This window comes from Bidens hawaiensis, unplaced genomic scaffold, assembly GCF_021521415.1.
Source record: "Bidens hawaiensis isolate Kalapana, Puna unplaced genomic scaffold, B.hawaiensis_p1.1 tig00017039_1, whole genome shotgun sequence".
Classification (NCBI taxonomy): Eukaryota; Viridiplantae; Streptophyta; class Magnoliopsida; order Asterales; family Asteraceae; genus Bidens; species Bidens hawaiensis.
This window is the reverse complement of record NW_027492579.1, coordinates 325,987-548,445: the sequence shown is the minus strand read 5'-3', so window position 1 is coordinate 548,445 and position 222,459 is coordinate 325,987. Positions and strand designations below refer to the sequence as shown.

At 37.1% G+C, this 222,459-nt stretch overlaps 9 protein-coding genes, 1 long non-coding RNA gene, 2 other non-coding genes and 4 pseudogenes across 15 annotated transcripts; 10 read left to right on the top strand and 6 right to left on the bottom strand.

The window, feature by feature from the left end:
• The first annotated feature begins 7,565 nt into the window (after positions 1–7,565).
• Positions 7,566–8,179, top strand: LOC143552844 (uncharacterized). The gene has a single exon (XM_077042964.1). The coding sequence runs from the start codon at positions 7,739–7,741 to the stop codon at positions 8,177–8,179; it is 441 nt and encodes a 146-aa protein (XP_076899079.1). The 5' UTR covers positions 7,566–7,738.
• Positions 8,180–20,985: 12,806 nt separating this feature from the next.
• On the top strand, positions 20,986–22,629 carry LOC143552843 (uncharacterized). The gene is made up of 3 exons (XR_013138722.1): positions 20,986–21,301; positions 22,188–22,242; positions 22,335–22,629. It is a non-coding gene; the product is annotated as an uncharacterized LOC143552843 (long non-coding RNA).
• A 2,267-nt stretch (positions 22,630–24,896) lies between these two features.
• On the top strand, positions 24,897–28,077 carry LOC143552842 (uncharacterized). The gene is made up of 4 exons (XM_077042963.1): positions 24,897–25,386; positions 26,230–27,318; positions 27,420–27,570; positions 27,678–28,077. The coding sequence occupies exons 1-4, from the start codon at positions 24,961–24,963 to the stop codon at positions 27,917–27,919; spliced, it is 1,908 nt and encodes a 635-aa protein (XP_076899078.1). The 5' UTR covers positions 24,897–24,960; the 3' UTR covers positions 27,920–28,077.
• Positions 28,078–35,681: 7,604 nt separating this feature from the next.
• On the top strand, positions 35,682–36,218 carry LOC143552851 (nuclear transcription factor Y subunit A-9 pseudogene; annotated as a pseudogene).
• A 2,029-nt stretch (positions 36,219–38,247) lies between these two features.
• Positions 38,248–38,319, top strand: TRNAD-GUC (transfer RNA aspartic acid (anticodon GUC)). Its single transcript has one exon. It is a non-coding gene; the product is annotated as a tRNA-Asp (tRNA).
• Positions 38,320–43,788: 5,469 nt separating this feature from the next.
• LOC143552850 (uncharacterized) lies at positions 43,789–51,635 on the top strand. Its single transcript, XM_077042969.1, has 5 exons — positions 43,789–44,013; positions 44,114–44,244; positions 44,781–44,840; positions 51,117–51,278; positions 51,369–51,635. Exons 1-5 carry the CDS (start codon positions 43,863–43,865, stop codon positions 51,633–51,635), a joined length of 771 nt encoding a protein of 256 aa, XP_076899084.1. The 5' UTR covers positions 43,789–43,862.
• A 4,071-nt stretch (positions 51,636–55,706) lies between these two features.
• LOC143552856 (rhamnogalacturonan I rhamnosyltransferase 1-like) lies at positions 55,707–58,980 on the bottom strand. The gene is made up of 8 exons (XM_077042973.1): positions 58,374–58,980; positions 58,222–58,289; positions 57,507–57,595; positions 57,254–57,419; positions 56,885–57,174; positions 56,609–56,813; positions 56,368–56,525; positions 55,707–56,296 (listed from the first exon to the last, which is right to left on the bottom strand). Exons 1-8 carry the CDS (start codon positions 58,705–58,707, stop codon positions 56,047–56,049), a joined length of 1,560 nt encoding a protein of 519 aa, XP_076899088.1. The 5' UTR covers positions 58,708–58,980; the 3' UTR covers positions 55,707–56,046.
• Positions 58,981–66,734: 7,754 nt separating this feature from the next.
• On the top strand, positions 66,735–66,806 carry TRNAD-GUC (transfer RNA aspartic acid (anticodon GUC)). The gene has a single exon. It is a non-coding gene; the product is annotated as a tRNA-Asp (tRNA).
• Positions 66,807–68,272: 1,466 nt separating this feature from the next.
• LOC143552841 (uncharacterized) lies at positions 68,273–69,486 on the top strand. The gene is made up of 2 exons (XM_077042962.1): positions 68,273–68,430; positions 68,734–69,486. Exon 2 carries the CDS (start codon positions 68,765–68,767, stop codon positions 69,470–69,472), a length of 708 nt encoding a protein of 235 aa, XP_076899077.1. The 5' UTR covers positions 68,273–68,430; positions 68,734–68,764; the 3' UTR covers positions 69,473–69,486.
• Positions 69,487–105,749: 36,263 nt separating this feature from the next.
• LOC143552854 (uncharacterized) lies at positions 105,750–120,544 on the top strand. The gene is made up of 27 exons (XM_077042971.1): positions 105,750–105,916; positions 106,435–107,127; positions 107,362–107,458; positions 107,536–107,633; positions 107,737–107,895; positions 107,966–108,034; positions 108,121–108,150; positions 116,179–116,274; positions 116,361–116,510; positions 116,588–116,719; positions 116,813–116,892; positions 116,991–117,085; positions 117,217–117,284; positions 117,442–117,543; positions 117,647–117,717; positions 117,791–117,898; positions 118,000–118,075; positions 118,173–118,309; positions 118,414–118,753; positions 118,838–118,945; positions 119,026–119,181; positions 119,263–119,430; positions 119,527–119,639; positions 119,701–119,824; positions 119,910–120,005; positions 120,096–120,158; positions 120,239–120,544. Exons 1-27 carry the CDS (start codon positions 105,758–105,760, stop codon positions 120,293–120,295), a joined length of 3,645 nt encoding a protein of 1,214 aa, XP_076899086.1. The 5' UTR covers positions 105,750–105,757; the 3' UTR covers positions 120,296–120,544.
• A 609-nt stretch (positions 120,545–121,153) lies between these two features.
• Positions 121,154–122,999, bottom strand: LOC143552840 (cytosolic sulfotransferase 5-like). Its single transcript, XM_077042961.1, has 2 exons — positions 122,313–122,999; positions 121,154–121,521 (listed from the first exon to the last, which is right to left on the bottom strand). The coding sequence occupies exons 1-2, from the start codon at positions 122,997–122,999 to the stop codon at positions 121,156–121,158; spliced, it is 1,053 nt and encodes a 350-aa protein (XP_076899076.1). The 3' UTR covers positions 121,154–121,155.
• A 3,675-nt stretch (positions 123,000–126,674) lies between these two features.
• Positions 126,675–129,627, bottom strand: LOC143552853 (hexosyltransferase GAUT11-like). The gene is made up of 2 exons (XM_077042970.1): positions 129,246–129,627; positions 126,675–128,328 (listed from the first exon to the last, which is right to left on the bottom strand). The coding sequence occupies exons 1-2, from the start codon at positions 129,402–129,404 to the stop codon at positions 126,883–126,885; spliced, it is 1,605 nt and encodes a 534-aa protein (XP_076899085.1). The 5' UTR covers positions 129,405–129,627; the 3' UTR covers positions 126,675–126,882.
• An 11,053-nt stretch (positions 129,628–140,680) lies between these two features.
• LOC143552839 (ADP,ATP carrier protein ER-ANT1-like) lies at positions 140,681–142,115 on the top strand. Its single transcript, XM_077042959.1, has 3 exons — positions 140,681–140,964; positions 141,061–141,432; positions 141,685–142,115. The coding sequence occupies exons 1-3, from the start codon at positions 140,707–140,709 to the stop codon at positions 141,958–141,960; spliced, it is 906 nt and encodes a 301-aa protein (XP_076899074.1). The 5' UTR covers positions 140,681–140,706; the 3' UTR covers positions 141,961–142,115.
• An 859-nt stretch (positions 142,116–142,974) lies between these two features.
• Positions 142,975–152,382, bottom strand: LOC143552838 (agamous-like MADS-box protein FUL-L; annotated as a pseudogene). The gene is made up of 9 exons (XR_013138721.1): positions 152,142–152,382; positions 144,263–144,338; positions 144,110–144,174; positions 143,915–144,014; positions 143,686–143,728; positions 143,589–143,593; positions 143,511–143,546; positions 143,371–143,444; positions 142,975–143,289 (listed from the first exon to the last, which is right to left on the bottom strand). The product of XR_013138721.1 is annotated as an agamous-like MADS-box protein FUL-L (transcript).
• Positions 152,383–164,946: 12,564 nt separating this feature from the next.
• On the bottom strand, positions 164,947–167,134 carry LOC143552849 (UDP-arabinopyranose mutase 1-like; annotated as a pseudogene). The gene is made up of 5 exons (XR_013138723.1): positions 166,637–167,134; positions 166,528–166,562; positions 165,695–165,940; positions 165,462–165,630; positions 164,947–165,349 (listed from the first exon to the last, which is right to left on the bottom strand). The product of XR_013138723.1 is annotated as a UDP-arabinopyranose mutase 1-like (transcript).
• Positions 167,135–205,819: 38,685 nt separating this feature from the next.
• LOC143552837 (cytochrome P450 78A5-like) lies at positions 205,820–207,878 on the bottom strand (annotated as a pseudogene). Its single transcript, XR_013138720.1, has 2 exons — positions 206,621–207,878; positions 205,820–206,508 (listed from the first exon to the last, which is right to left on the bottom strand). The product of XR_013138720.1 is annotated as a cytochrome P450 78A5-like (transcript).
• Positions 207,879–222,459: the final 14,581 nt, after the last annotated feature.

Genomic DNA, 222,459 nt, shown 5'->3' with positions numbered 1-222,459 from the left:
AAGGACATCCGCGTGGAACTCCTCGAAACACCATCAGTCCCGCACAAGGAAATTTGTGTCATCCAAACCGGTACAGAAACATGGATGACCCCAATAATAAAATACCTTGAAGCAGGAACGTTACCAGAGTCGAAGTCACAGGCAAGAAAACTACGCTGTAAAGCACTGAATTATCAGCTGGTCAATGATACCCTTTACAGACGTAACTTTCTTGGCCCATTGTTAAGATGCGTGGACAACCAAGATGCTGACTACCTCCTAAGGGAGGTTCACGAAGGCATCTGTGGAGTACACACAGGCCCCCGCGCTGTGGTAGCCAAGCTAAACAACGCGGGATACTTCTGGCCGGGTATGCATATGGACGCGTTGGCATACATCAGAAAATGCAGATCTTGTCAGCTTTACGCACCCAACACGCATCGCCCGAAAAATGAACTTGTTCCTGTCACTTCCTCATGGCCATTTCAGAAGTGGGCCATTGACGTGACAGGCCCATTTCCAACAGCAGCTGGGAATGTTCAGTTCCTAGTGGTGGCCATTGACTACTTCACCAAATGGATAGAAGCGAAACCTTTAGCCCAAACAACCGCAAAGCATATCAAAAAATTTATTTGGGAATTTATTATTTGTCGTTTTGGACTTCCACAGAATTTGGTAAGCGACAATGGCACCAGCTTTGCTGACAAGAAGCTACAGCAGTGGCTGAAAGAACTTCAAATCACCCACACCTTTACCTCAGTGGCACACCCGCAAGGTAACGGTGAGGTAGAAAGAGCAAACAAGAGCATCGTCGAAGGCATCAAGAAAAGACTCTTGGAACACAGATCCGGCTGGGTGGACGAGCTTCCGCACGTCCTTTGGGCAAACAGAACGCTGAAGAAGACCAGTACGGGAGAAACCCCGTTCAGTCTCACTTATGGCACTGAAGCCATGATCCCAGTCGAAATCGGTTTACCCTCACCAAGGGTCTTAATCCAACCAGAAGACAATGATGCGGAAAGACGGTTAGACCTTATGCTAACCGAAGAGCGCAGAGACTTAGCCGCCGTGCGTGAAGAAAACTACAAACGACAAATGCAAAAGTACTACAACACGCGGGTAAAACTCTGCAACTTCAAGGAAGGAGACTACATACTGCGTAACAACGAGGCTTCGAACCAACAACGCCCAGGAAAGTTGGCCCCGATTTGGGAAGGGCCATACATCATCAAAGAAGTTCTGGGAAAGGGCGCGTACCGGCTCGAAAGGCTCGATGGCACTCCCATCCCTAGAACATGGAATGGAGCTCAATTACGCAAATGTTATATGTAGATCAATTCCAACTTGTAAAGAAAAGGCCTAGAGCCACTTCTAATGGAAATGATTCTCCTTTCACGATGTATTGATAGCTTGTAACCTATGAACTTCCCTTACGGGAAGAAGTAGTTGCGTGTGGAAGGCGGCAATACCCGCATAAACACAACGCCAAAATGTTAAAGTTCCTAAGGAAAACCTACACGCAGGTCAGATGTAGGTAAAGTTTAGCCATCCTTGGAAGTGCAAGTGACGGTCTTACCCGCACAATCACGAACAAGGAAGCCAAACTTAACTTACCGTCTACCACGTTATAAGGTTAACTTATGAACACTTAAAAAAAAGACAAGAAAAACCTACACGCAGGTCAGATATAGGTCTAAAGTTAAAGCCATCCTAGTAAGTGCAAGTGACGGTTACACCCGCACAATCACGAAAGAGGGAGCGAAAACTTTAGTCCATTATCAACCACGTTCAAAGGTTTAACTTAATGCCTTAGAAATTTGAAAAACCTACACGCAGGTCAGATAAAGGGTAAAGATTAGCCATCCTACCAAGTGCAAGTGACGGTTTTACCCGCACAATCACGAAGGAGGAGGCGAAACTTTAACCCATTATCAACCACGTTCAAAGGTTCTTATTCTAAGCACTTGGGAAATTGCTAATTTAAACTAAGTATGCAAGTCATAAGTTTATAAAGCAAAGAACCCAAGGAAATAACAATCTTATACGCAAAGAGATTAATATTTCACAATCAATTACAAGGGCTGGGTAACTACCCGCCTAAAAGAAATCTATACAAAGCTAAGTCTATCCTAGCAGCGGGAAGGGATCTTCAGGATCAGGCTTCAGGGCCACCTCCGCTTGGGCCAGCACCATCAGAGCGCGGCTGCCCAAGGAAAGCCTTAAGGATGTTTAGCCCATCATCAGCAGCAGCGACTTCATTCACCTTCTCCACCACTGGATGCGGGAAGGCAGCATACTGATTCACAGCTTGGTCATAAGCAGCTTCAGTATTAACATTGAATAAAGGGAAGTTGGAGGGCGGAAAGCCTCTCTCAGCAAACCCTAGACCAAGCAGGAAGCCAGTCTTCTGCCCATCCTCATGAGAAGCGTTGAGGGCTGCGCTCATTGCATCGTCGTAAGAGGTCTCTGAGAGGACCTGACGCACAACCTACAAAAGAATACTTAGAACATTTTCTAATTACGAGCAGAAAGCGTAAAGAAAAAGAGGATACCTGAGGCAACGCTTCTCGAAGCAACCATTGGAGGGTAGCTTGACTTTCTTTACAAGCACGTTCGGCTCCGCTTTTATCAAGGTTGGCAAGTTGAACTTCCTTGGCGGCAGCTTCTTCGACGCTTTTGAGTTTCCTTTCAGTACGGTCAAGCACCCCCCTCTGGTCAAGGATCTCCTGCAGCTTCTTGGCATCTTCCATTGCCAAGGCGTCATGAGCATGCTGAAGAGCCTTTAATTTGCATTTAAGCTGCTCATTCTCTTCGCGAAGTGGCTCAGCAACAGCTTCAGCCTTGGCAGCCCTCTCAGTTGAGTTTCGCGCAGTCTCCTTGGCCAGCCGAAGCTGTTCATTCACAGCTTGGGCAGCCTTGGAGCGGGCCTCGAGTCGCGCCTGGACTTCAACCTCAAGGGCCTTGAATGCCTTCTCCTTCTCGGCTGCGGCAGCGGCCAACTGCCGGTTCTCCTCCCGAAGAGCCCGCGCTTCAGATATATCTTTGGCGCGAGCTGCTTTTAACTTGTCGTTTTCACGACAAAGCAGCTCGACGCGGGGCTGCGTTCGGGCCTGGAGAACCCGAAGCTCATTGGTTAGCCTACCCTCTTGGTAGCTAGCCATGGCTTCCCCCAACGCACCATGAGGAGCAGCGTGGCGAGCCCAGTCCACGCACTCCACAGGGGTGCGAAGGGTTGTTCCTCGGCGTATGTTCCATCTTGGAACATACACTTCATTGGAATCCGACACTGCAAAAGAAACAAAGGCAGTTAGGAAAAGATGATAAAAATATGTAAAGGAAAAAGAACCCTACGTACCTGTAGGGTCAATAACAGGCCGATAGCCGCCAAACCCATCACCTGAACCTAAAGGAAATCCATCCAACAGGTCAGGCAGACGGGAAGGTGGCATAGATCGGCGGGAAGCCTGGCGCATACCTGAAGGTCCGGCCGTCGGTGCCGGTGGCGCAGGTATAGTGGCAGCCGCTGTGGTAGCCATGGTTGGCGCCACCTCCTCAGCAACAGTAACCGCCGGCTCCGTGAAAGATGCTGTAAAAATTGCACTCACGGCCGGCGGAGACACCTTCTCAGCTGGAACAGCCTCAGGAAGGCTGGAACCAGCGGAAGCAGGCGTAGACGCCTGGGTCGATGCCTCGGGAAGGCTGACCGAGCCTACCGTCATTGGCGGGGGAATACTTGCTCCAACTCCACCCTGGAATGCGTCAACATCCACACCTACACAAGCAAAAGTGTTAGAAAAATTTATTTTAAACAACAAATCTAGACAAGAATTATGGGGGTACTTACGGGGTTTCTTGAGCTTGAACGCACGGACGAGCGGGGGCGAACCCGATGGAGCCGGCCTCTTGCCACCGGTAACCGTCGTTGCCGCTGCCTCCTCGGAGGTGACACCTGCAGCCTCCGGAGCGGTGGTCTCTTCACCACCGGGCTTCCCCGCCACCTCTGCATTATCTGACTCCGAGTCAGATAGGACTACCGGGTCGGCCGTAGAGGCCACCTTCTCCTTGCCCTTCGCGACGGCAGCCTTTCTCTTCCGCACCATTGGAGGACCTTCTGCGGATTCCTCAGAAGAAGAAATGTCATGAACTCCAGCAGCAGGCACAGCTTTGAGAGGTTCAGGGTAGAAGATAGGCTTACCTGGCCGACGGTGGCTCAGGATCTCTTGGCCTGGCGGGTAAACCTCCACAAACCGACCCGCAGTCTGCTCGAGGATGGGCAACTCGTTCTCGTCCAGAGCACGAATACCCATCCGCGCAGGACCATCTTCCTCCCGCGGATTCAGGAGCGACTGAAGATCGTTACCCTCTGAAATCAACAAGAAAGTTAGAAAAAATCGTAGTCAGCAAAAAAGAAACAAGACATACCATAAGGGGTAGAGTTCGAACCATATTCAAGGACGATCGGAACCTTATCCGCATTCGCCGCCTTCCACACCCGGCTCATCCCCAGCATCACCATCGCCGACTCCGGAAAACGGAAAACCGGGGACTGGACCCGGGATATCTTCGAAAACCATTCCGCCTCCTCGTAGTTAAGGCGGGAAGGTTCGGAAGCGCCTGGCCATTCTTAAACTTCATGGCGATGGGGACGGCGCGAGCGGATATGAAGAAGAACTCTCTTCTCCATGAGCGAAGACTCCGCTCGGTGGTACAAATCTTTAAACCCTTTATACGGGTTGTAAGAGTGTACCACCCCTGGATGCACCTCCAAGTGTAGAAGGTCATCAGACGGTCAACAAAGGGCTCAAGGCCCAGTATCCGGCACACCCACTCAAAGTGCCGGACCTTGGCAATGGCCATGGGGTGCACCTCTGTCAGGTGCACACCGTGCCTCTCCAGGACACGGTACACAAACTTTGTCAACGGAAACCTAAGGTTTCCGTAGACAAAGAATGCAGCATAAACCCCGATCTTGCCACTAGGGGCATCGTACACAGTATGGTGGGGTTCAGGAAACTCAGGCTCGAGAGACTCGAGCATGAACTTCCTGACGATATACTGGTACAGATCGACAGGAAGAGAACACTGGCATTCGCCAGCAGTCTTCTGATCATCAGTATCATGAGAAGACATGGTGGAAAAAAGAAAAAGATTTCAGAGTAAGGCTTTACTGAACAGAAAAATTTGCCGGAAATTACTTGAGAAGAAGAAGAAAGGTGAAAGTGTGAATTACAGATAACTCTCCTCCCCTTTATATAGTAATCGCAATTAATGCGGTGAATTTAATGCGGAGGAGAGAGAAATCAAAGGTGCAATGAAACTATGACACGTGGCAAAAAGCAGGCTGGCAACAGCTGTTGAAAGGACGTGTGCCAGTAATTTCGCGGCCACGCGCCAGAAAAATCACGCCCACGCGCCTGAAAAAGCGACTGGAATGACCATGTTCTGTCACGTCACCATAACTTCCTGCACGTCCTGACACAGTCAGAAGAAACTGTCGCGCGACGTTTCAGAGGTTTGGACTGTTCTTATCTTTTCACCAACTCTTCGAATTTCAAAATTCAAAATTCGAAAATATTAAAAAGTAAGCGGGAAAATCCCCCCTTACCTTGGCAAACAAGTAACCGTAAGACGGATGCGGGTACAGTGTTAAGGCGAAACCCTTCACACACCTAGCACCCGCAGGGAATTGAAGCCAAGAAAACCTTGGCAAACAAGTAACCATAAGACGGATGCGGGTACAGTGTTAAGGCGAAACCCTTCACATACCTAGCACCCGCAGGGAATTGAAGCCAAGTATTCCTCGGCAACCAAGTAACTATAAGACGGGTGCGGGTACAGTGTAAAGGCAAAATCCTTCACATACCTAGCACCCGCAGGGAATTAACGCCAGGAATACCTTGGAAGTAAAGTAACCGTAAGACGAGCGCAGGTACAGTGTTAAGGCAAAACCCTTCACATACCTAGCGCTCCGCTGGGAATTGAAACCAAGAAGGATCTTCTGGGCAATGCTTGCGGAAACGGAAATAACATCCCCGCATAGCGGGAGCGTCGAGAACTACGTTGTTTGAAGCTCCAAGATGGAATTGGTGGTCTTAACATAATTGATCACTATGTTCGAAACTACCAAAACCTCATGGAAAATACATACAACTGGGACTCAATGCTCCTGACTTGCGAGGAGGTTACAGACCTACCCGCATCATACCCAAAGACCAAGCAGGAAACTCGGGCATTTCTGCAAGTGACAAGGACTTCCCATGGAAAACCTTACAAAACCCTTTTCAAAACCCTTTGCTTAAGTCCAAAAGTTCACCTCACTTTATTAAACACGCATGAGAAGAACATTGGACTGGGGGGACTTGAAGAGGTAGGTCCCAGCAGAGACCAGTTGGCCCCGCAAGACTCACCTTGAACAGGGTTGTCTGCGCAAAGGCCATCTGCTCCCGCAGGACCACCATGCTCATAGAATCTTACGCGCAGTACGCAAGCTGTACACGCAGGGAAAGCCTCCCAATGGTGAAGTACCCCGCCTGTTCCCGCAGTTGCGGATACAAGCCATCAGGGAAGGCTACCCGCAGACAGCAGGGCTACACGTACAAGACTAGCTACTTCAGCAGTCACATGAAGGCATGAGCAAGGCGGGAACAATCCCGCCCAAATGAGCCAGTCTGATTCTGAAAGATCTTTTGTACCATACCTACCAAGGTATGGATAGGACAGACGATCTGACCAGAACAGCCCATGAGCCAATCACAGGGTGACAGCTCACCGACAACAGTGCGAGGAGGAGCACCCTCTAGTACTGTTTGTCACTATTAGCCGCTGCCTACTCACCAACCCTCACTGTGGAGCAGGCGCAGCCTACAGTTGGTGGAATAGTATTACTGTTGGCCGTAACCTATTCACCAACCAGCATGGCCTGCGTACAATCCACAGTCAGGGGGACGTGCATGGTCTACAGTTGGTGGAATAGTGCAGCCGACTTTATTACTGTTGGCTGTAACCTACCCACCAACCAGTATGGCCTGTGCGTAATCCACTGTTGGTTGAACAGGAATACTATTCAGCCGGCTGTACCTTCTAGAAAACCTACCTTCGGCTATAAATACTCCAATATCTTGGAATGGTAAGATCATCTACTATCTCGTATAACTTACTTGATAATTGCTCTAATAGTATTCATATACTTTTATATTCAAAGAGCAATATAGACTGATTCTCACGCCGGAGGGTGGTCACAAGGAGGAACCCCCCCCTTCTCAGTGACGAGCTTACGGTGTCTGTTTTGCAGGTTCCCTAAAGTACAACTTACTCTGCTGGACCTAACCTTCGTGGGAAACATTATCTAGCCCCCAGATTATCCATAATCTGCCCGGGGTCACTTAGTGTTTCTTCAGTTTTAGAAAATGGTATTTAATCCTGATGTTACTATATAAAAAGAATAAAATAAATTTATTTTTAGTTTTTTTTTACTGTTTAAATCTTGTTACTTTTTTACAAGGGTTTTTTCATTTTTGTCCAACTTCCAAAAGGTATGTCTGTTCTTTGTTGTTTGTGGTTTTATATGTGAGGTGGGGTGGGGTGGGGTGGGGTGGTAAGTGGGGTTGGGGTGGCTAAGATCCAGCTAATTAGTTTGTATTTATATATAAAGATGTATAGAAGAGAATAAACTCTTCTTATCTTGTGTTCTTTCTCTCATATTTTTCTGTTTTTGTTTCTTAATCTATTCAGTTGACTATTGTTGAAACAGGCACAAAACATGGACTCATCTTCCAAAATATATGGAGATGGAACAGAAGAATGTCAGAGCAGTGAATCTGGCTGGACAATGTACATTGGTTCTTCCATGGATGATGATGATTATGATATTGTTGGTAGTGGTAAGAAGAAGAGTATTACAATTGTCAAAGATGAAGATGAAGATACAGATGATTCTATGGCTTCTGATGCTTCTTCTGGTCCAAGTAACCTACACCTTCAACCACCATGGGAGGTACAAGATAATAATAATATTAATAATAATAATCAAGAAAAGTATAATAAGTGTTTAAACAAGAAGAACAAGAAAACATCAGGGAAGAAGAAAGTTGGGTATGAAGAAACAAGAAAGAAAGATGAGAGTTTGGTTAAAGAAAAGAGAGGTGTGATTAATACTGTTCAAAGTGGCAATTGGCCGTGGTTTTCGGGTAAACGAAAGTAAACAAATAGACGAGTTGTGGGCGCTGGTGATGGTGGTGGTGGTGGCCGTGGTAAGCATGGGCTAGTAGCTAGCTAAAGCTTTTGACATGAAGTTGTCCTAGAAAGAATTGTTAAATACTAGGAATCATACTGTTATTTTTTGTGTATGGTTCTGTAAATCTAATGAAAGATCCATCGTATGTTTATGTTTATGTTCTTTGTCTCTTGGTTTAGATTATTCATACTTGTTCTTTGTTACATATCTAATTATACCCTAGTTATCTCCGAAATCATATAAAATAAAATACCGGCCATGTTAATAAAGATTTAGATTTAGTAGTAAGATTAGAGAGCACATGTGTTACTCGTTGCTTGCATGTTACAAAATCTAGGAATCACGAACGCAAAGTACTCGAGCATACTGATAAGTGATAACACAAACAGTACGATCGAGTATGTGTTCGCGATCAATTTTGATGAATATTCAATTCCAAGGATCAAATAATTGAAAAATGTTAAATGGCTTGAGTTCTAACACGGCAACTTGTAATTATAAACAACAAAGCCAACTGAAAAATCATACCTTTTGCGTGTATGGTTTTGAAAAATATATTAATCCATACATATTAATGATACTTGTCCAATGATAATGATCTTCTCTATCTCAAAATAGAAAAAGAAAATAAAAATAGATAATGTTATTTTCAAGTGAGAATCTAATACATGCATGAATGAGTTGTACAGTACAATAACAGAAACGTGAAGTGATAGAATGAAACACTTGTAAAGTTGGTAAAGCACATGAGATGAAGGTAGGAAGAAGGTAAGGTCTAATTATAAGCCACAGCTCAAACAGCCAAGTTCACAGATAGATCACACCATAACCATTTCATGCTGCACATGCTTCATTCCTTAATTGTCTTCATTAATTTATTTATTGGTTTACATTTATTATGAAGGGTCGATGAATGTTTGTAGTGATGGGCGTTAATGTTTGTCACTAAGACCATCACTTTCATGACCTTGCATGAGACGTGTACAGTTGTCATTTCCACTTTGGTAGGGCGGCAAGGTGATTAATGTATATAATAAAAGGTCGATGGTTTAATCTTTATAGCGTGTAACATTTAGCTGGTCTAAAAAAATAAAAAGACATATACAGTTGGTTAATTACTAATATATAATTCCACTATTCAAAGTTTTACTTAATACTAGCAAATATTAACTTTTAAGTTAATTCCATTGGTGTTGGAAGGACCTTTTGGATTGGAACCAATAGCACAACCACTTGATTGAATACTTTTTAACCGTCTTTATTTTTGCTGGTTAGTTGACACAACCAGTTAAATTAGAAAGGTGATTGGATTGGATTTCTGGATTTTATATATTTATATTGTTTTAAAAAAATTAATGATTCATTTACTACTTAAACTTTGTATTTTATTTATTTCAGGTTTCAAATTTAACGTTATAAATCTTCGACAAATAGTTATAAAGTAGTCTCATATGATGTTTTACATCACATATACATATATAAAGAATATTAAATAGATAGATAAGCGACATGTCACTAACCGCAACCAAAATGAGATTATCACCGATGCCACGGGCAGTCATATGACTCATATTTGTCTCTTAAAGTGAATACAAGTTTTTGTCTGAGATTCCCACATCATTCTTTTTAGTTTGTCGAGCAGTAAATGTGCCGACAGACCATCCGTCGTTGATAAAACTATCCACTAGTAGAGACGTACAAAAAAACCGGATTTGATACAGGAATCTTTTTGTAACCTGGAACTGATCATACCAAGTAACCGGTTAGAAAAATTACCCAAACCTCTAGTTTCTGAACCAATTTAAGATTTTTAGGCCAGGAACAAGTTTGTAACTGTGTATTGAGGAACCGATTCTAGGAATCAATGATAGCCGGCCGGTTAGGGATCTGGCCATTGCATAACAACTTTATAATTGTTTTATTATTTTTGCCTTTTTTGAACTTTTTTGTTTTATCTTTTACCCCATGTGTTAGTCTAAATAAGTATTAGATGTGCTAGTTTAATCACAACTCTAGTAAATGTTTTCTATTCTATCTTACAGATATCTCGAAAGCACTATCAAGTGACCTTCGAAAGTGGGCATCTTTCCATTGGTGTTAGATCTTCATTAATCACACAACTTAACCGTGCTGAAAATTAGTTCGAAAATGAGGCACATAACAATTAGGCGCCAGTTTGCTTATGTGAAATGTCAATCTGTCAACGAAGTTCGATGCAACAATTGTGGCGGTGTTTTTTAAGTCGGAATCGAACTTCAAATTGGAAAAACGTTTAGAAATGTATTGCAAGGTGTTTAAAGGCACTCCAACTCAAAGTGAAACAACAATGTCAAATGATGGAAATATTTGAAATTTTAACATAATTGTTGTTCGGGATAACATGGCAAAGTTTGTTATTAACGAAGGTTTTTTGTTCAACAACCCGAGCGTAATGACTCTCATGCAAAAAAAATATTCAACTGTATTCGCACATGTATGTCAAGCTACCCTTAGATTTGATAGTCTTAAGATGTGGAAATATGCCAAAAATACGACGTTAGGATTGTTTAGGTATCAACATATCGAAGAATATTTATTTCAAATTTTGACAATTGTAATAACAACTTATAAGTGAGAAAACGCAGTTTTCGTGGTATTGTTTGACAACACCTTGAATAATAGTTCTACCATTGAGTTCACTATTGATGAGATTCGGGATCTTATTCTAGGCGAAGACGTTAGGTGAAGAAATTCAGGTGAATCATTAAGTGATTTAATGCATGTTGCTAGAGGAAGGAAAAATAATAAAGGTAATGAGAGTGGGAACAGGAAAATGAGTCAGTCTAGGACTTGGAAGGATGTGGTATGTTGGAAATGTAACTAGACAAGACATTTTAGGAATCGATGTCCTAATGAAAAATGAGAAGAAAAAAGTGAAAGAAGTCAACACTGCATAAGAATACTCAACTGATGAGGCATTAGTTCTTAGTTGTGAGGGTAATGATGATACCTGGGTCATGGATTCTGGTGCTTCATTCTATGCTACCCACAACAGTGAAGCATTGCAGAATTTGAAGGAATGTGATTTTGGTAAGGTTAAACTAGCGAACAATGATGTTCTTAATGTTATAGACATTGGTGACACGAATTTAGTTACTTTAGCCGATTCATGGAACTTGAGGAATGTCATAGTGATTCCAAGCTTAAGAAAAAGCTTATTTATGTTGGCCAGTTGGATGAACAGGAACATGAGGTTAAATTTGGGAACATGCAGTGGAAAGTTGTTAAGGGAAATCTTGTCATTGTTCGAGAATGAAAGAGGGTTCGTTGTATATGGTTAGTTTATCGTCTGAGGGAGTGATCGACCTAGTTCAGAAAAAGACCAAAGTCCGGTTCACAGAGTCTGGTGGGTAGAAGAAGATTTATTTTGCAGTAGATAAATACAGAGCCGCAAGTCAGATTCAGGATGAACGTGCTAAAATAGGTTCAGAAAAATCAGTAAGGGGTGTTCGTGGCAGTGGGACATCTAGTTGTCGACAAGTCAAGCTTTAGCCTGAGTTACCAGACAATGGGTTAAGAGAACTTTTATTCCAGCTGTTAAAGTCTCTCCAGATGATTACTTGCTAAATATGGAGAGTGTTGTTTGTTCTCAATGTATTACAGGATTCGACAGTTCGTGTAAGTAGGAGCCTGTAGGGACAGAGAACTAGTCATTGGTAGTTGTAGCCATAACTAATGTGTTGGAGCTCGGAGGAGCTTCAACGGGCCTTCAAGTTAACTGATGAGAAGGTGCTGTAATCACAAAGACGAGAAAGATTACAAGAGGTGTAAACGATCATCAGTAGGCAGTTTGAAGATTATCAAGCCTCCAATTGGGAGATTGTTGGATTTAATATAGAGGCTCGATTGTTTTTGAACCTCCTTCAAGAGAACTATGGAGCAGAATATTAGAATAACAAATGGGTTGGCCCGTTTTGTTTTATTTATAGCTCATATTAGTTTTCTTGTTGAACAAAGAGAAAACCTTAATGTTGTATCTATTTGTATTTAGTCTTGTACTTGTAATTCGTCATCACATGTGAGGTATATATAACAATAATAAAAATATCCTGGTTGCGGCCCGTGGACGTAGGTCAACCGACTGAACCACGTATATCTCGCATGTTCATCTTCGTCTATTATTTCGCTTACAAATTATTTGTGTTTGTGTGTGTTTTGCAATACCCGAATTCCTAACAAAAACAAAGTTTATAAGCATTTCATGACCTCTTGCAAGAAGTAAACTAGTTATTGAATCTCCAGTATCGACTTATATTATTATCAAACAAATTGACGATATTTGAAAAAATGCAACTACGTTTAATATCATGTGAGTTCTTAAATTAGTACTTTATCAAGTTTTTTGTCTTCAGAATTATCCGAGTTACGAATTATGAGGCTATATATTTTTGTAATGATGCAACCAATAAAAAGGTAATTTATAAAATTAACTAATGATATGTCTTCTATTAGGCCGAGTGTATTGGGCGACACTTTAGACGAAAATGGGGCGATAAAATGGTAGAACACCCCCCCCCCCTCCCCCCGGCGATAATTAGGCGAAAAGGGGAGGAGACGGGGTAATCTTGTCGCAGTGCAATGAAGAAAAATAATAATATTATAATGAAATGACCATTGTTAATCGGTCAAATTTAAAAAAAAAAGAATTAAACAATATATATATATATATATATATATAAACATACAACCTTCTTCTCCATTTTATACACAAATCATACCCAATTTCTTACAAAAAATAAACAAAATGAATCCTAAAAACAACCTGAACCAACCGAACTACCAACTCCCTGGTTTCGGTCAAGCGTATGGTTCGTAATCGAGCCAACCGAACTACCAATTCCCTGGTTTTGGTCAAACGTATGGTTCGCAATCGAGCCAACCGAACCAACCGAACTTACAATGGAACCCGAGGAACCTGAACCAACCGAGCTATCCGTATCAATTTTCCGACCCGAACCTAAACATGTACGCCAACTTTCTCAGCCCCCAAAACACTATACCGGCGTTCGGTTCTACACCGCCGGAGTCGGAGCCGGTGATGGTACCGGATACGCAAACGTCACGGGCCTCCAGTTCAAGCAAAAAGCCGACCTGTAAACACAAAAAAAAAAACAACCGGGGGAGTCGACGACACAACGTGATCCATACAAGCATTGGAGTGAGGAGGAGGAGGTGGCCCTTGCAAGGGCTTGGATCGTCATTTCGGAGGATCCCGACGTCGGTAAGTTTTTTAATATTAAGTATTTATTAAAAATGTATTTAGTGTTTATTAAAATGTATACTAATTGTGACAAATAATTTTAATTTGTAGCTAACTTTCAAGCCACCGGGGGTGTTTTGGAAGAAAGTATTTGAAACTTGGCTCGATGTAACCAAAAAACCCGAAGACTACCGGGGAAAAGAAGCGGTTCAAGCCCACTGGAAGGGGCTTAATGCCGATTGTCAAAAATTTGCCGGCATATTTAATCGGTTGCAGGGGCCCGGCTGCGTAGCGGGCATAACGATGGAGACATTATAACTCAAGCCTTGAGCGACTTTCGAGCTCAGGGCCAAACTGTTGAGCGCCCCGGGAAACCGTTCAAGTATTTGAATTATTGGAAAAAACTACGCGGTTGCGCGAAATGGGTCGGGGCACCAACCGTTCTCGTCGCCCGACTAGCCGGCTCATCCCGACCCTCAAAAAGGTCGAAGACATCGTCGTCGACAAATTCGAGCACACCTAACACACCCTCCGATGCTCGTAGCTTCTTCCTGGAACACAGTTAATTTGGCCGAAGATTTTAATATACCCGACGACGATGAGGTAGAGGAGTTGCCTCGACCACGCGGGAGATCGAGAAAAAATAAGGGGGAAGGTTCGTCGTCAACACGATTCAATACGGAGCTCGTTGAAATAAACGAGTTGGTCTGTCGTTTGGAAACAAATGCCACCGTAATTGGAGCCAACTTTCGAGCATCCAACAAACAACAAGAAAAGCTGAACCTGACGTTCGAATTAAAACAAATGAAAGACGACTACGAATCCCTCAAAGCGGAGGGGTTTCACGAGGATGTCGCGTTATTGTTTCAACGCCGACGTGAAAATATGCGCGAATATTACAAATATTAGTTTCTTTTTATAGTTATGTTTTTTTTATTTTTTTCTTTAGTTATGTTTTTTAATATTTGTAGTTATGTATTTTTTTAGATATGTTTTTTTTTGTATTTCTTTTTAATTTTAATTTATTTTTATTTAATTATTTAAATAAATTGGTTTTTTTAATTAGTTTAGTTATAAAAAAATAATATAATAATACACTATGGGCCCAACTTGTAGCCCCTACACAATTACACCCCAAAAACAAATTTCCACTCCATGCTGACTGGGCGCCACGTGTCACAATTTGCCTCCAATTATATCTCCTCCACTACACATGTCTTATTACTTGTACCGTCACATTGAGCACATGGCGAAATGTTGACAGGATTAAAATTTTACTTGAAAGAATAAATTTCGATTTGAATATGGGTGAAGAATACACTAACTTTGCAACAAACACAAAAACTAACTTTAACAATGATTTATCAAATAGGGTTAAGTTATAATAAGAATGTTAGTTTTTCTAGAAAGGATATGAAATAATCTTGTCAATTCATTTGAGAATTGAATAGTTGAGATTAGATTAGGGATAACACATTTGTTGACTCTCTCTCTCCACATGCAAGACACATGTCAAATTTCCCATCATTTTAAAACGTCCATAACTGTTTTATACGACATTTTTTTTTCAAAACAACTTCACCATAAAAATGAGTATTTTTTTATCTTTTATATGAGTACCATATTGCTTTATAAAAATAAAATAAAGATTTCGTGGGTTTTTACAAAGTGTGTTTTACCATAATTGTGTTTTACAAAATTGTGTTATACAATTGTGTTTTGTTTTTCATAGTATTTTTTGCATTGTGTTATTTAATTGTGTTTTCATTGTGTTTTTATTTTCATAGTGTTTTTTCCATTGTGTATTTTTCATTGTGTTTTTCATAGTGTTTTATTTTTCGACGAAATTTCCGAAGACTTTTTCGGCAAGGTGGTGGCGGTGGGTGGCGGTGGTGGTTGTAGTAGATAAGTGAAAATTTAAGTGGGTTTTAATTAAGTGAGTTTTAATTAAGTTGATTTTTGAAATTAAATTAAGTGGGTTTTCAATATTAAGGTATTAGACAAAAATACCATCCTTCCTAGCATTTTTAAGAAAATCAAACTTCTTATTTGATCTTTTCTCTATTTATCATTTATGTACTAGAATAACTGCATCATCAAGTAGTAGTGGGAGTTAAAATTCAATGTCTAAATTATATAATACTAAGAAATAAAAATCGTAAAGAGACTCGAAGTAGCACCCCAAGTAGTGAGAACAAAAGGCTAGATCTACAAAACGTTAACCGGTGTATATATGTAAAGGGGTATCATTAGCAGCATTACAACAAAGAGGTCTAAGTCTACAAAAAGTGGAAGGCATTCATGACCTAATTGTACAATGGCACTATAAGGGATGAGTCTAGTTTTTCTAAGAGAATACAACTCAAATCGATTACTTTGTTTAGTTTAGTACACATAGATAACATGAGCTTAAAAATGTTTAAAAAGTTAAAGAGTGTATCTATGCAGTCAATATCACCGATATATCAGTGATATATTGTTATCGGTCCCTTGATAAAATATCGGTCAGAATATTGGTACTGATAATATCGACGTATTGACCAATATATAACCAATATTCTCGATATTCTCGTTTTAAGTCTTTATTGACTAATTTTTAATGTTCAATGTTAGTGTTTTAAGTCTTAATCGGTTCCTACTTGCTATGTTTATTCGTATTTTGCAAGTTACAAAAGGTTAATTTATTAATGGTATAAGAGTATATTAATTTATAAGTGTTAAATTGCTATATATATAAATTTTACATGATATTAAAATTATCGATATCTCATCGCGATAACTGATATCTTAAATATCTGTCTTTGATCAATATCTGATATTTTTCCGCATGAACTGTCTAGGAATGCATGTGAACACTCTTTTACTAAATTTACTTAACAGAAAGATTTTATCTCTATTCTATTCATAGTCACTTTATACAATATGAAGATCTCATTCACATAAATATCACAATGTGACGAACCTTCTACGAATGCGCTAGGTGAGGAAATAATAATAGTTTTTCTTTAAGAAGCAAATAACTTTCAAATTATATAGTAGTTTAAAGTTTAAACTTATTAATAGATAAATAACTTAAAGAAAATCTTTGCTGATGACACCAAGTACAATGTATGCATGTTTGCGACTACTTTTCATTTATTTATTTTATAATAAGAAAATCTGGTAACATGGTACGATGCTTGTCGTAATAATGTCAGTATAAAGAAAATAAAACAAGATTTTGTTTGGACTTGATTAAATGCTTTTTGGACATATCTTGTGGCCTGCCAAACTAATTTTATTTTTGTTATAACTGTTGTATCAAGTATTATTATTGTAATGAAAATCCTAGGCATAGGTTATTCGCGCACCGTACAAGTTATTTGGATACCATATGCGCTTATATGGCTTGTATAAGGCCTATACGAACCGTATAGGTGCAAAAATTTGTCATTTTGTGATGGAGAGTGTCAGATGTTTGAAGCCTATACGACTCGTATAAGGGCTATACGACTCTTATAGACTGGAAAAGTTGTCATCTGTTCATTAGTTAGTCATGTGAGGGCTATACGAGTCGTATATCCCCTATACAAACCGTATAGGTATAGAGTTGTTAACACACAATGAAGGTGGTGTTTGAATATAACGACCCAAATATTAACTCTTGAGATTTTTGTTTTATATATTTTTAATGTGTATGGAGTCTCTTCTAATAATGTATATGTGAATCAAAGTACATGGTACTACTATGTTTTAACTATGCATTATATTAGGTGATAAATTTAAAACAAATCAAAGTGCACACTATATTTCTTTTGAACGGCATTTTAGCTTTGTGATAAGCCGTAAGCCTTATACCTCCCATTTATCAATACTTGAACTCGGGATTTAAAACGTAATTTTAACCATCTATTATTAGTTTACTACTTTAGAAAAATAAAACTTTATAGAAGTTATAAGTGAAATTTGTCATCGTTAAGTTGACACGATGAACTGCTGAAGTAGAATCTAGTTATTATCTTTCAGGTAGTATCGTGTTTAATTTGTATTTTCGTGAATATTAAAATGACATGACGGCCACTTTAATTTTCGTAACTCTTTTTAAATCATTTAAAAAAAATCAGTTATAAATACTTTCTTATAACTTATATAAGCATTTAGTTTTCATAAAACTATAACCATGTGATATTTATTGTTTGTTTTAAGGGCATCACTATAAAACCGGATACATTCGTTAGAACGTTTCAACTTTCTTTCGTTACATCCATGAAGAATACTATTCTATAGTCTATTGAAGCACTGAATTCTAATATCAATTTCATCTATAAATTAATAAATGATCACACATTATTTAAATAAATTAATTTACGTGTGATATTGACGAATTCTCCATATAATGAGAAGGTGGTCCGCAAAAACGAAGAAGATAAAGTTTGGGCTTAAAACACTTTATAGCCTTGCCAACAAACTATAAAGTATAAAGGGAGAATTCTGAAAATAATCCTTTTTAAGAGAGAGATTTTGAAAATGGTCCAAAAAGTTTTGAATTCCCAAAATAGTCCTCTGAAATATATCTCCGACGTGAGATTGGGATTCGTGACGTGAGTTTTGGTTGTCCTATCACACACTGACACGTGTCACTTCAAAGACAAAGTTTCAGAGAAATTTGACTTGGCCGATAGTTTTCAACTCAAAATAGTTTTCTGAAAAACCATTGTTTTGGAATGAAATTTGTTCGTCACGTGAGGTTTCAAAGTCATCGTTATCCGCGTTTTTTTGAAATTCATCTCCTTGGACACATTCCAAATAAATTTTGTCTACTACGTGAAATTTCAAAAAAGATGAAAAAAAACAATACTTTTTCAGTGAACTTAGTTTTGTTAGATGATTTTCAAAAAAATTTAAAAAATGATAATTTTTCAACGAATTTAATCTCCTTAGATGATTTTTATAAAAATTTTAAAAATATGGCAAGTGTTAAGAATGTGGTGGGTGGTGGTGGTGGTGGATGATGGCGGTGGGTGGTGGTGGTGGTGGTGGATGATTGCGGTGGGTGGTGGTGATGGTGGTGGATGATGGCGGTGGGCAGTGGTGGTTGATGATGGCGGTGGGTGGTGGTGATGGTGGTGGATGATGGCGGTGGGCAGTGGTGGTTGATGATGGCGGTGGGTGGTGGTGGATGATGGCGGTGGGTGGTGGTGGTGGTGGATGATGACGGTGGGTGGTGGTGGTTATGATGGCGGTGGGTGGTGAATGATAGTCGTGAGTGGATAAATTTACTTTTTCTAATATCTATTCTTTTTATGCAAAAACAGATAAGTTTCATAAAAAAACCATCGAATTAAAATACTTTGTAACAAAATCTATCTTTTCTGACAACAAGTCTTTTTATGCAAAAATAGACGAAATTCGTTTGAAATGCGTCCGAGGAGATGCATTCAAAAAAACGCGAAAATCATCTTTTTTGAAACCTCACGTGACGGACAACTTTCATTCCAAACCTATGGTTTTCCAGAAGACTATTTTGACTACAAAACTATCGACCGAGACAGATTTCGCTTAAAGTTTATCTTCAACTTTACACGTGTCAGTGTGTGATAGGACAACCAAACTCACGTCACGAATCCCAATCTTACGTGGGAGATAGATTTCGAAGGACTATTTTGGGAATTCAAAACTTTTTGGACTATTTTCAGAATTCTCCCAGGTATAAACATATCAAAACTTAAGATATATGTCAGCTCAGTGCTGCGTCCCCGCAGCCCCTATGAGGTGTACAAAGAAACCGGTTTGGAACTGGTTAATCGGAAACCAAACAGAATCGATTCGTTTCTAAAACCAGTTTCCCAACCGAATCAAGCTGTCGGTTTGTATAGAGGTTTGGGTATTTTTCAGTCAAACAAGTTTTTTTTTGTCTTAAACCGATTTAAAACCGACCGAACTGGTCTGAATCAGTTTGGCTACTTCTATGCTTAAACCTGTTTCTAAATTGAACCAGTTTAACCCAAACCGGTTTAAAATATGCAAAAATTTAAACCGGTTCGGTTTTTAAATAACCTTTTTTTACACCTCTACCTCTACGGCTCTACCTATGGTTTTATCTAGACGTGCACAAATCGGGTATTTAAAAAACCCGGAACCGGGTAGGAACCGGTTCCGGGTATGGTCAACAAAAGTCAAACCATGTTCGGTTCCGGAACCGGTTCCGGGTATAGTCGGGTATTTGACCGGGTTTTGACCAGTTCCGGGTCGGGTTTTGACCGGTTCCTCCGGGTTTTTTTCGGGTTTTTGACCGGTTCCTCCGGGTTTTTTCCACGGGTTCCGGGTCGGTTCCGGTTCCGGAACCGGCTCCGAGGAGAAATCCTATACCCGGTCAGGAACCGGTTCTGGGTATGGGTTAGAACCGGTTCCGGGTCGTTTCCACCGGTTCGGTTCCGGAACCGGTTATTTTGTGCACGTCTAGTTTTATCACTTTATGTAAATTAATTTTGGGCCACAGGCAATGTTTTATAGTCTTTTATTGTTTGGGCCTTTGTATGGCCTTTTGGGTCAAGCATGTAGGCTGTAGCTACTACTTACTAAGTTCTTCAATTGATAGAAAAATTATTTTTTTAATTGAATTTTGAAGTAGTACGAGCTGACAATAATCTATAATGATAAATGATCATGTTTTTCATTTCCTAAGCTAAGGGTCTCACTCTATTTAAACAACTTTTGTAAAGTTAAATTTTTAAAAGAGTAATTGCACATACATCTCTAATAATATAGCATGTAACTAGGATACTGGCCCGTATTATACATACGTGAAAAATATTCTAAGTAGATATCATAAGAATTTACCTTTTTCTATGTAAAACCACAAGATATAAGAAAAATATGTATAAATGGTGGAATGAGAAACTGTTATACAAATCATTGAATTGTTAAAATAATAGTCATACTAAAAAAGGAACACAAAATCAGTTATAAATAATTAATTGTGGTCAAAATCGGTTTTTAAATCATTTGAAAATAAATAGTTGGTTATGATTATAGAAAACATTCATCAATGAGGTTATGATTCTAAAAAATATTAATTAGTGAATTATGTGACATTCTATAGATGGAAATCGAATGACTTGAAAGCTAATGTGAACATGCTAGTTGAAGACTATATGGATATCTTGTATTGCTTTAATAGTATAATATATTAGTATGATGAATACTTGTCAATGATATCAATCAAAGTAGTTACGATGAGACACTTAAAGACTTCAGTTTAAAAAAGTAAAAGTCTTGGATTCAAGTCCCAATTATAATATAAAAATAAAGAGTTTCCGGTCAAATCATTATGTTTATATTGAGTTACCCCTAAAATGAAGTGGAGATGATCGGATGAGTCAGCGACTGCCGTTAACAAAAAATGTATCCAATAGATAATTACACAAATTCTTTAAAGTTTTTAATTTTAAAAAGAGATAATTACATCACACGTTAATAACTAAAGTTTTAAATCATTTATATGAAGCGGCAGACGTCAATTGCGACATTTGGGTGATACTCAACTGGATCTATCAGGTAGCTTAATCGGTTTCTTTTATACGTGTTTTATTTATGCAATTCAATTGTTGAATTGAATCTCATATCACTTTAAAATCAACTTCTGTTCTGTTTATTCCTTCTACCAAATGTGTAATAATAATAATTAGGGTTTCTGATATCATGTTATATATATAATAATAATAATATAACGACAGATTGAGTAATTTGCGTGTTTATCAATTACAGGGAGATGGATATTAAGGAGCAAAGTGAGAAGCTGAAGAAGTATGAAGCTCGATTTGCTGCTTACTTGAAAGCTAAGTACTTTTCGGATAAAGATATCTATGGAGGTAGTATTTGATTCTTTAAATTTAATTGCGGTTTATTCGGTTGTTTACGGGCGTGCTTGTGTTTGTTCATTTAACTGTAACTTAACGTGAGCACGGACACGACCAGTTAGACGAATGTGTTTTCTTGTTCGTGTTCGTTCGTTAACATTCTAAACGAAACGAGCGTAAACAAACATAAATAAACAAACACAAATGAACATAACCGAAGAAATATAAATGAATATAAACAAATCATAAATGAGCACCAATTGATGTTTAATACATTAAGTATTCAATAATATCAAATTGAGTTTAACGACCAGACTTAACGGGTTAGTGGGGTCAGGTTTAATAACCACATGGACAAAAACCACAGATTTGAAACTATTGGACTAAAACCGCAGATTTGGACAAACCACAAGGACTAAAACCGCAGTTTACTCTATCAAATTTAACAAACACATCTAAATTAAAGTTTATTTCATTACATAATTTTTAAACCATGTCAAACTTCATATTAAAGAATGAATATGTGGCCAGGTTTAGTTTTATCTTGCTAACATGTTTATTTATCTTTAATATATACTCGTATTAAGTTACATAGTTAAAGGGTTACATAGTTAAAGGGTTAAACAGATATATACAAACGAACGATTAACGTAAATGAACAAACAAAACATGTGTTCATGTTCGTCGGTTTAATTTTTTTCGTTTGTTTATTAAATACACGAACTTCCAGCTGAACGGTTCACGAACCGTTCGCTGTACGTTCTTTTAAATGTTCAGTTCGTTTATAGGCTTAGCTTTTGATCCGTAGTGAAAGGGGAGTTTGAAGGAAAACACGTCTTAAAAAAGTCATTTGTGTTGTTATCAGACTTGTTAACAGTGACAGTTGATATTATTGCAGGCGACTTATTTGAAGAGAAAGCTACCATAGGCGGGATGACTATCAGGGCAAGCAGGTAAAAATTGAATTTAAACAAGTTTTTAAATTTGTGTTGCGAACAGTGACTAGGAGTCAAACTGACCCGTTCATTGGTTTTGGTTTATCTAGTGAGGCTGGAACAAGATCTTATGCTGACCCGTTAGCTTACTGGAACGAAAAGTTTGCACAGAAAGAGCCTAAAACAGAAATATCTGTCAGTCTTTCTAATGGCAAACACTCTTCTGAGAAGAGTTCATAAGTTTTGTAGGCTATGGTCATAATCTGTCTGTAAATCTGTGCATGATATTATTATTCATGCATATTTGATCCGTCTTGTTGTAGTCCACAACTTGCATAATTTGATGTTATCTAATTGACTATGCCCATTCTTACGTGTTTTGCTTTGAGGATATTAGAAGGAATCATTTGCGCAGGAACAAGGTAAACAAAACTTTTTTGATTGTAACATATGGCTTTGTAGACTTAAGAGTATAACAGTAACTTTTGATCTTTTGTAATCATTAACAGTTAAATTGTATTGTTGTAGTGGTGTAAATGGCATCAACATAGCCTCAACAATGTTTTTATGTAACAAGATGGAAATATAGTAAATGATGTAAGGCATCATTTTCCAATGTAAATGTGAATTGGGTAATTGGTCAAACTGTCAATATATGGTTTTGGTCTAAACAGGTCGGGCTGCTTTGACCTAGACATATAAAGTATTCTTTCGTCGGATACACATATGTCTAACTTTGCCACTTTATGCAGAAAGCAAATTTAACAAGTTTCGAATCATGGGATGAAGTTAGCACGTATATAACGCAGATTGAAGGATAATTTTCTTAATGTTTTTAAATAATGTTGAACTAAAGAATTGATAACAATATCAGAATGAGTTGTAAATTTTTAGGTCTAATTGGAAAAAAAACAATATAGTAGCTGAGGGTGCATACTTTAAGCTCTCCCTATGTATATGGTGCCTATACAGATCCATATGATTGTGAAATGCATACCATAAAACAAAAGTCTTCAAATGGTTTTCAAATATATTCTTAGTATAAGCAAAAAGACATCAAAATATGTTGTAAGATTGGTATTTTATTATCTAACGTCCAAACTCACACTATCAAACTCACATGCTGTGATGGGTACCGAACAAAAATAAACTCAAAAAATAATGTAACGTGTTACGTTAATTGGTTAGTTAAATATGTGAGTTAACTAAAAAAGAAATAACAAACAAAATGAAAGAATTTACAAATAATAAAAAAAGATAGAATAAACAAAATATACATAAAAAATATCAGAGTAGTTAGTTTCTTTTATCCTTCATGTTAATTTTGTTTGCAATTTTGAACCGTCATAACTTCATTCATTATCTCAACATGAAATAATTGACGAAGTTAGTCTAAAAGATTAAAACCAGACAAATTTAAACGTCGCGTCGAAATATTTCATCATGGGCTGAAAGAACTATGAAGCATAAACCAGACGAGCCGAAGAAGCAATTTAGCCAAAAATAAAATAATAACGACGAAAAGAAAGCATTTGGGAAAATTCCCAAAATAACCCAAGTGAGGAGAGATATTTCAAAAATGACTCACCCTTTTGAAAAATTCCCAAAATGTCTCAATCTCATTCAATCTCATAGCGCCGATGAGATATGAAGCAACATGATAGTTCCTCATTCGCAGTTGAATATCATCGTAAAGATGATTGAGCTGGGTCTTCCTTGGAAATTTATAAAATGGTGGTTCATTTCTTAAATGAGAAAATTCTTAAAATAACTATTTTAAAGAGAAAGAAACACGAAAGAACCTTCATTTGTTAAAAGATTCCCAGAAAATTCTCTACAAAACTCGTCGTCTCTGTTAAGTTTTGAATCAAATCTGTCTCCTCTGACCGATTTCAAATTTGTCTTTAATTTCTTGAGAATTTATTAAAATGGGCTTTTTGAACCAAATATGTCTTCAAATTAATGCTCCGATCAATTTCAACTCAATTCTGCTGCATCCATTTGATCCTATATTTTTTAATATAATATAATTTATTTAATTTTACTCATAATTTGTTTTTCTTTAATTACTTTTAATTTTTAAAGTTTTATAAAATTTCGAATATACCATTAAGACTTCCATATTTTTATCTGCGCGCCGACACAAATTTTGTTAAAACCGAGTCCAATTAAAATTATATCAAAACATTCAATAAAAACTTGACCCGACTCGGTTTTGAGTAAAGGGCCAATACATAGATAAAAATAACACATCTCAATGATATATATTTGAAATCTTGTAAAAGTTTAGACTTTAAAAGCTATAAAAGTTATCAAAGACAAACTAAATATAACTAAGACTAATTAAAATAACTAAATATATATAAAAAAAACAAAATTTCAAAACTTTTTGGCCGATTTATAAATGACGGGTTTTTTATTTTTTCAAAAGTTATCGAAGCTAACGAGTTTGGTTCAAAAGTTATCAGAGCCAGTATATTTAGTTCAAAAGTTGTCTTCGTTAACATGTTTATATGAACATTATAGAATCTAAATAAACGAGAGTTATTTTAGGAATTTTTCCTTTTCTTAATCAGCATCTTAAGAAGGCTATTTTAGAAATTTTAACTAAAAAGAAGTCTTTAAACCTATACTATACAAAACAGTTAGAAACCGGTTTCGAATGTATCCCAAACCGTACTTCTTTCATCGTATTATTATCCAATCCAACCAAACTCAACTTCAACGACACCACCAATGATACCTCCGATGAAACAAGAACCCACCGAAAACCCACCAAACATCCAATCACAAACCACCAATTGGCTGCCGGACATCAAACCAGACACCACTGAATACCCACCCTCCAAACGACTCAAAACCCTAACCCCAGATCCACCTTCAAAAGGCAAATCAAAAGCTGTTAAGGATGAAGAAGAAGAAGATGATGATTGTTTGCAGCAGCTGGCCACTTGTGGTGTGTGTTTGTTGGACGAAGCATTGTCCCTTAGAGGTTTTATTGATAGTTGTGATCATTACTTTTGCTTTGTGTGTATTATGGAGTGGGCGAAAGTCGAGTCCCGGTGCCCGGTTTGTAAGCGGAGATTTTCGGTTATTCGTCGCCCGTCGAACGATGGGGTGTTCCTATCGGAACAAATTGTTAACGTCCCTGTTCGCGATCAGGTTGTTATTACCTTTTGTTAATTGTGCAGATAGTTTTATGACACAGAACTGTTAACATGACACTGGAGTTAAATAAGTTTGGGTACGTGTCTTAAACAGATCGACACGTTTTCCTAAAAAGGACCTATTAGTGACCTGTTTTAAATTATGTTTTTAATCAAATATATTGCATATGCCTTAGTTACCTTATGCCCCGAACCATTGGCGAAGCTTGGACGAGAATATCGTATAGGAGGGGGGGGGGCCCAAAATTTTGGTAAAAAACGGGTAATTTTACATCACATATAAAAATTTCCAGGCGAAAAATGGGTGAGTTACACTACTATGCAAATAGGGGGGGGGGGGGGGCAATTTTTTGTAAAAAAATGGGTAATTTTACATTATGTAAAAAAATTTTCGTGCGAAAAACGGGTGAGTTACACTACTACGCAAAAAAACGGAGGGGGGCTATTTTTTGTAAAAAAAGGGTAATTTTACATTACTTATAAAAATTTATGGGCGAAAAACAGGTAAACACAAAAAAACAAAAGGGAGGGGGGGCTGCCCTGAACTGAATTTTTGTTTCAAATATGTTGAGGATTATGTATAAATAAAGTTTTTTATGAACTTTTAGCAACTAGTGCTTCACTCCATAAATAATATTTACCGTGTCTCTAAACATGTCGTGTCGTGAAACCTGTTTCTAAACAGGTTCATGTTTGAAAAAATTGACACCATTAGCTATCGTGTTGTGTTCGTGTCTAGCACCATAGATAATCGTGTCTGACTTGTTATGCCAGTCCTAGTTAATTCTGTTAATTCTGTTTATATTGTTTCTGTTGTTTAAAAACGATTTTTTTGCAGGTTTATTATTACAATGGCAATGCGACAATTGGACCCCCGGATCCGTATTTGCAAGTAAAATGCACCGTATGCAGCAGTTCATCAGATGATCATCTTCTGTTACTATGTGATCTATGTGATTCAGCTGCTCACTCGTACTTTGTTGGCCTCGGTGCAACTGTACCCGAGGGTGATTGGTTTTGCAGAGATTGCACGCTTTCGAGGGTTGAACATGCTAAGGTTGAAACATATACCACATTTGATAATGACGATGATTATAACAATAATACTAATAATAATAATAATAATAATAATAATAATGATAATGATAAAAACAATCCCCTTTCAAGGTTCGATACAGGGCGGGCTACTTATTCTGAGGTGTCAATTCATGATATTGTTAGAGAATCTTATACCCGTGAACCTAATACTGATACTGATACTGATGCACCTTCAGTGCCCACATCTGATAGACCGATAGGAGACCAGTTGAGCGCACAGTCAACTGTTGACAGGTCAAACGCACCAAATGCTAGAACCTTGAAGCGTTGTCTTAATGTGCATTCTCGTATAAGAGTGTTACGTGAAAATTGGAACGGGTTTCAACGTGGGTCCTTGACTTTTACTTCCAGTTTTGGAGACGGGCGTAAAACAAGTCAAAGTGAAAGTCAATCAACTTCTCAAAACCGTTCAAATGACATCGATAAAGCATGGAAAATGATGAGTATTGCAGCAAAAGCTTTTGGGAAAAAACCGGGAAATAAAAACCCGTTTCCTAAAAAGACAGAGTCACATAAAAATAAAGAAAAGTTAGTGAACGAGGCGAGTAAGGTGAGGCCAAACGGCGGTTATTTTGGGGGCTTGAGAACGAATGAAAGTGAGTTTTCATCTTCTTCTAGGAATATTATTGCATCTGCGCACGTGAAGAATGTTAGTTATAATGTTGTTGGTTCTAGTGGTCAATCATTGTCGATAGCTACCGACAAACAATGTGCTAAAAGGGTGATCGATGCTACTTTAGAGAAGAAGGAGAATATAAAGAAATACACGCAACTTGGTTCTAGTGGTCAATCATCGTCCATGGCTACTGATAAACGCTCTGCAAAAAAGGCGATCGATGCTACTTAAAAGGAGAATATAAATAAAGACACACAACTTGGTTCTAGTGATCAATCATCGTCCAAAGCCACTGATAAAGGCTCTGCAAAAAGATCGATTCTAGTTTAGAGAAGGAGGAGAATATAAATAAAGACACGCAACATGATGGCAATAACAATAACAAGGAAATCGAGGACGCTAAAAGTGAGATTCAATCACTTGTTAAGCTCAACTTGAAGCTTTTAAGCAAGGACAAGAAACTAGGTATGACCGTCTTTAGCTCAAGTTTTTAATTCTTTTTATAAAAGTTAAGAATGTTGTGGGACAATTAGATGCATCTTCATAACTTGATTTATGTCATACATGTGCAGAAGCTGATGTGTTTAAGGAAGTTGCAAGGCATGCAACACATTCAATCATGGCTGCATGTGGGATGGAGCCTCAAAAGGCGCGGTTCCGGTCCTTTGAAAGAGTGGTATGTGACCATAATCAAACACGGAAGCGGCCCAGCTCTACTTTAATGCCAACTTGCTGCAGAGAATGTTTTTTCACTTTTGTTAAGGATGTTGTTAGCATCATTGCAATTGATACAACTACCTCTTGTAAACCTTAACATCGTTGGTTTAGCTTTATTAAATTTAGGTTTGTATGTAATGTTGTATGATTCAGTTTCAGTAGCCTTAACTTTTGTTGGTTTTTAGTTGAATATTTTTGGAAACATTAATATTTCTAACTGAACAAATAAGCAAACACAAACAGACATGATTTTGTGTTCGTCAAAACATGATTTTGTTTATGTTAAATACGTTATATGAACACAAACAAATGTGTTGATAGACAATTACAGGATTAGAGACACTTTTGTTGCTAAATGTTCAAGAGGCGATTTCATATACACCCCTACAAATATAGGCAATATATGAAAATATTGGATATGAATATATATGAAAAATTATGGCTATAGTCCATATCGTCCACTCCACCTTGTCAAGGGTTAAAAACATTCATCAACGTATCCGGTTAGCCACCGTATTAGATTTACACTAATTTTTCAACAAAACTCATTTTCTCTCTATTCATATAAACATCCTTAGAAATTCTAACATTTCCATATATACCACTTTTTGCATCTAATCAAATTACTTCTAATACCAAATGAAACTACTTAAAAAAAATAAGCAATAAAATAATCAATAAAAAACCATAAAATAAGCAACTAAAAATTTAACCATAAAATAAGCGCTACAAAATTTAACCACAAATAAGCAACAAATTTAACCATAAAATAAGCAATAAAAAATTTAACTATATATAACCATAAATAAGCATTATAAAACTTAATCATAAAAATATTATATATGACCATAAAAAAATAAAACAATCTAGACATAAAACAAAATATAAAAATTTAGCCCAAAAAAAAGTAAAATAAAAAAATTACCCATCAAATAGCTTAATATTTAAACCTTAGCACTAAAAAAAATAAAATCAAATGAAAGAACATGTTGTAACCGTAAACAACCATTTGTAGTAGATATGGATTTTGCTTCTGATCAAATACTTCCATAAATTGCTGCTGCGTTTCCTGTGGATTTACATGCAAATTAATTTCCTCCGATTCATCTTATAACTTACAAGTCTAGCGTATTCTCTCCGGTAATTATATTATTCATTCTTAAAACCATACTTATCTATATGTTACTCGCTCATGCATATGTTCAAATTAAACCTCGTTTTTTACTTGAAGTTTCATTTGATGCTAATTTCTGTTCCAGTTTCTTACTAATCACTTAAAAATTATAATCGTGCATCATGTCTGGTTCGAATTCGGGTTCAAGTTTCGTTCATGCATGGATATGTAGTTGTGTGATTATTATTGTATTTTCATGTTATGAAATTGATTATTTGGTTATTGTTGCATGCAGGTACATCTTGCTGGTTCATTATTGCATAATAATCAATCACCATGTCTTTTACTAACATGCAGCCATCTTTAATCGGTTCGTCTTCTGCGAACCATTCGGAATCACGGTCTGGTTGTGCTCTAATTGAGGAGCATGATGTTGTAAACCAAACAACACTAAAGGTTCCATCTGTTCCTTCAGGTACTTATGATACTTAATATTTGTTTGGATGAATTAGTAAGTTAATTATATAGTTATATGTTTTTATTGTTGTAATACTGCTAATGATGAACTCCATCTTTTGAGGTTACAATTATATGGACAGCAACAGTATTTTAATGCATGTTAGCAGCAGCAGCAACAACAGCATGCACTACCAAACACGCTTCGTGTCACAACCTGAATTTTTTGGGCATAACATTGTAAGTTTCTTACACCTTATGGTTGGTTATATATTATGAGTTGCAAAGTGGCAGGTTTGAGTAACGGGCCAGAATGGGTTTGGACACGAGTCAAATTTAAAAATTATTAATCTGGTTCCGGTCATTTTCAAAAGGTGTCAAATTTGGTCAAATCAAAACGAGTCACTTAAGCAGGGAGGCTCGCAGGGTGTGCGAGCCGCACCATCGTCCGGGGCACATAAGTTTCGGGGGCACAAACTCTTTTATACATATTACATATATATGTTTTTTGGTGTTAAAAATAAAGTTATTTGCAATGATTTATGAGATAACTACATGCTCAAATTGGTTTCTGCTTATAATAAATCGGTCGATAAAAGTTTTATCCATGTACATTAGCGAATAAAAAATTTTCGTTAAGGCCTACGGACCTTTTTATTTTGGCTCAGCCGAGGTATTTAAATTCTTGGGAACGGCGTTGCACTTAAGAATGTGTCACTTGGTTTGGGTCAAAATGGATAATGGTTATCAATTTGGTTTAGATCAAATTGGCCATTTTTTAAAAGGTATCAAATATGGTTCAAGTCACACCGGGTCATGTTAGATAGGTATCAATTTGATGCCGAATCCACGGCTTTACTCAAATGGCTCAAGAACAATTAATCATATCAAAATAACCCGAACCGAAATACTCGGCAAACAAGCATAAAGCTTACGGATTCTTATATTAAAAATAATCAACTAACTAAAACAAAAGACCTAGCAACCTTATTTATGAATAAAATAAGTATTTGGGCCGGGCTGGACCGACTAAACGGACCGGATGCCTCCTGCATCATACTCCCCCTCTTGAAAAAAAACTCGTCCTCAAGTTGTGTCTCTGGATCAAATCCACGTGGATCAAATGGAACATCAATCCGCACCTTATTTATTATTATCATCACTACCCATGTAGCAAGTTCAACTTTCCAGTTTGGTTCGCTTAGGTTGTGCCTTGTTCCACCTGGGTCGAAGGGAGTATCGGTTCGCTTTCCGTCCACCATTGACTTGACTCGCTTAAATAATTCATCTCCCACTTCCTTTATCTTGATTAAGATGAAACCAAATTGAATTTGTTGTTTTGAGCCTGTATAATCCTCAGACCCATTAGAATCACACAACCCAACCCTTTTTAAACCATATTGAATTGGTTCATATGTGGTACTAGCCATCGGACCACTCAAAATCTTTTTATTTTCTTCAACACCGCCATTTAATAATTCCCTTACATAGCATGCATCATAAATGTTATATGTAGACTTTCCTTTATATTTAAAACTCTTTCTCTTTTCAATCTCCATATCATTTAAAGTTTCAATATATTTGGTAAATAATACCTTATGCAACTTAACACTCGTAACTGGCGGCTGAAATATTGGAACTTCCAAACAAATATTATTGATTGTCATCCTATCACTGGCGACCATAGAATCACTGCTTTCTACTTCTTCATGATTGCCAATTTCACGTATTGATTCATCACAAATAACTCCGCTAAGAGTCATTTGCACAAACGAAAATTCTTCTTCATCAAAATCAATCCCGTCTTCATCGAACTCGGGGTTGTCTTCCGACACACTTTGTGAATAAGTTGGTTCAAAGAACCGAGGTTGTTGACTGCCAAACGGATGCTGCTCTCCGTCATCACCTTCGTCCCAGACGACGATGCTCGACTCGGTTTCCGCTTTTCGCATCTCCCCTTTCAACTTGAGATCTCGGATCCTCTGTCGGAGCCGCTTGATCTCTTGTTGTATTTCAAGATCTCGGACTCGTTTCCGGAGCCGTTTGATCATCTTACGATCCCGTGGGTCATAAAAGACTATATCGCTGCCTCGATCGGCGACTCTGCGAGTAGGGCATCGATCTTCACCACGAGCACGTGAACCACCAATGTTCTTGTAGATGCCTCGGTCGGGACTCTTCGAACAAGAAAACATTCACCTTCACGTAGAGCCATTTGAACAACCAAAGCTCTGATACCAAATGATGCCGAATCCACGGCTTTACTCAAATGGCTCAAGAACAATTGATCATATCAAAATAACCCGAACCGAAATACTCGGCAAACAAGCATAAAGCTTACGAATTCTTATATTAAAAATAATCAACTAACTAAAACAAAAGACCTAGCAACCTTATTTATGAATAAAATAAGTATTTGGGCCGGGCCGGACCGACTAAACGGACCGGATGCCTCCTGCATCACAATTAGTTTCGGCTCAAACCGGGTCTTTTTAAAGAAGATATATATCATTATGTTTTGAGCCAACGGGTCATTAAAAAGGTGTCAGTTGGTTAGCGTCAAAATGGCTGTTTTGAGCCAACGGGTCATTAAAAAGGTGTCAGTTGGTAAGCGTCAAAATGGCTCATTTTAAAAGGTATCAATTTGGTTAGGGTCAAAATGGGTTATTTTTGAAAAGCATTATTTTGGGGTAGGTTAAAACGGGTCAATTTTGTTTACATATATTTTGTTTGGATTCTTGATTTTCTTCAAAGTTCTTTGTTGTGTTGAGTTGTATAGGGATTTGCTCCATATTTGTAGCAATTGCCAAAAAGTTTCGTTAATAAATCATGTTTAGCAATAAAATTTCGTTATTTTGGGAAAAATCTTCTTTATTAGTGATCTATACGTTTCAAAGTCAACAAAAAGTGCAAAAATCACCACGTAACGAATCTGACATGAAACGACCCCGGATAACAAGTCAGAAAGTGAATAATTCATTAAAAGGGTTAAATGATCTCGAAAAATTAAAATACATATTAAAGTAGTCGAGATGATATATAAACATAATTTAGGAAGGCTCGAATCGCAAAAACTGGAAAATAATTATGCACGAACCAGTACAGGACCCGGAAAGGACCCAACCCCAACTATTTTCAAGAAAATAGTTTTTATAGTCCATACTGCTAGGAATTTGATTTCGTTCAAAGTCTGACAAAAATTATTAAAAACGGGATCCATTTGAATATCTAAATCACACAATACGTTAAACAGTTGATCGAAAACAACCAGTTTATAACACAACCATTTCATATATACCCCCCCTTCTCCTAATCGCCCCCCACCCTCCCCATGACAACTCACATCACCAACTCACCCTCCTAATTATTATCCTTGATGTGTTGTAATCAAATTAAATAACCCATCTGCCCTCTACAACTCACACTCATCAAACCTATACTATCCATCCCTCTCTTTTAAAAACCATCGACTGAACACTCTCACCCCACACCTTCAATTCAAAATCAAACAATAACACACACATAATCAAGAAATCATGGAAGGTTAGATCAAGAATAAGAAGATTAAGATATTAAGAAGGGTATAGGAAGGAAGAACACCAATATCACACCATAACATCATCAATCACATCTTCCAAATCTCCAAAAACAAGTAAGTTTGATTTAAGATTGATTATTAGGGTTGAAAGTATTAGGTTTGTTGTTCTTGATTGAAGCTTGAAAGTTTGATTTAAGTGTTAATGATCTTTTAATTATTTGATAAAAACTTGAATAAACTTGATGTTAGGGTTTGATGTTAGAATGGATTTAGGATAATTATTGATCATTAGTTTGTTACTATAAACTTGAATCATTGAAAAATTGTTGTTAGGGATGAACAAAACAAGAACTTGTTCATAAGTGAAAAATTGGGGATTTTTGTATATGGGTTTAATTAAGGGATTTTGGATGGATTGATGAATCAATAAGTGTTATGGAATAATAAAAATTGAGAATGAAATTCGGATATATGCTAGTAAACTCATTAAAACCTTTTATTAGTTCTTGAAGATTGTTAAAGTTGCTAAATAGTGAAACTTTGTTGAATGATATATTAAAATATCAAAAATTGGGATAGAACACATAGGAGGCATGAAACCATATAAACTAGTTGAATGAATTAAACCTAGAATTACATTTAATCAAAGTGGAAGAATTAGATTAAATAGAATTATCAAATATCAAAGGTTACTAAAATGGGAAAACTTTGTTAGAACAACACTTAGAAAATTTATAAAAATCCAAGATCCTTTGATTGAAAGATTGATTAAAAGATTGATAAAGATGGGAATAATATAAAAGTGATTAGTATAAAAGAATAGAATCATCTAAAAGTTAAAACTTGAATTTGTTGAAAAAGACATTGTTTAAAATCATGAAATTTAGATTCTTCTAAAAGAGAATAAGAACATTTACTTAAAAGTGAAATTTTGGATTATTGTGAACTTATAAAATAGGTTAAAGATCTGGACTTTTAAAAATATTTAATAGTAATTGTATATATAAAAATAACAAGCTTAACTAGTAACATTGTTAATGAAACCTAAAATACGAACTAGGTACCTAAAACTCGATTAAACGTGTCTTATGGATTTAATTGGACAAAACTGAAATTTATGGTAAATTATATGTTATTATATGTGTGTTTAGTTCATAAGATGATTAGTATAGACTTGTGTAATTTATTTGACTCGTCGGTAACTTAAACGGTCGAAAAATCGGTTTGTTAAACAAACCGACACAACTATTAGGGACTGTTTTAGAACAGCCCCTAAAGTGTTAAAATACCCATGTATAACATAACTTAATACATGAGAAAATGACAAGATGATAAAACTTAGTCCTAAACGGTTCGTGTCGCGAAAACCGACACGAAAACGTTAAAAAGTTGCTATTTTAAGAAAATATTAACAAAAATGAAAACAATATATTTTCACAAGTTAACTTGTAAAACTTGACTAATATTTATGTAACAATTATTTTCTAAAATGTAAAAGTTACATTTTACATGAAAAACTAAAACAAGTCGCTTTAAGCATAAAACCGACAAGTTTTGTGCAAAATAAAAGATTAATATTTTCTTAAAAATTTCCAGCAACTGAAACTTAAAATATTTTATTATATTTTAATTGTTTATTAATTAATTTAATTAATTAAATAATAGTTAACGGAAAACCGAACTATGTGTACTCGCTTATGTGCTTATGTGTTTATGTGCTTATGTGTAGACTAGAGTAGGATTAATAAATTAAAAAGAGTTTTGTATAAAAACTAAAATCAAGTTTTTATTAACAAAACGTGTTCTAATATAGGACACGAGATTTTTGGAAAAGCTTCAAGACAGTGAGTTTCTCTATCGAACCCCCTCGTTTTTAAATGAAATCGTTTTTTTATTGTTTTTATAAATGTTTTTGGGGGAAAAGCATATACTTTATTTATAATATTGATTCCATCAAGATTTTTCTTGTTAAAGCATTTTATTTTACAAACCGTGTCAAATACAGGATGAGTCTAGTTGGCTAAATAACGGTTAACCCTAGAAAGGGGTACAAAAATATTGGTAGATCTATCGTGGTGACGCCCCCACTTCCAATCGCGTTGGGTTAAAAGTGGGAATATTTTGAGTATGGTATGTATCGTGTTATCAACTATGATAGTCATACGCATGTTGTATTCTTTGCTCGTCTACAACAACACGCTTTGTTTAAAAAGTAAAATGCCTATTGTTTTTGTGATATAATGGCAGTAGATCATTATACACGGGTTTTTATATGATTTGTATGAAGTAATGACGGTAGATCATTACACACGGTATTGATGTTATTATATAATGACGAGAGATCATTATATGGATGTTGCTTTCAATATATATATATATATATATATATATATATATATATGGACTATTTTGTTATAAAGGGAAACTCATCAACACAACGTGTTGATCGATATTTTTATATGTTGTTCAGGTAAGTAATGGCTTCGTGACAATGAAGGAAAAGAGGCGAACGGTGTTTGAATATGGGAATAAACTGGGATGTGTAATAACCGTGTTTTTATACACGTGTAAACTTTCGTTTTTAATAATAATAAAGTTTCTTTGAAAAGTCAAACTTTGATTATAATTTTACTATACTTTATTATGATTGGCTATCGGCGACTGTCACAACCCGAACGACTTGGTCAAAAGTCTTCCGCTGTTTAAATTACGGTTTTCGGGGTGTGACAATATTCATATTATCGTGGAATGATGGGAGCTTATGGTCGACCTTTGGTAAGATACACAATTTCATATATCTATGTGTGTTAATTGTATATCTGAAAGATCATCACTATCTTTTTATGGATTTATTTTGATTGTCTTAATAGATTCCACCTCAGTCTTTGGATGTGCCAACAAGAATGCCTTTGGCACCTGAAACGGGACTAGAGCTTGTTTTTGTAAATTCCAAGCAATACCACGCGATCTTGAGGCGAAGGAAATCGCGTGCGAAAGCAGAGAATGAAAAGAAGTTAATAAAATGCCGTAAGGTGAATTATGACTTTATAATTTAAAGATGAATTTGCTTGTGTAAAATGGTAAATAACATGATATGTTGGTTGTATCCTACAGCCGTATGTTCATGAGTCGCGCCATCTACATGCGATGAACCGGGCTAGGGGTGTTGGTGGTCGTTTTACCAAGAGTGAAGAAGATGATTCCAAAAAGACAACCACCTCTTCTTTTTCGACGCGTGTGCTCCCAGAGTCTTCTGAAACGCCTAGGGGTGAATCTGCCAATTTGTAGAATTACCATGCATCACCGGGCAATCATTTCATGTCTTTAGATATAGAGGATTTGCTAAACATATCTTCAGCTAGCCAAGGTTAGGTGTGGTGTTGTTTCATATGCTTGGAAGAAATGAATTTACAACATGAGAGCAGGTTGATGTCGAGACTCGAAAGTACTGAGAGGATGCATGTTCAAACTTTTGTATGTATAAAGAGAGATGAGAAATGTATGCATGAATAGAGATGAGAAATGTCTTAAAAATCTGAATCCATCAAACTTTGAAGTACTAATAATGACAGTAGTTAATGTTCATCAAAGATCAGTCGGTAATCATCAAGCATAATTTCTTTATAACTTTGGTTTGCAGGTATTGAATGTATGTGTGCCATACAACACGCCTTGGTTGTAGTCAACGACTCACTCGATTGGTAGGTTTTCTACTTCACTCCTCACAGAAATTAACAATAAATCAAGAAATTTATATTTGTAACAATCTTTATGAAAGATGATCATACCAGTAAACCTTCTTTCGGTGCAAGAAGCTTGGCAGTTTCAATGGCTTCTTCGCTAAACTACTGTTTGGGCTTAGGACGTGTCAGCCTCCCTATGTCGGAGGAGCCGTCTCTGTTTTTGACACGGGTCTTCGGAAAGCGATCGAGGACATTGTGGTTTGTGGGGGTGCCTATTTTGGGGACCTCCAATGGAGGTTAGCTTCCCTCCCAACCCATTTTGGGGGTCTTGGGATTGGCTCGGCTGAGGATGCCTCTTCCTATGCTTTTGTGGCTTCAAGGGCCCAATATTGGGCTCTTCAAGACCACATCCTTCGGGAGTGTGGGGGTGGGTTGCTTGACTCTGATTATAAGGGTGCGTTGGATACCCTGCATGGTTCTCTTTCTGATCTTGATCTTGGCGGTTTCTACATTAAAGACACCGCCCCTCCTAAATCCCAGAAAATTTTGGCGAATCCCTTATATGGTGATATCGTCAAGACAGTTGAAGAGAAGTTCGCTTTGTCCCCGCGGCAGCGAGCTGTGTTTGAGTGTTTACGTGCCCCTCATGTTCAGGATTCCTTGTCAGTTGTTCCCATTGAAGGTTTAGGGCAACGTATGTCGGCAGTGGAATATCGGGTATCCTCAAATACCGGCTGATGGTACCCCTTTTCCCGGTTGATGACCCGTGTCCCGTATGTCAGAAGGCTAGTTGGGATTCTTTTGGGGAGCATGCAGTCCATTGCAAAAAATTACCGGGCTTTAAATATCGACATGATCTAGTTCGAGATGTGCTTTACGACGTCCTTAAGCGGGCCGGGATCTCGGCAAAAAATGAAGCCCCAGTGAACTTCCTGAATGACCCTTTAAATGGGAGATCAACCCTACGACCCGCTGACATTCTTGTTTTTGGATGGGAAGGAGGTAAGCACACGTGCGTTGATTTGATAGGTGTGTCCCCCCTCGTTGGGCTACGAGACCACGGGTTTGTGGTGGGTCATGCGATAAACAAGGCAGAAGCGGGTAAAGTAACTAAGCACAAGAAAGCTTGCCTTGAGAATCAGCACGTGTTCGTACCGTTTGCTTTTGACACCTTTGGCGCTCTCGGCCCTGACGCGGTTCAGTTCCTTAAGCGGGTTCAGCCGGTGGTCAGCAGTAACTCCGCTCATGCTAAGGGGAACGCTGTGTTTAGTAGGGTAGGGTTTGCTATTCAGAAGGGGGTAGCGACGCAACTTGTTACCAGTCTATCTACCGTTAGTCTGTAATTGTCTATGCTATTTATAATTTGATCTGAACAAGGTTTCAAAAACATAACACATTTGTCACTCATTAATTATGTTTATACAGAAATAAAAATTGCAGCTTAAATGCTTATGCTCACCATTATAACTTCATCTAAAATGCTGACATACAAAACATCGGTAATAACACCAGCACCAATTCCTTGTATCTAATGGTCAAGTATTTACTAATTACTACACATTTGAATGTGAAGAGTACTGAGCTATAGATAATACTAATTACATTAAACCGAAAAATTAAAAGCTTACAACGAAGTCGTTGTAGTATAGTGGTAAGTATTCCCGCCTGTCACGCGGGTGACCCGGGTTCGATCCCCGGCAACGGCGATAATTTACATTTTTGTACAATTTTAATTGGTGTAAATATTACAGAAAGTTAAATCAAATTCCAGATGAACAGCACTGATAAAAGCAGTTCCGCAATGTCGTCAGCGAATAATGATTATTTTAGTATCAATAAATACATGCCCTTTTTAGCTTACTCTTTAGTCGTTACTGTTCTTAGCAACTGGTATTGAGTCCCGACTCCCGACCATCACAGCTTGATCTCATCTTAAAGAAGATTTGAGCATGAGTAGCTCGAAGATATTAGGAAGAAACAATGTTTACTTAAGCGAGCAAATGTAGTTTTGTCTTCCACTTCTTTGGCATCAAATACCTGTTAGCATTCAAGTCAATGTTGTAATTTGTTATGATTCATAAATTGTTGATTTAGTATCAGGAAAACAATGTATGATTAACTGAAACAAAATTTCTTGGTTTGTATAAACTCAAAAGTCGGTATGAAGTAGGAATCTAGGATAATTAGGAGAATGAACAATATATAAATCAATCACTAAATGGAAATCCAATGCTAACATCTCTTAATTTGTTTTTTTAAAAGAATCCAATTATTCACTTTCCTTGTGATCATTTTAATCATGAATACTAGCAGTTTTGAATCTGAAACTTGGTTGTTTGACTGCAAAAGTCAAACTGTAGTATTTTTCCATTTTTGGTACAAAAGGTGTATGATTGATTATTTTCCACAAACATGAAACAGTCTTATGCTCAGCTGCAGAAATCAATGTGTAATTCAAACTTATAGTGTGCTTCTCATATTAATGTCAGTATCAAGAAAGTCAAACATAAACGGCTACTGAGAAACCATAAAGTCAAAATCAATAGACCAGATTAACTGTGTTATTCCTCAATCCAAATAGAGCATCAAAACAACATATTATTATTTAAAAAAATAAATGAACGTTAGGCTGGGACCACGACTTCCATTGGCCGGTTCGGATGAAACTATATATGAGCAGGCTAACCACTAATTTTAACTTTTCTGCTCATTCTTTTTGATTTGAATAGTTTTCAATGAATGTGTGAGAGAGTAACTGCATGATGATTGTTTTGCTAGGTTTATACTTGAACGCTTGCGTTTACCGGCTAGTTTGGACTTCAACGAGAATAGCCTAAGCAGATAAGAATGTGTACATGCTTAGTCTTTTAATTTGAATCATCTATGATTTAGTTATACATCCTTTGTTCCTTAAAAATTGTAATGTACTTGTCATATTTGCTTTGTACCAGGGGTATAATGGTCCAGGTGTTAATTTTGAAAGGTTTGACTTTTTTAGTCATAAAAGACCAAAGTTAGATAATGTCGTTAATTCTCGGTAGAGGAAGTGAAGAAAGCCATTTGGGAGTGAGGGGAAAACAAGGCTCCGGGTCCGGACGGCTTCAATTTTAAGTTCATAAAAAGATTTTGGAGTTTGATTTTGTGGCAGTTTTGAACTACTTTTACACTCATGGCTCGTTATCGCCATCGGTGTGCTCTTCTTTTATTACCCTCATTCCCAAAGTTCATGATCCCCAGTCTCCAAGGTTCTTGTTAACAGGTTAAAATTGGTCATGGATTCGGAAAATCAAACGGCCTTTCTTAGTGGCAGATCAATCATTGACGGGCCTCTTATAATTAATGAAATCCTTTCGTGGCTTAAAAAAAGAAGAAAAAAAGGGATGCTTTTTAAAATTGATTTCGAAAAGGCCTATGATCATATTAATTGGTCTTTTTTAGACAAGGTCATGGAAAGGATGGGTTTTCCAGGATTCTTGGTATCATCTCCTCCGCTAAGTCGTCGGTGCTAGTTAACGGTTCTCCAACTTTTGAATTTAAGTGCGAGAGGGGGATTAGGCAAGGCCTTTTCTATTCATTATAGGTATGGAGGCTCTATCAGTGATATTTCAGAATGCTTGTGAACAAAGGTTTTTCGAAGGGTTGCAATTACCAAATAGGGGTCCTAAAATTTCAAATTTATTATTCGCGGATGACGCTTTAATATTGGGAGAATGGAACCTTGACAATATTAGGAATTTGGCGAGAATTTTAAGAATCTTCCACATAGTTTCTGGTCTAAAAATTAATCTAGCAAAATCTTGCTTTATTGGGGCAGAAGCTGAGAATGGGGAGGTCCAGAACTTCGCCTCCTTTTTAAACTGTAAGGCGGGTTTGACCTCTTTTGTTCACTTGGGAATCTAGGTTGGTGCTAATATGAACCACTACAACAATTGGCAATCGATATTAGATGTATTTGATGCTAGATTAACTAGTTGGAAGGCGAGATCATTATCTATGGGAGGTCGTTTAACTCTCCTAAAATCTGTGCTTGAGAGCATCCCAACTTATTACTTCTCTTTATACAAGGCACCGACGAAAGTTATAGACGAGTTGGAATCCAAAAGAAGAAACTTTTTGTGGGGTAGTACTGAACATAGAAGAAAGATCCATTGGGTGGCTTGGGAGCGTGTTACTAAGCCAAAAAAGGATGGAGGTCTGGGTCTTTGCCCGTTAAAAGAGGTTAATATCGCCCTTTTATCTAAGTGGTGGTGGAGGCATAAAGTGGAAGAGAACAAGATGTGGATGAAGGTTATTGATGCTTTACATTTTACTCCCCGAAAGTGGTCAGCTCTTCCTTATAATAAACGTTTATCGGGTACTTGGGCTTCCATTGCTAAACTTGAAAATTTTCTTATTTCAACCAATCTGCATATTGGAGGTGCTATTAAGGGTATTGTTGGTAATGGCAAAAAGATTAGATTTTGGCTTGATTCGTGGTTGGAAGAAAAGCCTTTAAAAGATGTGTATCCTAATCTTTTCAAATGTGAATTGACTAAGTGTTGTTTTGTTGAAGAACGGTGTGGTATGAGCGGAAATCGGAATGTCAGATCCTGGAATTGGGCCCGTAATAGGTGGACGGAGGAAGCCATTGCTGAGCTTGTCACTCTGTCCCAAACTATTGGTCAGGTTGTGCTCCATGATAGACCAGATAGGTGGAGATGGGTGGGGGATAAAGATGGGGAATTCAGTGTGGCTTCAGTTAAAAAGCTACTGTTATCTTCAGGAAATGCTAACGGGCCGGATATTTTCTGCTGGAATAGTTGGATACCTCTAAAGGTTAACGTTTTCGGATGGCGATGCCTGCAGAACCGGTTACCCACTTTGATGGAACTTGCAAAAAGGAACATAAGCCCAGCCAACACTACGTGCCCACTATGCAGTAGTGTTATGGAGACATGTGAACATGTTTTCACTTCCTGCATTGTTTCATCCTTAATTTGGCATCATATTGGGAGTTGGTGTAAGACTCCACCAATTTTTTTCTTTTCTTTGAAAGACATTTTTGATTTGCATAAGTTTGTCCCCATTCCTAAAAGTAGGAAAAGGTTCTTTCAATCCATTTTGTTGGTTGCTTGTTGGTGTATTTGGCAAGCTACGAACAAGAGAATATTTGAGGATGAGGAGGTGAATGTGTAGAAGATTGTGGGCCAAATCAAATCTCTTAGCTTCTTTTGGGTGAAGGCTCGTTCGAGAAAGTTTGGTTTAGATTGGAGAAAATGGTTGGAGTTCGATGTTTAATTTTGTTGTTGTTCCTTTCTTTGTTTCGGCATTGCTAGTTGCTTACTAGTGGTTTGTCGTGTTTTTAATGAAAGTTGCCGTTCAAAAAAAGATAATATGGTTTTTTTGAAAGATTTGTCTTCTTAGCCAAAATTGACCAAAGTCAAATTATGGTTCATTTTTGAAAGGTTTGACTTTTTTTAGTTAAAATAGAGCAAAGTCAAGTATATTTTGAAAGGTTCAACTTTTTTAGTTAAAAATTGACCAACGTCATATTTCAATGGATGTAACCAAGCTTGGTGGAAGATCATATTCCAACTAATGTACACAACCTTAGTGCAAATGTAAAAAACACCAATTTATAGAATTCAGAAAATATAGAATTTTGGCTACCTTCTTACCTTATTTTGGTATCCTTATTCCACCTATTCTCAAGGGAACCCACCCCCATGGTCCAAATGGCCGTAAAGACTCAAGATCAGAAATATAAAAGATATATTTTAAACTAGTAATGTGGTTCCACACTAAGATAAGAGTTCAAGAAAATCAAATTTTTGGGAGGAAAATGGAGACCAATACATCTTGAATAGAATAAAAGGTGAATTTTAAACAAGTAATGTGGTTTCCACTCTAATGTGGTTTAGCTTTATTAAATTTAAGTTTGTATGTATGTTGCATGATTCAGTCTTAGTAGCCTTAACTTATGTTGGTTTTTAGTTGAATATTTTTGTAAGCATTTAACTTTTTAACTAAACAAATAAGCAAAACACAAAAAGACATGTTTTTGCGTTTGTGTTTGACTACTAAGAATATGAACTTGTTCATGCTTATTTATGTTAAATACGTGTTTATGAACACAACCAAATGTGTTGATATCGAAAATTACAGGATTATAGAAAGGCTTTTGTTGCTGAATATACGGAGGGACAATTTCATATACACCCTTACAAAGGTAGACAATATATGAAAATATTGGGTATGCGAATGTCTTAGATGTTTTACAAATTTACTTAATAATTAAGGATGGATTACAACCTGAATTTATATCCAAACAAACATAAACAAATATGAAAATATGGGGTATGTAATATTTATTGGTAGTATAAAGTGTGAAAAATTATGGCTATGGTCCTTATTGTTCACGTACTCCACTTTGTCAAAGGTCAAAAACATTCACAAACGCATCCTGTTAATTACCACGTTAGATTTACGCTAATTTTTCAACAACAATTATTTTCTCTCCATACAAACATCCTTAGAAATCCTTACATTTTCACATATACCACTTTTTCATCTAATCAAATTACTTTTTATACCAAATACAACTATTTATAAAAATAAAATATAAAAAATCTAGCCATTAAATAAGCATTACAAAATGTTGCAACAAAATATTCAACCTTAAAGTAAGCATTTTAATTGTGCCATAAATAAGCAGATAAAAAACTAAAAATAAATAAGAAATATAAAATTTAACTATAAAAAATATCCAGCCACAAAATAAAAAGTAAAAAATCTAATCATAAAATAAAATATAAAAATTAAATCAAAAAATAATAAATAATAATTAATAAAATAACTTAATAATTAAAATACTATGGTGAACACCTGTAAAATAGAGAAGTTACACGCGTAGTTATGGAAACAACGTGGTTTCTTGCTTCTGATGGCTTCTGATACATATGCTTCCATAGATTGCTGCTTCGTTCGTCATGAATTACATGCAAATAATTTCCTCCGATTCATCTCTAGAGTTTACTATTCTCTCCATCATCCCGGTAATTATTATTATTCTTATTATTATTAACCCTCAATTGATCTCTGTTTCTTGCTTTCAAATTAAACATCAATTAGACTTGGTTTCTGCTTTTACTTACTTGTATATATATTGTAATCGTTGATGCATGTATATGTAATTGTGTGACTATATATACTTATTTGGTTATATATTGTTGCATGCAGGTACAACATCTTGCATTATTGCATATATAATATGTCTTTCAGTAACATGACACCATCATCATTCGGTTCGTCTTCCGTGAACCATTCACTAGACCAGGAATCACTGCCTGGTTTTGCTCTAATTGAGGAGCAGGATGTTGTAAATCAAACAACACTCAATATTCCATCTTATACACCAGCTGGTACTTTTGAAATTAACTTAATATTTGTTTGGATGAATTAGTTAAGTTATATGGTTTTGTTGTAATACTGATAATGATGAACTCCTTCTTTTGAGGTCAGATATATATGGACAGCAACAGTACTTCCATGCAAATTATCATCAGCAGCAGCATGCACTACCAGGCATGCTTCCGGTCAACGCTGGAATTGTATACCGGGTCCCACAACATAATTATTTCTGGCGTAACTTTGTAAGTTTCTTACACCTTATCGTTGGTTATATGTTATGAGTTGCAAAGCGGGTGGGTCAGGTAAAGAGCCAGGATGGGTTTGGGTTAAAACGAAAAAAGTATGAGTTTGGTTCGGTCATTTTAAAAAGGTACCAATTTGGTCCGGGTCAAAGCGGCTCATCTCAAAAAGGTATCATTTTTGTTCAGATCAAAGTGGTTCACTTAAAAAGGTATTAATTTGGTTCGGGTCAAAACAACTAAATTTATAAGGGTATCAATTTGGTTTGTTTCAAAACGGGCCATTTTAAAAAGGTATCAATTTGGTTTGAGTCAAACCGGGTCATTTTTTAAAGGTATCAATCTGTTTTGGGTCGAGCTGGATCATTTTGTTTCGAACCAGCCCGAGTCATTTTAAAAGGTATCAATTTGGTCCCGGTGAAACGGGTCATTTTTAAAAAGTATCTATTTGGTTAAGGTCAAAATGGGTCAATTTGGTTTACATATATTCTGTTTGGATTATTTATTATTTTCAAAGTTCTTGGTTGTGTTTTGTACAGGGATGTTCTCAATATCCATATTATCGTGGAATGATGACGGCAACTTATAGTCCACCTGAGGTAAGATACATGATTTTATATATTTTCATATGATTGTAAATCTTCAAAGATCATCAATATCAATGTATGAATTTATTTTGACTGTCTAAGTAGGTTCCACCGCGATACGTGGATGTGCACGCAAGATTACCTTTGGAACCCGAAACAGGACTGGACCCTGTTTTTGTTAATGCGAAACAGTACCATGCGATACTTCGCCGAAGAAAATCGCGTGCTAAAGCAGAGATGGAAAAGAAATTAATAAAAGAGCGTAAGGTGAGTTATAACTTTATAACTTAAGGATGGATTTGGTTGCGTAAAAACAGTAAATAACATGCTATGTTGGTTTTATTTTACAGTCGTATGTTCATGAGTCGCGCCATCAACATGCCATGAAAAGGCCTAGGGGTACAGATGGTCGTTTTGCACCGAGAGAAGAAGTTGATCCCGATCAGACAACCACCTATGATTCCTCAAAGCATGTGCTCCCAGGGTCTTCTGAAACACCTGGGGGCGAATCAGGCAATTCGCAAAACTTCCCTCCATCACTGGGCTATGATTTCCTATCTTCAAATAACGGAGAGGATTGGTTCAGCATATCAACACCTAGCGAAGGTTAGGTGTAGTGTTGTTTCATATGCTTGGGAGATATGAAGAAGTTACAACATCAGAGCGGGTTGATGGGAGACTCAAGAGCACTGAGAGGCGTGCAAGGGCATGCGTTTATGTAATTATGTAGAATGTAAATAACTTTTGTATGTATGAAAGCATAATGTATTTGCCAATGTGTAAGCCCTCTAAAGTCATTCTATTCAAGAAAACAGTTTCTTTCTAAAATAATACCAGTATTTGTAATCATAGTTGGACATTGAATATCTTATTTTCCACATACATGAAACTATCTTGTGCTCAGCTGCAGAAATCAATGTGTAATTCAAAGTTATAGTGTGCTCTCATATTAATGTCAGTATCAAGAAAGTCAACCATAAACAGCTACCGAGAAACTATAAAGTCAAAATCAAGAAGTTTAATTCTGTAGACCAGATTAACTATGTTATTCCTCAATCTAAATAGAGCATCAAAACTTTAGCCCGGGACCACGACTTCCATTGGCTGGTTCGGATGAAATTATATTTGAGCCGGCTAACCACTAATTTTAACTTTTCTGCTCATTCTTTTAATTTGAATAGTTTTCAATGAATGTGTGAGAGAGTAACTGTATGATGATTGTTTTTCTAGGTTTATACTTGAACGCTTGCATTTACTGGCTAGTCTGGACTTCAACAAGAATGGCTAAGCAGATAAGAATGTGTACATGGTTTGTTTACATAGTCTATCTCCTTGTTTACATCCATCCAATCAAAAAGGTAGACACTAGATAATGGTCAACTTAGAGTGGCCAAATTGGTATGGTTTTTATTTTATGTTGTTGCACCTTTGTGATATATTTTAAGTTTAATTCACTAATTCCTACTTAGTTTGCTTTTAATAAGTATTTTGACTGTACTCTTTTGAACCAACTATTATGTATTTTGAACTAAGTGTTTTGTAACTTGAATCATCTATGATTTAGTTATATTTCCTTTGTTCCTTAACAATTGTAATGTACTTGTCATATTTTCTTTGTACCAGGGGTATAATGGTCCAGGTGTTAATTTTGAAAGGTTTGACTTTTTAGTCATAAAAGACCAGAGTTAGATAATGTGGCTTTTTTTAAAGATTTGACTTCTTAGTCAAAATTGACCATATGGTTCAATTTTGAAAGGTTTGACTTTTTAGTAAAAATAGACCAAAGTCAGAATATGGCTCAATTTTAAAAAGTTTGACTTTTTTAGTTAAAATTTGACCAAAGTCAAATTATGGTTCAATTTTGAAAGGTTAGACCTTTTTAGTTAAAAATTGAGCAACGTCATATTTCAATGAATGTACCCAAGCTTGGTGCACAATCATATTCCAACTAATATACACTACCTTAGTGCAGATCATATTAAATGTATAAAAAAAATACCAATAATACCCTCATGCTTATGGCACCGTTAAATATTAACAACTGTTAGGCTTAAGCCACAATTGTGTTACAAACTTAAAACCATAAACACTCAACATACAAATTTGCTACCTGTTTCTAGAGAGAACAGTTTTAATCATTTGATAATGAATAGAAAGTTACGATAACTTTATATTAAAAATAATTCCAATTACAATAAAGAGGCAGGTACGCGGGCAACAAGCTGCGCCGCCACCCCCTTTTGAATGACAAAACCGATCCTACTGAAAACAAAGTTATCGTTCTTCGGCGTCGATGAGTTACTGTGCACGACCCGCTGAACTCTTTTTAGAAACGCAACAGCATCGGGGGCAAGAGACCCAAATGTGTTGAAGGGGGGCTTCTTAAATAATTATGTTCAAGGAAGTAACACAATAATTGTAATTACTTAAAAAAAAACATTTTATCTATAAAAGAGTGTTCCGGTCCAACTTAGTTCGACTTGTTTTCGCCTGTTACCCGAGCCACTCATTTTTCAACTTTTACCTGTTTTTCATCCATATTGGTTGGCTTATGTTGGTTGAAATCTGTAGCAGAGCCCCTCGAGCTAACTAAAGTTGAAACAGAAATTGCAATAAATGCCATAAAGCACATGTTTGACAAGCATGTAAGCTTGATTTAGAAAAAGCTTCCTTTTAAGTAATCTTATTAGCTTAAAAAACTGTCTCTGTATTGCTTAGTATATTCCATAAATCTTTGGAGATTAAAGTAGTAAGAACAAACACTTTTATCACAACAAACATCACTCCATTAGACTCTCATCTTCCCTTTAGCTTTATCTTCATTAGCCCACATGAACCTCATCATAAGCCCTTCTATATATATTGGTAATATAAAGTTTGGCTATTGTCCATATTGTTCACTCCACAATGCTAAGGGTTTCACATATATAACAAAGGTACACGGTTAGTCAACACATTAGATTTATCTACTAATCATTCAAAAACACTGCTTTTCTCTTAACTCCTAAACACATCTTTACATATTTTTACATTTACACATCTACACCACTTATCAAATTATTTTGTGTACCAAATAAAATAAGCAATAAAAATATTAACCATAAATAAGCAATAAAGAATTTAAACATATAATAAGCATAAAACATTTAACCATAAAAGCAATTAAAAATCCAACCTAAAAATAAGCAAAAAAAAATGTCATCATAAACAGGCAATAACAAATTTTAACCATAAACTATTAATAAAAAAATTAATTATAAATAAAAAGTAAAAAATCCAAATTTAAAATAAAAATTAAACGTCTAACAATAAAATAAAGTATAAAAGATTTAACCATAATATGAAAAATGTAAAAATAATCATAAAATAGTCTTAATATTAGGTGTTTCCACATTGTAAACAGAATATGCAATTAATGTCATGAAACACATGTTTGACATGTATATGTAAGTTTAATTTATAAAAAAAGTGCCTTTTAAGTAAATTTATTTATTAACAATAAACTAAAAGTTCTCTCAAAAACGTTTGCCCAATATGTATAACAAACTTAGGAAATCTCCTAGCTTCAAAGTGAGTTAAAAAAAAATAGAACAAACACAAATTTATAGGATTCAGAAAATATAGAATGATGACTACCTTTTTACCTTATTTTGATATCCTTATTCCACCTATTCTCAAGGAAACTCACCCCTATGGCCCAAATGGTCGACTCAAGATCAGAAAGATAAAAGATGGATTTTAAACTGGTAATGTGGTTTTCATTTTAAGATGAGAATTCTAGAAAATCAAGTTTTTGGGAGAAAAAGGGTGACCAATACATCTTGGAATAGAATAAAAGGTGGATTTTAAACAAGTAATGTTGTTTTCACTCTAATGTGGTTTAGCTTTATTAAATTTAAGTTTGTATGTAATGTTGGATGATTCAGTTTTAGCAGCCTTAACTTTATGTTGGGTTTTAGTCGAATATTTTTTGAAACATTGAACTTTTTAACTGAACAAATAAGCAAACACAAAAAGACATGCTTTTGTGTTTGTGTTTGACTGCTAAGAAAATGAACTTGTTCATGCTTATTTATGTTAAATACGTTATATGAACACAACCAAATGTGTTGATATTGAAAATACAGGATTAGAGAAAGGTTTTTGTTGCTAAATATAGAGGGGCAATTTCATATACACCTCTACAAAGATAGACAATATATGAAAATATTAGGTATGCATGAATGTATCAGATGTTTTACAAATTTACTCAAAAAGGATGGCTTACAACCTAAATTTATCTCCAAACAAACATAGACAAGTATGAAAATACTGTGCATGTAATATTTACTGGTAACATGAAGTGTGAAAATTATGGCTATAGTCCATATTGTTCAAAGGTTAAAAACATTCACAAACGCATCCGGTTAACTGCCAAGTTAGTTTACACTACTTCTTCAACAACAATTATTTTCTCTCCATTTATACAAACATCCTTAAAAATCCCTACATTTCCACATATACCACTTTTTTTTCATCTAATCAAATTACTTTTGATATCAGAAACTGAAACTATTTTTAAAAATAAAATATAAAAAAATCTAACCATAAAATAAGCCTTACAAAATTTTTCAAAAAAAAATTCAACCTTAAAGTAAGCAACAAAATTGAGCCATAGATAAGCAATTAAGAAAACTAGCCATAAATAAATAAGAAATATAAAATTGAACTATAAAAAATATCCAGCCATAAAATAAAAAAATATAAAATGTAACTATAAATGAAAATATACAAAATTAAATCAAAAAATAATAAATAATAAAAATAACTTAATAATTAAAGTATTAGGGTGAACACCTGTATTTTACAGAAGTTACACGCGTTGTGGTTTGTTGCTTCTGATACATATGTGTCCATAAATTGCTGCTGCGTTCGTCTTGAGTTACATGCAAATAGTTTCCTCCGATTTATCTCTAGAGTTTAGCATTCTCTCCATCATCCCGGTAATTATTATTCTTATTATTATTATTAGTTATTAACCCCAAATTCTCAGTTTCTCGCTTTCAATTTCAAATTAAACATCAATTAGACTTGGTTTCTGCTTACAAGTGTCTTACTAATTACTTGTATATGTATTGTAATCGTTAATGCATGCATATGTAATCGTGTGATTATTTATACTTATCTGGTTATTGTTGCATGCAGGTAATCTTGCACTATTGCATATTATGTCTTTCACTAACATCAGGCCATCTTCATTCGCTTCGTCTTCTGCGAACCATTCACTAGACCAGGAATCACTGCCTGGTTTTGCTCTAATTGAGGAAAATGATGTTGTGAACCAAACAACACTCAATGTTCCATCTTTTACACCAGCTGGTACTTATGAATTAACTTAATTAATATTAGGCTATATGTTTCTATTGTTGTAATACTGATTATGAACTCCATCTTTTGAGGTTAGATTTATATGGACACCAACACTACTTCAATGCAACTTATCAGCAACAACAACAACATCAGCAGCAGCTTGCACTAGACATGCTTCTGGTCAACACCCGAATGTTAAATCGGATCCCACAACATAGTTATTTCGGGCGTAACATTGTAAGTTTCTTACACATTATGGTTGGTTATATATTATCAGTGGCAAAGCGGGTGGGTTGGGTAACGGGCCAGGATGGGTTTGGGTTAAAACGGGTCATATTAAAGAAGTATCAACTGTGTTCGGTCATTTAAAAAAGCTACCAATTTGGTCCGGGTCAAAGGAGTCATCATAAAAATGTATGTATTTAGTTCAGGTCAAAACGGGTCACCGTAAAAAGGTATCATTTTTGTTCAGATCAAAACGGTTCACTTAAAAAGGTATTGATTTGATTCGGGTCAAAACAACTAAATTTATAAGGGTATCAATTTGGTTTGAGTCAAACCGGGTCATTTTTTAAAGGTATCAATCTGTTTCGGGTCAAGCTGGATCATTTTAAAAAAGGTATCATTTTGTTTCGAACCAGCCCGAGTCATTTTAAAAGGTATTAATTTGGTTCGGGTCAAACGGGTCATTTTTAAAATGTTTCTATTTAATTAAGGTCAAAATGGGTCAATTTGTTTTACATATATTCTGTTTGGATTCTTAATTATTTTCAAAGTTCTTGGTTGTGTTTTGTACAGGGATGTTCTCAATATCCATATTATCTTGGAATGATGGCGGCAACTTATAGTCCACCTATGGTAAGATACATGATTTTATATGATTGTAAATCTTCAAAGATCATCAATATCAATGTATGAATTTATTTTGACTGTAAGTAGATTCCACCGCGATACGTGGATGTGCCCGCAAGATTACCTTTGGAACCCGAAACAGGAATGGACCCTGTTTTTGTCAATGCGAAACAGTACCACGCGATACTTCGGCGAAGAAAATCGTGTGCAAAAGCAGAGATGGAAAAGAAATTAATAAAAGAGCGTAAGGTGAGTTATAAGTTATAACTTTATAATTTAAGGATGAATTTGGTTGTGTAAAAACAGTAAATAACATGCTATGTTGGTTTTATTTTACAGTCGTATGTTCACGAGTCGCGCCATCAGCATGCCATGAAAAGGCCTAGGGGTACCGGTGGTCGTTTTGCGCCGAGAGAAGAAGTTGATCCCGTAAATACAACCACCTCCACCTCCGATTCTTCAAAGCATGTGCGCCTAGGGCCTTCTGAAACACCGGGGGGCGAATCAGGCAATTCGCAAAACTTTCATCCATCACCGGGCTATGATTTCCCATCTTCGGATATCGGAGAGGATTGGCTCAGCATATCAACACCTAGCGAAGGTTAGGTGTAGTGTTGTTTCATATGCTTGGGAGATATGAAGAAATTACTACATGAGAGCGGGTAGATGGGAGACTCAAGAGCACTGAGAGGGATGCAAGGGCATGCGTTTATGTAATTATGTAGAATGTAAATAACTTTTGTATGCATAAAATTTTGTATGAATGAAAGCACAATGTATTTGCCAATGTGTGTCTTAATGTGTAAGCCCTCTAAAGTCATTCTATTCAAGAAAACAGCTTCTTTCTAAAATAATACCAATATTTGTAATCATAGTCGGACATTAAATATATATAAGTGTTTTAGGCCAATCCGACCTGTGTTTGCTCAAAATTCGACCGGCCCATATTGCTACTTTCGTCTGTTTTTCTTCAATTGCGGCTTGTTACGGTGTTTTTCTAGGTTGGTTGAAATCTTAACAAACTTAAGCCGAAACAGAAGTTGCAGTACATGCTACATTTGATAAGCATAATACTCGAGCAGTTAATGTAAGCTTAACTTAGATAGCTGTAGTCTAAAAAAATATCTCGCTTTAATAATCGATGCCTGCCCGTTGAAAACCCTTTCATACGAGTAATGTGTTGAAGTTTATTGTCAAAGAGGTAATACTTCTCAACTTATGTAATACTGCATACGTTATCGTTTGAATCTGTCTATTTGAGTTACATTTGTCAAACGGGTCAAGGGTATTTATTGTATGTAACATTTTTTAAATCGTTTTAGTAAAAAGATTCACATTGACACTTACTATATAATGATAGAGATCTTGTGACAGTTTTAATGTTAACCCAACCTGAAATGTATAATTTACTTCTTTTGACTTCAATCTTGTCACTTGACTCCAGTTGTACTAATACATAAGTCCATGGATTTCATTTTTACATGATTCTTTACATCAAAAACTTTCTTTGTTTTTTTTAAACAAATTTCTTGTTATTGCATGAATTGAAGTCTCTAAACTTATTAAAATCCTTCAAATATGCTCGGTTTTCATGATTGGTCCGTCCCTAAACCTGTGTGAAAGGCAAGATGCAAACATCAACCGAACTGGTAAATGAACATTTTTTTTTCAAGCACGGACTCTTTTATATAATTGCTAATTTTTCATAGGGTATTTTGTTTTGGCCCTGATTTGTGCCTTTTGGATGCCATTTGTGCGTTTTGGTTGCCATTTATGCCTTTTGGACGCCATTTGTTCGTTTCGGGCACCATTTCTTCGTTTGGGCCTCCATTTCGTCATTTTTGGCAACCATTTCTTCGTTTGGGCAACCATTTAGACATTTTGGCCATCATTTCTTCGTTTGGGCCTCCATTTCTTCGATTGGTCCCCCATGTCTTTGTTTGGGCGTCCATTGTTTTGGTCCGACATCCATTTCTTCATTTTTTGATCGAATGGGTGGGCTGGACGGGGTTGAGTAACAGGTCAAAGCGGTCAAGTTTTAAGTGCAGGACATAACCGGTTGGGCCAACTTACAATCACTCTGTTATTTCATTTCTTCAAAATCTTTATAGTAAACAGATTAGGCTATTTATTGTCTTGAGCTTTTGTTAGTGAATAGTTTTTAAGAGGTCTTATTTGGTCGACATATTTAACCCGTTTTTGTTTAAGTTAAACATAATCCGCTTGGTATGTTTGATGTATCGTTGAAGCTCAGGATCAACCTAGGGACTAGTTTGAAGAATTTATGTAAATAAGTAAATAACTGCTCATATCTTGTTGATTTTTTTTAATATTTTTGCCAATACATGAAAAAATAGCTTTAAGTGTAACGGGTCAATTGGGATGGAACCATTAAAAGTGTGTTACAAGGCGTTAAACTTCTTAAATAACTTTGTTCAAGGAATTAATATAATATTTGTAATTACTTAAAGACACCTTTTTTATTTATAAGAAAGTGTTCCAGTCCAACCCGATTCAACTTGTTTCACAACCCCTCCTCCAATGTGTGCCCCTCACACGGCCTGTCACACCACCCACAGGCGCCCACGAGCCTGTGGGTTAGAAATGGTCTTAGGGGCCATTTTGTGCTAGCAACGGTTGAGCATATTGTTATAGATCTTTAACCAATTAAATACATTTATATGGATAAAAATGTAATAAAGTGCTCTTGGTTTCGGTTTTCTTAAATGTATTATACAACTTGTATATGAAAGACCATCCAAGTCATAATAAAAATGGCCATTGTTTGGACATAAATTGGGAATACATGGAATTGCGCTCCATAATAAAGTGCTCTTGGTCTCTCTTTTGATTAGATCAGGTTAAAGCTAGTCAAAGTCGGTTTGGCCCAAACTGGTTTATAAGAGGAAAAAGATCTGAGCAATTTGAAACTGTTTAAAACCAAACCGATTACAAACTGATGGTTCGGTTACAAACCAGTTTTTCCCAACCGATTTACAAATCAGATCGGTTTCGATTAGAGGTGTGCACTTATTGGGTCGGTTCGGTTCGGTTACTAGCCTCAACCAAATTAGCTAATTGGTTTTTGGTAAATCGGTTCGGTTTATTCGGTTAATTTTTTGGTTTTTGGTTCGGTTCGTTTAACAACCAAAAATCAAATTTAAGCTAAAATTTTTACTTATATATAAATGAAATTGATGCATAAATACATGAAATGAAGGTATAAATACATTAAATGGAGATATAGACACATGAAATAAAAGTTAAATACATGAAATAGAGGTATAAAAGCTAGAAATATATGAAAATATTAACGGTTCGGTTCGGCTAATTTAGGTTAACCTAGACTACAAAATTTAACCGATGACGAATACTCGGTTAATTTCGGTTCGGTTTCATCGATTTCTAGTTTTATTCTGTTAAAACAATTTGGTTATTGCTCACCCATAGTTTCGATATAGGAACCGATTTCAATGCACACCTCTAGTTTTGATTAAATGTACATTCATTAATTAGTTGTAAATAATTGTGTTTCACCAACTAATGACTTGTGGTGTTTTGCAATATATAAAAGGGTTTTTTTTTTTTAAATATATATGTACTTATACTTTTGTTATAAATCTAGAAGGATCCAAGTGAACAACCAACCTTACATCCCTGTCATGTAATGTTAAACACAGTAAGGCCAATGATATATGAGTGGATTTGAATAAGACCACCATTTATCAATGATCAAACATTGTGTTTCTGGTTTCCAATCATTCCCATCATTTGGCACTCCACTAACGCCCACATCTGTTTTTTTAGAATGTATCCTTTAAACAATTCTTGAGAATATATTCCACAATCATTACTAGGTTATTATTATTGTTATTATTATTATTATTATTATTATATAATAAGACTATATCACCAAAGTAGCAATTGTCTTCACATATAATAGTGGAATAATTACATTTACATCGTGTATCATGTTTCAATTCCATCAGTAGATGTTAAAAATCACATGGTACTCGAAGGAAGGTTCATGTTTCGGATATGCGAAATGGACCCGTCATATCTTTTTTTTTTCATGTATCTGAAACACGTGCTTTTCTGAGATATCCGAAACACAAGTTGAGAGTGTCTAAAAGATGCAAGCCATTTAATGACCGATGTTAATGATATGATTCAACACTGATAGCATAAAGTGTTCGTTGTAACACGTAGTTTCCCGAATTAGTACATTGTTAAGGAAAAAATAATCACTTTAGTAAGAATTTATATTGTGTCCGGCAAAAACACATAAGGAAAAGTCATGCATTTTACTATTTTCGCATATAGAAGGACAAAGAATGTACACGTCATACGATACGGACATACTTTACTTTTTATAAAATTGAAGTCTCGTGTCATACACTATATATTTTATAAAATTGAAGTCTCATGTCATATGAAACAAGCATACTTTTATAGTTTTATGAAAGTAAAGTCTCAATAGAGTCATGTGTAACATGATATTGATATGATTTTTCTTTTAATGACTATAAATATACACTACCAGAAAGATAACTAATTTCACAATTCTCATCTTGTAATAAGCTCTAATGTTCAAGGTAGGCATGACTCTTATGATTATAAAAAACTCGAATCTACGATTGACAAAAATAACAGTCGTAATAACAATAATAATACGAATGAAAAAATGGACCACACCTATAGTCTCGACTCTCGCTATGTGTACATATCACTAGTTTTGAATAACCCTGAAATGTCAGGGACATTTTCTATACATGAATGAGAATTATTGACAATAAACATACACAAAATAAAAAAACAAAACCATAATACTGTTCGTGGAAACTTTCTTGTCTTCGTGCATCTCTCACCATCGGACCCACCAACATATGTTATATCACAGTACACCGACTGATTCGAGGGCCAAGAATCATAATCATAATCATAATCATAATCATTATCATGTGGTTCAGTTCAAACAGTTCATAGATACCAATGGGCCACCCTAACCGACAAAACCTTACAGGATGCCCACAGGTTCGTCATCTAACGGCTGCAGGCACTCTTCAGGATTTGCATAAAAGTAATCTTCTTCTTTGGGTCTATCGGGCATAACCAATCTTTTTGTAGGGGCCCCCATACGTTGCGCGTGTGTATCCTTAACTGCACCCGAGAATTCATCCCAGCTTAAAATCCCACTTGTATATTTGTCTATTAAGTCAACCAAAACCCTTCTGTCCAATAGAATCGTCTTTTTAAAACCCAAAAACCTGAAAACCGTTAAAAGTGTTAAGCCAGAGAATCGAGTTATTAATATAAGTAGTTCTAACTAATAGTATACCTGCGGTGGCCTTCTACGACTTTAGCCATGTTTCCATCATAAGTAGGGACAAAAATGTCACTCTCTAGTGACACTAAATAATCCAATGCTGCCATTTGTGACGAGTGATTTTGAAAGTATTGAAGGTCGGCCGGCCCTAACAATGTCTCCTTTCTTACCTGTTAAAATATTTAACTCAGAAACCTGAAACCGTGTTTCAAAGTTTAAAAAATGATGAATAGTTTTAAAAAATAATATAAACCAGTTTCAGGTAGGCTTCTGCAAGAGTATCCATTCTTCTATTCCCACCATATATTTCACCAGCAGCAATGTAAATCTGGATGTCGCGGTCAATATCAAGTGCCTTAAGTGTAAGCGCGGTTTCTTCAGGGGTCAAAGGGCATAAGCCGTCTTTTCGTTTCATATCAGAATTTATAACCTTTTCCTTCCACCATGGATAAGCATATCTGCATAAACAAAACAAGTCACCACATGCAAAACGGTACACTCTCATATTAGTTATGTAAGAAAGTCAAACCTCATTCGGGTCAATTCTTCAACCTCTTCATCATTGCATCCTTGTGTACAACCAGAAAACGCTAACATATCCATTTCGTATCTAAGATGAAGCACTAGAAAAGGCCCGTTTTGTCTCAAAAGATTAACAACACGTCTACCCAATTCTTCAATTTGAGTAGTGAATCTCAAAGCATTGAAATTCACTCGGCACCTAAGTTTTTGAAGGTCAAGGGGTTGACCATTGTTGGCAAGCCGAGCATCGGTTCGGTTCAAGTGCACAACTTTGTACTTTTGAATCAGAGGAAGAATCTGTTTACATCGTGTGAAATAAACACTATCAAAAACACGCAAACTCACTTTTTTAAAATAAAGAATATTAAAAAAGTACCTGATTATGATAATAAGAAATATCAGACCAACTAACAGGAGGCATCGTATGCACGATTCCTAATTCAACTCTCTTTTTAAGCCTTGGAGGAAGCTGTTTAAGTATCCGGACTTCATCTCTCAAGGATGTAACGAAATGATCAACATCAAATATATCCTCAAACTCACTGTTACTCACAAATCACAATAATCAAAATCACATGACCGTAAAGCATAGAAGTAAATAAACTTCTGCATTCAGCATAGTAGCATACCTTGGATCAGCCCAGAAAGAAGTCTTATCCAGCTCAGGAACTATAAGAGTAACATTTAAATATCTAGCAATCGCAACCATATCACAAATCTGCATGATAAAACCAGTCAATATTGTAATTAGCGGTGTGAATTTATGACACAGTAACATAACACGAAATTCGCGGGTTCGGGTATCGCAGAAATGGGTTCGGGTCAGTTTCAGGCTGAGCCCTCGATCCCGTTTAGCTAAACGGGTCGTGTTCAGGTTGGACCCATTTGCGGGTTGACCCATTTAACCCAATTATTTTTCATTTTTGTTTTCAATATGTTTTATGTAATAAAATAAATTGGTTGGGTATCTAGCATCAATCTGGTATCAAAATTTAAAACTACAACGAAATTGACATAAGATTTTATAACTAAAATGCAATTGTTTTACATAAAACTTTTTTTTGTTGTAAAAATGTAAATTTAAAGTATTAACACGTGAAAATAATAATAATAATAATAAGTTAAAAAAATTTAGGGTCAAAGGGGTTGTGTTCGTTTAACCCATGAATGCCTTATATTCGGGTACACATGTCTGACACGATTTTCGGGTTCAGGTCGTGTTCGTGCCAAATTTTCAGGTTCATGCCGGGTTGGACTCTCCAACCAGCGAACACAACCCGTTTAACACCCTAAATATAATCAATTTGCTTGGTAATTAGCTCGAGCTACAACGAAAACACTCACAGCAGACCGCATTTGATTAAGTCCACCATTACACGAAATCACCAAGTAACCATTATTCTTGTAAACCCCTACATTAAAAACCACAACACATCAAATTAACCAATTGCCATAAACCAAAAACAACTAATCACATACCAACAACATAAACTCACTTTTCGGCGGAACAACTTTAACCGGAACATCGGAAACAAACTTAACATCCAAAACAGAAGCATCATGATTAGTAAAACAAGCAGGCCAGCCTTTCAAAACCCTAGGACCCCAAGAATCCCCAATTGCAGTCAATTGAACCACACAAGTCCACAATATCACCATCGTTGTTGCCCTAATTAACCACACCTTCATTCTAAAAGAAGAAGACTTTGCAGCAGCTGCATATTTCAATTTCTTCAGTCCAATTGCAAACCTCCGTTTCTTATTATTATTAATATTATTATTATTGTTATCTTGATCCTCCAGCCTACACATTATTGCTCTATCGTACATCAACAACTCCAAACCCTAATTCGAGATCTAATTGATACAATTAAGTCTGATCTAACCGGAATTTGATGGCTGCCGACAATGAAATAACTTTCAGAAGGTTAATTGTGATGCTATCATCCAATTACACAAGGTTAATTGGAATAAGATGAATCTGGGTGGTGGTGGTGGTGGTGGCCGGAGATAGTTTGTTCCGGCGAGATGAGATGAGAGGAAGTGTCGGTGGCCGGAAGAGTTTGTGAATGTGAATGTGAATGTGAATGTGATGAGATAACTCACTCGTGCACAAGTATCTATGGGACTACTTATTATTGTTATGTACCTATTTTAGTATTTACATTTATAAATATGTTTTGTTTTTACATTTAGGATCATCTTACATGCGCTTGTTATTTTAGGCGTCTTTAACTATCACGTTATCCGTCGTATAATATATTTATATATTCTTAAAAACCAAATTTCATCATCAACCTTACAAGTTACTCGTTACACATAATATTTATATAAATCTTGTTTTTTATTTTATGCCACGTTTTCACAAAAATCGAGACAAACACATGCAATTGTGTGATGAAACTTTATCTAAGTGTAACACCCTCCAATGCTATAGACATCCAAGAGGCCTTCAAGGTTTTATCTCCTAAAGACCTAGTCTAATTTATTTTGATTTTATAATATATAGTTAGTTGCTTTCTAAATCTTAACTTTGAGTTGAAGATTTATTAAAAAAAACAAAGAATAATGTATTTTTTAAAAAGTCGTGTTTTTAAATTGCACCAATTTAGTTAATCATGCATCTATACTGTATTATAACGAATAAATAAATAAAAGAAAACTTACATTTTAAGTAATACGGTTATTAATGCTTATTATATACTCTATAACATGTAATATATGCGATTTAAGACCGGGTGAGGTGGAAAACACCTAAGGGCGTGAAAACCTTTATGTCGAACATATCCACCCAATCCGCCAAACCTCCTTCACGCATGCTTCCTCCGCCCCTTCAGGCGTTAACCAGCTCACGCAGTCAAGGGCCCTCGCTGGCGAGGTATTTAACGCCCTTTCAAAGTGGTGATGTCTTGGACGGGGAACCACCCGACTACTAACAGTATAATAGTTACAGGGGAGAATTTGTCTTACTTTTTGGAACCTGAATACAAGATTTTTAGATATTTAAAAGGCTTTGTCTCTGTCACTGAACCACCAACCCTAAATATTTGTGGCCATGTGTGATCATTATTTTATCTTTTATCAAAATAATACTTTTATTTTATAAAAGATTTTGATAACAATAAAAAAAATAAAAGAGAGAAAGAAAGAGTGAACGGTAAAAAAGAAAGGTAAAAGTAAAACAAAGAAGATTCCAAGCGAACGTGAAGCCGAGTCGTGGTGAAAGAGCCGATTACGGCTCAAAAAAATAAAGAATTAAATAAAAGAGCCAATAAATGCAATCCGCATGTATTTATGCAACAACCCACCGAAACTTAAACACGTGTCACGACAACCTTTCACTTATCACGTATTTCTATACTTGATAGATTCCAGATCCGATTTATATAATCTCGTCATCGCCGACAATATCTCACGATACAACTATGCAATACTTTAGTAATTCAAATAGATAAAATATGGGGAAGGTTAACGTACAAATGAAATTAACGTGCTAAATGTGAAAAATAGAGTAATTATATAATTACTCTAGTTGTATATGTAATTACTCTACTTGATTCTCATGTTTAGCACATTAATTTCATTTGTATTTTATCCAAACCCTATAAAATAGTAACCAACTTTGAAAGTTGTTCCAATCAAGTCACTGATAAAAGCTTTTATTCCAATCAGGTTATTGAACTTTCATTTTTATTCAAATCCTATATATTTTACCTGGATAGCAGGTAATACAGATTTTTTTGTTTTTACTTTGCATAATAACTTTTAAAGGTTGCGAAAATTAGTAAAAATGCGAAATATAATTTTAAAATTCCGAAAATTTGCACCTAAACGAGATGTTAGGTGATGAAATGAACTGAAAAATCGCTTAAACGAGCTGTTATGTGCTGAAACGAACTGAAGAACCGCTTTAAACGAGCTGTTAGGTGCTGAAACGAACTGAAAAATCGCTTAAACGAGCTGTTAGGTGCTGAAACAAACTGAAAACCCGCTAAAACGAGCTGTTAGGTGCTGAAACGAACTGGAAAATCGCTTAAACGAGCTGTTAGGTGCTGAAACAAACTGAAAACCCGCTTAAACGCGCTGTTAGGTGCTGAAACGAACTGAAAAATTGCTTAAACGAGCTGTTAGGTGCTGAAACGAACTTAAAAATCACTTAAACGAGCCGTTAGGTGCTGAAACAAACTGAAAAATCGCTTAAACGAGTTGTTAGGTGTTGAAACGAACTGAAAAACCGCTTAAACGAGATTTTGATGTTAAAACGAGTTGTAACGTGTTGAAAACACGCTGATTCGTTGGTTCAAAAAAAAAACTAACCCGAAACCCGTTTTGACCCGTTCCGACCTTGACCCTTTCTAACCCGAACCTCAATTTTCCGAACTTTTTTTGCAAATTTTCGGAATTTTAAAATTATATTTCGCATTTTTACTAATTTTCGCAACATTTAAAAAGTTATTATGCAAAGTAAAAACATTGAAAAAAAAAACCTGTATTACCTGCTATCCAGGTAAAATATATAGGATTGGAACAAAAATGAAAGTTCAATAACCTGATTGGAACAAAAGTTTTATCAGTGACCTGATTGAAACAATTTTCAAAGTTGGTTACTATTATATGGAGTAATCTCATTCAAATAAATATTAAATAAAACATTGTTCATATTTGTAATACTCTTTTATTCATATTTCTATTTAGTGTTTTTCCCGGCACTTGTGCAGGGCAGGTAGGTAAAACACGGGCGTTGGTAAAACTAAGCGTTGATACGATAAGTCGGGGTTAATTCGACCGGTGCAGTTACATGTGTTATTGTATCGAAACTCAGAAAATATTATAGAAATGAGGTGGATCAATGGTGTGGCATCGATCGATAAAACTCGATCATTTGTAAAACCTGACCATTATCGATCTTGGGCTTTGAGGCAATTGAGTATACGCGAATTCAATCGGTTTTCGTCATGTTCGTTATGGTACAAGAACTAAAAAAACAAATATCAGCATTCAGTCGACAATCGGTTTTCGTCATATTCGTTTAGGTACCGGAACTAAAAAAACAAAAATCAAAATTCGGTCGGTTTTCGTCGCGTTCGACACGGTACCATAACTAAAACAAAATAATAAAAAAGAACAAAAACAAAATTCACATTCGAAAGGTTTTCATTCCGTTCATTACGGGCGAAACTAAAAAAACAAAAAAATACAAAAAAATACCACCAATATAGTGTCGCAAAGTGGCCCAATCGGGGCTTTGCGACACCAAACTCCTTAATTATATTATATAATAACAATATCATTTTTCTAACGGCTAATTTGGACCATCCATGAGTCACCTACCCACACGATCATCTCATTTTATCGAGCACTGGAGACGACCCTCAGGAAGAAATCCAACATATGTGAGAAAACCCTTTGGCCAACATGGAACCACTATTTTTTTGGTGTAATGATTATTGTTAATCACATCTATCAACTTTTTGTCAATGTCGGTCCCAACTAACGAATTAGCTGATAACGATCCCACGTTTTATCGTATTTGTTTCCAATGGTCCGCGACTAATATAATGTTAACGCCGTTAGTTACATGTTACCGGTAAAACGTCTTTTTGCCCCAAAGTTCACATTTTTTTCCTGAAAACTCAACATTTTCGCCACAAACATCTTTGTAACTTTAAATCAGACATTTATGAACATTTTTCTAGTGAAAGCCACAATTATTGAGGTCACCAGAACCCTAGAATCATTTAATAAAAGTAAACATTACATAAATTTGAAACTATAAACAATAAACGCTACATAGATTAGAAATCTAACGACAAAAGTTACACCAATTTGAAAATCTAAGATTAACCCTTCAAATTATTCATGTTTAGTTTGTGTCACGATGATTTTCTTTCCTTCCGGGTTGATTAAAGCGTTCATTGGATCTTCGCAAGTGTCGATCGCCTTTTTTTTAAGTTTTTTATCCAAAAACGACCCCACCTCGCCCCTCTCTTTGCTTTACAGCTTTGTCCCTCCTATCGGACAATGTTCAACATCATTATCAACATAAATTCTATAATTCTCAACCGACAATGAATTAATGATGTTGAGGTCGATTGGTGTAATGTGCCCATTAGAAGTACATGTGGTGTAATCACATATAGTAGATGTCTTTGATATTTTGGGTGCTTGTGTACTATAAACACTAGTTGGCCCCAATTGTTATTTCTCACAACATGCCACACATGGTCGAACGTAAACGACTGATCATTTCCGTTTATACATGTGATCTGGTAAGCCGGTGCCATAACCTGAACATCATACCAAACACTTTTTCTTTGAAACTTCATGTGTACAAAGGCTTTGTTGAATTTATTTATCTTAGGAACGGCCATGTGTCAATGCGATCATAAGTTGTGATCATTCTTTTCCTACACTTGACCCGACTGATAAAAACAACTAATTTTCTAATATTGTAATAAACTTGCAAGTTTAGTTATTTTCGCTTATTGTTTAAATATTCAAAACTGAAAGATGAACACTTATCTAAAATAGTGGAGTACAACCGAATAATGCAACATTGTACAGGTACCATATATATATCTAGATCGAGGACCACATCGGTGTATTCATGCCAAAATAAATGGTCCACAAGAAGAAAATTTTACACATCATGAGATTTGAGGCTCTCTAAAATACAAAATTGTCTATATGTTACGTGCTTTATTTAATTATGCATATTAAATTATAGTATTAGTTGTTTTATTAATTATTTAGAATTAGTGTATCAAAGTTATAGGTAGTTAACCCATTATTTTAGTGGAACATGGGTTAAGAAGTAATGGGTAGTTTGAGTCTTGTTTCTATTTAATAGTCATGCATGTACTTTGTGAAGATCATGAATGAAATTATTATGATTTGATCAATCAAAGTCTCTTCCAAAAAATCTATGAATTCTATTTTGGTTTCTGTCTATTTTCTTTGAACCATTTGATTAACGAACGAGGTTCGTAACACTATATCAATCCTTCACATTTTCACAACTAGTAATGAGAAATTAATATTCTAAATTCCAAAAAGTTAAGAAAACGGCTCATTTTGTTTTTGACATCTTGCTCAGCAGAAGACTTATGTCAGCTTCTTGTCATGGGTCCTGCAACCCTTGTAGGCTTGTTGAACATACCCACTGAAGTTATTATTGAAAAGTTGTTCTAAAACAAATAATATGTATAATATATATTTTCTTTCACATGTGAAAAAAACACTATAGTTGACATTTTTTATGGTGGAGAAAAAGTTATGGGTGGAATGGACCAAGTTGATGATATCGGGCTATCGGCCTTAGATACTATTCCTAGAGTTAGTGGTATGCAACAATGTATGGTGTGGCTTATACCATATAATGTCCATCAAATGATTTAGTAGGATTGAAGAGTATTTGAATGGATGTTAGCAGGATTGAATTGTTTTATGTTTAGAAGTTTGAAGTTAGACCTGTAACCTATGGTATGGTGTTTGTCCATCCAAAAATAAGATGGTGGGTTCAAATCCATGCAAGAGCAATGTTGAAGGGATTTTAGGATGGTGGAAGTGGTTTTCTTATCCCAAATATCTTGCTTTGGCCCCAATTCGATCATGCGGGGTGGTGTTCACACTCCATCCCGCCCCCAAATTCTTCTCCATCCTGAATTTCCTTCTCGATTCTTCTTTGTTTTTCTTATATTTCAGGGTAGTCATGTTAATGAGTAAGCTTTTTTTTTTCGGGGCTGAGCAACTCAGGGTGGTGTTCCCAGCAGGGCCGAACCCACCGCCAGTCCCATCCGTTGATCATTTAGTTCTCCCTTATATGAAAAAGATTGTTGTTCAAAAAAGAAAATAAAAAAAAGCTTTTGTAAGTAGTATTACCACCACTAATTGCCATTTGCCATGCAAATAATCACTTAGCTCTAACTTAATGAGTTATAAGTTGTAGTTGAGTATTGCTAAATTACGTGTATTATTTTTCTTACCTTGGTGAAATGGGAACCTTTTGATTCACAACAAAATATCTCTCTTTTAGATCCATACTTCATGAATTCAGGTTTTTAACCGATTTAGAGTAAATATCAAATTTCGTTCTTTATGTTTGCTTGAAATTTCAATTGTTTGTCATTTACCTTTAAAATTAAAAAAATTGATAAACATACTTTATGTTTTAACACCCTAGCACATTAGCAAGGATATAGTGAAAGAACAAATAGAAATTTGACACTTGGCGGGTAAGCATAACCTAGACATTTAACCAATTAATGTAAGCATTAACGAAGTATATTTTCAACAATACACCTGTACATGTTGAAAAATTTACCTATTTATAATCTCTTTTTAAAGAAGGAATAGAAATAAGTTACGAAAAAGTCAGTGAATAAATTAATATATGTTTATTAAATGGAGTGGCATATAAAGTGATAAAACAAATAGAGAAATAAAATAATTAAAATACAAAGATTAAATAAATAAAATCTTGGTATTTTTCATACTAGAAGGTAAATAAACATCAACTTTCTTATATTTCCTTCCTCTTGTCTTTATTTTCTTTACTAAAAAAACTTTTGACCAACATAATCTTTTATCTTTCACTATCTATGTCATCGTTGTTTGTTCCATTGTGTAATATGCAACGTTGTCATTTTTCTGAAGTGCTGTCATTTTTCAATGACAGGTTGTGTCTCATATGATTCACAAGAGTAATTTAGATTACGAATATCAGTGAAGAATTTCCCGAAACAACTCAAACCAACAATCTGGATTACGAGCCAATATGTTTAGGAATGTGAGCGATAGTGTCTCCTACTATTCAAACGTCACCTTAGACGAACTAAAAGATCCCAAAAAAAGAAAAAGAAAAATGGAGTGGAGTGAGTCTACAAGTAGCAGTATATGGGGTTATCATAAGTGGTGGACATCTATTTAGCCTTTATTTTACCTCAACTTGAAAATTATACGAGTCTTCTCAACCGAACTTAAGAACTATATTATATACACATCTAAATTATATGAGCAAGTAACTTAAGAGCTATATTATAACACATCTAAATTATTTGAGAAAGCAGTGGACCGATCTCCACAGTTTATTTCTGTCATGATTCTCTTCAACAAATGAATCGTGAAGGTCCCTGAAGCATCCCAATCCATCTCTAAGAATCATCCTGATTTAAGAAAGTAAAGTCATTAACATCCTTGATCAAATGTTGAACTCCACTGACTCCAACTCCTAAAAATTCTTGCAAATACTAGAAATTATATATTTGCGTGCATTGTGACAAAAGTAAAACATGACCAATATGAGAGCCTGTGAGCGACATACTGTTACCAACAACCAGCAACATCATAAACTGTGGAAGAATAAGAACTCATAAGAATAAGAAAAGTGTCATTCGAGTCAAAAATCCATAACCCGAACTACACGAAGACGACCCGAGTGACTAGTGAAATACTCCAAAACCCAGACTGATCATTAAACATAGGCTTAATTGGACATCTGGTCCCTAGACTTAAGGTAGAGAAATCCATTTGAGATGGGTCAAAGCCCACAAAGTATTTGGGCTGCCTATATGTCTATGAAGAAATTTGTGACACTTTCTTTTTGGAAAAATTTATAAAGAGTTGGACTTGGATAGATTTTATTTATAATAACGTCTTTTCTTGTATAGTTAAGCTTACACCCCTACTGGATACTAATGAAAAAATTAACGTCTTTTTTGCATAGTTATAAACCTTCAACGTGTTGTTTAACAAAGGGCAAACATCTTTTATCTGAAGGTCAAGTATTTACTACACATTCGAATAGATTTAGATAATAATAACTACATTAAACCATAAAAGTAAAATCTCACAACAAGGTCGTTGTAGTATAGTGGTAAGTATTCCCGCCTGTCACGCGGGTGACCCGGGTTCGATCCCCGGCAACGGCGAATTGTGCATTTTGACAACTTTTTGTCACATATTTTGGTGTATGTTAAAAAGTTAAATCAAATTCCATATTTTACTATCAGCGAGGTCAATTTTTTGTCACATTGCAGTTCTGCAAGGTCATCAGCGAAAAATTATTATTTTACTATCAAGAAACTTAAATACCACTTTTAGCTCACTCTTTAGTCGTTACCGTCCTTAACAACTAGTATTGAGTCCTGACCATCACAGCTTGAGCTCGTCTTAAAAAAGATTTGAGTATGAGTAGCTCGAAGATATTAGGAAGAAACAATGTCTACTTAAGCGAGCACAATGTACTCTTGCCGTCCACTTCTTTGGCATCAAATACCTGTTAGCATTCAAGTCAATGTTATAATTTGTTACGATTCATATATTGTTGATTTAGTATCAAGAAAATAATGGTTTCTTGGTTTGTATAAACTTAAAATTCCGTATGAAGTAGGTTAATTAGGATTTAGGAGAATGAACAAAAATAGATAACTTATAGAAGTAACTAGAAAATGCCAAATAAAAAAGTAAAACATTTGCATAAGCCACAACTGTGAGTCATTTTTATAACTAGCACCATGTTATTGTCCCTGTCAAAATTCATTTTACCTACTCCAAATACAACTCGAGAGCCCAAACAAGGGAAACATTGACTTAAAAATAAAATTAGGTTGACAAGTGGATTAGAAAACCCCCAAACCCTTATATGTTGTTCCAATGATCACTCTTCATTGGCATTTTATGATATATAGCAAGTGTAGTGTGTAGCATTGGTAGTTGTTAAACAATTACAATTTACAACCATGAGTTGAATTTTCGATACACAAAACTCAAGATTACTTTTAAGTAATAATGAGTTAATTCAAGTGAAAATGAACGTACACTTATGACAATTACTGATAATTACTGATTTGGTTTTAGAAATCAATACATTATAAGTACATAACTTTATAACTACTTTACAACATATCTTAGTACTATAATTAGAGCATTCCCAGCCTGTCTCCTATCATTATTATTAAAATTACATTAAAAAACTTTACATTTCTCTTTAATGTTCAATCAAATAATATTTTTCGATACTTTTATTAATACAATTTATCTCTTCTATACTCACGACCAATTTCAACAAAAAATAAATAAGGATAAACAAACTTTCCCCAAATTTACAAAAATTCTCACAAAAATTTAAGAAATGGATTGAGAATCTCTGAAAACTCATACTATTAGACCTTCCTAACACACGAATACGATAACCCATAGTAAATTCTCGATAAAACGAGGTAAAAGTACTACACATATTTCCTAAAATAAAATGTTATCAAGCAAATCTGCGGATGCTATCAATCAAGAACAAGCTTTGACTCAAAATCCCCAAAACTACAAATCTTGTTAAGACTTTAAACACTTGTTCCACCATTGACCTCACGTTGACTTTTCCATTGACCCATTAAACCCATTAATCTTCATCCACATGTATGAATAACTAGTATCCCCAAACACCCGTACACCTTTCGTCTACTCTCACTCAAATCATCCCAAAATCACCAAACTTTTTACTCAATTCAATAACCCATCACCCATATCTCAAAACTGCTTCAAACCCATTAAAAAAAGGTTCGTTCTTGCTCTTCAATTCGGTTCAAAATCGGATCTTTTTGCTTTATTACTTTAATTCCCACATGGGTTTTGCTTAGAATCAAATCTTTATTAGTTTATAGGTATCTTTATTATGTTAATTTTAGGGTTTTTGTTAATTTGGTGTTAATTGCTTAAATTCTTGATTGTTTCTTAATTATTGAATAATTATATGGATTGTTGTTATTATTGTTGTTAATTATACTAAGTTAGTGTTTTGGATTGTTGTTATTATTGTTGTTATTATGCTATTACTAAATTTGCCCAATTGCATAATTTTAGGGTTTTTCAAGAAATTAAAAATTTGGGGAAAATGATGATGTCACATATGGAATCAAGTGATCAAAGATGGCCAAGTGTTAGATTGGGTGAATTTGGAGATACATCTTCTGCTTTTGGTAACGGGTTTTCGGATATGATGATAAACAACTTATGGGTGTATGATTTCAACGTGCTCGAAGAATCACAAAGCTATCACATTTCCGGGTTCCCGGTTCAAGAATCGGATTCGAGGTTTTTGGTTGATGTGAATCAAGACCGGGAGAATGATGACCCGAACTCGATGAAAGTCACGGAAATGGTTGAGTGTAAAGCGGCCGAAAAGAGGGTAAAGGGCGCTCGAAGCAGAAGATGCAAACGGTCCGTTTTTGAAGGTTTGTGGAGCTTTACATCGACTCCGTCGATGGATGTTTACGGGTCGGTTGATAATCAAGGGGAACATGATCTCGGTGAAAGCGTTTTCAAGAAACGAAAGGGGGAGGAGAATTTTGAAAACAATGATATTGTTTCTGAATCGATGAGTGTAAATAATGTCGGTAGATGGTTGGAAGATGTGGGGTTCGGAAGATACGCGGGCGTGTTTGAAATGCATGAGGTTGATGAAGAAGCATTGCCTTTGCTTACTCTTGATGATTTGAAGGAAATGGGTGTTCTTGCTGTGGGGCCCAGGAGGAAACTGTATGCTGCAATATGTGGACTTAATGGGAAGCAAAGGAAAAAAGAACCAGACATGTTAATGTAAGTAGTATGGTTTTTGGACATGTTTTGTGAACATTTCTTGTTTTTTTTTGACTGATGATAGTTGTGTTTTAGATAATAGAGTGAGATGTGAAAATTATATTCAGCAAAAAGAAACTTGTTATAAAGAATTTGATAATAAAAAATGTAAAACAAACAAATGATGTTTGATAGTTTACATGATAAATTGAAGATTTTTAGGTGATCATAATTGTATAACAACACATATCTAGCTTTAGGCCTGGTTCGGGTCAAAACGGCTTTCATGTCAATACAGGTTCGGAGCGAAATGAGTCGGGACAAACATGGTCATCGGTGGTGCTAAATCATTTGGACCTTTTTTAAGTTAACACGTTTTATAGTACTTGTATGCATAGTTATCAAATGCGTTAGGCGCACTAAAGGCGTATAGGCCTCAACTAGGGCCTAGGTGCAAGGCAAAAATAAGCGCACTCAAATAAAACATTTAAAATATATTATGTATATGAAAATTAATACTATTATTCAAATATAATAAACAAAAGCTATTATATAACATTTAATATCATCTGATTAGTACCAAAAGTTCTAATATAGTCAAGATTCAAATGTGATTTCAAAACTTGAATAACAAAATTTATAAGTATACTGCCTTTGACTTCTCCTAGATTCAATAGCAACCCTTGCGTTTCTTTTGTTCCGCCTTTATGTCGTCATGTTCTTGGCATAGACAATGCTGAAGCGCTTGCCTAGGAACTAGAAGTGCATTTATTGAGTCTCACATGAAAAATGGTCCTAGACTCGAGAAGCGAAAGCTTTTAATAACTATGCTTGTATGTTTTAAACCGTTGTCTAATTTGATGCGACTTAAATTGATGTGTTGACTGATTTGAGGTCGCCCAAATTAACCCATATTTTCAATTTATTTTTGCTCATTTCAACTCATTCTTTGAAGAGCGGGTCAAGATTTCAACCTATATCTAGTTTTAGTAAAGATGTATTAAGACTATATTTAGATAACATGAGAAAACACAATTATATGTTCACTATAGAATTACCAATTAATTTTAAAAATCGCATAAAGAGAAAAAGAAAACATTGTTAGATCAACTTATGTATTAGAGTTAATGAAATATATAGAAGTGTTTATATAGTTTTTCTAGTACTTTACCTATAAATGGTTATGTATTGAACGATATATCTTGGCCACCAATTAACTCGGCTCTGCCAAATGTCAATCTTATTCTCGACTTTGGTAGTAATCGTTAGGTGACAATTTTTATGTTTTAGACTTTAGAGCTATACTTGTGTTTAAGAGGATGATTTCTTAAGAGGCTTAAAGAGAAGTCGGAACTTCACTTTCTTGTGTTTATGACGGGTCAGCTTTTGGAGTTATGTTACATGGTGCGAAACATGCATCTTCAGAATTACTATATATTATACATTTATACTTCAAACATATAATATCTTGTTAACTACTTGCAATACATGAGATCAATAGTTGAGTCTCATGGTTTGCCTAAATTTAACAAATATAATTTCACAGAAACTCAATCGTGTGATTGCAAGTGGAGAGTGATTGTGAAAGGAATGAATTATTATTATATTTATATATTACAAATGAAAAGTTTGGTGTCGTGCGGCAATGATTGGTTTATGTGGTGCCGTATGATTAGATCAAGCAATATAGTTTTTTTTAATATTTTAAAATTGGATAATTAAACAATTATTCACGTCGGCTCGTCGTCGCAACATCCGGGAAAAACAACGTTAGGGATTTACCAACGACCGGGTTTTACTGACTGTTTTGTTTTAGTTTCGGTACAGTCAAAAATGCAATCAAAACCGACCGAATTCGCATAAACTCGCCACGTTTTGTTTTAGTTCTGATACAGTAGCGAAAACCGGCCAGATACCCATTTTTTAGTATTGTAACGAACGTGACGGAAACCGACCGAATTTGCGAAGACTTGCCGCCTCAACGCTCGAAATCTATAATGGTCGGTTTTACCAGGACTCGAGTTTTACCGACCGACGCACCCCCAATGGTCCGTCTCAATTTTTATATATTTTTTAATACACGTAACCGAAAACAAACGAATTCGCGTCGATGTACCGCTTAAACGCTTGAGACCGACAAAGTTTGAGTTTTTCCACAGTCCGGGTTTTACAGACCTGCCCCGACGCTAGTAAAATTTTGTATGGACATTTTAAGTTAGTGGGTTGGTGGAAAATGAATTCCACAAAATATATAATTTTGTATCGTATTGCAACGGATTCATGCTTCCATCGTTTTTTCAATACTAATTAATAGGGTTTTATTGGTAAGCGCTACAAAATCTCATGTATTAGAATTCATAATTATGGACCCGAATATATTAGTTTGGAATATTTTCTTTTTCAAGTGAATCTACTTAGCAACTAGGGACAAGTTCTAGACTATAGCAACTAGGGACAAGTTCTAGACTATTTTAAAAGTAATCTTACTCAAAAAAAAAACAAAAAAAAAACGACGTAAGCACCTATACATATACACGTTGTTTTAGAAGTCGACTTTTACAAGAGCCGATAGAAACCGAAGTTGTTTTGCAAGAAAATGAAGATCTTGAAAACACTGAAATAAGGTTATGTTACAATTTGTGTTGTTCTTTAATTAAGGTTTTGATAGTCTTGTCTTTTAAATCCTTGTATAGATGAAAGCAAATGACAATATAATGTCAGGGGATTTATGCAAATCGTATATCTTCGGAAAATCTGAGAGTCGTGAAACACTTTCATATCAAAATCATTTGTGGTTCCTAAATATTTTGACCGGATAAAACTCAGATTTGAGACCAAGAATTAAGTATGGATTTGAGAGAGATATTATGAACCAGAGTGTTTCATCGTATGATCAAGCGATGATTATTAGGGTTAGGATTCAGATAATTGCTTTACAGTTACATAAAGCAGTTATCATATTTTGAATTTCAAATTTAATACGCTCCTTAAATTTGACATATAAAATGCTACCCGGGTCACTGCCCCCTTGGAACCCCCGCGACTTAGGGGTTTAGCCCTTAAGTTTCAACTATAATAAGATTAAATAAGTACCCATCACCCAACTTGTTTAAATTCATATTACAATTTAACTTGATCAACAAGTTAATATCTAACTGCACTAAAATCATTAACATATAATAAGTTATCAAATGGAGTTGAAAAATTGGAATGAGTTATGCTTTTGAATTTTGAGAATTTGTAGACTGGCGTTTTTTTTTCTCTTTTTCTTTAATTAATAATTTCGCTAGCGTTTTTGAAATGTTTATCAGACATTTAATGATTGTATGGTTGTAGAAAAAGACGGTAGACTTTTTGGTATAAAACATATTGTTTTAAATAGTCGGTTACTTGTGACAATGAAGTTAGATATTTTGCTAATGATTTTCGTTGTGTAGCTATCTAATATTATTCATCATTTCTTCATGCATATATGTTTTTTTTTCAAATTTATTTGGTTATCTTTATATAATTTAAACTAGACGGATGCCCGCGCGATGCAGCGGGAAACAAATATCTTTGTAATTATGTAGCAAGTTTATGGGTGTTCGTTGTTCGATTTGAAACCAAAAAACGTTCAAACCGGTCATTGGTTTGATTTCACCATTGATTTTTTTAATTAACTTTTGGCCGGTCGTTTTACAAAAGGTTCGTTTCGGTTTTCTATATATGGCAACACCGTTATTTATGTTCGGTGAAATTGGGTATTAAAGTCGCGGATTGAAGCTTCCAAAACAGTTTGCGTGAGAGCTAGTCAAAGATCGCGAGTCAAACCGCGTAATTGATTTGTTGGTTTCGGCCATTTGTTGGTTGTTAAAAAAAAGAAAACTCACCGGAATTGATGCCGGAAATATCGGAATTGATTTTTTTAATTAACTTTTGGCCGGTCGTTTACAAAAGGTTCGTTTCGGTTTTCGACGACAAAAACCGGTTACTAACGGTTTGACCCACGGTTTAATTTAAAAACCATCAAAACCAAACCAGATCGCAAATGCCCTTACGTAAAATGTTATTTTTTTTAATTTAAAAAACTATAACAATATGATAGTCAAATTAAAGAGAAAAACATGCTCGTTTTTATGGTTTAATTTCTTTAAAAAAATATTAGCGCATGCAAAAGTTATTAATGTTTAAAAATCATGAGGGAAGTTGAGTTAAAAATGAAAATAAAAATCACAAAAGAGTAAAAGATCAAGGATCATAGTTGTAATAATTATTATAATTTACAAAAATTAAGTAAAGTAAAGGGGTTAATGTTGTAACTATTATTCAGTAACCATATTTAACTTTTGTAGTGGACAAGTTTGCCCATGTCCAAGATGTATTAATGGTTGTTCCATGTGTTGAATAATTTGTAAATCCCATAAATCTAAGGTGTCTTAATTTACCCTTCTTTCATGCATTATATATAGTATAGATTTGTCTGAATAGTACTTGTCGAATGGTCTTAAAAGTTGCTTAAAATGTAACATCCCGTTTCTAGTTCAGTTAATAAACGAAAGTATGAGTTAATATGAGTCGGGCTAGTGTTGGGTTAAATGAAATTGGGTTATGGACTTGGGTTAGAGGAAAAGAGGAAAGACCATGGGCTAAGCCCATGATCCATAAATATATAAACCATAAACACCACTTAATTCCTCATTTACACATATTTCATACACCATTCAAAACACACACTTAAGTCTTCTCCCTAGTTTCCCCTTATCTTAGCCGAAATCAAGAAAGAAACCAACCACCGATCCAAGATAATGATAGTATGATATTGTATGAGCTTAAACCCATTATATATAATCACGAAACGACGAGCCAACACCGTTAAACCGTTTAAGTCACGAGATCCGGGTGGAATCGGGTATAAACCGAACCTATGATGAGCTTATGGGTCACCCTAGCTCAGATCTGGATCACACGAGACGAAAAACGGTGAAAAACGAGCTAAAACTCGTTTTTTCGGCGAATCCGCGGTTTTCCGGCGGCGGCGCCGGAAAGTTAATACGAGGTAAAGAATGTCAGGGAATGTTCTGACATTCCCTGACCTAACCCTAGTTCGCTATGGGAACTTAATGAATTGGAAGGTGATTCGTTAGTTGATTCGCATAAGGGAGCACAACGAACTAGCTCTAGTTCGTCTCTGATTCGTTAGGGGAAAAGGGTAACAAATTACCCTTGATTCATTATGACCAGTTCGTTAAGGGAGGTAACGAATTAGATGGACTAATTCGTTATATGGACTGGTTTGATAACTGACTCGTTAAGGAGTCCAGTTCGTTAAAGGGTCTAATTCGTTATAGGAACCAGTTCGCTAAGATAAACCAATTCGTTATTAGAGGTTTAACGGAATGACAAGAACAGTCCTTGGACTTAGAAAAGAATGATTTAATTACAAAGAAGCCATTGGACTTTTAAGTAGCAAATTAATTAATGATTCAAAATGCTAATGGAAAATGTGATAAGACAGTTAATAGAAATAAAATTATTCCAAGCTGACCTGACAACTCGACCCCAGCCAGGGGCTCTGCCCCTTGGACCCTGCTAGGGGCTGCCGCCCCTAGACCCCGCTGCCAGGGGCGCTGCCCCCGGACCCCCGTTCGTTGTGGGTTATATAAAGATAGAAATGCGATATGAGTAGTATAGTTAATTGATACATGTAAATATATACAGTTAGCCGTACACAGCTCAAGAAGGGAATAACTATTAACGGTGAACGTAACCGCATTCAGGTGAGTTCCTAGCCCCATTCCTTGTTATGTTTTCGGGGCTGTGTGCATACTCGATGTGAATTGTTAATACACTTATCCTAAGTGATAAGTGTATGCCTTATGTGAATTATATGAAGGATATGATTGACTGCTTGTCGGTACGTGAACGATATTAAGATATTGCACGTATTGTCAAGTTATGATTATGGTATAATGTTATGTATAACGTATGAATGATATGTACGCATGTCATGAATGAATGTAAGAAGTAGCCAGGTATAGAAGAAAAGGGACTGAGCCCTAATAATACTCAAGGCAGAAAAGGGACCGAACTCTTTATAATCTCGAGGCAGAAAAGGGACTGAGCCCTAACAATACTCAAGGCAGAACAAGGGACCGGACCCTAATAATATTCGAGGCAGAATATGATAATGTAAAGTAGAAATTAGAATAAAGTGTGAAGGTAAGAATATATACTATGTACGAAGTAAGAGGATATAATGTATGTGCGAAAGTATGAAGTAATGAATGTATAGTATGTTGTATGATTAACTAGAACTCACTCAGCGTAGCTGACTTTTAGTATGCACGCAGGTGAGTAGAATGAAGCAGCTGGCTTGAGCAGGGCACATGGCAGAAGAATAAGAGTCTGGCATCTGAAGACTTATTATGTTATGAAAGACAATATGTATATTAAGACAAGTTATGGATTGATATGTAATGTTTTTATGAAAGTTTAATATTCCGCGAACGTTTTTAATAACTCTGATGATTAGAACTATGTTTATGAGTAAATCCAAAGCCAAAGTAGGGCTACCGGTAACAGGGCCTTACATAAAACGAGGGGTGTTCAAGACCGGATTATCCGATTTTTGGATATCCAAAATTTTGGATATGGATTCGGTTATTAAAACAGATTATCCAAATTAAAAAAAAACAAGAATTCGTTTATGCTATATTACAACTAAACCTATGTTCGATGATCCAAGTTTCTAACATTGAGGAAAAAAAACATTCAAGAATTTCATGGATATATTCAAACTTAAACAATTCAAACAACAAAAAAACATCCAAAACAAATTCTAAGATAAATTCCAAAAGTAGTCGTCAACAATTAAACAATAAAAAATGATAAATCCAACCATAAGCTCGTGTAAACATCCATTATCCAACCCTTGTAAATATGCAATATGGAATAACATAAATCAATAGAAATAAAAAGTTAAAACATCAAAACTATTTCTAATTTAGTAACATAGATAATAAAATTGTATAGAAACCATCAACTTATAGAAATAAATATACCTTAACCTGACTTGGTTGTTTCAACTGTTTCATCGATGATAATGGTGGGTTGTTCCAATGTTAAGTTAAAATGGTTGAAGGGAACCTTAAACGTCCCTACTTATATGGTTTCACAGGTTGTCATGTGACTCGGATCAAGGTCGGTTCAAATAGATTTTTAGTCACAATTTTATTTCCTTTTTATAGAAATTTTAGAAGCTCGTAAATTTAAAGTAATAATGCTAAAACTTTGAACTCGTCTTAAATTTAGATTTCATAACTACCGGAAATCATCTAAAATAATTAGTACATTCTTGTCTACCGGACGGTTTCTAGCTTCTTACTTGATCTATCTTAAAATTAATAACTTTGTTGTTAAAAATACATATCTTGTTTATCTGTTTGATTTTTAGTTAAGATTCTTAAAATTCAAATATAACTATCATATACCACTTGTCAAATATGTCACTATGATCATCTCTACCACGATCTCTTCCAAGAAAAATAACTGAGCTATCACTAAACCAAAATACCCGTAAAAAAGACTTTAAAAACTAAATCCATTAGACCATATATAGTGGAGGAGCTACAAAATAAGACGTTTTGTGACATGTGACGTCCAGTTAGCTGGTGAGGTAGCCCCACACACACACACACACACATATATATATATATATATATATATATATATATCACACTCACACACACAACAATAAAATAATAATATCTTCTCAAACCTCGTCGACGACAAAACCGGTCGCCCGTCTTATCACCCAGGAGATGGTATTCTCGTCCTCATCACCCCTTATCACCCATATTTGTAGCTCCTATCCATATCCCTATATTAAACAAGTTAGGACACATTAGTACATTAGTGATTACTCCAAAAATGTCAACGTTGGCTGACCAACCAATAAGTCGTTGTGGAAACACGTCATACTTCCACTTAACGTGGAGGAATGACCACCCACCCAAAATGGCGGCACCTATTTAACCACACATGCAGGGGCATTTTCGTAACTTCACACCCAACCACTGACATATTCTATAGATCACACAAGATATTATTCACATTAACTTACATCCTCCATTCTCCAATCACTCATTCACTTATATAGTTATATTCTATAAAAGATTTTGAAAAATAATAATAATATGCAGGATGTACAATTCATAGGCAATGGAATTGGGGGTATGTTCGGTGGCCGTGTTGGTGTCGGTAGCGACGGTGGTTGTTTAAAGTGTCCGCGTTGTGGATCTTTAAACACGAAGTTTTGTTACTACAACAGCTACAACCTTTCTCAACTGCATTTCTTTTGCAAAGGCTGCCGCCGCTACTGGGCCAAAGGAGGCATTCTTCGCAACGTTCCAGTAGGTGGTGGCAGCCGGAAAGCAAAACGTTCAAAGCAGAGTAGCAGAAACGGAAAATCTTCATCCGTTTCTGCTGCTTCTGCTTGTGAACGTGAGCCAAACAATTCACAAAGCTCAAGTAGCCGCAACTCCATCGGCCCCACCAACATCTTGCCAACCCGACGTTGGCTAATCAAAGCTTCGAGCCGCCAATGTTCACCGACAACCACCACTTGTTTTCGGAGATGGGATTCGTATCGGCACCAGAGACTTCGTTGTTAATGCAGCAATGAGATCAAGATCAGGTCGCGGCGGAGGATTGGGGATTGTTTGATCAATCGTATTGGTTGAATAATATTGATCATCAACTTAATTACTTACTTTAACATATCTCCAGGTTAACTCAATCTCTGTGGTATCAAATTCATTGCAACTCAAGATGCATGGTTAAAGACTTGAGTAGAAAATTTACACTGTTTGTTGATGTTTCTTTAACTGGCTTGTTTTTAATTACTTGTAAAACTGTACTGAATCGAAGTTTTTTTTTGTCTGCGTTTTATTCTATATTTTTGTCACCAATAAAATTCGAACACCACCTTGATATCACTAGACTTTTGGTTAATGATTTAAGGTGTTACCTCGTTAAACTTATTTTGAAATATCAAATACTAATTATAGTTTTTTTGCAAATATATACTTTTAAGAAATGCTAAGTTTCTAGTAACTTAAATATATATGTATTAGATATTCATTAGAAAATTTACATTGTTTGTTGAAGGTTCTTTAACCGGTTAGTTTTTAATTATTTGTAAAACTGTACTGAATCGGATCATTTTTTATCTGCTTTTTATTCTATATTTGTGTCACCAATAAGATTTAAACAACATCTTAATACCACTAAACCAAGGCCCTTTTGGTTAATGATATAGGTGTTAGTGTGTAAGTTACCGCTTTTAAACTTATTTTGAAACATCAAATACCAATTATGGTTTTCTAACAAATTTATACTTTTAAATTTTTAATAAATATTAAGTTTCTAGTAACTTAAATATATATTTATTAGATAGCATATTAACATATTGGATTTCAACACAAATAAACAAGTACGAGCCAGTTTGAGGCAAGGTTGCAAAAGTCGCTAGGCGGACCCTAGGCTGCCGACTGGGGAGTTGAGAGTACTCGGCCTTAGTCGGTGAGTACTCGGCCTTAGTTGGAGAGTACTCGGGGATGGCTCACCGAGAACTCGGCCTAGGCGGGGATTACTCGTTGAGTACTCGGCGCCTAGGCGCGATTTTTACAACCATGTTTGAGGTAATCGGGCGGAGTATCATCTAACACGATACGAGCCTACACAAATTTATGGCCACTCCAAAATATCTAGCTATCTTATATAGTAACATAAATATATTGTTTGTTATATATTCTACTGGCCAGTTTGAGGTAATCTGACGAAGTTATCATCTAACACGATACCCGCACACAAATTTGTAAGTAATAACTAATACCAAATATAGCCAATTGGGACCAGCGATGATGGACCATGCATGGAGGTGTGTTTGAATAGGACACTTAATGGGCCAAGTAGTTAAAATAACCTTGATATATAACGTGTACTCGATCTACTAGATGTGTGTAGTTTGAATGCAAAGTACAATCTGGGTTTCAACATTGAAAACTGGCTTTTGGTAACCCCACAACTACATCAACAATTCTAGCAATAGGAATATTGCACATGTGTATTCTTGATTTCACACTAAAGAATGAGCTATCATCTTATAATGAATTTATTCCAACATTTAATACACCATGTGCAATGTGTTTACTTGTACTAGATTTCTAGTGTCAAAACTCAAAAGAACTAGATATACGATGATCAAAGCTCTATAATTATTTGTTGCGTCTAGTTATTTATTGGAAGCAGTGGCGAAGCTTGGACTTAGTCACGGGGGTGACCGAAGTCACGGACTCAAAAATTTTCGGGTCAATGATTTGGTTCGTGTCGGTGATTCTGGTCGGGCCGGCTCAAACAATATGACATCTATATATCTATTTTTTCTTCATTTATTCAAACAATTATTCTTACAATAAAAAAACAAAATAATTTTTAACCAACAAAGACTTAAAATATTCATGATAATACGAGAGGAAAGGTGAGTAGGGATAAGCAAATTCGGTACCGGTACCGGTACCGAAATCGGTAAAGATTTGGTACCGTCGGTACCGAATAGGTACCAAAGTTTTGAGTTTCGGCACCGGTATATCTCAAATTTTTCCTTCAATACCGGTACCGAACCGAATATTTTGGTATCGGTACCCATATGGCACCGATCTCATCCCTATGGGTGAATACCTAGAAGAAGAATTGCAAAGAACTAAAATTTTTATAAAAACAAATATTTTACTATTCGACTACTATTTTGTAATTTTGTTTATAAATACTGTGAGATTTTAGAAAACAAAAACAACAATGGGGTATTATATTTATAAAAAAAATCAGTGGTGACCGGTAGCATTTTGGGAAAATACATTGGGGGTGACCATACTTAATACCTATAAAATTTTTCAAGAAAAATCGCGAAATTTACCTATTAACGGAGAAAACGGCAGTGACCGGGGCCACCCCTGGTCCCCATAGAGCTTCGCCCTTGATTGGAAGTATTGGTTGTTGTCCCGAGCAACGATAGAAATCGTTACGTTATCATTACCAAAATAGCGAGATGACAAGGCATGACGATCCAGTCCTCGTCGATACAGTCAAATCTTTTGATGAATTAATGTTATCTAAATAGTAGTTAAACTCTTGGTCTTGCACATACCATCTACATTTATTGATGAATGTTGTCTAAATAGTAGTCCAGATACTCTTACCAAGACTTGTATACATGTTTCAATTTTTTTTTTTACTTTTATAACAGAAGCATAAATAAAGATATTTGGGTGGTTGCTCTAGTCATGTTGTAATCTATATAACCTTCACTGCATTGAAGTCGAAACTTCTGATATATAAGCTAAAGAAGAAAGCACGACTCTTGTAATCTAAGTTGGAACCTTTGATGGAACAATTACGGAAACCTTAGACAACTGAAATGTAATGCCCGGCCATTAATACCAATCAATATGTTCGCTTTGCACATATAGAGCTCACGACTTTGTTTTTAGTTAACTAAGCCGACACTTTCCAGGAGATCGCTCGAGATTGCTTCTACCCAAAGACGCTTAAATAGAAGTTATTCTCTCATACACAACCAAGGCATTAGGCAACGATAAAGCAATGGTGGCATTTGAGCAATCACATTTTAATAAACAAATATCTTTTCGTATAAGAGTATGGGATACTAAGGCGTCACATGAAATGTACTTACAATATTCTTAATGTTCTTCTAGCCTCAGGTCAGTAATGGTTCTTAAATTGATTTGTGATGTGTTCATGACTGCATATCTACTTGCTTAGTTTAGGTGGTATTAAGTATATCTGATTTTTCAATAATAATTCAGCAAAGGCAATGAATTAAAGGCGAACGATGACTTGATAAAAAAACAACTAAGTGAACTAGAAATTTATTTCATAAACATGTTTATGTCTAATCGGAGCAAAAAAGAAAGATGCCATTCGAGTATGTTTGTTGAAGATGCATTATATATATGAGACTTAAACACGCAACCTTAACAATATACATAAAAATTAAACAAAATAACTATATTTCACTTCATTTTCAAAGGTTCAATGTCATTATGTCAAATGCAAAAGAGAAGTCTTTTTGTTTTGCAAAGAATTGCATACAAAGTTTTCTAGTTTTGATGAACATCATTTTCTTAACGCTATCACTGCTTGTAAAATGACTATTATATATACCTTTGAGAGATATACAAAACAGCATAAATAAATCTTGTTCTGAGACTCCATTGCCATGATGACCAATTCAAAAGGCAACAGCAGCACTAAACAAAGCTAGAATTTACAACATTGAACACAAGCGCAATCAGACTTGTAATGTCTTTCTGGTCTTGGCATCGACACGGGGCTACCTGTCCACTCCGGTTGGATTCTGCATATTATCAACAAAACAAACCCTTATAATTAGCATGAACTTCACAAACCATCAAAACCGAACCGTCCAAACAAAAAAAGGTCGGCTAGGTTGAAATGCATATGGTCCGTCGGCTCACAGTGCATATTGTCCCCAAGAATCATTAAAAGTTTTTTTTGGCCGAGGGTGGGCAAAAATTTGGGCATCAAGTAAAATATAAACTCGATAACAATTTAATTAACTTTTAAATGAGTTTATTGGGTAATTGGGTTATGGTTTGGGTTGTGCGTGCAAATTCTTTTTTATTTTAATTTTTTTTATAGAAATGACTTAAATGAACTGGGTAGTTGGATTTAAACATTAAAAATGCATATTTTTTTTTAAATATGTATAATATAAAGAGAATTTATAAAAGTTTGGGCCTCCCTGAGCAATCGGGCTTGGTACTGTCGCCCTCCTCACCCCTCCCCACGGCCGGCCCTAAGGCTAACTTTAACTATTTGACAGTTTAAGGTTTTGAACAAAGGAATCAACATATAAATCAAACAAGTCATGTAACAATTGTCATTTAATTTTTGTTTCATTTTAAGAATATAAATCTATGCATATCTACTATATCCATGAACAATCCTAAACATTTATTTACTTACTAAAACTGCTAAACCATCAAAACTAAACCATAAAATCTTGAAAAACAAACAATTTAACCGACCTATCCAGCGTATCTAGTACGCTGTAATTTGTTAAAACAAAAAAAAACAATCCAATAATTAAACACCAAAAATTAATTGATCACTTCATATATTTTTTGTAATTAAACACGATGATCGAATATTGGGATCATTGTAGTAATTACTTACGCTGGGAAGGCGAATGAACTAGTACTCGAGTTGCTTGACTCCTCCAATGTGTCTACATGCTCCACCGACTCGTCAACTTCTTTAATCTCCAAAACAATTCTCTACAATAATAATAATAATAACAATAGTAATAATAAATTATAATCATTAATCTTAGGAAAATTGGTTTTCATTGGTCCCAACTATTTTTTTTTCGCAGGCGGTGGTCCTAACTTTCATTTTGGCTGGCAACGGTCCCAACTTTCACATACGTTGAAACCACCAGTCCGCGACTAACGGATTACAAACTCCGTTAATTAAAATCTGATGTGTCGTCCTAGTCATCAAAAACAGCTGATTGTGCATCCTACCTGGACCGATTGTGTATTATACATACTCCCCAAATCCCCAACGTTAGCAGGAACGGCCACTTGAACATCTGCTTCAGAGTCCTCGCCGGCAACGGCGTCGGAGGCACTCCGGCAGGGTAGGCGCTCTGCCATGGGCTGCCGGTGAAGGAGTGGTCGGGGTGGAGCTGCCGTTTCGTCAATCCTAGACTATGAACACCAATTTGCCATCAACCTACTATTAGACTTTTCAAACCCTCGTCGGAGAATATTATTATTATTATTATTATTATTATTATTATTATTGTCGGTTGGTCATTGCTGCAGCAAAGACGCCGTCGCCGTCAAACACGACACCCCCGTCGGATCCGCCGTCGCAAACCCACCTCGCAGCCCTAAGCCTAAGCCACGTACGCCTTCTCCGGCCTTTGGAAACGGCAGCTCCACCCCGAACCACTCCTTCACCGGCAGCTCCACCCCGAACCACTCCTTCACCGGCGAGGACTCTGAAGCGGATGTTCAAGTGGTCATTCCCGCTAACTTTGGGGATTTGGGGAGTATGTATAATACACAGCCGGTCCACGTAGGATGCACAGTCAGCTGTTTTTGATTACTAGGACGACACATCAGATTTTAATTAACGGAGTTTGTAATCCGTTAGTCGCGGACTGGTGATTTCAAAGTATGTGAAAGTTGGGACCGTTGCCAGCCAAAATGAAAGTTGGGACCACCGCCGACGAAAAAAAAATAGTTGGGACCAATAAAAACCAATTTTCCTTAATCTTATATACAAAAAACATGCAAACATGTCGGAAATAACAAACATAACAAACCTTGTTCCGCCGACGTCTACTACTGCTACCAACAACGTTGGACGAGGTTTCCTCAACAATCCCTGATCCGCTGACGTCATCATCCTTAAAATAAAACACAATATAATCATCTGATTCATCATGAGTCTCTTCACCTCCTTCACGAGTAATAGTATTCTGAGTCTCCACCACCACCTCCTCCGACGTCGTTTCATTCACCACTTGCTTTCCTCTTTCAGCTCGCCTAACCCGATCCAACTCATCATCCTCATCGTCATCTTTCTCAACTGGTAGCTTACATGAGTTAAAACATGATATCAGATCTTTAACACGGTTTCTAACTATCGTATAAGGTGTACTCATGTTTGTTATGAGAGAGAGTGAGGAGAAATTTTAAGGTTTTAAATGTAGAGTGTTTTAAAACTTAAGAAACTAGTTAGCAGAATACAAGGAAACTGCTCCATGATACTAGTCTAGTAAATAGTAACCTTTGCACTTTTTCAAATCATGTTCATTCATATTCCCTCCGGAAGTAAATAAAAATCAAGACAAAAAAGGTTGGTGTTTTAATGCGGGGTTTTCTTTAGTAAAAACATTAAACACAATATGTGTTGGACACATAGCTTTTTCCTTGTATGGAGTAACAACATGTTTGTATATTAGTTGTATATTAGTATGGAGTAACAACTTTTTGAGATTATGTTTTGATTAATTGGAGAGTAGGTGGCTGTTTGGTAGCCTCTTAATAATTTTATTAACATGCTTTATCTGAATCAGTTAAAGGTAGAATTGTTTGGTTACACCTCTTAATGATTCATGGAGATTCTTAATAGTTAAGTTTCAGAGACACGTTGAATTATTCAAATGCTATCTTTTAATCAGTCAGACATTTTATTAATTTACCAAATGACCCTAAAAATACAATAACTAGATAAGAACTTTTGAAGTTTTTAGGGTTTAAAATTTTAGTATTATGTTGGTTTGGTTTGTTGTTTTGGTTTTTATCTGCATTTGGAGGATAATAGAGTTGCGGGAGTTATAAAAAAGTAAATCGATTGTTGATTTTATTTTTTATGATTTGGTTTGGATTTAGTCGTATTTAATAGATTTGAAGTTTGATGGAAATAAAAGTTTTCAAGCTGATTTTATTACATGTTGTGTTGTTAAATACGTGAAATTTTGGATTCTAATGATGGATGGCAATTGTGAACATGAGAATCGTGACTGAAATACTCACGGGTAAAAATGCGGTGAAACAAAAATGACAAAGATTGATCGTTTATAACATCAGACTTTAAGGAAAAGAGTACGAGTCTTAAGGCAATATGATAAGGTTTTCCTTTAAATTTTAGGGTTTCCTTACATAGATATCTAGTTGTATTTTTTAAAATGTGGAATTCGGGACATAATTTGTTGGCAATATTATTATCATTTTGAGAAGACGAGGAGGATGCAATAAAATGAAAGATTGGCAATTAAGTGTTTCCAACTTAATTTTAACCGAGTTTGAAAGGGTATCTCTACGAAGGAAGTTCGTGTGAATAAAACTGAAATCAATGAGATGAAGACGGTGTTAGATCTTTTGCCGAGTTCAAAAAATAAATTATACAATCTATCGAACCTATAATTTAATTCAATGATATTTTTATAAATTTTGCATTTTTATTTTAAAACCGCGCGTTTAAGCCGAATATATTTTGAATGAAGTCTGTTTCGTCCACACCAAACTAAATAAGCTCTAAATGGGCTTGTTCTGACACCATTACCCCCATCAAACCCAACTTAGGGATTGTCTGACAATATTTTGTTGTATCAATCTGTTTGTTTGAATGATTAAGAGATTGTCTATGAATCATTTAACATATTTCTAAAACTTAATCATCAAGAGAGGCCATGGGTCATTAAGAGGTGTCACATAACGCACTATAACTCTGACTGAATTAAAGGTAGTTTCTTGATGGAATCATTAAGAGCAGGGGTGGACCTGTAGGCTTAACATGGTAGCCTCCGTTACTCTTCAACTTTTTTGCCGGTAGTGTGAAAAACTTTTAAATTTTCGGTTTTCGTATTTCAATGCCACCGAAAAAATATAATGTTACCTCTATTTGTTTAAAGTCCAACCAAATTAAAAAGTTCAAAATTGTTTTAAGTCCAACCACAATTTAAAACCCAATAACCCATTAACCATAATTGTTTATGTTCGTTGTTTAGTTTAAAGTTCAAAATTTATTTTTTTACCGTATTTCATACAATGTAAACGAAACAAAAATAAAAATACGATAATAAATAAATATAAACACATAGAGTGCATATTTCTTATATTAAAACTTGAAACGAGTCATTAAAACATCTTTTATTTTATCAAACGTTTCTATTTCAATTGCAAAAATTAAAACATTGTTCAAATACTCGTCACCCATTCGATTGCGTAAATCCATCTTGATAGGCTTCATTTTAGAAAAACAAATTTCAACGGTTGCAGTTGCAACCGATAAAACCAACACTAACTTCAATATTCGATAAACGAAAGGAAAAGCGGCGTGCTTTCCTGTTTACCGTACATTGCAGCTAGCATTGGTTTTAACGGTTACAACCACAACAGTTTAAATGCGTTTTTCTAAAATAAAGCTTATCAAGACGGATTTGAGCAATCGAATAGGTGACGAGTATCTGAACAATGCTCTAATTTGTGCAATCAAAAGAGAAACGTTTGATAAAGTAAAAAAAATATTTGTAATGACTCGATTTCATACTTTCAAAAACCGAATAAGAAAAATCTACACTCTTGTGTTTAAATATATTTATATATTATTGTATGTTTGTTTTTAAACATTCTCTCTGAAATTTCTTTCTAGATTCATTACTGATTAAAAGACTACCAAAAAGTTGTTACTTGTTTTTGGCTGATATAAATAAAACCGACATTCCTCAAAGAAAGAAATAATAAATAATGCACATAAAGAAAAAGTTTAAACCCAAAAGTTTGGTTGAATTAATTATGTTGCATAAATGCATGTATCGTATAATCCCAACAATATAAAAATATTAAAAACTTGATAATGATTTGAGTTATCCGTTTCGTTTACACCCAAATATTATATTATGATATTTTATTTTTTGTTTTAAAAAAATATAACCGTATTCTTTCTAATGTGATATTTAGATAGAAAACATAGGTTTTTTAATGTAGGCTCATGTTCAATCTCTACAAGCAAAACTTTCAAGGTGACATGGGTGATTTAATTAATAAAGACTGTGATTTTGTGATCTCCAGTTCGATCCTCAGGGCGTTCGGGTTTTACCATCAGTGGCTTCGGGCCGGGTGGGTTTTCTTCCGAACTAGAGATAGGGGTGTGCAAGAACCGAAAAAACTGATCCGAAACCGAAAAAACTGATCCGAAACCAGAAAAACGAAAAATCCAAACCGAAACAAAAAGCTACAGTTTGGTTTTATGTATTTGTAAAATCCGCACCAATGGTTCGGTTTTGGTTTTGCATGTAAAAAACCGAAATAACCAAACCAAAACGAATTCCAAAATTTTTGTTTTTTATATTTATATGAAGTAATTTATAAAAATTTAATAAATATTAACACCAATATTTTAATCAAATGTATAATAGTCTTTTATTTATAATTAACAAAATTATTTATACCTAATTTCATTAGTTTTTGTAAACCTTTTTTTCGGCCTAATTTTTTCAAGCTCAAATTTCAAAAACCGAAAAAGTTGAAACCAAACGAAAACCGAAACAGAATGGTTCCAAAAACTCCAAAAACCGAAGTTTTGGGTTTCGATTTGGGTTTAGCCAAAAACCGCACCGAACCGCACCACGCACACCCTAACTGGAGATAACTTGAAGCCGTTTAAGGACTCCGTACGGCTAGGTTGGGCCAACCGACGACATCGAAAGTAGTTTAGACAATTGTCCGTTTGTTGGCGGTTAAAAAAAATAAAATAAAATAATTATAACTGTCTTACTAATTATTCCCCGCCAAAACCCTAGAATGTGTTCATCATGCCACAACGTCCCACTGACAAACACTAAAACCACTAATCGAATCAAATCAATTCAATTGAATTCAAATCCATTGAACTGTAACCGTCGAATTGAATCTGAAGAAACACTAACCGGACCCCAGACAGATTACGGGTAACCTGGGGGTTAGATAGATGTTTCCCACGAGGGGTTAGACCCGGTAAAGATGGTTCTTCTGATAACCTGCAAAACAGACACCGTGAGCTTGTCACTGAGAATGGGGGGGGGGGGGGGGGTTCCTCCTTGTGACCACCCTCCGGCGTGAGAATCAGAAAGATTGCTCTTTAAATATAAATGTATATTAAGAGATTGCTAGAGCAGATATCAGGTATAATATGATGATAATGTGATAAGATATGATGAGATGAGATGATAATACCATTTGGGGTATTTATAGCCGAAGGTAGGTTTCCAAGGAGGTGTGGCCGGCTGCAATAGTATTCCTGTTCCACCAACAGTGGCCTACGCACGTGCCCTGCTGGTAGTTGGTGGGTAGGCAGCGGCTGATAGTGACCAGGCCTGCTGTGTACTATTCCTTTTCCACCAACTGCCGGCTATGCACGTGGTATGACAGGAGTTGGTGAGTAGGCAGCGGCTAATAGTGACATACAGTACAGGAGCATGCTGCTCGCCATACTGTTGTCAATAAGCTGTCGTATCTTTAGTCAGATCTTTTGCCCATACCTCGTCAGGTACAGTACAGAAGATCTTCCCGTATCGTACGGACTGGCTTAGTTGGGCGGGAGTATTCCCCCTCCCGCCTTTGTGCGGGATTGTTCCCGGCTTTGCTCATTCCTTCAGGTGACACTGAGTGATTGAGAGCTAAGTGCCTTGTGCGTGTAGCCTTGCTGTGCGGGTGGCCTTCCCTGATGGCTTGTATCCGCAGCTGCGGGAACAGGCAGAGTCCTTCACCATTGGGAGGCATTTCCTGCGGGAACAGCTTGCGTACTGCGCGTAAGGACGTCACGTCTCTGAGCATGGTTGGTCCTGCGGATCCAGTTGGTTTCTGCGCAGACGTCCCTCTTCAAGGTGAGTCTTGCGGGTCCAACTGGGCTCTGCTGGGACCTACCTCTTCAAGTCCCCCCAGTCCAATGTTCTTCTCATGAGTGTTTAATAAAGTGAGGTGAACTTTTGGACTTAAGCAAAGGGTTTTGAAAAGGGTTTTTTAAGGTTTTCCATGGGGATTCTTCCCGCGGAAGTCCTTGTCACATGCAGAAATTCCCGACTTTCCTGCTTGAACTTTGGGTATGATGCGGGTAGGTCTGTAACCTCCTCGCAAATCAGGAGCGTTGAGTCCCACTTGTGTGGATTCTTCATGAGGTTTTGGTAGTTTTGAACATAGTGATCAATTATGTTAAAACCACCAATTCCATCCTGGAGCTTCAAACAACGTAGTTCTCGACGTTCCCGCTATGCGGGGATGTTATTTCCGTTTCCGCAAGCATTGCCCAGAAGATCCTTCTTGGTTTCAATTCCCTGCGGAGCGCTAGGTATGTGAAGGGTTTTGCCTTAACACTGTACCCGCGCTCGTCTTACGGTTACTTTACTTCCAAGGTATTCCTGGCGTCCATTCCCTGCGGGTGCTAGGTATGTGAAGGGTTTTGCCTTAACACTGTACCCGCACCCGTCTTATAGTTACTTGGTTGCCGAGGTATTCTTGGCTTCAATTCCCTGCGGGTGCTAGGTATGTGAAGGGTTTTGCCTTAACACTGTACCCGCATCCGTCTTACGGTTACTTGGTTGCCAAGTTATTCTTGGCTTCAATTCCCTGCGGGTGCCAGGTATGTGAAGGGTTTTGCCTTAACACTGTACCCGCATCCGTCTTACGGTTACTTGGTTGCCAAGTTACTCTTGGCTTCAATTCCCTGCGGGTGCTAGGTATGTGAAGGGTTTTGCCTTAACACTGTACCCGCATCCGTCTTACTGTTACTTGGTTGCCAAGTTAAGGGGTATTTTCCCGCTTACTTTTGAATCTTTGAATTTTGAAATTCGAAGAGTTGGTGAAATGATAAGAACAGTCCAAACCTCTGAAACGTCGTGCGACGGTTTCTTCTGACTGTGTCAGGACGTGCAGGAAGTTATGGTGACGTGACAGTACATGGTCATTCCAGACGCTTTTTCAGGCGCGTGGGCACGATTTTTCGGGCGCGTGGCCGCGAAATTAATGGTACGCGTCCTTTCAACAGCTGTTGCCAGCTTGCTTTTTGCCACGTGTCATAGTTTCATTGCACCTTCGATTTCTCTCTCTTCCGCATTAAATTCATCGCATTAATTGCGATTAGTATATAAAGGGGGAGAGGGTTCTTTGTAATCCACACTTTCACTCTTCTCATCTTCAAAACGATTTCCGGCGAATACTCATCTTTTCAGTCGAGCATTCCCTTGAAATCGTTTTCTTCTTTCTGCAAGATGTCTTCACGTGATCTCGAATCTACAGCCGAGGACAAGAGTACTGCTGGCGAGTGCCAGTGTGCTCTGCCTGTCGATCTGTATCAGTACGTCGTCAGGAAGTTCATGCTCGAGTCTCTCGAGCCTGAGTTTCCTGAATCCCATCAGACGGTGTACGATGCCCCCAGAGGCAAGATCGGGGTATATGCTGCATTCTTTGTTTATGGGAATCTTAGGTTCCCATTGACAAAGTTTGTTTACCGTGTCCTTGAGAGGCACGGTGTGCACCTGACCGAGGTGCATCCGATGGCGATTGCCAAGATTCGCCACTTCGAGTGGGTGTGCCGGATACTGGGCATTGAGCCCTTCGTCGACCGCCTGATGACCTTCTACTCCTGGAGGTGCATCCAGGGGTGGTACACGTTGATAACCCGGATTAAGGGTTTGAAGATTTGCGCAACCGAGCGCAGTCTTCGCTCGTGGAAGCGGGAGTTCTTCTACATTTCGGCTCGCGCCATCCCCCTTGCCATGAAATTCAAGAATGGGCAAGCACTTCCCAGCCTTCACGCCTCCAACTATCAGGAGGCGGAATGGTTTTCGAAGATATCCCGAGTCCAATCTCCGGTTTACCGGTTTGCGGAGTCCGGGATGGTGATGTTGGGGATGAGCCGGGTGTGGAAGGATGCGGATGCGCAAAAGATCCCAATCGTCCTTGAATACGGTTCGAACTCTGTTCCTTACGGTATGCTCTGTTTCCCTTTGTTAATTTAGAATTTCTTCTAATATTCTTTCCTGTTTATTTCAGAGGGGAACGACTTGCAGTCGCTCATGTACCCGCGGGAGGCTGACGGTCCCGCTCGGATGGGTACTCGCGCTCTAGACGAGAACGAGTTGCCCATCCTAGAACAAACGGCGGATCGGTTCGTGGAGGTCTACCAGCTAGGCCACGAGATCCTTAGCGCCAGGCGGCCAGGTAAGGCGCTATTCGACCCTCGACCCCTCAATGTTGAAACCTCTGCTGGAATTCCTCTAATCGTATGTTCTGATGAGGAATCCGCAAATGGTCCTCCGTTGGTGCGGAAGAAGAAGGCTGCCGGCGGGAAGGGGAAGGTGGCCTCCACTGCCGATCCGGTGCCTCGGTCTGACTCGGAGACCGAGAGCGAAGAGGTGGCGGGGAATCCCGGTGGTGATAAGACCACCATTCCGGAGGCTGTGACAACTGTCACCGGAGAGCCCAGGATGACAATGGTGAGCGGCGTGAAGAGGCCGGCTCCATCGGGTTCATCCCCGCCTGTCCGTACATTTAGGCTCAAGAAAACCCGTAAGTACAAACTTCCTTTATCTTTAACTTCATAGCTTAATATCATTAATGCTTATCTTCTTTGTGCAGGCGTGGATGTTGACGCATTCCAGGGTGGAGCGCAGAGTATCCCTCCGCCTATGACGGTAGGCTTGGTCAGCCTACCTGAGGCGACGACCCAGGCGCCTGCGCCTGCTTCCGCTGGTTCAGTTGCTCACTCCTTTGAGCCGACTGTTCCAGCTGTGATGACGTCACCGCCGGCTGTGAGTGCTATTTTTACCGCATCTTTCACCGAGCCGGCGGTTACTTTTGCTGCGGATTCCGCGGCGGCAACCGCGGCGGCTTCTACCATGCCTCCGTCATCGGCAACGACGGCCGAACCTTCAGGTATGCATGGGGCTTATCGCCAACCTCTGCCTCCTTCCCATCTGCCTGACCTCTTGGACGGATTTCCCTTGGGTTCAGGTGATGGGTTTGGCGGCTATCGGCCTGTTATTGACCCTACAGGTGCGTAGGGTTCTTTTGGCCCATTTTATATATTTTTTTATCATCTTTTCCTAACTGCTTTATGTTTTTTGCAGTGTCGGATTCCAATGAAGTGTATGTTCCACGATGGAACATTCGCCGAGGAACAACCCTTCGCACCCCTGTGGAGTGCGTGGAGTGGGCTCGTCACGCTGCTCCCAGTGGTGCGTTGGGGGAAGCCATGGCTAGCTACCAGGAGGGTAGGCTAACCAATGAGCTTCGGGTTCTCCTGATCCGGATGCAGCCGCGCGTCGAGCTGCTTTGTCGTGAAAACGACAAGTTAAAAGCAGCTCGCATTAAAGAAGTGGCTCAGGCGCGGGCTGTCCGAGAGGAGAACCAAAGGCTTACCGCGGCTGCTGCGGAAAAGGAGAAGGCCTTCAAGGCCCTCGAGGTTGAAGTTCAGGCCCGGCTCGAGGCCCGTTCCAATGCTGCCCAAGCTGTTAATGAACAGCTTCGGCTGGCTAAGGAAACTGCAAGGAACGCAACCGAGAGGGCCACCAAGGCTGAAGCTGTTGCTGAGTCTCTACGCGTGGAGAATGAAGAGCTTAAAGCCAAATTAGAGGCTCTCCAGCAGGCTCATGATGCCTTGGCGATGGAAGACGCCAAAAAGCTCCAGGAGATCTTGGACCAGAGGGGGGTGCTTGACCATACTGAGCGGAAGCTAAAGGGCGTCGAAGAGGCTGCGGCTAAAGAAGTGTTGCTTGCCAACCTCAACAAGAGTGAAGCCGAACGCGCCCGTAACGAGGCTCAAGCTGCCCTCCAAGAAGCTCTGGTTGCCAAGGAATGGCTTCTTCGAGAAGCGTTGTCTCAGGTATGCTTTTCATGTCTTTACGCTTTTCTTTGTAAATAGAAAAGGTTCTGATACTTGAATATTTTCTTGTAGGTTGTGCATCGGGTCTTCACGGAGACGTCTTATGATGATGCTATGAGCGCAGCCCTCAACGCTTCTCATGAGGATGGGGAAAAGGCCGGCTTCCTGCTTGGTCTAGGGTTCGTTGAGAAAGGCATCCCGCCTTCCAACTTCCCTTTGTATAATGTTGATACTGAAGCTGTTTACGACCAAGCAGTGAATCAGTATGCCGCCTTCCCGCATCCGGTGGTGGAGAAGGTGAACCAAGTTGCTGCTGCTGATGATGGGCTAGCTATCCTTAAAGCTTTCCTTGAACTGCCACGATCTACTGATGGTGCTGGTCCAAGTGGAAGTGGCCCTGAAGCTTGATCCTGAAGATCCCTTCCCACTGCTAGGATAGGTTTAGCTTGTATAGATTTATTTTCTTGTAGGCGGGTAGTTACCCGGCCATTCTTGTAATGAATCATTGTGAAATATAAATCTTTGTGCGGGTAAGACCGCTACTTTCTCTGGATTCCTTGCTTTATAAACGTTATATGACTTGCATACTTTAGTTTAAATTAGCAATTTTCCAAGTGTAGAATAAGTTAACCTTTGAACGTGGTAGATAATAGGTTGAAGTTTTGCTTCCTCTTTCGTGATTGTGCGGGTAGGACCGTCACTTGCACTTAGTAGGATGGCTAAACTTTACCTACATCTGACCTGCGTGGAGGTTTTCCTCATCTTTTTTGAAATTTCTAAGTGTTTAGGATAAGTTAACCTTTGAACGTGGTAGATAATAGGTTGAAGTTTTGCTTCCTCTTTCGTGATTGTGCGGGTAGGACCGTCACTTGCACTTAGTAGGATGGCTAAACTTTACCTATATCTGACCTGCGTGTAGGTTTTCCTCATCCTTTTGTTAGAAATTCTGTTTTGAATAAGTTAACCGTTCGACGCGCGGTTGTCAATAGGTTAGTGTTCAGTTTCCTCTCATGATTCATGCGGATAGACCGGCACTTTCATTTAGTAGGATGACTGAACTTTTCCCCTTCAACTGACCTGCGTGAAGGTTTGCCGTTTTTTGGGTTTAAGCGGGTTTTGCCGCCTTCCCCACGCAACGACTTTCCACGTAATTATGCGGTGAAAACCGGCATATCCGTGTTGAATAAATTAACCGTTCGACGCGTGGTTGTTAATAGGTTAGTGTTCAGTTTCCTCTATCATGATTCATGCGGATAGACCGGCACTTTCATTTAGTAGGATGACTGAACTTTTCCCCTTCAACTGACCTGCGTGAAGGTTTGCCGTTTTTTGGGTTTATGCGGGTTTTGCCGCCTTCCCCATGCAACGACTTTCCACGTAATTATGCGGTGAAGACCGGCATATCCGTGTTGAATAAATTAACCGTTCGACGCGCGGTTGTTAATATGTTAGTGTTCAGTTTCCTCTATCATGATTCATGCGGATAGACCAGCACTTTCATTTAGTAGGATGACTGAACTTTTCCCCTTCAACTGACCTGCGTGAAGGTTTGCCGTTTTTTGGGTTTATGCGGGTTTTGCCGCCTTCCCCATGCAACGACTTTCACTTATGTATGCGGTGAAAACCGGCATCAGTGTTAAAGTATAAATGTAAAATCATCAGCGTCGATGTTCTAAGGAGAATCATTTCCATTAGAAGTGGCTCTTGGCCTTTTCTTTACAAATTTGGAATTGATCTACATGCAAACTGTGTAATTGAGCTCCCTTCCATGTTGTTGGGATGGGAGTGCCATCGAGCCGATACGCACCTGGTTCGGGATCTCGTTCTTTATGCAGCATGTAGTCTCCACATTGAAGCTGGAATTTTTATTCGTGTTTTTCCCAGCTGGGGTTCTACACGCATCAGCCTGCTCAGCGTTCATTGCGCCACGAGGTGCGCGAGCGTCCCATCTCTGACAAATGCTTCGACCATGTCCTTTACGTCTGTGCATTCTTCAGTGTTGTGGCCTTTTGTCATGTGAAAGTCACAGTATTTGCTCCGATCGGCATTGGGACGATGTCGGATTATTGGAGGCTTTGGCCATGAGAGCTCCTCAGTGGCGAATATCTCGGTGACGCTTTTGGTGAGCGGCGTCCATCTGGAGTTCTGGTTCGACTGTACGTTACCCCTTCCGCCTAACCGATGTTGCAAGCCGGATGAGGTGTCAAAGTTTACCCTTGACTGCCAAATGCCTAGCTTCCGCTTTTTGTTTAATCGGGCGGTAAGGACGTTGTCTTCTCTTGTTTTCTGGGTGTAGAGGTTTGTGCTCTGTGGGAGATCTCTACCCAGTTGCTTCTCCGTTTCCGCAAAGCGTTTAGCTGCTGTCATGATGGCATCCCATGTGGATGGCATGCCATCTTTACCCGTTAAGGTGCGGATGAGCTCTGGGTCGTTCGCGCCCTGAATAAAAGCAGCGCGAACAAGATCTTCGCTAATGTTACCCAGACTTAGCTTCTTCGAGCTGAAGCAAGTGATGAAGTCTAGCAAAGATTCATCTTCCTCTCGAATGCATTTGAGGATTGTCCATTGCTACTCGGTATACTTTCTTTGCTGGCTGAAGTGTTGGCTAAACTTCTGTTGGAAGTCTGCCCAGTCGTAGATGTGGTTGACCGGTAGACGATCGAACCACGCTCTAGCAGCCCCAACAAGCGTCATTTGGAACATGTAACACCACGTAGGTTCCGTCCAACTACTGACGGTTGCCCCCGCTATGAATCTGTTCAAATGATCATCTGGGTCAGATATACCATCATATGTGCCTATGCTGGACATTTGTTTGGCACTTTTTAGGGCAATTGCTTCCGCAATGTCCCTTGCAAATTTGGACGTTCCCGCATTTGCAACGTTTGGTCTGAATGTTTTGGAGAAGTCACGTGGACTTCCACCTGTGTTTTTTGGTTTGAAGGCTTCTCCAAAATGCCTTCTCGGTTGGGAGTCCGTTTCCTTACGCTTCCCTTTTGCCGTATGGCGAGGGTTCGCGTCGGTGTCGGATTCCTCGAAGTCATCTTCCAAGTATTCTTCAAATTCGTCAGCCTGTTGGACGGAACGCAAGCGTTCGTCCAACTCAGCTTGGAATTCCCTCTGACGTGCCTCCGCCCATGCCTTAACTTCATCGAGTGTTTGGCGAGGGAGTCTTGTTCGTTTCTCTAACTGGGTATCGGTGAATCCCAGTGAGCGATTATTTACTGCACTTGCCCCAGCTTGGGTAACTGGGGTAGTGTTCGTAAAATTTACTTCACTTGCCCCGGCTTGGGTAACCGGGGTAGTGTTTGTAAAGACTGTGTAGCCGGTATTCCCCCCAGTAGCTGGGGTTGTGGTTAGCGGAATTTCTTTAACCATCTTTCCAGAAGTTTGAAAAAACTGAAAAGAAATGAAGTTCTAGCTTTTATGCACGGATGGCGCCAATGAAGAAACACTAACCGGACCCCAGGCAGATTACGGGTAACCTGGGGGTTAGATAGATGTTTCCCACGAGGGGTTAGACCCGGTAAAGATGGTTCTTCTGATAACCTGCAAAACAGACACCGTGAGCTTGTCACTGAGAAGGGGGGGGGGGGGTTCCTCCTTGTGACCACCCTCCGGCGTGAGAATCAGACTAGATTGCTCTTTAAATATAAATGTATATTAAGAGATTGCTAGAGCAGATATCAGGTATAATATGATGATAATGTGATAAGATATGATGAGATGAGATGATAATACCATTTGGGGTATTTATAACCGAAGGTAGGTTTCCAAGGAGGTGTGGCCGGCTGCAATAGTATTCCTGTTCCACCAACAGTGGCCTACGCACGTGCCCTGCTGGTAGTTGGTGGGTAGGCAGCGGCTGATAGTGACCAGGCCTGCTGTGTACTATTCCTTTTCCACCAACTGCCGGCTATGCACGTGGTATGACAGGAGTTGGTGAGTAGGCAGCGGCTAATAGTGACATACAGTACAGGAGCATGCTGCTCGCCATACTGTTGTCAATAAGCTGTCGTATCTTTAGTCAGATCTTTTGCCCATACCTCGTCAGGTACAGTACAGAAGATCTTCCCGTATCGTACGGACTGGCTTAGTTGGGCGGGAGTATTCCCCCTCCCGCCTTTGTGCGGGATTGTTCCCGGCTTTGCTCATTCCTTCAGGTGACACTGAGTGATTGAGAGCTAAGTGCCTTGTGCGTGTAGCCTTGCTGTGCGGGTGGCCTTCCCTGATGGCTTGTATCCGCAGCTGCGGGAACAGGCAGAGTCCTTCACCATTGGGAGGCATTTCCTGCGGGAACAGCTTGCGTACTGCGCGTAAGGACGTCACGTCTCTGAGCATGGTTGGTCCTGCGGATCCAGTTGGTTTCTGCGCAGACGTCCCTCTTCAAGGTGAGTCTTGCGGGTCCAACTGGGCTCTGCTGGGACCTACCTCTTCAAGTCCCCCCAGTCCAATGTTCTTCTCATGAGTGTTTAATAAAGTGAGGTGAACTTTTGGACTTAAGCAAAGGGTTTTGAAAAGGGTTTTTTAAGGTTTTCCATGGGGATTCTTCCCGCGGAAGTCCTTGTCACATGCAGAAATTCCCGACTTTCCTGCTTGAACTTTGGGTATGATGCGGGTAGGTCTGTAACCTCCTCGCAAATCAGGAGCGTTGAGTCCCACTTGTGTGGATTCTTCATGAGGTTTTGGTAGTTTTGAACATAGTGATCAATTATGTTAAAACCACCAATTCCATCCTGGAGCTTCAAACAACGTAGTTCTCGACGTTCCCGCTATGCGGGGATGTTATTTCCGTTTCCGCAAGCATTGCCCAGAAGATCCTTCTTGGTTTCAATTCCCTGCGGAGCGCTAGGTATGTGAAGGGTTTTGCCTTAACACTGTACCCGCGCTCGTCTTACGGTTACTTTACTTCCAAGGTATTCCTGGCGTCCATTCCCTGCGGGTGCTAGGTATGTGAAGGGTTTTGCCTTAACACTGTACCCGCACCCGTCTTATAGTTACTTGGTTGCCGAGGTATTCTTGGCTTCAATTCCCTGCGGGTGCTAGGTATGTGAAGGGTTTTGCCTTAACACTGTACCCGCATCCGTCTTACGGTTACTTGGTTGCCAAGTTATTCTTGGCTTCAATTCCCTGCGGGTGCCAGGTATGTGAAGGGTTTTGCCTTAACACTGTACCCGCATCCGTCTTACGGTTACTTGGTTGCCAAGTTACTCTTGGCTTCAATTCCCTGCGGGTGCTAGGTATGTGAAGGGTTTTGCCTTAACACTGTACCCGCATCCGTCTTACTGTTACTTGGTTGCCAAGTTAAGGGGTATTTTCCCGCTTACTTTTGAATCTTTGAATTTTGAAATTCGAAGAGTTGGTGAAATGATAAGAACAGTCCAAACCTCTGAAACGTCGTGCGACGGTTTCTTCTGACTGTGTCAGGACGTGCAGGAAGTTATGGTGACGTGACAGTACATGGTCATTCCAGACGCTTTTTCAGGCGCGTGGGCATGATTTTTCGGGCGCGTGGCCGCGAAATTAATGGTACGCGTCCTTTCAACAGCTGTTGCCAGCTTGCTTTTTGCCACGTGTCATAGTTTCATTGCACCTTCGATTTCTCTCTCTTCCGCATTAAATTCATCGCATTAATTGCGATTAGTATATAAAGGGGGAGAGGGTTCTTTGTAATCCACACTTTCACTCTTCTCATCTTCAAAATGATTTCCGGCGAATACTCATCTTTTCAGTCGAGCATTCCCTTGAAATCGTTTTCTTCTTTCTGCAAGATGTCTTCACGTGATCTCGAATCTACAGCCGAGGACAAGAGTACTGCTGGCGAGTGCCAGTGTGCTCTGCCTGTCGATCTGTATCAGTACGTCGTCAGGAAGTTCATGCTCGAGTCTCTCGAGCCTGAGTTTCCTGAATCCCATCAGACGGTGTACGATGCCCCCAGAGGCAAGATCGGGGTATATGCTGCATTCTTTGTTTATGGGAATCTTAGGTTCCCATTGACAAAGTTTGTTTACCGTGTCCTTGAGAGGCACGGTGTGCACCTGACCGAGGTGCATCCGATGGCGATTGCCAAGATTCGCCACTTCGAGTGGGTGTGCCGGATACTGGGCATTGAGCCCTTCGTCGACCGCCTGATGACCTTCTACTCCTGGAGGTGCATCCAGGGGTGGTACACGTTGATAACCCGGATTAAGGGTTTGAAGATTTGCGCAACCGAGCGCAGTCTTCGCTCGTGGAAGCGGGAGTTCTTCTACATTTCGGCTCGCGCCATCCCCCTTGCCATGAAATTCAAGAATGGGCAAGCACTTCCCAGCCTTCACGCCTCCAACTATCAGGAGGCGGAATGGTTTTCGAAGATATCCCGAGTCCAATCTCCGGTTTACCGGTTTGCGGAGTCCGGGATGGTGATGTTGGGGATGAGCCGGGTGTGGAAGGATGCGGATGCGCAAAAGATCCCAATCGTCCTTGAATACGGTTCGAACTCTGTTCCTTACGGTATGCTCTGTTTCCCTTTGTTAATTTAGAATTTCTTCTAATATTCTTTCCTGTTTATTTCAGAGGGGAACGACTTGCAGTCGCTCATGTACCCGCGGGAGGCTGACGGTCCCGCTCGGATGGGTACTCGCGCTCTAGACGAGAACGAGTTGCCCATCCTAGAACAAACGGCGGATCGGTTCGTGGAGGTCTACCAGCTAGGCCACGAGATCCTTAGCGCCAGGCGGCCAGGTAAGGCGCTATTCGACCCTCGACCCCTCAATGTTGAAACCTCTGCTGGAATTCCTCTAATCGTATGTTCTGATGAGGAATCCGCAAATGGTCCTCCGTTGGTGCGGAAGAAGAAGGCTGCCGGCGGGAAGGGGAAGGTGGCCTCCACTGCCGATCCGGTGCCTCGGTCTGACTCGGAGACCGAGAGCGAAGAGGTGGCGGGGAATCCCGGTGGTGATAAGACCACCATTCCGGAGGCTGTGACAACTGTCACCGGAGAGCCCAGGATGACAATGGTGAGCGGCGTGAAGAGGCCGGCTCCATCGGGTTCATCCCCGCCTGTCCGTACATTTAGGCTCAAGAAAACCCGTAAGTACAAACTTCCTTTATCTTTAACTTCATAGCTTAATATCATTAATGCTTATCTTCTTTGTGCAGGCGTGGATGTTGACGCATTCCAGGGTGGAGCGCAGAGTATCCCTCCGCCTATGACGGTAGGCTTGGTCAGCCTACCTGAGGCGACGACCCAGGCGCCTGCGCCTGCTTCCGCTGGTTCAGTTGCTCACTCCTTTGAGCCGACTGTTCCAGCTGTGATGACGTCACCGCCGGCTGTGAGTGCTATTTTTACCGCATCTTTCACCGAGCCGGCGGTTACTTTTGCTGCGGATTCCGCGGCGGCAACCGCGGCGGCTTCTACCATGCCTCCGTCATCGGCAACGACGGCCGAACCTTCAGGTATGCATGGGGCTTATCGCCAACCTCTGCCTCCTTCCCATCTGCCTGACCTCTTGGACGGATTTCCCTTGGGTTCAGGTGATGGGTTTGGCGGCTATCGGCCTGTTATTGACCCTACAGGTGCGTAGGGTTCTTTTGGCCCATTTTATATATTTTTTTATCATCTTTTCCTAACTGCTTTATGTTTTTTGCAGTGTCGGATTCCAATGAAGTGTATGTTCCACGATGGAACATTCGCCGAGGAACAACCCTTCGCACCCCTGTGGAGTGCGTGGAGTGGGCTCGTCACGCTGCTCCCAGTGGTGCGTTGGGGGAAGCCATGGCTAGCTACCAGGAGGGTAGGCTAACCAATGAGCTTCGGGTTCTCCTGATCCGGATGCAGCCGCGCGTCGAGCTGCTTTGTCGTGAAAACGACAAGTTAAAAGCAGCTCGCATTAAAGAAGTGGCTCAGGCGCGGGCTGTCCGAGAGGAGAACCAAAGGCTTACCGCGGCTGCTGCGGAAAAGGAGAAGGCCTTCAAGGCCCTCGAGGTTGAAGTTCAGGCCCGGCTCGAGGCCCGTTCCAATGCTGCCCAAGCTGTTAATGAACAGCTTCGGCTGGCTAAGGAAACTGTAAGGAACGCAACCGAGAGGGCCACCAAGGCTGAAGCTGTTGCTGAGCCTCTACGCGTGGAGAATGAAGAGCTTAAAGCCAAATTAGAGGCTCTCCAGCAGGCTCATGATGCCTTGGCGATGGAAGACGCCAAAAAGCTCCAGGAGATCTTGGACCAGAGGGGGGTGCTTGACCATACTGAGCGGAAGCTAAAGGGCGTCGAAGAGGCTGCGGCTAAAGAAGTGTTGCTTGCCAACCTCAACAAGAGTGAAGCCGAACGCGCCCGTAACGAGGCTCAAGCTGCCCTCCAAGAAGCTCTGGTTGCCAAGGAATGGCTTCTTCGAGAAGCGTTGTCTCAGGTATGCTTTTCATGTCTTTACGCTTTTCTTTGTAAATAGAAAAGGTTCTGATACTTGAATATTTTCTTGTAGGTTGTGCATCGGGTCTTCACGGAGACGTCTTATGATGATGCTATGAGCGCAGCCCTCAACGCTTCTCATGAGGATGGGGAAAAGGCCGGCTTCCTGCTTGGTCTAGGGTTCGTTGAGAAAGGCATCCCGCCTTCCAACTTCCCTTTGTATAATGTTGATACTGAAGCTGTTTACGACCAAGCAGTGAATCAGTATGCCGCCTTCCCGCATCCGGTGGTGGAGAAGGTGAACCAAGTTGCTGCTGCTGATGATGGGCTAGCTATCCTTAAAGCTTTCCTTGAACTGCCACGATCTACTGATGGTGCTGGTCCAAGTGGAAGTGGCCCTGAAGCTTGATCCTGAAGATCCCTTCCCACTGCTAGGATAGGTTTAGCTTGTATAGATTTATTTTCTTGTAGGCGGGTAGTTACCCGGCCATTCTTGTAATGAATCATTGTGAAATATAAATCTTTGTGCGGGTAAGACCGCTACTTTCTCTGGATTCCTTGCTTTATAAACGTTATATGACTTGCATACTTTAGTTTAAATTAGCAATTTTCCAAGTGTAGAATAAGTTAACCTTTGAACGTGGTAGATAATAGGTTGAAGTTTTGCTTCCTCTTTCGTGATTGTGCGGGTAGGACCGTCACTTGCACTTAGTAGGATGGCTAAATTTTACCTACATCTGACCTGCGTGGAGGTTTTCCTCATCTTTTTTGAAATTTCTAAGTGTTTAGGATAAGTTAACCTTTGAACGTGGTAGATAATAGGTTGAAGTTTTGCTTCCTCTTTCGTGATTGTGCGGGTAGGACCGTCACTTGCACTTAGTAGGATGGCTAAACTTTACCTATATCTGACCTGCGTGTAGGTTTTCCTCATCCTTTTGTTAGAAATTCTGTTTTGAATAAGTTAACCGTTCGACGCGCGGTTGTCAATAGGTTAGTGTTCAGTTTCCTCTCATGATTCATGCGGATAGACCGGCACTTTCATTTAGTAGGATGACTGAACTTTTCCCCTTCAACTGACCTGCGTGAAGGTTTGCCGTTTTTTGGGTTTAAGCGGGTTTTGCCGCCTTCCCCACGCAACGACTTTCCACGTAATTATGCGGTGAAAACCGGCATATCCGTGTTGAATAAATTAACCGTTCGACGCGTGGTTGTTAATAGGTTAGTGTTCAGTTTCCTCTATCATGATTCATGCGGATAGACCGGCACTTTCATTTAGTAGGATGACTGAACTTTTCCCCTTCAACTGACCTGCGTGAAGGTTTGCCGTTTTTTGGGTTTATGCGGGTTTTGCCGCCTTCCCCATGCAACGACTTTCCACGTAATTATGCGGTGAAGACCGGCATATCCGTGTTGAATAAATTAACCGTTCGACGCGCGGTTGTTAATATGTTAGTGTTCAGTTTCCTCTATCATGATTCATGCGGATAGACCGGCACTTTCATTTAGTAGGATGACTGAACTTTTCCCCTTCAACTGACCTGCGTGAAGGTTTGCCGTTTTTTGGGTTTATGCGGGTTTTGCCGCCTTCCCCATGCAACGACTTTCACTTATGTATGCGGTGAAACCGGCATCAGTGTTAAAGTATAAATGTAAAATCATCAGCGTCGATGTTCTAAGGAGAATCATTTCCATTAGAAGTGGCTCTTGGCCTTTTCTTTACAAATTTGGAATTGATCTACATGCAAACTGTGTAATTGAGCTCCCTTCCATGTTGTTGGGATGGGAGTGCCATCGAGCCGATACGCACCTGGTTCGGGATCTCGTTCTTTACGCAGCATGTAGTCTCCACATTGAAGCTGGAATTTTTATTCGTGTTTTTCCCAGCTGGGGTTCTACACGCATCAGCCTGCTCAGCGTTCATTGCGCCACGAGGTGCGCGAGCGTCCCATCTCTGACAAATGCTTCGACCATGTCCTTTACGTCTGTGCATTCTTCAGTGTTGTGGCCTTTTGTCATGTGAAAGTCACAGTATTTGCTCCGATCGGCATTGGGACGATGTCGGATTATTGGAGGCTTTGGCCATGAGAGCTCCTCAGTGGCGAATATCTCGGTGACGCTTTTGGTGAGCGGCGTCCATCTGGAGTTCTGGTTCGACTGTACGTTACCCCTTCCGCCTAACCGATGTTGCAAGCCGGATGAGGTGTCAAAGTTTACCCTTGACTGCCAAATGCCTAGCTTCCGCTTTTTGTTTAATCGGGCGGTAAGGACGTTGTCTTCTCTTGTTTTCTGGGTGTAGAGGTTTGTGCTCTGTGGGAGATCTCTACCCAGTTGCTTCTCCGTTTCCGCAAAGCGTTTAGCTGCTGTCATGATGGCATCCCATGTGGATGGCATGCCATCTTTACCCGTTAAGGTGCGGATGAGCTCTGGGTCGTTCGCGCCCTGAATAAAAGCAGCGCGAACAAGATCTTCGCTAATGTTACCCAGACTTAGCTTCTTCGAGCTGAAGCGAGTGATGAAGTCTAGCAAAGATTCATCTTCCTCTCGAATGCATTTGAGGATTGTCCATTGCTACTCGGTATACTTTCTTTGCTGGCTGAAGTGTTGGCTAAACTTCTGTTGGAAGTCTGCCCAGTCGTAGATGTGGTTGACCGGTAGACGATCGAACCACGCTCTAGCAGCCCCAACAAGCGTCATTTGGAACATGTAACACCACGTAGGTTCCGTCCAACTACTGACGGTTGCCCCCGCTATGAATCTGTTCAAATGATCATCTGGGTCAGATATACCATCATATGTGCCTATGCTGGACATTTGTTTGGCACTTTTTGGGGCAATTGCTTCCGCAATGTCCCTTGCAAATTTGGACGTTCCCGCATTTGCAACGTTTGGTCTGAATGTTTTGGAGAAGTCACGTGGACTTCCACCTGTGTTTTTTGGTTTGAAGGCTTCTCCAAAATGCCTTCTCGGTTGGGAGTCCGTTTCCTTACGCTTCCCTTTTGCCGTATGGCGAGGGTTCGCGTCGGTGTCGGATTCCTCGAAGTCATCTTCCAAGTATTCTTCAAATTCGTCAGCCTGTTGGACGGAACGCAAGCGTTCGTCCAACTCAGCTTGGAATTCCCTCTGACGTGCCTCCGCCCATGCCTTAACTTCATCGAGTGTTTGGCGGGGGAGTCTTGTTCGTTTCTCTAACTGGGTATCGGTGAATCCCAGTGAGCGATTATTTACTGCACTTGCCCCAGCTTGGGTAACTGGGGTAGTGTTCGTAAAATTTACTTCACTTGCCCCGGCTTGGGTAACCGGGGTAGTGTTTGTAAAGACTGTGTAGCCGGTATTCCCCCCAGTAGCTGGGGTTGTGGTTACCGGAATTTCTTTAACCATCTTTCCAGAAGTTTGAAAAAACTGAAAAGAAATGAAGTTCTAGCTTTTATGCACGGATGGCGACAATGAAGAAACACTAACCGGACCCCAGGCAGATTACGGGTAACCTGGGGGTTAGATAGATGTTTCCCACGAGGGGTTAGACCCGGTAAAGATGGTTCTTCTGATAACCTGCAAAACAGACACCGTGAGCTTGTCACTGAGAAGGGGGGGGGGGGTTCCTCCTTGTGACCACCCTCCGGCGTGAGAATCAGACTAGATTGCTCTTTAAATATAAATGTATATTAAGAGATTGCTAGAGCAGATATCAGGTATAATATGATGATAATGTGATAAGATATGATGAGATGAGATGATAATACCATTTGGGGTATTTATAACCGAAGGTAGGTTTCCAAGGAGGTGTGGCCGGCTGCAATAGTATTCCTGTTCCACCAACAGTGGCCTACGCACGTGCCCTGCTGGTAGTTGGTGGGTAGGCAGCGGCTGATAGTGACCAGGCCTGCTGTGTACTATTCCTTTTCCACCAACTGCCGGCTATGCACGTGGTATGACAGGAGTTGGTGAGTAGGCAGCGGCTAATAGTGACATACAGTACAGGAGCATGCTGCTCGCCATACTGTTGTCAATAAGCTGTCGTATCTTTAGTCAGATCTTTTGCCCATACCTCGTCAGGTACAGTACAGAAGATCTTCCCGTATCGTACGGACTGGCTTAGTTGGGCGGGAGTATTCCCCCTCCCGCCTTTGTGCGGGATTGTTCCCGGCTTTGCTCATTCCTTCAGGTGACACTGAGTGATTGAGAGCTAAGTGCCTTGTGCGTGTAGCCTTGCTGTGCGGGTGGCCTTCCCTGATGGCTTGTATCCGCAGCTGCGGGAACAGGCAGAGTCCTTCACCATTGGGAGGCATTTCCTGCGGGAACAGCTTGCGTACTGCGCGTAAGGACGTCACGTCTCTGAGCATGGTTGGTCCTGCGGATCCAGTTGGTTTCTGCGCAGACGTCCCTCTTCAAGGTGAGTTTTGGGGGTCCAACTGGGCTCTGCTGGGACCTACCTCTTCAGAATCATTGTTGAAGAACAAACGAACCGATGGGCGAAACAGAGACTGAAATTGAGGTTCGAACGCTAACCGGTGAATCGATTACAGTTTCAATTTGTTCGAACCGGACGGTTCAGGACCTCAAGCTTCTTCTCAAACAAGTGTTTCCTCCGGCTGCATCATTTCCGAACTTCCACTTGTTACTCAAGGTATCTCAGTGTTTCAATCGTATGCATTTAATTAGATTTTTAGGGCTAATATATGTATAATATTGATTAACTACTGCAAAATGATTGTTTGCATTGCTTACTACATATGCATAATGTAAATTTTAATATTAGGACTAATATGTGTGATTTCGGTTTGATATATTTAATATTGATTAAATACTACTACATATGCATAATGCACAGTATAAAATTAGTATATTAGGGCTGATATATGTGATTGCTGTTTAATATTTTTAATATTGATTAAATACTGCAAGCTGATTGCCTGCATTGCTTACTACATATGCATAGTGTAAAATTAGAATATTAGGGCTGATATATGTGATTGCTGTTTAATATTTTTAATATTGATTAAATACTGTAATCTGTTTGTTTGCATTTTTTTACTACATATGCATAGTGTAAAATTAGAATAATAGGGCTGATATATGTGAATTTTGTTTAATATTGATTAAATACTGTAATCTGATTGTTTGCATTGTAATGCTATGTTCTAGGGCTCGAAACTAAGTTTGCAGAGTCGGATAAGTAGTAATATGATTTTGGACGGCGATTTTATTGTTCTTATTCCGTTCGTGAAGAAGGACAAGCAGAAGTTCGTGGATCCTTGTGCGAATGAAACTGAAACAAACAGTCAAAACACTCATCAGTGTTCAACCTCGAATTTTGCTGAATCGGCATGGTCAGATATGACGCAAGATCTGTCGTCTCTCCGTGAACGAGAGATTGGTGGAGACGAAATCCGTCCAAATATTGACTCTGAAGGCACGCGTTTGAACGCACGAAACGAAGCGTATTCTAATTTTGAGAGTTTGTGTGATGAGTCAGTATTGGTTTTGAACACGTTGCAGTTGTGTGATAACAATGAGCTTGATGAAACGGGTTGGGAGAAGTTTATGCAGGTTTTGGAGTTGGTTAATTGTGTATATGATTCGAAGTCCAAGAGTTGTATGTTGAGGAATACGAGTATGCGATGCAGTGAAACGGACGGTTATTCATGCTGTTGTCCTTCATGGCTGAAGGTTGTTTTGAAGGCATTTTATTTTTCGAACATTTACTGTAGTTTTCTTCAAGTGCAGCAGAAATTAGTTACTATGCTTAGTTTGGAGGGAGGACTGAACAGGCTAAGTAAATTCGGACCGGGATTTGGGTATGCTGATATTCAGAATCTTTCTGTGCTTTGCCCTAAGGTAAATAGTCTTGTCATAGAACTGTATGTAACTGTAAGCAATTACCGTCTCACACATATTAACGTGGTTACCGTGTTAAATTTTTGGTTTTATTCAATGCTTCCATTATGTTCTTGTACACATATACATTTTATACTTTGAAATGTTAGTAATAATGGTGAATCATAGCTTTGGTGATATTATCTTGAATTTTGACTAGTGTACAACATCAACATTTGCACTGTAAACATGCAGGTTATACAGTTTATTGATGATGAAACTGGGTGTAGAAAGGCAAATAACATGATTGTTGTCATCAAGTCAAAATTAGATACTGAGTGCCCAGTTAAAGGTAAACCGAACTGTTGCCAAATGTCAATCAAGATTGCATACTTTACAACCAAGTTAACTTTTTCTGTGCTGGTATAGGCAAGAGAAAAACGTCTACAGCAAGAGTTGTCAATGCAATGAGAAAAAGAGAAGATTCATTTAAATCAAATTTATTTGCAATTGTCAAATCATTTATGGTATGTGTAGATATTACATTTTCTCTTCTTTTTCTCAGTCCTTTATAATTTATTTAATCTTAGAAAATTTTGGTTAGTTGATATGCAAAATGTTGTCTTTCAGGAAAAAATGGGCAATGAGAAAATCATATCATGTTCAGTGAACGACCTTTTGCTACATATAAATGAGAAAAATCATGAAGAAACGAAAACTGATGCTAAGAAAAAAAAGAGAAGTTTGTCCGAATCCTCAAGTGCTTTTTCACCCGAAGCATTGTGTAATGTAAATATCATCATTTTCTTGAATTTTCAGTTTTGTAATTTTTTCTGTTTCACTAATATATTCCTTACAGGCGACAAATCCTTTGCTACCTACAGAAATGGTTGAGCATCTGAGAGTAGGCATTGGTTCCCAAGGACAGGTGTCATCTCTATTCCTACTCCTTTCATTACTTATATTTCTGAATTCATAAATATGATGCTGCATGTTTTATGATGAAATTTACAGATAGTTCATGTTGAAGAGATTAACGCCCGGGTAGCCAACTCTGTGGAGATTCTGAAGAAACACTAACCGGACCCCGGACAGATTACTGGTAACCTGGGGGTTGGAGAGATGTTTCCCACGAGGGGTTAGACCCTTGGAAGATGGTTCTTCTGATAACCTGCAAAACAGACACCGTGAGCTCGTCACTGAGAAGGGGGGGATTCCTCCTTGTGACCACCCTCCGGCGTGAGAATCAGACTAGATTGCTCTTTAAATATAAAAGTATATTAAGAGATTGCTAGGGCAGATATCAGGTATAATATGATGATAATGTAGTAAGATATGTTGTTGGATAATACCAGATGATCATACCATTTGGGGTATTTATAGCCGAAGGTAGGTTTCCAAGGAGGTATGGCTGCAACAGTGTTCCTGTTCATCAACAGTAGCCTACGCACGTGCCCTGCTGGTAGTTGGTGGGTAGGCAGCGGCTGATAGCGACCAAGCCTGCTGTATACTATTCCCTTTCCACCAACTGCCGGCTACGCACGTGGTATGACAGTAGTTGGTGAGTAGGCAGCGGCTTAATAGTGATACAGTACAGGAGCATGCTGCTCGCCATACTGTATCAGTGAGCTGTCGTATCCCTGATCAGATCTTTCGCCCATACCTCGTCAGGTACAGTGAAAGGTCCTTCAGTATAGACTGGCTTATTTGGGCGGGAGTATTCCCCCTCCCGCCTCTGTGCGGGATTGCTCCCGGCTTTGCTCATTCCTTCAGGTGACACTGAATGATCGAGAGCTAAGTACCTAGTGCGTGTAGCCATGCTGCGCGGGTGGCCTTCCCTCATGGCTTGTATCCGAGGCTGCGGGAACAGGCGGAGTCCTTCACCATGGGAGGCATTTCCTGCGGGACCAGCTTGCATACTGCGCGTAAGGACGTCACTTCTCTGAGCATGGTTGGTCCTGCGGATCCAGTTGGTCTCTGCGCAGACGTTCCTGTTTAAGGTGAGTCTTGCAGGTCCAACTGGGCTCTGCTGGGACCTACCTCTTCAAGTCCCCCCAGTCCAATGTTCTTCTCATGCGTGTTTAATAAAGTGAGGTGAACTTTTGGACTTAAGCAAAGGGTTTTGAAAAGGGTTTTGTAAGGTTTTCCATGGGAAGTCCTTGTCACTTGCAGAAATGCCCGAGTTTCCTGCTTGGTCTTTGGGTATGATGCGGGTAGGTCTGTAACCTCCTCGCAAGTCAGGAGCATTGAGTCCCAGTTGTGTGGATTCTCCATGAGGTTTTGGTAGTTTTGAACATAGTGATCAATTATGTTAAAACCACCAATTCCATCCTGGCGCTTCAAACAACGTAGTTCTCAACGTTCCCGCTATGCGGGGATGTTATTTCCGTTTCCGCAAGCATTGCCCAGAAGATCCTTCCTGGTTTCAATTCCCAGCGGAGCGCTAGGTATGTGAAGGGTTTTGCCTTAACACTGTACCAGCGCTCGTCTTACGGTTACTTTACTTCCAAGGTATTCCTAGCGTCAATTCCCTGCAGGTGCTAGGTACGTGAAGGGTTTTGCCTTTACACTGTATCCGCGCCTATCTTATAGTTACTTGGTTGCCGAGGAATATTTGGCTTCAATTCCCTGCGGGTGCTAGGTACGTGAAGGGTTTTGCCTTTACACTGTACCCACATCCGTCTAACGGTTACTTGTTTGCCAAGGTTTACTTGGCTTCAATTCCCTGCGGGTGCTAGGTATGTGAAGGGTTTTGCCTTTACACTGTACCCGCATCCGTCTAACGGTTACTTGTTTGCCAAGGTTTACTTGGCTTCAATTCCCTGCGGGTGCTAGGTATGTGAAGGGTTTTGCCTTTACACTGTACCCGCATCCGTCTAACGGTTACTTGTTTGCCAAGGGGTAAGGGGTATTTTCCCGCTTACTTTTTTAATATTTTTTAAATTTTGAATTTTGAAATTCGAAGAGTTGGTGGAAAGATAAGAACAGTCCAAACCTCTGAAACGTCGTGCGACGGTTTCTTCTGACTGTGTCAGGACGTGCAGGAAGTTATGGTGACGTGACAGAACATGGTCATTCCAGTCGCTTTTTCAGGCGCGTGGGCGTGATTTTTCGGGCGCGTGGCCGCGAAATTACTGGCACACGTCCTTTCAACAGCTGTTGCCAGCCTGCTTTTTGCCACGTGTCATAGTTTCATTGCACCTTTGATTTCTCTCTCCTCCGCATTAAATTCACCGCATTAATTGCGATTACTATATAAAGGGGAAGAGGGTTATTTGTAATTCACACTTTCACCTTTCTTCTTCTTCTTAGTGATTTCCGGCAAATACTCCCCTTTTTCAGGCAAGCATTTTCCCGAAATCACTTCTCTTTCTGCAAAAATGTCTTCTCATGATGCCGACGATCAGAAGACTGCTGGCGAGTGCCAGTGTTCTCTTCCTGTCGATCTGTACCAGTATATCGTCAGGAAGTTCATGCTCGAGTCTCTCGAGCCTGAGTTTCCTGAACCCCACCATACTGTGTACGATGCCCCTAGTGGCAAGATCGGGGTTTATGCTGCATTCTTTATCTACGGGAACCTTAGGTTCTCGTTGACAAAGTTTGTGTACCGTGTTCTTGAGAGGCACAGCGTTCATTTGACCGAGCTGCACCCCATGGCGATCGCCAAGATTCGTCATTTTGAGTGGGTGTGCCGGATTCTGGGCATCGAGCCCCATGTGGACCGCCTGATGACCTTCTACACTTGGAGGTGCATCCAGGGGTGGTACAGTCTTACAACCCGGATTAAGGGTTTAAAGATTTGTACCACCGAGCGGAGTCTTCGCTCGTGGAGAAGAGAGTTCTTCTTCATATCCGCTCGCGCCATCCCCATTGCCATGAAGTTCAAGAACGGCCAGGCACTTCAGAGCCTTCACGCCCTCAACTACGAGGAGGCGGAATGGTTCTCGAAGATATCCCGGGTCCAATCCCCGGTTTTCCGTTTTCCGGAGTCAGCGATGGTAATGCTGGGGATGAGCCGAGTGTGGAAGGTGGCGAATGCGCAGAAGGTTCCGATTGTCCTTGAATATGGTTCGAACTCTGTCCCTTATGGTATGTCTTGTTTCTTTTTGTTGATTTTGACTTTTTTCTAACTTTCCTGTTTATTTCAGAGGGGAACGACCTACAGTCGCTCCTGAATCCGCGGGAGGAAGATGGTCCCGCACGGATGGGTACTCGTGCTCTGGACGAGAACGAGTTGCCCATCCTAGAGCAAACTGCGAGTCGGTTCGTGGAGGTTTACCCGCCGGGTCAAGAGATCCTGAGCCACCGACGGCCTGGTAAGCCTATCTTCTACCCTGTACCCCTCAATGCTGTGCCTGCTGCTGGAGTTCTTGACATTTCTTCTTCTGAGGAATCCGCAGAAGGTCCTCCGTTGGTGCGGAAGAAAAAGACTGCTGCCGGCGTGAAGGGGAAGGAGAAGGCCACAGCTGATCCAGTGGTTCTATCTGACACGGAGTCAGATAGTGAAGAGGTGGCGGGGAAGCCCGGTGGTGAGAAGACCACTGCTCCGGAGGCTACGACCGTTACCTCCGGAGAACCAACGAAGACGACGGTGACCGGTACCAAGAGGCCGGCTCCATCGGGTTCCTCCCCGCCCGTCCGTACGTTCAGGGTCAAGAAAACCCGTAAGTATAATCATAATGCCTTTGTAGATTTGTCAATAATTTTCTTTTTAACACTTTCTTCTTTGTGCAGGCGTGGATGTTGACGCAATCCTGGGTGAAACGCAGGGGAGTACTTCCTCGCCAATGATGGTGGGCTCGGTCAGCCTTCCTGAGGCGTCGACCCAGTCGCCTGCGCTTGCATCCGCTGGTCCAGTTGGTCGCTCCGTCGAACCAACTGTTCCGGCCGAGATGACTTCACCGCCGGCCGTGAGTGCGATTTTTACAGCATCCTTCACGGAACCGGCGGTTACTGCTGCTTTTAAGGAGGCGGCGACCGCGGCGGAGACAACGTCGGCGACCACGGCAGCTGCCACCATGCCCGCGCCACCGGCACCAATGGCCGGACCATCAGGTACGCGCAGGGCTTCACGCCGATCTTTGCCACCTTCCCGTCTGCCTGACCTGTTGGATGGATTTCCTTTAGGTTCAGGTGATGGGTTTGGCGGCTACCGGCCTGTCATTGACCCTACAGGTGCGTAGGGTTCCTTTCTTTTTCCCTTATGTTTTTCATCATCTTTTCCTTACTGCTTTTGTTTCTTTTGCAGTGTCGGATTCCAATGAAGTGTATGTTCCTCGATGGAACATACGCCGAGGAACAACCCTTCGCACACCCGTGGAGTGCGTGGACTGGGCTCGCCACGCTGCTCCTCCGGGCGCGTTGGGGGAAGCCATGGTTAGCTACCAGGAGGGTAGGCTAACTAATGAGCTTCGGGTTCTCCAGGCCCGGATGCAGCCGCGCGTCGAGCTGCTTTGTCGTGAAAACGACAAGTTGAAAGCAGCTCACGCCAAGGACATATCTGAGGCGCGTGCTCTTCGGGAGGAGAACCAACAGCTGGCGGCAGCTGCCGCCGACAAGGAGAAGGCCTTCAAGGCCCTCGAGGTTGAAGTTCAGACGCGACTTGAGGCCCGCTCCAAGGCTGCCCAAGCTGTGAATGAACAGCTTCGGTTGGCCAGAGAGACTGCGCGAAACGCAACCGAGAGGGCTGCCAAGGCTGAAGCCGTTGCTGAGCCTTTGCGTGTGGAGAATGAGCAGCTTAAATGCAAATTAAAGGCTCTTCAGCATGCTCATGACGCCTTGGCAATGGAAGATGCCAAGAAGCTGCAAGAGATTCTTGACCAGAGGGGGGTGCTTGACCAAACCGAGCGGAAGCTTAAGGGCGTCGAGGAGGCTGCCGCAAAGGAAGTATTACTTGCCAATCTGAACCAAAGCGAAGCCGAACGCGCCCGTGACGAAGTGCAAGCTACCCTCCAATGGCTACTTCGAGAAGCGTTGCCTAAGGTATGTTTAGATTTATCTTCACGCATTTCTTTTGTAAGAAAAGGTTCTAATACTTGTGTTTTCTTTGTAGGTTGTGCGTCGGGTCTTTTCAGAGACCTCTTACGATGATGCTATGACCGCAGCCCTCAACGCTTCTCATGATGATGGGGAAAAGGCCGGCTTCATGCTTGGTCTAGGGTTTGTTGAGAAAGGCGTCCCGCCTTCCAACTTCCCTTTGTTCAATGTGGATACTGAAGCCATTTATGACCAAGCATTGAACCAATACGCCGCCTTCCCGCATCCAGTGGTGGAGAAGGTGGACGAAGTAGCTGCTGCTGATGATGGGTTAGCTGTCCTCAAAGCGTTCCTCGAACCACCCCGTTCTGACGGAGCGGGTCCAAGTGGTAGCGGCCCTGAGGCTTGATCCTGAAGATCCCTTCCCATTGCTAAGACTTGTATAGTTTTTTATTTTTTCTTTTAGGCGGGTAGTTACCCGGCCATTGTAATATTCTTGAAATATTAATCTTTTTGCGTATAAGATTGTTATTTCCTTCTTTGGGTTCCTTGCTTTATAAACTTATGACTTGCATACTTAGTTTAAATTAGCAATTTTCCAAGTGTTTAGAATAAGAACCTTTGAACGTGGTTGATAGTGGGTTAAAGTTTCGCTTCCTCCTTCGTGATTGTGCGGGTAGAACCGTCACTTGCACTTGGTAGGATGGCTAAACTTTAACTTTTATCTAACCTGCGTGCTGGTTTTTCTTACTTTTTAAGGATAAGTTAACCTTTGAACGTGGTTGATAATAGGTGTGAAGTTTTGCTTCCTCTTTCGTGATTGTGCGGGTAGAACCGTCACTTGCACTTAGTAGGATGGCAAAACTTTACCCTTATCTGACCTGCGTGTAGGTTTTTCTTACCTTTATAAGAATTTTGTTTTGAACCGTTCGACGCGCGGTTGTCGATAGGTTAGTGTTCATTTTCCTTTCATGATTCATGCGGATAGACCGGCACTTTCATTTAATGGAATAATTGAACTCCAACTGACCTGCGTGAAAGTTTGCCACGTTATTGGGTTCGGGCGGGTAGGACCGCCTTCCCATGCAATGACTTCACGTAATTATGCGGTGAAAACCGGCATATTAGTGTCCAGAAAAGTATTAAATGTAAAATCATCAGCTTCGATATTCTTAAGAGAATCATTTCCATTAGAAGTGGCTCTTGGCCTTTTCTTTACAAATTGGAATTGATTTACATGCAAACTGTGTAAATGAGCTCCCTTCCTTGTCGGGATGGGAGCGCCATCGAGCCGATACGCACCTGGTTCGGGATCTCGTTCTTTACGCAGCATGTAGTCTCGATTTTGAAGCTGGAATTGATTCGTGTTTTCCCCAGCTGGGGTTCTATACACACCCGCCTGCTCAGCCTTTATTACGCCACGAGGTGCGCGAGCGTCCCATCTCTGACAAATGCTTCGACCATATCTTTTACATCTATGCATTCTTCAGTGTTGTGGCCCTTTGTCTTGTGAAAGTCACAGTATTTGCTCCGATCTGCATCGTGACGATGTCGGATTATTGGCGGTTTTGGCCATGGGAGCCCTTCAATGGCGAATATCTCAGTGACGCTTTTGGTGAGTGGCGTCCATCTGGAGTTCCGGTGCGACTGTACATTATCCCTTCCGCCCAACCGATTTTGCAAGCCGGATGAGGTGTCAAAGTTTACCCTTGACTGCCAGATGCGTAGCTTTCGTTTTTTATTTAATCGGGCGGTGAGGACGTTGTCTTCTCTCGTCCTCTGGGTGTAGAGGTTTGTGCTCTGTGGGAGATCTCTACCCAGTTGTTTCTCTGTTTCCGCATAGCGTTTTGCTGCTGTCATGATGCCTTCCCATGTGGATGGCATGCCATCTTTACCCGTTAGGGTGCGGATGAGCTCTGGGTCATGTGCGCCCTGGATGAAGGCAGCGCGAACAAGATCTTCACTGATATTGCCCAAACTTAGCTTCTTTGAGTTGAAGCGAGTGATGAAGTTTGGCAGAGATTCGTCCTCCTCTCGTATGCATTTGAGGATTGTCCATTGCTCCTCGGTATACTTCCGTTGCTGGCTGAAGTGTTGGCTAAACATCTGTTGGAAGTCTGCCCAGTCGTAGATGTGGTTGACCGGTAGACGATCGAACCATGCTCTAGCAGCCCCAACCAGCGTCATTTGGAACATGTAACACCACGTGGGTTCCGTCCAATTGCTGACGGTTGCCCCTGCTATGAACCTGTTCAAATGATCGTCTGGATCAGATATACCGTCATATGTGCCTATGTTGGGCATTTGTTTGGCACTCTTTGGGGCGATTGCCTCAGCAATGTCCCTCGCAAATTTGGACGTTCCTGCATTTGCAACGTTTGGTCTGAACGTTTTAGAGAAGTCTCGTGGACTTCCACCTGTGCTTTTTGGTTTGAAGGCTTGTCCAAAATGCCTTTTCGGTTGGGATTCCGTTTCCTTATGCTTCCCTTTGCCCTATGGCGAGGGTTCGCGTCGGAGTCGGATTCCTCCGAGTCATCCTCCCAGTATTCAAATTCGTCGGCCTGTTGCACGGAACGCAAGCGTTCGTCCAACTCAGCCTGGAATTCCTTTTGTCGTGCCTCCGCCCATGCCTTAACTTCATCGAGAGTTTGGCGGGGGAGTCTTCGTTTCTCAACCTGGGTATCAGTGGATCCCAGTAGGCGATCATTTACTGCACTTGCCCCAGCTTTGGTAAGTGGGGTAGTGTTCGTAAAATTTACTTCGCTTGCCCCGGCTTCGGTAGCCGGGGTAGTGTTTGTAAAAACTGTGTTGCCGGTATTCCCCCTAGTAGCAGGGGTTATGGTTACCGGAATTTCTCTAACCATCTTTGCAGAAGTTTGAAAAAACTGGAGAAAAATAAAGTTCTAGCTTTATGCACGGATGGCGCCAATGAAGAAACACTAACCGGACCCCGGACAGATTACTGGTAACCTGGGGGTTGGAGAGATGTTTCCCACGAGGGGTTAGACCCTTGGAAGATGGTTCTTCTGATAACCTGCAAAACAGACACCGTGAGCTCGTCACTGAGAAGGGGGTTGGAGAGATGTTTCCCACGAGGGGTTAGCCAACTCTGTGGAGATTCCATCTTATTTATCTGAACGAATGCAATCTGCACTTAAATCTTCAGGGGTCTCAAAGTTGTACAGCCATCAGGTATTCACAATTTGGCACCTTCATCTATATATATAATTCTACATTTTAAAGTCCAATTTATGTTTCCACTTTTGGGGTATTTATAGGCAGAGTCAATTGAAGCTTCCTTAGCAGGAAAGAATGTTGTTATTTCAACCATGACATCTAGTGGAAAGTCACTTTGTTATAATCTGCCAGTTCTTGAAGTGTTATCTCAAAATCTTTCAGCTTGTGCTTTATACCTCTTTCCAACAAAGGTGCATACATTAAATTTCATCAAGCATCATTCACTTATATGGCTTCTTGAATTTACTCTACATTCAAATGTGTGCAGGCTTTAGCACAAGATCAACTGCGAGCATTACTATCTATGACAGTAGGTTTTGATGTAGGTTTGAACATTGGAATCTATGATGGTGATACTTCTCAAGCAGATAGATTATGGCTGCGCGATAATTCTAGACTGGTAATTTTGTAATTTGTGTTTTTTTAAACAATGTAGTAAATCTCAGATGGCAAATGGGTTCTGTCGACTATGTTCTTACAAACTTATTTGTAGTTGATCACAAATCCCGATATGCTCCATGTGTCAATCTTGCCAACGCATAAGCAGTTTGAGCGATTTTTGTCGAACCTCAGGTTATCTTTGAAGTTATTTATTGTCTTTATGCGAAATAATCTTGAGTTTTCTTTGTTTTCTTTTTTAATATTGGACTTAATACTAAACTTATCATCAGGTATGTGGTAGTTGATGAAGCTCACACGTATAAAGGAGCATTTGGATGCCATGCGGCTCTTATTTTAAGGAGGTTTCACCGCCTCTGTGCTCATGGTTTGTGATTTATTTACTTTTTCATATATAAAGTTTTCTAATCATATAAATGTGCTAATATTCGAATGTCTAACGCTAAGAAGTTGTACTATGTGTATATATACATTCACAGGCTGCTTTAATGTTTGCAGTTTATGGGAGTGATCCATCATTTATATTTTGCACTGCAACATCTGCCAATCCCTGTGACCATGCAATGGTAAGATAGAAACAAAGATTTATTAGACACAAGACTGTTATAATAGAAATGTAAACATCTAATTCTAATTTGTTTAGAAATTTGTTTTTTTTAGTTCTTTCTATACATTAACAGAATTGCCAGTTGCAGTATAGTAATCAATTTCTTTAACTGGCAGGAACTTGCAAATCTACCAACAATGGAGCTAATTCACAAAGATGGCAGCCCTTCTGGCTCCAAGTTATTTGTGCTCTGGAATCCTCCTTCACGCATGAAAACTGTAAGATACTAAGATTTGTTAATGCTTCTCTGTGTGTGGCGGTTTTGGGGGTGATTTAATTACAGGAATACAGGGTATCAACTGCTTCTTTATCTGACTACAGGAAATTAAGAGAACCAGAAGTAGGACAAATACTGACCAATTTGACAGAACAGTTTTTGCTGGTCGCTCGAGGTATAGGGCTATCTGTATTATACACGTGGCGTTTAAAATAACCGATCAATAATTGAAACATGTGTTCGTGCAGTCCAATCTTGGAAATTTCATGTCTCTTTGCAGAAATTATTCAGCATGGACTTCGTTGCATTGCATTTTGCAAAACACGCAAACTGTCCGAACTTGTATTGAGCTATACGTATGTATCTATTAATACATTACATTTTTCTTTCTATGATAAATTAATAATCATCAATCATCATTTATCTGATTTGAGGAGTTATGATTGCCTGTGATAAGGCGTGAAATTCTTCAGAAGACTGCACCCGGCCTTGTAAATTCTGTATTTGCTTATCGGGCTGGCTATACTGCTCAGGTTAGTATATACTAATATTATTCATTTTTGTATTTTGTTTTCCAAATAAATAGAGATGTGAGTTTAGGATATGACGATTAAGTAAACAATTAAACAGGATAGGAGAAGAATCGAGAGTGAGTTTTTTGGTGGAAAAATTTGTGGTGTTGCTGCTACAAATGCACTTGAGTTGGGGATTGATGTTGGACATATTGATGTCACACTACATCTAGGGTTTCCAGGTAGTATAGCTAGGTATGCCACTTGGTTCAGTTTATTTTTAATATCGTATATATTATCTATTCTAATCACTCCATTCGTTATTTGTTGTCGCTGAGACCAATTATTTGAATTTTTAGCTTATGGCAGCAAGCTGGGAGGTCTGGAAGAAGGGAGCGACAATCACTTGCTATATATGTTGCATTTGAAGGACCTCTTGACCAATATTTTATGAAATATCCTCATAAACTATTCAGAGGCCCAATCGAATGTTGCCATGTGGATGCCAACAACCAGCAGGTGCTTGAGCAACACTTGATCTGTGCCTCTTTTGAACACCCACTAAGTGTGGTTCATGATGAAAAATACTTTGGTCCTTCGTTAAAAACTTTCATACTGTCACTTAAAAGTAAGGGATTTGTTACTACTGACCCGTCTAGGGGTCCCGCTGCTGAAATTTGGAACTACATTGGGCATGAGGTATACAATATCTGAATATAATATTGATTTTTAATTTTTATTTTATTTTTTGCTATAACATGGTTTTTACATTTTACGTATTAGAAAATGCCTTCTCATAATGTTAGCATTCGCGCAATAGAGTCAGAGAGATATCAGGTAATTGACATGAAAGATGACAAACTTCTAGAAGAGAGCAAGGCTTTCTTTCAGGTAATTATCGTTAGCATGATATTCTTTTGATTTATGAAATAGATTTATATTTTTTAATCTTATGGTAATTATTGTTTCAGGTGTATGATGGTGCTGTATATATGCAGCAGGGGAAAACCTATTTAGTCAAGAATTTGGATATATCTACCAAAATTGCTTCGTGTCAGGAAGCCGACTTGAAGTATTACACCAAGACTCGTGATTTTACTGATATTGAAGTCGTAAATGGACATTGTAAGTTTAAGCCTAAATTATCTTATAATTAAATTAACATTAATTAACACATATCCACATCCTAATCGCATAATATCTTTTAGGCCTACCCAGTAAAGATTTGTAACCCCCAGAAATTGAAAACGAACGCCCAATCAAACCCGTGTAAAGTAACTACTACATGGTTCGGTTTTAGACGTATATGGAAAGGAAGCAACCGAGTATTTGATATGGTTAATTTATCACTTCCTAGTTATACATACGAGTCACAGGTACATTTTCAGTTTTTGCCATCAATCATGTTCATAATCAAGCTTTGTTGACCGTTTAATTATTCTAAGTTTCTAATTGATTTTGATTTGAGTTAGGCTGTCTGGATTCGGGTTCCACAATCAATAAAAACAGCCGTGGAAAGAGAAAATTATTCGTTTCGTGGAGGTTTGCATGCTGCTGGTCATGCACTTCTGCATATCGTGCCTATGTAAGTCTAATTACTTCATAGTTGTTAATTGAATATAATTAACGGTTCTTATTTAACACAGATATATAATATGCAACTCGTCTGATTTAGCTTCAGAGTGTGTAAATCCTCATGACACTCGTTATATTCCCGAAAGAATTCTACTTTACGATTCACATCCTGGAGGAACAGGCATTTCAGCACAGGTGAACTTAACCGTTTTTTAAAAACAAAATATATTTTTATTTTAAAAAGAGAATTGACGTATCGCATATGTATAACTAAATGTAGGTTCAACCTATTTTCACTGAACTTTTAACTGCTGCATTGGAACTTGTAACATCTTGCTATTGCTCTGGTGACACTGGTTGCCCTAATTGTGTTCAGGTTGGTTCTACTTACTGACATTCGTAGCTAAATTGTTTATTTTTCTTTTCTTTAAAAGTGTAGACTTAATATTAATTTGTTGTATTTTAGAATCTTTCTTGTCACGAGTACAATGAAGTTTTGCACAAAGATGCAGCAGCGATGATCATTAAGGTTGTTCTGAACTTAAAATATAAAATACAAGAGATATTGTTGTATATGTTCTATTTGCTAATCATGTGATGTTCTTGCAGGGTGTTCTAGAATTGGAGAAATCAAATTTCGGAGATCCTTGTAGTTCATCCTTATAGTCGGCAAGTTGTATTTATAATAATTTTATAAATATTATTCATTTTTATCATATAAATGTAACAGGGTCATTTAATATAAATTTAATTTTCGACAGAGAACTGTTGAATCATGTAAATAATTGTTCTTGTTGCCCTAATCACACACAAATTAATGCTGACCACCACTGCATTTAAATGCTCTGGTAAATCATGATGATGCTGACTGTTAACATCCAACTATACATTAGATATTGTTCGATTAAAATTGGAAAACTTTGTAGCATTGGGCCATGCTTAAATGCGAAGTTCTCTCACCCATAATTACGGCCCTTAAAACCTGCTGATGATATTTGCAGTTCGGTGTTCCTTATGAATGAGGGTGTTGAGTGGGATGCATTAGGCAAATCCTGCATCCATGATCGGGATTGTGGGGCAAACCATATTGAGGACGATGAGTTGTAACACCTTAGACCAAACACTTCGTAAACATGAGAGATGCTAGCTAGATAGGTGCATAAGAAATGTTAAACCTCAAATATCACTCAAATCGTTTTTGACGAATTGGGTAAGAGCAGAACTTTACAGTTAAGCGTGTTCAAGTGGTAGAAAAATACATGTCGGTTCCTTTGCATATTTTTGTGGTTCAACCCATTTTAATTTTTCGTTTTTCTAAGAAAGCCACTGAAACACGCCCCTAACACACAATTCCTTTACTATTCTCATAGACTTAATCAAACTCCACTTGTAGTTAAATTGTCCACATTCATGCATATGAAAAATATAAACTTTGTTATAAAGTTATAATTTCTAAATAAGCATACAAACTTTATTATGCATAAAACAACTAAAGTTTTAATGCATATGAAATCAAAACACAAAGTTCATTTGGTGAGGCCTAACGTCAAACCCGAATCCTTCAACTTGTCACAAGTGATCAAATCAATCTGCTCTTTCATCTCCTGAGTCAAATAATTTTTCCAATCTCCGACCTTTCCTTTCCTGAAAAACTCATGGTTCTCCACAACTACCTTCTCCGTAAACTTTTGGCCGCCACCACCATCTTTATTAACATCCAGACGACTCAAATTCTCAAAACTGCACAACTTCACAATATCCTCCACCACCCCTGCGTTCTCTTCCTCTAAAGTAAACGGCATTCCCATGAACGTCGCCAACTTCTTCAGCTCCATCGTGGGATCCCTCTCCATATCCTCATACTTCAGAAACAAGATCTTATCCGGTGATTCCTAATATGCAACCAATTATATCAGGAAAGAATAAGTTAAATGGCCTCTTTTAACGAAATAAATAAATAAATAAGCATAAGCCATCTAACTTAAGGAATGATTTTTAATAAAAGGTGTATAGAGAGACAATATAGCATGAGAAGAAAATCCGTTTTTTGGTAATGACCGATGAAATTTAGTGTCGACTACGCAGCTAACCAAATGATATCACGTACCCATGAAAGTCATGTTTTTCAGTACTTCTTAAAAAAATTTAAGCTGCCAAGGACAAAACAACCAAAAGTTGTCGGGTCCATGAAATTTACACAATTTCAGGACCTCTTATCATGGGGTACGGTAGAGAAATGTTTTTCACCAACGTCGTTTTATTCGGTGCTAGAATGTCTAAATATCGGGTCAAACAATAAGAGGTCCTAACGGTTTTTCCGAAATCTAACGGTTTTGCGTTACTCATAAGATTGAATTTTATTTTTGGGATAATAAGATTGAATGTACTTCTATAGAAAAAACTAGAAAAAACTTGTAGTTTTTTTAAGAGAAAATAAGAAAATATTCATTTGGACCGAGGATATTAAAAAAGTTTATCTTGGCCTTTTAAATTACGAAAATAGTTGTTACATTTTTTTATTTTATATTCCAATAATTTTCATCAATCATAGGATGACATGTGTCATTGATTACTTGATTTCGGATAACAGATTAGACCCTCGATTAAAATCTCTAACGCCATTTTAATACAAAACAGTGCATTTTTTTTATTTTTTTTTTACTTCACGTGTATATATATATACCTGACTTGCTTTCCAATAGCCTAACACATGATCCCAAAAGGGTCCATACTCGGAAACTCCATTGCAAAACAACTCATAAGCTTCATTAAACGAAATAGGTGCCAATTCCTTAGACCTAAGCTTACTCATAAAATGCCACTTCGAAACCAATGCATCTTTCGGATCCCTACACACATAAACAAACTTGCATGTCGACGTCATCGACGTAGGCAACAAACCATGAGCAAAGTGTGTAGCAAATAGCCGAGGAGCCAATAAACGTTCAAAGTTTTCTATCGCATTATCAAGTAATATATGTGTGTCAAGAAACGGGAAAGCACTTTGGGGGCCGTTTCGAAGGAGAGGGTGGTCAGAAAACTTGTAACGTTTGCGGTTCATAGTGGCAAACATGAGAGCCTTGAGCCATGTGGTGCCACACTTCATGAAGGCCGCAAGAAAAATGTCGGTGGGTTGTGGGTTGAAGTGTTTGTGAATTGATAGTAGGCCTTTGATCACATCGGAGCTTAACCAGAAATCCTTGTAGTGAAATACGTGTTCGCTTCTCCATGCTTTGTCTTTGGGGAGATTTGCAAGAAGGTTGTTGTGTTCTTGATCATCTGTTTGTGTTTGGTTTTCGTTCATAATAATATTATTGGATGTGGGGTGGTTATTGTAAGGAGTTTGGTCGGGAATAAGGTAAGTAGACATATTAATGTGGATGCAAGTAAAACTTGGTATATGTCTAGCTTCTTTTATAATGCAAAAACCGGTGAGTTTTAAATGTGATAAGTTATTTACTATGAGAAGATGCACGTGTTGATTGTGGTGGAAATCCTAATTCGAGTTCATTGTATCTCATATATAAATATATAATGTATAGTACAAGGAAAACAAATGTGAAATGACTACATTAATAGAGATTTTATATTATTCAATATGTTACAATATAGTATAATACAGCCAGACTTTTTATTATCTAACATATCTTCTTGCATGCTCAAGAAAGAGTTGGTAAACATATCTATGAATGTAAACAAGTCAAGCAAATCGGCTCATGAAAATGTTGATCAAGCTGAGCTTAAACGAACTTAAACCTAAAATTAAGCTTGCTTAATAAGCTTTACTTATCGAACTAGAGCCAGCCTAGATAAGCCTATAATTAAATACGTAAGAATAATCTAAACTTACGCTCGTTTAAAAAAACATGTTTGCTACAAATCATATATATACAAATTATAAAATATATAATATTTTTCAAGAACACTCATGAAATAACTAGTAATAGACATTTTTAGAACCTTTTAAGGCTAACTTACTTGATTTAAACAAAACAAATTTGATTATAGTTTTGATTAAGTCATTTTCTGGATTAACACTCGTCCAAAAGGTACAACAAAACAAGAATTAATATAGTTGACTATATAGACAAAGCTGAACAACTATACCTGCAAAATCTGATAAACGAACAACCCAATAACCAAATAACCTATTTTAATTTGGGTAGGTTAACAAATTCCAAATAAAAAACCCGATTAATCGAAACTAAACAATATTAGTGTAAAGGAAAAGTCTGACAGCCAATGATCTGTAGGATATCGAAATTAAAGAATAAAGTTTTCAAGTAGGAAGAATAGAGCTAAGAAACGAGAACTTATGTGGAAAAGTTAGCCTAGCTTTCGATTGCAAAGGGCTCTCGGCTCTGTTTTATTTTGTTTGGTGATGTTTCTTGTTTGTCGATGATTGTACTAGTGTAGCTAGCGGCTTGCTATCATTTTGTTGGTCGTTAAAAAAGGCAGCAAACATAAAAAAAAAAGATAATATTTAATTTACCCCGATTTATATAATTTAGCATACGGCGTTTATCTGAATTGAAAGTTAACTATATGTATATATTATTTGTAGTTGTTGCTGATAATCATATCTCCGTTCATTTTTACACATCATCTAGGTTAATAAAATGAAAAAAAAAACATATTTAAATAAAAAAGATGACCGACTTTATTGATTGCTCAATCTAATACAAAATCCATGCTAGAATTGGTCAAGTTACTTCATCGTAATTATTTTTGAGGAAAGAGACACAAGAAATAATAAACACTCACACGCCATCTATTATTTTAAAACAATTTAAATGATACGCACAAATGTTTATAGTATCAGGATCAAATATATTTTATTCTTAACATGAAAACGATGACGATCAATTTGTTGTTATGATTAGGTTTATTTTTATAGGTGTTTGCTGCTATTTTTTGTTCGTATTTGCTAATTTTTTTATTATGAGACGTTATAAGTATTTGCTTATTTATATTTTGTTGTTATTATTAGATGTTGTCTTTTGCTGTTATAAGTATTTGCTGGTATATATTGTTATTATTTTGTTCTTGATTTTGATTCTTTTGTTGTGATTTTTAGGTTCTTTTCTTTGTTATTATAAGTCATCGTTTATGAGATTGGAATTGTAGTTGGTATTGTTTCTTACGTTCGCATTTTTAAATAAATTGGCATTATTTCTTACGTACTCATATTAAGATCAAAATGTACATGAACTTTCTCCAATGTTTATATGGTTTATATAATTTTCTACTTAAAGTTAATTATATATAAAAAAGATATATATGTATAGAAACTAAAAAGTAATTGTACAGAGTGTTTTTAACAACCCAGTGTATCAAGTAACTGGAATATTACGACACATGTCTTTGGTCGAAGATAAATGTGCGATGTAGATCGATACAATAATTATGCTAACACATAAAAATAATTATCCAACGTATATAATAATCACGAAACACATAAAATAATTATGTGGATGTTCAGTTAACTATATAAATTACACACAATTATTCCCCATAGTATTGTGCATACTTGCAATATACATGTGGGTAGTTACAAGCATAAGAAGTTTAGTTATAAAAATAGGTTGCATAAATTGATAAATATATATGTACGTTATGTAATACCATGCATAAGTACTTAATTATTAGATCTTGTGCGCAATAAAACCAAAAAGTTGATCAAAAGTATTTTAGAGTGGCTCAACTTGTTGGTTTTATTATGTTTGGTAAACAACAACCACAAACACACGTCATTTTCAGTTTTAAACTATAATTTTTCCAGATGTAATATTTGTCTATGTATGTATCGGACATCAGAAGTAGTGGAACCATCATTGTTGAAAAAATATTTAATTGTTGGGATAGTGACTACCAATTGATAATGTAATGATTAACTTGAATTAGTCAGATTTGAATTTATATGTAATTTTTGTAATATCAATTTGGACCTACACTGACCAAATAGTGATTCATCAGCAACTAATCGATGGGGGTACCATCTAATGATTAATTGACACCTAGACGATATTTTTTCAACCATGGGTACCGATGCACAATAAACCCGGACCCAAACCCAAAAAAAAATGCTTGGAATTCGGTTGTTAGGATCTGAACCCTGCCTGACGCTATCGTAGGGTACGCATAGAGTATGCATTTCAATCCAAAAACCCGGACCCGATCTATACTCGAAACCCAGTTCTCCGTCCCTACCTGAAACTAGGGTTTTCCAATACCCGATATATAAATGTATGTTTTTAAATATTTTGAATTTTATCTTTATAATATTTTTACTTTCTAATATACATGCATTTTTGTGTTATTTATTTACATTTACCATATGAATTTTGAAATTTTTATGCAAAAAAATGGACTCAGAACAAAATAAAATGCAACCTCTTCAAACGCCTAATTTGTACCTAAAAATAGAGATTTTTGTATACCTGAAAATAGGGTATTAACATACCTGGTATAGCGTACCATGTTCCATACCCTACCCAGAACCCGTGACACCGGGTATAGCCTTTTAAGCCAATAACCAGACATGAACCCAACCAAAGTATGACCAATACACATTTTCCAATACCTGATTATACCTAAACATAGTTTCATACCCGAAACCAAATATTAAAAAAACCCTTTCTTTTCACCTCTAGCCAGACGGCACAAACTACCAGCCCAACAATTTTTTGTTATGTTGTGCCAAGTCTCAAACTCTCAACCCATTAATCTTGAAACCTCTTTCTCTCCATTTCCTCTTTAAGCCATACTTTGAACTTAATTTATAACCCAAACAAACTTGATTCAATAAAATTTAATTCAAATTAAATTAAACTATTTTTTAATATTTATTTTAACAATGTTTGGAAGTTAGAACTACCCCCATTAACAAAATGAGTCTTCCTGATGCCAATCAATCATACTGATTTTAACGCTCGAAACGTGACTCACCTTGGAAACACCGACAACAAGAAAACTTATCACTGTAGAAAAATCCTCTCGTGTTAGATTTTCAACCTAACCATCACTCCAATACTATTGGACAAAAGGCCATCATTAGCCTCATTAGAGTAAGATACTAACAGTTATAAAAAGAAGAAAACTATGGGAAATTAATTATTACACAAAAATTTGCTTGTATGGCTTACAAAATGCATAAACAATAAACTTTCTTAAATATGGAAGTCTCCTTCAAAAAATATAACATCTAAATAATACAAAACTTTTCTACACTTTGTAACCCTTCTAACCCCCTCTCAATTTGTAACACAATCAATAATATAAGGGTGCGTTTGGTTCACATAACGTTCCCATAACGGCCTGTACCTTCCAATCCCAAACTCTAACCACGGCTTCAAGTTCCCGTTAAAGTGAACCACGGCTGCACTCTCTATGAGCCGGTTATCAATGTTCACATCATAACCCAACCCTAACACATGCCACCTCCTGTCAAGTGGCTCGGTCCTTCCATAAAACGCCAATAGACCCACCGGCAGGGTCCCTAACTTCCACAAACTTCCAGCACTGTTCTGTTCTTGCCAGTAATGGTACACATCTGTCACTTTAGCAGTCCTCCAAGCTACAAGGTCAAAAACATTCAAACCAAACGCCCACCCGCACGCCTGCGGGTCAAACTTGGAGCTCAATATCGGATTTGTAAAGTTGAAATATTTATAAAACCGATGGAACGCTTCCAGACACGTTTCAACTGCCCCATTTACGTTTCCGTGAAGGTCCAACGAGAATAATGGAGTCAAATCTTTTTGCACGATGACATCATCGTCGAGAAAAACGATCTTTTCAAGGTGAGGGTAGATTTCCGGGATGTAAAACCGAAGATGGTTTAATAAAGATTGATACTTTGGGTTCAAAAACTTCGGCTCGTTGTTTAAATCTCGAGACTGTTCAAGAATATTGCCGGTTTCTGTTAGTTTTTTAACAATGGGCGAATATGAAGCGTTTAACCAAGTAAAGTCTTCAACTTTTTGCACTTCTATTATTGACCCTTTAAAGTCATTACTAACAAACCAAGCTTGCATGGCTCCGTAGTTGGGTTCATTTGTGACTATGTGAAACACGAGCTGTTTCGGGTGGTCGGTGTTTGAGACGGTAGAGTTGACGACAGCGGAAACCGCTAGGAAATTATCTGAAAACACGCAGAAATGATAAAGATTATTATCTACCAATCTCGGTGAATTTTTAATCTCGTTTGTAACCTCGTGCAAGTTCTTGATCGTGAGCCAACGGGATAAAAGTTTAACGTTAACGCAATGAAGATTCTTGGGGACGGATTCGGCCGCCAGCTGTCCAAAATACGTGCTTTGAACGGTGGCTGCGTTTGCACGTTCTTCAAGGGCTTGTATGTGAGACTTCATGGTCATAATCGTGGTGGCAATGTCGTAATGTGCGTCTTGTGCTTTGAAAATGAGAGTTGATAAGCTTTTTATAAGCGGTTCCGCTTCGTTTTGTGTCATCGGGGTGTCTCGCATGGCGGCTTTTGAAAGGAGAAACTGACAGCTTCGGATCTTTGAAGTTAATTCCCAAGCAAGATGATGGTTGTTGTGTTCTTTTGCAATGACTATATATGCTTTTGCAAGTGTCATTTGATCTAATAACTGTCTGGCATATGAATTAGCAGTTGTTGTCTCTTTGGTTATATTTAGGTTGTTGTTAGCAAATTGCAATGCTCCACCATTTCTCACCTGAAATCGGTCCGCAATCGACTTAATTGTTTAATCCAGATGATATAAACTACTAATAATATAAGCATCTATATGGTAAGAGAAAGCTAAAAATATCTAGGGGTGTTTAACGAATCGAAATTCAAATACTCGAATTAATCAAATCAATTTTTCGAAATTTTGAAGCTTGATTTGAATTTGATTCGGAATTGTGAAGCTAGATTTGAATTCGATTATTGAACTCGAATCAAATTTCAAGTTTTTCGAGTCCCATTTATACACCGAACACCCCTAGTTGGCAAAGTGCTCTAGAAATCAAAAGAAAAAAAACGATAAATGAAGTAAAAAACTAAATGAACTAGAATTCAAAGAAAAATCGGATTTTATTAATCCCACTTTTTTTTGAAGTTGACCGACAATAATCCCACCTCAAAAAATAGTGTGAAAAGTGGGACCGGTGGCTACAATTTTCCAAGTTGAGATTATTATCGGTCAACCTTTAAAAGGTGGGATAAATAAAATCCAATTTTCCGAATTTGGATACAGAAACTTAAAGCAAATTACTTGATTATGGACTTTAAATTTTATTTTCCATAATCAAGTAATCAGGTTTAAGTTTCTGTATCCAATTTCCCAGATTTAAATTTCGAAACAAATCGAATCGAAAACAAAAGGTTGGTATTCGATTCGAATTCGCATTTCGAGTTTTTCGAGTCTGATTCAAATATTAAACAACTCTATCCAAAACATTACAGTTGCCTACCTAAAGCTAGGGTTTTTCATAACAATGGAATCAAAATACTATGCATTGATTCAGATGCATATAATAATAATAATAATAATAATAATAATAATAATAATAATAATAATAATAATATAAATAATGGGAAAGTAAAGAATAATGTTAATAATAATAATAATAATAATAATAATAATACCAGTATGGGATGCTGTTGATCTTGATGATATTCTTGATTCTGTTTAACTGCCAACAGAATAAACCCACCAATACAGAACAACCCAATTACACCCACCCAGATCCATATCGATACCCGCCGACGACCCGGCCGCCGGTACTCCGCCGCCCGCCGCCGCATCTCACGATCCCAAATTAACCAACACCACCAGATCAATAGCAACTGTTCATATTATTAATATCCGATCGAATAAGAAGATGACGGGGTTATTAATAAGTTGAAGAATTGAGTAAGAGTTGATTTGGGGGTTTATTATTATTATTTATTAATAATTTGTGGGAATTGAGGGGCCATACACATGAAAGCAAGCACGTGTAATGGTTTGCTCTTGAATGATATGAATCATAAAACAGTCTTATGGTTATTTCTAGGAAGCTGCTAACCAGATCATGTTTTGTATATACTACGTTAACTCCCCTACAAATCATGTTTTTTTTAATCTCCAGTTTAGCGGGTCAGGCTAAACGTACTCTCTCCCTTACTATCCATACACCCTCCCTGAATTTTCATCTCCCCTTGACTTTTGTAATTGACATGTTAGTCTATCTTATTTTATTTTATAATTCTCTCAAGATATCAAATAAAAAACAATTAAATTTTTATTTTTGTTTTACAGTTTTTATGTATTTTTGTTATTTATTTAATTATTATATTTCTTTAAGATCTTATCAAAAGTTTGTTTATTTTTTTTACATGTATTAAAAAGTATTGTATGTTTTCTCTAGCTAGTTTTTAATTTTTATTTATTTATTTATAAAATGTATTCATAACAATTTGATTTTATTTGTTAGGTGTGGATACATGAGATTAATGTTAACTGAGAAAAGAGTCAATTTTTTTATCAAGTTGTATGTTATTTAACCTTTTTATTTATAAAAAAATAATATTATTTTTATAAAAAAATGTAAACTATCTCTTAATTTAAAAAGAAAAACGCTCTCCAAAAAGATTAAAACAAGTATAGAAAAAAAAACTTTTCTTTGAAACAAAAAAAACAACGTTTTTCATATAAGAAAAAATACATTTTTCTAAGTAAGAAAAAATATGTTTTATTAAAGAATTTCAAAATATACATAAAAGGGTAAATAGAAAAAACATTGTTAAATAATAATGCTTTTATAAAAATAATAATGATAATAAAAGATATCAAAATGACAAAAGAAACAATAAAAGGCCTAAATTGTATTAGTGTAAAACTTGAAGGATAGGATATGTTTAGTAAAAATGGATGAGAGGGGGGTACGTTTAGCAGCACCCAAATAAAATAAGTAAATTGTCTCTGTGACTAGGGGTGCGAATGAGTCGAGCTGCTCGAGCTTGGATCGATAAAAAGCTTGAAATGAGCTGAGTTGTTTCGAGTTTGAGCCTCGAATAATGATCGTATAGTTATCTAGCATGAGCTTGAGACTTGTATATGAAGCTCATTGAGCCTTGACGAGTTTGGTGTATTTTTAAGTTCTACCTATATTGGATTTCTATGTATTAAATTAAAACTTTATACAGCTGAGCTTTGGCTCGCTTAAAGTACTAACTGAGCTCGAAAGACCATGAATACTTGAAACGGGTAATTATGAAACCAACTGTGAAATATGTTTTGAAAATGTTAGTAAATATTTCTCTTATTATATTTTTTTTTTGTTAAACTTGTGTGTAGTTATGCTTATGAACAGCCTTAAAAGTTATTATAAGTATATATATTTGCATGCATAAGTGTATATAATTGACAAAACGTTTTTGTGCTTAGATGTATATGTTTTGTGTTTAGATGTGTATGCTTTTGTGTTTAAATGGGTGTACTTAGGCTAAAGATTATTGGGTTAGTGGATTATTGATTAATGGGCTTAAAGGGTGGGTTTAGTAACTTTTTAGTCTAATGGTTTATATTGGATTAATGGACGATGTCACGATGGTCCAATTAATTAGTTTTTCTTTTTCCATTTTTGTGAACAACAAACCAACTTACTCTAAAATATACTATATAAACCATTAATATATCCAACATACAAAATTTGAACATCCACCTCTTGAGTAACGATATGGACACCTTACTACCATATCGCGTCTCTTAGTAACGTCTAATGAACTATCTAGTTTGTAGTAGTTTCATATTTGATAATTTGATTCTTAATGGTTTATATTGCAGAAACTAAAGTTTTAAATCAACTTTTTTTTAAATAGGTCATGAATTTCTTATGCAAAAGTAAAAGAATTATTGGGTGTCGCTCGAAATTCGACTATATACACACCAAATAAAAAGTTCATGGGTGTTGTCAGTCGTGCAACACCCAACTCGTAAGGTTGGGTCCATCCCCTAGTGGCAACGAGGGTGTTGAGTCTTGAAGATGATGAAGTGGTCGAAGGAGGGGTACAATAATGTCAATTCCACGTATATGTTGATAAATTTGAATACGACTCGTGCACTTGTCGTGTCAAAGACATTAATCCTAACCCAAACACAGATAAAACGCATCTATTTAATTGAGAGACTCCATCTATAAGGGTGTACACGGACCGGACGGACACGGACGAGACCTTGTCCGTGTCAGCCCGTTAAGCTTTTGACGGACAAACGGACGGGTACGAACACTCCACCGAACGAAAATTCATGTCCGTGCCAGTCCATTAATAAATTGAGCATGTCCGTGTCCATCCGCTATTGTAAACGGACGTTAACGGACACTAATAGACATTAATGACCAAACGGACACTAATTGACTCTAATGGACAAACAAACATATGAACATTAATGGACAACGAATATTAATACTTTCATTAACGATGAACGAACATACACAAACCTATCCATACAGACGTTACCGGACGAAATCGAACGGACGTTCCCGGACGTTCACGAACACTATTGAACAAACCTGGACTTTGTTCGTGTTCGTCCATTAAGCTTACCGAAGGAAATTTTTTTGTCCATGCCCGGGTCATTTATTAAACGGACAAACACAAACAAACTTCTTACCAAACAGACAACCCCGAACATCCAGTTTGCTTACAGCCCTATCTAGTTACATCACCAAATTTTAACACTTGATCATCACAAGGTTAACCAACCATAAAAGGGGACAATTATCCTTCCATAGAAAATGAATATGCTCCACTAATAAATTTATATTATGAAAGTGTCGGCAAGACATCCATGTGATGGATGGCAAATTTTTCAAACCAATTATAGGAACATGTCCCCTCAATAGTAAGACTTTTGTGTATATATATCTACATATGTAACCGAAGAAGATATACCATAAAAGTTACTGAATCATTTAATATCTTATTCTCTTGTTTTGTTATCTTCAAGTTCTCACACTACCAATAATCTTGTTATAGTTAGAGCTAATATTTTAACACGTTATCAGCACGAGCCGCTTATATCCTAACCAAGAAAGGTAATAAACACAAAGGTATCTACATAAGCATCATAAACACTTCTTTAATTATGTACATTAGATATATATCTATGCATATACATATACTAACTAATATACTGAGTAATAGCAATAATGTGTATAAACATTGTTATTAAAATTTGATAACTATTCTAACTTTTATTTATATATGCACACTAATATCTCATTTAGAAGTTAGATTTATTTACACTAACAATTCTATTCTTATTATTGTGCATACTAATTATATATATTTTATAAAATAAACTGTATTTAATATCTTATTTATTATCTTACTTTAAAATAATTAATATTATATATTATATATATACACACACACAAACGGTAATGTTACCGTTATAAACGGTAATATAACCGTTATAAAAGGGTTATAAATTTTCACTATAAATAACCAATCATTAACCCCATTTCATTTACAACAAACATTCTTCTTATTAAATTTATCCAAGATAAAATTCTCAAAATGATTCACCCGGTTTTGATGTTGGTCACTATAATGCTTATACTACTTCTCATTCTAATTTTTAATCTCTCATCTGAAGATTTCGGCATTTTCTTTTTCTTTTATATGTTTATAGCTCTACCAATGTATTGTATCTCATTGTTGATTGATATATATGGATTCTAATATTTATCTTATTATTTGCTCTATTATGTTTAGCAACAAAATGTCAAATATAGCAAAACTCGAATTCCCTGCACTCAACATTTCTGGAGAAAATTATATGTCTTGGACAGCAAATGTCAAAAGACATTTAAAATCTATGGATGTGTTAGACGCAATCCAAGAATACAATGATTGCTCTGACCAGGATAAAGCAAGAGCTGATGTTTTCATCCATAAACATATTGATGAATTACTACAGCATGAGTATTTTAATTATGATAACCCACATATGATATGGGAAGATTTGAAAAGTAGATTCGGTCATCTAAAGGAAGTTTTACTTCCAACTTCTAGAGATGAATGGAACAGTCTTAGGTTCCAAGATTTTAAGAGGGTAAATGATTACACCTCTGCTTTATACCGAATTTGTTCAAAGCTAGAATTTTGTGGGTATCCCGTAACAGAGGAAGAAAAGTTAGAGAAAACTTTCTCCACGTTTCATGCATCAAATATAAACTTGCAAACACATTATCGTTTGCAGAATTTTAAGAGATACTCTGATCTAAATGCATTACTCCTTGTAGCAGAGAAAAATAATGAATTATTGATGAAAAATCATCAATCTCGTCCCACGGGTTCATTAGCAATACCAGAAGCACATGTTGCTCACAAAAGTTCTCATAAAAATTCTGATCATAAATGGGAACAAAGTCGAGGACGAGGCCGTGGACGTGGACGTGGTCATTTTGACCAAAGGCATTTTAATGATCGTAAGCATCCATTCAAATGGAACAATAACTCTTACGGTCGTGGTCGTGGCCGTGGTCGTAACCAGAGAGCCAATAATTATCATGTCCCACACAATACCAATTCCAACCACCAAAATAAATGGAATGAAGCTGGTAGGTCCGAAAACAATGGCACTTCATGTTTTAGATGTGGAAGTACAAACCACTGGGCAAAGGCTTGTCGCACAGCTCCACATCTGTGTGAACTGTACCAAGCCTCTCTAAAAGGAAAAGAGAAAGAAGTGAACCATGTTGATAACTTTAATAATATCAATGCTGAGCTGAGCGTTGAAGACTTTGGGGTAGAACTTTGAAACAAAGTTGCTTGACCACTATAATTAGATGCAGTTATTAAGTGTGTTCTTATTATCTTTAATTATGTAGTTCCTCTTTCATGTACTACTTGTGTTTAAATTAAATAAAGTTCTTATTAAAATATCATATGTCTTCGTTATACACTTATTTTTTTTCTTAATATTTTTCAATATTTAAAATGAAAATCACCGGAGCACAAGATCAAACAAATGAAGAAGATATATGTATAGCGGATAGTGGAGCCACGCATACTATCCTTAGATCTAAAAAATATTTTTATAAACTGAAACCAACAAAAGGGATCATCAATACAATATCAGGTCCTACAAACTTGATAGAAGGAGTGGGAAAAGCTAATTTAGCATTACCAAATGGTACAAAGCTCAAAATAGAAAATGCTTTATTTTCCCCAAAATCAACAAGAAATTTGTTGAGTTTCAGAAACATATATCATAATGGATATGATACTCAGTCAAGGACTGTTAGTAATGAAAAATATTTGTATATCATAAACAAAGATCAAATATTGGAAAAATTACCAATGCTTCATTCTGGTTTGCATTATACATATATAAATGTGCCTCAAGCACATATGGCAGTCAAAGAAAATTGTTGCGATTCTGGTACCATAAACTTATGGCATGACAGATTAGGCCATCCGGGATCCACAATGATGAAAAGGATCATTGAAAATACACATGGGCATCCACTGAAAGGTCAAAAGATCCATAAAATAGATAAAATGCCTCAATGTACATCTTGTTCTCTTGGAAAATTAATTACAAGGCCTTCGCCATTAAAAGTCGATAAAGAAACACCAATGTTTCTTGAAAGAATTCAAGGTGACATATGTGGACCAATTCATCCACCATGTGGACCATTTAGATACTTCATGGTCTTAATAGACGCATCCAGCAGATGGTCTAATATCTCTTTATTATCGACTCGTAATGTTGCTTTTGCAAAATTTCTTGCTCAAATTATCATTACGTGCACATTTTCCGGATTATACCATTAAAAGAGTAAGGCTTGATAATGCGGGAGAATTTACATCACATGCTTTTAATGATTATTGCATGTCTGTGGGGATTGTTGTAGAACACCCTGTTGCTTATGTACACACACAAAAAGGCTTAGCCGAGTCGTAGATCAAACGCCTACAGCTAATAGCTAGACCATTAATAATGAGGACAAAACTCCCTGTTTCTATTTGGGGTCATGCAATTATGCATGCTGGATCATTAATCCGCGTGAGACCAAGTGCAAATCATAAATACTCTCCCACACAACTTGTTTCTGGAAATGAGCCAAATATCTCTCATCTTAGAATTTTTGGTTGTGCTGTGTATGTTCCTATTGCACCACCACAACGCACAAAAATGGGTCCCCAAAGAAGGTTGGGAATATATGTTGGATATGAAACATCTTCCATCATAAGATACCTTGAACCTTTAACAGGTGATGTATTTACAGCACGTTTTGCTGATTGTCATTTTAACGAGACAATGTTCCCGACATTAGGGGGAGAAATGAAAAAGCAAGAAAGAGATATATCATGGTGTGTGCCATCATTGTTACACCTAGACCCAAGATCAAAACAAAGTGAGACAGAGGTTCAAAAAATAATACATCTACAAGAAATTGCAAATCAGTTACCTGATGCATTTACTGATATAAACAGGGACACTAAATCTCATATACCAGCTGCTAATGCTCCAGCTCGAGTTGAGATTCCAAGCAAGCAAAACCATAATAATGCACCTCATGAATCTCAAAAACGTTTAAAACGTGGAAGGCCAATCGGTTCAAAGGATAAAAATCCTCGAAAAAGAAAGGGTTCTGAGAAGGATACTGACCCTAAGGAAGGAATGATTGACAAAACCTTCCCTCAGGAAAGAATAAATGATATAACATATCCTCAGGAAGAAATAAATGATTCCAATAAAGAATTGTCAATAAACTATGGTAAATCACATATAATGTGGGATCGAGATGAAATGGAAAATATTGATGATATATTTTCTTATTCTGTGGCAAGCGATATCATGGAAGAAAATGATGACCCTGAACCAAAATCTGTAGATGATTGTAAAAATCGACAAGATTGGAACAAATGGAAAGATGCTATGCAAGCTGAATTAAACTCACTAAACAATCGAAAGGTTTTTGGACCTATTGTCATTACACCAAAGTCAATGAAACCTGTAGGATATAAATAGGTTTTTGTGAGAAAACGAAATGAGAAAAATGAAGTTACAAGATATAAAGCAAGACTTGTAGCTCAAGGTTTTTCTCAGAGGCCAGGAATTGACTATGAAGAAACGTATTCTCCTGTCATGGATGCTATTACGTTTAGATATTTAATCAGCCTAGCAGTCTCTAAAAATTTAGAGATGCGCCTTATGGATGTTGTCACAGCTTACTTGTATGGATCACTAGATAGTGACATCTATATGAAAATTCCCGAAGGATTTAAACTCCCCGATGCAATAAGCTCAAAGCCTAAGGAAATGTATTCCATCAAATTACAAAGATCCTTGTATGGACTGAAACAATCTGGAAGGATGTGGTACAATCGTTTGAGTGATTATTTGATAAGCAAAGGATACACAAATAATCTTATTTGTCCATGTGTCTTCATCAAGAAGACAACATCAGGATATGTGATCATAGCTGTGTATGTTGACGATCTAAATTTAATTGGGACACAAAAAGAAATTAATGAAGCAATTGCTCTTTTAAAGAAAGAATTCGAAATGAAAGATCTTGGAAAAACCAAATATTGTCTTGGTTTACAAATTGAGCATATGCATAATGGGATACTTGTGCAACAGTCAACTTATACTGAGAAACTCTTAAAACGTTTCAATATGGACAAAGCAAATCCTTTAAGCACACCGATGGTTGTTAGATCACTCAATGTTGACAATGATCCATTTCGTCCTTGCGAAGATAATGAAGAGATTCTTGGTCCCGAAGTACCATACCTCAGTGCAATTGGAGCACTTATGTATCTTACTAACTGTACAAGACCTGACATTTCTTTTGCAGTTAATTTATTGGCAAGATTCAGTTCATCCCCTACTAAAAGACATTGGAATGGCATTAAACATATTTTTCGGTATTTAAAAGGAACTGTTGATTTAGGTTTATTTTATCCTAACGATTCAAAAGAAGGGTTAGTTGGTTATGCAGATGCAGGTTATTTATCTGATCCCCATAAAGCAAAATCTCAAACCGGATATGTATTTAAGAATGGAGGAACTGCGATTTCATGGCGTTCTCAGAAACAAACACTCATTGCAACATCTTCAAATCATGCTGAAGTCATTGCATTGCATGAAGCTTCAAGAGAATGTGTATGGTTAAGATCTATGTCACGACACATATTGATTTCTTGTGGACTAGAGAAAGATCGAATTCCAACTCCTATCTATGAAGATAATGCAGCTTGTGTCTCGCAAATGAAGGAAGGATATATCAAAAGTGACAGATCAAAGCATATACCACCAAGATACTTTGAGTATACTCGAGACCTTATTAAAGACAATCAGGTTGAAATGAGATATGTCCAGTCCAGCAACAACTCAGCCGATCTTTTCACAAAAGCACTTCCCACAGCAACATTCAGGAAACATGTTCATGATATTGGCATGCGCCATGTACGAACAATGTAACGACCTGCAATTTGAGGGGGAGCTATATACTGCACTCTTTTTCCCTTAGCTAAAGTTTTTTTTTCCCATTGGGTTTTCCTTTAGCAAGGTTTTTAATGAGGCAGTACTTCAAGACCCCGAAGTTTGAAAAATGTGTCATCCAAGGGGGAGTATTATGAAAGTGTCGGCAAGACATCCATGTGATGGATGACAAATTTTTCAAACCATTTATAGGAACATGTCCCCTCAATAGTAAGACTTTTGTGTATATATATCTACATATGTAACCGAAGAAGATATACCATAAAAGTTACAGAATCATTTAATATCTTATTCTCTTGTTTTGTTATCTTTAAGTTCTAACACTACCAATAATCTTGTTATAGTTAGAGCTAATATTATAACAATTTATTATTTTTTTATACACAATAATATAATATTGACACCTTTATTTAGGGGAAAACAAAACAGCTTCATCTTCTTCTTGCTCATCCTCCATTCATTTGTCTTGAAGATTGATTGATTGATTTTGCCCATGATGCTGATTCTGATTCTGATTCTCCGTTGCTGCTGAATCTTTCTTTACCCAAATCAGCTTTTGTCCGATTCCAGTAAACCCTTCAATTCCTTTCATTATTTATTATTATTTCGTTTGTTAGTGAGTGGTGTATTTGGTTCTTGATTTCATTAATTCATTCCATTTATTTTTATTCCGTAGATTAACCACCCTTTATTATGCATGTTCATTGATTGTGATTTTATGCAACCAATTTCAAATCTTGATTTCACTTTGGTGTTCTTAAATTAAGTATTCTGGATTCAGGATTTATTATTATTATTATTATTATTATTATTATTATTATTATTATTCTATACTTATGGTTGATCAACTCCAACTCTGCATTCATAACACTGATATTAGTCTGTGTTATGTTATTAAGCAATAGCCGAATGGCCTATGCGATTAAAGCGGAAAAATAGCATATAGCGGTCCTTGACTGATATAATATATATCGTTTATCGCAGTGAGATAGCGGTGGGCCTAGGCACAAAAAAAGCGAGGGCCTGAGGAAAAATAAGCCCACGTGAATAAAACATTTAAAACATATTATGTATATGAAAAATAATACTATTCTTCAAATAAAATAAACAAAAGCTATTATATAATATTTAATATCATCTAATTAGTACCAAAAGTTCTAAAATAGTCAAGATTCAAATGTGATTCCTAAACTTGAATAACAAAATGTATCAATATAATGCCGAAGCGCTCACCTAGGAACTAGAAGCGCATTTATTGAGCCTCACCTGAAAAATGGGCCTAGGCGCAAGAAGTGAGGGTCTTTAATAACTATGGTATATAATAAAATATAAAACACTAAAACTTATCTAATAATTATAGCAAAATCAAACGTCAAAATCCAAAATTAGCAATTAACAACTAAATGACTGGATGAGATGAATTGGAGAAGCAACTAACCGACTGGATGGTAAGGTGGTGGATCGGCGGCGTGGAGTGATCGACCGGATGAGGTCGTTGTTCACTCGTTCATTCATTAGATGTGATAAGTTTTAGGGTTAAATTTAATGGATCATCATCATCATCATCATCATCGTACTCAGTATATCCCACCAATAGCAAAGCTATGGTAGGGTCTGAGGAGGATAAGATGTAGACAGCCTTACCTCTACCCCATAGGGATAGAGAGGCTGCTTCCGGTGAGACCCCCGGCTCGATATTAGTTTTGCATCAAGCCTTGGACATAAGACACATAACACTCAACCATCGGGACACCGACCGATTGGTGCATGTACCCTTAAATTTAATGGATATGGGTTGAAAATTTTAACGGGTATGGACTTGGGCTAGTAAAACTAGTCATATTTGGGCAAAGAACTTTTCAACCGATAAACTCTGTGATAAAACCGATATAGCGGTAGTAAAATATCAGTAAATATCACTGATTTTATAGGAGCCGATATTTCGCTGGATGTCTGATAACTGCTATAGCACCGAAATTGATAGCATAGCGAATGGCTGAGATTAAAACAATGATTTTACTAGCAATTTGTATTATTAAAACAACTTGTCTTTTTGAAATGCAATGCCCCATGTGGACTTTTTAAAACCTTCTTAACACCTATAATACGATTGCTTCTTCCCTGTTGTCACTTCTGTTCATTACTCGCATTGGACATTAACGTGTTTGTTACTGTAAAGATTATCCATTTTGACAATGTTATGCATATTGAGTGACTATATCACTATATCAGTCAATAACACTTTCTATAACACATAGTCATAACTGCTTTTTAATTACTTTCTGCTACATTGGTTTTATTGCGATACTAAGCTTGCAGATGTGTAAAGAATAATGATTGTGACCTATGCTTTATATCTGATTGCATGTTTGTTTCACTCTGGTGAGATAAGCTACTGCTTGTACCATTAAATATGATTTTTTTTTATTGTTCATTGTTGTGGTTATTAAGTTGCATAATACTTCTTTTGCAGCAACCGTTCATTTTCATAGTTACAATAAGAATTCATATTACTTTTCTTAACATTTGAGCAACCAAATAACTAATTACCGCCTTTCTTTGTACCTTCTACAGCCATTCAACATAAAAAGGTTCAGGATGACAACAAAATCAAAGAGATTCTCTTCAGATTTCGTGATGGGAGGCACCGCTGCCATAATATCAAAAAGTGCAGCAGCACCACTTGACAGAGTAAAGCTTTTACTCCAAAATCAAGGTGAATTGTTAAAAAGAGGTCAACTCATAAAACCATATACAGGGGTCAGCAATTGCTTCAAAAGGGTCTTTAAAGAAGAAGGCTTTTTCTCTTTTTGGCGCGGTAATCAAGTAACCGTCATTAGATATTTCCCGACTCAGGTAACCCCTTCACTAATTAACCTCATAATAATATATGTTTCAAGAACTTGAGAATTAATTAATATCTAATTGTTAAACGTTTTAGAAGTGTTGTAGGCTTTCAACTTTGCTTTCAAAGGTTACTTCAAAAGTCTATTTGGCCGGTCAAAGGAGAGAGATGGGTACACCAAGTGGTTTATCGGCAATGTTGCTTCCGGGAGTGCTGCTGGTGCTACCACTTCATTGTTTCTATATCACATGGATTATGCACGGACCCGTTTAGCAACGGACTCAACGGGTATTTCAGTTAATAGAAAAAGACAGTTTAACGGGCTTTTCGACGTGTACCGTAAAACCCTTGAAACCGATGGCGTTAGAGGGTTGTACCGTGGGTTCACGGTTTCAATCGTGGGGATTACATTGTATAGAGGGATGTATTTCGGGTTATATGACAGCTTGAAGCCCATTGTCTTAGTTGGACCGTCTCAGGTGCGTTTCATAACCGTTTTTGTTGTTGTTGTTGTTGTTATTATTATTATTATTATTTATTTATTTATTATTATTATTATTGTTATTATTATTATTTTTATTAATATTTATGTATTCATATATTTATTATTATTATTGTTATTGTTATTATTATTATCTTTATTATTATTATTTATATTTATTATTATTTATATTTATTATTATTATTATTATTATTATTTTGTCCTTCTGACACGTGGCAATAACTTGCAGGACAATTTTGTTGCTAGTTTTTTCTTGGGTTGGAGCGTGACAACATTATCAGGGTTTTGTGCGTACCCGTTTGACACACTGAGGCGAAGAATGATGATGACTTCTGGGGAACCGATAAAGTATCGTAACGGTGTACACGCATTGCGTGAGATTATAACCACCGAGGGTTTCTGGGCATTATACCGAGGGGCTACTGCAAATGTGCTTGTTGGTGTAGCAGGGGCGGGCGTTCTTTCAGGGTATGATAAACTGTGTCGTTTAACATACGGGTCTTGAAGATTTATGTTGATTTCTGGTCTTTTGTAGTTTGTTGAATTTTTTTTTTGAAAGATGGAAAAATACACATTATATTGAAGTTGAAATGCCAATTTGGGAGATTTTTCCCAGTATTTTTTCGGGTTGAAATTGAAAATGTGCCTATACATTCTCATTGTTTTAATATATTGATAATAATGTATGTTTTATACAAGTAGAGGGGCATAAATAGGGTTTTTCCAATACCCGGGTTCGGGCATGGATCAGGGTTCGGGTATGGATCAGGGTTCGGGTATGGATCAGGGTTCGGGTATGGAGGTTGAAAGATCAATTTCAAATCGACAACGGCGGGATGTCAAATCTTAGGAAACCGGCTTGTTTCCTGGCAGTGTAAGAAGCAGACAACGGTCTCAACTTCAACAGCCGAAGCGGAGTATGTGGCGGCCTCATTGGCAATGCCCAGGTCGGGTTCGGGTCCGGGTATTGTCTCTAAAAACCATACCCTATGTATCGGGTTCGGGTCGGGTACAGAACCAGGTTTTTTAAAACCGGGTATTTGAATACCCTATTTCCGGGTATTGAAAAAACTCTATTTTTGGGGTTTTTTCAGGCTTTTTTCTGTGCATAGATTGGAATTTTAAGGAGTTGCACTTTTTAGGGGTATTTTTCGGGTATTTTTCAGGTATTTTTCGGGTATAAATCGCGTATTTTAAAAACCCGGTTTCGGGTAGTGGAAAAACCTGGTTCCGGGTATGGAGCTGGTTCCGGTTTTCCGGTATTACCGGGTACAAATCGGATTCAGTTCGGGTACAGGTTTTGGTACTGAAATGCATACCCTATCCGTACACTATGGGTAGGGTTGGGTACAGGTTCGGGTATTAAAAACCCGGGTATAAAAAAAACCGGTTCCGGGTTTTTTTTCGGGTCCGGTTCCAGGTTCGGGTTTTTTGTGCACCTCTATATACAAGTCTAGTAATAATTTCAAGTAATAGTAAAACACACAACCAAAATTAGTCATGAAGCCACCCATATGCCTGCCTTAAAACAGGTCAGAAAATAGGCTTTCATAACCATTTATAATAATTTGGTGGGAAACAAACTAACAGTAAACACCATCCATATTCGATGCAACTTATATACATACAACCCCAAAACCATACATATACCCTTTAACAACTAGTATGTTATTTAAAAACGAGCAACATAGACGGCGCTGAGACGTTACTGTCTCCGCATCCACATCTTCACTTATTCAGGTCTTGAACCATCCAAGGCGGCATTACTGTTAACGGTTGACCTTCGGTTGGGTTCTCCTCCACTTCACCACCACCTCCTGACTCATACCTGTCACTGTATTCCAATCGAACACCTTAAGTTTATATTTCGTAACTTTTATAAAAATATAAATTATAACGAAAAGAGTAACATTACCTGTTGCTTAACAAGCCCAAACGAATCGAAGGCGTCATCTCATTTTGTTCTATCTCTTTCTCCTTTTCTTTGATCTGCATGATGACGCGTTTTTCAGAATAAAACATGGGAATTTATTTATCATTTTATATAGTTTTTACCTGCTTAGACAGCAAGGTGTTTTGATCCTGCATATCCTTGTCCTGTTGATACATTTGATATTGGATCATAGCATACACTTTATCTTATCTTAAAACTTTGTAAGGTTTTGCTATGTAACTAATTAAACTACTTAACAAAAATCTGCTGTTTACCGAATATGAGATATGCGTGTACCTTTTTTTTGGAGCTGAGATATCGATTCGAGCATCAACTGGTTCTGCAAATTATAGAAGCTTGGTTAAAATTTAACCACTTAATATTTTCTTTTTATCTATAGATTTAATTTAACTGACATGAAAAGAAATGAAGATGCTACACATCCATATAACAAGAACAAGCATATAGCCATATATATATGTATGCATATAATATAATAATAATTATGGTAAACAAAATGTCATACCTTTGTTAATCTAATGTGTCTAAGAGCTGTATCAATTTGCTGCTCATAACTGTGAAGCTCTTTGAGACTCAAGGAATCAAGTTCTTCTCCCATTAAATGCCTAAAAACCAAAATCAATACATCATGTTTTTCCTCTTTTTTTTAAACTATATAAACATTAATAAAACATGACCTTTATATTATTATTTCAAGTACCTTTGTGTTTTCTGCAAAAGCTCAAGTTTAGCTTTAAGCTTCACATTTCCCAGAGTCCAGATTCCCTAAAAGAATTTATAAAATTCAGTCTTATTTTCCAAAAAAGAAAGTAAAAGTCATGCGAGATGTTTGAGGATTAAACACCCGACTTACTTGTGGATCGTTAGTTATTGAAGTATGTTGCGTCTCAGAAGAGTGTCGCTCCTACCTCTCAAGGATTCTTTCCATTCTGTTGCCAATAAGATGGTGTTATTAGAATAGTAAAATACATCAAATGAAACCAAGATTATATAAAGCAGCATTGTAAGTGAATTAATATATTATTGAAAGAAACAAGCCTAAAATTTGTCATATAGTTAGTGACATACTCAAACTTGTACATTGGCTATAACAATATGCATGTGCTACTACAGTTGCACTGGAAATGTAACATGTAACATGCAACATCCTGTATCTCATACTAGCCAATATTGTCCACTTCGCCCACAAGGAGTACTCACGGAACAATTCAAATATACTATCAAAACGCTTCCATATAGGATTAAGTTTTGCTTTAAAGTTTGTTTTTTAGCATGATATGTGCTTATGAAGGTAGACTTAAGTACAGAAATGTTCATTATGGGTTGATCTAGTACTAATGCACTAATCAGAAACTTATTGGTTCTTAAAGAAGGTTTAGTACTAATGTATTGACTTGCATCAAATTAATTACCATCAAAACCTGGTATGGAACTATGGATATAAAGCTATATCATTGAAGTGCTTAATTTTTTCCATAATATAATAAAACCAAAAAATAAATGATGTTGATGATGAACCTTAGAATTTTAGATAGATAAAAAGTGACTGTTGCTTAACAAGTTAGTATAATTAGAATAGAAAATATATCTTGGTAACTAATAATGTACAATTCTAATCCAAATATCATTACTACTCATTATCATAATATTAACCAACTGCATTATGAACCAAGTTATAGTTATCATATATTACAGTGACTTAAATCTGGCAATATACATGTTTTTCAGAAAGGTAGCTTTTAAAGTTACAATTATGCTGGCTCCCTATTCTCATTAAGACCCTTCAAGGTTAATCATGCAAATAATATCCTATAAGAACTTAAATGTAAATTTTTGCAGTAGCAACATAGTTCACGTGGTAGAGACTTTGTCTATTGGTAGCAAATAAGATGCAATAACATCTTGTTGATTATCGGTTGGATATTAGAACATGGGTAGCAACATAATGGAGTTCATGATACCGATGTGACTACCGAACCAATAGTCATACCTTTTCACAAAGCGTTGCAACCTTTCATCCAACCATTGTAATGGTTCAACCCCTATATAAAGGGATCATCCGGTCTAATTGCACAATCAAATTCATACTTCAATTTCACATATAAAAGTGCTGCTTTGAATTATTATTTTCCTTATGTGATTATTGATTTCGTTGTACGAAAAATATTTTTAATTTGAAAATAGTCTCATCACATGATTCAAAAAGTTGTTCAGTAAATACGAAATCCAAATCCTACATGCGAGTCTCATGTTGTCAAGGGTAAAAGGAAGATGAAAGAAACTTGGATCCTAGTAGAAGGTGGAGAAGTATATTTGTTTTTAGAGACTATACATGCTCATGGTATACACACTCACACACATAGTGTTAAAAGCTTTTTTAAAAACCAGGGATGAAGGATATATAATGGCACGAACGAAGGATATATAGTGGCACGAGTCCCCCATCCCCCACCTCGTTTTCATCCAAGTTTCGCCACTGTTAAAAGCTATGTACACCGAATAAGCAACATCATCTTACTTAAAACACTCATGTGTTATGTGTACATTTAATGTAACTAGCCAAGGTATGGGAAAAGCTTTTAGTAGACACTAGTTAATGTTTAGGTTAAACCATAAACCATATGTGGAAACTTGAAGGACGAAAAGATTGCAACATTCAAGAACAAGGTTCTAGAGGGGAACATAGGTGAAGTATATGACGACACTAATCAGTTGTGGGAAATGATGGCGTACATTGTTGAACGGGCAACAAAAGAAACTCTCGGGTTGCGACCAAAGGAGGTGATGGTTATAAAGAATCATGGTGGTGGGATTCGGACGTGCAACGCAAGTTGAAAGACATACATGTTGCGATTAAGGAATATTTTAGGTTTGTAGACGAGGGAGAGAAAATGAGTTTGAATCTAAAATATTAATATTAATAGTGTCAGACACAAAGACTGAGCATATGAAGGGATGTGTAAGAAAGTGGAACGTCGGATGTTCAAAAGTGCCGAAGCTAGGGAGAAGGAGATAAGAGACATTGGGGCCATAGAGTTTATAAAAGGAGTTGATAAGCGAGTTTTGGTGAAGGAGTAAGATATCAAAAGATATGGCAAAACTATTTTCACAACCTTTTTAGCTAAGGAAGTAGTCGACAGGGAGAAAGTGGCAGACCTACTATACGACATAGTCATTTAAATAACTATTATTGTCGGAATATCACATGAGAAGAGGTAAAGAGAGCTTGCAGGAAAACGGGTAGAGCCAAAGCGGTAAAGCAGGGCAAGATACATATTGAGTCTTGGAAATGTTTGGGAAAGGAAGGAGTCTAGTGGTTAACAACTCTGTTAAGACAAGTAAGATGCCTGATCAGTTGAAAAGTAGCGTTGTAGTAACTTTATACAAGAATAAAGGTGATGCCCATGGTTGCAATAACTATTGGGGACAAAGTTCATAAGCCATACTATGAAATTATGCAAAAGAGTGATTGATGTGAGAATTACATAGAACCCCAAGTTTTAGAAAACCAGCTTGGTTTTATGCCAAGGAGATCCACTACAGAAGCGATACACATTCGTAGGAGGTTTATGGAGAATGGAAAACCAGCGAGATTTAGATACAGTGTTTATAGGCTTAGAATAGGCATACAATAGTGTGCCTCAATAATTATATTAGAGAGCCTTGTAACTAGAGGGATTCCAGGGAGGAACATCCATGTTATTAGGGATATGTATGATTGCGCTATGACTATCGTGAGGACCCTCGAGTGGACTAAGATGCTTTCCTTGTAGATGTGTGGGCATGCATCAAGACTTGACATTAAGTTTGTTTCTCCTTACATTGGTCCTAGATGAGTTGTCGAAAAACCAAGTTTAAGCATTTAGGATCGTTCGTTCAAAGTGGCAAGCAAGTAGACGGTGATTTGACTTAACGCATGTAGGATGGTTGGTACAAGTGGAGAGCAGCCACATGTGTTTTATGCGATAGAAGGTTCTCGAAAAATTGAAAGGGAAATTTTATAGGGTAGCATTCCGACCGACTATGCTATTTGAAAAAGATTGATGGCCAATCAAGATGATGCAGGCATAGAAGCTAGAGGCTGCGGAGATACGGATGCTGAGTTGGATCAATGTGTGGATGCACGAGGTTAGACAGGAGAATGAATGAAGTTTTAGGGCAGATCAGGGATATCACATATCTAGGAGAAAATAAGGGAGCGAAGATGAGGTGATCTAGGCATGTGAAGAGGAGACAGCTAGCCGACAACGCCTGTGAGGTGGGTGAAAAACCTAAAAGTGGACGGGAGAAAGAGCAAAGGCAGACCAAAACTGACTTGAGAAGAGTAGATTATGAAGGATTTCATATACTTGCACCTCTCCGAGAACATGATCAATGATAGGAGCTCGCGGAGACGTAGGAAAGGTTCAAGATTTCTAGGAGAGTGTATACACATTAGGGATTATGTGCGCCTCTAGGTGTAAGGGAGCGCGTAGAGTTAGGTGTTATATCTTATGTGCTTCTATTTGCACTTGTTTTTATTTATCTAATCTTTGTTCTATGTGCCATTGGAGCCAAGGGTCTCGCTAGGAGCAGCCTCTATATCTAAGCAAGAAAGGGTTCAATGAACGTTGCAGTTCATGATGCATAGCTTCCAACTAGCTCGAAAAGGTAAGAACCCTACTTTAGGGGTTTAGCTTAAAAAACAAGAGGTTGATACTTATGTTGGAGAAAGTTGAAATCAGACGGGATATGTCTATTTATCTGTCTCATGACTCGAAATGGGAGCAAGTTTGAAAAAGAATCTTTGAGTGTTTAAGGTTGGGCCAGGATGGTCTCTTAAGTGTAAGACGTGCTTCCATCGAAACCATCCCAAAACGTACTCTATAGTTGTTATTTTACCGGGCATAATTGATTAATTAATTGAAAGCTGCTACTAGCATGCACTTCATTACAAATTTTAGTTTATTTACTTACTTTAGTTTATATATTTCTTTTTATCTTACAAATAAAGAGTGCAAATGGTTTTATTAAAGTGTGTACTAATTCCAAGTACTTATAACTTGTTGGAAAATAATATATCTTTATAACATGTGATACTAAAACATGCATTCTCTTTATTTTACTACTAGCTAGTATCGATCTTATTATTTAAGGATATAACATTATCCAAATTTGTTATATTATATTATATAAAACTTTCTTTTGAAAAAAGATTAATTAGATGATAAAAAAGAAACAAACACTGATTGGTATTTCCATAAATAAGTCAATAGATGAAATCCATAAAAAATTATGTCATATCATATATACATAGATACAGGATTATCATGTTCACATACAATTATTAATACATCATTTGTTTACTAATAAATATGTTTTTAGATATATTTTACATAAACATTTGCTATGGTTCGATAATATTTTATGATGAATTGGAACTCAAGGGTACTGTTGACGGTATGTTTAGTTTGAAATGGAGATAAATGATATGATCAATTAAATAAATATTTGTTTAGTTTGGATTGAAGTTAAAACTATGATTTAGTTAATAAAAAATGAGATTGACATGATGCTACCTAATCATGTCTAAACCCATTATCTTACATTGAGACAATTTTTTATAATATTAAGTATTAACTTTAAATATAAAGGCTAAAGCATACAAAGCTGCATAAGTTTAATGGTGCAATTATATAGTGTTAATCATAATATAATTAAATGTGTTTGGACAGTTTGGTGATGAATTATGTATGGGTTATTTACTGATAGTTGGCTCCTACATATCTAAATAAGTTTGGTGGTGGGATATAGATGGATTATATATTGACAAGCCACAAAGCTAAATAACTTTGAGATGGGAGATAGATGGAATTGTTTGTTTAATAAGTAGCCATAAATCAAGATAAGATTAAAGACAACACATAGATGGATTGTTTGTTGTTAAGTAGATTGGTGAAACTAGGGGTGTGTAAGAAACCGAAAAAAACTTATCCGGAACCCAAAAAATCGAAAAATTCAAACCGAAACAGAAACCGATGGTTTGGTTTTATGCGTTTGTAAAACCGAACTTTTGGTTCGGTTTTTGTTTTGCATGTAACAAAAACCGAACCGAATTTCAAGATTTTTACTTTTTTATTTTTTATTTTTAGTAATTTACAAGAATTTAGTAAATATGTAACACAAATATTTTTGGCCTAATGCATAATAGTCACTTAGTTAATAATCAACAAAATCATGTAGACCTAAATTCATTATTTTCGGCCTAAGATTTTCAAGCTCATATGGAAAAAAAACCAAACCGAATCGAAACGAAACCACAATGAAAGCCGAAAAACCGAAACCACAAAAAATCAAAACCAAACGGTTTCAAAAATCCAAAACTAGTTCTAAATAATAAATAAAGGGGGGGGGGTAATGAAAAATCGGTAATAAAATTACAGGTGAAAAGACTGCCGTAATGATACCTGAATGTGTAAAACAACACGTGTTGATTATAGATTAGTTAGTTATAATATGCATGTGAAAGTGCACTGTGCATATGTTGATTAGAAAAGTAGTCGGACACTCGGACTCATCCCATATGCCCAAGACTCGTGAAACACTTATGAGCATTGGCATGTTATGATTGGTGATATGATATATATCTTAGTTAAATGTATTAACCTTGAATCCGTAGCATTATAAGTAGAGAGGCCAATACATTTTTGCTCTAGGATTTGTGAAACATATATGGTTATATGATATAAGTCTTAATTAAGTGTCAGAATTGAGATATAATATGTTAATGAACTAATCTTGGTTTATTGAATTGCATTAGCATATTTAATCGATATGGTAGAATTTTGACGAAACTAGTCATGGGTCAAGTTATGAATTTGTTCCAGTCATATATATATTTATAATAGATTTAGATTTGAAAGGTTGGATTTAGATTTCTAATTATGAACTTTGATTTGGGTAAAAAAAACTGAATGAGTTGAAAATGCAGGGTGTCGTATATGTACATAGTCGTGCTATATTTTGTGAAAAACATAAAAATTTCGGGAAATACTAGACACGATAATGTGAAACTATTCAGAGAGTTATGTAACGTTTTAGATGGTGTTTGGATCTAAAATACACAACTATGTGATTTCATATCACGTATCCTTGATTCCTTGTGATCTTATGTAAGAAAATGGGATCTTGGAAACACAAGGGCACACAATCATGTTATATGATTTACATAGAAATGTATTAATGTAGGAATCACATTTAAAAGAATATGGGCATGGCTATATGTGAATCTTAGTCACATACTTGCATGATTCCAATAGTTTTAAAGATATTTTTGAGCTAACTAATTAATCATCAAATTGTTTGATGAGCACAAGTGAAGATCTTCATAGTATTTGGCTCATGTTTTTGGGCAGAAACCCATAATGATTGTGGTAGGAAGCCTAAATGAGACTTAAAAGACTATGTCATTGCTTATATGTTCCAACTGAGCTTTGGTACCTAATTAATGAATGTATGCTTAGGAAAGCAAGAGGCAGATATAAATGTAATTCTATTTCGTTTTTCGTTCGGTTATATACAGTTTAGAATAAAGAATTATAAGTTACTTAAATTTGCTATTTTGTTATGTGAATATTTATTATAATCAAGAATGTAATTATAGACGGTAATCACCTACGGACATCAACACAGGCAAACACAAGCATTGGTCGTGGATTGTGAGGACTGTTTAGTGGCGTTGGTGATACTTAGCTAGCTAGCCTAAGATTCTTCAGTCGTTTGTTAGTAAGAATATGTTGCAAGAGGCGTTTCCATGGATACTAACACTAATATGTTGCCAAGCTCGCTAATCCATGGTTAAAACTCCCACCATTAATCCGTCGGTGTTATTGCTAAAACAACCACTAAGTTATCTGTCGCTGAACTCCCGTATGTGACCTCGGTAAATAAATTACCCTGGCATGTTTTCGTACAAGTAACACATTACCAAGGAGACACCCTTTATATCTTTACATCCGTAAAAGTCATCGCTTAATTTATGTAATGTAATTTTTGCGATGTATGTTTTTTGGTATATATGAAGGTATAATTCATTGTTGGATATATTGCATAGATGCAATTTCATGTAATATTTTGATGTACTTGTCATTCTTGTTTTATTTTAAATTCATTGTACGGAATATACAAGACCAAAAGATGGGAGAACAAGGTTGAATGAATCTCCAGCACTTAAGCTAGTAATTTATAGCAAGATATAATTACTATCTCTTGCTGGTTTTTGGTACTGTTGTCTATTTCCACTTTCCTTATATTGTTTTTGGTATATATTTTTTCACATGGACACACACACACATGCTCAATCAACCTGTGTCAGCTAATTGAAGAAGTTATAAATTAAGAATAGTAGAGCATTCAATTTGATGTAAATAAAAACTAACGCTTATAGCATGTACTATAATTTCAGAAAAACATAACGTTCACGAAACCTATAATCCTTAAACAAACACATCCTTAAATTGTTTTATTATTTCCAACTTAATTCTAACACTTATTTTCCTCATATGAAAAAAACATGTCTCTATATCACTTGTACCAAATCCACTAACAAATCAAATAAACCGTGCATGAATTATCTTGATTTCATGTAGTGTTTTTCTTAAACTAAATAAAAACTTCAATTTCAACTAGCACAAAATAATATTAATATATAAACACCAAAATAAATGAAATTAGAAGATGAAAGAATAACATACGATGAGTCCGTAGTATACTCGCAGAGCTTGCCTTTGGTAGAGAAGATGATAAGAGCAACATCAGCATCACAGAGAACCGAGATCTCATGTGCTATCTTCAACAAACCTGATCTCCGTTTAGAGAAAGTCACTTGCCGGCTGATCTTGTTCTCTATCCTCTTCAACGTCACCTTTCCTCGACCCATTTTCCGGCAACCGGTTATTATTATTATTATTGTTATTAATATTATTATCACTCTCTCTCTCTTTATCTCTCTCTCTCTCTCTCTCTCTCTCTTTATATCTCTTTATATCTCTCTCTCTCTCACAGTTGTTAAAGACTTTGGTCTTCCTTCCACAAGTTATAACTGTTTTCAGCTAGATAGATGCTTTTACTTTCCTTCTAACTTTGGGGTTATAAATATATATAGACATATAAAAAACAATAAAAGTTTTGTTACTATTACTCATTAATTCCCATGTAAAAAATATGTATATATAACTCTTACAACAAATTGTACTTTTTTTAATCATATTATTATTTATTACATTAACAAAAACTATAACGCGTGTTTATGTTAGAGCATTCTCATCCCATTCTTCATCCTTATTTCTATAATTACACTAAAAAACACTACATTTCTCTCTCATGTTTAATTAAATAATATTTTTTATACCTTTATCATTACAGTTTTCTCTCTCCTCTACTCACAACCAATCCAACAAATATTAAAAAATAAATAGGGGCAAACAATGTTCCCCAAATGTTTCCCCAAATTTACAAAAAATCACTACATTTTTCTCTCCACCTTATAATTTACACTCACAACCACTCAAAACCTCACCCTATAATTTACATACTCTCCTCACATAAATTTAGGGGATGGGATGTGAATGCTCTTACGACGAGATTATAATGTGTCAAGATCTTATGATCATATACTCGAAACCTTATGTAAGATTCGGTGAACTATCAAGATGTTTTCCCTGAACAATATCGGAACTGTTATAAGATTAGAAATTTAGCGGTAACTGTGTCAGATAGAGTTTAAGTGTTTTTTTGATTGGTGAATACTTTACTTGTTTTATTTCTAAACGATAAGTGTGACTTGTTCATGAAGTAATATAAATGGAGATAAAAATCTATGAATTTTTTGTGTGTTTGGTTTTAATTTTTCACAAAGATGAAAGAATATGAAAAAGTAAGTAACAAATTATTTAAAGGTCTGCTATTTTTGGAAATCTAGTATATATTCATATTTGTGAGAAAATGTTTGATGATTAAATCTGACAAAGACATGGAAAACCGGAGTGGTATTGGAAACCAGGGTGGTTTTGCCAAAAACGTTGTCGATGCATGATTGGTCGGAGTACAATTTTGCGTAGTTGTTGTCTGGTTGAGCGGGGACCATATTACAAAACCTTGAAGGTGGTGGGATTGAGAGAAAGGCTAAGTGCCAAGTCAACAACAGCATGTAGTGTGGGTCCCACTCAAGTTTTAATTTCCCTTTGAAGTAAGCCAACATTCATGTCTTGAAATATAAATTTACTTCTTCACTTCCTTTTTAGTTTAGTATCTTCTTTGAAACACTTTGTTTTCTTTTCTTCTTCTTCCTTTTTTTTTACAAAATAAAAGGAATGGCTATTTTTAGATTTAGTTAACTTTTGAGAAATTGTGTAAGTGGTACAAGTTAATGAGCATATTTTGGATTTTTCATTTTAATTAGTGTTTTTGCTAAGAGAGATTTCACTCGATTAGGTTTAAGTGTTATCACATTGTTAGAGGGTGAGATGTCTTCTATTTGAAGTGACCTTATTGGTGCTATTGTGTCATTTCTTTCCTTTTTGAGTTACAACTATGGAGACAAATTCCTGATAGTGGTTCATGAACATGTTTAAAATTTAAAACCAGTTTTGGTTGAAATCGGTTTTGTTTGGTCAACAAAAGTTAAAACTGGTTTATGATCGGTTTTAGTATGGGTTAAAACTGGTTTATAATCGGTTTAGGTTTTGCTCGGTTTCGGTTAAGGCTTTGACTGGTTTGGAACCGGTTTTGGTGAGGAAAATTACAAACCGATTTCAAACCTATGGTTTCAATCGGTTAATAACCGGTTTCTACGTATTCAATTTCAAACCAATTCGGTTCAGTTAACTGGTTTATTTGCCCACCTCTCTTTCCTGATATAATATGAAACATGGCATGAAAATTAATAGGTGTTGGACCAATTAATATAACTTGTTTTATTAAACATGTCAATCCAAATACGACAAGTTTAGTAAATGATTTAACATGAGCGCGTGGTTTAATAAATGAATTAACTTATTAACTTGTTTAGTGTGTGAGCTAACATATTAACTTGTTTAAGGCTTTTTTTTAATAGAGTTTGTATTTAGGTTTTAGAGTGCTATTTAATAAACGAAAATTTTTAAGGTAATTTTTATTGGCCATTTTCCTTCTATTTATTTACATTTAACGTTAAGATTAGTTTCCATATGAAATCTTTTATCGTCTCTTTATTTCTAAAAATTTTATTCATTCATTTTAACTGCTAACGAGAACCTAGTTAAACCTAAAAATAGTTTCTTCATATTAAAAAAAAAACAAATAAAACATACTTAAAAAAAAACCTTATACAACAATCAATAAGTAGATAGATACTAAACAAAGCTAAAAAAATTGCTACTATGAGGACTCAAACTTGGAGTAATTATGGGGTGTTTGGCCTAGCTTTTTTAACCAAGCTTATAGCTTTTTTTAGCTTTTTTATATAAAATAAACTTAATTTGGTGTTCGGTTTAGCTTCTACAGCTTAAGCTTATTAGCTTATATAGGCTAATTTGAAGAAGCTTTGTGTGAAGATGTTTTTTTAATTTATTTGAAGAAGCGTATTTTTGTAAGAATATAAGCATAAGCCAAAAAATATAAGCTAGGCCAAACACCCCCTTAATATCTCAAGAGTTAGAAAACATTCCTTCTACCATCATACCAACTCAACAATTTAAATAAATCTTGAAAGTAATAATATAAATGCTCAAAGTAATAGTCCTAAAAACTTTATGGTATCAAGGCTCTCAGTTATACTAGTTTATAATTATCCTATCACCTCCATTCGTTTTTTCTAATCTCAAGATAAACGTGTAAAACCAATTTGTTAACTGAAGAAATAAGGAAACAAAATAATTAAAAGAACATCAATTACATGTTTCACTTAAGCCGTAATAGGTAACTGTATAAATTGTTACTTATTCAGTAGGTAGTATGTATAATTTACATTCACAAATAAACATTAAACGAGTCGACACAAAGCATGACTTGAACACGACACGATTTTTAAAAGGGCCCAACACAATATAACCCATTTGAACTGTTAGGATTTGTGAAGGCTTTGAGCTAGTTTTGGGTTTGAGCTCAAATTGGTAACAAGAAGAACAAGGACTTGACCTGTTATTGTTTCTTATTGATTAAGCCTTTAACCCTAGTTCATATCTTATAAATAACCCTGATATGTAATTGTAATCTTTGCACCTAATCAATGAAATAACCTAGTTGCAGCCCGTGGATGTAGGTCCCCCGCTGGGACCGAACCACGTAAAATTCTTGTGTCGTGTTTATTGTTATTATTTTCTGTTTTACCGCGTGTATAATCGTGTGTGCATGTTCGTGTGTTGTTCCGCTGCGCCGCTTTGTTCCTAACAAGTGGTATCAGAGCTTTGGCTCGTAACACACGGTTCGTTGCAATGGTTACGGTTTCGCAAGAGGTTTTGGTTTGAATCTGTTTTTGGCGATTAGGGTTGCGTGGGTCCGTCGCCCTGAATAACTCCTGAAGGTCGTCGGTTTTTTTTATTGGTTCAATAGAAGGTCAAAAGGTTTTTAGGCTCACAAGTTCATCGGTTTTAAGGATGTTGCCTATTGTCGGCTAGGATTGCCGACTGAGTATGTCGCCGGAAAACCGAGATACTGGTTCGAGTAACCAAGGTTCCTTGGATGTCGTCGGAAAACGAGACAGGTGGTTAACTGTTTGTGTTGCGAGGCAGGGTTTTGGATCAGTTTGGCTGGGTCTTAAGTCGCCGGAATTTGTGGTTGGAGTCGTAGCCTGGTTAATCGCCATGGAAGATGAGGATGACGACTTGATTTGAGGTCACGTATTTACTCTCTTTTGGTTTGTCATGTTTTGTTCTCTTGGGATGTGCGTGGTTCACCCAATAACTTTTGGGGGTGATGGTACGTACACACAAAAAAAAAGAAAAAAAAAGGGAAATAGTTTATTACTATTTTCATTATATTTTGGTTGTGTTTGACCAAGACATGTTATTTTACCAAGGAGTTAAGGTTTTTTTTTCAAGTTCAGGTTTTGGCGTTATTATCAATCATAGTTATTTTAATTAGTTTTTGTGAAGACCGTCTGGGTTCGAGTTTAGATTTGTTTGCAAGAGATTAGTTTGAGGTAACAGTTTACAGTTTATTTATAGTTACTTGATTTATTGGTCATTGTAGGAACAAATCAGTTTGATTGACAGTGTTCAGTAGAATAGGCGTCAAGTTCTGGCCCGTGTCCTTGTTGTGTTTGTTCACTGTTTCCGATTTGTTCTCGTTTTTTATTGTTATAACTGAAGACGAGATGCTTTATGATCGGAATGTTTGACGGTTATGGATTTCGGTTGAGTGGGTTGTCATGGGAACTTGGATGTGGTACTGATATGTGAGAAACCATGAGAAAATGGAACCAGTGGGTGCGCTGGTAACGACATAAGTGAAAAAAATGGGTTAGTGGCAAGTCATGTGAACTATTGCTCATTTGGATGATCTTTCGGTTAGGGTTTGTGTTAACTGATTGTGTGTACGGTCATAGAACCCTTGGTACCCGCTTGCTTTCCATGAAAGCTCAACTGTTGTTATAACCGTTTGCCTGTTAGCTGGTCTAGAACAGTGAAGTTTTACCTTGTTCGGTGGTGATCAGTGGTACAACATTTGAGGTGACCTGAATCTTGTGCTGGGTGAAGACGTTTGCAGGGTTAGTACAATTGAGGATTCATATCATGGAGTGTTGGTTTAACATGGGTTGGGATACACAGAGACAGTGGGAGCTGAGCATAGTTTGACTTGGTGGGGCTGCATGAAGGTGTGGGACATTCTTTAGAGTCAATGTCCATAGATGGTAAATTCTGCTTCTGAGAATGTGTCGATGGTGATGCATTGGGACTCATTGGAAGGCAGTGAAGACTCTTGGGTTTGAGATTCTGTTTTGCTTCATTTTCTTTGTTACCTACTTCAATGAAGCATCGGTGAATCAGTTATTTAAGACTAATCTGGAGTTGTAAAGTCTTGGCTCGTTACATCGGGTAGAGCTAAGTGGGTTCGTATTGCAAGAATGAATCCTGGAGCCACAAGGATGTTAGATTGAGCGTATTCGGAGGTTTAAACCTTGACGGGGATTTGGTAACAGTGGGAGCACGGGGTGTTCAAGTACAGTTACATAGTGACGTTGGGGTCTTGAGACCGGAATTTTGAATGAAAATTCTCTCTTTGGTGCTTGCTGTATTATGAGAGTGTTATTTCTTCTGGAAGTCTCTGGAGCCGGTTATATGAGTAAGTAGGTGCCGGTTGAGATTGAAGATGAGTCATAGGCGGGCTTTGCCATGACTGGGTCTGTGATGACCGTATTGGAGCTGGGGCGCTTCAATGGGCCTTTCGGGAAAGGCCAGGCACTGCAACTAGGTGGATTATTAAAATCTTAGCTTATTCATGAAGAACTGGAGGCTTGGAGAACTTCCGTTGTTGAAGTTTTAGCTTGTTTATGTAACTGGATGTTTGGTGATTTTTGTTATTGAAGATTACTTGAGTTACTGGGTATCGGGTTTTGTTTGAATGGCTGTTGCGGTTCGTGCAAAGCCTTCAAGTGGGGGATTGTTAGGATTTGTGAAGGCTTTGAGCTAGTTTTGGGTTTGGGCTCAAATTGGTGACAAGAAGAACAAGGAATTGGCCCGTTATTGTTTCTTGTTGATTAAGCCTTTAACCCTAGTTCATATCTTATAAATAACCCTGATATGTAATTGTAATCTTTGTACCTAATCAATGAAATAACCTAGTTGCAGCCCGTGGATGTAGGTCCCCCCGCTGGGACCGAACCACGTAAAATTCTTGTGTCGTGTTTATCGTTATTATTTTCTGTTTTACCGCGTGTATAATCGTGTGTGCAAGTTCGTGTGTTGTTCTGCTGCGCCGCTTTGTTCCTAACACGAACATCCATGCGATCGATCAAAACCCCGGGTGGACACTTCCACGATCAAGTTAACTGCTAAATGTATAGGAAAAAGGTATATCAATTAGGTATATATACAAGTATAGTAAGTATACAAGTGAGATGTGTGAGGAGTCGCTCACATAATTAGAATATTCTCTTTTTATAGTTAAAAAAATGATAAATCCAAAATAAACGTGAACCCACCCATCCTAAGATTTGAAATACTAAAATCTGCATAAAATAATGTACTTTGTATATATGATGTAAAACTGTTCACACAACGTAACTAATTTGATTTTAACTATATGTCACTTTTCAAAATTGAGGTGTTGGTGGAGTGTCCTTTTATAGGTATCATATTAAAGAAAAAAGAAATTATAGGTAGCTCTTAAAATATAGATCCACGTGTCAACTAGGTTTTTTATGCGGTGGTCCAACTCCCCTCCCATGGCTTTTATTTTTTTGTAACAATTTATGGTGCACAAGAAAGAGATAAATTTTGTCATTTGTGTTTGTTTGTATCGTATGTCAATGAGTCTTTAAAATTGACTAGATTCATACTTAATGTTTTCAAATGTTACACGTTTTGTCTTATAACTCGAACATTGTTGATTTTAAGCGTTAAATGAAGTCATGTGTCTTGCACATAATAGCGAATTAGTCATCTTTCTTAAATGCATTCGAAAATCATAACATATAGTTTTTACAAAAGTAAAATGTATACTCGGTACCCCGGCAAGTATACATCGAGTTTGCACTTATACAACTGAGTATGAGACTAAAACAAACAATATTTGTTCCAAACGTCACACTGCCATCCATGTTCATCCACGGCCCAAAGCTTTAGGTTTATTGGGAAGAAAACAATATATCGGATAAGATAAGGGAATGTAGATTGAGATTGTTTGAGCATGTGAAGAGCAGACACATAACAATGTCGGTTAGAGCCCTAATGCCCTGTGGAGGAAAAAAGGAGTAGTGATAGACCGCAACTAACTTGGGGTGACATGGTTAGAAAGGTTTTGCTAGAATTGCATCTCTATGAAACATTGAAACACGTGGTCGAGGATAGGACCTCGTGAAGATGTAAATTTAATAACTTTTACGCTGAGGGTATAGTTTTTTGACTTAGTTTTATCTTAAAGACTTAGTTTAATTCTTTACTTTTAGTGGCTCGTACATGTTTTTTTTTTGTTGTCTCTTTATGATATTAATTTGCTACTATTATACTTTTATTAATGCACACCATGCTTCTTGCATTTTCAAGTCTATGAATGGTTTTTTGGAGCCGAAGATCTTTTTAGAAGCAACTTCTTTGTCCTTTTAAATAGAGTTATAATTTACATACATCCCATCGTTCACATACCCTACTTATAACATGATAATGGTTGGGATTGTGCTTGATTTATTTTATTAAATTAGGGTGGTGGGAGTCATCCCACCACCTTCCCACATTCTACGCCATTTTCTCACACTCTTTCTCATCTACTTGAGCATAACATCATAACATCCAACAACCATCCTGATCCATCCCACAACCCATAGAATTATCCCATAACTAGGCATGTAAGCGACCCGAATATTTAGTGACATGTTCGTGAACCGTCGACAGAAAGTTAATTTATGTTCGTTTATTTAATAAATAAATGAACATGAACACATGTTTCGTTCGTTTATGTTCATGGACGTCCGTTTATTTATGTTCATTTACATATTAATATAAAATAATTAAATATTATCTGGATAAGCCATCTACTAATTAATAGTTTTATATTTGTTCATTTATGTTTGTTTTTGTTCATTTACATTTGTTCATATATGTTAATTTATGTTTGTTTATATTTGTTCAATTATATTCGTTTATGTTCGTGAACTGTTCGTTTAGCTTTTAAACAAACGAACATAAACAAAAACGAACATGTTTATTTTTTGAATAAAGGAACATGAACACAAAATATGTGTTCGATTAGGTGGTTGTGTTCATGTTCATTTAAAGTTAAATGAACGAACACGAACATGCCCTTGTTCGTATTCGTTCGGTTCGTTTATAAACCTACCCACAACCATCTCACTCCATCTTTAACCATTTTTTTCATTTAATTTATTTAACTAAATTTTTTATAATCTAAAAACATAAAACTAATATTACAGTACTAAATAAATAAAATATGAAATTAATCCTCAACTTCAGATACGTTGGAATCAGAGTTCTTAAGCGGGAGTAGCTTCCCGCACAAATCAGGGTTGATTTTTAAAACATCCCACGCCTCGAGGTTTAAAACCCTTTGTGAGTGACAAAGCTTCAGTAATCATGATGCGCTTGTGCATACACATCTTGTTCAAGCATCTCACTAAGTGCCCGTAGGTGGAATCGGTGGAATTAACCCCTTTTTTTTAAGATCTCGCCACTTTGAGCTGAGCTGATGGACTGCACCATCTCCGGTATCTCCAAATTGAACATACACGTTAACGCTTTAACCATATGCCAAAATTGGCTTTCCAATCTGACGTTGTCAATTGTATACATCCAAGAGTTCGACAAAGCAACCTCGTCTTCATAGTTTCGCGACGATGGTCCAACTCTAAGAGACAATTTTTTTGGGGTTGCGAGATTTAAGAAAGAATAAATTTGGATGAATGAATTAATGATTTAAAAAATGTTAGAAAGGATTAAATATTTTAGTGTAAAGCTAAAATGTTTGTTTATTTATTTATTTATTTAAATTTGACAATTTCAAACATTCGTCATATGACCGTTGGCTTCGGGAAGGACATCAGCAAGCACTCACCAAATCGATGAGTTTTTCAACAATACTATGTAGGATGGGGCGATGTTCCCAATATGGTTCCGTACCAGACCCCACTCCACATATCCTTAAAGATTGCAATCTAGAGAATGAGTTATTTTTAAATCTAACGTGGTACATATATTGGTATAATAATATTAATATAATAATGAAACGTTTATAACAAGTCGTTTCCAAGTCCAAATTTGCACACTTGGTTCCAGGACTCTAGGAGCATTTCCATTTGAAGAAATAAAAAAAGGGTAAAACAGTCTTCTTTATTATTTGTTATTGGTTATTCGGAGTACAGAAACCGTAGCCACACGATTTAAAATATCTTGGATATTTTATTTAAACTCGGTTTTTATATATTCTCATCATCTTTAATCCGGGTTCACTAACTTAGAAAACATGTCAAAAGTTTACAAATGTGTTGGAACTTGGAAGCATTATATCCCCGTAACTGTCAAAACCATGTTTAAATTTTTAATAAAGAAATACTGTAAAATTGAAAAAAAATGGTAATAAATATATAAGCTGTCTCATAAATGAACGTGGTACAAACAAAACCAAGTTTAATAAAGAAGTAAAATTCAAAAAAATGATAATACATTAGCTGTCTCATAAATGAACGTGGTACAAAATGAAAATTTAAGGTAGAACTTATTGTTATATTCATATATTTCGTAGAAAAATATCATTCAGTCATACGCAATAAATGTAAGCATTATTATGTATTAAGTTGTTTAATTAATACTAATCTGATTTAGAAATACATATTCAAACAAGTACAGTAAAATGGTAAATAAATGGACAACAAGCTGTGTCACAACTTCCTTTTGAATAACAAACCTGACCCTACTAATACGTTGAGTCAATATAACCATGCTATTATCTAATTCGGTAATTATGTGGTTTTAGTAAATGTTATTTTCTGAAATATAAGGAATATCATATACGGAGATGATTAAAGATAACTATGTTATCTTTTGTTCGTTTACTCATGTTGGCGTTAGAGGTGCACAAAAAACCCGGAACCGGACCCGAAATGAAAACCCGGAATCGGTTTTTTAATACCCGGGTTTTTAAGACCCAAACCCGTACCCAACCCTACCCGTAGGGTACGGATAGGGTATGCATTTTGGCACTAAAACCCGAACCGGACCTGATTTGTACCCGGTAATACCCGAAAACCCGATCCGGTTCCATACCCGGAACCGGGTTTTTCCAATACCCGAAACCGGGTATTTCAAATACCCAAAAAAACCCCCAAAAAAACCCGTAAATAGGGTTTTTTCAATACCTGATAATAGGGTATTCAAATACTCAATTTTTGAATACCCGGTTCTATACCCGACCCGAAACCGATGCATAAGGTATGGTTTTTAGAGACAATACCCGACCCGACCCGGACCCGATTATCAACCGTACCTGGTCATACCCGAACCCAGTTCTATACCCGAACCCGGGTATCTAAAAAACCCGATTTGTGCACCTCTAGATGTCGTAAGTATAATTTTATTTTATTTTTATATGTGCCGAGTAAATAAGAGGACTCAAATGACTTGAATGAAAAGTAAGATACCAAAAAGTATGTGTATTATCGACTAAAAACTCTCAATAAGAACTTCATTATAAACCTTACATTTAAATTAGCAATGGTCGTCGATGGATCTTCCGTAAACATTGTTTCCCCAAAACATGACCGGATCCATACTTACTTGGATTGTGTGTCGTCGGTAATGAACGTTTTCCCCAAGTTATTGTATCCGTCATTAATAGGTGACAAACTACTGAAGACTATTTTTAATTTATATATTTCCTATCTTCATCTTTTAGTTTTTACTAGACTACGCTACTTACACATCTTAATAATAAGTATAACTGAAAGAGAGAAACCTATAAAAGATATTATTAAAATCAGATTAAATAAAAAATATATATACATAAGGAAACTTAAAAGAATATATCTTTCTAGTATAAAAAAATCTAATCTGCTTTTTCAGTTTTACTAATGTTTTTTACCACCTCACATCACAGATACACCATCTACCTTTACCAGAGACTACCGGTCTACCACAGTTACCACTCCAGAGTCCAGACTACCAAACAATGGGCCTAACCAAAGTCTTTCTGTAACGGCCCACTTTATGCTTTGTAGGCCATTTAACTATTTGAGTATTACTAAACAATTGAACACAACAAATGTGTTGAAAATATTGAATCACACAATAGTATATGGATGGTACTATGATAACATCATATTTCACTTTTGGCACCTCTTTGAAAAGTTACGTGTTACATGATTTATTGTTTAACTTTTCAGTCAGACGAAGCATATTTAGTACTTGAAACAAACGGATGCCAACTATGCGTCATGCGTGTAAAGATTACCACCGGAGGATAAAGTGTGTGATTTGTTTTTTGCACTCAAAAGAATGGTAAAGTAACTGTAAATTTTGACAACATAATAGCATGCTAGTTTTCATAACCCTTAACCAAATTTGAATCTTTTTTATGTTTTATTGTCTGATTTGTATCCGTGAAACATCTTTAAAATCAATTTTAGTGACATTTATGATTTATGTGATTTAAGCTTGTTTGTTTATCTCAGGTTCCATATATTTTTTTAGAGTATTTGAACATGGCAAGAGGAGCTGTCGTAAGCGGCTTGCAGACCATTATGCCTATTGGTATGACTAGAGATGCTAACAATTCAGAAAGTGTATGAAGGCGACATCATCTTTTATTTGGCGTATAAAACTTGAAGATGAAACTATGGTCTTCAGTTCAGGCCATGAGCTCCATAACATAACAAACATTAAACATGTTATGGTGAAATCTTTTTATCAATCTTCGGTTCGGTATACAATGCGCCGTTGCCGGGGATCAAACCCGGGTGACAGGCAGGAATACTTACCACTATACTACAACGACATCTTTGAAGGTAGCATTTTTATATTTAGTATTCATACTTCCAACCAAAAGGCCAACACAAGTGCTATGACAACAAAGAAAGGAAAGACAAAGCCTGCAGGCCTGTTGTTCTCATCTGAAACAAAATCCATCGGTCTTTTCTAAGATCCGTGTATTCTTTTTAAAAGTGATGATTCTTCCAAGTTCCAACCTTTAAAAAAGAATATGCTCAAATTTGAATGATGATATTGATAAGCATTAGATTTTGGCATCATTCCACATGCCAAAACTTTATATGATCATTACAAGAAGGTTAAATGGTTCTCTATAGCTAGTTAGCATAGTATTGACGGGTATGTGAATTTTCTAGTATCAGGTTCTCAATTTCAAACAAAATACGTTCTTTTATTTTTGCTAAAAGTTACTTCAAATAAAGCATATATCAAACCATATAACCAAATTGAAGCAAAAAAGATATAATAATCCCCCATACTACAAAATGATTCATCGTCGTCACTCGTCACCGTCATCGTATTCAGTAAATCCCACCAAATATGGTAGGGTCTGAAGAGAGTAAGACGTAGACAGTCTTACCTCTACCCATAGGAATAGAGAGGTTGCTTCCGATTAGACCCCTTGCTCGATAGTAGTTTTGCATCAAGTCTTGGACATAAGGCACATAACACTCAAGTCTCAACCATCGGGACACCGGCCGATTGTTGCATGTACCTTTGTCTTTCGGCTATCAACTCACCACATGATGTCTAATTAACCTTCCGCCACTTTTAACGTTATTTTCACGAGATTAGTAAAATAACGTCAAAATTAGTGCAATTTCAAAATGATTCAAAATACTACAAAATGATTCAAAATGCTTAAATACCATACAAAAATAAAACAGATGCAAATAAATGCAACCTAATGAATTTCAGTTACTAATAAAACTACAACAAAACTCCTTTCACTTGCCATTAGGGAGTTGAGCAGCTGGATTAAGCTCATCCCAAGCTTCAATCCAAGTGAGCATTGCGTCCGCAAGCTTAATAAAATAGTCATCAACCTTCCCGAGCTTAGCCTTGACCTGTTTCGAGAGCTCCTTGTAGCAGCTCTGGACCGTGATGCACTCTTTTGGCAGACTCGCGGTTTGGAAAAACGGGATCAGTTCTTCCTGCCAGTAGATACCCTTGTATTCCTTTTTCAAGTTAACGAACGGATTGCTAGCCTTGCTGTGCCAGATGTATGGCAAACCCGTCTTCACACCCAACCCCAAATGATCACAAATCACCTAAACCACAACAACAACAAAAAAACATGCTAGCCAATATGCATTATGCATACCAAGTATTTGGCAATATATTAATATGACTCATTGAACCAAGATAAAGGTTTTCTTTTACCTTCATGCACCAGCCAGCCCACATGACGTCGTATCGACCAATTGGCTGACCGTCACCCATAAGACCAAAGTACATTGCAGGACCGACGAGCTCACGATCAAACGCAAGATTCATTCCACACATAGGGAACAGGGTTCCCTTAGGAATTGTCAAAACCGCATCCACAAACCTGGTTTAACAAAAAAAGATTCGTAAAAATATAATCTTGATGCACAAAATTGAAGATTATTTACCTAGTGTTTCATTCACGAGGCTTAACGAGTTGAGTTGGGGCGTCATAATCAGGGATGTTAAGCCAGAGCCCGTGAGACACAGCGGTTGGGACGCCTTCACGAAGGCTAAACAGGTAGCCACGGACAAAATCGATGCCTTCTCTGTATGGATCATAAAGAGTGTTGAAGAAAAATGGAGTTGCTGGAGTCAATAGGTTCTGAATGTGTTGCTCAAGTGCATTGATATCTTTGCCAGATGTTAGCAACCTTTAAACCAACAACATGCAGATTATACACCAAAATATATAATCATACAAAACATAGAGGTACATTATCAAACACAAGTGTGCATGATCCGATGATCTAACAAAAACCGGAGGCATGCGTAAGTTTATAGAAGCAGTAGCAAGCTATTATAGTTGTAGAGGTCGCTACGTGCCACCAGGTCAGTTGTTGGGGGAGTTGCGAGTACTCTGCCTAGGTAAGGACTACTCAGGGAGTCCTCGAACATGGTAAATTATAAAGAAATTAATTTACAAAAAATTATATACATCTCAAATATCATAATTAAAGTTATTAATATTTATAACAAAATACATGAATATCAGTATAAATCAGAAAACATAATGTTCAAAACTTCAAATACTAAAATTTCTCAAAGTTTAATATTCATTCTTTAATATTATAGACATAGTAATCATTTAAATCTCGTCTACCAAAGTATCTTCGTGAAAAAAGCAAAAATCAGTAAAAAAAACACGAGAAATACAGCGAAAATCCGATTAAACTAAGTTGTCCGAGATGGACTACTAGCTCCGGGTTTGACCAATTCCAACTAAGTTAAAGAAACTCGCCTCGGCACCCTACTATGTACCAATAACTCAGCCACCTAGACCAATTTTTACAACAACTAAACATATATGAAACCAATACAACCTTAAATTCTAAGTCCAATTAAAGCACATGGGGTGAATCATTAAGGGCAATATAGTAACTTACAAAGCAATCATCATCAATTGTAAATATGTACTTCTTCTTAGACACCAAGTAACCAAAGCACCGACACGCAGAATCCTTATACGAGATGCATGAAGCCTTAGGACCCAAGATTGTACTAATATCGTTACGGTTATACAGTTCATAGTCGAACCCATGTGGGACCTTAATAACCTTTGAAGGATCACCATCTTGTACGATGATTAGATGGTACGGTTGGAAGAATGGTCTCCACATCTCGAGGAAGTCAAGGTTTCGAATGGTGGTATGACAATGTCGAGTTCGTCTTTCAATAGTGGTGTTGAAGCCATTGAGTGTTGTGTGAGTGAAAGCATGCGATTGAAGATGGTATATATAAGGTAGAAACAAGACTTTAGACTAGGATGTAAAGTGAAGAGAATTTAAGGGGCTAAAGGAGTAAATTTGGATTTAGTTTTTTTTATAATAATTTTGTTTCTCGGTATTGTCCTCACCTCGTGATTTCCCTCTTCTTGTATTCTCTAAACAAGGAATAGGAGTGGATTACGATCGAAAGTAGGTTATGTATTGCCAAGTATCTCCAGATAGATGAACGGTTTGCTGTTTTTGTGTATGTTTTGACGCGCCAAGTGAAGTATCGAGTGTGGAGTTTTAATTTCGACGGTCAGGAAAGACTGTTAGTTTACATTTTAATAGTTTGTGAATGTTGTTATACGACTAGAAATGAACTACTTAAGAAGTTGAAGTCGGTATCAAAAACTTTAAAGAATGAAAGATGGAAATGATTTGTGGATGATTAGGAGTAATATATGGGACATATCTATACTATATATAATACACCAAATAAGGGCAAATTAAGACACTCATTTTTAAGTAATTTACAACACTTAAAGCATAAGGTACATGTGTTAGTAAGGATAAACATGTCTTTTAAACACAATTCATTCTACTTACAAGTTTGGTCCCTCATCTTTAATCATATCATGTTTTTAATTTAACTTGTAAACTAACTTCTCACCCATGATTTTTAAACGACTATAGCCTTTTCATACGTTAATATTTTTATAAACAAATTGCACCATAAAAACGAGTATTTTATTCTCTTTAATTTGGATATGATATTGTTGCAATATTTTTTCATTTTAAATAAATTAATTTATTACGTAGGGGTGTTCAGTGTCGGTTTTGATGGTTTTTAAGTTAAAATTGTGAGTCCAACCGTTAATACTGATTTTTTGTCGCTCAAAACCAAATTCAACCATTGAAAGTTGAATCCGAATCGTTACTAACGAGTTCCAGTTTGGTTTCACAGTTTAAACTTTAATAATAAATTTAGTTTAAAATAATTAATAATTTAAATGTACCATCAATTTTAACTAAAAACCAACATAATATGATACTTGATATAATTATAAATAAAAAATGATAATTTTAGCCACATAAATGGTAAATATTAATGGAAGATCTAGGACATGAAATAACAACAACAAAAATTACAAATTGAATCATATGGCAATTAGGTTAATTTACAGTCTTTTCTGGTTTCATATGGTCGGTTGCCGATATAAACCGCGAACCAACCGTTCACTACGTTTTGAAAATTTTGAAACCGGCCAACAAACCGAAAGTAAAAAAGAAAAAGAAAAAAGAAGTCAAACCAATGACCGATTTAAACGATTTCAAGGTTTTAACTGAACCACAAACACTTATATTTATACGTGATTAACATGTTCAAACTCCCGCTGCATCGCGCGGACACCCGTCTAGTATAACTATATAAGTGTACAAGTAGTAGAGGAAGACATATCGATTGCCTAATGGGTTTACTTTTATTTTATCTTATGGAGATACTAGTTTATCGCTAACATTTTTACTTTCCTCCAAACATGTTTCGAGTTAAAGGATTAGGAAGACTTGGAGAGATCTTCCTTATAAATGGTCATAATCGTTGTACTTGGCGCCAATCGAAGATGTTTACTTAGCTTCTTGAAGATGGACCTAAACAACTAGTTAGTGATACCACACATCCAAAAGAGATCATAAGGCAATTTAGTATTTGACTTCAAATATAATATAGTACTAGACGGGTGCCCGCACGATGCAGCTGGAAAAACATAATTTGGTAAACACGTAACAGATTTATGCCCGTTTATTGTTCTATTTGAAACAGTGAAATCATTTGTTGGTATATGTAGACTAATAATTCTTATTTTAAACTCAATTTATTATCGAAATCGGAACCAAATCGTTGGTAATGATTCAGTTTGGTTGGTTTCAATTTTCAACGGTTCGGTTTCAGTTTTCAACAATAAAATACCATTACTAACGATGTGGCTCACATTTTAATTCAAAACCATCAAAAGCGGACCACAAACACCTATACATAAACTGTTATTTTTATAACTTAAACAAACTATGGCAATATTATACTCAAAATAAAGAGATTAAAATACTCGTTTTTATAGTGTAATTTTTTTAGAAAAATATTAACGTATGAAAAAGTTATGACCGTTTAAAAAATCGTGGGGGATGTTGGGTTAAAAGTGAAATTAAAAAGAGTAGATATATAAAAGATAGAGGTTGAATTTGTAACTATTCTTTACATTTGCATAAAGTTGGTTAAAGTAGAGGGACTAAAATTGTAACTATATTGGTAAAATAAGAAATTCACGTGATATTTGTGTTTAAAATGACCACTTTGTCCCTCTTCAAAATTGTACTATATGCCTAAAGAATTGTAAAACCCTTAAAATCATCATCTTAATTTGCCCTTCACTCGTATTATAGGAAAATTGGATTTTAATAATCCCAACTTAATGCAGTTGGCTGATAATATCCCTATTTTGAAAGTAGTTGTCACTGGTCCCAACTTTCACACTATTTATTTTCATTGGGCTTCCGTTAAAAAAAACTTAACGACGTTATGTTTTTTTCCAAATTTCAAACTGATATTTTAGGGTTTTTGATCGGAATGAGAATACGAGTCGATTGATGTAAAACTTAACTCGAAACGACGCTTCAAACAGCTTATTTTTGTTAATTAAAAGTTTAAACACCGAAATTGAAGCTTCCTTTAGTCGTTTGGACCACCGTTTGGAAGTAAGTTTTACATCAATCGACTCGTATTCTCATTCCGATCAAAAGCCCTTAAATATCAGTTTGAAATTTGGAAAAAACATAACGTCGTTAAGTTTTTTTTAACGGAGGTCCAATGAAAATAAACAGTGTGAAAGTTGGGACCAGTGACAACTACTTTCAAAGTTGGGATTATTATCAGTCAACTGCATTAAGTTGGGATTATTAAAATCAAATTTTCCTATATTATATATAGTAAAGATAGGTATTATTTTATTACTTCCTTTTTTATCTAATATGTCATGTTGGCGACTTGACCCGGCCCAACCCGAATATGAGGCGTGTCACACAACCGTTTTAGACTAAAACAATTTGCTTTTAGCGGGAGTCAAGCTTGAAATTTGTACGCAACCGTTTTACACCCAAAACAATTTGTAACTAGTGAAGTTTTCATTCATCCTCTTTATTTTTAACTTATAAAAGTTATAGTAGATGTGAATTGATTAAAGCTAATCCTAAAACGAGTTAAAAGAAAGTTGAAGGAGTTAAGTGCAAGATTAGTTTAATTAATTAGTATTTTTAATGTTTATAGTTATCTAGTTTGGTGTAATTATTAGAGATAATGTTAGTATACGATTATAACCAAGATAAGTATTTGAGTAGGATTAGGATAATTTTCTAGTATAAATTGGTGATCTAGGGTAATTGACTTATTGTAATTCTTTTTAAAACATTTGTGTTCTCGTGTTTGATTATCGGTCTTGATTTTCAACAGAAGTTACTAATATTAACATCAAATAATATGATAATAGTTTTATGCTTCTAACTTCTATAGCTTATATACGTTTATTTACGTATGTATTATAAGTTATGTTTTTTAATTTACCAACTACCCTTTGTTTTTCAAGTTTATCAAGTCTTTATTTATTGAGATAATAGTGGGTCGTTAATAAATTCGGAAAAAAAAATGCTTCTCGTGTTTGATGTTTCTTTCTTGAACTTTTAGAAAAAGCAAGTCACGTTTATATGTTAAAAGATGTTTAGAATGATACAAATAATAGATAAAAATAATACACCTAGTTTGTTCTTAAGAAGGGTCCCACAATTTCTTGCTGTTAAAATGGGAGCAGAGTAAGTGGATGGCGATGATTGGCGAGATCTAAGGGAAAGGCCTTTGTCGGTGGTATCAAACAACGTACGAGCAGTGCTGTCGGTTATATTTATGCCCGTGTTTATGTTGCTGTCCTAGGTTCATTACCCTTTGAAACACATCCAAATCCACGTCTCACTTTCCAGTAACATTTTCATAACCCTTATGTTAAAGTATTTGTACCTTGGTCTCTTGTTGCTGGCTTGAGATGCTTTTGTTTTTGTTTTTTTTATTACAAGCTCGCATTTAAAAATAAATATGATTAAATACTTAGACGCAGGAGGGGGGGGGGGGGGGGGGGTTAAGAGTTGTGTTTAAAGGGGGAAGGGAATCAAGGGTGTGCGGCCACTATCAAATTCAACCTACATACATTTTTATAAAAGTTAAATATAAATAGTAATTGTGTTGTTAATTAAACCATTACGTACTTTTGGTTGAAAAGTTGGCGAGAGCCCCCATGTTTACATAACAACGATTTCGTATGACGTTTTTTACTTTCTAGTTAAGCCGCTACACATAGTTTTAGATCGAAAAAAATGTATACGTATATAAAATCATATCAATGCTGTTGAAATGTATGCAGTATACATTTGTATATCAATGCAACTTATTTTTAAATAAGCAATTATAAAACAAATGTATTTTTGAAAATATAGTTTATTGTTTAGTGTGTTGTTTGTTTTGTCGGGTGAGCTGGGCTTGGATGAGCTAGGTTTTAGGTTAATGTTGCTGGCAAATAAAGTTTTGGCATTGGTGTTTTCATATTAGTTTTCCGATTATCACGAAGGTAAACAAATAAGTCAAAACATATTCCCATTTTCAAATTAAATTTTATATATAGTGATAATAATTAAAAAAAGAGAGCATGTTTCTTCATCATATTTAAAATGTATTTAAAAAACAAAACCATAGATCATATCCATAAAAATTGATAAAACAAAGATTTTAACGCAAAATGAATTTTATATAAAGAATCACACAAACATTTATATTTGTTGCTTTTGTAAATGACATATGATACAGTTTTTGTGATTCACTATTTCACAAAATGTTGAACTCCTTAGGTAGCGTTGTAGCAATGAAGTAACGAAGGAATCAAAGAACGAATATGCTATGTGTGAGTTATTTTATTACTTGTTTCTTGAATCCACCCTTAGTCATTGTCATATTAAAACTATACATTAAAAAATATATTCTTTTTTTCTTTGTGAGAAAATAACAACAAACTAATGAAGAAAAATATAAGTACCGATATACAAGTGACGACACATTATCGTAACCTTTTGAAGTTGTTAGGTATGACAAGGTGACGACATAGCGTACCACACTTGAGCAAAAGATCATGTAATTCATCGTAAGATATGAAGAGAAAACAAGGTGGTGCTTAATCGCCTTAAACCCTTATAATGCAAGATTTTAAGACGTGTATAAACTATTGTATTTATCGGGTGGTGTTTGGTGATGGTTAGTGGTATTGAGAGTAGTAATGATGAAAAATTGCTATATAGTAAAGAACATTTGCAATTGTAAATTGAAATAAAAAATCAATATATGTAATTTTCAAAATATAGAAAAGACAATAAACTTTTACAAATAAAATCGAAAAATGCATTGAAAATTTTATGGGAAAATTACTAAAATAGACAACTTTGACCTATTTTTTTTTTTCAAAATAGACATATCTATTTTAGCTTACATCTCTTCAATTATTGATTTTTCGACCAATAAGTAATTGACACGTCACCGAAGCCGGCTAAGCCTTAGCCGTCACTTTATGGGCACGAAATTTTTTGAAAAGTTAACATGACCTACCTTTAGCCAATAAAAATTCGACACGTGTCAAAGCCGGCTAAACTTAGCATACATCTATGATTACTTAGCCGGCATCATTGACTTTTAGCCAGCTTCGGGAATGTGTCTATTCACTTAGCCGGCTCAAAGTATTCCTTTTTAGCTGGCTCCAACTTGGCTTGTAGGTTAATGCTTCACTTAGCCGTCTTTTTTTTTTTTTTCATTTAGCTGTCAAAATTGAATATTTTACCAACCTTACCAACCCTATTAAATATTTAGTCGGCTTCTAACTTTTTATCTCTTAGTTGTTTTCTTAGCCGGTGTAAATTTAGCCCCCGAATATCGACTTATTTTCTATTAAATTTCGTGGGCTAAATTTACACCGGCTAAGAAGACGGCTTAGAGATAAAAAGATAGAAGCCGGCTAAATATTTTATATGGTTGGTAAAATATTCAATTTTGGTGGCAAAAATTAGACGAATAAATGAAAAAAAAACAGCTAAGTGAAGCCTTAGCCTACAAGCCAGGTAAACGACGGCGTTAACAAACATATTTTTTGAAACATGCCGGCTAGGAGAAAAAAAATGTTGGTTAAGAGGGAAAAAAAGTAAAACCAGCTAAATATTTAATTGAGTATGTAAAAGTTGGGGGCTAAATTTACACAGGCTAAGAAGACGGCTAAGAGATAAAAAAAAAGATAGAACCGGCTAAATATTTAATAGAGTTGGTAAGGTTGGTAAAATATTCAATTTTGACGGCTAAAATTAGACAGCTAAATGAAAAAAAGAAGACGACTAAGTAAAGGCTTAGCCTACAAGCCGATTTGGAGCTGACTAAAAATGAATATTTTGAGCTGGCTAAGTGAATAGACACGTATCCCGAAACCGGCTAAAAGTAAATGATACCGGCTAAATAATCATAGATGTAGGCTAAGTTTAGCCGTCTTTGACACGTGTCGAATTTTTATTGGCTAAAGGTGGGTTTCATTACTTTTCATAAAATTCCGTGCCCATAAAGTGGCGGCTAAGGCTTAGTCGCCTTAGCCAACTTCGGTGACGTGTCAGTTGTTTATTGGTCGAAAAATTAATGATTGAAAAGATGTAGGCTAAAATAGACATGTCTAGGTAAAATTTTGGTCAAATATGCGTATTTTGATAATTTTCCCAAATTTTATTGAGGGCGCAAGCACATGTAGAAAATGGACAAAATTTTATTAAAGGAACTCTTTTGAGCCCATAACGAAATGAAGTTTTTTAGTTTTAGAACCGTTATGAGCCCATATCAAAGTGGGCTGAGTTATATTCATTGCACCTTTTCCAGCACGTATCAAAACGAATAGACATTGATAAAAAATTACGTTAGGCGTAAAGTGTGTTTTGTTCATTTAAAAAACACATCTTAGTATTTTATTGAGCCTTTTATCTATACTATATGTGAAGTATGAGTGAAGGACCTCTTAAATTTTATGAGGTACCAAACTCAGTGCTTTATGTACAACATTTAATGCATCAAAAATATGAAAATTAAGGGTAATTAAGTCGTTTCATTCCTTTAAAATATACTTATAATTTTGGTCCATCAACTTCGCTACTTTTTTATAAACTTAGATAATAGTTACACATATGCCCCCTAATTCAAAACCAACTACCCCTCGACTTTTTAACGGCCATAACTTTTCACACGTTAATATTTTTATTAAAATAACTACATCATAAAAACGAGTATTTTATTCTCTTTAATTTGAGTATGGTATTGCTATAGTTTTTTAGTTTTAAAAAGTTAACATGTTACGCGATTACCGTATAGAACTGGTAACAGGTCGAGTCGGGTGATCTTGGGTCATTTGTAAAAGTGGATTATGATCAGAACAAGTCGATACAAGAAAAATGGTTAATTTGGTTCGGGTTCGAGTAGATAGGGCCCAGGTCATACCGATGTCGAGTCCGAACGGGTTTAGGGCCAAAACAGGTTGGTTTACAAAAGTGATTTATTTGAAAAAACTGTATATTTTGGGTTTGCTTCTTGATTTTCGTCACCGGTTATGCAGATGTCGTTGTTTACATGTACCGGGGCCGATAAGCGCGTGTTCAGCACCACGTAACGCAAATAACCAAATATTAGAAAGCGCTCAACATAGGGCCCTGCACCGGTAATCGTTATGACTTACACGCGTGTGTTGGTTAATAATGTTTTAATGTCAGAATCGTGCATTCCGAGCCGGTTACGCGTGTTCAATCTTCGATTACACACAACTGGCTTTGCACGAGCGACGTGTCAAATTTTGGGCTACGTGCACACTGTCATTAGATGACGTATGTACTAACACATACTATACGTTCAATGTCGAGTTACGTGCACACCCCGCTGCATTGCGCGGGCACTCAACTAGTTTTATTTTAATATGTAAGTTTTAGAAATATGCTTAATGATTCAGAAGCTACTTCTTAGTTAGTCGGATATGTTAATTAGAGATGTTCAACGAAACCGGTTCCTGGAACCGACCCGAACCGGACCCGAACCGGTTCCTACCCGTTTTTTGTAGGAACCGGACCCTATCTGATTCAACCCGATGATCCGTGACCGGTTCTTGCATTTCTGAGTGGGGGCGGGTAGGAACCGGAACCGAACCGGAACCGGTTCTGGAACCGAACCATCCGGAACCGGTTCCTAACCGGTTCTAACCGTTGGATCAAATATAGCCGTTGGAAATCGTTTTTTTTGGCCGTTTTTTGACCGTTGTGGTCAAAAATAGCCGTTTTTTGGCTCCCCCAAGCACCCCACTACTAGTATAAATAGGTATTTGGTGTCATGGGTTCATCACAACACTCAAAACGCAAACCCGAAGGCAAAAAAATACAAAAAAACGCTATTACAACGTTTTGAGTTCTCTAATCTCTTGTTTTCTCTTCTTCTATATTCATATTTGTTGTTATGGCTACCTCACAATCATCGGTTGGTCAAGGTTCCAACGCCGAACCAAGTTTCGTTCGTATTGTACCTCATAATCGTAATTAAGAGATTTGGTGCAATTGGGATTTGGTTGAATTGAGTGACCATTCATTGAAGGCTCGGTGCAAGTTTTGTGGGATTTATTTAAACCCACTTTCGAATTCAAATTTGAAGAAACACATCGAAAAACCGTATTGCAAGGCGTTGAAAAAGAACGTCGATTCGCAACAAACGCAAATGGATAGTGAAGGCGGAATATTTACATACCAAATTGATCGAGTTCAAGATCGTATGGCGAAGTTTGTGATTCAAGAAGCTTTGCCGTTTAGCCACTTCGACAACCCTCGCTAAACCACCATGATTCGAGATACGCTTCAACCACAATACACTCACGTAAGTCGTCATACTCTTAAACGTTATTGTTTAAAATTGTGGAAGAATGTCAAAGAAGTACTAATTGCATATTTTGAAAATATAAATACGGGAATAAACTTAACTAGTGATGTTTGGTCGGCTCCACATGGTCTACCCGAATCTTATCTTTGTGTCACCGCTCATTGGGTAGACCCGTCATCGTGGGAAATGATGAAACGCACCATTGCTTTCGAACTCTTTGAGTATCCACATACGGGAGATAATTTGTTTGAAATTTTAGATTATGTTATAAAAACTTATAAACTAGAAAATAAAATATTTTCAATGGCATTTGATAACGCGTCGAATAATACATCGGCGGTTGATAAATTAAAATTAAAATATACGCCGATTTGCAATGGTGTATATTTTCACTCAAGGTGTGTTACACATATCATTAATTTAATCGTGCAAGACGGACTTGCTTCGGATGAGGTTACATCGGTTATAAACGATTTTAGACTAATGATACATGAAGTTTTTAAGAAAAGTAAAAAAAGACAAATGGAATATAGAAAATTTTGTAAAGATACGGGAAGAAAAGCTTTGGAGCTAATTGGGATGTACCTCATCGATGGAATTCCACTTGCATAATGTTTCAAAGTGCTTTGAAACAAAGAGAAACTTTACAAATGTTTCATTCTAGTCTTGCCGAGAATGATTGGGCAATCCCCTTTTCAAATGAGAAATGGGAAATTATCAATGAATTATCGACTTTTCTTGAAGTTTTTAAAACATCAACCACGAAACTATCGGGAACGTATTATCCGACTAGTCCCTTGGTTCTTTCGGAGTTATTTTTAATCGTTAACAATCTTAAAGAATTTGAAAATAAAAGTCCAATGTTTTCAAACATCATATTACCAATGAAGTTTAAATTAAAAAAATACTTTCTTGAATTGTAACACCCCGACCAAAGGCGGATTATACATCGGGGCGCCACATATTGTTTCATTACTCGTGACACTATTGGGTGTCAATATTTAATAAATACATTCATTCGCGCACGCGCAGAGTAAACACAAGATAACATAAATCATCATAAATCAATATATTATAAATCATAATATTCAAACAGCAAAAACTTGTCTTGATACATTTTAATCTAGGTCCAAAATAAAGAAAACTTCCTATGTGTCCACAAGCTCCAAACAGCTACTGCAAACCTGAACATGTGTTAAAATAAACGTCAAACACTTGCGTGTTGGTGAGAAATCAAGTTTAATACAATACATAGATAACAATAAATCTGCGCGCAACATGTGTATGTCTGGTTTTCAACAAGGGTGTAATCTGATCGGGATCAACTCTAAGATTCATAGACTGCCAGTGCTCACAATTGAGCTCACAAACATGACAAACTGTGCATGTGCAAACAAAGAGAAAATCATAAACGATAGTTCTCCCGTGTTCATCTAATGGTACCATGAGAACTGCGGAATAGACCGACAAGACGGTTAATGATCCACACATACAAATAAACAGCCAAGTCTACGTCCTCAACACATGGGATACTGCGCGACTAAAGTTCATAAACAAGTTTAAGACTCTTAAGTTTGTATGAACACATGAACATCCCAAAACATTAAAAGCAAAAAGGGATTAGGTACGAGATTACTCACTTGATAAACGATGCGGTGTAAGATAAAGCAAGAACCAACTTTAAACAAGCACAAGTTAACCTATAAATAAGATTATTGTTTTAATGATCGGTTTTAAGTCTTGGTTATAAGTTAGCATAAGTAAATTATTATATATATATATATATATATATTACCGGAAAAGCAGGACAGAACAGGGAGGAAGACGGAGGCAGAGAGGGAGGCGGCAGAGAAGGCAAGGAGAACAGGAGAGATTAAGTGTTTTGTGTGTGTAGTGTTAGGAAAAATAATACTATTATTTATAGAGAAACCCTAGGGAACACAATCCCTAGAAAAAGGGGAAAAGATCTCAAAAAGCAAAAGATTCCAAAAGCAAAAGATATCAAAAAGCATAAGAAAACAAAAGCAAAAGATATGGAAAGATATGGCAGCTGCAGGGGGCAAGATACAGCTGTCAGGGAACAGTAAAAGCATGGGCGGGTCAGATAAAGGTACAGGTCAGGCATGGAAAAAGCAGATCTCAAAAGATAATGTCAGTCACTTTTTCTGCCAACCAATGGGGTTGGTGCGCATGCTGCGCCGAAAGTAACTTTTCAGACATAAAGCAGATTAGGTCAACAGCACAAAAGATAAGACAACACAAAAGCAAACGGCTAGATTTAAACAGAAGAAAACTCAAAGGGTTTAGCGCGAGGAGGCTCGAGCGCGAAGGCAGACACAGAAGGTCAAGAGAGCGCGAGCGCGAAGGCAGACGGAACCAACCTTAACGCGTCGCGGAAAGAACTACATTTCTAAGCGCGCCGCGGGAAGAATCACATTTCTTAGCGCGCCGCGGGAGGAACTAAAATTCCTAGCGCGCCGCGGGAAGAACTATAATTCTTCGCGCGTCGAGGGATGAACTACGATTCTTAGCGCGCTGCGAGAAGAACTACAAATCCTTAGCGCGTCGCGGGAAGAACTACCGTTCTTAGCGCGCTGCGAGAAGAATTACAATTCTTAGCGCGCTGCGAGAAGAGTTCGTCTCGCGTATCGCTGAAACAGGTGGTCTTCACGCAGGATTCCTTGTAAGGGGTCTGGCGCGTGGAGCTGCGCAGACAACCTTAGGCGGGAAGAAACAAAGGACAAGCAAAGAGTTAGAAGAAAAGTGGGAAACAAGGCGTAAGGGCGGGACGGCGACAAGAGGGAAAAGAAGGCGGAAAGAGAGAAGGAGAGGGACGGGACGGCGGAAAGAAAGAGAGAGAAAGAGGCGGGAAGGAAAATATATATATTATTATTAAAATATAATCATAAATAAATACTAAATCATAAAAGAGATCGGGTCGGAGAAACGGGTACCTGGGTCAGGTCGGATCGGGGCAGATGTCACAGTCTCCCCTACTTTAAGAAATTTCGTCCCGAAATTTATCTCGAAGTAGGTTGCGCAGAGAACAGGTGCGGGTACTTGATCTTCATTTGATCTTCCCTTTCCCATGTAAACTCGGCTCCGCGCTTGGACTCCCAACGAACTTTCACGATAGGGATACGACTGCGCTTGGTTTGCTTTACCTCGCGATCCATAATCTCAACAGGCTTCTCAACGAAATGCATAGATTCATCAACTTGAACTTCATCAAGTGGAATGTGAAGGTTCTCGTCAGCTAAACACTTCTTGAGATTGGATACATGGAACGTTGGATGCACATTACTGAGCGCGGGCGGCAGGTCAAGTCTGTAGGCAACTTTTCCTACACGCGCGAGAATCTTGAATGGACCAACATAACGAGGAGCAAGCTTACCTTTCTTCCCAAAGCGGACAACACCCTTCCAGGGCGACACCTTGAGGAGAACAAGATCACCAACTTGAAATTCGAGAGGCTTCCGCCTACGATCTGCGTAACTCTTCTGTCGGCTTCTGGCAGTCAGCAGATGATCACGGATCTTGGCGATTTTATCGGTTGTCTCTTGAACAAGTTCGGGTCCTGTGATTTGAGTTTCACCCACTTCGCTCCAACAAATCGGGGAGCGGCACTTACGACCGTAAAGTGCTTCAAATGGGGCCATACCGATACTGGAATGATAGCTGTTATTATAAGAGAACTCGATCAAAGGCAGGTGCGAATCCCAATTACCTCCAAAATCAAGAACACAAGATCGGAGCATATCCTCAAGAGTTTGAATAGTTCGCTCAGACTGTCCGTCAGTCTGAGGATGATATGCAGTACTCATGTCCAAGCGAGTTCCTAGCGCAGATTGGAGAGATTTCCAAAAGCGAGATATAAAACGGCCATCGCGATCGGATATGATGCTCAAAGGAGTACCATGGCGGCAGACAATTTCCTTGACATAAAGCTGCGCGAGTTGCTCAACACGGTAGTTTTCACGAATGGGCAGAAAGTGAGCAGACTTAGTCAAACGATCCACTATTACCCAAATGCTATCATGTTTGCTTGCTGTCAAAGGTAACTTGGTAATAAAGTCCATCGCTACACATTCCCATTTCCACGTAGGAATTTCTGGTTGTTCGAGCAAACCAGATGGGCGTTGGTGTTCAGCTTTTACTTTAGAACAAGTCAGGCATCTAGCTACGAACACAGCAATATCCTTTTTCATACCGGGCCACCAATAAGTAATGCGCAAATCCTTGTACATCTTATCAGCGCCAGGATGAACGGAATATCGAGATTTGTGTGCTTCACTCAGGATATCAGCGCGAAGATTCTCATCAAAGGGAATCCAGATGCGACTGAGATAGCAGAGAATTCCACTCAGATTAGGGACAAAATGCGCTTCCGCGCCACACGCTAACTCGGCGCGAATGTTACCATTACTGATGGATGCGCGCTGCGCGTCACGAATGCGCGATTCAAGGTTACTTTGGATCGGCGCGAAGTGAAGCTGGGTGCGCGGCAAGATACAGTTAAGTTGGCAGGGTTTTCGGCTGAGCGCATCGGCTACCACATTAGCCTTACCAGGATGATACCGGATCTCACAATCGTAATCGCTGATGAGTTCGTTCCATCGGCGTTGCCTCATGTTGAGTTCCTTTTGATCAAAGATATGCTGAAGGCTTTTATGGTCAGTGTAAAGGATACACTTAGTACCAAAAAGGTAGTGTCTCCAGATCTTCAAGGCAAAAACAACTGCACCAAGTTCGAGGTCGTGAGTTGTATAATTCTTTTCGTGAATCTTGAGTTGCCTTGATGCGTAAGCGATAACCTTGCCTCGTTGCATAAGAACACAACCGAGACCTTGGTTGGAGGCATCGCAGTACACGACAAAATCATCATTACCCTCAGGTAGCGCAAGAACAGGAGCTTCACACAACAATCGCTTGAGCGATAGAAATGCTTCTTCTTGCTTCGAGCCCCAAATATACGGTTTACCTTTGTGCGTTAGAGCTGTTAAAGGCAATGCGATCTTTGAGAAGTTCGAAATGAAGCGCCGGTAATAACCAGCTAAGCCCAGAAAGGAACGGATCTCGGAAGGAGTGGATGGCGTAATCCAGTTCTTGATTGCTTCAATTTTGGATGGGTCGACATGAATACCCATCTTGTTCACAACATGGCCAAGAAACTGTACTTCATCCGACCAAAATTCACACTTGGAAAGCTTAGCAAATAGCTGCTCGGCTCTAAGCTTTTGCAATACCAACCGAAGATGTTGCTCATGCTCGGCCTTGGTCTTAGAATACACCAGAACATCATCGATAAACACAATCACGAATTTATCCAGGAAGGCCTACACACCCGATTCATTAGATCCATGAAAACGGCGGGTGCGTTGGTTAAACCGAAGGACATGACCAAGAATTCAAAATGGCCATAACGAGTTCGAAAAGCAGTCTTCGGAACATCTTCATCGCGGATGCGCAACTGGTGATAGCCAGAGCGGAGATCAATCTTGGAAAAACAAGAGGCACCTTGGAGTTGATCAAAGAGGTCGTCAATACGCGGTAAGGGATACCGGTTCTTAATGGTGAGTTTGTTCAACTCGCGGTAATCAATACACATGCGAAACGATCCATCTTTCTTTTTAACGAACAACACCGGAGCACCCCAGGGCGAAGAGCTAGGGCGGATGAATCCTTTAGCAGTCAACTCTTGAAGTTGACTTGCCAATTCTTGCATCTCAGCGGGCGCAAGACGGTAAGGAGATTTAGCAACGGGGGAAGCACCAGGGACAAGATCAATACGGAACTCGACTTCACGAGCGGGAGGGATACCAGGAAGATCATCAGGAAAAACTTCAGGGAAATCACGCACAACAGGGATATCGCGAAGCTTCTTTTCTTCAGCAGGTTTAACCACATGGGCTAAGAATGCAATACACCTTTTCCGCATGAGCCTTCGGGCTTCGGCGCAAGACATAAGCTTAAGACCACTGGAGGGTTTTTTGCCGTAGATATGAAGATCACCATTTTCTCGAGGTATGCGAATCAACTTCTTGGCGCAAATAACTTCGGCGCGATTATGCGAAAGCCAGTCCATACCAATGATAACATCAAAACTTCCAAGAGGCATGGGGATGAGGTCGATCAGAAAATCGTTTTCGTTAAGGTTAAGCGTGTAATCTTTAATCACAGAGTTAATTAAAACAGTTTCACCGTTAGCCAATTCAACTGAAAAATCTTCTTTTAAGTTATCGCGTGGTCGCGCAAGCTTCTGCTCGAAGGCGCGAGAAATAAAACTTCGATCGGCGCCAGTATCAAAAAGTATAGAAGCGTAAAATCCGTTAAGCAAAAATGTACCATTAACTACGTCATTATTCGCTTGCGCTTGGTGCGCGGTTATGTTAAAAGCTCGTCCACGCGTCACTTGGTTCGAAATCTGGTTCACCGGATTCGCTTGTGTAATCTGAACTTGTAGTCTCGGGCACGCGTTCCGGAAATGACTGGGATCACCGCAGTTAAAGCACGATCTGGGTCGTGGGTTTTGGTAGGTTGGTTGTGGGTTCTGCGGGTAGACTGGTGGTGTTGGCGCAATTGGATTGGCGGGAAGGACTCTACAGTTCTCAGCAGTGTGACCAGTACGGCCACATCGGTTACAAAGTCGACACGGGGTTTGGGTTGGGTGGTGAAATCTACAGGTTGAGCAAAAGGGATGGTTTCCTGTGTAAGGTTTCTTAGTTGGCGGGGCAGGGAGTGCTGGATTGGTTAGGGCATAGTTGTGGACTACAGGAGGTGTTGGGTAAGCTGACAGAGGGTTAGGCGCGTAAACTGGGGGTTGGTAGATGGGTTGCTGGACAATGGGCGGGTTGGTAAGCGCATAGGCCTTGCGCCTGCGCTTGAGGTTGTTACGGTTTGAGGGTTCAGGTTTGGTTTCTGTTGGTTCAGGGGCAGTCTTGGTGAGTTTGGTCTTTTCTGTTCCCCGCAGGAACAGGGTTCCTGCTCTGACATGGTTGTCGCTGAGCACAGCGGCCAACTCGATGGCGTCAGAGAGGGTTACTGGGTTTCTGGCCCATACAGAATCTTGAATTTCCATGGGGAGACCCCCAAGGAATTTCTCTATGGCTCGGCGGGAAGGGGTAACAAGGTGAGGGACAAGCAGGCTTAGTTCATGGAAGCGCGTCGCGTACTCGCGCGCTTCACCACTGTACTGCTTAAGATTCCAAAATTCCTCCTCCAGGCGCTTAACTTCGTTGGGAGGGCAGAATTCTCGCGTAAGAATTTCCTTGAATTCCTCCCATGTCATGCTAGAAGCAGCCTCTGCGCCACGCGCATGAGCTACTCCATTCCACCATGTAAGCGCTCTGGATTCCAGGACACTGGAAGCATATAGGGTTCGTCTGTCTGAGGGGCATTGGGTGTGGAGGAAAGTGTTTTCTATCTTCTCAAGCCACTGGAGCATCACGGTGGCTCCTTCAAGACCTGTGAACTTTGGAGGGTTACCCGCGTTAAAGGACTTAATGTTGTAACCAGAGGTGTTGGTATTGTTTTGGCTCAAAGCTTGGGCTATTGCGGCGGCCATTTCCTGGGAACGTTGCTGTCTACGCATGCGCGAGGCTTCTCTTCTCTGAAATCGGCGAGATAGCGGAGGCATTCTATAAAAGTTTTAATTTTAGTTAATATCTTGGTTTTAGCACAAAGTATAACCTCGAAAAGCTTGGTTTCACGGAGTCAGTTACTGTCAAAAGTTAAAGTAAAATAAATGACCCTAAATGCAGACTTAATAAAGGTAACGAATTCGAATCAAGAATCGACAATTCATGTATCACCATGACTTTCCGAATTCCCAATTTAAAATATACGAGCAAACGAGTATTGGAGATTGACGATTCATGTATCACCATGACTTTTCAATCTTCAATATAAAACATACAAGAAAATGAGTATTGGAGGTTGACAATTCATGTATCACCATGACTTTTCAAGTCTCCAACCTCAGAACATAATCGTAAAGGGAAATTGAAAATCAACTATTCATGTATCACCATGACTTTTCGGATTTTCAAATCCAACAAACGAGTATGTAAGTAAAATCAATAAAAATCGAAATTCAACAAAAATCGAAATATCGCGGAATAAAACATAAAATCATATACTGCGCAAGCGCGAGCATATTCATAAATAACGAGTAATTAACAATAAGCGCGCAAACATGAGATTTCTCTCATGCGCGAGAAGTGACTCTTAGGTATTCTAGGCCGTTACGTCTAACCACCTATCCTAAAGTCAACGAGCTCTGATACTAATCTGTAACACCCCGACCAAAGGCGGATTATACATCGGGGCGCCACATATTGTTTCATTACTCGTGACACTATTGGGTGTCAATATTTAATAAATACATTCATTCGCGCACGCGCAGAGTAAACACAAGATAACATAAATCATCATAAATCAATATATTATAAATCATAATATTCAAACAGCAAAAACTTGTCTTGATACATTTTAATCTAGGTCCAAAATAAAGAAAACTTCCTATGTGTCCACAAGCTCCAAACAGCTACTGCAAACCTGAACATGTGTTAAAATAAACGTCAAACACTTGCGTGTTGGTGAGAAATCAAGTTTAATACAATACATAGATAACAATAAATCTGCGCGCAACATGTGTATGTCTGGTTTTCAACAAGGGTGTAATCTGATCGGGATCAACTCTAAGATTCATAGACTGCCAGTGCTCACAATTGAGCTCACAAACAAGACAAACTGTGCATGTGCAAACAAAGAGAAAATCATAAACGATAGTTCTCCCGTGTTCATCTAATGGTACCATGAGAACTGCGGAATAGACCGACAAGACGGTTAATGATCCACACATACAAATAAACAGCCAAGTCTACGTCCTCAACACATGGGATACTGCGCGACTAAAGTTCATAAACAAGTTTAAGACTCTTAAGTTTGTATGAACACATGAACATCCCAAAACATTAAAAGCAAAAAGGGATTAGGTACGAGATTACTCACTTGATAAACGATGCGGTGTAAGATAAAGCAAGAACCAACTTTAAACAAGCACAAGTTAACCTATAAATAAGATTATTGTTTTAATGATCGGTTTTAAGTCTTGGTTATAAGTTAGCATAAGTAAATTATTATTATTATATATATATATATATATATATATATATATATATATATTACCGGAAAAGCAGGACAGAACAGGGAGGAAGACGGAGGCAGAGAGGGAGGCGGCAGAGAAGGCAAGGAGAACAGGAGAGATTAAGTGTTTTGTGTGTGTAGTGTTAGGAAAAATAATACTATTATTTATAGAGAAACCCTAGGGAACACAATCCCTAGAAAAAGGGGAAAAGATCTCAAAAAGCAAAAGATTCCAAAAGCAAAAGATATCAAAAAGCATAAGAAAACAAAAGCAAAAGATATGGAAAGATATGGCAGCTGCAGGGGGCAAGATACAGCTGTCAGGGAACAGTAAAAGCATGGGCGGGTCAGATAAAGGTACAGGTCAGGCATGGAAAAAGCAGATCTCAAAAGATAATGTCAGTCACTTTTTCTGCCAACCAATGGGGTTGGTGCGCATGCTGCACCGAAAGTAACTTTTCAGACATAAAGCAGATTAGGTCAACAGCACAAAAGATAAGACAACACAAAAGCAAACGGCTAGATTTAAACAGAAGAAAACTCAAAGGGTTTAGCGCGAGGAGGCTCGAGCGCGAAGGCAGACACAGAAGGTCAAGAGAGCGCGAGCGCGAAGGCAGACGGAACCAACCTTAACGCGTCGCGGAAAGAACTACATTTCTAAGCGCGCCGCGGGAAGAATCACATTTCTTAGCGCGCCGCGGGAGGAACTAAAATTCCTAGCGCGCCGCGGGAAGAACTATAATTCTTCGCGCGTCGAGGGATGAACTACGATTCTTAGCGCGCTGCGAGAAGAACTACAAATCCTTAGCGCGTCGCGGGAAGAACTACCGTTCTTAGCGCGCTGCGAGAAGAATTACAATTCTTAGCGCGCTGCGAGAAGAGTTCGTCTCGCGTATCGCTGAAACAGGTGGTCTTCACGCAGGATTCCTTGTAAGGGGTCTGGCGCGTGGAGCTGCGCAGACAACCTTAGGCGGGAAGGAACAAAGGACAAGCAAAGAGTTAGAAGAAAAGAGGGAAACAAGGCGTAAGGGCGGGACGGCGACAAGAGGGAAAAGAAGGCGGAAAGAGAGAAGGAGAGGGACGGGACGGCGGAAAGAAAGAGAGAGAAAGAGGCGGGAAGGAAAATATATATATTATTATTAAAATATAAGCATAAATAAATACTAAATCATAAAAGAGATTGGGTCGGAGAAACGGGTACCTGGGTCGGGTCGGATCGGGGCAGATGTCACATGAATTGCCACCGGTTTTTACTTGCGCCGCCGCTTTAAACCCAATGTTAAATGTTACGGGGGTTGAATGTGTGATAGACGAAATTTTTTCAGCCTTAGATATGCATGAAGTTGACCCAAACTTTTCAACAGAGGCAAAAAATGATTTTAACTTGAATTTTAAATTTATGTATGACTTTTATTTAAATAAATATGGGTCAAACATACACATGCCTATGCTGGGGGGGTCTTCATCAAGTTCAAGTGCTACTAGAGTACGGGATCCCATGATTAGCCTTATGAACACCGTTCGCAACGTAACGGCTAAAAAACAAAGGGGGTAACACCCCTTCAAGCGAACTAGGAAGGTATAGTGCAAATGATTACTCTACCGGTTTATCCGAAGAGGAATATGGCACTTTTGATGTTTTGGCTTGGTGGAAGGTAAAGGAAACCGAGTTTCCGATTCTTGCCACCATGGCCCGTGATTTACTAACCGTCCAAGCTTCTACGGTAGCTTCGGAATCCGCTTTTCTCTTAGTGGCAGGGTAATATCGGTGAGAAGAACAAGACTAAATTCGGAGTCAGTGGAGATGTGCATTTGCTTAAAAGATCACTTGGACTCAATCGATCGTATTCAACACGTAACCACTCTCGAAGATGAAACACCACTTGATGTTCGAGTGCACGACGAACAAGAAGGCATTTCTACAAGTAATTCCGAGGAAGAAGTCGCCGCTCAATAATTACGACGAACAAGAAGGCTTTTCTAGAAATAATATGTCACAACTTTATATTTATAAGTTTAATGTTTTGTTAGTTTGTTTTTGAAGATTTTAAAACATGTAACCTTTTTTTTTTGAACTTCTTAAAGTAAATAAAATGAATTTTATGTTAATTGTTTTGTTTATTTTTCATGCTATACAAATACGAATCGTAGTTTAGAATCCAAATCGCAAACGAAAAACGAAAAAAAAAACTAAATGCACTTGTATTGCAAATCCAATGAACAAGTTTACATTGTACAATGGTTACATATTTAACTGATGATGTTCCAACTGATGAAACTCTGCAACTGATGTGTCACTGATTCATATTTTGCATCAGTGACAACAAACTCTGCAACTGATGAATGTTCCCACTGATGAGTATTCCTCATCAGTGGCAACCTTCAGTAGTTGTCATCAGTGGCAACATTCAGTAGTTGTCTTCAGTGGCAACCTTCAGTAGTTGTCTTCAGTGGCAAACATCTTCAGTAGTTGTCTTTTCTTCATCAGTTAATTGTTTATTTTTATGTTAATTGTTTTTTTTTTTCATGTTATACAAATACGAATCGTAGTTTAGAATCCAAATCGCAAACGAAAAACGAAAAAAAAAAATTTTTTTACACTGTAACCGGTTGGAACCGGTTACGGTACAGGAACCGGGTTAGGAACCGGTAAGAACCGGTTAGATAGGTTATGGGTCCGAGGGTGGGAGAACCGGTTCGGTTCCCTAACCGGTTCGAGCCTGGAACCGGTTTAATTGAGGGTTTTGACTAACCGGTTCCGGTTCCTAGTCCCAAACCGTTTTGAACATGCCTAATGTTAATGGCTCAGCATAAAGTTGTCAAACAACCCATTTATTCACTGCATTTTTTTGAGCCCATATAAACGAAATTTGTTTTTATTTAAACTTCAGAGAACCGATACAAGCCCATATAGATATTTACAAAGCCATATTATTCACTGCCTCTTTAAGAGCCCACATATTAGAGGTGCACAAATCGGGTTTTCTAAATACCTGGGTTCGGGTATAGAACCGGGTTCGGGTATGACTGGGTACGAGTATGACCGGGTATTGGTAATAATCGGGTAGGGTTCGGGTCGGGTATTGTCTCTAAAAATCATACCCTATGCATCGGGTTCGGGTCGGGTATAGAACCGGGTATTTGAATACCCTATTATCGGGTATTGAAAAAACTCTATTTACGGGTTTTTTCTGGTTTTTTTCCGGTATTTTTTTATATAGATTTGATTTTTTAAAAGTTTACACTTTTTAGGGGTATTATTCTGGTATTTTTAAGGTATTTTTCGGGTATACATCGGGTATTTGAAATACCCGGTTTCGGGTATTGGAAAACCTCGGTTCCGGGTATTACCGGGTACAAATCGGGTTTTCGGGTATTACCGGGTATAAATCGGGTCCGGTTCGGGTTCGGGTTTTAGTGCCAAAATGCATACCCTATCCGTACCCTACGGGTAAGGTTGGGTTCGGGTTCGGGTATTAAAAACCTGGGTATTAGAAAAACCGGTTCCGGGTATTTATTTCGGGTCCAGTTCCGGGTTCGGATTTTTTGTGCACCTCTACCACATATTACATGTATCTAAACAAATTACGGTAGCTTTTCCTTTTTTTAATACTAGATATAGCTAGAAACTCGAATTTGTAAAATGTGTGTTTGCTCTAACTTATGAAACTATGCATCTATAAAAGCTTGATAATAAAATTTATTTATAATATAACTCAACCTGAAACATATATGGTTTGTAACTCAAAAGGGTTGATACGCTTTGATTCCTTTTTAAAAAATGTCTCTAAGTTCAAGTCTAGTGGCAAAATATGGGAGAGTAAAACTAATGCTAGTAATAATATCCTATACAAAATCTTAAACCTCATGTATACTTTTTATAATTGATCGTAGTTTGTTAAGTGGTATCCTTAGCAGTCAGGCCTGGCCCATGGGCCAGCTAAGTCAGGCCATCGCTTTGGGCCTCCAAATATTTTTTAGTGTGTATATATAGATACAAAACACATGTAAAAAATAAATATACGCTATTTTGTATAGCGTTGTTTCTTGTCCCAACCGGTAGGCCATGCTCTCTTTCTAAACCGTTTCCCCCACCCATGTTCGATTCTCCCTGTTGCACTTATCTAGCAGTAGTTAGTTTTTAATATTGCTTTTTTATTCACCTTGTTTTAAGTTTATTTCCCCTATAATATGTATACCTTGTTTTAAGTTTTTCTTATGTATAACTTGAATTTGCATTATATACAAATCATATTTATTTCTTAAAATTTTAAAATAAATTTTTTTAATTTTATAATTCATCTACAGATTAAGTGTGTTGTTATATATGAACATGAAAATAGCTTGGTAAATTCTTAAAATAAAAATTATATAACATCATCTCTTTATAACCCATTAAGGGTCCCAAATTTAACCTTCGTTTTAGGTCACCAATATGGTTTCTATGCACGCCCTTCATTGCATAACATTTCTTTACATTAAAGGGGACAGCCCATTGGTAAAACCTTAGTATATCGAACTAGATTCGTTACTCCCATTTACGACGTGATCTTTAATTAGAACCCTTTTGGCAACGTTCTTTCGGTGACAAAAGTTGTCATTTTTTTAACGTTTTAGCACCTTAAATACCTAACTATAAAGTGGTCAATAGAACAAAATCTTGGATCATAGGATCATAGGACATTACAATATGTTTCTAGCTAGGAAGTGGATGCAAAATACATTGTGCTTATAGGCATAACATGACTTTTATTACATTAACTATACCGTCATTATATGCCTTTCATCATCATTCTTTTTCTTTAAACCAATCACAATACTCGCATTTGTTTTTCGGTGAATCGATTCTTATATACGATTATATGAATCTAATATCACAACCCAAATTTGGTCACGTACAAATTATCAAATCAAAGGTGGCATAACTAATAGTTTGCATGAATATTATCTTCATTAATTTAGTCACATAAAATCAAAGATCTCAAAATTTTTCTCTTTTTCTTTACTAGAGGTTTATTTAACTTAATTAAACCGAATCGGGACCTGAATTCCAGAAAGAAAAGGAAAAATCGCGTGCCGAAAGCTTAGAACTAATTCTGGATATTGTGATCATGTCTAGCACTTGTGTATATATTGCATACTGTATGCAGCCGCATGCAGGTTGTAAAGAAGCAACCTTTTTTAGACCTGAAAATGCTCACAAGCTTGAACAGCAAGCAACTAGTGATTAATTTATGTTATAATATTTGTTCATATTCTCTAGAAAAAGAGAACAAGAATCTGGCATACGTATAGGCTTACATCCTCATGGTGTCATCTTTTTTCATCCTGTTTATTATAATTAAGGTTAGTATTAAACTTATAAGAACATCCACCTACAAAAAGGCATGGTAAGGATGTGTACATCGGGCCCAAGTCGGCCAGACATCAGACGAATAAGAAGAGTGTCTCATGTTGGGGGTATGGCGAAGGTGAGGGTATATCAACCACGACGCGTGTGTTAAAAGAGATAAAATACTTCATTGACAATATAGAAGTTATATTCAAGCATATATGCGGTTGAGAGTCACAAACCCTAATAATCCCTACACCACCCCCCGGGCATTATATGGACGTGAACAGGTATGAGCGTTTCTACAGTAATGTCATATGTGGCTTGAAGTAGTAACGATTGAAGGGACATTAAGTCATTAACCATTACGTACACATGTTTTTGGCTAAAAGAGATGATGATGTGATGAAACATGCACCCCATAAAGGATACTAATCGTTACGTATGATCTAAGTAACTGATTCTTATGTAAAGTAAAGCAATGATGATTATGTATATAATGGATCTAAATCAAGCTTTTGGATTAACATACTAAAATATAAGAACAAGTGTCATAAGCATCATTAGCAAATTAGTGACCACTTTGATTCCATGCATGCTAGTAGTAATCACAATCAATTTGGTAGAGTGTTGCTCTCGTCTCATTGGGTATAATGATTGGCTTATTTATGATTGGATGAGACCTAGTAATGATTCACGCATGATATTGCATAATTTTATTTTAAAAATAATCCTAATCAAAAGGTTAGATCCTTTTGTAGGAATAGTTTCTATTAACTCTATCTACTCTAATTTAGGAGCATTTATTTTATTTGTAAGAGTATTCGAAACTACATCCAATACCTGATTGGGTATTTTTAAGAGAATATGTCAACTATTCATACTGATTTTAACGTTTCATAAACAATTACACAAAACATATATATGTTTACTAAAATGATCCCCGTAAATATACATCTCGTTTTATTTCTAAGTAAAATCCACTAAATCACTAAATTTAGTTTTTTATATCTTTTTTCAGGTAAAGGTAATAAAACTATCACACAAATTCTATGTCACATTTTCACAATGCGCCACTTAAGGTGAGTGGTAGGGTTTGAATTATTCTAATATGAAAAACTAAACTACTTTGTGATCTGGCTTTTAGTTTAAGTTAGTAAGCTCTTTAGCATGATGCAAATGACGCGACATGAATTTTGTACTTGTATATGTAGGAACTGATCTTAATAAAATGAATCACCCTTTATTAAAATTACAAATACAATACCATTATCAAAAGAAAGTAGTAAATTACAGGTTTAAATTACAACTTGAAGATGGACAAAAAAAATCAGAAGATTCTTATAAAGCGTTGTGTATTATGTGAATATCTGTGTATCTTTAACAAAGGAGCCCCTTAATAATTATCAGAAGCAGGCTACAAAACTCGGTCCTGACATAGTCGCGTTTGAGTGGTAGAAGCCAGTAGCACAACAGTATGCGTGTTAATCATGCCGCATTGGTGAATTGATACATATATATATATTTATTTATGTCATGTCCATTTAAATTCATGTCATGTTCCATATCAACCCATTTATTAATGTTTATTTATGAATGTGAAAAAACTAGTTGCTTCGAAACAATTAACAATCATTTAATTACTTCGACTCAAATTTAACTTCTTGTAATTGGTGTGGTTTAACTATGTGTTTTTGTTACCTTATCTCTAATTATCAATTAACTTGGATTTGAAAATTTTAAAATCAGTTTCACTTTGTAGAAGTTAGTAGTTAAAAGGAAAAATTGAAAATCAAAATATTTAATTTTGTATATTTACAATTTTCATCCTTATATCTAATGTGAACATTTTTTAAACATAAAGAATCTTAAACGAGTTGATTGGTTAACCCACATTTAAACAGGTCATATTCAGGTTAACTCATTTATTTAACAGACCCAAAACATGTTGTGTTGTGTTTGAGTCGTGTCAGTAATTGTCACCCTTACTCGGCAATGAGATGGCAGTTTGGTAGTGACCAAGACACTCTTTGGTTTATATCTCAGCAGAATGAGTGGAGTTCATTAGTGGCCTATACCTCGATACAGGGAGGAGCGTTTTTGATATCGGTTTGTTACCGGTGGTATCAAATTTTGAATTTTCTGTGCCGGTAATATTATTTCCCGAATTTTGTATGAAATATCGGTATCGTACTGGTACCGCTATCAAATATTTCAAATTTTCGGGTTCGGTATGGGTACCATCCCGAGCACATCCCCACCTCAATAGCCAACCGAGATGTAGAGAATCCAGATAGGCACCAAGCTCACACCGGCCTTCAAAATACAAAGGCAACACTCAAGAGGCTTGCGGTGTATGAGATTCAAATTGTGCCACCAAAGGACCACATCGCTCGTTGTCAACGCCAACGCAAGCGTTTTTGAGAGTGTGACTTTTAAGGCCGCTCGTTCCCACTAATTATAAAACACTCCAGCGTTTTTCTTCCCATTAATTTGGGATAAGGCCACTCGTCCCCTTCCAATTTTCACAACTTTTACAACTTCAAACACTTAATTTAGGTTATCGATATCTCATTCATCATAGATCAGGTTTAAAGGTGATTTGGCTACGCAGCTCTCACTTAAAAGTAGACTAACTCAACAAATAATTCTTATATTAATAGCAATATTATATAATTATTTGCGTTCAAGTTGGTGAATAATACATAATATACATTTGATCAATTGATAAAACTCCCCCCTTTCCTATTTTTTCCCGATAATCCCCAACATGAATAGATATCAATTCATAGTTTCATCATCAAGATGCAAATCCAACGGTTGAGTATTGCATGATAGGTAAGTGTTACCTTTAAATCCACATTTGTAAAGCATTATTCGTCTCTTAGTGGTTAGTAGATATGATGGCGTTGACCAAACCACCATTTACTTAGACATTATTACATCATTACACTTCACACAACATTCTTCCTAGTTTGTCAACCACTCAATGTTGTGTCCATTATGATCCTAGAACACAAATTTGCTTCTATGAGAGCTCTAAGATTTGTGTGCCTCACAATTCCATTTGAAACGTCACCACTTCATTCTCAAATATGTGATTTTTCATAAATCATTAAAAGTTACATGCTTAACATTGACTTAATAGGAATGAACTAAGAGTTATACGAACCCTCACCCACAATGCAAAGTTGATCTGTGGGGGTGGTTTGTGATTTTGGACCGGTGCCACATAGGAATGTTTTGGATGCTCTAAGACCCTAACCACTTAAATGGTTTTCTGTTGTGTTATTCATCTTCGAAGAAAAAAAATATAAAGTATAATCCTAAATTCAAAGAAAAGTGGTGATAAGCAATTTCAACTAAAATACATACCTTGAAAAAATAATTAGAAGAGAAAAATATAATATGCCTATATTGTACAATTTATTATGTTATATTACCTTTTACGTCTCAACCTTGATTTGGAACCCTAATGAAACTTAAAACAAAAATTCGTTACAGTTGACATTTTGGATCCATGTATAATAAAAAAAATGACAACATATGAGAAATGATACCGAATTCAAGCCACACCCGAATCCGAACCAAGCAAAAGAGAAAACACGCAAAAGGAGAACACTCTGGCTATGCGCATCCCTCATATGAATACGTCCAAAAGAGTGTGTGCCTGAAGGTACATGGCAGGATACTTGTGAATGCATGGGTTGTGCATAGCAAGGCAGTGAAGGCACCAACAGGGTGGTGACACCTGTACACCCGACATGCGCAAAGCCACTAATGTAAATTTGCGGATGGAATAATTGTACGAAGAGGTGAAACGACACCCATGATCTCCATTATGACAACCACAAATGGGACCACCCAATCTGACCTCGACACCTGGTCAAGTGATAGGTCTCCATCAGCAACTTCATCTTATCTGGCTATATAAATAGGAGGTCTCATCCAAACCGTAAAGGATGTCCCTCAGAATCTTATACAATACACTCTTTGTCCTTACGCCGTACGCACGGAAAGATCTCAATGAAGGCGATGATGACTCTTTCCCGAGATTAGAGCATCTCTCCATTTTAACCGTTCACCCACATTCGATCCTATTATTTATTTGCAGTTATCCTTTTTCACATCCAACACGCAAAGGTTCAAGACTCTCGTGGCCAACCCCTGTTAAACTACCCGTTCGAAGCCCATAACTCGTGCTTCTTCAAATACCTAATCCGAATATAGACACAGTTTTCATGGTTGAAACCAATAAATGGTCTAATCTCTCTAATTGAATTGATTATCCAAAGAAAAATCACTTTGGCCTCATGCCAAAAGAAATCATTATGCCATGAATAAAAAATACATCCTCTAAAAAGTGTCTAGCCCGGATGGATTAGTAGATCATTAAGCCGTTAAGCCCTCGCAACGACAGATGAGCCGATCATATTCAAATGTAATCTTTAATTTTAATTTTTAATAAATCACAAGTAGCGCGTGAGAGAAAAAAAACTATTGGGATTTTCATAAAGATGAGTTAGTTTTTTCTTATCATGTAAAGATTATAACATATAGATATGTTACGTACCTAGAACATTTATAAAGTACGGCATTTAGCATTCATATTTACTATGCGTATGTTATATTCCACCATGATAACTCCAAATGACTTTGTTTTATACCTTCAATATGATTACTTTGTTTAATCTGTTCCACACAACGAAGTCGGGTGACGCTTACTACATAACACGAACATTGATGTTTCATGCGCAAGAAAAAAGATCAAAATCCATTAACATCATAACTTTACACTCACAATAAATATACATCAAAGTGGGCATCCATATTCCATCTTAATATACCCTCAAAACAAGATTGGAAATGTACAAGTGCACTTATATCAGTACCGGGTCGATAAATATATATATTGTTACAAGAATTTGGCATAATATGGTAAAGTAAAGATAATGGGAATATAATCATGTTAGAGTGGCAAGTTGTGATGTTACTCGTGTTACATTTTTGGATAATAAAATCCCAAATGCATAAAGAAAGGGCCCTTTAAATGGGGCCAAAAGGGACCTATATGCAATTTTCTTAGGGTCTTTATGTTCTTATTCTTCAATCATCTAGGGTTTTTATGCAATTTAAATGTGAAAAAAAGAATCTATCTTGGCCTTTGATTTGTTCATTACTTCATAAGTAATCTAATACAGAGACATGAGAAACACATAATCTATTTAATTATACTATTAAAATAATATTTAATTATACTATTAAAATAAAACTTATTGTACATATGACATTGAACTTGGCTCTTTATAATGTATACAAGTTTCCGATTTAATAAATTTCACTTTATTATATATTTTGATTTAATAAAATTGTTAAAATGAAAAATATATTGTTAATAAGAATCAAACTCAGTACCTTACTTAAATTGTTTATGGTTTATTAACTCAACTAAGATATTTGATCCTAACTTTCTTTTTATTTCTTAATAAGTATATATTCACAATCTTCCATTTTGGTTTCCTTTAAAATACATATACAAATTATTTTTACTAATCCATGTACTTTAGGAAATATGCAATTACCAATACATTAATATTCATTATATAGGGTAAAGTTAAAATACAAAGGACAACAAAAATGAAATTGTGAGAAGTAATCTAGTCCATTGATCTTAGATTTGAATGACTGAGATTAATTTAATAAATAAAAATTAATGGAAATGCATGAAGATAATAACCAACCTTTGTTGACTTTCTGTCTCCACATGCAAGACACATGTCAATTCCTCCATCATTTTAAAATGTTCATAACTTTTTCATACGACATTATTTTTTTTAAAAAAATTCACCATAATATTAAGCGTTTTTTTATCTTTAATATGAGTATCATATTGTTATATAAAAATAAAAAAAAATAATTGGTTTTTTTAATTGTGTTTTTTTGTTGTTCATTGTGTCTTTTAGTTGATTTTTCATATCAATTGTATTATAGATTTTGATCATTATATTTTTCAATTGGTACTCATATTAAAGACAAAAATTAAAACAAAGATTACGTCATTGTGTCGTTTTGTTCATCATTAACTTTTAGTCATTGTGTAATACGTTCATTGTCTTTTATTCGGATTGACATATGACAAATTCATTTAATTTGAGAAAAATAGTATTGCGTACATTGTATATTACGTTCAAGTCATTGTGTAATATGTTGTTTCCATTGTGTTTTATGTTTCAAGTCATTGTGTTATATATATTCACCATTGTGTCTTACGTTTTAGGTCATTGTGTTATACGTATTGACAATCGTGTCTTATGTTTTAGGTCATTGTGTTATAAGTTTCACCATTGTGTTTTACGTTTCAAGTTATTGTGTAACATGTATTAATCATTGTGTTTTATGTATTAGATAATTTGTTGTTATTTTATCATTATTTTTACATATTATTATTACACAACGGTGTTATTAGTATTTAAAAAATCATAATGATGAGTTGAAAGACACAATGACGAAAAAACACAATGATGAAAAAAGACACAATGATAAGCGAAAATACACAATGACAAAAAAAGACATAATGGTGTGCGAAAAGACACAATGACGAAAAAAGACACAATGATAAGCGAAAAGACACAATGGTGTGCGAAAAGACACAATGACGAAAAAATACACAGTAGTGTGCGAAAAGACACAATGGTGTGCGAAAAGACACAATGACGTGATTTTTGTTTAAATTTTATATAACAAAACTCATACTCATATTAAAGATAAAAAAACGCTTGTTATTATCATGAATTTTTTTTTAAAAAAATATCATACGAAAAAAGTATAAACGCTCTAAAATGATGGGGTATTAACACGTGCATTGCATGTGGAGAAAGAAAATGTGTACAATTACCTCTATACCCTATGGCTTCTCACACTTCTCTCGTTTTTGTTATCCTTTGTAGAATATATTGACCCTCATTATATAATTCGTATATGTATATTTGACATTTTATATGTTTTTTCAACTGTGTGTTACACGGGACACTATCCTAGTATACAATACTAGTTAAGAACCCAGTGTATTATTGTAACATCCCGAAATTTCTAAAGTAATATTTATTATATTATTTTGTCGGGTGAAATAAACGAGTTAGTGGAACGATAATAATAATAGCAAAATATGAAGACTTAGTAGGATAATTAGATGGGATTAGATATGGACCAAAAGGAAATATGGGCCTTCGGTCCATGGGCTTAAGGGAGTATAAATACCCCCTAAAACCCCTATCCTTTCCATTCCATCCATTTATCCATCCTAATCTCTACACACTCCAAAACACACACAACCCGAACCAAGATCCAAAGGCGAGGATCCGAGCTCGTTGGTGCTAGATCGTCGTGACGAACCAAAGCAACAAGACCAGCTCGTGTTCGTAGTTCGACTCATTTACGGTACGTTTATATCGAGAACTTGTTCGTTTAGGTTTGGATTAGTATAGAAATGATAGATCTGTGTTTGTATGGTAAAAACGAATCCAACAAAGCTAAACTTACTGAAAATGGATATGATTTGATGGATTAATCGATTGATAAAAGAACCCGTAACATATATGCCTAAATCGCACCCTTTAAACATCGATGTTAGGTCGATTTGATGGTTGGGGTTTGTAGGCGCTGGTCAGACGATTCCGTGGATACCTAAATCGAGTTATTTGGTTAAGAAACGAAGATGATTAAGGGATTTAAGGACGAACAGTACCTGCAGCTGGACAACTTCGCCTGCAAGCTAAGTTCGCCTGATGAACTTCGCCTGCAAAGCTAAGTTCGCCTGATGACAACTTCGCTGCAAAGCTAAGTACGCCAGATGACAACTTCGCCTGCAAAGCTAAGTTCGCCTGATGAACTTCGCCTGCAAAGCTAAGTTCGCCTGATGACAACTTCGCCTACGGCCAAGTTCGCCTAACTGGTAACTTCGCCTAAGGCCAAGTTCGCCTAACTGGTAACTTCGCCTAAGGCCAAGTTCGCCTAATTGATAACTTCGCCTACGGCCAAGTTCGCCTGACTGATAACTTCGCCTAAAGCTAAGTTCGCTTAAGGTTTAACTTCGCCTAAAGTTAAGTTCGATTAGAAAATAAATTAAAAACGATAAGTAAAAGTAAGCTAATACTAGGCCACCAGATTAAATCAGGCGAGTATTGATTCGTGTAACTTATACAGTCAGCCGAGCTCAGTTAAAGAAGGGATTTACAACTATCGGAGGAAGAAGCAGAGTTCAGGTGAGTTCTAGCCCCATTTATGTGTTATGTTTTCGGGGCTGTGTGCATACTCGATATGTTTGTTAATACGCTTATCCTAAGAGATAAGTGTATGCCTTATGTGAATGATGTGATATGTATGAATGATTGCTTGATGGTACGTGAACGATCTTCGGATATTGCATGTACTGTCAGGTTGTAACGCTAAGTATAAGGTAAGTATGATATGTATGCTTATGTGTATGAATGTGATAAAGTTAATAAAAGCAGGAAAGGATGGATGTACGGTAACGAAGAGGGAATCGAACCCTACTAATATTCGAGAACTAGGGAACCGAACCCTACTAATAATCGAGGAAAGAGGGAACCGAGCCCTAATAATACTCAAGGAAAGAGGGTACCGAGCCCTAATAATACTCGAGGAAAGAGGGTACCGAGCCCTAATAATACTCGAGGAAGGAGGGTACCGAGCCCTAATAATACTCGAGGAATGTATGGCGTAATGCTCTTTATAACGTAAGATATGAAAGTAAGTTAATACAAAAGAAAGTATGAAAGTATGAATGAAAGAATATAAGTTTATGTGTATTGTATAGTGTATGATTAACTAGAACTCACTCAGCGTAGCTGACTTTTAGTATGCACGCAGGTGAGTAGGATGAGGCAGCTCGCTTGAGGAGACACGTGGCACTGAATAAGAGGCTGGCATCGGAAGACTCAAGACGTTTAAGTTTAATGTTTCGTTTATTTTGAAAGACAAAATGATGTTTTAAGACAAGACGTGTTTTATTATGAAATGTTTTATGAAAGTTTTTATATTCCGCGAAAGTTTTAATGAACTCTGATTTGTAAGAACTGTGTTTATGAGTAAATCCGACGCTAAAGTAAGGCTACCGGGTTTGGGGCCTTACAATTATACGGGTTAAATAAGGTGAAAACTATATTAATAATTTTCTTTTTTAGCTTTGCAATTAAGTTATAAATTTATATATTAAGAAACGTTGAATTGTGAAAAATAAGTGAAGCGATAAAATGTTGGTTGGAGTTGCAAAATTGTGACACACATCAATAAATAGTTACTTAATATTAGGCATAAATCACTTTAATATATAATGAACTCTAAACATAAAAACGTTACATGAAAATTAGAGGTGGGAATCTTGACCTAAAACATTTTAAATGGGTCATTGTTTTAAAAGTTAAATGGAGTTGATTTGGGTAAGAGCTTGTTAATTAAATTGGTCAAAATAGGTCATCTGAAATTCCATCTTGTTATTTTCTGGTCAAAATAGGTCGACAAATTTAAATAAATGGGTCGATGTGGGTTAGTATCCTAAGAAAATGTGGTAGAGTTTTGGATCTCTTCTCTATTTTGGATCTTATTGTCCATGATTGCTAATTCTATAGGAGTATCTATACAATCTTTAAATGTGGATTTTATTATTATTTGACGGAACGATTTCGCACGAGACATGTTTCGGCATGGAACAGGTTTAAGATTGGAACGGGTTCGGTTCATGCTTCAAACCAACACGAGTTTTCACACGAGATGGGCTGGTTTTGGTTTCTTTTGTTTCTTTTTGGTCGATTTCGTACTCGTTTTTTTCAGTTTCTTTTTTGTTCGGTTTCAACTTTTTTAGTTTCGTTCTGCTCATTTTTTTCAATTTTGATTGATTTGGTTCGATTTTGGCTTTTTGTTTCATTTTCTCCGATCTTTCTGGTTTCGATTCTCAATGAGGTTTTTTTTATTTTACGGAACGAGTACAACGGAGGAAACGTTTTAGTTTATTTACTTTTTTTGTATTTTGATTTATATTTTGAGTTATTATTATTTTTATTATTAATTTTGAATATTTTTAAGTAGTTTTTTCTGTTAATCGAAAACCTCTCAAAAAAATATTCAAAAATAAAAAAAATCATAACTCAAATTATAAATAAAAAAAAGTAAATAAATTAAAATGTTTACTCTGTTGTCCTCGTTTCAAAAAAAAAAAACAACCGAAACCCGTTGCGAGCCTAACTTGTTTCGACCCAAACAAAAACAACTTTTTTTAATTGACTCATTCTGACCCAAACCATTTAGACCCATGATTCATTTCAACCTCTGATCCGTTCGACCCAACCTATTTACCACTCTAATGTAAATGTACTGTTTTTTATTTGGTTAGAAATAAATATATTGACGTTTACAGTATTTGGCACATTTAAAATTATAAGGTACCTATGGATTGGATGATCAACAATCCTTCAGTTTAACTTTTAGGTCAATGAGTATATATTTATGCCTTTTAGGTTCATAAACAAAAAAAAAAGTAAATAAATTAAAATGTTTCCTTCGTTGTCCTCGTTAAAAAAAACCAGAACCTGTTGCTTCCCTAACTTGTTTCGACCCAAACCAAAACAACTCTTTTTTTAATTGACCCGTTCTGACCCAAACCGTTTAGACCCATGATTCATTTCAAACTATACCGGAAGCAGCCTCTCTATCCCTATGGGATAGAGGTAAGGCTGTCTACATCTTACCCTCCTCAGACCCTACCATAGCATTGCTATTGGTGGGATATACTGAGTACGATGATGATGATATTCATTTCAAACTATGACCCGTTTGACCCAACCCATTTACCACTCTAATGTAAATGTACTGTTTTTTATTTGGTTAGAAATAAAAATATTGACATTTACATTTTTACTTCATTTCATTTACAGGAAATGGTTTAGCCCCTTTAACTAGACGTGCATAAATCGGGTACTTGTAAAAACCCGAACCGGTTTTTTTAACACCAGGTAGAAATTAGGACCGGTTCCAGTCAGGAACCGGGTCGGTTCCGGACCCGAACCGATGCCCAGAAATGCCAACTTTTAGGAACCGGGTAGGGTACTAACCAGGACCGGGTATTACGAATAAACCGGTTCCACCGTTTTTTTTAAATTTAAATAAAATAGCCGTTAGAAACCGGTTCCAACGGCTATATAGCCGTTTTTGACCGTTGGAACCGGGTTTTTTACTATATAAAGCTTCAAAACATACTATAAATAGCATGTGTTGTGTGTTGTTAGTTAAACCACTTTCAAAACTATATAAGACACTCTAAATCACAATTAAGGTTAAACCGACAAAGAAATGGCAAGTAATGACGACGTTGTTATAAGTAAGTCCTTGCTCGGCTTACTAGTCGTCGTTTTTTTTAATAAAAGACGATCTCGTGCTTGGACCATAAAGTTGAAAATAATGGTCATAAAGGTCTTGAAGGTTTTTGTTAAATTTTTCACACGCTTCCGTCGACAACTTCGGGTCTTTCTCGTGCATACCCATGTTGTCGAATATTTCTTCGATCGTTCTCTCAACCCCATGAACATTCCAATATGGGTTTAAAGCGGCGGCACAAGTGAAGACCGGCGGTATGTTTTCAAAATATTTTAAGAACTTTTCCTTCATAACCGCAACAAACTCTTTAAAAGTACAAGACATGAAGTACAATTCTTGCAAAACCCAACAACTAGTAGGATAATAGACTCCCGATAACTTTGTTGTTGAGGTTTTGAACACGTCAAGATATTTCAACAAAAAAACCGACATTGACCCAAACACTTTCGGGAAGCATATCGGCCTCGCGTACGTCAACAAGATTGTTATGAAAACTTTGTAGAGTTTGGCGTTGGGCAAAAGCACACTTGAGCATATGACAAGTTGAGTTCCAACGGGTTGGAACGTCCCAATTCGGCCCCAAATACTTTCTTTCAACCGACTTGCAATAGTTTTTAAATTCAAGATGTCTTCTTTTACCACTTTTGAAAACATCTTGTAACATAAGTCTAAAAAATTTTAAATCGTCACAAATGTTTTCATTGTCGAGACCTTTTTGAACGACCAAGTTGATGATATGTGCAACACATCGAACATGAAAAAAATCCCCGAAACAAGGTGGTGAATATTTAATGATAAATTTATCGGCCGCCTTAGTATTGTTTGATGCGTTGTCAAAAGAAATCGAAAATATTTTATTTTTCAAGTTGTAAGTCATTATAACTTCATCAAGCAATTCAAACAATTTTTCGGCGGTATATGGGAACGGGAAGTTTTCAAAAGCGATAGTGCGTTTCATCAATTGCCATGTCACCGGATCAACCCAATGAGCGGTGACACATATGTATGATTCGGGTAACCCATGTGGTGCCGATCAAACATCGGTAGTTAAACTAACCATCGATTCTAAAGAATTAAAAAACTCGATTAACTCTTTTTTAGCACACTCCCACAAATTGATACAATGACGTCTTAAGGTAGTACGACTTACGTGTGTGTATCGCGGTTGTAGAGTTTCTCGAATCAACGACGTCAAATCCGGGTCGTCAAAGTGGTTAAACGGCAAACCTCGTTGAATAACGAACTTTGCCATTCTATCTTGAACTTTATTCGTGTTGTAACGAAATAGTGTACCATCTTTACCCAAGTCGACTTGATCGGTTGCGCTCAATGCCTTTCAAGGCCTTGCAATATGGCTTCTCAATGTGCTTTCTCAAAGTCGAGTTGGAATCGTGCTTTAATAGTGTTCCACATAGTTTGCAACGAGCCTTTTGATCACCTTCGACATTGATAACCAAATCCCAATTCTTCCACACATCTTGGTTGCGGTTATGGGTGACGACCGCAATAACTTGTGGGTCCTCTATAGCAATAACTGGTTCAATTAAAATGCTCATTTTAGCCTTGTTGCTAGTTTTTTTGTGGGTGCCATAATATTATTGAGTTGAATGGTCGGGTTTGCTAAACGAGAAGGTTTTTAGTGTGTTTTTGAGTTTGGTGTTGAAACAAGAAGTGGAAAACAATTTATATAGAGTTTTTGGACATCAAGAACCGGTTCCAAACGGCTATATTACCGTTGGAACCGGTTTCAACGGCTATTTTCCTCTTACAAACCGGTTCCAATGGCTATATTACCGTCGGAACCGGTTTCAACTGCTATATTTCTCTTACAAACTGGTTTCAACGACTATATTACCGTTGGAACCGGTCCCAACGGCTACTTTGACCTGCATTTGAATTTTTTTTAAAAAAAACCCATAGAACTGGTTAATTCGGGTTGGAACCGTAACCGGGTACATTTTGGAACCGGGTAGGAACCGATTGGAAATATAATATGGGGAACCGGGTATGGATATCGGGTATAAAAATACCTAGACCGGGTATAAGGTTAATCGAGTTGGAACTGGAACCGGTTCCGGTTCGGTTCCGAAACCGGTTTTTTTGTGCACCTCTACCTTTAACCCTCAATTTCATTTAAAACATTTTCTAATTATTGTGTGTGATTGTGAAGGATTATAAAGCCTGTTAACTTTTAACCCATCTCGCATTTAACGCACTTAACCCATGAAGAGAGTTGTGTCTTACTCGTTAATCTTTATCAAATCAGTTAATGATATACAGGTTAAAGTATTAAACATGACTCAAATCAAAATTAATTTATGAAAAAACACAACGTAAATATTAAAGTGGTCATTATGCGTTATTTAAATATTATTATGACGCAGGATAATAAAGCGAAAAAATAAAACATGAATCGATCAAAGGCTCATGCTACCTTAACTAAATGATGGATGGTATGTTTTTCTCGAACGGTATAGCTTATATGTGCATCTTTGTACTAAAAATTAGATAGGTATATTTTAAATTATCGTTTTAGTCTACTTTTTGTCAAAATGTTTGCTTAAATACCTTCGGTTAAAATTTGACGGAATAACCAACGTATCTTTAATATTAGTAGGATACAAAACTTCATTCAATATTAACCAAGTTATTTTAAATGATTTACTGATTCAAATAATTCTATATTTAACCCATTCAACTTAATATTTCAGTTTCTAGAAACCTTTTAAAACTATAACATATTTGATCTTTCACTAACATTAAAAACTGTTAGAATTTTGTGAAATAAACTAACATATCTTATCAAAGGGTTTGGCATGATGACACCAAACAGTTGGATAAGTGTTTTCTTAAAGTTCCGCTTTTTAAGAAGTGAGAGTTCTAGCTCTTGTGGTCATAAAAAATGGTGTAATTTATGATCAAGTAGGGTAGAGTAAAGAGTGTGTAAGTTGTGAATAAAATAAAAAAAACTAAAGCAGTAAAGCATCTTTAATATTAATAGAAAAACTTTTATCTATTATTAACAAAGTTATCAAATAATTTGCTAGATTTAGAGTTTTTTTTTCAATTTAAGTCATATAATAGTCTGATTTAAATCATTGCTCAATCTCAGCTATGTTGCAAACGAGCTTAGCGACTCGATTCACGGTTTTTTTTGTACTTATTTTATTTTATGTATATATTTATTTTTTTGTTAAACTGTTAAATAATGAATGAATAACAATCTCGTTTAGCTTGTTTCATATGTTTTCAGTTCAAAACCGAGTCGTTTGGTTATAAGCCAATCCGAGTTCGATAACTAACATCTCGCTTGAATTTGTAAATTCAGTTCGAGCTGAGCCGCTTGGTTTATAAAAAGGCCAAGTTTGAGCGAACCCTTGCTTGGTTTGATTCAACTCACGAACAACCGTACTGATGATTTTCCTTCTCATTAATTGTTTACCTTAACACTTTTCTTGCCATACTTACTTATAATCAAGATATAGGAACTTTTGAATCTTGCACCATATCGATCTCCCTCAGATTATTTGTCAAAATACTAGGTCCTCAACAATTACTTTTTTGTTTGCTTGTTAATGATAGTTTTTAGTCTTTCTAACTAGAAAAATAACAATGGGTACTTCTATGTCACCGATATCTCATCGACCATTACTTTAGAAAAAGAATGGCTCAAGTATCGATCTCATACTCAAGACGGATAACAACTCGTACACCTTCTTTGTTGACGACATTTAACACTAAGTTTATGAAAGTTTTAATCTACGACCCTAACAATTTTGTTACTTAAATATTTAGGCAAAAAACATGTGTAAGCGAACGAAATTTAGATAAACTGAAATGGTTAAACTAGAGAAGTGATGCACCACCGAAACAACATAGAAATAACATAGGACCATACGATCATTAGTTAAAATGTCACAAAACCAAATGGTTTGTGCATGTTAACCAACTTTTTTAAAAGCTAAAAACAACACACTTACTACAAACTCACATGCACACTACAAACTCACATGCACGCTCTTATTTCATGACCCCATCAAACCCTAGCAACAACCTTGCACACCAACGGCTTCTTCATCTCCAAAGAGAGCTTCAAACACTCGGACAAGTCAACTGAACCGGCTTCAACCCATTCAAACTTTTGAAGAAGCTGGGCCAACCAAAGATGAACCGTGGTTATGCCCAACGTCTTCCCCGGACACACCCTCCTCCCAGCACCGAAGGGAGCCAACCTCAAGTCCGAACCCATTATCGTCACATCCTCATTCAAGAACCGGTCAGGATTAAACATATCTGGTTCAGACCAAATTTTCTCATCATGAGTTATGGCCCACATGTTCACAATGGCAGTGGTCCCAACAGGAACCACATGCGGGCCCACCACAGTGTCTTGAGTTGCGAGACGAGCCCAAGACAAAAGTGGGCCGGAGGGTGCATGCGTAAAGTCTCTTTCACAATTGCATGAATGTAAGGAAGGTTGTCAAGATCTGAATCATTTACAGATCTGGCACCTCCGGTCACGCCATCAATTTCGGCTTGGGCCTTGGCTTGAATATCTGGATGTAACACCATCCTTGCAAGAATCCATTCCAACAAGATTGCCACAGTATCAGTTCCCCTAAATATCATTTCCTATAAAATAATAACAACGATTAATCAACTAAAATGTATCAACAAAAAGTGATAACAAAATAATAACATAGATATTATTCCTCTTATAACAAACACTAATTATAAAACGTACCCAAAGAACCGCGATCATGTCAGCATCACTAAACTTATTCTCCAACTCCAAATCAAGCAAAACATCTACGAAATCGCCAAGTTTCGTAGCACCACCGCGAGACCTATTTTCTCGGTGTTGCATGATAATATCCGCAACAAAAACATTTACCTTAGACACCAAGTTTCGGCACCTCTTCCTCACACCTTGTAAATCAAACCAACTAACAACCGGAAAGTGGTCACTCCAGTTAAATATTCCCAAAAGCTCGTAGCCTTCACTGACAAGTTTTTCAAGCTCGTACCCTTCACCATTTACACCAAAATCATCATACGATCTTCCGAACACGGACATCATGACATTGTTCAAAGAACCAAAGTGTAAAATCTTTTTAACCTCCACAACTCCATTCACTTCCATATTCGACACGACTTGACTTATCATTTTCAACCCGATACTTTGTCGAAAGACCCCAAACCCTGCCACCCGTTTCGGGCTAAACAAATGAGTCGCAGAGATTCTTCTTAAGCTACGCCAATAGTCACCATAGGGAGCAAACCCCATAGCACGATGAAACAATAGCTCATATGCGGACTCTTTAACAGGCCAATCAGCAAAATCGGTGCTGTTTAGAATCTCTTTGGCAGTATCCGGGTGACTCGAGATAACAAAACGAGTCAACCCGACAGAAAAGGCCATGAGAGGCTTAGCATTAAAAGCAGTGGAAAGCTTTGCTAGGGTTCGGTGTGTTAACGAACGTGTGAAAGCAAAAACAAGTCCTAACAACGGGACACCAGAAGGGCCAGGAATGGCGGTTTTTGGTCGGGGTTTGGAGAGAGCCCATGCGAGACCGCCAGGAGCGATGAGGAATGCAAAGATGGAAACAAAGACGACAACACAAAGAAAGACATTAAAGGTAAGAGCGGAAGAAGTATCAGGTGAGGTTGGAAACCAGATGGTTGAAGAAGACATGTTTATCGTTAACGGTGGAGAAATGCAGTGAGTGAGTGAGATAATTGGGTGGCATTGCAAGGGTTTAAATAGAGTGTATGGTGATTGAAAAGATTTGATTTACTATTAAGTAATAATAATCAATTATAAGTGACACAGTACTATTAATAATATTTTATCTTACCTTTTTTCCATAAGTAATTTATATCCATAAGTTATTTATAAATATTTAATTAGTAGCCGGTTTTGAATTCCTTCATCACATATAATTTTGATATAATATATGATTTTTAATTATATGTTATTTTTTTAAGTATATAACTTGTTACCACCATTTTTATTTGTTTTCAAGGAATGATCTTGAAACATACGAGAGTTTTAGAAATTGAAATTACGTTATGCCTTATTTTTATTAAAAATGACAACTTTTGACACGATCCGAACACTATACGTAAGTAATCAGATTTTAGGTTGACATATCTTACTTGTTAAAATGACTGTGTTCGTGACTTCGGGTAGACCAATTTGTTTAAACAAGGTTGTGCTCGAATTGACCCGCTTAACTAAACAAGTTGACGACATTTAGTTATCGTCTTTTCCCGACTGACCCGTTTAACCAACCTTTTTTTACAAACTTTTGATTAGCATGCTTTATGCTTACATCTTAGTTATCATCCGTCAACCGTTCAATACGTTTGATATTTTTAACTCTTAGTTATCATCCGTCAACCCATTCAATACGTTTGATAAATGTGTTAACCGAGTTGTATTAAGAAACATGATTTTAAATGTGAGTGGGTTAGACGTAGAATTGGCCAGATCGAGCCTAGAAGTAGAGGTGTGAGAACTTGTGTTAAGTGTTTGGTGCTTTCCAAATGAGGCCAATATCCTCTATTTATACTAGTTAGTTACTCGTTCTAGACATTTCTATATTTAGATGTACCCATGCAAATATCATGCGTTCTCTTGATTTTTTGATTTTATATTGGAATGATCCAGAGTTTTACATGCCTAGACAATTCTAGAGAATTGCTTAGAAATATGTTGAACTATGTTTGAATTTGCAAATGTGTAACTAATGATATACATTTCAAATGGTAAGAAAATATTGAAAATAGTAATGACACTCTAATCATGATAAAGTCATCGTTTATGATATTATATATTCTTTGTTAGGGCTCTCAATTTTTATTCGAACCCCATTCCGAAAACTATTAACGTGAATCAAACCTGTGCTCATGAATTGGCCAGATCGAGCCTAGAAGTAGAGGTGTGAGAACTTGTGTTAAGTGTTTGGTGCTTTCCAAATGAGGCCAATATCCTCTATTTATACTAGTTAGTTACTCGTTCTAGACATTTCTATATTTAGATGTACCCATGCAAATATCATGCGTTCTCTTGATTTTTTGATTTTATATTGGAATGATCCAGAGTTTTACATGCCTAGACAATTCTAGAGAATTGCTTAGAAATATGTTGAACTATGTTTGAATTTGCAAATGTGTAACTAATGATATACATTTCAAATGGTAAGAAAATATTGAAAATAGTAATGACACTCTAATCATGATAAAGTCATCGTTTATGATATTATATATTCTTTGTTAGGGCTCTCAATTTTTATTCGAACCCCATTCCGAAAACTATTAACGTGAATCAAACCTGTGCTCATGAAACCCAAACCCAAATCTAACAAACCCTGAACCTAGCCCGTACCAATTTGATTTGACTCATAGAATTGTTGAGAGTTTTATATGCACACAAGTGGATTCAAAACAATTATAGTTCAATCATAAAACTTCATACCGAATAAGATCGAGACACAATTCAAGAAATTGATAAAAATAAATTTATTATTATTTTTAATGTTTGTTTATGATATATATAACAATTCTAATAATGAATTTATATTACTTTCTATTTAATATAGCGATGGAAATGAAGAATTAGGTGTGAAGACCAAAAACGTTTACGCTTGATTCTTTTAAACAAAAATTCGTTATTAGATTTTTTTAGTTTGACTTATTTTATGACCGTGTATTACGGATTATATACTTTGTGATTTGCTTATGTAAAGTAAAATTTGAAGATGATTCTGTTTGTTTGAATTTTAGCATATAAATATTTTTTAGTTTTCGAAGTCAAATAAACCCGAACTCGAATAACCCGAGGGAGATCTCAAACCCGAAAACCCCAACGCGAGAAACCTGAAGAACACCACTATTACCAAAACCGGTAGTCGGTGGGTGTGGCACCTGCCATTTGAATTCGATTTATAATAATTCTATAAGGGTGGAGAGAGTGGTCATCTAAGGGTAATGAAACTACCCTAAGCATTGGCCAATCATGCACTGTCACCTCAGTTTTACTCTCAACTATCATGGACTACCATAAGGGCACCCGGGCTGGTGCGTGGTGAGGAGCCATCACGCGTGATAGCCTCATGCACACCGCCGCCGGTCCCCCATCACGCGTGATGGGGGGTGTGAGCGTGATGGCTATCACGCTGTGAGGGGGTGTTTTGAGAAAATTGAACGTTGGAGAGGGTAGCCGTCGGAGGTGGGAGCCGTTGGAGGGGGTGTTTTAAATAAAAAAAAATTATTTTATCTATATAAATAACTCAAACATATCTTCAAAACAAACTCAAATCCAACTCAAAATCAACTCAAATCCAACTAAAATCTTCTACTACACACACCATTTTAACATCATATCAATGGAGGGTTATAAGAAACGTGGCTCGGGTTCAAAGAAAACCCAAACCCAACCAAAGTTCCGACAAAATCTAGGCGAACCGACGAGATTTCGGTTAAAGACGAACCCGACACAACCCAACCATTCCAACAACAACCTTCCCAACAACAATCGTATCCAAAACATTTTCAACCGTCCCAAAACCAACAACAACATTCCCAACAACAACGCTATTATCAACCGTCCCAAAACCAATCATACCAAAACCAACCTTATATTCCAGTTTTTTCTACTCAAAATTATCCAAATAATGCTTTCAAATGTTTCAATCTCAATCGTCTCAACCGTCTCAAATGTCCGTCGATCCCCTAGACGATAACGATGTTATACATCAATTTGCAAGTGCTTTTCGTCACGAAGCAGAAACTTTGGATCAAGAAAATGAACCCGTGGAGGAGGAGACGCATCAAGAAAATGTTAGGCGTTGGTTGCCTGATGAGGAGGTCGCCTTGAACAAGACTTATTTACATTGCTCTGAATCAAAAAAACACTCAAACCAACCAAAAAAAAAAGATGCGTTATGGAGACGTATTAATGAACATTTCTCAAAACTTCCCGGCGCAACCGTACGAAACAAGGATCAAATGATTGCCAAGTGGGGAGATTTGAATCGAAAAATGTCAAGATTTAATGCTTGTTACATCCAATTGGTAACTTTTTTAGTTTATTTATTTTATAATCTATTACTTTATTTTTACAATTCGATATATATATATATATATATATATATATATATATTCTAAATGTTTTGTAGTCCCGAACTCCACAAAGCGGAGCGAGCGAGGCGACTATCATAAAGGACGCTTTGGCCGATTATGTTGAAGTTTTCAAATGTAAGGCTTTTCCCCACTTGGAAGCGTGGGAGATTGCAAGACGTCATGCGAAGTGGGAACTGATTCCCTTGGTCGATTTGAACGTACCGACGACTCCAAGGAAGAAATGATCTTCTTCAAAAAGATCAAAAACTTCCGAGTCCGGGGACTACAAAACGTCTACCGGCGGCTTATCATGCAACATGCCAAGCATGAACTTGAACGAGGAACCTGGAGACAATACTCACGATACCGACGAAGACACACCCACACGGCCGAATCGCAAGAAAAGTAGGGAATCGTCAAGACTTGGAAATGAAGCGATAGCCGAAAACTTCGCCGAATACAAGTCGGCTAAGTTGGCGGAAATGGCCAAGACGAAGGAGCGAAAGAAACATGCTTATATTTTAAAAATGAAACGTGAGGAGACGTATATCAACCATTTGAATGAAAACCAAAAAAATGCCGATCTAACTTTCCTTCTACAACCGCACGAACATCTTTACGAACCCTTTATATCGATCTTACTTCAACACAAACGCGAGATATGCGACAAGTGGGGTTGGGAAGGGCTGTAGGATTTTTTTCGATTTTTTAATTTAGTTGTCTTTGTAACGTTTATTTAATCTTGTTTTATTATTATTTATTTTAGTATTTATTAAAAAAAACAAAAAAATCCTATCACACCTCACAACACCACCACCCCTACCAAATTTCATCACATGTGATGGATTTTGACTTGGTGACATGACACACTACCATTGGGTGTGGTGTGTGATGAAAGTGAAACCACCCATTCCCCACTGAATGTTGACAATTGTGCATCCAAACTACCCTAAATAATTTTATTTTTTAATTTAAAATAACTCAAAATTAAAAAACTCAAAAATAAATAAAAATGCATACATTATAAATTTAAGAATACGTAATAATTGAACAACATTTTATTCAATAAAATATAGAAAAAAAACACTATTACCAATTTCATCGGTTTTTTACCTTTATTATGACTTCAAACATGTCTTTATCGCGAGCGTTAATTTATCTAACCATATGTCATAATTTTGGACACACTTGGTGCGTTGTTCGATCGCTTGTTCTCCCCCCGAAACAAAATAGTTCCAAACTTGTTACCAAAAACCCAACGCTCGTTGCTCCCCGGGGGTCCATGTTTTCGAACACATAGACCCAAGCCTTAGCTAACGCTACTTTTACTTCATGGCTACATCTTCATGACGCAATTCGTTGAGGATTTGGTTGCACCGTATAAAAGTTTGGTTTTAAGAGAAGTTGATAAAGATGGTTGAAGAATAGCGTGTTAAATTGGTTAAGTATGTATGTTTATTTACAAAGGAAAAAAAACAAATATATGTATATCATATACTCCCTACGTCCCTTTGAAAGTGTCAACATTTCCTTTTTAGTTTGTCCCTTACAAATGTCCACTTTCAAAATTTATTAACTAATTTCCAAGTTTACCCTTACACAAATTAATCATTCAAACTTTCTTAACTTTTGTCTTTTTATATATGTAAAGGGCATTATAGTCATTTGTTAAGCAAAATATGCAATCATTCAAACTTTTTAAATTTTGTGTTTTTCAAACTATGACACTTGTAGAGGGACGGTTGGAATATATAACTAGCCGTTAAATGGCTAGTCAACGATTTCCATGGCTTGTCAACGTATACGTTTCACGAGTAATACTACCCTTGGCAGCTACCCTGTACCCTATGGAAGTACTACCCCTTGGGTGATACCCGTGCACCACACCCTCTACCCTAATGCTTGCAAACAAAAACAAGGATGTAGGTTTGGTCCGGTGGTATCCAGGTTTCACGCACATCCACAAGGCGCATGTTCTACTTCCATGGCTATAACTCTCACTGCATTTTTATAAAGCATTTATCAAGGCATTAGTTTTTCACACACCCTTTTTGGTTATTCACACACCCTCCTAACACACATATTATCTCTATATACACCCTATAAATGGTGTATGAATAACACATCCCTTTATCAAATGTGACCACGTCATATTAGTACCCCATTTCGAATAAAATTCGTTTTTAACAAAATTTATACGGAAGAGACAATACAAAACAATTAATCACATCGGTGTATGAAATTTGTTTATATAAGTTAACAAGTTAAATATGATGAAGTTCCAAAGTATGTATACATACACAGTACACTTACTAGTATGAAACCCGCGCGATGCTGCGGTGGCAACAATTTGCAATGCGATAGTTGTTTATGTTAGTTTATGAATCCTCTCATGATATACTGTACATTACTTATACGCATGTTAGTTTCCTTAATCGTGTAATATCTTACAAAAGTTTATTACATTAGTTGTTTAATTGTTTCGGTTGATACATGTATATAGGAATGTAAATGAGTCGAGACAAGCAAGGCCAAGCTCAAGCTCGACCCAATACATGTTAGCTAGCTCGGCTCGAGCTTGAAACATTAAGCGAGCTGAACATGAGATCTTGATCTTGGCTCATTCATAAACCGAGCCAAATCGGCTCAATTGGAAATGTCTCGAACTCTTTTCTTATGAGTTGTTTTTGGCTTTTTTATTAGTTTGATACTTTGAATTAATTGTTAGGACCACTATTTATAGAAGACTATTCAAGGATGCAAATGTCTAGAGTAGAAAAGTATATTTGAGAGCCAACTGATGGGGGATCCAAAGGAAATGTGAAAAATAATACGAGAGAAACATGTTTCGAACTTGGGAAGGGAAGCGGTATTGCGTGAACCAGTGTTGATAAGTAACAAGCCAAATGCGCTGAAACTATTTGATATTCAAAGGTTGGATATATAAACTAAATACTCTACATGGGAAAATTAATCGAGCTATCGAGCCGAGCCATCCCTGGCTCAAGCTCGAAAAGCTTGATTACATAACTAGTCGGCTCGGCTCGATATCTAATCGAGCTTCAGGTGAGCCGTGGGGTGGGTTTATTTACACATCGGTTTTGAATTTTTTTTATATCGAAACGTCAACAAAAATAAGTACGTCGTAATGGTAGGTTCGGTTTCTTAAAAACATAATGTATTTAAAGATATAAAGGGAAACAAAAAATATATAAATTTGTCAAATTTTTGGATAAATATGAGGGGTTAAATGAGTAACAATTCTTTGATATTACAAAAGTTATCTAAAGTTTAAGGGTAATATTGTATATATAGAATGCGAATGAAAATATATTTATATTGTTACATATCTAAGTTGTACTTTAATATTTTATTGACTTGTATATTATAATCCAAACATCCGTTTTGAAATTTTTTTAGATCAAAACGTCGACAAAAATAAGCACATCGTAAAGGTAGGTTTGGTTTGTAGAAAAACACGTAATATTTAAAGATATAGATAAAAAACAAAAAATAAATTTGTTAATTTTTTTTTGTCACACCCCAACATACTGCGGAAATGTTGGGGCGTTAACTATTGGTTCACAGCTTACAAAACACTAGCATAACAATATTAGTGACAATATCTAATTATTTCATTATGTTCAAACATGTAAACCTCCTCTCAAACAATTACAATTAAAATAAAACAAATAATACAAAAACATCTTGTCTTTCTTTTATTAAATATCCTGAAGCCAATCTACGTGATCTTCTTATCTTCACTTCAAACCAAAAAATAACTTACAATATGCGTATGTCAACAACACATGTTGAGTAAGTAATCACCAGATTTTGCTAATGAACATAATATGTAAAGGAAAATAAATAAGCAAATCAGTATCATGGGTATCAACAATTAAATGAAAGCAAGTAATTTGTGTCGTTTGACCATTGGCTAGCGAATCAGGCTTTGGCTACTAAGACTACATGCTAGAATCAATGATGGACTTCTCCGAATGTTAGAATTAAGCAGGTCAGCAAATAAACAATTAGCAAGTAAACATTTAATTGATCAACAACACAATAATCATAATTTGCTAGTATGGATAATGTGTAATATGAAAAATAAGAATAGATAGGCATAAAGTCACCAAAAGTATTTGAAAACAGTAAAATAGGGGAATGATCACTCACATCATTGACGATTCCACACACACACATATATGTGTGTGTGTGTGTTTTTGTGTGTGTATATTTGACAAATTGCATACAAAATTTCAATCCAATTGACCCCTACGAATCTTGATTAATCTCTATGCCTTATCCCACCGTATGACTAGCGCTTAACGATATCTGTAACAATGTCTGTAATAGCTTGTTTGAGAAGCTAAAATTCTCATCCTAAAATTCTCGTTCTCTTCCGATAACCGTTCCCTAGCGCCTAGCCGATTCATGAGTGTTGCTTTTTCATTGAGAAACCCAACCTCGGAGTCTTGACAAACGTGAAGGTTCTTTCCGATTGTTAGAAGCCATAACTCTATCATCTAGCTAGTTTTTAAGTTTGTTTAACGTAAGGTTATAAGCTTTCGTGATTTATTTTAAAGCTAAGCTAAAACCTTAGTTAGGTGAGTATACAGTCAAACCATTGTTCCAAGTTTAAATTCTTTGAATTAATTTTTAGCAAAGGTTTAAAAAAATGAACATGTTGAAAAACGTATTTTTAATAAAGTTATAATTAATCAAATTAAAGGACTGGAAGTCTACTATTATGATGTTACACCAAATCAAACATCTTTGAACTAAGTGCAATTTCAATCCCTCATGTTTCTTTATTTCTATTTCAAACATAAACCACAATATAGGGATCTTATACATTAAATACTTGACTTATTATGATTATACTTTATTTTATAAAAATTTCCTCATTATAAATAAAAGGTCAAGTTATTATACAAAAGGTAATAAAAATGAGAATGATGAAAAAGATTTGTAGCTATACAAAAGACTCATAAAAATAATTAAAAACAATAATAAAAAATCATAACTCAAAATTTAATAAAAAACACAAAATATAAAACACATACACCGTCTTTATCTTTAAAAAAAAAGACACAATGGTGAGTTAAAAGACTATTGTGTTTTTTTGTTTATCATTGCAGTTAATGTTTATTCTTGTTATTAACTGTGTCTTTTTTCTTGACATTCTGTCTTTTTTCTTTATATTGTGTTATATTACTCAATATCGTATTATATTTTGTTCAGTATTGTTTTATAGTTTGCGACCTGTTGTGTCTTTTTTAGTTATAATTATGAATTTTGTTCATTTTCGTCATTGTGTCTTTGATCTTGGTATTGTCTTTTCGTCAATTTTTTTTTACTTTTTAAAATTGTTTTTTAGCAGGAATGATGACGAAACATTTTAGTCTTTTATTATTTTTTTTTGTTTCTTATTTATATTTTGAGTTATAATTTTTTTATTTCTTTTATTTAATTTATTTTTAAAGAGTTTTTTTATGGTTATAAATCATTCTCACACTTTTCATTTAATCACTATTGGTATTTTAACTTAACCTATAAATCAATACATTCATTTAATATTTCAACGTATGTTATCAACAGTAATTCAAATTTAGATTAAAATACTGGTTCACACGATAGAACATGCCAACTATTTAAATCTTCTTTTACTAAATCAATGATTTTAACTTAAGAGCGGATTAAGTAATCCCACATGTAAGTTTTTTTCAAACGTGATGGCTTGGTCACATTTTTTTTTCTCAATTTTTCTATTTTGATTTACTAATGATAAAAGTATATATTAATAATATATATATATTACTAAATCAATGGTTTTAAAAGTGGAAGAAGCAGTGGCGGACCCAGAATTTTTTGCCAATGGGGTCCCATATTTTCGGTGTTCAAATTTTTCGGGTCGGTCGTTGTTCAGGTCGGGTCGAGGCGAAGAACATAATAAAAACAATATCATAATAAAACTTTCTTTTCAATCATCACTACCTGAACGGGTCAAAATGGGTCGGGTTGACACATAAACACTTTGTTTTCCCTTTCTTAAACATTTTTGAGATAGAACCTAGATCCACCCTTTCATAAGCATGTGTTGAAAACCATTAACTTAAACTAGTGAAAAATAAAACTGATATTTTAAAGTGTTTGAATGTTTCTAAAGAAAACCATACATAAAGTTGAAAACAATGATATGTATTTTAGAGGTGTTTGAATGTTTCCAAAGTTATCATTGCAACATTAGCAATCAAATGATTGATTAACACAAAAAATTAACACAAAAAACCAAAAACTGAGCCTTGTAAGACTTGAACCCATGACCTTTCAAAGATAAACTAAGGGACTTTCCACCAGACCACATCAACATTAATAGTATGGGTTCCAAGTATTAAATCTTATGGGGTCCTCAAAAAATTTAATATACCGCTTCTAAAAAATTTTAAAAACAATTGGTGTCCCGGGACCCCGATCCACACTATGTGGGTCCGGCCCTGGGAAGAAGTCGTTCCACATGTAAGCTTTATTCCAAGTTTTTTTCAAACATGACGGTGTCGTCACAATTTTTCTCAGTTTTCCAATTTTGATTTACTAAACTAAAGATTAAAGTATTTAATTAATATATATATATATATATTCTTAGGGGATGGTTCAGGAGAGAAGTCATATTAATGAAAAAATGTAAGAAATCAATCTTAACCATTGATCACGTGTAATCAATGGTGTACATCAAGAATGACATGCTTGTAATTACCATGACATTAAAATTAGTTTTTTTTAGTAAAAAGGGTAGAAATGTCTTGTTGACACGATTAAATCAAAATTATTGCTTATAGTAAGTTACTCGAAATAATTAATACACATCATCATATATTCCTAAATTAACATCATCTATATATTTTGAACATCATTTATGACTTTCATGATAGTTAGTGTGTGCTATTTTTTTCCTGTGCGTATATTTTATCTTTAAACAAATGATTTTTATTATGAATATAGATATTATTGTGTTTATTATTATGATTATTATCTACTAAATATAGATCGGCTTGTTCATTAAGTTTTCCTCTCCTTATAAATACCTATTGGTATTTCATTGTATGACACACCAATGAATAATAAAACTTATTCTCTCCCTAATTCTATTTCATCTTCTTACTAGTAGGCTTGTTATAAAACACGTTATCAGCACGAATTGCTTTTGGAGTTGAATCATCATAAGGTATGTCACATTAATTAACTTGTATTTATTCTTGCTCCTATCTTCTAACATAATCCATATTGTAATTCATATAATATTAGGTGTGTTAGAGATTGGTTTAATTCTTCTTTTATACATCACAAAATAATTCATATGTTCATGTTGGCTGTTTACGAAAAAAATTATTGTTCAGTTTTTAAAATAAATATTGAATTTATAAATATGAAAGTTATTCCGATAGAAAATATAATATACTTTCTATGTTGATTTCTTTAATATTGAATTCTAAATTATGAATACATATAAATTTTTTAATATTAACAAAGATATATAAATCGTGTCTCAAATTTCATTCTATTAAAAACTAAATTATATTCACAGTTTATGAAATATAATTTATGACAAGATTGAATTCATTAACATACATCACCTAAAAAATAGTATCTATTATACAAGTATTTGTGTTGTCGTCTTATTTTCATAGTATTTAACTCAATTGTATTGCTATTATATAGTTCGCTATGACAAATCTTGCAAGCTTGAGTTTTTAGCTCTTGACATTACCGAAAAAAAATATTTGTCATGGGTATTGGATGCTGAAATCCACTTGGATGCTAATAATCTTGGTGATACAATTAAACAAGGAAATAAATCAACTATCCAAGATAAGGCAAAACCCTTGATTTTCTTACGCCATCATATCCATGAGGCTTTGAAAACTGAATACCTAACAATTTAGGATCCACTTGTCCTTTGGACAAATTTGAAAGAAAGGTATGACCACCAGAAAACGGTAATATTACCGAGAGCTCGTTACGAGTGGATTCACTTAAGATTGCAAGACTTTAAGTCTATAACCGAGTATAACTCGGCAATGTTTAGAATCACGTCACAACTGATTCTGTGTGGTGAAAACATTACTGATAAGGAGATTTTGGAAAAAAATTCTCCACCTTTCATGCTTCAAATATGTTGCTGTAGGAACAATATTGTGAAAGGGGTTTCACCAAGTATTCTGAGCTTATATCTTGTTTGCTTGTGTCCGAGCAAAACAATGAGCTTCTCATGAAAAATCATGAGACCCGTCCAGTTGGTACAACCCCATTCTCAAAAGCGAATGTGGCAACTTATAATGGCCAAAGTGGAAATCGTGGACGCGGTCGTGGTCGTGATTACCAACGTGGTCGTGGTCATGGTCATGGTCGTGGACGTGGATATATCCGGGGGAATCATCATGGTGTTCAGTTTAGAAACCCAAAAGCTCACCAAAAGTGGCATGGTAATGAAAAGAAATCTAATGATGAAAAGGGTAAAAAGAAAAGCGAAACTACACCAAATGCATGCCATAGGTGTGGAAGTAATAACCATTGGGCTCGTGCATGTCGAACGCCCAAACACTTGGTGGAGCTTTACCAACAATCCATCAAAGGCAAAGGAAAAGAAATTGAGACACATTTCACATATGATGATGGAAGTGTTGATACCTCCGGTGGTCAAAAAGACCTTAATGAAGATACTCACATGGATGTTGGTGACTTTACTAATGATGCAACTAAATTGGATTATGATGATTTCCTTGCTGATCCAATTAATTTGGATTTTGGTGATATTTTGGCTGATACAACCCAGTTGGATGCTTCAAATTTTTTTACATATGAATGATTTGGTTTAAGTTATGTTATTTGCTTGATGTTTCTTTTAGACTTTATGTTTGAGATTATTTTGTTTTGAAGCACACTAGACATTATGTTTTGGGATTTTTTTTATGCTTGAAGTATCTTAAATGTTTTATTTATGCAACTTTTATTTTATTTAAAACATATGGAGTGGTTAACTAAACACCCTATTAATGGCGAAGATATATGTTTAATAGACAGTGCAACTACACATACAATTCTCAAGAAAAAGAATTATTTTTCTAATATAGTTATAAAAGAGGCAAGCGTTAGTACTATATTCGGTAGTACAAAATTAATTGAAGGTTTTGGAAAAGCTTGCATTGTGTTACCTGGTGGAACACAATTTAAATTTAACAATGCTTTATTTTCACCATTGTCTCAAAGAAATCTAATAAGCTTTAAAGATATTCGTCTAAATGGATATCATGTTGAGACAATAAGTGATGAGCATAATGAGTACCTTCAAATCACAAGTATGAAATCGGGTAAAAAGCATGTATTAGAAAAGCTACCCGCACTTGCCTCCGGTTTGTATTGCACTAAAATTATTACAATTGAATCTAATATGGTCATAAACAAGAAATTTATGGACAAAGAAAATTTTATGGTTTGGCATGACCGGTTAGGCCATCCCGGTTCAATAATGATGCGAAAAATTATAGAAGATTCATGTGGGCACTCTCTGAAGAACCAAAGGGTTCTTCAGACTAAGGATATTACATGTTTTGCATGCTCAAAATGGAAGTTGATTACTCGCCCATCACCAATTAAGGTGTGGACCGAATCCCTTACTTTCTTGGAAAGAATACACGGGGATATATGTGGACCCATACACCCTCCTAGTGGACCATTTAGATATTTTATGGTGCTAATTGATGCATCAACTAGATGGTTACATGTGTGTTTACTATCAAGTCGTAATATGGCATTTGCACGACCACTTGCTCAGTAGATAAGACTAAGAGCACATTTTCCAGATTACCCCATTAAGAAAATTCGACTGGATAATGCTGGTGAATTTACATCCCAGTCATTTAATGATTATTGCATGTCTATTGGGATAAGTGTAGAGCATCTTGTGCCTCATGTAAATACACAAAATGGGCTTGCCGAATCGCTTATCAAGCGACTTCAAATGGTTGCAAGACTGATGATTATGAAATCAAAACTATCAATTACTTCTTGGGGGCATGCGATTTTACATGCAGCAACACTAATTCGCATCAGACCAAAGAGTTATCATACTTCATCCCCATTAAAATTGGTTTTTGGTCAGGAACCAAATATTTCCCATCTAAGGATTTTTGGTTGTGCCGCATATGTTCCAATCGCTCCACCACAACGCACAAAGATGGGACCTCAAAGGAGGCTAGGAATATATGTTGGGTATGAATCAGCATCTATCATTAAGTATTTAGAGCTATCAACGGGAGATTTATTTACGGCTCGATTTGGTGATTGTCATTTTGATGAATCAACCTTCCCAACATTAGGGGGGATGAAAAACAGCTGGAAAACAATATAATTTGGAATGAACTATCATTATCTCATCTTGACCCTCGAACTAAACAATGTGAAACATAAGTTCAAAGGATAATTCATTTACAAAAATTAGCAAATCAATTACCAGACGCATTTACTGACCCGAAGAGAGTCACTAAGTCACACATACCAGATGTTAATGCCCTAATAAAAATTGGTGTCCCTGATGGACAACCACGTATTGATAATGAGTCTAATGCACACCTAAAGCGTGGTAGACCAATTGGTTCTAAAAATAAAAATCCTCGAAAGAAAAAAGGAGTAAGTAATGTAGATGGCCTTGTCGAGGTAACTGCAATGCCTGAAAAGGAGTCTTTTAAAGAGACACTAGACATAATGGTTCCAGAAGAACCTCAGGTACCTGAAAACGAAGAGATCTCAATAAATTATATTATGTCTAGAAAGGTATGGAACCGAAATAAAGTCGACGTTGATGACAATTTTTCATACAATGTAGCGCTAGAAGTAATGGAAAACAATGAGGATCAAGAACTAAAATCTGTCAATGAATGTAAAAATAGAAATGATTGGCCAAAATGGAAAGATGCAATTAAGACAGAATTAAATTCCATTGCGAAACGAGAAGTTTTTGGACCTGTAGTCCATACACCTGAAGATGTAAAGCCCGTTGGATATAAATGGGTCTTTGTGCGAAAACGTAATGAGAAAAATGAGATTACGCGATATAAGGCACGATTGGTAGCACAAGGATTTTCTCAAAGACCTGGAATTGATTATGAGGAGAAATATTCTCCAGTGATGGATGCGACAACGTTTCGTTATCTTATTAGTCTGGTACTACAAGAAGGGATTGATGTGCGTCTAATGAATGTTGTGACAGCCTACCTTTATGGCTCACTTGATACTGATATTTACATGAAACTTCCGGAAGGTTTCAAATTGCCAAAATCATGTAAATCTAGTTCTCGAGAACATCTATCAATTAAGTTAAACAAATCTTTATATGGGCTGAAACAATCTGGACGTATGTAGTATAATCGCCTTAGTGAATACTTGTTGAAAGAAGGATAT

What these genes read in the sequence shown, in the direction of transcription:
- LOC143552844 (XM_077042964.1), top strand. Translation starts at nt 7,739, where the DNA reads ATGGACTCATCTTCCAAAATATATGGAGATGGAACAGAAGAATGTCAG.
- LOC143552842 (XM_077042963.1), top strand. Translation starts at nt 24,961, where the DNA reads ATGATACCTCCGATGAAACAAGAACCCACCGAAAACCCACCAAACATC. An exon ending in ACGTCCCTGTTCGCGATCAG is followed by an intron (nt 25,387 to 26,229) that starts GTTGTTATTACC and finishes ATTTTTTTGCAG; the next exon opens with GTTTATTATTACAATGGCAA. An exon ending in AAGCAAGGACAAGAAACTAG is followed by an intron (nt 27,571 to 27,677) that starts GTATGACCGTCT and finishes ATACATGTGCAG; the next exon opens with AAGCTGATGTGTTTAAGGAA.
- LOC143552850 (XM_077042969.1), top strand. Translation starts at nt 43,863, where the DNA reads ATGTCTTTCAGTAACATGACACCATCATCATTCGGTTCGTCTTCCGTG. An exon ending in TCCATCTTATACACCAGCTG is followed by an intron (nt 44,014 to 44,113) that starts GTACTTTTGAAA and finishes TTTTGAGGTCAG; the next exon opens with ATATATATGGACAGCAACAG. An exon ending in AATTAATAAAAGAGCGTAAG is followed by an intron (nt 51,279 to 51,368) that starts GTGAGTTATAAG and finishes TTTATTTTACAG; the next exon opens with TCGTATGTTCACGAGTCGCG.
- LOC143552856 (XM_077042973.1), bottom strand. Translation starts at nt 58,707, where the DNA reads ATGTACGATAGAGCAATAATGTGTAGGCTGGAGGATCAAGATAACAAT. An exon ending in TAAAGTTGTTCCGCCGAAAA is followed by an intron (nt 58,290 to 58,373) that starts GTGAGTTTATGT and finishes TTTTTAATGTAG; the next exon opens with GGGTTTACAAGAATAATGGT. An exon ending in TTAATCAAATGCGGTCTGCT is followed by an intron (nt 57,596 to 58,221) that starts GTGAGTGTTTTC and finishes TTTATCATGCAG; the next exon opens with ATTTGTGATATGGTTGCGAT.
- LOC143552841 (XM_077042962.1), top strand. Translation starts at nt 68,765, where the DNA reads ATGATGATGTCACATATGGAATCAAGTGATCAAAGATGGCCAAGTGTT.
- LOC143552854 (XM_077042971.1), top strand. Translation starts at nt 105,758, where the DNA reads ATGGGCGAAACAGAGACTGAAATTGAGGTTCGAACGCTAACCGGTGAA. An exon ending in TATACCTCTTTCCAACAAAG is followed by an intron (nt 116,511 to 116,587) that starts GTGCATACATTA and finishes AAATGTGTGCAG; the next exon opens with GCTTTAGCACAAGATCAACT. An exon ending in GTTGCCCTAATTGTGTTCAG is followed by an intron (nt 120,006 to 120,095) that starts GTTGGTTCTACT and finishes GTTGTATTTTAG; the next exon opens with AATCTTTCTTGTCACGAGTA.
- LOC143552840 (XM_077042961.1), bottom strand. Translation starts at nt 122,999, where the DNA reads ATGTCTACTTACCTTATTCCCGACCAAACTCCTTACAATAACCACCCC. An exon ending in GCTATTGGAAAGCAAGTCAG is followed by an intron (nt 121,522 to 122,312) that starts GTATATATATAT and finishes GTTGCATATTAG; the next exon opens with GAATCACCGGATAAGATCTT.
- LOC143552853 (XM_077042970.1), bottom strand. Translation starts at nt 129,404, where the DNA reads ATGCGGCGGCGGGCGGCGGAGTACCGGCGGCCGGGTCGTCGGCGGGTA. An exon ending in ATCAACAGCATCCCATACTG is followed by an intron (nt 128,329 to 129,245) that starts GTATTATTATTA and finishes GACCGATTTCAG; the next exon opens with GTGAGAAATGGTGGAGCATT.
- LOC143552839 (XM_077042959.1), top strand. Translation starts at nt 140,707, where the DNA reads ATGACAACAAAATCAAAGAGATTCTCTTCAGATTTCGTGATGGGAGGC. An exon ending in TTAGATATTTCCCGACTCAG is followed by an intron (nt 140,965 to 141,060) that starts GTAACCCCTTCA and finishes GAAGTGTTGTAG; the next exon opens with GCTTTCAACTTTGCTTTCAA. An exon ending in TCTTAGTTGGACCGTCTCAG is followed by an intron (nt 141,433 to 141,684) that starts GTGCGTTTCATA and finishes AATAACTTGCAG; the next exon opens with GACAATTTTGTTGCTAGTTT.